We start from the raw sequence: 234592 nt of genomic DNA, 5'->3' as shown, positions 1-234592 counted from the left end.
CTACTGATGTATATGTATCAATGTACATGTAAGTCAGCGTTCCCACTTAAGCGTCGCGTGTCTCGGGGCGCGCAACGGACGTCTGCGCCACGCCGCCTCAGTGTAATTCAAAAAACGTCTCCTCAGTACATTTTGTATAGGAAGGACGTAAGACGCGCCGCCTTGGCGGCGCGACGCGCGCCACGCCGCCGCCACACCACCTGGGGCGCGTCTTACGTCCTTCCTATACAAAATGTAGATTTGTTAGACCTGTACCCCAAAAGCATAAAATTGTTGTAGTAATTCACCGAATCGCATTTCACCTCGATCTCATATTTAATTTTCGCATTGTGTATTAATAGTTTTTTTTTCAAGTGGCTGTAAGTTTTAGTCGCATTTCACCTCGATCGTGCATTTAAATATCGCGTTGTGACTCAATCGTTTATTATTTTAGTCGTTATTAGTTTTAGTCGCATTTCACCTCGACCGTGCATTTAACTTTCGCGTTATGGCTGAATCGTTAATTACTTTAGTCGCATTTCACCTCGATCGTGTATTGTATTGGCAACGTGATTCAACGCAACAGTATGAAGATTGAGTAGATTGATGATTCTGTAGACTTGGGTGTAATTCTTAATTTCGGATACTTGGCGTTAAAGAAAGCAAAACAAATGGTCTAATGGCCGCTGTACACACATGGCCAACAGTTCCACCAACCCCCTTGGCCATGTGTGTAGAGGGCTACTTGGCCGTAAGTTGGCAGTTGGCGCTTGCGCTTGCCGGCCAACCGATTCGTGTCGGTTTTTTGTCCACACATCAAAGGATCTTGGCGCCAATGGCCAACTGCGTTTACACGTTGGCGCTTCATTCAGTTGGTCGTCAGCCGTCAGAGAGGACAGTAGTGATATATTTACGAAAATAATAAGTTTATCTATGCCAATAATAGTGTAGATTTTAGGAAATAAAATAACCTTGCAAATGTTTAATGTATTTCCTAAAAAAGATAAATGTTCTTATCAGAATATTCAAAAAATTGTTAATATTGCAAATAATTTAATTTTACTACGGGGTTATTATTTTTTAATATTTTTTTTCTGACAACGTCTATGACCAAGAATTTCCTAGATTTTTTCATTCCACGTCCATCTTTCATGAAGAGCCAATGCCAAGTGATTGGTTCGCCAATGTGTAAACAGCGGCTCTTATCTTGGCCAAGGGGTTTCACAAAGGGCTGGTGGAACCGTTGGCCATGTGTGTACAGGGGCCATAAGACACAAAGCGGCTTTATTACTCCTTAAAAGAAACCTAATTATCTTCTTAAACTAATACAAATCTGCTTTGTTACTACTTAAACTAAAACACAACAGAAAACGTATTAAACGTAAATTAACGTATCAATTTAATTAGAGTCCCAAACAAACATCGATCGCGGCGAAATGCGTCTACGGTAACATACTACACAAAAAATTTAATTCTACAATTTAATTATACTAATGTCAAAAGCTACGCGAAAAAGTCGATCACGGCGAAATGCGTCTACGGTAACATACTATACAAAAAATGTAATACTATACTGAGGAGACGTTTTTTGAATTACACTGAGGCGGCGTGGCGCAGACGTCCGTTGCGCGCCCCGAGACACGCGACGCTTAAGTGGGAACGCTGGCTAAGGCATAAACCATAAGATGTGTTTTAAATAAACCATAAGATGATTAATTATGATTCACATCTAAAACTTAGATACTATACATAAAATATCATCTGCAATTTAATATCAACTAACTTCTGCCTACTTCGTCTTCGTCTAGAACGGTCTGACGGGATGATAAATCGTAGCATTGAACTCATGCGGTAACAGAATGTATGGAAACGTGCGCTTACAACAGCGTTATATAAGTTTCCCTACATTACGTTCATCGCATGAAATGACCACGCACTTAAAAAATGTGATAATGTAACGGACAACGTTATTTTTTTATCTACATATTTAACAAGTAGTTAATATATCAATAGCAGTGCGTCAAATTTGCCGAGTCTAGCAACAACAACAAAAAAATCTATATCAGTTACATACCTTAAATGCATATTCGAGGGCCTCTAAAATGAGTAATCCGGTTGCATATAACCAAAACTTTCAGTTTGCGGTTAGATTTATTTCTTATAAAAATATAATTTATAAAAAAACTCTACAAAGCACAAAATGTACATCTCATTTTACTTAGAATAGGTAGTTAAAATATAACAAACGAATGAACTTATGATACTGAATGTTTACTATTATCAATGAGCACATCGTATGTAATATGTATGTGTTATAATGTATATTCACTCAAACTGTCGCCCAGCTCAGTAGTATAGTCGAGTTCACAAATATCTTTACAAACCAATGCCAAATAAGTATTTTTTTTTGCAAAAAAATCATTTTTGGCACAAGCTTTATCGCCGACTGTACCTTTCTTTCAATAGTCATCTACTGCTCAGAGAAGTTTCTAAAAACCCCGTACTCGATGGTGATACGACGTTTCATTTCAGTTCCTATGACCACTATTATAGTGGTCATAGGAACTAAACTAAAAAAAATATTATAATAATATTGCATTGTCACGTGATTTAGAATTTGTGCAAAATTTGAGTTCAATCAGGGGCGGCTCACTCCGCGATTCCATCGCCGCGCTACAAGTACATGCGGGCGGCCGCGAGTTCGCGGCCTAATCAGGGGTGGCTCGCATTCTCACGGAACGCAAGTTCGCACTTTCTATTGTTACTATACGTCGCGAGTTTTTTTAAAGGTTCACACGCGACAATCTTACACAGATCCACTATTGATTATGTCATTTATGGCCCACGGAAACGTTCAATCAGGCTTGTGACGTTGGGATTTAGACAAAAATATATAAATACTGTATATACCTAGAAAGTACCCAAGACTTGAATATAATAGCATAACATTTTATCTGAGTATTAATTTTTTTTAATACATAGGCAACCCTAGCGTCCGACGCTGCGCACGTGCGGCTCGTTTCTTTGTAATCATTTTGTAGGTATTTAAAAAGGCGGCATTTCGTGAACTTCAAAGCAGTGGGCCTTCTGTACTTGTACTATTATATATTCTGTGGTTCAATCGGAAACTGGGAAATGGATCAAATTTAGCTTCTACGCTTTGACCCAAACTAACATACTAACAAGGCAAGTTGAATAAAAGCTTGTAAAAATATTATCATGTCGTTAAGGCAGTAACAACAATGTTGTATACATATATTTGGAATGTTTGTTTGTAAAAATGTTTGGTCACTCGACTGTACCTTAACTTTACTATTAAGTATCAGTGCTTATATTAATAATTGTATCAGTCCAACTTCATCAGAGGTTCTGCTACTCGAAGGAAGGTCTTCTCAAACTCCACAGTGGTGAAACGATCCACAGATGCCCTGGATAATAAGAAATTGATCTTTTAGTACGTAAATTGCCAAATATAAGGTGTTAACAGATTAGTCACGGATATTTTAAGGGACGTTTATTAACATTAAAACAATTAACTTCCACAAGAAATTAAAAACCTTTTCATATGATTTTTTCTAAACAAAAAAATAATGTATTTTTTACATAAAAATAATCACCATGTACATTTAAGCGGGGTGCACGACTTTTTTTGTAACATGGGTATTTTTTACGCGATTCATACTCAGAATCGGGAGCTCTTTCGATCCTGATGGGAGAAAAAAATGTCCCAAGATTTCCATTCCATTACCGCCATACAAAATGTATGAAAAAATGGTAACGGAATGGGAAAAAAACCTTGGGACACTTTTTCTCTTATTAGGATAAAAAGCACATAAAATTTTCCAAATCCAAAAAAAAGTAGGGTGGACAAATACTGTATATAGAAAATTACTGTCAAAGTAAAAAAAGACTGCCATCTCTCGACACTGGCTTTAAACTTTTGAATCTCCGTTTTGTCAATTTGGCCCATATTCTTAGCTTGATATGTGTTAAAATGTCAAATATTAATATTAGCGCCATCTAGCCGAGCGTATCCCAAAGGTGTATCGCCATCTATCTCACCGTACCTTTTTCTGTATGGTTTTGAGGTACGTTTTTTTCTTAGACTTTATCGGTCTATACGGAGTTATATAAGTCTTTGACTAAAAAATGAAGGTGTATCAGGGGCAGCTCACTCCGTGATTCTATTGCCGCGCTAAAGGTACATGCCGACGGCCGTGAGTTCGCGGCCCATTCAGTGGTGACGACCTTCGCACGGCGCAATAGAATTCAATGTCGGCTGCTCGCGCCCAGTCCGTTTGTTAATGTAGGTATAAATTTAGAGTGGCGACATTTTGTGAATATCAAAGCAGTGAGCCTTCTGTACTTGTACTATTATATATTGTGTGGGTGTATATACTAACCTAGCTGCATCTATAATCCGCTGCCGCTCCTCGGGCGCTAAAGCTATGACCTCGAGTATAGCGCGCGCGTACTCGTCGGCCTCGGAGCACAGGAAGCCGGTGCGACTGGTCTCGGTAGTCTCCACTATGTCCGCGAGAGGGCCGCCCGAGCGGTGCGCGATGGTGATGAGACCCGCTGCCATTAGTTCTACTACGCCTGGAAAAAGATAAAATAGATCAAGGCAGTTGAAAGCCTTCAGTATGCCTTACTTGGACAAAATTTCAAACTTCAAACTTTTATTTTGTACCATATCATACACAGGATGTATTTTGATAGTCGGTCGATCGGTGAGGGCAGCTGCCAGATTCTGTGTAACGAAAAATGGTCTTAGAGACCTTCGCTCGAATTAAAATTCATAAAGATTAGCGTTTACAGAATTTTGGAATTAATATACAGGGTGCGAGAAAAAGGTCATTTTTCACTTCAACTTCCTTTTGGCGCCAATCGATCCCATTCCTATCCAGGATCAAAAAATCAACATCAGCACGGGTAGCATGGTCGCGCGATAGACCACAGTATAAAGCAGTAATAACTCTTCTAACAAACTTCACTCCGCGCGGTGTGTCGAAAACTACTCTCCATATGCACCGAATACATGCGAAACTGGTAAGTATTGGGCTGGACAGTCGGGGCCGCGTTCGCGCGCTGTGTTGACGTGTTGAGTTCGGGAGAAAATGACGTCTGCACCGAAGACATATTTTCGTTACTGTAGTGTTTATGGGTGTATGGAGAACAGTTCTCAAAATGCGGAAATGTCAGAATGTTCTTTAGAATGCCTAGACACCCAGAAAAGTAAGTGGTTGTTATATTTTTGCAGTGTTAGGTACATTATTGCTTACGTAAATGGCGTAAAAGTGAGATTTAAAGCTAGAATGACACATTCAAATCAATAAGGATTTATCTGTAAAGTCATTTAGGTAGATGCTGCGATCTATCTAGCTCGAAAGTTTGGTACCTACTTAAATATTGTGCAAACATCTATTCAAACATTTTATGTAAATACGATTTCGTCAGTATTTAAGAAACAAACACGTACTTGAATCTTTATTAGATAAAAAGGTAGAAAGAGCGTTGGTACTAGCATAGCGCCATACACAGTTACTACGAGTAGGACAGTAGCACAGGTACAACCCTGCGTGACCTTGCGCAGTAGTAACGACCGCGTCGCCGCTGCCGGAGATTAACTACTGATTTATCTTTATACTGTGGATAGACGATAAAATATCAGGCCGTCCCTATCGCACTATTAGTAAGTGCGATAGGGACGGCCAGATGTTTTATCATTTATCGCGCGACCATACTTGCCTGCCAGGAAAAGCATTTACAATGGAGAAAAAGTAAAATATTATTCAGTTTGTTGTATTTAAAGGAGAAAAAGAAAAATAATTTATTGTCTTCGGTTACCGCGATATTTACTCATGAAATAAAACTATGGAAACAGATTAAATCGAGTATATTGAATTTACAATTTATCCCGACGTTTCGAACACTTTACAGCATTCGTGGTCAACGGGTTAAAAGTTGTAACGGGTCGGGTTGTATGGATTTTGTGGTCCGAAATAAATTATTTTCAACCGACTTCAAAAAAAGGAGGAGGTTCTCAATTCGACTGATTTTTTTTTTCTTTTTTAAGTGCTTGTTCGTGTTATTTTCACTGAGAGTCATAAGGTTTTACAGGGCATTTCTTTAAAATATCTTTTTTTTAAATCTCTAATATTTCGTGTCTTTCCTGCTATTTCTAGTCAGAATAATGAGCTCTGACCATATCGCAGCAAAAACAATAAGTGACATCGAAAATCACAGAATATGAAATACGTAAAAATTGTTTTTTTTTTTTAAAGAAATCTATAATAAAATCTTACTGATGCCAAAGTGCTCGTTCCACATCGCATGGAGTCCTATACTGCTGGTCTGGTACAGCTGAAGCAGTCGCGTGTAGGGCGCGTTCACGACAAACTGTACACTGTTCTCGAGAGACAAGTGTTTCGCGAGATCCTTGAGGTTTTGAACGCGCTCTTCATCTTCGGCGTTACGACAGGCCCCAACGAATACTAGCTTTATCTGGAAAACACGTAAAGTTTAAATTAACACATGCAATGCCAACACAACTTTCGGGTATTTTATGATTTCGTTCCCAGGCCGGACAGCCCAATAATCGGGAGTCAGGTTCTATAATTCGTAGGAACATGACTTGTAACATTACTGGGTATCCTTTTCTGGCATAAAATGTGTCATGAATTGGTTCCGGAACGGATCCGCGTCGAAACCGTATCTAAGCCGTATCGAAAAATTATCTGAATAACAAATTACCTTGTTCCAAAGCACTTCGTCAAAATCAAATCAAAAAAATCAAAATAATTTATTCAGCAAATAGGCCACAGGGGCACTTTCACACGTCACATGTAATTACAATTGATACGATTATATACTAATTCTAAGTTCTAACTAAAGTTATTATTATTCTCTTTATTCATTTTGATTCTTAGGCTAGGCTTTTTTATAATATGATTATAAAAGTAAAATACAAAACCACATACAAAACAATACAAAATATATAAACACATTATAAAAAACCTAACCTAGGGTGCCGCCAGCAGCGGGGCAGGGCCCAAGCTGCCGGTGGTTAGGGCTGCAGAGAGAGGAACCGTCGAACTATCCGCGCTGTGTCCAAGATCACCGCCTTCTGCATCTGGCCCTTGATCCAGCCACCTAGCGAGAGTCTCTTAAGGTGTTGGTCGAGACTCTTCGCTATGAGACCGTTCGCTGAAACGACTATCGGAACAATGATCGAGCTAAGTCTAGGTACTTACTGGACTTGTCCTTCTCGGCTTTCACGAGATTCTCATCATGGGGGATGGTGATGTCAACGAGCACTGCCCGGCGTTGCAGTCGATCTATTATCACAATGTCAGGCTTATTGGCTACAATAGTCCTGTCAGTGATAATAGATCGATCCCAATAGAGCGTGGCACGACCATTTTCGAGAACTGGCGCAGGTAAGTACTTGTAGTACGGTACTTCGCGGTCCACAAGGCCGTATTGAAGAGCAAGTTGCTGGTGAATGATCCTGGCTACGAGATTATGTCTGTGCAAGTACTCGCCGTTAGCTAGATGAGAACAACCGGAAATGATATGCCTGAGTGACTCTCCGGGACGGCGGCATGCCCGACAAATGTCAATGTTATTATTATTATTATTAAGAGCCCGTATTGTCCCACTGTTGGGCAAAGGCCTCCCTCAAATTCCTCCACGCATCCCTATCCCCTGAAGTCTCCCACCAGTCCTCATCAAAGGCGTCAAGCTCGTCGCGCCATCTCTGGCGAGGTCTACCGCGACGCCTTACAATTTGTGGTACCCAACGTGTGGCTATCTTGGCCCACAGGGCATCCGGCATCCGGCAGACGTGCCCCGCCCAGTCCCATTTAAGCTTGGCGGCAGTTGCAGCTACGTCCGTTATTCCCGTTCTGGAGCGCAGTATTGTATTCCTAATGCGATCGGTTAATTTCACGCTCAAAATACTACGCTCCATGGCCCGCTGACAAACCTTGAGTTTGGATTTTTGAGCTTTTGTCAAAGACCAAGTCTGTGCTCCGTAGGAAAGGATGGGGAGAATGCACATGTCCATGAGTTTTCTTTTTAACGATATTGGAAGGTTTCCCTTCATGTGCTCCTTCAACTAAAGTTAACTCTATACAATTAATTAGAGATGTAGAAGGTCTCTAAATGTCGAATTACAACCAAGAACTACACTAAATATAAAAAGTACAAATACAAAAAAAAGTCTAAAATTACTTTATAGGTATACTTAATCTAATTCTCCTTAGAGATGTATATGGTCTTGACAAGTAGACTTCGTTCTTGACAAGTAGATTTCTTAACTCGTAGCATGAGTGGATGATCCTGACCTGTGACAAACTAGTATCCGAATCGGATCCGTATCTAAAAAAAGAATTACCTTGTTCCAAAGCACTTCGTTCTTGACAAGCAGGTTCCTCAACTCGTACATAGCTTGTAGCATCAGTGGATGATACTTTTCGGGCCTAAAATATGTCATGAATTGGTTCCGGATCGGATCCGTGTCTAAACCGTATCAGTGCCGTATCAATACCGTATCTCAATAACAAATTACCTTGTTCCAAAGCACTTCGTTCTTGACAAGCAGGTTCCTCAACTCGTACATAGCTTGTAGCATCAGTGGATGATACTTTCCGGGCCTAAAATATGTCATGAATTGGTTCCGGATCGGATCCGTGTCTAAACCGTATCAGTGCCGTAACAATACCGTATCTCAATAACAAATTACCTTGTTCCAAAGCACTTCGTTCTTGACAAGCAGGTTCCTCAACTCATAGATGGCTTGTAGCATCAGTGGATGATCCTTTTCCGGCCTGAACTGAGACACAGACAGAATCTGAATCGGATCCGTGTCTTTGACTAGAGACCGTAGCTGCTTTAGCTCTGTTACCTGTACACATAAAATAAAAAATAATAAAATTACATTACGAGTAAAATGGGCCATTTGAATAAATATAGATTAGGTAAGATCTAAATAAAAAATAAAATAAAAATCATTTATTTCGGACCACAAAATCCATACAAGGTTAATACTTAAACCTAATACTACCACTATGTTAATTTCCTTAGTGCCTAATTACTATACATATACTATTTTTCAAAATTGGCTAGGGAGAGGTGCAGGTTCGACCAGTGTTGCATATAGCGACTATCAAGCCGGCCCGCTATCGCACCCAGGATACCGTTGCTGCTGCCAAACACTCTGCTACGCGTTGCTGCGGCACGCTTTCTTAATGTGGCATAGAAACCGTCTACTTGAGCGTCCGCAAACATACCAGACGCGCTACAGAAGCGTGGCAGCCGCAACAGCACCCTGAAGGCGTTGTTATACTGGACCCGTAGAGCACTGATCGAGCTTTGCGAATAGTTAGCCCATAGGCTGCAAGTATACAGAGAAGTACAATAGGCTCTAAAAAGCGTTATTTTCACCTGCGCTGTGCATCCTCTGAACCTATGTGCTATCATATTCGCCCTTATCGCCAGCGCCCTACGCTCCCTATCTATGTCTGCGTCATCACGCAGATTTTCATTTACAATATGGCCAAGATACTTGACACAAGTCACTCTTTTAAGGGGTGTCCCATTCAGATACAATGGTGGTACAAAAGATGGACATTTTGACCCTGATTTAAAAACCATAAGTTCACTCTTGAGAGCATTATATTTGAGGCCATGATTACAAGCATATCTCTCACATACTTTAAGCAACATTTCAAGTCCACAAGGCGAGGGACTGAGCAACACCATGTCGTCCGCATAACTAATATTATTCATACAGACACCACTTATATGACAGCCGACATGCATGCTGCTCAGTTCCTCGATGAGCGCGTTGACGTACAGGTTGAAGAGCTTCGGAGATGATCTCCCGCCCTGTCTCACTCCGCACTCCAACCTGTACTCCTCCGACACTTCCTTGCCCCATCGGACAACATTAACTTGAGACAAGTACCAACTCCTAAGTATATGCAGGATGTCCTTCGGGACCCCGGACGTTTCTAACTTGGCCCACAGTAGATTGTAATTAACAAGATCAAACGCTTTGGAGAGGTCCAGGAAACATGCATATACAGGCGTCTTCCTATTGGTATAATATTCAACGGTGTGCTTGAGGCTAAGTATTGCGCTTTCAGTAGATAGTTTGGGTCGAAAACCAAACTGCGCATCACTGATCTGTATGTATCTATCTAACTCAGCATCGAGCACCGCATCAAACACCTTAGCCACGGCCGTTGCTAGAGAAATGGGCCTATAGTTGGCCAACTTAGCTATATCGCCTGTTTTATTTTTTACAATGGGAACAACCACAGTGCGAATCATATCAGGTGGTAGGTAAGCATGGCTGATACATAGTGAAAAGAGCATTGCAAGGACCCTGGGCAGATGGGGCCCGGCATGCTGCAGGTGCTCAATGCTAAGCCCATCATGCCCAGGGGACTTGCCGCCCTTCATATTCTGAATTATTTTAGTTATTTGATTTGCAGTAATTTTAGTCGTACACACAAACCCATGTGCCCTAACCACCTCACTGCTGATCTCAGTACTAAGGGCAGACTTGACAGAAAAATGATTCTTAAACAAATTAGCTATATTAACAGGATTGGTCTCATTATCAATACTCACAGAGAGCCCAGGCCTGTGATTTAATCTGTTTGTACCTTTCCAAAAGTTGCGAAAATCATTTTTACCATGAAAAAAGGCCAGCCGGTCCATTTTAATTTGGGGGTTTCCCGCTAGCTACCCATATTTGAAATCTATGCCTGGCCTCTCTGTGAGCCTCACTCACATGTTTATTCCATCCCATAATTTGTTTATTCTTCCTATTACATGGTTTGTTACTACATGAAACAGAAGCAGAACTAAGGGCACAAATTATATCATTATACATCTTAGAAATTACATCCTTATGAGAATTATTATTACTTTCATAACAACAGCTGTCAGCACACTCTCTAAGCTGTGTAGGGAAGTCAATAGCTTTTAACAATTCATTACATTTATTTTTATAATTAATAATATCATTTGGTTGTTTGTCACCCCAGAATACTTTAGACCTGTCAAAATTACAATTATACGTTTTATAGTGGGTCATATCCAAGTTGCATTGTACTTACTAATAAAAAAAAATTAAAAAAAAGAGTTTTTTCTTAGTATGTAAGGAAGTAAGGATATTATAAAGGGTGGTCACAATAGATCACCGCTGGTCGACGGGACGAGGAAAGACCCACACTACCCCATTTGCCTTTAGATTAAATTATGCTATTGGCTTCGGCCACAAGCATGCCTCCCAAAAGTCCGGGACCCCGTGATATTTTTCCGTTCAAGGACACATTTTTTTAAGATTGAAAATGAATAAAGGAGATAATCCATACTAATATTATAAATGGGAAAGTGTGTGTGTCTGTTTGTTTGTCCGTCTTTCACGGCAAAACGGGGCGACATATTGACCAGATTTTTTATGTGGAGATAGTTGAAGGGATGGAGAGTGACATAGGCTACTTTTTGTCTCTTTCTAACGCGTGCGAAGCCGCGGGCAAAATCTAAGTAATAAAGTATCTTACTTCACAGGGCGGATAGACCCGATGCGTCTTGCAGGGCGAGTTCCACAGCTCGTTGATGTGGTCCTCCGTCCATGTTCCGTTCACCATTACTACGTCTGCGCAGCGCCCTACGATTCCATACAGCTGAGAAAAACATGATGTCATCAATATAAACAACTTAATAACATTTTAAAGGCTCAATTGATTCTTCAAAAATGGATAAGTAGTAGTAGTAGTAAACTCTTTATTGTACAATTAATAACAAAAAACACAGTAATTACAGTAAAGAACAGTACAAAGGCGAACTTATCTCTTTGAGGGATTTCTTCCAGTTAACCTAAGAATAAGAATGTTGCATTTTATCCACATGAGAGCAAAGTAATTCACTTGTGTGCGGGCTAGTAAAAATTGACCTCTAACTTATGATTCATCATCATCATCCTCATCATGGGAGCCTGTGGTCACTTTGACAACTAATCCTAAGATTTGCTAGCGTCGATACGCTTACAAAACAAAAATAGCCCAAAAAGATAGAGACGTTCACCCCAAAGGTTAAAACAATATAACACTAGTTTTCCTTAAATTCTCAAGGCTGTTTTATGTATGTGTTAGAAAATACTGTTGAGAATTGCTAATAAGCATTTCGTTAAACTTCGCTTGTACTGAATGTTAGTTATAGTTACTACCAAAGAGGATCGAGTATTATAGAGAATTACTGTCAAAGTAAAACGTGTAATCACAGTGCATACGCATAGACTGCCATCTCTCGACACAGGCTTAAAACTTTTGAACCTCCGTTTTGACAATTTGGCCCCTATTCTTAGCTTGATATGTGTTAAAATGTCAAATATTAATATTAGCGCCATCTAGCTGAGCGTACCCCAAAGGTGTATCGCCATCTAGCTCACCGTACCTTTTTCTGTATGGTTTTGAGGTACGTTTTTTTCTTAGACTTCAGTCTATACGGAGTTATATAAGTCTTTGTTACTACTCACCCAACCAAATACTTTATAGTACACGAGCTTGCACCAAGTGAACACAGGGTTCCTCGCTATAATTCCCCTGTTGTTGTAGGAGACTATGCGCTGCTGTACTCTGCGCATCATGCTAGTGGTGATTATCGGGTAGTGGGTGTATGTGCCCACTGGACACTGTGCTAGGTACCGGAAGACTGGGTACGTGAACGCGTAGCCGGTTGTGTCTACGAAGATATCTGTAATAAAGAAAAAAAACGGATGAGCGAATAAATTGCTAAAACATATTTAGGCTGTAATAATGGATTGAGAATATCTTCTAATGAGAAATCAAAGAAAATTTAGTATATTTTTTTTATACTACGTCGGTGGCAAACGAGCATACGGTCCGCCTGATGGAAAGCGGTCACCGTAAGTTATGGACACTGCAACTCAAGCAGTGACACATGCGCGTTGCCAACACATTAGAAACACTAGATATTAAAACTGCTAAACGAGGGAATTCGAAGCGAGTGGCGATAAATTAAAACGCGACCGCAGTGATTGTTTTAAGTCGGCACGAGTTACGAATTTCCTCTTCGCACGTGTATTGTACACATTATCTCAATTTTCTCTGGAATTACACATTAACCATCACTTACAATGTTATTATACACTAATTAAACTCACAAAGTATTGAAATCAATCAAAAAAACTACTGAATAATATCATTTCTAGAACGATTTTCATCAATTATTGTAATTACGAACGGATGACATAAAAAAATTCTGACATTACGAAGTCTAGATTGTCTATGAGTCGCAATGTTGGGATGACAACTTATCGTTATGAACGATCGATATTAACGTTAGAGTTTGTATAGCTTGGAAAAAATGCGTTGATATTAACTACAATAATTTATCATATTTTTAACCGACTTCTTTACATAGAAGGAGGAGGTTGTGTGTTCTGTTTCGTATTTATGTTTTATGTACTTATGTTCATCGATGACTCCGAGAGCCACGATCCGATTTTAATCATGTTTCTGAAGAAAGCGAAAGTGAGACAAGTCTTTTTCACAGGATTATTGCAAATGTGACGAAAAATAATTAAATTTTGGTTTTAACATAGATATTGTGTGACGTAAAATTGAAAATCCTCTGATGACGTCAGCAGCGAAATTATCGTTAATACATCATTTTATCGACACTTCCATTCCCTAGTAATTGTCTTTGACCATATTTGACGTTTCGTTTGTTTACTATATTGGACAAGTAAGGCTGAACTGACTTTACGGCGTTTTACAGTACATAATATGACCATTTCATTTTTTGACATTAGTTGCGTAATGAGACTAACTACTGTGGTAATATGGCGCCATAGATACAAGAATGGGGTTGAACTTATATTTTTAATCGTAGAACAGTTTATGTTTTTGCTTTATGCCATGTTGCACAGTTTGTGCTAGTATGGTACTCTGGCAGAACATTGCAGAATAATTTTTTAACTTCTGATTAGCAGTAACGTCTGCAATCGATGCCATTAATTAGGCTTAGAATAAATTTAAAAGTGGAAAATGTCTGAAAATGAGTTCAAGTCTCACCCAAGGCAGATATTTTCCGCTTTTAAATTTAGTCTTTGCAAAAAGGAGTGTACAAGTTTCTAATGGGTTGGCAACGCGCATGTGACACTCCTTGAGTTGCAGGCGTCTATAGGTTACGGTGACCGCTTTCCATCAAGCGGACCGTATGCTTGTTTGCCACCGACGTAGTATAAAAAAAATTCTAAGCCTATGGCAGTAATAATTAAGAATTGATCTAACCTGGATTGAACTTCATGAATGCCTCCATACCCATCACCATGGAGCCCAGACTCTGCATCAGCAGCGTAAAGTAAGGGTATGACTTCGCCTCTATTGCCCGCTTTGACACCAACCTTTGGACAAAAGTGTAAAGTAATTACAAGTGCAGAAAAGAGGAATTCCAAAACGAGCGATGATAAATGAGGAGGCGCGCTCAAAGATTATGACAGATGGCGCCACCTTATTAGTCCATTGCACAGTGTTCACACAACATACATACGTTTACCCAAGTACTCGTACGAAGACCGGTTGACGACGACGTGGGGCCGTGACGTCACACACATACGTCACGGCCCCCGCGCCGCGTACCTACATTAGACTGCACCTTACAGCCGAAGCGTCTACACATATATCTGTATAGATTTATCAAAATTACCTAAACTACTTGTACCTAGTTATTAAGTTAATAAAAAGAAGATAGTACTATCCTGGAGTTCTTCATTCTTCATAAGAAGACCTTATATTGAGGAGTACACCGAACACACAGATAAAGAATTTTCATATGTGAGAGCGAGAAGATGATTTTTTTTTCTCTCTCACATATGAATGACAATGATATGCCCAGGCACAGGCGTTGCCTGGCAGGATAAAATGTCAGTGTGCCTCCTCATTAAACCACGACCGAAGAGGGTTTTAAATCGACACGAGTTACGAATTTTCTTTTCGCCCGTGTATCGTACGACGTTTTTCAATACACACGGCCCTCTGAAGTTTCGACCTGACAAGAAATGAAGCACTTTGCGCACTAGTTGACATTTTAAATATATAAGAACTACTACTGAAATAATCAAAACTGACTCAGGAATATAATAAGTCTTACTGGAATTCGACGGGCCAGCCCGCGTAACGGCCCAGCCACGATTGGTCTAAGCGCGACAGTGGTGAGCGGCAGCCATACGTTCGAATGAAAAGTCCCATCGCTGTGTCTCGCTCCAATGTATGGCCGCCGCTCACCGCTGTCGCGCTTAGACCAATGTCGTGGCTGAGCCGTAAAGTTGGGTGGGGCAAACAGGCAATAGCAAGGCGAGGAACAAGGCTGGTACCGACTACAACAATAATTGATTATTTTATGATTTGGATGTTTAGATCATTGCAATCCGATAAGAAATCTTATTTAAAAGGTTTGGGTATGAAATAGTATCATATTATTCAGTTTCTCCGTGTTTTTCTTATGCACTCTGTTTTGAAGACGGTTTTTTTATAAATAAATACAATTCAGTTCTGGATTTAATCAATGCAATGGCTTACTAAAATTATTATATTAACAACATCTGTAATTTAAAATGGTGTCCAGTATGCAGCCATGCTTGCAAGACTAGTCGAGCAACAAGTATGTTGGCAACCATAAAAAATAAAATTACCTTATTAAGTTAAGTTTGCTGGCATCAACTTTGACGTTAAATGTATTTTGCACTTTGTTGACAATAGCCTGAGGCTCGGCCGTCTCCACTGTGTAAATGTATATATTTGTGTCTGGATATCTGTAACAAAAAGACAAGTTTACATGGCATATAAGTTGTTTTAATCAATTCCAACCAACTGTTGTTGAGCAACTGTTACACAAGGAAGTAGTAATACATTTTGAGATAGGTATTGGAACTAGGTATTCCCGGTCAGCGCCGGCTCGTGCACTCGATCAGGGTAGAGCGAGTTTGAGTTTCGGCGCCCTCGACAAGTAGTGTCACTACGCAGGAAAAAAAGGCGAATTTTTTTTCATAGTAATGCCGTATTATATAATACAGAATTTATGGATTTCACCATACAGAGTACGAAAAGGACAAAGGGTTGAAATAAATGTTTATTCCTCCTTCCTAATAAATGTTCTGAACTTAAATGCATGCTGTTCTTATAAATATACCAAAGTCACTATAAGTGTGCCCTTCAGATTTGAGGAGTTCGGTTCTGACCATCATCAGCACTTCCACTGCACCAAATGTCACTGTTCTGGACGTAAGTGCATGCTGTTCTTATAAAAATACCAAAGTCAGTATAAGCGTGCCGTTCAGATTTGAGGAGTTCCGTTCTGACCATCATCAGGAGTTCCACTGCACCAAATGTCACTGTTCTGTACGTAAGGGCATGCTGTTCTTATAAAAATACCAAAGTCACTATAAGCGTGCCGTTCAGATTTGAGGAGTTCCGTTCTGACCATCATCAGCAGTTCCACTGCACTAAATGTCACTGTTCCGTACGTAAATGCATGCTGTTCCTTCAAAAACACAAAAATCACCATATGTATGTCTTTCAGATTTGAGGAGTTCCCTCGATTTCTCCAGGATCCCATCATCAGAACTGGGTTCTGAGAAAAATGGGACCAATCTGTATGCATATACTATCAACTAAAAAAAAAATTTTCAAAATCGGTCCAGTAACGACGGAGATATCGAGGAACATAAAAAAAACAGACGAATTGAGAACCCCTTCCTTTGAGATTTGAGGCGGCGGTTAAAAATGGAGTACTATAGTGGCCAAGTCACGAAAGCAGACTTGAAATGAAAACGCAAGCGCGGAATTTTTCCTAAGTAACTAAAAGAGAACTGATATTAATAGTAAGAGCGAGCGAAGCGAGCGCGATTTTTTTTTCCCTATTGACGCAATTTATTAAGACAACCCGCTAACGGGGAATCTGCGAACTTTAAGGTTTTGACCTCCTGCAGAGCTGCGTCTTTGGCATATTTTGGAGTAGGTATTTTGACTTCACAGGGCGCCTATGTTCCCGACTTTTAGGCCTTATATTTCGCCATCACTATTATTTTTATAATACTGAGAGTTAATTAAGAGATTAACTACGGACTCGAACGTCACCGTTGGGATACCCATTTCGGTATTTGGCCACTAAGTGCCCTTCGGGATCTTAGTGCTTTGAAGTTTTATTTTTATTTTATTTTCTTTATTGGGGAAAAAAACAGACATAGGAAGGTCATACAGATTAGAAGATATTGAAATACACAATAATAGGTACAACCTACATCCTGAGACAATTCCCACTAAGATTTATAGCCAATAGTATCTGAGTGGCATTGTCATAGGGCAATGGTATACAATGATAGATCTTAATAGGCACTAAACTAAGATACACTAACAATATGATACTTAATGTTACTCAAAGATACAGTGTTAATACGAGCATAGTAAAAAATTGAGTTAATACTTGCAGTTATAAGACGAGGCAAGGAACTATACCTGTCTACACTGGCCATTAACATTACGGCTAAAGCAAAGTGTGTATAGTTTCTATTAAAAGGAGACAACTTACAAGGAACATAGTTATAGACTTCATAATAGTGAATTCACTTTGCGTTTGAAATTAGCACGGTTATTATTAAAAATGTCAACCGAGACCAGGCTTTCGTTGTAGTTTTGACACATTCTGCGAAGCGGAGCACGGACTCCAGCGTTACTCGACACATTAGGTAATGCAAACAGGGATATTGTTCGTGTCCTGTAGGTTGGAGCACGGAAACCAATACACTCTAGCAGTTCTGGACTATTATAATGACCCCTGCATATGTTGAACAAAGCAATTGCATCCTGAGCGTCACGCCTGCTAGTCAGAGTTTTAACTTTGTACCGCTCAAGGAGCTTATCGTATGACATTCGAGCATGGGTCAGTCTATAGTGAAGAGCTCTCAGGAACCGTTTCTGTATAGCCTCAATCGCATTCTTGTAGATTTGATAATGAGGGTTCCAGATTTGGGATGAATATTCAAGACAGGGACGAACTAAAGAGTTGTATAGCAACAGGTAAGATGAAGACTTTTTCAGAAGTTTGGCTACCCTAAGAACGAAACCTAACATTCTATAAGCTTTGGCTGTAATTATGTAGACGTGTTGGTCAAGGGTAAGCTTTTCATCTAAAGTAATCCCAAGATCCTTAACCTGGTGCACTCTTTGGACATTTTCTACTCCTATACTATAACTATTTACTATTTTGTTTTTGTTTTTTGTGAAAGTTATATGTACGCATTTGTCGTAGGCTAGATATAATTTGTTTGTTAGGCAGTATGTGTGGAAGCGATCCAAGTCATCTTGGATAAGTCTACAGTCGCTTTGATCTTTCACCTCTTTATATATTTTTAGATCATCTGCAAACAGGGCAAATTTACAGTTTAAAAAGCATTCACTAATATCATTAATAAACAGGATATATAGCAACGGCCCTAATATGGATCCTTGGATTACACCTGATGGCACCAGTGACGCTCGGGATTCGTATCCATTTACGGTTATTTTTTGGGTACGATTATCCAGATAAGAAGCAAACCATCTCAACAGGTTACCCTTAATACCATTGTAAGCTAGCTTACGCAGCAGTAAAATATGATCGACTTTGTCAAAAGCCTTACGGAAGTCCGTATAGACCACGTCGACCTGCGTCCGCTTATCCATAGAGGTAAAGAGAAAGTTTGTATATACAAGAAGGTTCGTTAATGTCGACTTTTATTATTTATTTATTATTTATTAATCAGGCAGGCAGTTATAACAACTGATAGTTGCCTGTATCCAACAATTCTTTCTTAAGATGTGTTCTTTAAATTTGTTAAGTAGTTATCTAGTCGGTTCTTAAACTGGTTAACATTCAGTGCTGAGATCACGTCCTCTGGTAGTTTGTTCCATGTTTTGACCACTCTGTTGCTGAGAAAGTGTTTGCGAGGGTTGTTTTTAGACAGTTCAGATATTAGTTTGTACTGGTGGCCTCGCAGACTTTTGTTCCATAAACCCATGTTGTTGTGGAATAATGTTGTTTTTGACAAGAGGATAGATTACATCATGGACCAATGACTCCAGTAGTTTGGGAATACAGGATTGTACAGAAATTGGCCTATAGTTGCTTATTTGAGATTTAGATCCAGATTTATGAATGGGAGTAACATGGGATATTTTCCAGTATTCAGGAAATGTCCCGGCTCTAAGGCATTTATTGAATATGTTATGAAGTTCGCTCATTTTCTCCTGTGACACACAAAATTGCGCCTCTCTGAGACGTCTTGCGCCTTTGGCTTTATGAGGAACTCCGCTATGGACTATCGGATAGACTCATATTTTGCATTTGGATAGCGACGTAACTTTGTCGTTCGGCCGCACAACAATGTGGTTCGTCAAGGGAGAATCCTCCTGTTACAGCGCCCTAGCAACATCACCCTTATGAGTGTTGGTATATGTTGGCAATGTGGTGCAACTTTCCACTTAATCTGAATTACAAATCTAGATTTTCAATAGCTGGATTCATTCCCGACTCCTCTCGCAATTTTGTAATATGTGCGCGCCCACACAATGTATAATTTTTTTGTATGGATTTTTCCACATTCACGATTTTGGCGCCCCTTTACCATGTGGCGCCTAGAGCGGCCGCTCCACTCGCTCTACCCTTAATCCGGCCCTGTTCCCGGTGAACTATAGTATGGGGTTCTTCAAAAAGGAGTGTACAAGTTTCTAATGGGTCAGCAATGCGCATGTGACACCCTTTGAGTTGCAGGCGTCCATAGGTTACGGGTTACGGTGACCGCTTCAGATGGGCCGTATACCTGTTCACCACCGATGTGGTATAAAAAAAAACTATGGTGTTTATTCCTGACAGTCACATGCTGGAAGAAATTACAGAAAGAGTTCACAATATCCCTTGAAGTAATGCACAATATACCTCAAAACAACTGTAATAGAAGGCTATTTTGCAGGTGGATTCTTAATAGTTATGGGTTGCCATATGTCCATGGTCATTAATTCTTTGTTGAAGCATGACATCTCATTGTCCCCATGAAGAGGAGAATTGTCTGTCAGGTCTACTAGCTCTACCTACACTCTACTATTATGAAGACCAAGATGGTAACATCCGCATACTTATGGCAACTCTATTAATAGGCTATCTAAACACATTCCGACGACATGGAATGGAATGTGCTCCTACTATCTATATTCCCTAGCAAATTCAAAGATTGGTTATGCTATTACTGTATGTTTGTTGTTTTTAGGATCTGTCTTCTCTTTCCATCTTATTCAGGGTGCCTACTGCCTATCAGTTAACTAAAAATAAATGCTTTAAGAATATGAAATATTCTTGATAAAGAAAAAGTTTTACCTAGTCAGAATGGCCTTGATAGCCACCCACAGCACTCGTTCGCCGCCGCCGCCAGCATTACAGTACGGGTGGAAGAACGCCAGGTTGGGCCCGTCTCGCAGTCTTCTCTGCTTCTTCCTCTCGTAAATTCGCATGTACCATGACGCGAAGATGAACGCGCACGGAATTATCAGGAAGGCTCCGATCAGTACCAGTGTTAAGAAGAACAGCGGGAGAACTACTAATAAACTAGAAAAAAAAAAAAACAATAAACATTTAGTCCGTTAGTCCGTTACTACGTTGAATTAATCAAAAGGTTTATTATATGTAAATATTTCCTGAAATAGATTCATTCGTTATTATAATAATTTCAAGCAATATAACTGTACAATATAGGAAATATTCGTAGGAAATCACGTGAATTTTCGTGTAAAAAGCCGACATGTTTTTAAAAAAAGATTTATGTCGTGGATATTTCGACTTACTATTTTAGTTGGTATATAAAAAAACTACTTACATAAAGGCTTCGAAGAGCATTTTAATTGATTAAAGTAATAGAGATGTGAGCTTCTAATTTACGAAATAAGAAGTATGTAAATAAATACGGCAGCCAATCCACAGATGCCGTGTGTAATTTGGTTTGCTTTGCTGTCAGAAAGCTGTCAACTGTCATAACTCTCAGCTGACAGCTGTCATGCCAAAAGACGTTCGGATACTATGAAACACACATTTTTATACATTATAATATGTAACAAAAATAATATAAAATAATACATTATATATTATTTTATACAATTTAGCTTTTTTGTAAATTGTTTTTATCACTGCGAAGCATTTTTATTCGGTCAGGTTCTTCAGAACGCAGTGATTTAATGCTCTTTGATTATAACTGGCCTATTGAAATATTGAAATGACGTATAGTATAACGACCAATCTGGACCAATTTGGTGCCCCTTGGATTTGACGAAATTTGATTTTGAATCAGTCTCTAAAACTTCTACAGCTTGTTAGTTGTTGCTGCATGTTTTCAAGAACTTGGCTTGTAAACACCGAATATCTGTCAAAGTTATACTTACGAGAGTTAACGATAACGCAGCTACGTGTTACATAACAGAGATAATGCAGACAATTTGCTGTCGGCTGTCGCAGACATATGTTCAATAGACGACGCATTAAGGATTTCTTCTTATCGTTTTTAATAAGTAGTAAAATTAAATGGATGTAAGTATTCTCTTTGGCGTAATCATTTTTATTTCGAAATGATGTCTTTCAGACCGTCCGCAGCTAGACTTATTACTTACCTATCTGCTCCAAAAGGTCTTTCTTTCGCTTAAGATAAATCTAAAGAGCTATTTAAAACAATATACATCTGGGTTTGTTATCATGATTGGAGATCAACTTTTGACCGCTAAGTATTATTATTGGACACAAACAAAATTATCTCTAGTTTTTCGGCGGTCGTCAGTCAGTAAACGTGAGTACTAATAAATTTATAAAAGTTTAATGAGTTGGTATATTTGTCTACACTAATGTTTTTATTAGACGCCTATAAAAGAGCCAGCAAGTCATCTCCATTGTATGATTGCACAACATTGTATATAAGTGACATGCAATGTTTAAACATTTATTTTCTCGTTTTAGTTTCAAGATGGAGTCGCTAAAGAAGCTACTCATTCTCAGTGTCCTAGCTGCGGTAGCGGCAGACTTCACCGCCCACTGTCCTCCGATGTGCTTATGCTCGTGGGCCGCCGGTAACAAGCAGGCTGCCTGCTCCAACGCCAACCTTACGTACCTCCCGAAATGCCTCAGCACGGAAATACAGATACTAGACCTTTCCCACAACACCCTCCATGAAATTAACCGACACGCATTCCAGGACGCTCAACTAATCAACCTAAAGAAACTTTTCCTCAGAGACTGCCAACTTCAGACCATACATAAACACAGTTTTAAAGGTCTCGCTATCATGATCGAACTCGATCTATCAAAGAACAATCTTAAAGAACTACACTCCGAAACCTTCAGCGAAACCACCAAGATTAGATCTCTACTCAACTACTCAACGACAATCAACTGGACACTCTCAGCGACAGCTTGTTCGATAACCTACCATTCTTGCAGAAGGTTGACCTAAGCAATAATAAGATTAAACAAATAGGATTGACAACTTTCCAGAATGTACCTAGGCTAAGTAACCTGAAGCTGAATGGTAATCTTCTAGAGTCGCTTGATGTCGGTTCTCTCAGCGCGTTGACCGCACTGACTAATTTAGATGTTCACGATAATCCATGGAAATGTGACTGCTACCTAGAGCCTTTTAATAATTGGGTTATAAGCAAGAATTTGTATACAACTCCCGTAGCTTGCGCAGAAGATAGATAGATAGATAGATAGATATACGTTTATTTGTTTGTCACAATACACACAGAATACACAAAAGAAATAAGTTACAAAAAAGAATTAGAATACATAATAAGCAAATTGGAAAACAGGAAATTACACAGATTTTTACAATAGCGTACTATGATACTGTGCGCGTCGCAACAAGACAAAAGGGTCACGGCTCAGTATTACGCTACGCCCTGAGGCAGCAGCACTGATATTCTGCCGGAACCGGATCAGATCACGATAACACATAATTGATTAAATAAGAAATATTGTAAAGAGATGAAATTATATACCTAAAATATCTATAAATAATTGCCTATGAAACGAGTGAGATGAATGCTATGATGAAAAGAAATGTGTGTTTGATCTGTTAGATCGATAGATAGTAAAATAATTGCTACAGCTAGAGCTAAACCTGAAGCTAAATCCGGTAATCTGCAACCAGGTAGCCATAAGGGATACCCAAACTTTGTTTTTCTAAAAGATATTTTTTAAAATGACGTTTAAAAGTAAATTTAGTTTTAATTTGACGAATCGGGGGCGGGATATTGTTCCAGCACCTGGTTGCGAGATACCGGAAACAGCCTGTAAAAGCAACAGTTTTGTGAGGGTGAGCTTCTAGGAGACATCGCCTGGTAGACCGTGTACCATGTCGTTCATGGAAAGAGGATATGCGTATTTTAGAGAATAAGTAATGGGGCTTTTTGTCATTCAAAACGCCAAATAAGAGACTAGCTAGATGTAAGTGCCTCCGTGAGGACATGTTTAATATGGATGCTTTGTTAAGGTATGGTGTAATGTGTGTTCTCGGTGGTATTGAGCTACAAAAACGGAAACAGGCATTTTGGACTCTTTGGATAAGACGACGAGTTTTTTCCAATAGTCGTGGCCCGTACACAATGTCTGCATAATTTAACTTAGAGAGTACCAGCGATTCGCACAACAACTTACGAATTTCCTCATTTAAGAGGTATCGTACTTGGTATAAGACCTTAAGACGAAAAAAACACGACTTCACTAATTCTCCTATATGCTTCTCAAACCTCAGCTGGTTGTCAATGACTAATCCCAAGTTTCTAGCCTCGTCTACGCGTTCGATCAGTGAACCCCTTATAAAAATTTTAGGTTCATTACATAAAATCCTAGAGAGTTGTACTTTGGATCCGAGTATCATAAACTTTGATTTAAGTGGGTTCAACAGTAATCCGTTATTATCTGCCCAAGTGGAGATATTTTCCAGGTCTGTACTTATTTTTTGTAGTGCCTCATCGAACTGACTTGGACGGGCTGCATAATATAGTTGAACGTCATCTGCGTATAGGTGATAATTGCAGTTTTTGATGCTTTTGGTGATATCAGCAGCGTATATAATATACAGTAAAGGGCCGAGTATAGAGCCTTGAGGCACTCCTCGGGTTAGGTTTCTAGAGTCAGATATCATTACTGTACCATCGTACTTAGTTAATTTAACGGATTGCGTGCGTCCATTCAGATAATCACTAAACCACGCCAGTGATCTCGAACCTACTCCATAGAAACGCAATTTAGCGATTAGCAAGGCAGTATCTATACAATCAAAGGCGCGAGAAAAATCTAATAACACTAGACAGGTACCCTTGCCATTGTCTTGCTCTGAAATGATGTTATCTACTACATCCATTAGAGCTGTAACCGTTCCCATTCCCTTGCGGAACCCTGATTGCACGTCAGGTAGAATATTATTGTCTTCTATATATTTATAGAACTGCTCATAAACAGCCTTTTCCAAGACTTTAGACAAAAAGGAAGTATGCTGATTGGCCTTAGGTCTTTAGGTTCAGAAGGGTTATCCACCTTAGGCAGTGGGGTGACCAGGGCAGACTTCCATATAGCAGGCACCTCTCCAGTCAATATTGACTTATTAATGATAGCCGTAATCACAGAGAGCGTACGCGGGAGTGTAAGTACAATCATATCCCTATTAATGTTGTCTACACCGGTTGAATTTGAAGTAATAGCCACAATATATTTACCTACCTGCTGTTCATTGACCGGCTTGAGGTTAAAAAGAGAGTTACCAAATAAGTTACCCTCAAAATCTAAAAAGGTAGACAGTGGAACCCTGCTACACCCAGGCACATCCAAAAAGTTATCGTTGATCAGGTTTGGATCATTAAAACGGTCAGGGAGACAGTCTCGGCTATTCGAGTCTGATAAAACAGTTTTTTTAAGATTTTTCCATAATGACTTAGAATCTTTATAATGTGAATTTATGTGGTTGTTGTAATAAGCTTGCTTTTCATTGTAAATACTTCGCACTACTAGTTTTTTTAGGTCATAGTAGTATTGTTTGCTACTTTCTGTTTTGGACTCTCTATACCTCAAATAAGCCTCATTGCGCTTCCCAATCATGATCCTAATGGTACTGGTAATCCATGGCAAGCTGTGCTTTTCCCGAATTTTAGTAGATTTAGTCGGAGCATGCATATCAAACAGAGACAGAAGAAGGTGATTAAAAGTTACCAACATACTCTCAACCGATTGAAACTGTAAAACTGATTCCCAATCTATAGAATGAAGGTCCCTGTCAAAGTCAGAAATATCTATATCTTTGATTGGCCTGTATGTAATAGTTTTCGACACTGGTTTGGGTCGTTTAATGGGAAAAGTCACTGTCAGCATACAGTGCCCGAGTGAACCAGTTATATTTGAGACGCATACTTCGTTAAAAGGAGCACTGGTACATATAAGGTCAATAAGCGTTTCGTTCTCGACAGAATAATGAGTAGGTACTGTTACGACCTGCTGCATACCTAGGTAACATAAAAAACTGTTGACTTTTCCAACATTACAGTTAGAGGTATCGAGCATGTTAATATTGAAATCTCCCAATAATACAACATAATCATGCTTGGAGAAGTGTGATATAGATTCTGTAAGCGCATCAAAAAACAAGTCTACATTTATCCAACTTGGACGATACGCTGTACCTATAATAAAACTGCGGTGGTTAAGAGACAAAGATATCCACAATTGCTCAATATCGGCAGTAGGGTGGGTAGATCGGCGCGCGCGCACCGTAGACTTGATGTAAAACGCGACCCCCCCGCCACGGCCACCGCGCATGGAGGTGGGTCGAGGGGCGTTTATTAATTTGTATCCGGGAACGCGCGGGGCGAGTCGTTCTTGACCTTGTCTAATCCACGTTTCGTTAATCGCTACTATATCGGCATCAAATTTATTCATTGCGATTAAAAAGTCATTATGTCCCGTAGCCAAAGAACCCGCGTTATAAAAACCTAACTTTAAGTATTTCGTTTTAGCGCCTATCTTAAAGAAATATTCGTTAAAAGGTTGTGATTAAAATGACACAAAAAAAAGACAACGCGGTGATGTTCTCGTAACATTCGTAACCTCAAAACCTGTTCGTGTTTTTTCCGATATAAATATGTGTTCTATTGAAAGTGTGTTTAGATACAATTTAGTATAGTGATTCGTGTGGTTTGTGGAGTGTATGGCGTTCAAGTGTGAATCAGAACCTATTGTGTTATAGGGCAAGTTATGGAAAGAACTAAACGAAGACGATTTCGTATGTCCACCACACACTGATAAGCCAACTCTAATTGCTACATAACCAAACCCAAACTCCCCTATGAACGGACCGCCTACGGACGGAGCCCCTTTTGTCTGGAGGAGATTCCTACCTACCACTAAGCTGTACTTGTTTTATTTAGAAGCAAATGTAGCAATTAAGATATATGTATACATTTTTTGATAACAATTTCTTCGATTATGATCATTAAGTCTATCCAGAACCCATTAAGGGAGTGCCACACACATAAAATCCTTGGCCGCGTCAAGGATAATCACTTAAATGATCTACCTATTATGAGATCTATAGATAATGTCTGTGATTGTTATCTTACTAATCCCCTCCAACTCGACAGTGTATTATATTATTGAATACAAACAACAATAATCAGTTTGTTGCCGGTCGTCAACCAGTCAATGTGAGTACTACCATCACAATTTTTACTTATTACACTATACAGGGTGTCCGGACTGTCCGGTCCAGTAATACATTGTGCATCTTAAGGACAAAATAATGTGTGTCGTTACTAAGCAAAACGTTCAGATTTGTTGCTTGCTAAAAACAAAAAAACGAAATCCATATTAATCTTACAACTGACTATATTTTTTTTTAACATTAGAATTAAACTGAAATGTTAATAGTTATTTGTTATACAAGGGGGCAAAGTTGTATTTTAACGCCGAGTGTGGAATTGAAAAACGAGCAAGTGAAAGGATTCTATAGTTGAACCACGAGCGAAGCGAGTGGTTCGAGAATAGAATCCTGAACTTGCGAGTTTTTTAACACACGAGAAGTAAAATACATTTGCACCCGAGTGTAACACAAAACTTTTCCCCTCACTATAGCGAGGAAACTATAACGCAAAAAATGCGTTTATCATTGCTTGCAGTAGTTCCACAGATAGGTAAATCATCTATATTACTAGATTCACCTATTTTTATCAATTTTAAAGCAGTTAATTTGACTTTATTCAAGGTCAAATTACTTTACCCACTAGTGGATAAAGTGCGTTTTTACCCGCTGGTATTAAAGGACAAAACACGTGTTTCCGAGCTAGTGAGGGGAAAAATTTATTAATCAAAGAAATGAATAAAACGATAACAATTCCACATACAATTAAAGGAGCCTGTAGCATTATTCAAAGCAAATATATGTGCATATAACATTTGTGACAATTGTGACTCGATTATTTTACATTTTAGAAGTTTGATTCGAGGTTATGTTGTTGACATTATCGATAATGAATAAACAACATTAAGTACATTGACTAGTTGATATTGTTGTTGTTCTCTTATCGTTAATAAGTGGGTGTCTATATTTATGTAATAATAATAAGAGTAAAGTATCGATCGTATAACAATTATGAAGGAAAGTAGGAAGTACCTATATTTTAGGTTGTCGCTTAAATATCAATAGGTACCTACTAATTATTACACAAATATGTAAATTAAATTATTAAATGATCGTAGACGACAGGCTGGCAACCTGTCACTGTCACAATTTCGGTTTTTTTCAACCCCTTTTTGCCAAGAGTGGCACTTAAACTTGAGTAATTCATATGCTCTGCCTACCATTTATGGAATACAAGCGTGATTGTATGTATGTATTACACAAACGTACCTCATATTTCCAGATGACTATCCGCTGGGGAATCGTAAGCGCGGCGAAGATCTCCAATGACTTCGTAAACGCCATGAACAGTTTCCCCGGCAAGGGCGACCAGGCTGTCGTGGCCATCGCTGCCCGGGATAAAAGCCGCGCTGAGGCGTTCGCCAAGATCCATAATATCCCTACAGTCTTCGACTCCTATCAGGCTATGGCTGAGAGTGAGGGGGTTATCGGTAAGTTAGTTAAGCAAGCCTATATCGTGTAAGTGACCAGGCGGTCGTGACTGTCGCTGCTAGGACAAAAGCAGCGCTGAGGCGTTCGCCAAGATCCATAACGGCTCAGCCACGACATTGGTCTAAGCGCGACAGCGGTGAGCGGCGGCCATACATTGGAGCGAGACACAGCGATGGGACTTTTCATTCGCACGTATTCGCACTGCCGCTCACCGCTGTCGCGCTTAGACCAATGTCGTGGCTGGACCGTAACATCCCCACGGTCTTTGACTTCTATCAGGCTATGGCTGAGAGTGAGGGGGTTATCGGTAAGTTAGAGCGATGCTGTGGGTATATTGGTCGTAGTTATTTGATCATCTAAATGGTGTTAAAGAATGATCAAACATCAGCCGTCGCCAAGGGATGGGATGGGAGTCGCGCTGAGGCGATCGCCAAGATCCATACCATGCAGTACGGTGTTTGACTCTTATCAGGCTATGGCTGAGAGTGAGGGGGTTAACGGTAAGTTAAGAAGCTATTGGTAGGATATCGGTCGTAATTGTCAAGTTATAAAGCTATGAGCTATCGCTCTGCTGAAGCGCCGTATAATATCCCTGTGGTGTTCAGTTCAACTCTTATCATGTTAATCATGTAATGGCAGAGATTTATGGGGTTATCGGTGCTCGAACTCAAGTTAAGCTATACATAATATCCATAATAGCGCTTATCACTCATGCCATGATATAAATAATGTCATCTGACTTAAAACACCATGATTAGGTACTCCATACGCAAATCGTTCCGATATCGAAGCGCTATCGATGTCCCCATTGCCTCAAAGTCAGATTAAGACTTGTAACAAACATATCGCCAGACCGATATGACCTTCAAACCTTCACGAAAAGATCGTACAACCATCTTAAAGGCGGGCACGCATCTCCAACACTTCTGGGTACGTAGTTGAATGGCACAAACGCTCACGAAACGAAACGCTCGTAGATATCTATCTCTATCGCTCTTGCGTATACAGCCAGACTACATTTCGCAGCATTTCGTTTTCGTTTCGCGTCGCAGAAATGCCATTCGGCTACGGCACCTGGTGTTTCGGGTGTTAATGAAGGGCGGCAGTGATCGCTTACCATCAGCGACCTGCTTCTTTGCCTAAAAAAATCATTAATTCCAGATGTAGTCTACATCGGCGCGCTCAACCCCGACCACTACCCCCTCGCGAAGCTCTTCCTAGAACACGGCAAGCACGTCCTCTGCGAGAAGCCCCTCTGCCTCAACCTGAAGCAGGCCCAGTCCCTCATCAGCGTCGCCAAGCAGCACAAGCGGTTCCTCATGGAAGCTGTCTGGTCGAGGTTCGCGCCAGCGTATCTGGAGCTGGAGAAAGAGATAGCTGCTGGAAAGTTGGGGGAGGTGAAGAGAGTGGAAGTCAACTTTGGTGTGCCATTGTTGGATGTGGCTAGGCTGAGGTGAGATTTCAACCCTAAAGTAGTTACCTAAGCTTCCTGATGAGCGGTTCCTCATGGAAGCTGTCTGGTCGAGATTCTCTCCCGCCTACTTGGAGTTAGAGAAAGAGATTGCGACTGGAAAGTTGGGGGAAGTGAAGATAGTCGAGGTGAACTTTGGAGTCCCGCTATTGGATGTTGCCAGGCTGAAGTTTCAACCTTAAAGGTAGTTATGATGACTCCTGACGATTCGCAATCTGCATATAGTACCTACATAAGACTGATCAAAACCCAAATAAGGTTTGACTCTTTATCAAATACACATTATATTGGTTATGTACTTATGTATATGTAGTAGAAACAACGTCAGATACATTTCACATTCTATTTACAGCAAAAAAGACATGGGCGGCAGCACAGTCCTTGACCTTGGAGTCTACGTCCTCCAGTTCGCGCAGTTGATCTTCAAGGACGAGCCGACCAAGGTGACCGTGGTCGGGGAGAAGAACGAAGACGGAGTGGACATAAACGAGACAATAATTCTGGAGTACGCGGGCGGTCGACGCGCCGTGCTCAATGCTGATGCCACTGTCAAGATGTGGAATAAAGCTACTGTCACGGGAACTACGGGACGCGCTACGGTTGGTTCACTTTAATTCTGTTTTTAAGCCCAAGGAAACTCGAGAATTGCTAACTGAACGTTGGGAGAGATCAAAAGTGTCGTAAGCTTACGGGGAACTTGTGGTTTCACTAGTTTACTATTTACTATTTGATTAACGGTGCCCAGCTATGGATGTTTATCCATAGCTGGGCACCGTTAATCAAATAGTAAACTTCGATAATCGCTAATCCGTTACTAAAAAAGTTAACTTCGTTAATCGTTAAAGCGATACATTTCGACAAATTTAACGTAAGTTAAAATTAATCGATAATCCGTTAACACGTGAAAAAAAAATTTACTGTAAGTAAATAGTAGTATCAGTAATATATATTAGGTACTGTAAAAGCCCCAAGTACAGCAAGCCTTTTGAACTCTGGGATGCATCTGCCCTGCTGGATTAACGGATTCGATAAATTTAACGGAAGTTAACGAGTCCGTTAACACTTTTTAATGTTAACTTAGAAGTTAATCCGTTAATCGAAATGTTTAGTTCGTTAATTAACGACTAACGGATTAACGAGTTAATGCTCAGCTATGTAAACATCGAACAATAGCATAATTTTCAAAATGCGAAGGCCGAGTTCCGCGTAGGGCACAACTCTCGAAGCGTCGAAGAGTACATTTTTTAGTTATAGTACTGTACAGAGAAGAAATGAAATGATACCGCATTATACCGCAGGCGCCCTGCATGTAACAGCGCGCCTCGAGGACTTTTTACTACATCTATGTTATTTGCTAATGTACAGTAGAGTTCATAAATATCTGTACATTTTTTACACCTTATTGCAATGAGTTAAGGTGACGAAATGTACACATATTTATGAACTCGACTGTACTGTACATAGGATCAAACACATCTAAAGGTCCTTAAAATATGGAATAGGCCAATATTTCTGATCAATTTAATGTATTCTTTTTTTTTTTGGTCGGAGGATTGGGAATTTAGAGAAGTAACTTCTATTTTATCCACAAGAAATTGGACGCCGGGATGTCCCGGAGGGAGGGAGATAATGTATTCTTTATTTTTAACAAGCAGAAACGTCTGCTAACGATTCTAAACATTTTTATATTAAAGGAAAAAATGGAAAAATTTACGCTTCCGGCGGGACTTGAACCCGCATCATTTGCAATCCGTGCAAGACTCTTAACCAATTGAGCTACGGAAGCCACGCCGGACATCGCAAATCTTTCCATGCCTTTCCTTATGTACACACGTCTTGGGGTGACGTCTAGCGCCATCTACCGACAGACTATTACATCTTGTAACGGCACTGGAGTCTCAAGTTATATTGAGAATTCACCAGTAACAATGTGCTAACCCATACTAAATTTATTTTTAACAAGCAGAAACGTCTGCTAACGATTCTAAACATTTTTATATTAAAGGAAAAAACGAAGACGAAGACGTGTGTACATAAGGAAAGGCACGGAAAGATTTGCGATGTCCGGCGTGGCTTCCGTAGCTCAATTGGTTAAGAGTCTTGCACGGATTGCAAACGATGCGGGTTCAAGTCCCGCCGGAAGCGTAAATTTTTCCATTTTTTCCTTTAATATAAAAATGTTTAGAATCGTTAGCAGACGTTTCTGCTTATTAAAAATAAATTTAGTATGGGTTAGCACATTGTTACTGGTGAATTCTCAATATAACTTGAGACTCCAGTGCCGTTACAAGATGTAATAGTCTGTCGGTAGATGGCGCTAGACGTCACCCCAAGACGTGTGTACATAAGGAAAGGCATGGAAAGATTTGCGATGTCCGGCGTGGCTTCCGTAGCTCAATTGGTTAAGAGTCTTGCACGGATTGCAAATGATGCGGGTTCAAGTCCCGCCGGAAGCGTAAATTTTTCCATTTTTTCCTTTAATATAAAAATGTAATGTATTCTTGTTTTATTTGTTTCATTACAGGTCGAAGATCCATTCCACTTCCCTGAAACCCTGATTCGTGCCGACGGCTCAGTGCAAGAGTTCAAACTGCATGACTCCAAGCTGCCGTACAACTTCGGTAACAGCGCCGGCCTCGTGTACGAGTCGCTAGAGGTCGCTCGCTGCATCAGAGAAGGTGAGCTATATACTGTCCTCTCTCTCTAGCAAACTGCACGACTCGCAAGCTGCCGTACAACTTCGGTAACAGCGCCGGCCTCGTGTACGAGTCGCTAGAGGTCGCTCGCTGCATCAGAGAAGGTGAGCTATATACTGTCCTCTCTCTCTAGCAAACTGCACGACTCCAAGCTGCCGTACAACTTCGGTAACAGCGCCGGCCTCGTGTACGAGTCGCTAGAGGTCGCTCGCTGCATCAGAGAAGGTGAGCTATATACTGTCCTCTCTCTCTAGCAAACTGCACGACTCGCAAGCTGCCGTACAACTTCGGTAACAGCGCCGGCCTCGTGTACGAGTCGCTAGAGGTCGCTCGCTGCATCAGAGAAGGTGAGCTATATACTGTCCTCTCTCTCTAGCAAACTACACGATTCCAAGCTGCAAGTAATATAAGAAAAAAAATAGTAGGTACGTGGAGTCCCTCCGCGCAGAAGTGAAACTTCGTAACATAACCTCAAAAACATTTTGTCAAGTGACGTCACGTACTTCCATCTTTTTACTGTTTTAAATATTTTACATTGCTAATTGCTCAAATTATTCAAAAAACAAACATAAACTCATTCTACACTCGATCTAAATATAAAACACACACATACCAACCAACCAACCATTCCACCATTCAAAACCATTCTGTTCTGTCACTGACTGAGTGTATAAGTGAATGAATGGAATGAATGGAATGAGTGAGTCGTTGAGCGTAACGACACTGACAGTGTTACGCACTGAGTGAGCGGCATTTCACGCAACGTAACAATGACTGAGTGTTACGCGCTGTCAGTTGGAAGTCGCATTCGAAGTTTCAATTCAAAATACTCACACTAACGGCTCAGCCACGACATTGGTCTAAGCGCGACAGCGGTGAGCGGCGGCCATACATTGGAGCGAGACACAGCGATGGGACTTTTCATTCGCACGTATGGATGCCGCTCACCGCTATCGCGCTTAGACCAACGTCGTGGCTGGGCCGTAATATTACCTAAATAGGCTAGTTTCCTACTTATTACTTACAATCAGCTTCTTTTTAAGAACTGTCAAAACGATTTGCTAATATGGAATTACTTTGAAATACTGAGGAGTGACGTCACGGTCAATTCATTTACTTTATATCTTTCTCTTTGACTTATTAAATAGAAAATAAGTATGTTTAAATATAACTGTCCATATTTTTCTTCTAATTATGTGCTGGTTTATTTCGTGCACTGCATAAAATATTTTATTTCAAGTATAGGAAACTAGCCTATTGTAAACTGTTCCAGGTCTACTTGAGTCTCCCCGCATGAGCCACAGAGAGAGCCTCACCTGGCTAAACTTGAGGACACCGTGCGGAAACAACTGGGCGTGCATTATGACGTCGACGATGAGGCTTTTTAAGCATAAATATATCATTCATTTCATTCCTGGAATCAATCAACCAACCTCAATGGAATAAACGGAACTTTCATTGTATAACTGACACATGTATGAAAGAGCCACTATTAATGACGAGGCAGACTCAAAGTTTATGACAGATGGCGCCACCCTATTAGTCCTTACATGAGAGCGAGAAGATGATATGTTTTTCTCTCTCTCACATATGAATGACAGTGACATGCCTAGACACTTGCACAGGCGCCGCCTGGCGGGATAAAATGTCAGTGTGCCTCCTCATTGGTTAAGTCCAAGGATTATTTATATGTATAGGATTTACAAGAATCGTACCTCGATTTTTTAGCGCTACCTATTAAATACTATCATCACTACACTGATGATGCCTACAATTTTTTTTTAAATTTTTATTGACGTGATATCATGATTTTAAAATAAAGAAATATGTCATTTGTTCTGATAAAAAATAAAAACACGCAAAAATATTTGGGGAAAATATGATTTTGACCACTTTGAGGCTGCGAAACAGCGCCATCTAGTTTTAAGCCTAAAAGGCCCATACATTTCAGGGATACGTTTTTTCTGTATGGGCTTTGTCAGTCCAGTAAGTAATCGTTCTTGGTTAAGTCTGTCACACACATAAATGGCTCCCACACTTGCTGTTACAAATACATATTATTATAACAGGGTGCGTAGCCGAAATGGCACAAACGCTCACGAAACGAAACGCTCGTAGATATTTATCTCTATCGCTCTTGGCGCGACAGAGCCAGACTTCTTTTCGTTTCGCGCCGTAGAAATGCCATTCGGCTACGGGGCCAGGCATTGTGCACCATAAGATATTTTCATTCACTCATTCGTTCCATTCGTGCGAGATTTTGGAATCGTCTGTACTTTCGTAAACATTGAATACAGATTTGTATAGAATCATGTTGTTAATTTGTTAAGATTTATATAAAATAGAAAGAAACTATTGTTTACTTTTTTATTCGTGTATTTTTATCCCCCTTTAACTCTTCTTGCTTGTTATTCTATCTCTATTTGCTGATTCTTCCTTTTTGAGGCGATGGTGGTAGTAGAAATAAAAAATGTAATCTGTTAACAGCTTAACTTTTATATTTGTACTTATTAACATAATTTACTTACACTTTACTATGGTTATCGAAAACAAAATTATGTAATATTTAAAATATTATTAAACGAACAATATGTCCCCCTTAAAAATCCATTTCTTACAAACTACTGTAGATGTACCTATGCTTATAGAAAGTTCATCATCTGTGATTTTAACATGCTTGCTTGACTGGTCAAATTTCAAAACTAAGAAAAGCCCCTCAATCTTACCCCCGGGTGGGGGGGTGTGTAATGATTGGTATACATTTTTTTGGTATAGTAACATTTTATATAACAACATTTGGTATATTTTTAAAGGATATAACCACTCATTTGACATAATTAACATTTGGTATAACCACAAAATATCTACTTTTATTTTGTATAATCATTATTTCGTATAACACTTATTTATAATAACCGTTATATGGTATAACTATATTAACTATCTATTGATATACGACTAGTATAATATAACTAGCAAAAGGTATAAAACATTTCATGAATTATTTTTATACTTTTTTGAAGGGATCACAGTTCTAACCTAACCTACTTTTCTGACAGTACATATATGTTTAAGGGTCACAGTTCTAACCTAACCTAACCTATTTTTTCTGGTAGCAGCGCGTTCTGTGTAGGAGTCACAGTTCTAAGCTAATCTACTTTTCTGGTAAATGACGGATCTAATTTATTGTATTTTTTTTTATTCTATGTTTTAGAAAGAATTTGTGTTATACAATTTATTTATTATCGGAAATAATCATTATACTCAAAGTATGTTATAATAAATGTTTTTCGAAAAAATGATCACTATATTAAATAAGAATTATACACACGTTAAACTTCCAGTTACACGTCACACGTTAAAGTTCTCGAGGCCATTGAAATCGGACGCCGCCCTAATTTCAATCGGGACGGAGGCTGGATGTTGCCACCAGCATGGAAACCGGTAATACCTAATGTGAAGCGGAAAATGTGTTTTGACAATCGTGTGGACACAGTGAGTGCAGTGTGCTTACCTCCATCGGTCGACACAGCCGCGCTACCAGAACTCTACACAACAACTACAGCAGCAGACTGCTCTGCGCCCCCCTCCCCCGTCCTATCAGCGCGCGCGCAGCGGGCGGAGCGGCGAGCGGCGCGTTCAGTTTGCGGAGTCTAGCCGTCGCGTGAACTCCTATACGCCTGAAGAGGGGCCTCCGAATTGGCCCGAAACATGTCGCAGCAATAGCGATATAATAACGTGAGTACAACCGTATTTCAATTAATTATAAGAATTATACAATTTGTTAGTATATTATTTGTTGTTATATGCTTCAATAATTATATCAAATGATCGTTATAGCGACTAAAAATATATCAAAAAAAGTTATATCGATCGATACGCACCCAGGGTGGGTTAGTACCTTAATTCGTTTCAAATGACAAAACTGTTTTTGTCGACAGATTGTGAATGTGTTTAATTGTAAAAAAAAAAATACTTCATATCTACGACTTGAGGTCGGTTGTTCGGCGTTGTCAGTGCAGTATACGATAGTTTTGCAACAAAACCATACAACCGAGATATAAGCTAGTTCAAGTGACAGGCGGCCTGTCGGCAGTGCGATGTATGATAGATGGCTTGCAACAAGACCATACAACCGAGATATAAGCTTGTTCAAGTGACAGGCGGTCTGTCGTCAGTGTGGTGTATGATAAATAGATGGCTTGCAACAAAACCATACAATCGAGATATAAGCTTGTTCAAGTGACAGGCGGCCTGTCGTCAGTGCGGTGTATGATAGATGACTTGCAAAAACAACAACCGACCATACAACCAAGATATAAGCTTGTTCAAGTGACAGGCGGCCTGTCGTCAGTGCGGTGTATGATAGATGGCTTGCAACAAGACCATACAACCGAGATATAAGCTTGTTCAAGTGACAGGCGGCCTGTCGTCAGTGCGGTGTATGATAGATGGCTTGCAACAAGACCATACAACCGAGATATAAGCTTGTTCAAGTGACAGGCGGCCTGTCGTCAGTGCGGTGTATGATAGATGGCTTGCAACAAAACCATACAACCGAGATATAAGCTTGTTCAAGTGTCAGGAGGCCTGTCGTCAGTGCGATGAGATGGCGGCAACAAAACCATACAACCGAGATATAAGCTTGTTCAGGACAGGCGCCTGTCGTCAGTGCAGCCGCTAGATCCGCAAACTTAGCCACGTAGTCGACTCTGGACCCCGCCATGAGGGACTGCAGGTGACTCTACCTGCAGCGCAGTATATGAATAGATGGCTTGCAATAAAACCATACAACCGAGATATAAGCTTGTTGTTCATGCGAGAGGCGGTCTCTCGTCAGTGACCTCAGCCGCTAGATCCGCAAATTTAGCCACGTAGTCGACGCTGGACTCCGCCATGAGGGACTGCAGGTGGGACTCCACCTGGAAATGTACATACATTATTGATTAACCTTTAAAACACAAATCAATTTTTAACAAGTGGAAATGTCCGCTAACTATACTTTTAAGTTTTTATATTAAAGGTTTTCCTTGGAGAAATTTACGCTTCGGTTGGGACTAAGAGTTGTGCCGTTCTTGAGAACGTTCTCATTTGACTATTATCCTAAGAAGATAAGAGAATATTTTCCTAAGAGAACATTTCCCATATAAACGGGAGAATGTTCTCGGGAACGGCACAACTCTTTGGGACTGACCAGGCGGCTACTGTTAACCAGTGAGGAGGCACACTCAAAGGACAGATGGCGCCACCTTATTAGTCAATTACACAGATAAATAATTAAATAGAAGATCTCTCTCACACACCTAGACACTCGCACAGGCGTCCCCTGGCGGGATAAATTGTCAGTGCGCCTCCTCATTAAGCTACGGAAGCCGCGCCGGACTCTCGAAAATCTTTCTATATTATGCGTCACACATTAATGAGCCAACTTATAAACTTAAGAGCATATACATATAATACTAGGAGCGGACACGCCGCCGGCGGCCGTGTCGATATCGATGTTAGCTCATTGATCATACAGTTGTCGTTGTTTGTGTTTAGTCGTGCGGACCGGTCCGCGTGACACTAAAACGAGCCTAGCCAACCAGCCTACAGAAGACCGCAGCCAAATAGCACTAGACCCTACTCATAGTGTTGTGTTCCTGCCGGTGAGTAAGGCTAAAAGAGCTCAACAAGGGTGCGGTGTGCTGACGACGGGAGGACTTACGGAACTAATTTGTTCCGTCTAATGTCCTTTTGAGTCGTCGGCAACCCGAACCCTCCTTGGAACTTGTACACTCATTTTTGCTGTGTACTTATTCTCAACACAGCAAAAGGGAGTGTACAAGTTTCTAATGGGCTGGCAACGCGCATGTGACACTCTTTAAGTTGCAGGCGTCCATAGATTACGGTGACCGCTTTCCATCAGGCGGACCGTATGCTTGTTTGCCACCGACCTAGTATAAAAAAGTAACCCTACCTGTTCTGAAGGCGCCGGTTCCAGCTGACCCAGGAACGAGCTGAGGCTGAAGTCGTGAGTCCCCGCGAGCCACCCGTCGCCTGCCAGCAGCGCGACGGAGACAGCGACATAGATTCCGATGGAAGGAAGTCTGCCAATTATAAACAAGACACTTTAAATCGTCTCGCCTTTTAACACATTCACTGCTAGACAAAAGATGAGTCGATGGATGACAGGTTGTCTAGTATTTCTGTTTTGTTATATATATATTTTTTTTTGTCCAATCCCAATAAGGCCTAGTTACCTTTCGGGTTGGAAGGTCAGATGGCAGTCGGTTTCGTAAAAACTAGTGCCTACGCCAAATCTTGGGATTAGTTGTCAAAGCGGACCCCAGGCTCCCATGAGCCGTGGTAAATGCCGGGATAACGCAAGGAGGATGATGACTGCTAGACAAAAGATGACACACTACGTAAGAAATCGGTCGTAATTCATAGCCGACCGCTTTTATGGCGAGAACGCGCCTAGCGGGTTCTCCGGCATCTGAAGAAAGTTCACGAGTGCCCACATGGCGGGGTCTTGGTGCCAAACGTGCTAAGATGATTATAATACTAGGAGTGATTTTATGACATAATGTTTGGAGATATAAAACGTAAAACGTATTAACTTACTTGCAATATCTCCCTCAGGTTTCTGCTTGTCACTCTGACTTGATTCACTCGGATGACTCGGTTGGTTCGGTTCGCCCGGCTCGCTAGCTTCATTATCGTCCGGTTTGCTGACTCGTTTCTCGACTTCCGTAGAAGTTATGTCGATTTTGAACTCTTTTGTATCTTCTTTACTATCATAGGATTCGTCTTGGATATCTTCTTCAGCTAAAATGTCAAAATACAATTATATAATTTAATTTAATTTATTTATTACATCAGGCAACAAAAGACCCATTTGGTTAACATTAAAATCACCTACACAAACACTTTTAAAAGTAAAAATCACAGAGACAAATATAATAATAAGAATGACACAAACACAAAATGAAATAAAATACATTCACATAAAATACATTTATATTACATTCTATGAATAGATACGTTATTTATGTTGCTGAGAATGTCGAGTCAATTAGAGTAAATCATAATCAGTCACATGATCCATATTAATATTATAAATGGGAATGTCGTCCGTCTTCCACGGCAAAACAGAGCGACGAATTGACGTGATTTTTTAAAGTGGAGATAATTGAAAGGATAGAAAGTGACATAGGCTACTTTTTGTCTGTTGGTTTGGCTAAAATGGGGATGGTACCTAATCCTCAAAAAAGGGATCGTCGTTTTAAGAACTTTCAAATAATGCATTTTAATTATGCGGTCGAAAAGGCCAACATTTAACCGAACATTCGACAAAGTGGGCGAATACCGGATAGTTGCCGAATATACCGTGGCGCCACGTCTTCAGTCTTTAATACATACTAATATTATAAATGGGAAAGTGTGTGTGTCTGTTTGTTTGTCCGTCTTTCACGGCAAAACGGAGCGAAGGATTGGTGTGATTTTTTAAGATAGTTGAAGGGATGGAGAGTGACATAGACTAGTTTTTGTCTCTTTCTAATCCCCCACCCGAAATTTGTATGGATCATTCCGCAATATTTGAATTCAAGGCGAGCGAAGCCGCAGGCAAAAGCTAGTAATCAATATTTATTACATACCTTCTTCATTATCGTCCTGCGCCGAAATGGGTATGCGGCGGTCGCCGTCGTGAAAAAAGAACTGACCGTTTGATTCGCTCAGCACGTAGAACATCGACAGACTGTTGACGAATATAGTAAAATTCATCAATTGACTGCAAAATTTCCCGAGAACCTCAGACGAAGGATACTATAGACTTGACGTAAGCGTACACCCGTAAGGGACAGATATATAATAATGGAGCGAATTTAAGAAGTACTTTAAAATGGCTGACAGTTTACCATATAACCTACGTAATTTGGGCGGATAATACACAGATAGAAAAGATATTTTAATTTAAGACGGAAAACTCTCTCAAACACTGTTATTTAAAAGGAATAATATAATTCTTCATCTAATAACATGGTCTTAACCTAAAGGGATATTCCTTTTTCAAAGAAGAATCAAAATTGTTCAGTCGTAACTTTATATACATTTGGTACAAATAGGACAGATTTGAATCAAAGAAGTATTTATTTGCAACAAAATATTACACCGTTTTAGTATGAATATGCTAGTTCTTAAAAAACGTCTTTGGTTCAAGTAACCTTTATCAAAGCAAAAATAAAAACCTGTTAAAAGAAGATTCACCACTATTTAATTACAAGAATTCTGCGTTTTTAATAGGAAATCATAATTTCTTAATTTAACTTTTACGTTCTACAGTCGAGACATAAAAGTTTAAATAAAAAAAATACACGGTTTCGCGTCAAGATTTAGTTCAATCTTGGCTTGATTTTAATAGTTCTTGATTTGATGCTTTGAAACTCCATTCAAAGTTCCAGAATAACTTAAAACAAAAATAAACACAGATTTATGTCAAGATTTATTAAGTTCTTGGCTTTATGTCACAAATTCTTGATTTAATGTCTACAAGATCCATTTGAGAATCAACAAGTTCAAATCAAAAAATATCAAGGTTTTACTTCAAGATTTAGAACAATCTTGGCTTGATTATAATAATTCTTGGTTTGATGCTTACAGACTTCATTCATAATTCGAGCAGGTCTTAAATAAAAAATCAACACGGACTTAGGTCAAGATTTATTACATTCTTGGCTTCATATCACAAATTCTTGATTTAATGCCTACAAGTTCCATTTGAGAATCAACACGTTTATCGATCGAAAAATAATAAAGTTTTGCTTCAAGATTAAGTTCAATCTTGGATTTGTTTTAATAATTCTTGGCTAATATTAAATCATTTTAATAAGATGCACCGATAATTTTCGTTCAAATTGCAATTAAGCTCACAAATAAAAAAAATATACGGGCTTACTAGACGATCAAGCATACCTTGTCACTAAAAAAATGTTGCGCTAAAGTTTATCCTCCCATAGAAAATTTTAATTTCGCGCTTTTTCCTAATATCGTGAATCATGAATAACTTGACCGCCTTATATTACATTATAGAATTTTTTTCACACATTCTTGATTTAATGTTTACATTATTCGAGAATTTGCATTAAAGAATAAAGAAGCTTGAACTAAACAATCGCACGGTTTTACGCCAAGAGTTAAAAAAATCTTGGCTTAATTTTACTAATTTTTGGTTTGATATTCTGTGAACTACATTGAAGATTCAAGATATTTGAACTAAAAAATATATACTTTATTTAAGAAAGTTAGATCTTAAACGTGACATGAAATAAAAACGTGTTGCCATGGAAAAAAAAATCTTGAAATGGGTAATTGTGATTGCCCCGTTAAGTTCAGATAAAAACCAAACGGGTAATCAATCCTACAATTTTTAGGACGTAAAATACCATAATGTAATAATTTCACAAAACAATGCAAAAACCTATAATATAAACACATTATACCCGTGTGGTGACGAGGTTAGAATTTCACCTCCCCCTTTCCTCCCGTGGATGTCTAGAAGTCGATTGTGGTAAGGGCAATGGGCTGGCAACCTATCACTGCATTACAATTTCGTTTTCTTTCAACCCCTTAATTGCCAAGAGTGGCACTAAAACTTACAGTTTAACGTGCTCTGCCTACTCCGTTTGGAAATAAAGAATGAAGTATCTTACTTCAAGACATAGAAAGTACCAATGAAATAATATTAAATCTTTATACAAGAAGCATCAGTATAGAATGAAAAGAGAAAACACTTGACTTAAAACTTGAAGAAAATAGAAGCAAGATATTTAATAATTCCATTGGAGACACATTGGTGTGTTATTCCAAGATACATCCAATTTAAAATAAGATTGTGTAAAAATACAATCAAGAGTTTCAGCAAAATAATTTAAAACATTATTTACTCAATCTAAGAAATATAAAATTTCATTTCAAGAAATTATATATTTTAAATGAAATAAGATAAATTACATCCAAGAAGTAAGTATAGTTAGTTTAAGATACTTACTGTTTCACCCACAGAAACATTAAATCTAACTTCAAACATGTAAATCTTCATCTAATACCGTCAGAACTTTTAAAATGAAAAATGTATATATTTGGTGTAAGTAACTAATTGTTTTACCCCAAGAGACATTAACTTTTACTTTAATTATGCATAACTCTTAACTGAAAACCGCCATAACTCTTAATGCAACAATTTTATTACTTAGAACCAAGAAATATTATACTTGTTTTTAAGAACTTGCTGATTTGCTTCTGAGTAATAATTATCACTGAACAAAACGTTTACGCTCTTGGAATAAATGATTAAGTTTTTAAAAAAAGATTGTTTTGCTAATCATGTTGAGATATAAAATGGTTAGTGCAAGTAATAAAACATCGAGACATTTTATGTTTTATATCAAGTAATTAAAATCTTCCTGATATGGGAAACTGGATATCTCTTGGTTCAAATAGGTTTCTTTGGTTGAAGAGATATTTTCTATCTGTGTAAGCTTGACAAGTCACGTACTTATTTGTTTGCCACAAACTCGTTTGTGGCAGCGGCGGAAAAGTGAAACTATGACAAAGACAAAAAATAACATTTTGCTCTCTGTCACTCTTATACAAATTATAGTATGTGACCATCTCGTTCGGTAGTGGTATTATTATTTGGCTGTCTACCTCTAGTCTATAGTATCCTTTGTTTAAGCCGAGAACAGATAAATTTATCGGAAACGTTCTTGGATATTCCAGGCAGGCAAGTATGGTGGCGCGATAAATGATAAAACGTCAGGCTGTCCCTATAGCACTATGTATTTGTAAGTGCGATAGGGATGGCCAGATGTTTCATCATTCATCGCGCGACCATACTTTTGCGCCAGGAAACTTTCTCAGGGAGCTTAAACCTTTTTGTAGTAAACCCGACAATATATCGTGACTACTTTTAAAAAAACTTGTATCTTCGTCTGCCAATGAAAAGAAAATTGTAGTAAGTATGTATGGAATGCATATAGACTTACTGCGTTTTAGCTTTGAGGAGAAGCATGAGATACGAGATTTTTTCAAATAAGTGACGATATATTGTAAATATTGTGATTATAAATAGGTTAAGTACTAACATTAGAAACGTAGGTCTACTAAGAAATTGTATGAGTCATTACTTCATTAGTTACTTGAAATAAACCTTTTTAATTTTATTTCATGCGCGATGTGCCTTTTCCGAAACTTTCCCAAGAACAGATAAATTTATCGGAAACGTTCTTGGATATTTCAGGAAACTTTCTCAGGGAGTTTAAACCTTTTTGTCACAAACCCGACAAATACTTATATTTATAAGCTAGGTAGTAAAATAAATAAGACAATTATCTGTCGCGCCAATAGTTCACAATGTAGTCTGGTAGTGTATTTGTATCTTTTAAGATAGTCATTTATTTAATATTCCATTGTCATGTACAGTCAACCAATTGGAATTTGGAACCCTAGGCCACTCTACAACCATGTCAAAATGACATAGTAAGAGATTTCTTACAATCTGATTTATAACGTCACTACGACATAGTTCTACAGTGGCCTAGGGTTCCAATTGGTTGACTGTACATTATAAGGTGTTAATTTGGATAATTTAGACAAAGTGGTGATGTTAGTATACTTACTCATTAGTGGATGTAGGCGGAGGTTTGGGCAAGATACGCGGCGGCACTGAAGGCGAATTCGGGACTATCTTCACCGGGATCAGATCTAAAAAGGCAGTAGGTCTAATTATATGTATAATAGAAGGTCTAATTATTAAAAAAAAAAATTAAAAATTTAATGTATTTATTTATTATTATGGAACAATAAGTCTGAAATAAATTACATATTTCAATTTTAATATACCTACAGTGAGAGAACTTCAATATCTACTTCTTTTATAAGATTATTTTTTTAGACAGTATACGATAGCGTATAGAACTGACTGTATTAAAACTGCTACAAGTTTATAATTAATATTTTTTCTTGGTATGTAATGTAACAGAAGATAAACTTTTTTTTTTCAGGAAAACATTAAAAAATATCAGTTTATAACAGTTGTCTTTATGAACTTCTTTAGGAATATAATTATTTTATATCTATTCTAAATGAGCACTGAACCCTTCAATAGTCGCTATCACGACGCAGCGGTCGACGGCGCGCGGTCTGCCGCGGCTAAAACGGCACAAGTCCCACAGTGACATCTCTAGGCGTGTGAACTGTATACTCACTGCTAGGTGATGGATTGTATAATGTACTCACTGCTAGGCGGTGGCAGCTTCGGCAAGAGCGGCAGTAATCGCTGCACGACGACACGACGGTCGGCGGCGCGCGGTCTGCCTCGTCGCCAACGGGGCAAGTCCGACAGCGACATCGATAGCGGCGCCTGTTTACAATCAAAACATTATCCTCCTGAGCCAGACTAATTTTTGCAGTGTATAATTTGGAACTTTCATTGATTCGTTACGGTTACGGTGACCGCTTTCCATCAGGCTGACCGTATGCTTGTTTGCCACCGACGTAGTATAAACGATGGCACTCTCCTACAACAGTTTTTGTCCGAGGCACCATGGAACTGCCGATATCGGCAGGACGCTTCCGACATTTTTTGGCATGCCGGACCCCCCGCCAGTTGTCGGCCGATAATATTTGTTTGTGTGCGTATATAATGTATATATACGTTTGTAGTAGTGTGCGTGACAAAAATGGCGTCCATTAAACAGCTGCTAATGATCGACATTCTAATTAGTTGAAAATTCCAATTGAAAAAAAAAGTTGTAATGCATCGGTCCGAATTGCGGATACTAGTTTTTTCATCTTTAGTAGATATAGTTGAATGTAAAATTATTTATTTTGCCTGACACTCTGAGTATTTTTTATGCTCGTTATCTTAATTTTACAATATAATATTTAGGACATAGTGCTTATAATTATTAAATATAAACCATTTTTTAAATATTTTTTGATACAAAATCATACTTCATTGATTTGGAACAATGCGTTTTATCGGACCGACATCCGACACTATTGGAAGCGTTTATCGGGTGTAGGATATCGGTCCGACACCCGATATCGGATCGGATAATGTGAAAACGGCCTAAGGGGGCTGGGGTGACTTAATGCGTTATAGCGTGCTATGTTACATTACGGACGCCATCTTTGATCCTTCCTGTATGCTTTCCAAAAAAGCGTACCTCGTTAGCGGGTTTCGGCGCGATGGGCGTGGGGTGGCGGAACACGGGCTCCGGCCGCGGAGACGGCGGCTGCAGCAGCGGCGGCTTCGGCTGCCAACACACAAAAACACTTCAATTACTCATAGTGTTGTGCTCCTGCCGGTGAGTAAGGCTGCCAGAGCTCAACGAGGGTGCGGTGTGCTGGTCATGGAAGGATCTACGGAACTAATTTGTTCCGTCTATTGTCCTTTGAGTCGTCGGCAACCCGAACCCTCCTTGGAACTTGTATGACACTCTTTTTTGCTGTGTACTTAACACATCAAAAGGGTGTGTACAAGCTTCTAATGGGTTGGCAACGCGCATGTGACTCTCCTTGAGTTGCAGGCGTTCATAGGTTACGGTGACCGCTTTCCATCAGGCGGACCGTATGCTTGTTTGCCACCGACGTATATATATATATATATATATATATATATTCTATATATATTTTTTTTTTTTTGCATATACATTTTTTATATTTATTTAAAAACAAACAGTCATACAATAACAATATACATATGTAAACTCAGCTTATGACCAAGATTTAAATTAATTACAAAACCTACTTGGGAAGACCGAATGGACGCCGTCCTGGTGGTCACCCAAAATATCGTTGGGCGGATAGAGTGCGCTCACGACCGAGCTAAGTGGGCGTGCTCTTGTGTTGGAGGCCAAAACTAGTTATCGCGCCAGCGAAGTAGGTAAGTACAGACTTATAGTTTCCAAAATTACAAAAATAAAGTTTACAATTGACAACATTTCATATTTTTGAGTACTACATTTTATTGTTTGGTTTGAAAGAACTCAATACTAAAAGATACACGTATTTTTTTATTTTTCCATAAACTGCTATTTTAATGAGAAAATCCCTTCTTATTACTACTTCGAGCAGAAAGAGTGTAAGTTACAAACGTCAAGACCCGTGGTCAAGACACAGCTTCGTGACGTCACATGTGTTGTTTCATACAACTAAGAAAACGACAAAATCATTTCTAAAAAAAAGTTTTAACAGTCAGCTCAAACAGTCCGGTATGTCTGACTGTCAAGTGTCACTGTCAACCAATAGTGAATGACTACGAATCATAGACTAAGCCATGAAATTTTTAATATCTTTGCTACGAACTGTGATAAGTGTCACTGTCAAACTCAAGTGACATCCCAACTGGAAGATTTTTTTGTTATAGTGGCAGCTCTAAATCAGCTATTTGACGTCACTTCCCCTTTAAACTATTTTTAAGATTTTTTATACTAAAAATACAGAAAAAAAATTAAAAAAATTATTTATGTGATCTACAAGCGTATATCTCGAAATGGTTTTCGATTTAGGGACATTGAAAATTTTGAAACGTTGTCAATTAGAGTAAACCGTGCGTTTGTTCCACTCGGCTACCCTGGGCTCTTGCTTTAATAAATGAATATGTCTGAGTGCCACACTCGTTTCCCGTACCGGATGTTTCCTCTGCGAGCAGACGTGGCCGCATGAGCAGCGAGCCAGCGCGCCGCCCACGTGCGGGTTGCCCGCTAGAGCCAGCAGCCGTTTCAATCTGAACACAAAAACAATAGTAGAGACACTAGATAATAAATAAATAAATACATATTAGGGACACCTTACACAGATCGACTTAGCCCCAAACCAAAGACATGGAAGTCGCCAGCAACATGCTGAGGTGAGACCATTTCGTGGTACTTTTCTCTGTTAGCCTTTTATGTGGATGTATGATTACTTGTTTGTGTGTCGTTAATTTTTGTGTAAGTATATTATATTGTTATCATCGTTGTTAAGTGCTTACGAATAAAATATTTCTATTCTATTCTACATATATAACTCCGTATAGACAGATAAAGTCTAAGAAAAAAACGTACCGCAGTACCATACAGCAAAAGGTACGGTGGCCTAGATGGCATTATAGACCAATAAAAATAGCTTGACCTGGACATAATTCAATAACCCATCCTTTGTTATATTTTATCGGGTATTATTATTAAACATCAAATAGTAATTATGTACAGAGATAAAAAAAATACGATCGTATTTATATCTCATAAAAAACATGAGATATAGTACATTAACCAACTTTTTGCTAACAGCAAAATATTTAACCGAAAAAATTGTTAGATTAACTTTGTGATACACTCAAATGCTATCAGTTATTAGCGATATTAAACAGAATATAAATCCGATTGTGTACTTTTTTTCACTGTTTTCATTTAACATGAATATCTAGATAGGTAAAAATGGTGACCATGATATATATATCAATTTGCATTGTATATGGTAATAAAATAAAGTAATCAATTGATATAATAAGTGAAGTATGGCCTCCGCTCACCGCTGTCGAACTTAGACCAATGTCGTGGCCGGGCCGTAAACGTACCTCTCGCTAACTTGGCTGAAGCCGTCGTCAGACGGCGCGGGTGATGGCCGGTTGACCAGTTTGCTAGCTAGATTGAGACTGCTCAGGCTTGGCTTACGTTCTGGCGACGAAACTAGTAGCTCCGCTGAAAATATAGAATATTTTATTGCAAAATCACTAAAATCGTATACTGCGATTCAGAGAAGGCAGTCTGCCTGTTTGTAACGCAGTCGATTTATTGTTGAAATACAGGGCGACTTTGTAAGTACTAGTGAAACTTTGCATAGAGACTTTTGAGATAAACAACTTTTATTATGGAGCCAAGACTGAAATCGCGAAAAAAATTGGCTGTTTTACAGAAACGAGCACGTCATGTATGGAAAAAAGTGGTTGTGGAAAAGCACAAATATGTATCAGATGTAACAAAGAGAATATTTACTGTTGGCAACACCACCGCCTTCCCACGTTACACGCAGCTTCGGGAATTCCCCAATAAATGTTTGTATACTGAATGTTCACTGAATTAAAATGTACGTTATTGTTATTGAAACACGTTACAACTCACGAAAAACCGTTATTGTCGTATTATTTGTTCATCTGAAAAAAAACCATATTTAGAAAAAAAACCATGGTGCTCGGTTTTTTTCATGTTTTTTTTCACAATTCTGAAAAAAAACATTTGTTTTTTTTTCTATTTACAACCCTAATCAGGGGTACCAGAGAAATCGCTATTATTGTTTAATCTTGTCATAGTACGACTACACATCGCGATACAATTAGGGTCCCCCCACATCTAGCGTCTCGCGAACGTCGACGCCTCTCCAACGCCCGCGCGGCGTCGGCGCCGCGCTCCCGCAGCGCCGACGCGACGTTGCGGCGCCTCTCGAACGTCGACGTCGCAGTGATGTCCGCGCGGCGTCGACGCCGCGTTAGCGCCACGCCTCCTCGACGTCAGTGGCAGTAAACCAAAAGTAGCTTATACGTTAGTTCGTAGGTATGCCTTAACCAATTTTTTGAAAAGTTATTTCTATACTGTAGGTGCATCAAGGCGACTTGTTTACAGAGGGTCTGTCACACTTACGATTCCTAAGTGCGACGAATGTGTCAAAAGGTTCACGGCAGGCCCTCCTCAATGAATGCTCTTGGCACGTATCTTTATCTAGGTAATCAACGGAAAAACTGTCATTTCATAGAAATATTTATTGTAAAAACACAAAACAGAGAATGTGTCGAATCGAGAAACGAGAGCAAAAAGCAAGATTTACGCGTGTAGCGACCGTCATGATGCAGAAGTTTAAGGTTTTTGATGAGTAGTTTACGTTTATTTGGCATAATTTGTTAGTTACTAAAAATACTGGGATTCCGGTATTACAAAATTAAATACCGGTATTGAAATCTGCCCCAAAAAGGCGGGATCTCGGGATCCCGAGATACTGGGATCCCGGTATTGGAAGCTCTAGCGCTGACTGGACGTTGGTCGCCGCTGGCAACGCGGAGGCGCTGCGCGGGCGCGGCGTTGGCGCGGCGCCGACGCCGCGCGGACGTCACTGCGACGTCGACGTTCGAGAGGCGCCGCAACGACGCGTCGGCGCTGCGGGAGCGCGGCGTCGACGCCGCGCGGGCGTTGGAGAGGCGACGACGTTCGTGAGACGCCAGATGTGGGGGGACCCTTACGGTGATAAAACTTCGTCTTCGGCCTACGGCGAATGTGCATGGCCACACTGAAATGCCGCAGAGCAGAGCACTCAAATGCGCCTCCGGCTTCGGGTGCAGTGCCAAAAATTCGCGAATATACGGCTTCAGTATGTGTAGCCTTATGGCGCGATTTCATTTTTTATTTATTAACCTTTATTGCACAACATAAAGAGCGATTTATTTAGTAATTCCTGCGTAATGTTTGAATAACATACGTCACCATAATCTATTACATTCATTAGTCGATAGGGTCCGCATTCCGGGTGCGAGAGATGTCTGGAACGATACCACAGCATTCGGGGAAATTAAATAGTAATAGTAATTTTCATTGGTTATTATCTCGTGAGTGTTGTGTGTAACATCCCCAGTGCGCAAACAGTTCAAGTTGATAATCAAAACCAAGTGCGGGTAGTTCGAAAAACTCGCGCGGCTGTCAGAAGGTGTTGATGTCATTTCAAGCCAGTCTTCTCCGAGACCACGGGGACAACGCCGTCCTTGAGCCTGAGGTCAGTTTAATATGTAGTCATACGCGATTATGTCTCGATTTTAAAAATAATTATGACAAAAAAAATTGCACCACTTTCATTGGTTGTTAACTCGTCTGCGGGGACTTCGTGAATGCTGTATACCGAACGAGTTATCGACTAATGAGATTGCGCCATTACCATCACAGTCTCTCGTGTTTTGTTGCCCACGGGCCTTGATTTTCCAACTTACGTTTCCGTTCATCCCCCGAGCCATCATTGCTGTCCTGCCCCGACGCCTTAGGAGAGAAGAGGTCGGAGTCACTCTCCCGTCTCTCTCGCTCGTCCTCGAGCGAGCTGTCGGTCCCCTTGTCGGAGGCACGGTCTGGTCTTTTCTCTTGGGGCGGGGTCTTGTCTAGCTCCTTTTTGGGCAGGGGCGGGGTTGGCTCCGCCCACCAATAGTCTAGGTCCAGTTTGGAGCGCGCACCGAACTGCAAGTATAATCATCGAACCGAAATAATAATAAATATTACAATTATACAGGGTGTATTTTGATAGCGGGTCAGTAAAACAGCTACCAGATCCCGTGCTGCCACTCAAAAATAGTCTTAGACGACCTTCCTTCGATTTTTAATTTATGTAAATTGGCGTTTACAGATTTTGGAAAAGACATACCTACAGGGTGCGAGAAAAAGGTCATTTTTCACAAACTTTTTTTTGACGCCAGCCGATCCCATTCCTATCAAGGATCATAAGCTTGTATGGGACCATAAAAATCCGGCTAGAAAATCCACAAATCGAGAAAAACGTTTCTCATACAATTTGTATGAAAAAAAAAATTCACATAAATTTTTATGCAAAACGATTCCGACTGTTGCGACAAATGTTTCGAGCCATTTAGGAGGCCCGTCTTCAGGCATGAAGGAGTGCTCGCGGCGGCTACACTTCGAGCTCTGCCCGCACCGCTCACCACAACCATCGCAGAATATAACGTGAGTACAGTCGACTACAAAGAGATGTATCCATTTTTTCACCTTATTACAATGCAATAAGGTGAAAATGTGTATAAATCTCTTTGTAGTCGACTGTACAACCGTTTTTCATTAAATACTACTTATATCTTTGACTTACCATAAGGTAGTGTTACAAGTTTGACGTGTCTGTCTGTTTGTGTGTGTGAGTCTGTCTGTGACATCGTAGCTTTTTTGTTCCTTCCGTTTTTAACCCCCGACGTAAAACGACGGGGTGTTATAAGTTTGACGTGTCTGTCTGTTTATCTGTCCGTCTGTTTATGTGTGTGTCTGTCTGTGGCATCGTAGCTCCCGACCGGATGAACCAATTTAGATTTCGTTTTTTTTATTTTTAAGCTGAATTAGTGCGTTTTCACATTATCCTATCCGATATCGGATGTCGGACCGATATCCCATACATTACAGGCGCCATCTTGGATTTTTTCTATAGAAATCCTTCCGACATCCGATATCGGATCGGATAATGTGAAAACGGACTTAGTCGGGACGGGAATGTTCTTAGTTTCATGAAAATCGGTCCACTATGACGTGTTTTTTTTTTCAAATTTTGACTTTATGGTTAGGTTATGATATTTAATATCTATTATCAAGTATACTCTGACTTACCATAAGGTACAAGTCCCCGATAGTAAGCTCCCCCGCATCGTACACACTCCAGCCCTTCCTGATCTGTTTGACGGCGCTGTCGACGTCAATGTCAGGAGGGTCCTCCTCTTTAACCTCCTCCGTTTTTGGCTCGTCCTCGTTAACTAGGGTGTAGATGGGGCCGCCACATTTCTTGGGCCGAATGCGGAATTTCACCTGTATAAATAAATAAATAAATATTATAATTTTACAACCGACTGACGACCGGTCTGGCCTAGCGCGTAGTGACCCTGCCTGCTAAACCGCGGTCCCGGGTTCGAATCCCGGTATGGGCATTTATTTGTGTTATGAACACAAATATTTGTTCCTGAGTCATGGATGTTTTTTATGTAAGTATATAAGTATGTATTTATATATTTAAGTAAGTATATCGTCGCCTAGCACACATAGTACAAGTTTTGCTTAGTTTGGAGCTAGGTCGATGTGTGTAAGTGTTACGTGTTCCCCTAATATTTATTTATTTATTTTCAACTATGTATCCAGTTTCCATTTGTGAGTTCCCATAATTGGTTCTGACTTCTGTGTTGCTATTCAAAATGTGTAATTTATCATGAATAGCTGTTGGAATTCCTTGTATAAATAAATAAATAAGATTTCCTCCGTCCTCTGAATATTGACACAGATTAACTAAGCTCCACATGTAAGCTCAAAATGGCTTGTGTTGTGGATACATACATACATACATACAATCACGCTTGTATCCCATGAAGGGGTAGGTAGAGCACATGAAACTACTCAAGTTTCAGTGCCACTCTTGACAAATAAAAGGTTGACAGAAAACGAAACTGTGACATTGCAGTGACAGGTTGCCAGCCTCTCGCCTACGCCACAATTTAACCCATATCCCACAGTCGCCTTCTACGACACCTACGGGAAGAAAGGGGGTGGTGAAATTCTTAACCCGTCACCACACGGGATTGGATAGTCAGTAGTAATTACTAGAATGCTACAGATGTAGTGCGAAATGTTTTTCCTTCGTCTTCTCACGGAAACTCACGAACGTGCTATGCTATTTCAATTTTCAATTACATGATATTTTACATACACGGGCATTTTCAGAAATATGGACCCAAAATTAGTGACAGTTCTTAACAAAGATTAACTCGATGTCAGTTTTGTGACGACAATAGGCTAGATTCCTACTAGTCCAATCAGCTTCTTTTTAAGAACTGTCAAAACGATTTGCTAATATTATTATGGAATTACTATGAAATACTGAGGAGTGACGTCACGGGCAATTCATTTACTTTATATATTTCTCTTTGACTTATTAAATAGAAATTATGTTTAAACACAACTACTGTCCATATATTTCTTCTAATTTTGTGGTGCTTTATTATGTGCACTGCATAAAAATATTTAATTTTAAGTATAGGAAACTAGCCTATTAAGAATAAAATTTGTCTAAAACCAACTTTTTTCATGTTCTAAATGTAGATTATTGCTTATAGTTTACGTAATTAACACAAAGGCAATATTTTTATTTTTTTCATCATTTCAATAACAACTTTCATTAATTTTGGGCCCCAATATTTGAAAATGCCCGTACAGAAGGCCACTTTGACTGGCGGGTCACAGGGGCCGGGGCTGTACAGTCACCGGCAACATCATTGCACAAAAAGATGGCCGCAAAAATGTTTGACAAAATATTTTTCGAGAGCTAAGTATAAGATCAAGATAAGAGGTATAGTTTCCGTGTGGTGACGGGTTAAGAATTTCACCATCCCCTTTCTTCCCGTGGGTGTCGTAGAAGTCGACTGTGGGATATGGGTTAAATTGTGGCGTAGGCGAGAGGCTAGCAACCTGTCACTGCAATGTCACAATTTCGTTTTCTTTCAACCCCTTTTTGCCAAAAGTGACACTGGAACTTGAGTAGTTCGTGTGCTCTGCCTACCCCTTATGGGATACAGGCGTGATTGTATTTATATGTATGTATGTAAGTATAACAGCGTATCAGATATTTATGCAGCCTTCTTTTTGTGAGATGTTATTGCCGGTGAATGTCCCGTAGGCCGATAGGACACTATCATATGTGACGTTATCTGGGTAAAGGGACCTTATTGTCGATGGCGCTTACGGCGTTATGAACGATGTTTGTATACAAATACGACGCCGCGGGACTTAAGTGCCACCGACAATAAGGTCTTTTTACCCAGATAACGGTACATATGTTTATCATAGATGTATGATCATAGGTCTGTATGCCTCCCTTTTTCTCCAACGTGAAGAAAAAGGACGGCATGTTGCTTATGATCATATTATGATAGTGGACTATCGGCCTTAAATAAAATCTAATCTAAACACAAACCTTTAAATTCTTAAACTTTGTCTTCTTCTCTCCCTTATCCTTATCGCTCTCGTTGTCACTGTCACTCTTTATATACTTCTCATCGTCCTCCATTTCCGAGAAGCTATCCTTCTCTCGCTCCGACATATACTTGTCTCTTTCTTCCTTATCAACTTCTTCCTCGGCGGTTTCTTCCGATTTTATCTCTTTCTCGTCTTCCGTGCTTGGCTTTTCTTCGTCCTCCTGAAAATACAATAAAATGTGAGGTACTAATTTAAACTAAAACGATCTTCACTCATATTATCAAATTAAAACGGGACTTAATCGCGTAAAACTTACGTTTATATTTAACCCGACGTTTCGGACATGACATTAGGTCCGTGGTCACGGGTAGACTGGCTGGGAGTTGTATCAACATCTTCTAGCTGTACGAATTTTTCGAACTACCCGCACTTGATTGTCATTACTCATTAGTCACTTTTACGCTAGGGTTGCCACTCTGCCTACATACAACATTCACGACATCCGATGGTATGGGACGGAAGTTTTCTCACGTTTACACTTCCTAATCACCGGATTCCACGAAGACGAAATCCCTTGCCCTTCATTTTGATTGAAATTTCGATGTTTCCTGATTTCAATCGCTTCGTTTTAATTTGATAATATGATGTGAGGTACTGTCTATACTAAAGCAATTTTTTGAAGTTTAAAGCCCGTCTCTCACGAAGCTACTCTTAAGCGATTTATGTTTCGATCGCGTAACCTACGCGTCGCTAGTGAGTACCCGCCACATTTATCTCACGTTTCGCACACGACAAGACGCGTCGACGACGCGTTTGATACCAGTCGCAAGATACCGTCTTGCTGGTCGCACGCGACTCAAGTCGTAGAATGGAGTTAAGTAGAACACGGATTGGCGGTTGAGTGTCGATAGCGGGTGGTTGATCGTTAAAAATAATTGTAGTTTTTTGTAGTTTTTGGAAGCGATTCTGATTAAATTGCATTAATTACTGTTGATAATCCATTTTGATAGTGTCTGGCGTAGCGGTAAGTGTTTTGTGTTTGTGATTAGAAGTAGTTTAGTAATCATAGTAATAAGAGGGTAGTTTCGGGTTACCAAATCAGCATCCTCATGGAGGAGGGTGCTGGTTTGGATGATCCTGACGATGAAAATTGTAGCTTAGTGAACTTTAGTAAATTCACTTTGTCCCAACACGAGGATTTTGAAAGGTCGCAGGCACATGCTACAGTTTTCTCTACAGTCATGGGCAGAAAAAAGAAACGTGATTTAGAGAAACGTAAGGAACGAGAACGGCAGGATAATCATAAAAAAAATAATGCATCCCGCTCGAGGTCTCCCAGTCCGTCTGGGAGCCGATCTGATCAGTCAAGCCATTTGAGTAATTCAGATACACAGATACCCCCAGGACAGCAATCGCAAGCCAAATCTCAGACTGCAACTCCGCCGGCACATTTGATAATCGACCCGCAGGAGAATGTGACGCAGACTCAGACGCAGACCCCTAGTACTCTTTTTACCCAAATAGGTCGTGACAAATATACAGATAGGGACCAGGGACCTTATGTAGTCCATGTTCAAAGAATTGAGTCAGCCCCGGACTCGGGAATTTCCTTGCACCCGGTAGCTTTTGGTCGTTTCGTTCAAGATAGGATAAGGGAGTTCCCAAATATAGTGGCGGGCTCCATTAAAAAAATCGGACGTAACCGTGCTTCTCTGAGTTTCCATTCAGCAGAGGATGCCAACCAATTCATAGAATCACCCACTTTAACTCAAAACAAGTACAAAGCGTTTGTTCCGACATTTAATGTTACGAGAATGGGGCTGGTACGTGGAGTCCCGGCTGACTGGACGCCTGAAGAGGTGTTGACGAACATTCAGGTGCCAGCCAATTCGGGGGGAGCCACTCCCATTAAAATTAGACGTCTAAATTATAAAAAGACCAAACCTGATGGTTCTTACGTATGGTTACCGTCTGAAACAGTGATAATAACTTTTGACGGGCAAACTTTGCCAAAAAGAGTATACTTGTGCTTAAATTCATTAATAGTAGAGCAGTATCAATACCCTACAATTCAGTGTTTCAAATGCTGTCGTTTTGGGCACACTAAGGAAAAATGTAGGTCGCTCCCCCGTTGTTTCCGTTGTGCAGGGTCCCACACTGGGGACACATGTGACGTTGAAGATGATTCTGGAGCTTTGTGCTGTAATTGCCCTCAGGGATTGGGGGCAGGACATAGGGCGAACAGCAAATCATGTCCCGAATATATTAGACAGTTAAATATCAAGAAAACCATGGCTGATGAAAATATTTCTTATAATGAGGCGTCTAACCAGCACTCCAAGGTCAGAAGTAAGTCGTACGCAAATGTGACGGCTTCATCCCCACAATCTCCAGTCACTCAATCATATGTAAAAACTGTATTTCGGCAGCCTCGCCCACCACCTCGGCTTGCTAAAGGGTACGACAGAAAGGCCCACGAGGCTTTGACTAGGGACCCCGTAGTTGAGTCTAGACCCGTCTATCCTGACCAACAACAACACAAAGAAAACAATTTAATTTCTGATATTATAACTTTGATCACTTCTTTTATTAAAATATTTTCTCCGGCCACCCCCGTAAACCCTTCTCTGCTGTCCCACGTTGCGCCTATTATTTCATCTCTGATTACATCACATTATGGATCAAACAGTTCTTCAATGGAATTGCCGTAGTATCTCTAATAAAAAACATGAATTACTCTTCTTGGTCAACAAATTCAACCCTATAATTTTAGCCATATCAGAAATATGGCTCAAAGACAACTCAACTTTTAAAATCCCAAGTTTCTGTTCTCTAATGGACTGTCGCGCAGATGGCCGAGCTGGATGCGCCTTGTTCATTAGAGACCATATTCCTTTCCAGAAAATTCCTTTACCTAATAATAGTCCTCTTTTTCATTCCACTTGTGCCCGCCTAGAAGGTATTACCTTTTTATCTTTATATATACCGGATCCTTCCCCTCATATTTTAAAGCTACTGAGAAAGCTAATAGAATCCCTTCCCCAGCCCGTTATGATTCTTGGAGACCTTAATATCCATCATACTTTGTGGGGATGCGATAAGAAAGACGACGGTCTAGGTGATACTTTTTTGTTAGATATCATGGACAAATGCAACTTATGCCTACTGAATACTGGTGCACCTACGCTACGTTCTCTCCCTAATCACGCAACTAGTGCAGTGGATTTATCTCTGTCATCTCCAATTCTCGCGTCTCGTATAACTTGGTCGGTCTTGGATAGTACACACGGAAGCGATCACTTCCCTATTTTATTAAGTCTTCCTCTAGGAACCACTAAAAAACCTACGGAAAATAGACCTCTATTAAAATATAATATCAACGGAGCGGATTGGGATTCGTACAAAAAAGCTCTAGAAGTTGAATCTAAGGACTTGCCTCATATCACTCTAAATTCCATAGATATTTGTTCAGATGCTCTAATCTTAGCTATAAAAACGTCTGCAGATAAGGTTTTCCCTCTTAAAAATGTAGCCAAAGGTAAATTAGCTTCCCCTCCCTGGTGGGACAAAGAGTGTACTATAGCTGTCAGGAGTAGAAAGGCAGCAGAACGGTCATATGCCTCAAATATGTCGACCGAGAATTTCAATGTTTTGACTAAGGCTATGGCAGACACAAAAACATTGCTCAGTAATAAGAAGGCTGAGGGATGGAAATCCTTTTGTTCGGCTTTAAGTCCTTCTACTCCTGATGCAATAGTATGGAACAATATACGAAAATTTAGAAAATCAGGTAACCCTAATAACTGTCCTTTTCCCACTTCTTTGCAATGGGCTGAATCTTTTCTAGATAGAATCGCTCCTCCTTATGTCCCTGGAGTCCTTGATTCTCCCATTGGACTGCTTAATAACCAATCGACTGATGCCTTGGATCAATTATTCACCATGTTGGAGCTAAAAAACGTTCTAAAAGCAGTCAAAGACTCCGCCCCGGGACTAGACGGAATTCCATATTCATTTATAGCCAAAGCAGGAGATTCATTCCTTAAATATTTCCTCGATTTGATTAACTGCATTGTACTTTCCGGCCATCCTCCCACATCGTGGAAATCCCAACTGATCATGCCCATACTTAAACCCGGTAAAGATCCTAACGACCCTCGGTCGTATCGCCCCATAGCATTATCGTCAGTTCTAACAAAGATTCTAGAGCACTTGATTAAAAACAGGTTAGAGTGGTATGTGGAAAGTCGAGATATGTTAGGAAATTCGCAGTTCGGATTTAGAAAGGGAAAAAGTACAACGGACAGTCTGGCCATTTTCACATCCGACATTCGCCTCGCATTTTCAAAAGGAGCTTCGGTAGTCGCTGTTTTCCTAGATGTCGAGGCTGCCTATGATAATGTCCAGCTCCCTATTCTCAGGGAAAAATTCCGCAAGCTGAGAATCCCGGTGAGGCTGGCCTGCCTTATAGGTAACCTCCTCTCTGAAAGACAAATCATCTTTCGGGGTAAAGATCCCCAAATTCACCCTTCACGACTGATCTGGCGCGGACTACCTCAGGGCTCTGTGTTGAGCCCCTTGTTATACAATATATACACACATGACTTAGAGGAGTGCGTCTCAGACTGCCAGGTGCTTCAGTATGCTGATGACTTGCTAGTTTATTCTTCAAATAAAGACATAAGTACAGCCTGTGCATTCATGAATAACTCCCTCATGTCTTTAAACAACTGGCTCTTCACACATGGTTTGTCTCTTTCTCCCGCCAAAAGTTGTGCAGTCATTTATAGTCGAAAATTAGTTCTGCCAAACATTAATTTAACAATCAATGAAGACAAAATCCCTGTCCGTTCTTCTCATAAATTTTTGGGGGTTATACTTGATTCAAAATTAAGTAGGTCTTTGCACTTTGAATTCCTAATTAAAAAGTGCGAACGTGGGCTTAACACTCTCAGATGTCTTTCAGGAGTTTGGTGGGGTGCTCATCCTATTTCTCTTAGACTGGTATACAATGCCACTGTACGCAGTATTTTAGATTATGGCACCCACTTATTGGTGCCTGCAAACAAAGCCGGGTTGACTCAGTTAGATAGAATACAATCAAGAGCTTTACGAATTATCCTGGGTGCTATGAGATCTTCCCCTATCAAGGCCATGCAGGTGGAATGCGCCGAACCACCTCTTAATTTGCGCCGCCAATTTCTGGCCGACAGTTACTTATTTAGATCCCTACAATTTTCATATCATCCCATTATCCATCGCTTATATGACCTAAAAGCAGTTTCGGTCTCGAACTGCCATGATAAACTACCATGTCTTGTGAATAGTCTAGCAAAATTTCAGTCTATAAGAGACCCAGTTTTTCATTCCTCTCGGCTTCCTCTGTTTGAATTTGACTATGAGGTTATTATACACCAACCTCGTGTTATCCTAAATTTGGACATTTGTCGTGATGACCCACATGCCGATGATTACATGTCCCAGATCCTTTCCCTCGAGTGGCGTGATTGGAACACAATATACTGTGATGCGTCTAAAATGACTCCGACGGGGTGTGTAGGAGTAGGTCTTTATCACTCCCAGTATGATATTGTTCAGAAAATTAAGTGCCCTCCTGAGACATCAGTTTTTACTGGGGAATGTATTGGTGTATTGGAGAGTGTAAAATATATTTTATTGTTTAAGTTACGGAAGACTATAATTTTCTCGGATTCCCGTAGCTGTCTTCAAGCATTGCTAATGAATCCTTTCGCGGTTCGCTTCCACAATCCTATCATATACCAAATTAAGGAAAACCTTATAAGATGCAGAGAGATGGGGTTTGAGGTTGCCTTAGCTTGGATCCCAGGTCACTCGGGGGTCTCAGGAAACGAGCGGGCCGACCGGATCGCCAAGGAGGCCATAGTATGCGGTGACAAGGTCCCGTTTAGAAACTACTGTCATGATTTGGTTCCTCTGGCGGCCAGGATGCTAACCCGGGCTTGGGCTGCTGACTGGACTGCCTCCAATCGGGGTAAGTCAAAACATTATTTTCTTGTGCAACCTACTGTATCCAGAAAACCCTGGTTCTCCAAAATTTATATTGAAAAACAGTTTTGTTCTGTTATTATTAGATTGAGGCTTGGCCATTGCTGTTCCCCTGTTCACTTGAAGAAAATACATATTAGGGATTCTTCTTTATGTGAGTGTGGATTGGACGACGGAGACCTTAATCACATATTTTTTGCGTGTCCATTATATAACCATGACAGCTTTTTTGAGGATCTTTTAAAACTCAAAGTCTCTTTCCCCACTCATATTTTGGAGTTAATCCATGTTAAGGATAGGGACATCCTTATGGCCCTCACTTCTTTCTGTAAGCTTAATAACTTAAAATTTTAATTTTTATTGTTATATTACATGTTAATACAATTTTTTTTTTGCTTTCTATTTCTTCTCAATGTCTAATATTACTAATCCAGTAGTTGTGTTTCGTTGTCATCTAACTCTAACTAACCCCACTAAATTTTAGAACTGATTAAATTTATCAAAATGGATTGATAGCTATTACTTCGAACAAAATTTATTTAATTAAAAAATCGACATGACACTGGCAAATCATTTGGAAGCCAATAAAAAAAAAAAAAAAAAAAAAAAAAAAAAAAGTCGTAGAATGTATTTTCACGTCACGGACTTTTTTTACCTGCTATGATCGAGTAATCAAAGTGTTACTTTTGACGTGTTTTATGAGTTTATGTTGCAATTTTAAGAGGATAGAATGCATTTTATTAGTAATCTTTGCAGTACCTAGTAAAATCGGTGATCAAGCTTTAAAATCCAGGCAATGATAGGCAATTAGGTATCTATCGCGAAGACACTGAGTTATACGATATTACAAGTTTCTAGGATGTATATGCGCCTAGCATCCTATGGCACGTTGGGTGGACGACATTCGGAAAACCCCGCATTTTGGCTAAACCATAATGAAAAAGTTACGGTGGCCAAGATGGCGTTACACCTTTTAAAACATATCAAGCTAAGAATATGGGCCAAATTGTCAAAACTGAGGTTCAAAAGTTTTAAGCCTGTGTCGTGAGATGGCAGTCTATGCACTGTGATTGCACATTTTAGTTTGACAGTAACTCTCTATAATACTCAATCCTCCGTGGCAGTAGTTACTGGCTACCTTGTACTGTACCTGATTAGTCTTATAGTTGGCCATGAGCTCGATGCCGTCGACGGCAGTCTCGTCGATATCGAGTTTGGGCTCGCTTTCCAGTCTGGGCCGTTTCTCTAACTCCTTGTCCTTTTCACTGCTGTCTTTGCGGTGACGTTTCGCAGTGCGGATTTTAGCTGTAAATAGAATACCTTAGTATAAGGACTGAGACACTGAGTGGAAGCTCGGAGCGTCAGGTTCGGCGGGGCGAACAGCGGGCGAATTCTCCCGCGAGTACCATGTGCAACGTCGCTTCAGGACACTTGAATGAGCTTCAATAGTTTGACACGCACGCCGCACGCCCCGCCTTTAATCTTATTTCTTCAGCCGTCCGTAAAATTCGATACGTAAAGACATCCACTATTTTTTCGCTTTTATGATTTTTAGTGTAAGACCTGGGGCCCGTTTCTCGAAAGGTACAAGCCTTGTATTACAAGTGCGTGAACTGTCAAGTCGTATGGGTTGTCATGGAAACACACTTGTAATACAAGACTTGTACCTTTCGAGAAACGGGCCACTGTGTGCACGCTCGTATTGCATGTCAAACAATTGAAACGTGCATTCAGCACGCTCGCCCGCCCCGCTTCACGATCCGCCGAACCGAACGCTCCGAGCGTTGAGTAAGGCCGTTTTCACATTATTCGATCCGATATCGGATGTCGGAAGGATTTCAATAGAAAAAATCCAAGATGGCGCCTGTAATGTATGGGATATCGGTTCGACATCCGATATCGGATCGGATAATGTGAAAACGCACTAAGGTCTGAGTAAGGCCGTTTCACATTATTCGATCCGATATCGGATGTCGGAAGGATTTCAATGGAAAAAGCCAAGATGGCGCCTTTAAATGTATGGGATATCGGTCCTACATCCGATATCCGATCGGATTATGTGAAAACGCATTTAGTCGTTAAAGTCGGGCTCTCTTTATAATCATAATCGTAATCTTCATTGTTTGTGAGAAATGGGTTACCTACATTGCCAAAAAGGCAGTAATATTATTGTAAAATTATTAAGTAATATTATTGTTGTTAATGAGGTTCAGAACAGGGGACGGACTGAAAATCAGTGCTGTCAGACAATCAATAACATGCTGAGCCCGTTCCTTTTGACATGCATGCTTATGTCTATTTTATTTTTTAATATTTTTGTGTAAATGTTCAATTTTTATTTGTGTGTCAATAAATGTTTTCTTGTTCTTATTCTTAAAAATTTTCAATGGAATAAAATTAGCATAAAACTGTTAGTAGTACTCACTCATACTCAGCGCTGTAGATAGCTGGAGAGGAGAAGCATATCTTTTGGCTGGAGGGCTGCTCGCTAGGACTTTGTGCGAGAGGGTGGGGGGTGCGAGAGGAGGGGGAAGGGTGTGGTGTGAGAGAGAGATAGAGAGAGAGAGAGAACTCACTGGCCTCCTTGTCCTGCGAATACATGCGCTGTAGATAGCTGGAGAAGCATATCTTCTGACTGGAGAGCTGCTCGCTCGCTCGAACTACCGGCAACCTGACGGTGGCCGTGGGTCGTGGCCCCAAGTGAAGTACTGGACGCTTTGCTAGCTTTTGCTCTGAAATAATTTCAACACAAAAAAAAAGATAAACGAAATAAAAAAGAATCTAAAAAATTGCTTGATTATAACGTTTTTGATATTATTCCATACTTATACACTGACATTTTCAATGGAAGAGTAATTTTTACCGCAATTTCAGGAATCGTCCCATAGTACATGTACGTTGTTCAGTATTATCTATATATTTACCATGTATGTACATTATTGCAGGTGATCAATAATCGCCATATTTAAAAATGTTTTAATTATTCAAAATTAATTTTCACTACACAATATAAAACAAAGTTGCTTAGACCTTTGAAACTACGCAACGGATTTTGATGCGTTGTTTTTAATATATCTTTAAAACTTAGGGCGAGTTGCATCAACCACGGTTAACGGACACTTTAACGTCGCTAGGTCTATGGAAATCGTCATAATTAAAAAAAAAGTAAACGATTGCTTTAACATTGCTTTAGCACTGACAGACGGTTTGGTGCAACCGATCCTTAGTGGGCCTGGGCTCGCGCGCATGTACGCTATGCAGCGTCGTCTCTCAGAAGTCGCAGGACACTTGTGTGACTTCAATTGTTTCACATGTACGCCGCGCGCCCAACATGAGCGGGCACTCAGGCCTACACTAAGGAATACCGTTCAATAGTGTTGGTTTGAGTTGGTATAAGGTGTACTCGGGTAATTCCGAACGTCAAAAACCGTCGATAAATTCCGAAAAGGGACCCTTATTACTATGGAATCACGGGTGATTATCATTTGAATTTCGGAATTATCCGATTAACGGCATTACCTTTTTGCTGTGTACTTAACACAGCAAAAGGGAGTGTACAAGTTTCTAATGGGGTGGCAACGCGCATGTGACACTGTTTGAGTTGCAGGCGTCCATAGGTTACGTTGACCGCTTTACATCAGGCGGACCGTATACTTGTTTGCCACCGACGTAGTATATAAAAAAAAAAATTACCCGAATACACCTTACCTTGAACTATGATCCTGTCGGGCTCCAAGTTGAGGTGGTCTTCAAGGTTGTCCTCGTTGTCTTCAGCACGAGGCGGTTCCGGCTCTTCGGCTTCCATTTCTACGATGTTCTCTAACTTCGGTTTATACTGGTGATCGCTAAGGAATATATATAGTTCGATACTGTTGGTTGAATAGAGAATATTATGCAGCTGTTCATCCGACAGAGTGTAACACTATCACGCATACTAAACTATAGAGTAAAAATATATCATCATCATTGGCCACGACATCTTAGCAGATGATTGTTGCAGTGATTTTATTGTGTGGTGCCGGTACATCGTCTTTGGTGGCTTAGTAGTCCGATGGCAGCCCGACACCTTTTGCCACATCTGTCACAGGTGAAACGCGAGTCAAGAGGAGGAGGAGCTCTGGAACGGAGCCTTTTCTGCTTAAGGTTGTCGAGCCAGGCTTTGTCGTGCTCCATCACCCCGTCGGATAAGTCCCGGCGCCATTCAGGTCTCATGCTAGCGCGTGTCTCCCAACTGTCTAGGTTTATACTAAAAGATTGCATATCCCGTTTACAGGAATCTTTGAACCTTAACATTGGGCGGCCCACAGGTCTTTTGGCGTCAGCAATTTCCCCAAGCAAGACTTCACGCGGCAGATTTGGTCGCGCGTGTGACCTATTCTCAATGAGTGTTAACACCAAGAAGACCGTTGTTATGGTTCAGGGCATAGACGCGATGCCGAGTATCGTTCTCGATGGTGCTACTCTTCAGGCTGTGGATAGCTTCTGCTATCTGGGCTCCATAACAGAGTCAAACCTGTCTAATAATAAGGAACTGGATGCTCGTATTGGCAAGGCTGCGGCGACGTTCGGCAAACTTGCCTCACGTGTTTGGAAGAACAATAAACTAACGATTGCTACCAAAGTCCTCGTATACCAGACTTGCGTTCTAAGTATTCTCCTGTACGCCTCGGAAACGCTGACTACATATGCCAAACAAGAGCGTCGTCTTAATGCCTACCATATGCGATGCCTAAGATACATCCTGGGAGTCACGTGGAAGGACAGAATGACCAACGAAGCCGTTCTCTTGAAGACCAACTGCAGCAGCATCACAGCAATCTTAAAACAGAGACGACTCCGCTGGCTGGGACATGTTTACCGGATGGGTCCCGAGAGACTGCCGCGTGAAAAATATATATACCTACAGTAATACTCCGCTTTACGCGAACCCGTTTAGCGCGGATTCGCTATACCGCGATTTTAAAATTTTGATGGATCGGAAGCAAAACGCCACTCAGAAAACATTAGATTGTTTTTTTTTAATAAAAAAATCGTACTCTACTATTGTTTATTAAATGTTAAAGTTTAAAGAAACTTTACACACTTAACAAGCGATTTGATTGTAATTTTTCAAGTAAAATATTAACTTTTTCGGTTTGATTCTAAATCTGGTATCTTATTCAAGTGACCCCCGATATACTTGAAATTCGATTTCCGCGATTTTCCCTGGAACGCATCACTCGCGCTAAGCGGGGTCCTTAAATATTGCCGGTTATAAAACTAACATCCCGTAGAAAAAAATGTCTGTAGGTACTGAGTTTAAAAAAAATCCAAAATAGGAATAACGAACATAACCACAAAATTAAAATTTTGAAGAAACCCCCGACCACGACATAGTGGACCGTTTTTCATGAAACATGGCTAAAAACACTCCCGACTAATTCAGCTTTCAAACAAAAAAAAACTAAATCTGAATCGGTTCATCCGTTCGGGGGCTACGATGCCACAGACACACACAAACAGACACGTCAAACTTATAGTTAGTTAGTTTAGTTTTAATGGGCAATTTCCACAAGTCGACAACCATTGTGCCTATTTTGCGTGAAATAGACGAGGTAGCACTACTCTAGCCACCCCAGCTCCTCTACAAATCCTAGCTCCAAGCAGTGCTTTCAGATTGCTAAATACCTCTTTCGGTGTGTTCGGCGTACCTAGGTACCTATATACTTCTACCTGTTTACACTCTAAAAGAATGTGTTTGGTGGTCTCTTCTGCTTCCATGCACGAATTCTCTTCTGCTTCCGTCAAACTTGTAACACCCCGTCGTCTTTGCGTCGGGGGCATCGATCTAAACTACCTAGATGCACCATCACGGCTTAGAATGTGTCCGCAGCAAATTGTGCTTGAAAATGTTCTAAGCACAATTGGGCGGTCAGTAGCGCTTCATCCGCCGTGTCGGCAACATGCCTAAGTGCTCCGTAAAAAAATGCAAAAATAACACCTTATATACGTTGAAAAAGGATGACGTATCGTATTTCCGGTAAGTAATTGTTAATAATTTTATAATGTTATGCATTTGTGGTCAAAATGGCTTCCTAACTTACAAAAAACATTTATTTTCTAGAATAATTAAAGTAAATTCCTTGATTTGGTCTTACGCAGTTTGTCTCTTTCTCTCGCGCTATACTAGTAATGAGCGGACGGCGACAAAAGATGGATGAAGTGGAACATAGTTAAAAATGGAATGATGGAGTCGCTAATTTATATTTTTTGTAAAAGAAGCCTATTTCATATTAATAATGTATGTATTTATTTATTATTATGGACCAATAAGTCTGAAATAAATGATTTCAATTCAATAATATTAATACATATCTTATAAATTACTTTAATTATAAAAAGAAACAACCCGGGAATAGCAAATTCGTTTTTAAGTAATAAAAAAGATTTTTATTCCAGATTCCCAAAACAAGACGTTGAAAGGGAAAAATGGCGCAAGATTATAGCTGAGGAGCGGAGAGAAGATTTACCCAAACAAAGCTTTGAAAGAAATTATACGTAGAATAATAAATTAATGTCATCGTTCAATTCTTCTTTGTTTTAATAGCTACTTAATTCATATTCTCCAAGTGCACCCTCACACACACCACATACAATCCCTCAACTGTTTACCTTCACATAATCGCTACACATACACTCACTACACGCACACACACACACACACACACACATATGTTATATATATACATACCTACACATACACACACACACACACACATATATATATATATATATATATATATATACTCAGTTGACTCTATTTAATAATGCAAACATTGCAAAACGTGGAGATATTAATCAGTTCAGTTGCAATTGTCCCCCAGTCCAAATTGTCCCGCCGTACCTTATATATTTTTTTGTTTGAGATAATATCAATAAAAATATCGTACAGTAAAAACTCATTTTTTTTCGCTTAAAATACGCAACATCTCGAAAAATGTTATACCAAACGTTTTGTTCCTTAAGAAATTTTCTATCTAATAGGATTTTTTAAAACAGTTTTTCGCAAAAATACCGCAAATTTCCTCATTCTCGCCTTTCATCTCATAGCGCGACTCCCATGATGCCTCTGTCCATCCTCGTTCCCAATGTAAAAATGGCGTTTAGATTGTTGCAGCGCAAACGAAATTAAACTTAAGTTGGTTGCAATAAGACGTAGATTTTTTTAAAAATATGCACACCTGCGATCTGCGGTAATAAAATTTTATGGCTTTCGCGATGATCACATTCATTAATGTCATAACCGCCAATTGCTTGCATTTGAAATTGAACTTTAAGTACTAAGAAATAACGTTGTTTTTGTAAAAAAATGAAAGTAGTTTTTACTACATTGCGAAGTTTTCGTTTGTCAACTGGACGCACACATTTGCAACTAAGCGATCGGACACTTTTGAGTGCCGAATTTGTAGGTGATAGTGTATCTAGAGAAGTTTAAATCGATGGTCGGGGGTTATAAATGGGCATTTTCGCGAGAAGAATCACCATAAATATTTTTTCTAAGGTAGATAAACTTTATGTTTTTCCTACTCAGAATCACGAGCCCTTTCGATCTAGGATAAAAAACAAGAGACAAAAGAATGGTCCCAATTTTTTTTTTTGCATTCTTTCCACTTTGTAACCGCTGTAAGTGTTTGAAAATTAGTAACGAAGTGGAAAAATTTAATTAGGGACGCTTTTTTCCACCTAGTAGGATGGAAAGGGCTCGCGATTCTGAGTAGGAAAAACATTAAATATACCTGTTTTAGCAAAAAATAGTTTTTGAATCTTTTTTCGCATACTTACCTTCCATTACATACACTCGCATACTTTTGCATGTTAAATTTTGTCTTGTTATTTAATGCATGTTAATTGTAAGATGTAATGTTTTGAAAAGAAGTGGCCCGCCGAGTTTCTTGCCGGTCCCATAGTGGATACCCCCCTCCCAACTGACTTCTTGGGGACTGAAATCTTCTCAAGGCTGAGGCGTAGGGTTAGAGTCGGCGTAGCTTTATTTGACGTTAAAAATAAATATTTCATTTTCTTTTTCGCGAAAATGCTCAAATGTGAAAAGGATACACGTTTCACCTTCCCCTGCCACCGCTTCTCCAGCGCGCGGAGCAGCGCGGCGAGCTTGGTGCGCGGCGAGAGCTGCACGCAGGCGCGCGGGTTGTGCGCGGCGGCCTGCACGCGCGCCCACGCGCCCGCCGAGCGCGCGCGCACCGACACGCTCGCCAGCGCGCACACGCCCACCAGCGGCGACCGCTCTACAACACGCCGCTTTTGTGAGATGCTTTTGGTTGTTTAGGCAATTTAATTTCCGCTAGCAAATTAGCAAATTTCCCAAAAAAAACATAGTTTTGAGTTGAACTCGCTCGTTAAAATGCGCGACTTTTACACTAGTCATTTCAGTCAAACCAACCATGATGCCATGTTTACACGCGACACTAATTAGTGTCTAAAGTAAAATTCATAATCCTACGGACCAAATTGACAAGTAAGTGTGAACAAATGTTGCCACAGTTTGGCTAGTGCCGTTCTTATCGATATTAAAATTATTATTAAATCGTAGATTTAAGATGCACCCAGACGGCACAATCAAATTGGCAATTTGATCGGCTAATCAATATACCAACTTTTTCTGTGATCTCGACAGATCAAATGGTCCGTAGACCCCTAATTAGAGATATTTTTTTTTATTTCAAAGCAACAATAATATTAGACTTATATTGACCGGGATATAGACCGTGATTACCTTTTTGATTTTTGTCGAGCTATATCCCGGTCAATATAAGTCTAATTAAAATAACCGTGAATCATTCAAAACTCTTAACAATAATATTATATGAAAATTATGATATACTTGCCAATGAACATTTGATATTTATGATATACTTGCCATAGCGTGACGGATACTTTATCCCCATAGATGTGATAAAATTGAAAGCATAATACACTGGCTGGGAATGAATAATATTTTATAAAAAAGACTAGTAAAATTATCGTCGGACATGGTATTTTATTTTTTACCTACAGGCTCGGAAACCTTTTTATGTTTTGTATCCACTACCTCGAAAATAGAACAAACCAAAATGTGTACCTCTTATTTGAAACTAATATACTTATTCTTGTTTTAAACTTTTCAGTTATATGTACTTTACAACTTGTCGATATATTGTTATCGATATATACCCTTCACTATTTTTATTTTGCTGTTCCTGGTAACACTTTTTCTGTCAGTCATTTGTCAATTTAGTCCGTAGGATTATGAATTTTACTTTAATTTATGATGTTCTCATCCAAAAACCACTATTGTGGTTTACAATAACGACGATCTTTTCCTAGTAAATGTATACCTACGAATTATCTGTTCCTGATGTCTTAGGAGACAATTTGGTAGCTTTTTATTGATCTAATAAGTCTAGATCTAGTGTCTAATAAGATCGACAGGTGGCTTTGGTGGTAATAACCTGGGTATCTAATTCACAAAAATCATCCTAATAAAACTTTCGTCCTAAACGCGCACGGCACAAGCTCACCAGCGCCGGGAGCAGCGCGAAAGCTGATGCGGAGAGTAAATGAGACCTGGAAGGTTATGCACGTGGGTAAGGTGTGGTACACACGCTACACTGGTTTAGCTTTCGCAGGGCTCAACACATAGAGGAGTCCTAAAACGGAAGTTTCAACCGCGCTGTCGTACCACCGTGGCACCATTTTGTGTAGACGAGCAAATCTTTTCACATTATATCGTCTATAAAGTGTATTAGTAGGCAAGACATTCCAGTGAAACTTCCAGCTGAAAAGTTTTTCATCAGGTGGCGCCACTTGTTAGTTCTGAAGATATCCGATAGAAGTCATGACCGTAAAAGTTTTGAGCTGAAAACCCCATGTCTTGTACTCACCTGTGATCTGATTCAGCCTTCGCAGCGCCCGACACATAGGGGTCCTGACGCGGACGTTTCGACCGCGGTGGCGTACCACCATGCTGCCGCTTAGGACCATCTCGTGGAGACGCGCGCAAGTCTTCTCGCTGACTGAGACCAGTTTCTTCCTGAGCTCACCGTAGTTTATTAGTGCGTACAGCTCTTGGGCTACTTTCTTCACGTCTGAGAAATGAAAAGATTCGTTCAACAAGCTGATAAATAAGTAAAATACTTAGGCCCACTTGCACCAATCACTTAACTCAGGGTTGTGGGCTGTCACCAGTCAAATTCCTTATAAAATGGTGGGTTAACCCTCAATTTTCGTTGGTGTAAGTGGAAACACCGTGATCGTGTTTTGTTTGGATAATCCAACGGGTGTAAATGAGACCAATGGTAACTTTGAAAGCGAACGTAGACGACGCGCGCATATAAGGGTAGATTGTGCGCTGTCTACCCTCTTGCCTCCCAATGTGCAATGAGATGTACATTGCGGTTCAATGAAATTTTAATTTTCATGTGAATTAATAAAGTAGCATTTCTTTTGTCTCTAAAATTTTTAGAACAAATGAAACAAAACTCAATTTAAAATGGAACTAGGATCAGATTTCTCTAGCAAAATATTTATATGGTGGGCGTTACGAGGCTACATAACTTTGACATCCATCCGCCATCTTCAGTTCAGTTATCTACCCGACATCATTGCGCATGTAACTGCGTCGAAATGTCGGGATATCATATAAGTCTAACGAAACTGATCAAAATCATTAAAAAAATCTTAAAAAATAGGTACTTACTTTCGCCAAAATGTACATGCTTCGACAGCTTATGCCAAGTTCTATAATAAAAATGGCTGACTTGCGTCTTCGTCTTCAAATTTACGTCCGGCATGCCTTTCTTCTTCATCTTGGCACAGACGTGGGTGGTGATGGCATCGAAGTCTTTGCCATACTCGTTTAGAGCCTCGAAAAATAAGCTCTTCTCGTCAGCCGACCAGAGAGCTTTCGGCATTCGCTGTTTGACTGTAGGGAATTTCAATTCTTTCTCGTCTATTTTGCTTGGCGTGTCGCATTCCGGTATATCTGGAGATAAATAAAAACAGTTTTGTAGGGTGCGCGGGAAAGCAGTCACATTAGGGCATTTTCGCGGTATAAGATTCAAAAAACTTTTTTCCAAAATAGGTTAATGTTTTTCCTACTCAATCACGAGCCCTTTCTTTTCTACTAGTCGGAAAAAAGGGTCCCAAATATTTTTTGCGGTTACAAAGTGGAAAGTATGCAAAAAAATTGAAAATTTTGGGACCATTTTTTTGTCTCTCGTTTTTTATCCTAGATCGGAAGGGCTCGTGGTGGTGATTATCGCGAAAATGCCCATTAAACAAGGAACAAAGGGTAAAAATAACGCCGAAAAGATTTATTGAGATCTAACGCTTAGGTGGTTCCTAGAAGCCTAGAACCAAAAATTACGTCAAAACATTGGTAGAGGTTCTGTGGTAAGAACAGTTTCAATGAGTCAGAAAAACATAACTCTCTTGTCAGGTTCAGGAACTAGTTCAGTCCTTTACTTAATGCCATTACGTTACGTTACTAATGTTATGTAAAGTAGCTAATTTGCTAAGTGTAAGAACAGTTCCAAAAAGTAAGAAAGATGGTATACCTCTCTTATCAGGATCAAGAACTGGTTCAGTCCTGACCTTCGTAATGCCATTACGCTTTTTCACTACTGTTATGTAGTTAGAGATCAGCAGCTACAGTGTAAGAACAGAAACAGAACCAAAGACTCAGGAAGACGGTATACCTCTCTTGTCAGGATCAGGGACTTGTTCAATCCTGTTCTTCTTAATATCACTTACTCTGGTGAGTTACTATTTTTTAATAGTAAGAGATCAACAGCTAGCTTGCAGCTTGTTAAGAGTGTAGGAACAGATCCAAAGAGTCAGGAAGATGGGATACCTATCTTATCAGGATTAGGAACTTGTTCAGTCCTAAGCTTCTTAATGACACGGGCGCTGGTGCGTTGCTGCTGGCATGAGTGGCCAGAGCAGCGCCGGGTGACATGACACTGTCCTTAGTGGTTGTCTGCAACCTGTAATGATGTACCTCTCTTGTCAGGGTCAGGAACTGGTTCAGTCCTAAGCTTCTTAATGACTCGGGCGCTGGTGCGTTGCTGCTGCTGCGTGGTCAGTGATCCCAACAGCTCGCTGCTGGCGTGAGCGACCGGAGCAGCGCCGGGTGACATGGCACTGTCCTTAGTGGTTGTCTGCAACCTGTGATGGTGTACCTCTCTTGTCAGGGTCAGGTACTGGTTCAGTCCTAAGCTTCTTAATGACACGAGCGCTGGTGCGTTGCTGCTGTTGCGTGGTCAGGGATCCCAGCAGCTCGCTGCTGTCGTGAGCGGCCGGAGCAGTCATGGGTGACATGGCACTGTCTTCAGTGGTTGTCTGCAACCTGTAATAGTGTACCTCTCTTGTCAGGGTCAGGTACTGGTTCAGTCCTAAGCTTCTTAATGACACGAGCGCTGGTGCGTTGCTGCTGCTGCGTGGTCAGGGATCCCAGCAGCTCGCTGCTGTCGTGAGCGGCCGGAGCAGCGCCGGGTGACATGGCACTGTCTTTAGTTGTCGCCTGTAACAACAGCACAAGCAAGTGATAATAGGTTCAGCAAATATTGTCTTGTAGGGCACAGTTTCAACCAACTCTCGAGAGACTCTCGGTAGAAGGTTATCAAGGGTCAGATATAGAAGGCGGTTTCGGACACGGCGCGCATAGTCCGGTGTTACCTCTAATCTCTATCTACGCCCTGACCTGCGGCAGCTTAGGCCCCACTGCTGGGGGCACCCTAGGTAATTTATTTTTATTGTTTGGATTATGAATAACTTAGTCTAAATTCTGAGCATCCATACTAATATTATAAATGGGAAAGTGTGTGTGTCTGTTTGTTTGTCCGTCTTTCACGGGAAAACGGAGCAACGAATCGTCGTGATTTTTTAAGTGGAGATAGTGGAAGAGATGGAGAGTGACATAGGCTACCTTTTGTAATTTTCTTACGCGAGCGAAGCCGCGGGCAAAAGCTAGTAGGGAAATAAGGATAGAATGCTCTGCTCACTTCATGAATTCGTTTTTTTTACCAAAAATATATTTTTACGAATGACTAACTATGTATACTAATTCAGTTAAGGCGTGGAAGTGGTAAACAATAAAATCTGAAATGTGCCGATTGCACCCCGCAACACGCAGTCCCCTCTATGCTCCCCCGCAATCTTTCCCCGTGCGCGCGCTTTTTATAGCACGCCTAACGAAGACATTTAACTGTCCGTCGGCGGAAATAATTCGTGTATAGGCGAATTTTGGCATAGTTGTAGGGAATGGTGTTCTAATCCACATACTCAAAGTACTGATGGGTAGGGGAGGAGCTAACGGGTGGAGGGGGGTGTAAAGGTCCCTTTTTTTAGTTTTTCGCAAATAACTCTTAAACTGTGGCACATAGCAAAAAATGTTCTGAAACACAAGTAATCTTCATAAAATTCTCTACAAAAAAGTCTTATACACTTTTTATCTGCGACCAATCGTTCATGAGATATGGAAGGGAAAAGATGGACAATAAAGGAATAAACTCATTTGTTTATGAACAATATGTTTATTCTTATAGAGACGCGGTAGCGTGTCAAGCCAGGTTCAAGTAACAAAAGTAGCAAGCAGCACCGTGTGTAATATTACACGAACCGTTTGGAGCCACATTTGACCCCCTTCTAACTCAAAAACTATTTCACATAAACGTGTTATAATGCAACGTAAAAAGAAACCAACGCGCGTAGTAAAAGTATGAGCTATAAGCGCTCCTCAATAAGCCCGGTACTAGCAGCCCGCCTTAGTGCGTTTTCACATTATCCGATCCGATATCGGATGTCGGAAGGATTTCAAAGGCAAAAATCCAAGACGGCGCCTTAAATGTACGGGATAATGGTCCTACTTCCGATATCGGATCGGATAATGTGAAAACGCACTTAACCCGCGCGCGCGCCCAGCCCTTTATAAGCCACCGCGCGGCCGGCGCTCGCTCATCCCAGTCGTCCTCAAAACGTCGACGTAAGACCGCCCCACAAGGATGGGGCGCGACCAGATACAGCCCTCACAGCGCCCAGCACGGAAGGGTAAATAAATTGTACGTTAAATACAAATATTTTGTATTTAACGTACAATTTATTTACCACCTACTGAATGGGGATGAACTAGAAGAGGCGATGGCATATTAAAGCCAGTGACAACCAACGACCCAGTGGCACCTGACTCCATTCTCAAAACTATATTTTGCCGATGCAAGACTGGGTGTGGGGTGCGATGCGGCTGCCGAAAAGCAGGAATTGCCTGCTCCAGTGTCTGTGGTGTATGCTCGGGAGCATGCACTAACGGAGCTCCCATCGAAGTAGAGACGGAAGATAGTTAGGAATTTTATTTATGAATTTATCCCATCAAAGCAATACCGGGCGGTCGTGATGCTTTGCTCGTCAAGTCAGCTACAATGTGATCGGATCGCTGCGCGAGACAAACTGAGCGAGCGCTGCTGTAATGCTGGGGTGTGAGTAGCCCCTTCCGCGCTGGGCGCTGTGAGGGCTGTATCTGGTCGCGCCCTATCCTTGTGGGGCGGTCTTAGTCGACGTTTTGAGGACGACTGGGATGAGCGAGCGCCGGCCGCGCGGTGGCTTATAAAGGGCTGCGCGCGCGCGCGGGTTAAGTGCGTTTTCACATTATCCGATCCGATATCGGAAGTAGGACCGATATCCCGTACATTTAAGGCGCCGTCTTGGATTTTCGCCTTTGAAATCCTTCCGACATCCGATATCGGATCGGATAATGTGAAAACGCACTAAGGCGGGCTGCTAGTACCGGGCTTATTGAGGAGCGCTTATTGAAATAGGCTGAGAGCCTGGGAGTGGGTTGATGGAAACACTGTAGTCAGTTCCGGTCTAAAGATGTAATCTCCCCAACCTAACTCCTAACTCTCTCCAGTCTAACTCTCCCAATACTAAAGTACATTATCTTATATATACTTAATCTACGTGACAGAGGCAATCCCTTATCGTATGGAGAGGTGGTTTATCTGCATTCAATCACTACTACGTTGTCTACGTGATCAACGTGTAGGAATGTCTACTAGCCTATCACACCTCCCCTGAAAAGGTAAGGGGTTCCCTCCCCCCGAAAGAACTTAAGGAAATACAATTAAGTCCTATGCTTATACACTAAACACTTTTCCACTTTACAATCTAATAATTAATTAACATCACTAACATTTCATAAAGGCCAACTATTTTAAAACAATAGCTAATATTACACTTATACTAATAATAATTACTTATTGGTCGACACAGGGGCTAGTATGTCAAATTATAGTTGCATTTAGGGGATTTAAAAAAACTTACATTTTAACTAACAAATTCAGTATATGCCTACTTATAACTACTTTACTAAAGTTAACAAAAAAAAATATTTTAAGATTTCCTAGCTAGTAGGTATTACATACAGTCTATGTAAAATCATTAACTTCAAATCCCGATCGGTATTGTCCATGTCCTTTTTTTTATGATTACCTTGGTAAATAAATCCATTTTGGTTTCTCGCGCGCGTAAAATCCTCTATAAAAAATTATTACATTTACAACATATTATGTACGTACCTTCATCTTATTTGAGCTCATCTTTTTTCTTACTCTTTCACAAAAATATACATATCCTAACCAAGTCTCGGGACGCTACGTCTTGGCGTGCCTTCGTCCATGAAGAATCTTGATTTATGTAATTTATAGAGTAACTAAATATTTATAATATCAATTAAAATATCATTATTAATGATATATATATTCATTCATTAAAAAAAATGAAAATCTTATCTTGTGTATTTCTAATAATACCTCGAGCTGGTTAAACACCAAAGGCAAATTATTGAATTGTCATGTCCGGTCAAACTCATCTGATGAGCGAATCATCGAAATAATATTATTATTTAATTAACTGACTTCCATACGTACGTCATGTCATAATTTAACATTGACATTATGCAGTCCGTCTGACCTAGAAAATTATGCACCCATTTTTTATTGCTTACTCGAAACTACATCAGTCTACGACCTTGCTGAATCGGTTTGAGTATGCACAAATGAATACATAATATTTATTTATAGAACGATACTGCTATTTCTTATTTGAACATAATATTAACACTACAAATTACATCACATTTAAATACTATTAATTATCATTATAGGTAATATTTATATCCAATAACAATCAAATTAAATTAATAGACAAAAAATAAACATACAATCCTAACAATAAACACAAGTAATTAGAACCATAAAAAAAAACATTACCTTAAAACTAAACTTCACCCCTTTGCCGCTCGCGCTCGACGTACTGTGCTGCATTCGCCGAGTCGCCTGGCTGGTGCCTACGCCAATCCCGCGCCAAATCCTGCAGCCATCTCGAACCTCCAGTATGCTCCATACTCTCCATAGCCATGACGCCCAATCTCGCAGCGATACTTGATGATCCATTTCAACTTTTTTTAAAAACACTGGTCCAGCTGGTCTTCCGCGTCGTCATCTGCGTCCTCGCCATCCATGTTTTTAAGTGTTCGCAGCAACAGCGCGTAGACAGCTACGTCACGGTCGGTGTCACAAAGTCCACGGTCGCCATGAAATAGGCTGAGAGCCTGGGAGTGGGTTGATGGAAACACTGTAGTCAGTTCCGGTCTAAAGATGTAATCTCCCCAACCTAACTCCTAACTCTCTCCAGTCTAACTCTCCCAATACTAAAGTACATTATCTTATATATACTTAATCTACGTGACAGAGGCAATCCCTTATCGTATGGAGAGGTGGTTTATCTGCATTCAATCACTACTACGTTGTCTACGTGATCAACGTGTAGGAATGTCTACTAGCCTATCACATATAGCTCATACTTTTACTACGCGCGTTGGTTTCTTTTTACGTTGCATTATAACACGTTTATGTGAAATAGTTTTTGAGTTAGAAGGGGGTCAAATGTGGCTCCAAACGGTTCGTGTAATATTACACACGGTGCTGCTTGCTACTTTTGTTACTTGAACCTGGCTTGACACGCTACCGCGTCTCTATAAGAATAAACATATTGTTCATAAACAAATGAGTTTATTCCTTTATTGTCCATCTTTTCCCTTCCATATCTCATGAACGATTGGTCCCAGATAAAAAGTGTATAAGACTTTTTTGTAGAGAATTTTATGAAGATTACTTGTGTTTCAGAACATTTTTTGCTATGTGCCACAGTTTAAGAGTTATTCGCGAAAAACTAAAAAAAGGGACCTTTACACCCCCCTCCACCCGTTAGCTCCTCCCCTACCCATCAGTACTTTGAGTATGTGGATTAGAACACCATTCCCTACAACTATGCCAAAATTCGCCTATACACGAATTATTTCCCGCGAGATAGGCTTCATTGAGTGTGCTATTAACACGGTTGTGTACGTCATGAATGTCATGACTGTCATCGTGGATCGCAACCGCCCGTTGCAGTAGGACATAGACATCTTAGAGCTGTAATGTAATTTATATTTTAAATGTGTGTATTCATAACCGACTACAAATAATTTGTACCTGCTAATTCGACACGTTCATTATATACATATGTATGTAATTATTAGGATGATATTACAGACTTCCTATTGGAAGTGAATATTACTCGCATAATTGTGGTTAGGACTTTCAAGCAAATACACAGTATTTTATGTTTGTATGTACCAAATATTTTTTTACAAGGAACAGTGAAATCATTGATACCCGTATTACCCGTTTTCAAGACTTTCAAGATACGTAGGTACGTGTAGTGAAATTGTAATAAATTCATACAAGCATAGAAGATAAAATTACCTACTAGGGTGAAATCACCAATAGATGAACAGTTAAGCGAATTTCCTAACTTTGACAATTTATTTCTATATGTTTTTTTATGTGATAGCGCATTTAATTGAGTTTAGAATAAGCTACTTTCGGGACTCGTGTTACGATTCAGTAATTTTATAAAAATGATTATATCTAAAAAGGGGTCAAAATTCCCAGTAGTTGAACAAAGTGCCCTATCTCTGAACGATTTGACCCCGATAGATGAACCAGGATAAAGTCAGAATAAGGTGCCCAATATATGAACGATGTAACTTCAACAGATGAACAGACGGGGGCAAAAGTAGCATTTGTGGGAAACAGTTTAACTTTTCGCCTATTGTAAATGCATTAGTATTAATATAAAATGGTCTTACAATATTTAAAAAAAAAAACAACATGCGTTAGTTAAAAAATATAGAAATATACCCGTTTTCACACAAATTAAAACTTAAATAAATCCTTATTATATAGAAAACGCTCCGTTCATCTTTAGGCTAAGAAATCAACGACCAACAAGCAATCGACTTGATGTAACTGTACGGACTACAATTGCGTTAATATATTAAATAAAATTGATTAATTTGAAGTAGCTCCTGAAAATATTGCATTAAATTCTTACTGTAGCTTTAGAAGTGACTTCGTCGTCACGTGGTATGTTTTTGCCATCCTCATAATACCTGAAAATTGATATTGATACCTACACGTGAATATTTATAATCTACGTGCCAAACCATAACCACTGGCAATATTTAGGAATGTTATTTTTAATCTTACGTGAATGTCACTGTACCAAAGAACCTCCCCGCCACCCGATTGGCGTGAGTTTGGGTTCTTTGGACAAAAGGGCGCTGGTTCTGTCCGGAAATCGGCACCTAAGGAAGATTTTCACCGTTTCGGGGTGCAAAACAAAAATGAAGAGAACTTAAAGGAAATATATATATTAATAAGCCCTACACTCACCCGCGCTGCGTGTTGTAGGTCGCCGCGTAATATAGTATGGCTTTTCCGCTCACCGTATATTAAACACAAATTTTCTTAATTTTATCCGCAGTCCACCACCGCCGTGGACGTCAATTTTCTTTCTTTCACTGACATTATTTTTTTCTCTTGTCATAAAATTTTTAAACTTAGTTCCAAATATAAGTAGCGTCTTTTGCGCATGCCCCATTCCCCATACGAAATAAATATATATGATAAAATGATGTGCGAGTGAGACATGACATGTAAACAATTTAGAAACGTTCCGAAACTGTTATTAAAACTAAACAGTCACATTTTCTAATTCGGTGTATTTCAGTGGAGCATTGTCGCGTTTCCTATAAAATAAAATAATTTGTTTGCATCTCAATAGTCACAATACCTTAATGCTTCAGAAAATCATAAAAAGATACATACTCTTCCGAATCACATGACATTTGGTCCAATGACGACTCCAATGGTTTGATTTTCAAACTCTGTTCTAATTTTCTGAAATATGTGTTCATTACCAAATATTGAAATAAATTTTGTTTAATAAAACCTTTTTAATACTGTTAATTATTAAATATACGTTGTATGATGTTAAATTTAATTATATAGAAAGGTATAGGTACTTGTTAGTTTTTTATATTTTTATATCTCCATATTCCAGGACGTTAGAACTATTTCAATCAGATGAAATTTTGTCTAGATATCTAAACTCTTTGACAAATACTTTAAAAAAACTCATTTGATTAGACGATGTGACAAATAGTAAGTCAAATGATAATATTTACCTTTTCTTTACCATATTCTTAGCACGTTCAATCATCATAGCCTTTCTTTTTCTGATTTTACCTGGTTTATTCGCCATTTTATGTAGTGTTTTTCTCACGGATGAGCTTTTTGTGGACTTTGTTTTTAGAAGCAAAAACGACTAACGTCCTACGCTTGTGGCCGGTGACGGCGGAGTGAAGGGGCAGCGATCTCATACAAAAATGCTTGCGCGCTAGCTTATTCTATAAGGACGTATGCGGAAAAACGGTTTTTACCGCTTATAGTATAGAAAACAACAATTATTCGATAAATCACAGTGATATTATTGAAGTGTGTGTTGCGACTAATCTACATGGTATGTTTAAAGCTTTAAATCCGCCCCATTTGTCTGTACCAACCAAATCTTTGTAAAAAAAGAGTCATCTTTGAGCCGAAAATCTCTGCTATGAAAGTTAAATAATCGTGTAACGACGATTACAATAATGTAGTAAATATCCTCAATAGTAAAATTGTCATTCAATATTCTAATCGGTTGTGTAATTACTGAGATACATTGGTATATCTGCCGCTAATATATACGCTACCACGTCTTAACATTCTAAGATCTAGCCACGATGTAATGTCACCACGTGGTCCGACGCGCACTTGTTTTTTTTATTATTTGCATAATAGATACATAGACTTTAATCGCGGAAAGGTAGTACGTGTGATGCATTCACATTATTAGGTGCTGCTTATCTAATATATTCACCATGTTTAGTCAACTGATTCATTTGTTTTCATTCTTATGTGTTTACGCATATTATTATACGTGTATACTGTATACCCTCATACCCTAAGTGTATACAAAGACATATACAACTCCGTATAGATAGACAGACGATTCACGACAAAATATTTTAAACGGTTATTAATATGGGAGAGCACTATGTCATTCATAAACAATGTCAATCGATTCAACCAACAAACGAGGCGCGTACGCAAGAATAAACCGCAAATACACGTCATTGACATCCTAAACGCCATCCGGTACTAAAACCCATTCGGAGATGAAAACAGTCGATTACCAAAACCACAAATTGAAAATATTGATTGTGTTATAGATTAAAATAGATGTAGGTAAGTAAATAAGAGCCGGTGTCATATTTTTAGTTATTTGGTTAATTAAATGAATAATGGTTTTTTCATCAGTAATTACGAGTGATTTCTGAATTTCTGATAAATGTGAATCCTTATATGTGAGTGTGCACGGGAAAACGTCCCACTTTGTCGATTGCTATAAAGCAGCTTTGTCAGTTTATTAACCCCCGACTCAAAAACGACGGGGTGTTATAAGTTTGACGTGTCTGTCTGTGTGTATGTCTGTCTGTCTGTCTGTGTGTGTGTCTGTCTGTGGCATCGTAGCTCTCGAACGGTTGAACCGATTTTGATTTAGGTTTTTTGTCTGAAAGCTGAGTTAGTCGGGAGTGTTCTTAGCCATGTTTCATGAAAATCGGTCCACTATGTCGCGGTCGGGGTTTTTTTCAAAATTTTAATTTTGTGGTTAGGTTATTCATATAAATAGTAACCGACAAAGTGGGACGTTTTACTAAACACACTCACATATGCTCTGTAGATAAGTGTAAAATATATGGGTGTACATTTTACAGTCACCGTCATAAAGAAGTGATGATTCCTTGTCGCTTTTAAGGCCGGCAACAGACAGTCTTAAAATTCATAATCTGAAAAAATCATAATCTTATAAAAATCAGATCGAGTGAACGGAGTTTCATACAATTTCGCAACTGTCCACACACACTCATTTTTTAAGATTATGAATTTTCAGAGTGATCTGACAGATTGCATACAAGTCCTTTGTTCAGATTATGAATTTTAAGACGGTCGCCGCCGGCCTCATTGTTCGACTTTCGCGCGTATGTATGACATTTCAAACAAGACGTTAAGAGGAAACGGTAGCGAAAATGCTAACATGGAAAGGAGCCCCCCTTTCAACTTGGGAATTTTAGTTAAATATCCAAGTGTTATTAACTAGTTTTATCGAAAAAAAAATGTCCATTAAGAACAACTCAGTCAAAAGTTATTTCAAAAAAATCTTTAAAATCGAGGTTCCGCTCTCGACTCTTTCCTCCTTCAAAACTTAATCAATCGAAACGAAATTTGAGAATCTGAATAACAATGAAATAATCCATGTCGGACCGTTTAGCTTTTTTGGTTAATTGTTACTAATCTTGAGTATCACACCTTTTTTGCGCCACAATGAAAAAGGCCGTTTTTGGAAATTTTTGATTGGCTCTAGAATCTTTAAAAAGCAGAATATCAAAAAAATCAAAACGGTCCGACACAGATAAAAATAAAAACAATCTGTGTTGAAAAAATCATTGCTCTATCTTCAAAAACCAGGGAGGAAATAGTCGAGAGCGTTTGTATGGAGAATTGACCCCTACCGTATAGTCTTAATATGACAAAATATAGAAATCATCACTTATTTACGCCAGTGACTGTACAAAAGTTGCTCAAAAACTTGTCCCATTCCTAGATACAATTTGCCATCCATAATACCCTAAAACAGCTTATAAGACACACAAGGAAGTAACAGCATTAGTGATCAGGATCACAATGGCTAATGTTCGGTTATGGTAACAAAGACGCAAAACATGAATGTATGTAATATGTATGACAGCGGAGTCGTGCATAATGCATATATTACCATTCGCATAACGACCGCGTCACACAAAGTGATCTAAAATTCTTGGCCAAGGCTGACCGTTTTCAATCACTATAAGTTGTGGTTATGCTATTGTTCGCTTTCAATGTTTATTGGTCATAATGTGTACGAAACGTATCTCCTGCTTCCAAGTACACCACTAGATGTCGCTGACCCTATTAGCAAACTAGCTAACGATATGTTTATGTAAATTCTATTAGGCTTAAAATTGGTTTTGATGTTTTGAGACAGAGAAAGAAATCGTGTGGAGAGTTTTTAGTAGAATTATTTGACACGGTATTTGTTCTTTGCTATTCCCTTCGAGACCTGGGGCCCGTTTCTCGAAAGGTACAAGCCTTGTATTACAAGTGCGCGAACTGTCAAATCGTATGGGTTGTCATGGAAACACACTTAGTATGTCCTTTCTGCGGCAGCTTGTCGACGTAGTGTCAGCGAATGGGTTTAAAGCCCTGTTTCTTAAGGGTGGAGAGGTGTTAGATAGAGATACATATACCAGTTTGAGACTAAAATATACGATAGCGTTAGGTATGTACGTAAGTTACTTTCTCGCTTGAGCTATAATGTACATACAATTTGATATATATGTATGTATGTGTAATGAACTATAATCATACCTACTGATAGTATCGGACATCGTCATTTTAACCAATCTGTCATGAAAATCAGTAATTTAATGACTGCCTCCATTAACAACTATGTTTACTTTCCTTTGGCTGGTTATTTTTTGTAAAATACAGAATTATCATCATCACCTAAACAAACTATAACAAACTCATGAAGCAAATTTAGGTATATAATAATTAATATAAGCAAAAAAATGGCCGTCGGGCCGAACTAGCTACTATGCAGACATTAAACGTCGATACGAACTCTACATTATCCCATAGTTTCATCCTTGAGAAAACGAGGGAGGTCTGACGGTTCTGGGTTCTTAGTCTATATTACTACAGTGACTATATTCTACAATACTTTGACTTGACAGTCATCCATACTAACATTATAAATGGGAAAGTGTGTGTGTCTGTTTGTTTATCCGTCTTTCACGCCAAAACGGAGTGATGTACTGTCGTGATTTTTAAGTGGAGATAGTTGAAGGGAAGGAGAGTGACATAGGCTACTTTTTGTGTCTCTCTAACCCCCCACTTCCCTAAAATGGGGGGGTGGAAGTTTGTATGAAGCATTCCGCAATTTTCGAACTTAACGCGAGCGAAGCCGCGGGTGAAAGCTAGTTCTCTATATACTCGATCCTCTTTGCTGAAGACTTAGACCTGATTTAGACGGCGTGCGAGCTCGCATGCGATTTTAGTTACATTGCGGGCTGCAATTACATGTACAATCTTGCACAACCATCAAATACCGCAATGTAATAAAACTCGTATGCGAGTTCTCGTACCGTCTAAATTGGGCCTTAAAGAGCGGCTTCCTCGAACGTTGATATATGTTTGCGATGCATTACATTGCGATACTACTACTACTAGGAAACGCCGCCAGCATTCTTGATACAATGCCTCAACGTTCTATTTTGTGTTTTATTTTATTGACCTGTGGTAGGTAATCAATACATAGTATAAAACAAAGTCGCTTTCTCTGTCCCTATGTATGCTTAAATCTTTAAAACTACGCAACGGATTTTGATGCGGTTTTTTTTAATAGATAGAGTGATTGTAGAGGAAGGTTTACATGTAGGTATAGTACCCGTGCGAAGCCGGGGCGGGTCGCTAGTAAAATAATATACAAAATTCTGCATGTTTTAATTAGAGTAATTTATAGCGAAAAAATATGTGTAGCTTTGTTACCATCGGTGAGCGATCGAAATCCGCTTTTCACCGGATTTTAATATACTGCTATTTTGTTCTTGGGCATTTATTTTACACGAGTTTTATTTTATACATATAGGTAGGTATAATTATATGTATGTACAGCAGTCTTCTTATTTGTGTCGATTAAAATAAAAATATACTTTGTAAGTAGTGCCAATAATTAAAATTATAACAGCAATTGCGATTTTAATCCTTTAACTTTAAGATAAGGTCGATTTTTGTACCTACGGATTGTTTTCGTGTAGTAGTTCACCTATAATTTTCGAGTTTAAGCACAGGTTTAAGTTGTTATACTTTTATTTACTCGGTGATTGTAGTTTTATTACTAGTGTATGGGGGCAATGGCTTAGTCAGGTAAAGGTCGCTGTGACCGTGACCACAGGAATTAATAAAAAAATTGTATTGAATACATTTAATTTAATCGATGAATATGAAAAATGAAAAAAATAGCATTGTTCATATTTTAGGGCATGTGCAAAGAAAATAAACAAAATTAAAATTTTGAAAAAAACACCCGATATAGTGGACCGATTTTCATGAAACATGGCTAAGAACACACCCGACTAATTCAGCTTACAAAAAAAAAAAAACTAAATCTAAATCGGTTCATCCTTTACGGAACTACGATGGCACAGACTAACACACACACAAACAGACAGACACGTCAAACTTTTCATTTCGATTCGAGTCGGTGAAATTACTCCCTACATAGTTATTCAACTTAACCATGCCCCTAACTTAATTAATGAATTAAAATGTTGACTTTATAAACTTTCTAACAAAAAATATATTGCCAGCAATGTACAGCACAGACACTTACCTGCAGCTATTAGAATGGAGAAAAACAAAAATAGGTTCAAAAGGGCTTTGTTCCAATACTACATAGATAAATTACCCTACTAGCCAACTACCAGTAAGTTAGCACTTAGGAACAAAAGCGCGTATTGCATGTGCATTAATATATTTAATAAAATACCAGCTGAAATAAAAACATTGCCTATTAACAAGTACAAAAAGACATTGTATCAGATATTAATTGATAACTGCTTCTACAGTATAAATGACTATTTGTTGCATAATTTTTAAATGTTAACTGATATCAGAAGATCTTATCTATATAACTTAGTATATTCTTAATTAGCTCTTGTTGCCTGTATTCTTTCTTCATTCAATACCTAATGTTAATTTCAATTATACTAGTGACATTTCATTAAATCTTTACACCTATTCGTTGCCAAATATACATTTTGTAAATCTAATTAGACGTAATAAAATAGTTGCAATTAATTTTAAATGACTGAGTGATCATAATATCACTGACATCCTGTTTTCACACGTCTACCTAGACTGAATATATTAAGGGACACATTATTGTAATCCAAGATCTTTTGTAACCATATGTTCATTGTGAATAAACGATTTCATTCATTCATTCATTCATTCATTCATTCATTCATTCATTCATTCATTCATTCATTCATTCATTCATTCATTCAAAGTATTCAAACTTTAGATGCCCGACTTGTTAAAACAACTTTTTACTTACCTTAGCAATAATATGTAAATCCGTATATTATATTAACGTTATAACTAATTATATATTGTATAGACTCGTGGATCCCACAGTCAAACTGTGTAAACAGTTTTGGGGGACATTGTATTTATTTTTATGTTCATGTAAGATGCTTATTCAATAAACAATTCAATTCAATTGTAAAGAAAGTTAAGAAAGGGCAATAACAGCTCATTACTTCTATAAGTCTCTAAGTAGATATTAGTGGTGTGAGTACCTAATGAACGACAATTACGAATATTCCCGGTCTGGCTCAGTCGGTAGTGACCCTGCCTGCTGAGCCGCGGTCCCAGGTTCGAATCCCGGTAAGGGCATTTATTTGTGTGATGAGCACAGATATTTGTTCTTGAGTCATGGATGTTTTCTATGTATATAAGTATGTATTTATCTATTTAAGTATGTATATCGTCGCTTAGCACCTATAGTACAAGCTTTGCTTAGTTTGGGGCTAAGTTGATCTGTGTAAGGTGTCCCCCAATATTTATTTATTAATTATGCAGCTAATTAAAACACCTAACTATGATTTGCTGATCTACCTAATTGATCACATTATTGGTTTTAATAAACGTCCGCGTGGTGGTAACACGCTGTATAAATAGACGCCAATTTTCAAATCGATTAGGGTTATCCTATAATTTTCCATATAGGGGGTTTGTTACGTCAAAATGCATAACTTTAATTGATAGTTTAATTGATGAGGGTATCGTTATTACTAAAAGAGCATATTTATTTTTTAATTAACACTGAAATTCAATCTTATAACATAGGAAATAAGTTATAGAATTAGATAATCCAACGCCTCAATTGTCTTTTAATCGTTTAATACTCAATTACGTTACTAGTTCATTAATAAATCCTAATTTTTTTATCAATGGAATTTTACTGAATAGATTAAGAAGTTATTTATAGAAGCTCTAGAACTTAATCGTCAGTACATAATACCATTTTCACATATGTACTTACTTATTACTCGGAAAATGTATCGACTTAGCGTGTCAAATGAACTCAGTAAAATCCACTGCGTTGTCCGTCTTTAATCGCAGCTTGCAGCTTTCGGGCGTCAATTTTTGTAAGTTGAAGTCAACAAAAACATAAAAAATGCCTCGTTACGTGATATTTAATTGCAACAACACAAAAATTATGAACACTCAAGGGCCTGAGACATATTTAAAATCACAGGCAAGTAACAACTTCAGTACAAAATCTGACACGCTCAGCCGCCATACAAATAGATGAACTGGTTTCTTCTATTCTATCTAAATCTAGTTCTGTGTTTTTTCTTATTGCCTTGCTGTAGTTTATTAAGCCGCATGAAAACAATGTCGGTTGCCTGGCAACCTCATACCTACCTTACATTAGGTGACCCTATTCCTATAGGCACTTCTGGTGCCCATCATCAGATAGGTCCATCGGTACTATCGGTAGTTATACACCGTGTTTTTTTTATATTTCCGTTAAATTCCACGTGTCGTTATTAGGCTCGTTAACAGGAACTACGTCAACTATCTGCAGGGCTAGCATATGCCTGATGCGACAGGATCTCGCCGCAACATAAGACATCTTTGAGTCATTATATTTATACAATTAGAAAACTCGTGTGTTCTAGAGGTACATAATCATGTCAGTGCAAAAGACCCGCAGTTTTGAGTGTTTCTGGGTTAACTCAAAATGTTTCTAAAGTTACTAAGAAATCTAACTTCTAGTGAACAAAGTTTTAGCTTATTAGGTTTAACAGTTAGAGCGTTGAATGTTTCAATATACATCATGAAGTGAAACGTATAGGTACAATCCATTACTGAAGGATGAAATTTTACACGAAGTTTAATAAATGTGGGCAGATTTGAGTCGGTCAAAATGTTGATTCACCAATTTACTACACTCGCTACACTTATATAAGGATTTAGATGCAAACATTTCAAGAAAAATACAGGAGCTAATGACGTATTTTTAACAAGGAGTAATTTATACTTACATATGCTAAAGTGACTTGCATACAGACAAGCGTGTATTGTAATGCTTGTCTTTAGCGATAAAGACGCACTATTGCACTCAAGAAAAACTCTTTATTTGAAGAACGCTCCACGAAATTAAATTGACGCTTTTATGAGATAGAAGGCAAACGAGCAAACGGGTCCCCTGATGATAAGTGATCACCGACGCTCATGGAAACCCGAAACACCAGATGGATGGTTTGAATTGCAGGTGAGTTGCCGGCTACCGAAATGAGAAAAAGACAAACAACTCATATGATCAAAGACGACAGCAGGGTCACACTTCGGACACTGATGGCGATCAAAAATATGAAAGAGGCGCGTTCCTAGCACACATTCTAAGCTCGTGTATGTGAACGCGTACCATGCTTGTATGAGTGAGATATGACAGGTCGACTGTTCGCGTTTTTGACAGGAGGTAACTGTGAGGTAACTGAGAGGGGGTGGGTGGCACTTTCAGCGGGGAGCGGGAGTGGCCATACTGTACGATAGTACTCTTTATTATACTGTAGCAGGGTTAACACATGATTGCCGCGAGAGTATGTCGCCGCAAGGTAGACTACCCGTCCTTATGGCATATATATAGTTAAATACAGTTAGGAGAAGACGTATGTTCTATCTCGCGGCGACATAGGTACTCTCATGGCAAGCATGTCTACTGACTAGTGACGAATGAAGAGTGAGTGACGAAAGCATAATGGGAAGAATTTAAAAACTTGACAGGAAACGAAAAGGACGATCCAAAACGAACCTTAATTATGTTACCTATTAATAAATATATTATAAATAGTTTAAGGTTTGTCATGGCCAAGGTTATGCTATTAATAAGGTCAATGTCAGGTAAAAAACATGGAAATTATATGCGGAAAACTTTTTGTAACATGGAAGCAAATATCCGCTTATGGTCTATAGTGGGTATCCATCCTATTTATGAAAGAGCGATAGCGAAAGTCTCCGTTTCAGGTAATTTTTTTTAGTATATCCAGGGGCCTATTGCATAACAATTTACAACTTGTATTACAAGTGGAACTCTCTTTCTTATAAAATGAATTGGAGGGGGACTACCGCTTGTAATATGAGTTGTAAATTGTTATGCAATAGGCCCCTGATATTCTCTTGTTAAATTGAATGAGACTTCTTAACGATTCTGTTTTTTTAGATTTAGTTTCTATCTTACTCACAAATAATAAAATTAATTATCATTAATGTAAAATGGTGGGGTTACACATTCTTAATTTGTCATTATCTAATTAAATAAAGTTTAACAGTTTAAAATGGTCATACACCCATAAGCCTTTGTTAGTAGCAACGTTTCAGTGTCAAGTGTCACATAGTTTTATCAAACGTGACCTAGGTGCTTCAAACTTGCAAGAGATTATACAACATTCTTAAACACAATTAATTCGATAAGTAGTTAACAAATATACCACCTACAGAATCACCCATATTTGTACAACCGGTGCCGCAGATTCACCCGTGAGACGTCACACAATAATAACATTAAACGAGACTGTTGATAAAAACGCCGGCAGGACAAACGCGTGCGCACTCAACACGCACCGCTTTGACTGGAGCGATTAAAAAAAATATTTCGAACACTGGCCACTTACGAACATTTTTGAAATTGGAACACCAAACTGGCCGCTGATGAACAATTTCAACTTTTTAAAATTTGAAATACCTGCCTATGAACATTTTTTGAATTTAGAAAAAGTTTGAAAGGACTTTAGTGAAAATGTCAGTGGTAAAGTTAGGGTTGTTTTTGATCGTGTGTATGAATTTGATGTTATGTGAATCACAAATGATGAGGAAGGAGGCGATGATGACAGTGGTAAGTGATATTTCAGAGTTACTGTGCTAGTTTTAGTTATTTGATAATCATCATTTCCTGACCCGACCGTAACTTATACCAGACCAGGGTACCAGATGCAGACGCTTGAAAGTCTCTCTATCTTACCCTAATTTCTCAAGCTTCGGCCGGCGCACATAGCTAGAAAATGATTATCAATTACTGACAGTCTAACACATATATTATGTATTTTCATTTTTTTTTTCATTTTTAACCCCCGACGCAAAAAACGACGGGGTGTTTTCTTTGTTAAGTTTGACGTGTCTGTCTGTCTGTCTGTCTGTGTGTGTGTCTGTCTGTGGCATCGTAGCTCCCGAACGGATGAACCGATTTAGATTTTTTTGTTTGAATGCTGAGTTAGTCGGGAGTGTTGTTAGCCACGTTTCATGAAAATCGGGCCACTATGTCGCGGTGGGAGGTTTTTTAATTTTGTGTTTTTTCATATATAGAAATCAGCCTAGAGAATTTAGGGAAATTTATTTTTTAAAAAAACCTTATAGCAAAAAAATAGCCGACGGGCCGAACTAGGTAATATACTGATATTAAACGTCGATACGAACTCTACATTATCCCATAGCTTTATCCTTGAGAAAATGAGGAAGGTCTGGGGGCTCTGGGCTCTTAGGCTATAAAGGTGTCTTAGTGATAGGGTCCCGTTTTGCCCTTGGGTACGGAACCACAAAATAACAACCGGTCTGGCTCAGTCGGTTAGTGACCCTGCCTGCTGAGCCGCGGTCCTGGGTTCGAATCCCGGTAAGGGCATTTATTTGTGTGATGAGCACAGATATTTGTTCCTGAGTCATGGATGTTTTCTATGTATTTATATATTTCTATGTATTTATGTATTTATCTATTTAAGTATGTATATCGTCGCTTAGCACTCATAGTACAAGCTTTGCTTAGTTTGGGGCTAAGTTGATCTGTGTAAGGTGTCCCAATATTTATTATTTATTTATTTATAACTGTATAAGGGCCTGGCCACATGGGCGCGTTGCGGCGACGCACCGCAAAAATTCTGCGTTGCGTTGCCGCGCCGCCAGTTTTTGCGGCAGGAAATCTGCGGCGCGGCACCGCGACGCAAGAACTCGCGGTGCGTCGACGCACCGCAAAAACTCGCGGCGCGGCACCGCAACGCAGAATTTTTGCGGCGCGTCGCCGCGCCGCCAAAACTGGCGGTGCGTAACCGCTGCTCGCAATTGTGAACTGTTGTGTTCGAATTAAACTTCGTTTCGTTTATATTTAACCCTTCTTTACTTGGTGATGGTTTTTTTCCAAGCATCACAAACATTGAATCAATAGTAGATTTAGTACAGTTTTTCACGATAAAATACTAAGCAATATTCGAATTTTTCAATATGCTATTAAAAATCATCTTTTTTTATTAGTTACGTTGTTTCATATTTAAAAAATGGTGATAGATTTTTTCAGTATTTTTCCAGGCTCAGCATATATACCACCATGGTGTCATATATCTGTAAATTGTTAAAAAAAGTAAAATCATGCAATTAAGGGTTTATTGACATTTATGGAGTGCCTCTCTAATTTATATTTCCGCAATGGGTACATCGATGGGTAGATTTAAACAATAACATTTTTAACCCCCGACGCAAAAAACGAAGGGGTGTTATAAGTTTGACGTGTCTGTCTGTCTGTCTGTCTGTCTGTCTGTTTGTCTGTCTGTCTGTCTGTCTGTGTGTGTGTCTGTCTGTGGCATCGTAGCTCCCAAACGGATGAACCGATTTAGATTGTTTTTTTTTTGTCTGAAAGCTGAGTTAGTCGGGAGTGTTCTTAGCCATGTTTCATGAAAATCGGTCCACTATGTCGGGGTCGGGGGTTTTTTTCAAAATTTAATTAAATAAATAATTTTATGACTTTTATGTAATTCCCAAAAGATTTGACAATTTGTAAATACATAGGTAAAGAAAATATTCGTTCTATCTGAATATGACGATAGGTACCTACGTTAAAAATAGAGCGCTTTCGAACTACGTCCGATCCGAATCCGATAAATTCGTGAAAATAAAATTACGCACTATTATGGACTATGGACGGAAATCTGGCAGGATTTTGGAGTAGGCCCTTGAGGCAACCTGCTAAGATGCTTCTCTTATCATAGTCAACCTCAGGTCTGCAAGCTGGCAGCTGGGGAGCGGGGCCAAATCGACAATCGATTATATTTTTAAGACGATACAGGACGGTTCAATTTCCATACTAACGCTCTCGACTATTTCCTCCCTGGTTTTTGAAGGTAGACTGATTTTTTCAACACAGATTATTCTATAAATTGAAATAGACATCATACACGAAATAAAAAACGACAAGGCCCAAGGCAACAATTAGTGCTTGCACCTCCTATCTCCTTTGCAGCATTACGATATAGCGAAAGACTATTTTTAACCCCCGACGCAAAAACGAAGGGGTGTTATAAGTTTGAAGTGTCTGTCTGTCTATTTGTCTGTCTGTGTGTGTGTGTGTGTCTGTGGCATCGTAGTTCCCGAACGGATGAACCGATTTAAATTTAGTTTTTTTGTCTGAATGCTGAGTTAGTCGGGAGTGTTCTTAGCCATGTTTCATGAAAATCGGTCCACTATGTCGCGGTCGGGAGTTTTTTCAAAATTTTAATTTTGTTGTTAGGTTATTAAATAACAAATCACAATAAAATAATTTGATTTGTTCCCAGTCAGATTGTTATTAATTATTAATCTTATCTGTATTGGAACGTTTTGATATTTTTATTTTTAAAGACGCTCGAGTCAATCAAAAATTTCCAAAAACGGCCTTTTTCATTATGGCGCAAAAAAAGTGATACTCGAGATTGGTAACAATTAGCCAAAAAACCTAAACGGTACGACATAGATTTCATGAAAAACGTGTGACCTGTGCCTTTAAAAAGGTAAAACAGAAAAACGTACGTCGTTTTCGTACGTGTTTTCGCTACGATCAATATGCAAATGGATAATTTAGTAGGCAAGTTTTATTTAAATCGATTAAATCGTAAATAGTGGCTTGCAGCTAAAAATAATGTTCAACTGGAAAAACCTAGGTACATTTTTTCGCTAGAATCTACATTTTAGTAGAAAAATTTCTTAAAAATATATTAAAATTAAACTGGTACAGATTTTTTTAATTATCCCGTTATAGTGCCCTACTGCTGGGCAAAGGCCTTTCCCCTTGATTTCCTCAACTCCCTCTGGTGTTATTTTTCCGGCCATGCAGTCACTCATAAAGGCGTCCAAGTCGTCTCACCATGCATGCGACAGACCAGACGTGGCATGCACAAATACACTTCAGCATGGCGGTTTTCTTCCCTACTTACTTTAATATGTACAGATCATTTCTGTCGTAGATCAATTTTAGCTGTAGACCACCTTTAACGACTAACTTACGAAAAACTAAAAAATGTTTACAACATGTCGGTGTGTACCTTAAACAAACCACGAAAAAAAAACCGCCTCCTAAAAATAAGCGCGTTAGAAAACACGGAGAAAAAAGAAAAAAAATAATTTTACATTGCAATAATATTGATGATTAGACCCAAACCTTTGAAATCAGATTTCTTAAGACTATACGATACAGGTCAGTTCGAAAAACCCTCTCGACAAACGCTCATACAAACGCTCTCGACTATTTCCTCCTTGGTTTTTGAAGATAGAGCAATGATTTTTTCGACACAGATTATTATTATTTTTATCTGAGTCGGACCGTTTTGATATTTTTTGCTATTTTTATTTTAAAAGATGCTAGATCCAATGAAAAATTTCTAAAAACGGCATTTTTCAATATGGCTCGAAAAAGGGATACTCAAGATCGGTAACAATTGTCCAAAAAATCTAAACGGTCCGACACAGATTATTTCATTTTTATTCAGATTCTCAAATTTCGTTCCGTTTAAATAAGTTTTGAAGGAGGAAACAGTCGAGAGCGGAACCTCGATTTTAAAGATTTTTTTCGCAATATCTTTTAACTGAGTTGTTCTGAATGGACAATTTTTTTCGATAAATCTAGTTAATAACATTGTAATATTTAACTAAAATTCCCAAATTGAAAGGGCTCCCTTTCCTTTCCATTTTCGCTCCTGTAGCGTCTTAAATACCTAAAAGTACTTAAACACCTAAAAGTACTTAAATACCTAAAAGAACAACCAGCGTATCGTGTCATCACGCACGCACACAAGGGTAGCTTAGCTAACTGCGACACGGCCGGCCGCCGCGGTACGTTGCCGTATCGTGCAAATGCCACATTGAGCGGTGTAGGGTTGCCAACCGTAGGTAGTATACACAAAGACAGGAAAAATGCTCTGAGGAAAATGATATGATATATAGTATTGTAAGTAATATATTATTTTGGTTCAGCGTACTGTAATTATTTTTAATTTCTGTACCATTTTTTTTGTAGGTACTGTACTGCACACAATTACACCGTCATATTTAAAATAGATACCTAACTTAGATAAGTACTCGACACCGATAGCAATAAGAAGCTGCAGGGCAATCATGGTCGCGTGATAAATGATAAAACATCGGGCCGTCCCTATCACACTTACAAATAGTGCGATAGGGACGGCCTGATATTTTTATCATTTATCGCGCGACTATAATTGCCTGCCTGCTGTCTATAAGGCTGTCCTTTCGTCCTTCGTCCACATTAGAGATGGGCCGAATATTCGGTAAATATTCGGTATTCGGCATATTTAGTTAATCCCAGCATCTCCAGAGGTCCGACAGGTTTTTAAAATATATAAGGTCCTAATTTATTAGATGCAGATATTTTTACAGCTGATAGTACTCGGTCTCTGGAGTATATTAAACCGTGAAACATTATAGCTTTTACGATGTTTTTTTGGAGAAAACGGAAAATCAAATTTGCTACGTAAAAACACCCTGTTTATGTGATTATTAAATGAAAACTCATTGAACAGATTCTAGTACCTCTTTTACGTACCACTCAACTGTAACTGGCCACTTCAATGACATGTGCAGTTTTCCCGCCGAACCTTTACGACATTTACAACAAACAATTGTTGACATGACAGACAGTGTTATTGTGACATGTGATAATGCACATGATGATTTTGTTTAGACGAAATTATAATTAATTTTTTTGTTAGGAAAATGAAATAAAAAAAGTTACATGAAAAGATTTCTTAATTTATATTTAAAGTTAATTATTTTAATGTAAAGTATCATGTGTTAAAATATCTGCAACTAATAAATTAGGACCTTATATATTGTTTTTTTATTCGAGGTGAGATTTTAAAGACCAGTTCTTCGAAACTTGCTATTGTCATTCTGAAATATTCTTTGAACTTCACTTCACTTGTCTTTAATGCCGCATATTTCCTTTCAAAATGAGTTCCGTCATTATTCATTTTATATATATATGGGTTGACCCAGCATCTTCTTTTCGTCTCCTTTTTTTGTAAGCGCCTCCGTAATACGACCAAGAGCAGAATGCGCGTAATGGGATCCATGTCTGGATAAAGACTGATCGTGAAGTTCTGCACTGTGTATAGTTATCGAGGCGCGGCGACGCACCGCCAATTTTGGCGGCGCGGCGACGCGCCGCAAAAATTCTGCGTTGCGGTGCCGCGCCGCGAGTTTTTGCGGTGCGTCGACGCACCGCGAGTTCTTGCGTCGCGGTGCCGCGCCGCAGATTTCCTGCCGCAAAAACTGGCGGCGCGGCAACGCAACGCAGAATTTTTGCGGTGCGTCGCCGCAACGCGCCCATGTGGCCAGGCCCTAACTGCAAGCACAGGTTACTTGTTATCCTGACCGTGTAATGACATTAATCATTCAAATGAGCGTCATCTTAGTTCAAATGTTACTCGATTGAAGAGCACAATGGTGATTATCATCATTATCCCGTGATCACGTGTCAGCCATTATTCTTCATCACCATAGTCATCATCATCCTCCTTGCGTTATCGCGGCATTTGCCACGGGGTCCGCTTTCACAACTAATCCCAAGATGTGGCGTAGGCACGTTTTTAACGAAAGCGACTGCCATCTGACCTTCCAACCCGAAGGGTAAACTAGACCATATTGGAATTAGTCCGGTTTCCTCACGATGTTTTCCTTCACCGAAAAGCGACTGGCAAATATCAATGACATTTCGCCCATATATTCCGAAAACTCATTGGTGCGAGCCGGGGTTCGATCCCGCGACCTCCGGAACGAAAGTAGCACGTACCATAGTTAGCAACTATAAATAGATTCCAAAAAAAGTTAGACATATTCGGCCTATACAGAGCCGAAGACTGACCAAAGATATAGGAAGTAAGGAGATCGGACAAGTATTTATGCTCTGAGCTTTTGGCCCTAATGAAATGAAAGAAGTAAATCGAGCGGATGCTGCCCTTGCCCGTGTTACCTCTGCCACACTATGCTCCTCGCGCTGCCGCGATGTTGCCCTCTCCGGCCACACACTGCCCTACTCGCGCGATTAATCGCTCTAGGTTGTTGTCGGCCCTTTGACTCGCGCCAAAAAACCGACAAAATAGGGAGCGGTGGGCATGACGAGGAGCATGACGAGCGAGCGCGGCCACACTATACCTCTGCCTACTTCCCACGACGCTCGTCGAGTGGGTGGCAGAGGTATAAGGGCAATTCGAGAATTATATGGTAAATTACATTTGCACCCGAGTGTAACACAAAACTTTTCCCCTCACTATAGCGAGGAAACTACAACGCAAGGAATGCGTTTATCACTGCTTCCAATAGTTCCACAGGTGGTAAATCATCTTTATTACTAGATTCACCTACTTTTATCAATTTTAAAGTAGTTAATTTGACTTTATTCAAGGTCAAATTACTTTACCCACTAGTGGATAAAATGCGTTTTTACCCGCTGGTATTAAAGGACAAAACACGTGTTTCCGAGCTAGTGAGGGGAAAAATAATAAAAGCGTGTCAGAATGAAGACATGAAAGAACAGAATCGGACGATTTATGTCGATACTTACTATCAATTACGTAATTAATCATTCTTTTACTTGTTTTCTGCTATAAGATTAAGACATAATAGTCTGAGAATAATCTTATAGAGCATTGAAAATATATATAGGCTATAATTAGTAGTCATGAGTAATTAAAAATTAACACGAGATGGACGAGGTGAGATAATTGAGTCATTTATAGGAGGTAGGGCATAGCGAATGATATTCCGCTTTGTGTGGTAGGGCACAGCACAGCGGATATAGTCTCGCTCGAATCTAGAGCAGAGCCCAACTGTGGTAGTACCACCGCCTTACAGAAGACCACAGCCAAACAGCACTAGACCCTACTCATAGTGTTGTGTTCCTGCCGGTGAGTAAGGTTGCCAGAGCTCAACGAGGGTGCGGTGTGCTGGTGACGGAAGGACCTACGAAACTAATTGGTCCCGTCTATTGTCCTTTCCTTTGAGTCGTCGGCAACCCAAGCCTCCTTAGACCTTGTACATACACTCTTTTTTGTTGTGTACTTAACACAGCAAAAAGGAGTGTACAAGTTTCTAATGGGTTGGCAACCCGTACGTAATTTATCGCCACTCGTTTCGAACTTCCTCGTTTTCGCACTTGTATCGAAATGTACTATTTTATTGCAAGCGTGATGTTTACTGATGTAAAACTTTGTGTCAAGTTACAGACGACACGATATTGGAAATCCGAGTATTTTAATCGCTCCGGGAAGCCGTCGCGAGTTAACTATGCTCTCGTTTGCAATATTTTACTTACGCCCCATGTTGCACAATGTATTAATATTACCTATTTACTAAATAGCAAATACATTAATGTGATTAAATAAAATAAATAAATATTATAGGACATTCTTACACAGATTGACTGAGGCCCACGGTAAGCTCAAGAAGGCTTGTGTTGTGGGTACTCAGACAACGATATATATAATATATAAATACTTATATACATAGAAAACATCCATGACTCAGGAACAAATATCTGTGCTCATCACACAAATAAATGCCCTTACCGGGATTCGAACCCAGGACCGCGGCGCAGCAGGCAGGGTCACTACTGACTGCGCCAGACCGGTCGTCAAATTAATGAGATACAGCACATTTTCAAACGATTGTGTGTTGACAATGGCAATAAGCCTTTAACAGATTAATAAGTATTAAGTACCCGTGATTAATTCAGGTTTCCCACTAAGAGGTTCATTAGAACATTCCTTTGGTCATTGTAATAACCAAACGACGAACGATCTGCGTGTCTTTTATCAGTTTATCTAAATTATGGATTCTGTAATAGTACATTAATCAGAGGCCGGGAAAATGAGGATTTCCGGCCAAGTGGGTATATACGGCCGAGCGAGCGTGCGTGTACGAGGCCGGGAATCCGTTTTCATGTATAGTGCTTTTCTCAAACATACAATGAAATAAAAAAAAATGCTCTAAAGGACAATATTTTATAAAAAAAAGTTACTTTGCAGGCCTAGGCCTAAAAAATAATATGAAATCCCTTTACAGTCCTCTCGAGTTGTTGCGCCCAAAAAGCGATACTTCCCAGCCCATTTTAAGGAACGTAAAGACAATATTTCATTGCATGTTTGAGAAATAGTACATTACGATACGAGTGCGGAAAAGAGGCAAATTCGTCAAGAGTTTCGACCTGACCAGATATGTTTGTACTAATTTGCGAACTAATTACATATGTAGTTACTGAAAAAATGTTTTTCTACTCGTCGACTGTAATCTGTCAATTAGGACACCACAGACTAAACCATAAGTGCCAACTTTTCAGTGTTGGATACTCTACGGCAGTTCCGACTCAACTATAATAATCTCATTATAGTTGACTTTAGTTAACTGTAATAATTTCAAAAATAGAATACAATTTCTATACTAATTTGCGATACCTGGCAAATTTGTCGTCATCTGAAACACTTTTTTTTTATCTGTTGCGTTATCGGCCAATCAGAGACGGTTATTACAAACAATTGGTTGCTAGGTAAATAATTCGATGTTGATACAACGGTGAACGACGCTATTAACATTAATTTTAACTTGCATGAATGATGATATATTTCCGTCCATTGATGATGAAGATGATGACTCGTAGAAAAAGTATTGTATACAATAGTGATATAATTAAGCTTTTCACTCTCGTACCATACTATTAGGCCACTCAGCGAAGCTTCGTGGCCTAAACATGGTACTCGACTGAAAAGCTTTGTATTATATCACGATTGTATAAAATACTATTCATGAAGAAGATATAGATTGACATAGTGCCATAAACATGTATCCACAATTACTAATAACTTATAAGTAATTATATAACTCGTGTATATATTTTTAGCAATTGTGATCGCATCTATTTTTAATACCTCGATTGTAGCACACTGTAGGTACAGTCAACCAATTGGAACCCTAGGCCACTGTAGAACTTTGTCTTGTCATAGTGACCTTAGAAATCAGATTGTAAGAAATCTCTTACTGCTTGTCATTTTGACATGGCTGTAGAGTGGCCTAGGGTACACCTCGGACACTGGCGATCAAATATATTGAAAGAGGCGCATTCCTAGCACACAGTCATAGCTCGTGTAGGTGAACGCGTACTATGCTTGTATGAGTGAAATATGACAGGTCGACTGTTCGTGTTTTTGACAGGCGGTAACTGTGAGGTAACCGAGAGGGGGTAGGCGGCAGTTTCAGCGGGGAGCGGGAGTGGCCATACTGTACGATAGTACTCTTTAGTATACTGTGCCTAGGGTTCTAATTGGTTGACTGTATGTACATCCTGAATGCGATTCTCGAGTAGCGATTTTAATAACCCTGGCATGTCATTGTTGTCAATAATGCCAATTCGCAAGACGTTCTGAGTAGTGGTTGACATTTGCAATTCATGTCATTTTATTTGTTTGGTTGAAAAAAACGTGCGACTCCTAGCTATTGGCGGATTCATTTAAACGAACAGATTGCATTTAATGAATGCCGTTTTAATACGCTTTTAATAAGTTTTTATGATCAGCTACTGACTGATGTTGAAGAGAACCTTAAAGGCGGAACGTACTCAATTGACTAGCGGTATTTATGAAAAAAAAAATCTTATAAGTTCTATTAACTTTTAGTTCGAAATCGCTTTTAAACAATAGCTTCACTCTATTAGCGTTTACGTTACTCGTTAGTTTGAATTTAGGTGCACTATGTTAGTGCGAGTGAGAACTATAATCAACATCAATAGAAGCGGTTGAAATAACGCACCAAAAGTACCTGACATACTGAATAATCTGGCTCCGTAGCCGAATGGTATTTCTGCGACGCGAAACGCCACCGAAACGTCGCAGAAATGTAGTCTGGCTCTGTCCCGCCAATACGCAAGAGCGATAGAGATAGATAGCTACGAAAGAGATATTATCGTGAGCTTTTCGTGAGCTTTTGCGCATTCGGCTACGCAATCTGTACAGTTCGTGGTTAGAAATGTTAAAGTTTAATTATTATTTCCATGTAAAGATACACTCTCATTTTGTTTAGCGATCACAGAATGGTAGTTACTTCTGAGGTGTTGTTTGATACGCTTCTTTGATGCTGTAGCTATAGAAAAAAAGTCAGTGTCAATTTCGTGATAGCGCCACAGCTTAAGACGCAACAGGAGGGGTCAATTTTCCATACAAACGCTCTCGACTATTTCCTCCCTGGTTTTTGAAGCTAGATCAATGAGTTTTGTTATTTTTTATCTGTGTCGAACAGTTTTGATTTTTTTGACATTTTGATTTTTAAAGACGCCCATCAAAAATTTCCAAAAACAGCCCTTTTCATTATGGCGCAAAAAAAGATGTGATATTCAAAATTGTTAGCAATTAAATAGTCAAAAAAACTAAACTAAACGTTCCAACACAGATTATTTCGTTGTTATTCGGTCCTATTGATTAAGTTTTGGAGGAGGAAACAGTCTAGAGCGGCACCTCGATTTTTTCGCAATATCTTTTAACTGAGTAGTTCTTAATGGACATTTTTTTTCGATAAATCTACCCGTGTTATTAACTAGATTAAATCTAGTGTTATTAACTAAGTTAATAACACGAGTACCTATATTTAAGTAAATTCCGAAATTGAAAGGGGTGAGAGGGGGGGGGGGGCATTTCCATTTTAGCATTTTGGCTTCTGCGGGGCGATTTTTGAGTCTCACGCGTTCGAATTCAGAAAATTGTCACTGAAAGTAATAAGCAAGTCACCGTTTTCAACCGGTATTTTAGTGACAAAATCCCGTGTGCGAGATTCAAAAATCCTCCTGTTGCATCTTAATATCATAAACCATGGAATACAAATGGAAACGCATATACGATGTTGATAGCTGTTATTGTCGGATTACCTAATGAGGGTGATTACACGCCATCAGTACCTACAATTGCTGATGATGCTGAGCTGCCCCACGTCATGTTAATATCTTTAGTATCAATGTCAAGAGAACAGCAACGGAAAACGTCACTCAAATGATGATTGTCAAGTAATTCGTAACGTTAAATATAATTAATTTTGCTTATGCTAGAATGATATAACTGATATAAGTATACCAAGATATTTTTCTGGCACGAACGTCAAATTATTAGTGCTTGACAAAATAAAAACATCGGCATTTTTTTTATCGATAAATATCCTCACATAAGGTTATTATAAGTAATTACTCCTAATAACCCTCCTAATGCCCGTGTGGTGACGGGTTGCCCGTGTGGTGACGGGTTAAGAATTTCATCACCCCCTTTCTTCCCGTGGGTGTCGTAGAAGGCGACTGTGGAATATCGGTTAAATTGTGGCATAGGCGAGAGGCTGGAAACCTGTCACTGCAATGTCACAGTTTCGTTTTCTGTCAACCCTTTATTTGCCAAGAGTGGCACTGAAACTTGAGCAGTTTCATGTGCTCTGCCTGCCCCTTCATGGGATACAGGCGTGATTGTATGTATGTACTCCTAATAATAATCTCTAAAATATTGATAATCATGTAAAAAATTATGTAAACTATTAAAATAGGGTTCGTTTTATTATTATAGTCCATTTATTTTCAAACGTGTGACATTTGTATTTGTATAAAAAAATAATGTTACATTCACATAAATTCAAGTCTATATTCCGTAAACGGGGTAGGCAGATCACATGAAACTACTCAACACTCAGTGTCACGGCAATAATTAATGACATATAATTAAAATAATTAGTGACATATTATAATGTAAGTTATCGATGAACTAAATATCGGAAGGAAGTCACTAGTGTCACTTCGTTCATGCAGAAAAATATCTAGATACATTGTAATAGGTAGGTGTTCATTTGAGGAATTTAAAGGCAAAGCGATGTTATAGTACTAGAGTGCAAGTGTCAAGTAAGGTGCAGCGGGGTTCCAATCACAGAAATGCTCGAGTAATTTCGAAAGGGGAATCTTTATATGATGGAAATAATGGCGATTTTAATGTGACTTTCGAAATCAGACGAATTTCGAAATTACCCCATTGCACCTTAATATATTTCGCGTGGAAGTTTTGTTTATACCCGGGAGCATAGGCAACTTCACAATCGCTTACGCTTCATAAGCGTATCGTGGCTAGCTCTGCCTATCCCTCTTCCGTAATGGCGCGTACGTAGCCGAAAGCACAAACGCTCACGAAACGATCACGATAATATCTCTTTCGTAGCTATCTATCCCTATCGAGCTTGCGTATTGGCGCGACAGAGGCAGACTACCTGCGGCGTTTCGGTGACGTTTCGCGTCGCAGAAATGCCATTCGGCTACGGGGCCAGGAACTGCGACACTGTGGCGATCATATTTGAAAAAATCTCGTATCTCACGCTGTTCCTCAAAGTTAAAACGCAGTAAGTCTATATGCATTCCATACATACTACAATTTTCTTTTCATTGACAGACGAAGATACAAGTTTTTTTAAAAGTAGTGACGATATGAAAGAGGCGCGTTCCTAGCACACAGTCTAAGCTCGTGTAGGTGAACGCGTACTATGCTTGTATAAATATGATATGGTCGACTGTTCACGTTTTTGACAGGCGGTAACTGTGAGGTAACCGAGAGGGGGTGGGCGGCACTTTCAGCGGGGAGCGGGAGTGGCCATACCGTACTTTTTATTATACTGTGATTGCGTTTCGTCCGCCTCGTAGCGTCAACGATTGCCACTTCGGCTGCACCGGCTGCTATTCAAATAAAATTCAACTCCTGAATTTCTTTCTAAAATAAAAAATAAGCGTTTTGACACATCATATTCAGAGTGTTAGTGGTTTTTATAAGTATAACTGTTTCTAATTAGTATATTTGTCGAAGGTCATACGTCTTTGAAAAAAAAACGTGTTACCTACACTGAACTAATCTCTGCGAATAAATTTCTCGCGATCTTTAAAAATGTACCTTCTTATTATAGTAGTGTTGTAGTTCTATTTAGGAGAACATAATTCAGATCCGGAGGTAATGTTAATCTGACTAACCAGCTCCTGGGATGATAATAATTTATTTAATGAACAAAAACTTGTACAAATTGGTTCTTAAAAGTAGATCAGAAGGTAGAGAATGATAATGATGATATGTGACTAATTTGGTCATGTTTTTTTTAATATCTATACTTTGTAATTTGACCAACTGTCAAGTATGTACATGAGCAGTTCCCGAATACTTTGTACATAGCCACTTAGCCACGTCAGCAAATTTTAATTAATCCTATTTTGTTACCAACATTTAGTAATATAAGTCGACTTTCGTAAGATATATGTATACAGGATAATTGTTATAATTAAGAAAATATAGATACTAAAAACCTTAATGACGAAATAAAACTTACTAAAATCTCAATTCATCAAAAAAAAACTTGGTAACAAAATAGGAATAATAAAAACAAATTTAACTTTTTAACACAACTTCCTTAATTTTGGTACAAACTTTTCGAGAACTGCTGAATTTGTTTCGATTTTTTTTATAACTCTTCATTTGTTTTATTTACTACGTCACATCTTTTTACTTATACATAAGTTGACATCACTGAACTCACGGTAAGTTCTATTTTGAGCAGAGTTCGTGCAGATTTTAAGTTCGATAAAATCACATCCTTTTACGAGCTTTTTCTTGTGTACGGCTTTAAATCCAAAACGTCCTGTTTATATTTTAACAAAAACAACATTGTTCTCAGTTTTATATAGGTTAGATTTTAATAAAATTTTGTGAATAGGACTAGACTGGAAGGAAATTTGATAATACCGAACTTTTTCTTAACCCAGACGTGTTAGAAGAAATATTGTTTTTTTACCACATCCAACTGGTAAAAGCTTTCTTTGCTATTCGAAAACAGATAGCAAAATTGCTGCTATTCGAAAACAGATAGCAAAATTGCATTTTATCCACAAGGGGCAAAGTAATTTCATACAAATTTTAACTCGATGTCTTAATCTGGTTGCTAGATTTTACCTATAAATGATGATTTTGAATCATAAATATTGAATAAATTGATAGATTTAATTTATTTTGATGTTTTATAGTCAGTATTTTGTTCGTGTTGGTGTGGTGAAAATTTTGTGTTTCACTCGGTGGCAAAGTTTGTTTAACCTTCGTGCCTTGAAACCCTCGCAACGCTCAAGATTCCACTTTTTGAACCAGTTGGAACACAGTCTACAATAAGCATGTGGCACAAATGCAAAGCTCATTCATAATCATATGGGATTCGCTGACGTTCAAGGAAACGCAAACATACATGCGACATGCGTAATCGCAAACGAACAAACGTAGACAAGTCATTCAACTCACGCTCCATTGCAATACAGTCTACAATAGTTTATCTCTTTGTAGCCAATTCATCTGGGATTCGTGCGCAGACGCTTGAGGAAACTGTACGAGTCCGCATGAAAACAAGATTTGTGCGTGATCGCAATACGGATGGGAGATTCACACGCCGCCGGCGGCGCGTGCGTTTTGCTAAAATAACTCGATAACGGTATAACATATTTATGTGGATTTATATAATATATTGAAACCAAAACGAAATAAAAATATTACCACAAAAAAACGTCAAAAAAAAAGACTTGTCTGTTTTAAGATGATTTTAAGCGACACCCGGGACATTCAACCGGCAATAGGCTACTTACCAGTGGCGGCTGGTGAAAATTTCTGCTAGGCAACACCAAAGCAAAAATAAACCTACCTTAACATTAGGCACTTTACTTGTAATCAATTTTAGGCAAGCCGGTGGGAATCGGCTTGTATGGATAATATGGACCAGACGCTGCTGCTACTTACTCGCCTGCTAGTCAAATCAGCTTCTTTTTAAGAACTATCAAAATTAATTTATATGAAATCGAATTGAGTGACGTCACGGTCAACTCAGTTACTTTATACGGGTGGAACAGAACGACGATCTTTTACTTAAACAGGACATTGTTCACCCTAGGAGCATTATATTTTCCCAATAAACTATGTTAATATTCTTTTCCGTTTACGAGATAAAGCTTGTTAAAATTTAGTGCATAAATCCACCCTGTTTCAACCCTAGAACGTTGATCGGGCGATGACCTGATGTATTTAAGTTCAATGACCTTTTGTACCAAACATAAATAAAATGACAATTACGTGTCACTGCTAAATAAATGTATGATTTGACAGGTCTAGATTGCCGATCATAAATAATAAACAAAAAGGTTATGCCAACCAAAGTTTGGCAAGGAAGTTACTCTTTTTAACTACAGGCAAAGAAAATCATACTGTCTCTTTTTTTTTCTAATAACACTGTTAAATATCCATCGGTAAGTTAATCTAATGTTTTAATAGTGAAATATCTTCGCTAAGAATATTTAACAAGAGTAGGTAACGCAACTATCGTGTAGCAAGTGTAGCAACGAAACTTTTTACATAAACATTGTTTTAAGACAATGATACTGGCCAGTTTTGTGCTTGACGATTGATTGAATACAATTTGACATTGTCATTGGCAAAAATTTCATATCGTGCTAAAAATTATTTCAAAATGCCTCAATTAAATGGTAGAGGTTATTTAAATTTGCTTTTCTTGTACGCAGAGTGCAATTACAATGCCGCCGAGGCCTTACGCCAGTACCGAAATAGGTACCCACCACCTCATCCTACAGGACATATGACAATTTTGCGTGCTATTGATCGTGTTGCCAACAATAGAAACATCGTACCATATGGTATACAAAGAAGAGTGTAACACCGCAGAAGAGATGAGGCATAGGCTTACGGTTGCCTTTGAAACCCTTCGTAGGAGAAACATCCACACCCAAATGTTGTCGACTTGTCGCAGGTACACCGACAAACGCGAGCACGGGCAGCAGCGTGCATAATCAGACATGGTGGTACTTTCGAACATCGCATGTAAATAGTGTAATATTTTAGGTAAGTGAAGTGACATGTGTCATACTGTGCAAATGTAAATAGTAACTTTATAGCGGCAGTTAGGGTTGTCACCTACAATAAAATTATAAAATTTTAATGCCTTTTTGTTTTGTTTAACCTAGCTTTAAAATGATAACAAATTGATTTAAAATTAATTAAATAACAATATACTTTCAGGATAAATCATAGTAAACTACCTAACATATTAAATAGAAATTAGATTAAACTACTGTTCATGTTTTTCTTATAATTATCTGATGCTTTATTTCGTGCATGGTATAATATAACATACATACATACAACATACAATCACGCCTGTATCCCATAAAGGGGTAGGCAGAGCACATGAAACTACTAAAGTCTCAGTGCCACTCTTGGCAATTAAGGGGTTAAAAGAAAACGAAAATTGTGACATTGCAGTCACAGGTTGCCAGCCTCTCGCCTACGCCACAATTTTAACCCAAATCCCACAGTCGACTTCTACGACACCCACGGGAAGACAGGGGGTGGTGAAATTCTTAACCCGTCACCACACAGGCATAAAATATTTTATTTTAACTACAGTCAAGCTCCCTATTGTTGATAGAGAAAGCAAAACATGTTTCGGATCACGATTTCAATTTCACCCTGTAGGTATATACCTCTTATTCTCCTGTAAATGCAGTTGACTAAATATTCATTATTTATATAGTTACACTACTGTTTCTAAAGTTCTACTGCGATGCAATGACACTGTATACAGAACGGTGATGAGAGCCATTGTTTACTTTTTACAAGTTTAAGTTCACGTGCAATTACGGTCGAGTTCATAAATATATGTACATTTAGTCACCTTATTGCAACGAGTTAAGATGAAGAAATGTACACATATTAATGATCTCCACTGTATGTTTATCTCTAGGATCGTTCACTGATTTCGCGTAGACATGCCCTGATTACCTAGCACGTGCTTACGACTCGTGTCTGTTTAATTTGTACAATTATGTTTTATTATCAACATTGTGTGCTACAAAAAGGAAAATGTTTCTAAAAATGGAGGGAAATGGTGGGAATACATAATGTGTAACAAAAATGGTAGGGATCCGTTTAAATATAACCTACATATGTGCCGTTTCCAAGCAAACTTTTCTATTGTTTCTAATCTAACAGATAATTCGTTTATAGAGCAATTTTCGTTCGTAACCGACACTAGTGACATTGTAGTACCTTTTACTTGAAAACATCACATATGGTTATTTTAGTACCGTTTCGATTAAGAAAAGAAGATTTATTTTTCACGCCAAAAAAACAAAAAATTCGTGCCTCAGAGAAAGATTTTAAGATTTTTTTTGATGCCTACTTTTACATACATACATACATACATACATACAATCACGCCTGTTTCCCAGAGGGGTAGGCAGAGATCACGGATTTCCATTTACTACGATCCTGACAAACCACTTTCGCTTCACACACTTTCATAACATTTCTCATACACGCTCGTCGGTTTCGAGTACTTCTGACCTGGCCTCTTTGCAATATTTCCCCGATTTGATCAAGAAAAGTTCGCCTAGGTCTTCCACTACCAACTGACCCTTCCACTCCTTTTTCATATACTTTCTTCGTTAATCTCCTCTCATCCATCCTCTCTACATGCCCAAACCACCTTAACATACCCATCTCAATCTTTGTCACCACATCTACATCCACTCCACACTTCTCTCTTATCACGCTATTTCTGATCCTATCACTCAACTTTACACCAGCCATGCTTCTTAACGCTCTCATTTCTACGGCATTCACTTGACTTTGAAGTCTTTAGCCTACTTTTAGTTGTTATATAATTTATATATGTATTATTATAATAAATAAATAAATAAATAAACATTGGGGACACTTTACACAGATCAACTTAGCCCCAAACTAAGCAAAGCTTGTATTATGGGTGCTAAGCGACGATATACATACTTAAATAGATAAATACATACTTATATACATGGAAAACATCCATGACTCAGGAACAAATGTCTGTGCTCATCACACAAATAAATGCCCTTACCGGGATTCGAACCCAGGACCGCGGCTCAGCAGGCAGGGTCACTACCGACTGAGCCAGACCGGTCGTCCGGTATTATAATAGCTTGTGCATAAGTGCTCAAAAGCAGGAATATGCAGATGCACTGTAATGTTCAAACTTTTATAAGTATTCTTTGAATGTCAAAAAATAACAACAGGATGCAACAAAAATTAAAATTATTTTAAGTTAAAAAAGTTAAAAAAATATTAAAGTCGATTTTGTTTTCGTTTATAAATACATTGATAACATATAAATTTAACATTTCGTTTTGGGTCACATTCCTAGGGTGCTTTTTTAGTAATTTAGTAATTTGTGGTTATAATTTTTAATTTGACCTAATGTGGTAAAAAAAATATTCGAGAGAAAAAATGTAACTGTATTGCATTTAGAATGATATTTTTAGCGTGTATACGTAATTTGGGTCAATTTACTCGAGTGCTATATGACAATTTGTCATACCTAGCGAAACAGACACAAAAAAATATTCATGTTAAAAAAAATAAGAAACGTCGCATTGCCTCCTTTAAATATATCAATAAACTGAAATTGTGTTTTCCTACTCCAGTGCTTGATAAAATTTGCGATAATTTAGCAAAAATAGGTTTTTACCATTCCAAAAAATATTAAAGTTACTAGAGTTCTTATCTTATTAACTAAAAAGACAAGATAAATAAGATACGTGAATTTGGGTAAGTTTAATAGAATGCTTCGAAAAATAATACGGTATTAATATTTGCGTTCGATCAAGTCAAGCGAGCGCAGTGACGCGGGTAGTGTAGGTATTATGATACCGACCGCGCGGCCGTGGCGCGGCAGCGGGGAAGGGCAATGACCTCTCTCGACATTCGACAAACCGCACGTTGTGTACAAAACGCCAAAATTTATTTCAACTGTGCGCATCACGCTATTTAATGCTAAGCCTGAAAGGGTTGTATTTGATAAGACTACTAGAGTAACAATTTTAACTTAATATACCTATTTTCCACATGCGTCAGTAAATAATTTAATTTATAAATAATAAATTTAGTATACATCGTGGAATCTACTACTACTACTGCCAAATAAAATAATGCGATTTATCATCTAAGTACTTTAGACTTATATTTAAGCGTGTCACTCACTATGCAGGTAGCTGAGCGCTTATCTTTCAATATGAATCCACATACATAAAATATATATAATTCAATGAGCTAACACACGCGCCGCCGATTATTCATATTTTATTTTGAAGTACATGTGGGGATCGACGTTGGTACGAGATCATATTATATCGTAAAATGGTGAGGAATTTATATGTAGAAAATACAGGATTATAAAGCAAAATACAGGATGTACTTTTTATAACCGGCAATATTTAACGTGGTGAAGTCATATAACTGATATCGAATACAAAACACTAAACGCCCAATGGACTTGCCTCGCGTGACGTCACGTAGTGTTTTTAGGGTTCCGTAGTCAACTATGTCTGTCTGTCCGTCCGTCCGTCCGTCCGTCCGTCCGTCCGCGGATAATCTCAGTAACCGTAAGCGCTAGAAAGCTGAAATTTGGTACCAATATGTATATCAATCACGCCAACAAAGTGCAAAAATAAAAAATGGAAAAAAATGTTTTGTTAGGGTACCCCCCCCCCCCTACATGTAAAGTGGGGGCTGATATTTTTTTTCATTCCAACCCCAACGTGTGATATATTGTTGGATAGGTATTTAAAAATGAATAAGGGTTTACTCAGATCGTTTTTTGATAATATTAATATTTTCCGAAATAATCGCTCCTAAAGGAAAAAAAAGTGCGTCCCCCCCCTCTAACTTTTGAACCATATGTTTAAAAATATGAAAAAAATTTTTTATAAAGACTTTCTAGGAAAATTGTTTTGAACTTGATAGGTTCAGTAGTTTTTGAGAAAAATACGAAAAACTACGGAACCCTACACGAAATCTTTCCTCAAATTACTATTAAGCCAATCTTATCCTATCCTACCTGTCGTTTAAACAAAGATGAAATAAAATAACTTAGTTCTTTGCATGTTAATTTGGTTAAATATAACTTATATATTTTCTTTAAGAATATCATATACTTTTAAATGAGCAATTCTTGTATATTCATTTATTTATCAATTCTATATTCTATTCTATTTTTCTATATAATATAAAGCTGCAACCCGACTGACATTTTTCCAAAAATAGCCAGGAGATTTTGCAGGTGGCAGTATTTGGTGTGGCTGTGGTAGTATAGAGGTTGATCTTGCGACCCCGGAAAAATCCGACCGTCGGTCTACCGGTTCCTGGTAAAAAAATGTTGAACGGTCTGGCCAAACGGCAGGAGATAGCCGGGGGGTGCTCGACCAAAATGTCATAGAGGACCCTGGGCAGTTTTTGACGCCGCCATTTTTTTTTTTTCAAAATGGCCGACTTTTTTTTTGAAGATTTTTCAAGTTTGTCGTAGAGTGCTCAAATTTTTGTTGTAGAATCTCCAAGAGGCCTTGATTGGAATGAAATAAAAAAAATTGAAAAATACTACAAATGTGAGAAAACTGGCCACTTTTGTTTTGTATGGCAACTTTTAAACGGTAAGAGATAGCCGGGGCTGCTCGACCAAATGTCATACAGGGTTTTAAGTAGAAAAAAGTTTCATTAAAAAAATCAATATGGCTGACTTTTTTTTTTTGAAAAATTTCAAAATGGTCCTAGCGCGCTGAGATTTGTCACACGGGTGGACGGCCACCCGAAGATTAGCTTCGCTGAAATTTGTTATGTAGGGGTTCTCGGGGTTGGAAAATCGATCTAGCGTAGCCTTAGGTCCCGGAAAACGGCGAATTATGGAGTTTTATTGAGTTTTTCTTTCGCGTTAGTAAACGTTAAATATGGTCGTTAATTTCGCCCCACGCACATCGGCTGCGCTTAGCTTAGTCGTACGAGGTCGGTCTAATGTTCGCAGACAGATTGCAGGTGTCAGGGTTTCGAATCCCGGCCAGAAATTAAGTTTTAATTTTTTTTTTTTTTTTTTGTTCTTGTATTTATAAGTTTTTTTTTCTAAAGACGTGATATAATAAAATAGAACCGAGCGAAGCTCGGTCGTCCAGATGTTTTAGGATATTATTTATTGATTGGCTGCAAGAAATGCCTAGGAGTATTGGCCGAACGGTAATTAACAAAAATTACACAGTCAAAAGGTTAATTGTCATTAACCATTAAAAATTAATGAACGCCAATTGTCATTAAAGTTAATGTATTTCGAAAAATAACAAACAAATTATCATTGTAATTAAAGAAATCATCACGGTGAGTTCGTGGGTGAGCAGTATCCAAGATAGAGCTGACACTGAGCTGACACTGGCTCGGCTGTACCTAGTAGAACTCAGGTTTGGTACAATATAGAGATTATATAAAGACACGCTGTTTTGGTACGACTCATCATGATAAGCGCTTGGGAAAGTAGTACCTAAGCTTTAGCTCATGCTGAACCCTGAGTCCTGTTAGCGTAGCCAGCGTTTTTGGGTATCTCTTTATGATATCACTGCATGATTTGTTTTGTTGATTTTTACGCTGGGTGACGTTTGCTCTTAACGCGGTTGTACAAAATGGCCGAGGCGATGCCAGTCACGGACGTCTGAAAACTGTTACGACTTCGAAACTAGTCTCCAAAGTACTATATAAAAAGTTTTCACAAAACAACAGTTAAAGCTTTTGAAATGGTTGATACTGTAGGTATCTCGAAAATAATAGATACATCATTTCCTTATTGAGGAATTATACTATGAAATAATAAAATCATCCCCTATCAAAAATAAACACGCCAGTGTTAAAGCCTGTTAAAGGTATGGCAAAAACCATCGTTTTGAACTATGATTTTAATATATATCCATAATTTTAAACAGGCCTATCACAGCTCTCGTTAAATAGTACTTAGATACGAGAGACTAATACGATTGGTCGGCCGAAGGCAAGACAACTCATTGTGATTCGCTGAGACGCTGCTGCAAAAGAATACAAATAAATAAACATTTTCATTAAACTTAACTATCTTATAATTTAATCTGGGGGCACGGCAGTACCCCCGCCAAGTCGAGCACGAAGCCAACACTGCCGTACCATCCTTTACTGGAACCATTTCGCCGCATTTTCAGGCCCCTATTTGAGAACCTCTGGATAAGACCGGAACGCAGAAATTTTCGTCGTCTAGTAAGCTATAATCTATATAATATAAAGCTACAACCCGACTGACATTTTTCAAAAAATAGGCAGAAGGGGGATTTGAAGGTGGCAGTGTTTGGTGTGGTCGTATAGAGTTTGGTCCTGCGACCCCGGATAGATCAGACCGTCGGTCTACCGGTTCCGGGTAAAAAAATGTTGGACGGCCTGGCCAAACGGCTGGAGTTAGCCGGGGAGTGTTCGACCAAATGTCATAGAGGACCCTGGGCAGTTTTTGACGCCGCCATTTTTTTCAAAATGGCCGACTTTTTTTTTGACGATTTTTCAAGTTTGTCGTAGAGAGCTCAAATTTTGGTCATAGAATCTCCAAGTGGCCTCGATTCGAATGAAATAAAAAAAAATTGAAAAGTGCTACAAATGTGGGAAAACTGGCCACTTTTATTTTGTATGGCAACTTTTAAACCGTAAGAGATAGCCGGGGGGTGCTCGACCAAATGTCATACAGGTATCCGAGTAGAAAAAAGTTGCATTAAAAAAAAATCAAAATGGCCGACTTTTTTTTTTGAAAATTTTCAAAATGGTCCTAGCGCGCTGAGATTTGGCACACGGGTGGACGGTCGCGCTAAGATTAGTATTCAAAGAGAAAATTTTGAAAAATTCAAAATGGCGGCCTTTGAGGGCCAATTGAAATTTGAATGGAGGTTTTCCTTTTAATTACCATAGCTCCGTAACGGTACAAAGAAGTGAAAAGTGCTCAAACAAATGTTATACAGTCACCCGAGGTCCATCGAATGGCATTAAAAAAAAATCAAAATGGCCGACTTTTTTTTTTGAAAAATTTCAAAATGGTCCGAGCGCGCTGAAATTTTGCACACGGGTAGACAGCCACCCCAAGATTAGTATACAAAAAGAAAATTTTGAAAAATTCAAAATGGCGCCCTTTGAAGGCCAATTGAAATTTGTATGGAGGTCCTTTTTTTAAATCCCCCTAGCTCCGTAACGGTAGGGAAAAGGTTAAAAGTGCTTGAACTAATGTTGTACAATTATCTGAGGTCCATCGAATGGCATTTACAAAATTTCAAAATGGCCGACTTTGAAATTTTTTTTTTTTATTTTCGGTCCGAGCGCGTTCAAATTTGGCACGTGGTAAGAACGGGGGCCAAAAATAGAAATGAGAAAAAAAAATTTTTTGAAAAGTCAAAAACGGCGGCGAGAGGGGACAAAGTCAAATTTCCCTACCAGTTTGTATGGAGTTTTTTTTTTAAATCCCCATAGCTCCGTAACGGTAGGAAAAAGGTTAAAAGTGCTTGAACTAATGATGTACAGTTATTTGTGGTCCATCGAATGGCATTTACAAAATTTCAAAATGGCCGACTTTGAAATTTTTTTTTTTTTTTTCGTTCCGAGCGCGTTCAAATTTGGCACGTGGTAAGAACGGGGGCCAAAAATAGAAATGAGAAAAAAAAATTTTTGGAAAAGTCAAAAACGGCGGCGAGAGGGGACAAAGTCAAATTTCGCTACCAGCCTGAGGGAGCTTTCCACAGTCCAACGGACATTGCTCCGGTCCGACGTCCGAGCTGCGTACAGACAGTGCTCCCAAGCAAAAAAATATAAGTAAAAGTGTCTAAAAATATAAGTAAAGTGCCGCGGAGGCCCGACGCGGAGCTTCGAAACCAAGCGAAGGCCGAAGGCCGAGCTCCGCGTAGGGCCGAAGGCCCGGAGCGTCCCTGAGAGGGGCGCCAACTTCCCTACAACCCCCACAGTAACTATGCGGAGGGCCGAAGGCCCGGAGCGTGTCTGAGAGGCTCCCATCAAGCACGCGAAGGCCGCAGGCCGAGCTGCGGGCAGAGAATGCTCCCAAGCAGAACAATAATGAAAGTGTCTAAAAAGCGACGCGGCGGGCCGGAGGCCCGACGCGGAGCTTCGAAACCAAGCGAAGGCCGAAGGCCGAGCTCCGCGTAGGGTCGAAGGCCCGGAGCGTCCCTGGGAGGGGCGCCAACTTCCCTACAACCCCCAGTAACTACGCGGAGGGCCGAAGGCCCGGAGCGTGTCTGAGAGACTCCCAAGCACGCGAAGGCCGCAGGCCGAGCTGCGGGCAGAGTGCTCCCAAGCACGCGAAGGCCGCAGGCCGAGCTGCGTACAGACTGTGCTCCCAAGCAGAACAATAATTAAAAGTGTCATAATAAGCGTAGCGGCGGGCCGAAGGCCCGACGCGGAGCTTCGAAACCCAGCGAAGGCCGAAGGCCGAGCTCCGCGTAGGGCCGAAGGCCCGGAGCGTCCCTGATCGGCTCGCCGGCGGTCTGGGAAGTTGGAGCTTAAACACGACCCAATAGTAAAAGTGTCTTAGAGAAGCGAAACGATGGGCCGGAGGCCGCAGGCCGTAGGCCCGTCGTGAGCTTCTCAAGACACTTTTACTATTGGGTCGTGTTTAAGCTCCAACTTCCCCACAACCCCCATAGTAACTACGCGGAGGGCCGAAGGCCCGGAGCGTGTCTGAGAGGCTCCCAAGCACGCGAAGGCCGCAGGCCGAGCTGCGGGCAGAGTGCTCCCAAGCACGCGAAGGCCGTAGGCCGAGCTGCGTACAGACTGTGCTCCCAAGCAGAACAATAATTAAAAGTGTCATAATAAGCGTAGCGGCCGAAGGCCGAGCTCCGCGTAGGGCCGAAAGCCCGGAGCGTCCCTGATCGACTCGCCGGCGGTCCTGGAAGTTTGAGTTTAAACACGACCCAATAGTAAAAGTGTCTTAGAGAAGCGAAACGACGGGCCGGAGGCCGCAGGCCCGTCGTGAGCTTCTCAAGACACTTTTACTATTGGGTCGTGTTTAAGCACCAACTTCCCTACAACCCCCACAGTAACTACGCGTAGGGCCGAAGGCCCGGAGCGTGTCTGACAGGCTCCCAATCACGCGAGGCCGTAGGCCGAGCTGCGGGCAGAGAGTGCTCCCAGGCACGCAAAGGCTAAAGCAAACAAGCAAAGCAATAAAACAAATAAGCAAAGCAAACAAACAGACAAGCAAAGCAAAAAAAAACAAAAAGCAACAAGAAAGACCGCGGGGCCCTCGGGCCCCGCGCACCTTTAAAAAACTAGTCTATATAATATAAAGCTACAACCCGACTGACATTTTTCCAAAAATAGGCAGAAGGGGGATTTGAAGGTGGCAGTGTTTGGTGTGGTCGTATAGAGTTTGGTCCTGCGACCCCGGATAGATCAGACCGTCGGTCTACCGGTTCCGGGTAAAAAAATGTTGGACGGCCTGGCCAAACGGCTGGAGTTAGCCGGGGAGTGTTCGACCAAATGTCATAGAGGACCCTGGGCAGTTTTTGACGCCGCCATTTTTTTTTCAAAATGGCCGACTTTTTTTTTGACAATTTTTCAAATTTATCGTGGAGTGCTCAAATTTTGGTCGTAGAATCTCCAAGCGGCCTTGATTCGAATGAAATAAAAAAAAATTGAAAAGTGCTACAAATGTGGGAAAACTGGCCACTTTTATTTTGTATGGCAACTTTTAAACCGTAAGAGATAGCCGGGGGGTGCTCGACCAAATGTCATACAGGTATCCGAGTAGAAAAAAGTTGCATTAAAAAAAAATCAAAATGGCCGACTTTTTTTTTGAAAATTTTCAAAATGGTCCTAGTGCGCTGAGATTTGGCACACGGGTTGACGGTCGCGCTAAGATTAGTATTCAAAAAGAAAATTTTGAAAAATTCAAAATGGCGGCCTTTGAGGGCCAATTGAAATTTGAATGGAGGTTTTTCTTTTAATTACCATAGCTCCGTAACGGTACAAAGAAGTGAAAAGTGCTCAAACAAATGTTATACAGTCACCCGAGGTCCATCGAATGGCATTAAAAAAAAATCAAAATGGCCGACTTTTTTTTTGAAAAATTTCAAAATGGTCCGAGCGCGCTGAAATTTTGCACACGGGTAGACAGCCACCCCAAGATTAGTATACAAAAAGAAAATTTTGAAAAATTCAAAATGGCGCCCTTTGAAGGCCAATTGAAATTTGTATGGAGGTCCTTTTTTTAAATCCCCATAGCTCCGTAACGGTAGGGAAAAGGTTAATAGTGCTTGAACTAATGTTGTACAGTTATCTGAGGTCCATCGAAAGGCATTTACAAAATTTCAAAATGGCCGACTTTGAAATTTTTTTTTTTTATTTTCGGTCCGAGCGCGTTCAAATTTGGCACGTGGTAAGAACGGGGGCCAAAAATAGAAATGAGAAAAAAAAATTTGGAAAAGTCAAAAACGGTGGCGAGAGGGGACAAAGTCAAATTTCCCTACCAGTTTGTATGGAGGTTTTTTTTTAAATCCCCATAGCTCCGTAACGGTAGGAAAAAGGTTAATAGTGCTTAAACTAATGTTGTACAGTTATCTGAGGTCCATCGAATGGCATTTACAAAATTTCAAAATGGCCGACTTTGAAATTTTTTTTTATTTTCGGTCCGAGCGCGTTCAAATTTGGCACGTGGTAAGAGCGGGGGCCAAAAATAGAAATGAGAAAAAAAAATTTTTGGAAAAGTAAAAAACGGCGGCGAGAGGGGACAAAGTCAAATTTCCCTACCAGCCTGAGGGAGCGTTCTACAGCCCGACGGTCATTGCTCCGGTCCAAGTTCCGAGCTGCGTACAGACAGTGCTCCCAAGCAAGAAAATATAAGTAAAAGTGTCTAAAAAGCGACGCGGCGGGCCGGAGGCCGCAGGCCGGAGGTCCAACTTCCCTACAAATCCTGCAATCCCCACAGTAACTACGCGGAGGGCCGAAGGCCCGGAGCATGTCTGACAGGCTCCCAAGTACGCGAAGGCCGCAGGCCGAGCTGCGGGCAGAGTGCTCCCAAGCACGCGAAGGCCGCAGGCCGAGCTGCGTGCAGACTGTGCTCCCAAGAAAACAATAACAAAAAGTATCTATATATATCCGCAGGCCGTAGGCCCGTCGTGAGCTTCTCAAGACACATTTACTATTGGGTCGTGTTTAAGCTCCAACTTCCCTACAATCCCCACAGTAACTACGCGGAGGGCCGAAGGCCCGGAGCGTGTCTGAGAGGCTCCCAAGCACGCGAAGGCCGCAGGCCGAGCTGCGGGCAGAGTGCTCCCAAGCACGCGAAGGCCGCAGGCCGAGCTGCGTACAGACTGTGCTCCCAAGCAAAACAATAATTAAAAGTATTTAAATAAGCGAAGCGGCGGGCCGAAGGCCCGACGCGGAGCTTCGAAACCGAGCGAAGGCCGAAGGCCGAGCTCCGCGTAGGGCCGAAGGCCCGGAGCGTCCCTGATCGGCTCGCCGGCGGACCGGGAAGTTGGAGCTTAAACACGACCCAATAGTAAAAGTGTCTTAGAGAAGCGAAACGACGGGCCGGAGGCCGCAGGCCGCAGGCCCGTCGTGAGCTTCTCAAGACACTTTTACTATTGGGTCGTGTTTAAGCTCCAACTTCCCTACAACCCCCACAGTAACTACGCGGAGGGCCGAAGGCCCGGAGCGTGTCTGAGAGCCTCCCAAGCACGCGAAGGCCGCAGGCCGAGCTGCGGGCAGAGTGCTCCCAAGCACGCGAAGGCCGCAGGCCGAGCTGCGTGCAGACTGTGCTCCCAAACAAAACAATAACAAAAAGTATCTAAATAAGCGAAGCGGCGGGCCAAAGGCCCGACGCGTAGCTTCGAAACCCAGCGAAGGCCGAAGGCCGAGCTCCGCGTAGGGCCGAAGGCCCGGAGCGTCCCTGATCGGCTCGCCGGCGGTCCGGGAAGTTGGAGCTTAAACACGACCCAATAGTAAAAGTGTCTTAGAGAAGCGAAACGACGGGCCGGAGGCCGCAGGCCGTAGGCCCGTCGTGAGCTTCTCAAGACACTTTTACTATTGGGTCGTGTTTAAGCTCCAACTTCCCTACAATCCCCACAGTAACTACGCGGAGGGCCGAAGGCCCGGAGCGTGTCTGAGAGGCTCCCAAGCACGCGAAGGCCGCAGGCCGAGCTGCGGGCAGAGTGCTCCCAAGCACGCGAAGGCCGCAGGCCGAGCTGCGTACAGACTGTGCTCCCAAGCAAAACAATAATTAAAAGTATTTAAATAAGCGAAGCGGCGGGCCGAAGGCCCGACGCGGAGCTTCGAAACCGAGCGAAGGCCGAAGGCCGAGCTCCGCGTAGGGCCGAAGGCCCGGAGCGTCCCTGATCGGCTCGCCGGCGGACCGGGAAGTTGGAGCTTAAACACGACCCAATAGTAAAAGTGTCTTAGAGAAGCGAAACGACGGGCCGGAGGCCGCAGGCCGCAGGCCCGTCGTGAGCTTCTCAAGACACTTTTACTATTGGGTCGTGTTTAAGCTCCAACTTCCCTACAACCCCCACAGTAACTACGCGGAGGGCCGAAGGCCCGGAGCGTGTCTGAGAGCCTCCCAAGCACGCGAAGGCCGCAGGCCGAGCTGCGGGCAGAGTGCTCCTAAGCACGCGAAGGCCGCAGGCCGAGCTGCGTACAGACTGTGCTCCCAAGCAAAACAATAACAAAAAGTATCTTAACAAGCGAAGCGGCGGGCCGAAGGCCCGACGCGGAGCTTCGAAACCCAGCGAAGGCCGAAGGCCGAGCTCCGCGTAGGGCCGAAGGCCCGGAGCGTCCCTGATCGGCTCGCCGGCGGACCGGGAAGTTGGAGCTTAAACACGACCCAATAGTAAAAGTGTCTTAGAGAAGCGAAACGACGGGCCGGAGGCCGCAGGCCCGTCGTGAGCTTCTCAAGACACTTTTACTATTGGGTCGTGTTTAAGCTCCAACTTCCCTACAACCCCCACAGTAACTACGCGGAGGGCCGAAGGCCCGGAGCGTGTCTGACAGGCTCCCAAGCACGCGAGGCCGCAGGCCGAGCTGCGGGCAGAGAGTGCTCCCAAGCAATTAATCAAACAAGCAGAGCAAAAAAACAAAAAAGCATAGCTCAAAAACAAAAAGCATAAGCATAGCTCAAAAACAAAAAGCAAAAGCATAAGCAAAGCACAAAAAGCAAAGTACAAAAACAAAAAAGAACACCGCGGGGCCCTCGGGCCCCGCGCACCTTTAAAAAACTAGTCTATATAATATAAAGCTACAACCCGACTGACATTTTTCCAAAAATGGGCAGAAGGGGGATTTGAAGGTGGCAGTGTTTGGTGTGGTCGTATAGAGTTTGGTCCTGCGACCCCGGATAGATCAGACCGTCGGTCTACCGGTTCCGGGTAAAAAAATGTTGGACGGCCTGGCCAAACGGCTCGAGTTAGCCGGGGAGTGTTCGACCAAATGTCATAGAGGACCCTGGGCAGTTTTTGACGCCGCCATTTTTTTTTCAAAATGGCCGACTTTTTTTTTTGACGATTTTTCAAATTTATCGTGGAGTGCTCAAATTTTGGTCGTAGAATCTCCAGGTGGCCTTGATTCGAATGAAATAAAAAAAAATTGAAAAATGCTACAAGTGTGGGAAAACTGGCCACTTTTATTTTGTATGGCAACTTTTAAACCGTAAGAGATAGCCGGGGGGTGCTCGACCAAATGTCATACAGGTATCCGAGTAGAAAAAAGTTGCATTAAAAAAAATTCAAAATGGCCGACTTTTTTTTTTGAAAAATTTCAAAATGGGTCTAGCGCGCTGAGATTTGGCACACGGCTGGAAGGTCGCCCCAAGATTTATATTCAAAAAGAAAATTTTGAAAAATTCAAAATGGCGGCCTTTGAGGGCCAATTGAAATTTGAATGGAGGTTTTTCTTTTAATTACCATAGCTCCGTAACGGTACAAAGAAGTGAAAAGTGCTCAAACAAATGTTATACAGTCACCCGAGGTCCATCGAATGGCATTAAAAAAAATCAAAATGGCCGACTTTTTTTTTTGAAAAATTTCAAAATGGTCCGAGCGCGCTGAAATTTTGCACACGGGTAGACAGCCACCCCTAGATTAGTATACAAAAAGAAAATTTTGAAAAATTCAAAATGGCGCCCTTTGAAGGCCAATTGAAATTTGTATGGAGGTCCTTTTTTTAAATCCCCATAGCTCCGTAACGGTAGGGAAAAGGTTAATAGTGCTTGAACTAATGTTGTACAGTTATCTGAGGTCCATCGAATGGCATTTACAAAATTTCAAAATGGCCGACTTTGAAATTTTTTTTTTTTATTTTCGGTCCGAGCGCGTTCAAATTTGGCACGTGGTAAGAACGGGGGCCAAAAATAGAAATGAGAAAAAAAAAATTTGGAAAAGTCAAAAACGGTGGCGAGAGGGCAGAAAGTCAAATTTCCCTACTAGTTTGTATGGAGGTTTTTTTTTAAATCCCCATAGCTCCGTAACGGTAGGAAAAAGGTTAATAGTGCTTAAACTAATGTTGTACAGTTATCTGAGGTCCATCGAATGGCATTTACAAAATTTCAAAATGGCCGACTTTGAAATTATTTTTTTTTATTTTCGGTCCGAGCGCGTTCAAATTTGGCACGTGGTAAGAGCGGGGGCCAAAAATAGAAATGAGAAAAAAAAATTTTTGAAAAAGTCAAAAACGGCGGCGAGAGGGGACAAAGTCAAATTTCCCTACCAGCCTGAGGGAGCGTTCTACAGCCCGACGGTCATTGCTCCGGTCCAAGTTCCGAGCTGCGTACAGACAGTGCTCCCAAGCAAGAAAATATAAGTAAAAGTGTCTAAAAAGAGACGCGGCGGGCCGGAGGCCGCAGGCCGGAGGTCCAACTTCCCTACAAATCCTACAATCCCCACAGTAACTACGCGGAGGGCCGAAGGCCCGGAGCGTGTCTGACAGGCTCCCAAGTACGCGAAGGCCGCAGGCCGAGCTGCGGGCAGAATGCTCCCAAGCACGCGAAGGCCGCAGGCCGAGCTGCGTGCAGACTGTGCTCCCAAAAAAACAATAACAAAAAGTATCTAAATAAGCGAAGCGGCGGGCCAAAGGCCCGACGCGGAGCTTCGAAACCCAGCGAAGGCCGAAGGCCGAGCTCCGCGTAGGGCCGAAGGCCCGGAGCGTCCCTGATTGGCTCGCCGGCGGACCGGGAAGTTGGAGTTTAAACACGACCCAATAGTAAAAGTGTCTTAGAGAAGCGAAACGACGGGCCGGAGGCCGCAGGCCCGTCGTGAGCTTCTCAAGACACTTTTAATATTGGGTCGTGTTTAAGCTCCAACTTAACTACAACTCTCACAGTAACTACGCGGAGGGCCGAAGGCCCGGAGCGTGCCTGAGAGGCTTCCAAGCACGCGAAGGCCGCAGGCCGAGCTGCGGGCAGAGTACTCCCAAGCACGCGAAGGCCGCAGGCCGACTGCACAGACTGTACAGACTGTGCTCCAGCAGAACGATAATCAAAGTGTCTAAAAAGCGACGCGGCGGGCCGAAGGCCCGACGCGGAGCTTCGAAACGAAACCCAGCGAAGGCCGAAGGCCGAGCTCCGCGTAGGGCCGAAGGCCCGGAGCGTCCCTGATCGGCTCTCTGGCGGACCGGGAAGTTGGAGCTTAAACACGACCCAATAGTAAAAGTGTCTTAGAGAAGCGAAACGACGGGCCGGAGGCCGCAGGCCGCAGGCCCGTCGTGAGCTTCTCAAGACACTTTAACTATTGGATCGTGTTTAAGCTCCAACTTCCCTACAACCCCCACAGTAACTACGCGGAGGGCCGAAGGCCCGGAGCGTGTCTGACAGGCTCCCAAGCACGCGAAGGCCGCAGGCCGAGCTGCGGGCAGAGAGTGCTTCCAATCCAAGCACACAAAGGCTAAAGCAAAAAAGCAAACAAGTAAAGCAAAAAAACAAACAAGCAAAGCAAAAAAACAAAAAGCAACAAGAAAGACCGCGGGGCCCTCGGGCCCCGCGCACCTTTAAAAAACTAGTAACATACTTAAAACTCAAAATTGCAAGTCTGTACGTCGCAACACGGGTGGATAGCCGCCCCAAGATTAGTATACAAAAAGAAAATTTCTAAAAATTCAAAATGGCTGCCTTTGATGAACGCCAATTAAAATTTGTATGGAGGTTTTTTTTAATCGCCATAGCTCCGTAACGGTAGGAAAAAGGTTAAAGTGCTTGAACTAATGTTGTACAGTTATCTTAGGTCCATCGAATGGCATTTACAAAATTTCAAAATGGCCGACTTTGAATTATTATTTTTTATCTTCGGTCCGAGCGCGGTAAAATTTGGCACGTGGTAAAAACGGGGGCCAAAAATAGGAATGAGAATTTTTTTTTTGGAAAAGTCAAAAACGGCGGCGAGAGGGGACAAAGTCAAATTTCCCAAAATCAAAGTCGGTCATTTTGAAATTGTGTAGTTCAAGCTTTTTTGACCTTTTCCTACCGTTACGGAGATATGGTTATTAAAAAAAATCTTCCATACAAATTTCAATTTGCCCACAAAGGCCGCCATTTGAAATTTTTCAATAATATTCTTTTTGAATACTAATCCGTCGGCCGTCCACTCGTGTGCCAAATCTCAGCGCGCTAGGACCATTTTGAAATTTAAAAAAAAGTCGGCCATTTTGAATTTTTTTTTAATACAACTTTTTCTACTCCGAGATCTGTATGACATTTGGTCGAGCACCCCCGGCTATCTCTTACGATTTAAAAGTTGCCATACAAAACAAAAGTAGCCAGTTTTCTCACATTTGTCGCATTTTTCAATTTTTTTTTATTTCATTCTATTCAAAGCTGCTTGGAGATTCTACGACCAAAATTAGAGTGCTCTACGACAAACTTGAAAAATCGTCTAAAAAGACGGTCATTTTGAAAAAAAAAATGGCAGCGTCAAAAACAACCCAGGGTCCTCTATGACATTTGGTCGAACACCCCTTGGCTATTTCCCGCCGTTTGGTCAGGCCGTCCAACATTTTTTTACCTGGATCAGGTAGACCGACTGTCGGATTTTTACAGGGTTGCAGGACAAACCTCTATACGGCCACACCAAACACTGCCACCGGCGGAACCTCCTTCTGGCTGTTTTTTGAAAAATGTCAGTCGTGTTGCAGCTTTATATTACACTAGCTTTTGCACGCGGCGTCGCTCGCGTTAGAAAGAGACAAAAAGTAGCCTATGTCACTCTCCATCCTTTCAACTATCTCCACTTTAAAAAATCACGTCAATTCGTCGCTCCGTTTTTCCGTGAAAGACGGAGAAACAAACAGACATACTTTCGCATTTATAATATTAGTATGGATAGATAAATGTAAGTAAAAAAAATATATACGTATTTTGATTACCATTTTTCTAAGGTAGGGTTAAATTCGAAACCAATTGAGGTAATGTCGAAAATCTGTAAAAAGGATACTAATGCCATATAATGAGAATAATTACAATAATGGCTACCGCAGTCTCACCACCTGTGTTTGCACACACGCGCGCGCACAGAGACACACGCGGCGGGGGACTTTGTTTTATAAGGTGTACAGATATATTATGCCGCCGTGCGCTTCGTGTCCATTATAAATGAAAATTAAGGAAAATATAGGAAATAATATTCAAGTTACAATTTATTGTTTTTGGGTTTTGTATCCATTTGCATCCATAAATATTTCCCGTCATAAAAATTACACCCTGTATTGTGGAACTAAAAACTGAAATCAATAGTTACAATAATATAATCACGGTGTATGAATAGGAGCGCCGGATCGAATTAGGTACTTCAATATCGGGACAAAAGGTTCTGGAGTTTCGAGGATTTCGTAGGGAAATGTAAAATAATAGTGCATTAGGGTAATTCCGAAAGTCATCTAATTACGAAAGTCACATAAAAATCACCATTATTTCCATCATATCAAGATTCCCTCTTCGGAATTACCAGAGCATTTTTGTCATTCGGAATTACCCTAATGCACCATAATAAAAATTTACGATAGTTTAGCTAGTTTACTTCGTTTATTTTAGATAGTAGACCTTTACGTGTTTTCGACATTTATAATTGGTCTGTTTTCGTTACTAATGTAATAAAGTTCTTAAGGTTACCTACTATGTATAAGTTTTAATTGGGAAGACTTACAAAAAAATCGGGAGAATCCCGCCAAAGCCCGACCCTCTGGCAATCTTAAATTATGTATGACTGCGCACGAGAAGTAGGTACCTACGCCTCGTGTCACAGCGCGGCGTCGCGCCAGCGGCATGCGCCAACCTGATTGGCTATCGGTTGCGCGCCACACAGCGCAAAAATTTAAAATACTACTCTATTGCGTTGCGTTTTATTCTGCCAAATATTGAAAACCCATGGATGAAAGTGACCCAAATTAAAAATGATGACTTGATATCATTTTATAATAATATAGACGTCAACTTATTAACATGAATTTTTTTTTCAGGCTTTGACAGGGTTTTTATTAAAAAAAAAATTTTTTTATATATAAGCAATGGATAAAATGTGACACACTTTAAGAAAATATATATATAATAATGTCCTGAATGGTATAAGACTTCACTTACCAACTCTAATATTTTGTTAGGTGTTTTAGGGCCAATATTAGACATTTTTAAAATATCATTAAACCCATGGATGAAAATGACCCAAAATGCATATGTACATCGGCAACCACGTTGTTTTTATATAGATACAAATAATTTCTTCTCGAATATTTCTTTGACTGAACACTGCTTAAAAATAGAAATACCTAAATTTCGAGCTAAGCAGGTACCTAGGACGACCCAAAATATTATTTTTATATTTGATCAATAGTCTAAAAACTATATAAGAAAGGTCAGTTTTTATGTATGTATGATATGTATAATATGTAGGTATGTACTGGTAAAGGTATTTTGATATCCATACTAATATACAAATAGGAAAGTGTGTGTGTCTGTTTGTCCGTCTTTCACGGCAAAACGGAGCGACAAATTGACGTGATTTTTTTAGTGGAGATATGTGAAGGGATGGAGAGTGACATAGGGTACTTTTTGTCTCTTTCTAACGCGAGCGAAGCCGCGGGCAAAAGTTAGTAGTAGTAGGTTATAAGCCTTTAGTTCCGACTTCTGAGTCATCTCATAAACCTTACAACACGTGAGAATTAAGCTAGGAACATACTAGAAAGAAAGAAAGAAAGAAAGAAAAAATATTTATTTGGTATAAGAACAGTATAGGTACAACACAATACAAATAGAGTGAACCGGTATACCAAATAGGATGCCGCTCAGCGTAGACCATGTCTAAGAGACACGGCACTGATTTTCAGGGCACCCATAATTAAAACTAAACTTAAAACTACTTATGACAAGATCAAAACAGACCATACATGGAACATACAGATCAATAACAGAGAGAGAAGAAAAATCAAGTATCAGGACTCATTCATAAAGAAAGGACGTCCGTCGTAAATCGACCGCGACCGCGACCGATCAGTATGCACGGTCACAAAACATCCAGCGAGCCAGATTTCGATCGGACGTCCATGCGCTCAAGGCCACGTCCACGTCCGTCGACCGATAGTTTGCACGGTTAAGTGTATATTCATTGTCCAGATCCCCGTCCGCGGTCGATTTACGACGGACGTACGCGTAGTATGTTCCTAGCTTTAACGTGGTAATTACTGTGACAATAGAAATATCAAAAATAGCTTCGGGAGCGTGACCACAACCAGTTTCAATCTGATAACTTATTATGATTAAGAAATCACAAATTGATATAATTGATATCAAATGATGTTAATAGCTGTTGGTGTTTGTTGGTAAACAATGACTTATGTACTTGCAAACGGTATTTTAATTACCATACCGCTTTAATGTTGCGAAATGTTAAAATTATGGTAACTAGTAGGCACATACGTTTATTTTATAACCTGTGACCTGTCATTAACCTTCTTTTTTGGTCGTATAATGTTTTCAATATCTGGGCGACCGAGCTTCGCTCGGGTCTATTTTATTATATCACGTCTTTAGATTTAAAAAAAACGCCCTTGTAACGGATCGTAACGTTTTACAAGGCCCCTCCCTCCCCCCAAATTGCGTTACGTAATACTTGAACGCTCCCCTACTCTCCTCCTCTCTCGACCTCTTACGACTAAAACTCGAAAATTCGCGCATCATTAGTAGAGATACAGGTGACTGTACTCTTGTTCCCAAAATCACCTAAATCAGAATATAATTTGTGTACTATCTAATTCTGTCAAATAATTGCAAGACCCATTAGGTGACTAACAGGGCGGAACCTGATCGCTTATTTCCGGTTATGTACGATTGTATAATATATTATAATGTAGGTACGTATTTTTTTCTAATCAGGGTAACTAACCACTTTCCCATTTATAATATTAGTATAGTATGGATGATTACGTGACCTCCAAATAAAATACATATATTTTTTATATAAACGTTTAATATATGTAGGTAAAATATGTACCTACTTCCGGAGGTGAAATTGAATGCGCCTGATAGAACTGATAGACATTTATTTTTCTCTGAATTTAATAAAATAAACCACCATTATATAATACCTATATTAAAAATTGTCGGAGCTCCTTTTTAGGGTTCCGTACTAAAAAGGTACAACAGGAACCCTTATGGTGCGACTCTGTCCGTCTGTCACATTGTTAAATATCTCGAGAACTACTTAGGTATGCTATCGATATGAAATTTAGAATAGTTATAAACATTGTGAACCTCTACAAGTTGAAAGTATTTTTTTTAATTAATTAATATAAATGAGAGAAAATGGCCTAAATGAAAGGGGGCAATATTACAGGAAAAATAAAATCGTACACGTATCTTGAAAACTTTTTATTTTATTTATAAAAAACCTTTCAGATTTACATTTTCAATTTCAACACCCTTTCGGGTGTTTATTGTACCTGTATTTTTTAACAAAATAACAATTAAATTACCTGCTTTCAAATAGAGGCAAAATGGTTAAATGGTATGGCTGAGGGGGGACTGAAATCTTCTCGAGGCTGAGGCGTAGGGTTAGAACCGGCGTAGCTTTATTTGACGTTCATATGCGCATTGTAATATGCCTACTTGAAAAATTAATATTTCATTTTCATTTTCATCGGTTCACGCAATAAACAATTATTCTATAAAAATCATCCTCCATACTAGCTCGCGCACATTAGTTTACTCAATTTGCCGATAGATGTTGAAAGTTTGTACGGAACCCTCGGTGAGCGAGTCCGACTCGCACTTGATCGGTTTTTTTTTACATGTTTAAATCAAAAAAGTTTATTACACTCTAAAATAAATTACTGATAATTTTCGTGGTAATTTCTAATGCAATTATATGGGGTCATCCACATAGGTATTACATCACAGCAATACGGACTTCTTTAATAAATGGAGAGGGCGACTCCGGACGTCAAATCCAGGGGAGAGGGGCAGCACAGCAACACATTCGTCTTATGTTTCTTTTTGCCCCACCTCAAAAAGCCTAGAGTATAATAGTAACGAGAGCGATTGACCAATGATTTAAAGAGTCAAATTTGGAATATTCTTACGCCCCTTAAAAATCCAATGTAAAGCAAACACACACGCGTAAATTTTCAATAACCTTACCACGAAATTAAATTTTTGATAAAAATCCCCGACATATTGGACCGATTTTCATGAAACATAGATAAGAACGCTCCTGAAGTCCCGACTAATTCAGCTTTCAAACAAACAAAAAAACGAAATCTAAATCGGTTCATCCGTTCAGGAGCTACGATGCCACAGACAGACACACACACACAAACAGACAAAGATACAGACACGTCAAACTTGTAGCACCCCGTCGTTTTTGCGTCGGGGGTTAAAAATTAATTATGGGGGTGAAAATTAAGAGTAACTTAAAAACGCCTCTTAAATAATGATAACACTAATGAATTCTTTGTATGGTTTATTTTAACGACCGTATGGCTTACATACTGTATTTTATATAGGGGTGTTTACTATACACGCAGTATTTATTTTACTTAAGAGGGGTCGCTCAAAGGCAACAAAGAAATTTTACCTTAAATTTAAACTATCGTAAAATTTCCATACATTCGCTATTGCTGTCAGAATTCTCCTTTCGATTAGACGCCCTGAGCGGCTCATCGGAGGCAGACGTGTCGCAGGTCGCTCCGCGTTGACGTTTAAATTTGACAAATATTTTGACAGAAAATAGTATACGTACACGAAAAACCATACCAGTGTAAAACTGTGCTCAAAATAAGTAGGGTAAATCAATAATGTCAGGTGGAGATCCAATCTCATTTAAAGTTTAAAGGTGCATGGCTTGTGCATAAAAAATAAATAAAAATATATCACATTATTAAAGAAAATAACGAACACAACCGAATGAGTATAAATGATTTCATTCTAGTTCGGTTAAATTGAAAAAAGTTTCATGTTTTCTTTTACTCATCGGAATACATTTTCATTACGCTGGTATTAACAGTACGTCATTTTAAAAATATATATGACAGCACCTACGTCAAATTTTGTCAACCAAACTTCACAGGTTGTATGTAAACAATTACAATTTAATTTATTCATACATATATTCAGATACTTATTAACTGATTCTTACTTAGAATAGAAAAAGGGAATGCGAGCGGGTATAGGTTTAATGGTTCTAGTTCAAATTTAATTGTATATATAAAAAAATGTCTCAATTTCATTAAAGATTTACTCTGTGCATACCACGAACACGTAACCGTAAGTTGAAAACAATAATAATTATAAAGTACCTAAATATATTGTTGTTTAGAAAGTTAACGCTCGTTTTGAATGGTACTTCTCCACTCAACTAGACTAGACCAAATATTCATGGAACAGTCACCAGCATAATTATATGACTATGAACGGCCGTGCAAAAATATCTAATTTTCTATAAGGGACCATAAGTATATGACGACATATTCCCGGCAAAAATTTGTGATGCTCCGTGACCGGCAAAAACATCGTCTCTCTTTCTAGCGTCTCGCGAGCGTAGCGTCGGGCCAACTGTATGGAAAAAGACGCCGCGTCGGCGCGGCTTAGCCATACAGTTGGCCCGACGCTACGATTGCTAGACGGCAGATGTGGGGAGTGTCCTTATCCGCAGAAATATCTGTATGATCGGGTAGCTTAAAAATATTTGATTCCTTATAAATAAAAATCTAAATTACACTCTCACTCGCATAAATATCTATCCATTGTTAAAGCAAATATATATCTTACGGGCTAGAAATCATTAATATGTAATTAAAGTGCAATAACAAACCCTACCTTAGTTGCCTTAGAGCGGTAAATTGTGTGAGGTGATTTGACATCTCACGAAACACGTGAAGTATTGTCAGTGCATATGTCTGTCTCATCTGTTGATAAACTATGACAAGTAAACTTATTACAAATCTGATATCAGAAGCCTTTTTACAAGCTTTTATTCAACTTGCCTTGTTAGTATTTATCTTAGTTTGGGCCAAAACGTAGAAGCTAAATTTGACCCGCTTTCCGATTTGCGATTGAGCTGAAATTTTGCTCACTTATGTAAATCACGTGACAATGCAATATTCTGGTATCATGGAGGTGATCTGATGATGGAGCAGAAAGGTGGTCAGAGGAACTCTGTTATGAAACGTCGTATCCCCATTGAGTAAGTGGTATTTAGAGACATCTCGGAGAGCAATAGATGATTTTTGAAAGAAAGGTACAGTCGGCTAAGGTAAAGCCTGTGCCAAAAATGATTTTTTTGCAAAAAAACTTATTATAAATTGGGAGGTGAATTTTTATATTATTTTATATAAGAAAAACCGACCAAGAGCGCATCGGACCACGGTCAGTGTAGGGTTCCGTTCCGTACTTTCCATATTGACAATTTACATATTGACAATTTAATAAATACCGTAATTTGGGGTGAATAGGGTTCCCGGGGTATATAATGCTATTATATTTAAATAATATATTTTATGATTTATGTAAATAATATATTTACAGACATGAAAATGTCTGTCAAAGTAGGCATTCAAATTTATTGGATTTTTTACTCATTTTAACTTCATTTTTGTGTGAAATTTTGCTAAGAATTTGTTCATTATCCTTTTGAATGTAGTGTATACCTATAGTTCTAAAGTTTATGTTTAACAGAAAATCATAAGACATATTTTCATTTTTATAATGGTTTTCATGAAGAAAGCGATGCAACTGTGTTGGGGAACTTTTACGGGATGAACAAATATTCGCGGCCTGAGGGGTGAATAGGATCAATAATGGGGGAAACGGGTCGTAAAGGGGGTGAATAGGTTTACGAAGGGGGTGATTAGGGTCGGAAGAGGGGTGAATTGGGATGTGTAGTCAATGGTTGTCAAATTGTATAAAAGATATATAACTTACCTAAAGTGATGTTTTTATGAATGACCTCTCTGTATATGGACGCAATTTATACGTCAATGTATTGCTTCGTAGTTAGACTAGATACAATAAATTAACATTTAGAAATGTTAATCACACTTCTGTCAACCACAAGTCAACGTTTCTACTTAAGTCCACAAAAATCACCCATGGTTGCTATAATATAACTTTTAACTTTAACTTTAAGCGAAATATGTAACTAATAGGTATTAGTAGCTATAAACACTTTAGTTCAAAATATTGTCCTAACATAGTTGCATGCTTTATCTCTACTAACAATAGTATTCACATAAGACACAACATGTAAACAGTTACCTATCAACCAGTAAGGATTAAAGTTAGAACTGAGCGCAGCGCCAACAAACTGGTTATTCCCGTTTGGCGCATTAATTGTACAGCATAAGTGTAATTGTTTATTATGAATAAATAAATAATAAAATAATAATAATAAACGGATTACTTTAAAATAAAAATCATAAGTATGAAACTATACATCTAGGGAAGAAATAAAATTATTTTATTGAATAATTTTTGATTTGTTATTTTCAAGTTTATATAAATAATAAATTCTCAATTCGCTCAAAGGTTGGAAGAGATCCCTTATAGGTATAAGTTCGCCTTTGTACACCATAACTATACTGTATTTTTATGTCCTAACTTGTCTTATGTACAATAAAGTGTTCACATACATACATAAAAAACGATAAGGCCCACTGGTGGCCGAGCCGGGAATCGAACCCGGGTCTTCAGCTTACGCAGCTAACGTCATTACCACTAGGCCACCCGCCCGCCGTGTGGTACCCGACGAAATTTCTCTAGTGTATGTTATCTCTGATAGGCACATTTTGACCACCTCGTATATGAATCTTTAAGGCCCTTTTGCACCAACCACTTAACTCAGGGTTAGTGGGCTGTCAACTGTCAAATTCCATGTAAAATGGTGGGTTAACCCTCAGGTTAACCCTCCATATTCGTTGGTGCAAGTGGCACTTAGAGGATTAGGGTATAGCGAGAGAGATGGCGGGTTCGATTCCCGGCTCAGCCACCAGGAGGCCTTGTCGTTCTTACTTTCGTGCGTGATATCTATTTCAATGCATAAGTATGAAAACGGTTATGACTTTATTTTCAAGTAAGTAATTTTTGCTGATAAACTTTTTTTCGGCATTCAATTTTGTAAGGTATGCTCCCAGCCGAAGATCAGCGCTGATGAAGAGGCACCAAAGAAAACACGTCCGTTCCATACAAGATTTATTAGCAGAGAGCGAAAATATAACCTACCCACAATCAGTCGGCGCCTAATTACTAAACTACCCACATTTGTCACAAATTTATTTCAAAAATACTTAAGTCATTATCAGTTTGCCGTTAATATTTGTGGGATATTAAATTGGACCAGGAGTGATATTTAAAAAAAACTATACATTTATAACCTTTTGAATTTTGAAATTCGGTTAAAAAATCCGGCCAAATGAGAATCTATTTTCGCACAATTGTAAAACTAAATTATCTTTACTAGTTACCTCCAAAATACTAAATGAAATGACATCTATTGCGACTTAAGTAGTTTGCATAAATTAGTTACCCAATTCACCTAGGATGGCGCTGTACTTTGGGCTACTTAGTACATCATTTTCTGAAGATTTTGGGTTCATGGGGTCGGAACGGGTATGAACTAACTTAATTTGTGGTGAATAGGGCCAAAACCGACTTTTGAACGTCGATAGCAGTTTTTCTATATGTGCCATGATAATTTTTTACACAAAAAATCTTCCAGCGGTGTGAACTCCGGGTTGTCTTTGAAAATATGTCGTTTTATTTAGTAATTTTCGCTCACCCTAACGTTGGGGTGAATGGGGTCGGGAAGGGGGTGAATAGGGAAAAGTGCTAGGGTTGACTTTTTTGGATTACGAACAAAACCTGACCTGTCACGAGCATATTATATTTATTTTATCAAAAAATAAGGAACTAATATGTTATGAGTAGTCGGTAATGTATTAATAAAATAAATTTATCGAAATCTAGACATATGATAACCCTAAACCAACCTTTATAGTTATATATTATGGTGCTCTGACGCAGTGAACAAGTAAGTATGGTCGTGGGCAGTGCGGATAACGTGTCAAAATATAAGCATAGTTTGTTGCTATTTTTCATGTTTAAATAACTTCTAAACTAACGTAGTGGGTATTAAAGTAAAAGGTTCACAGTGAACATTAGCTTGCCAGACATGTGTTTAGCTATACCATTGTATTGAGTGTTGTATCATAAAGTCAAACTAGGCATTTATTACTAATTATTTACTATGTGGGGTGTCTTTGATCACTTGCATGGGGTAACATTGACCATAATGACACATAGTTGATTATTGTCTGATTATGTCACGGTACTTGTTGAGACTGATAATTTGATCTCTTCTTGTGATAAATATTGAAACAATTGCAATTTTTATTTTTAATCAAAGTAACCCCAAAATAGCGTTAAAGAGTTGTAATATTTGACTCTGCGAACCGTTTTTTATCTTTTCTTGAGATAAAATACTTTTGTAAGGGATTACATTCGATTACCATTTAAAAAATACATAGGGTATCAAAGTAACCCCAATGTCAGTTTAAGTTTGATAACATCGTTTTTTTTGCGTACATTATTTTGTTACCTTTCTATATTTTTAGCAGGAAAAGACTAAAAAAGTTGATGGTCCCATTTTTTTCTTTCTTTGTTACGTTACATTGACCAATTATGGAATTTATACTTCTCTAACTTCTACATTTAATGGGTAAAAATACCCATTAAATGTAGAAGCTAGAGAAGTTTAAATTCCCAAATTGGTCAATGTAACCCCAGTTTACGGCAGACACCGTGAACCTTTTCTAATAATTCTCTAATTATTTGAAAGAAAAATCGTTACGATACTAAAATATGCAATCTGAGATAAAACAATGCTTTTCATATAGTTACAAACTTAGTTCAGAATTTTTTTCTGTAAAACTTTTATAAATTGTTCTACCTATCAAGTTCAAAATAATTTTCCTAGAAAGTCTTAATAAAGTTCTGCTTTTGAGATTTTTTCATATTTGAGAAAACAGCCCTTATTGCCTGAAATACGGCGACATTGATATTTGCTTTTTCGTATTTTGATGGTATTTTGACTGCACTGTTGTATTTTTTGCCATGCTAATTTGAACCTTATCTCTGAGCGATGTTTTTTAATTTTCAGTCACGTCACAGATGTTTATGACATAACATCTAGGTATTTAGCCATTTAAAAGAAACTGCAAGTGGCTTTACAGACGTGGCGACTGCAACTGGTACAGGGCCTAAGCCATAATTTAAAATTATATTGTGATTTTATATGTATTTGTGTTTTATTTAATGCTAAGTATGAGTTTCAACATTTTCAACTCAAGAAACTGAAATTAAGAGAAGAGACTAGGAAATTAGGTAAGATCAAGAGTCTGATGCAGATAGCGATGGCGGTATTGGATATGATAAGATATGCGTCGATATTCCCTGTCTTCCTTTGGGTCTCTGACTTGACTGCTGCTAGCTGTACTCTATTCATTAGGTTTTTATTTTATACACATGCTTTATTTTTGTATAAACTAAATGATAAAAAAACGAAGCTAAAACGACCAAAAAGAATAAAGAAAATATCTGATAGTCTTTAATACAACCCGCATATACGTAATGCACAGCTCAGGCCTCTGAAGACCTGCAGGGCAATCATGGTCGCGCGATAAATGATAAAACATCGGACCGTCCCTATCGCACTTACAAATAAAGCGATAGGGCTGATGTTTTATCATTTAGCACGCGACCATAATTGTTTGCCTGGAGGTATCGGCCTTCACACACGTCTTTGAAAAATGTTTGCGGGGATAGGCAGGCTGACGATTTTTAATCTAAGTATAGAAAAGTAACGCAAAATGAAGTGCAAAGTAATTTGAAATACACCTAGGTAAACAATCAACTGAGTAAGGAACGTTAGACATAGACATAGACATAGAAATTTTATTAATAATATTATAAATATTACACGTTCATCAATAAAATTATTTAACAGCAATTAAATTAAGATTATTACAATTTCAGTCTAGTTATAATTTCGAATATTTAATTGAAAGATGCATTCATTGATTATATTACATATGATATGTCATTTAGATTTGTTAATTTGATTTTATACATAATTATTATTTTATTATTTTGTTATCTACATATTTAGGTAAATTAAAGTCACATGAGACATGGACAGAGAAGGAAAGCTAGATGACGCGTATTTTTTCTCTGTCTTCTTGTATGCTACCTTTTTTACAGTTTTAATTTCTCAAAGGAGGTCAGTAGTTGACTACAAACTCAAAATAACACTCTTGAAAAAAATTAAGGGTCACTGACCTTTCACAGTAAATTGAGGTAGTGTGAGTGAAGGGTGTTTGTGTGTGTAATGGGGTAATTTGACAGATTCTGAAAATTCTCCCTGCTCTACCCCCTCTTAATAACTACACCTAGATATTTTTCTGGGGTACATAGCACAATGTCGAAAATCAAATGTCCGAAGTACGAAATTCCGAAAGACATGAAATCGAAAATCAAAATTGCTAATGTACGAAATTCCTACAGATGCATGTCCTATGATTAGGAGGCCTATTTTTAGAAAGCCGAAAGGACAATACTGCTAATGTACGAAATTACTATGGACATTTTTTCTACGTTTAGTTGACCTAAGTTTAAAATTTATTAATTACGAAATTTCGAAAGATGTTTGTCGTATGTTAAGTTAAATTAATTAATGTACAAAATACACCTTTATAAATACATCTTGTTTTATTCTAAGTCTGTTTTTTTTTAAATTATAATTACCTCTTTATTTACATGAATGTATTTAGGTACATAATTATATTAGAAACTAAGACTAAACTTAAAAGCTAGCTAATGTCTAAAACAGCTTGGGAAACTATTACAGAACCCTATAAGTCCCCATACTGAACATGAATTACTTAGATATAGTAATTCTCTTCAAAAAATAATCATTAGGATTTTTGAATGTAGCAATTTTAAGAAATAGATGTATCGACTTTCGAAGTATTGGTGTAAGGCATTAAGGACAAAGGAATATTGACTTTCGAAAATGAGATCGTTCGATTAAAAGTGTAGTAGGACATGCATCTTTAGGAATTTCGTAGGTACATTAGCAATTTTGATTATCGATATCATGTCTTTCGGAATTTCGTACTTCGGACATTTGGTTTTCGACATTTTGCTACGTACCCTTTTTCTGGCACGAAAGAAGTGATACTAGTGACTTCCTTCCGATATTTAGTTCATCGCTAACTTTTATACAAATATCACATGTCTGAAAATAAATGGGATTTTAATACTTTACATAATTTCTTACATGATTATTCAAGATTTTAGAGATTATTATTAGGGGTAATTAATAACCTTATGTAAGGCTATTTATCGATAAAAGGATGGTCGATGTTTATTTTGTCAAGCACTAAGACGTTCGTGCCAGAAAAATATCTAGGTATACTAATAAGGTTTACGGTTTGCTAGTTGGGTCCAGTTTAGGTTAAGGTCCAACCAAAACCAAACAAAACTTAATGAACATAAAAACAGTTTTGCAAAGTGGTAAGTACACAACGTTTAATAAGCTATTAAACGCGTGGCTTACCACTTAGGGCTCACTAAAATGCAGGCAGCGTCTTGTAGATTTTTCCTCATTGCTATTATGTCAGTCGAAGTACATTAGGTAAATACAAATCAGAGATTGATATGAATAATTGAATATGTTAATTGTAAGAAATAAGCAACATTTTGTTCCTTTTTAAATACGAAGGCCTGTCGTACTTGAAACTCATATAACCACAAAATTATAATTTTGAAAAAACCCCGACATAGTGGACCGATTTTCATGAAAAACACTCCTGACTAACGCAGCTTTCAAACAAAAAAAAACTAAATTAAAATCGGTCTATCCGTTCGGGAGCTACGATGCCACAGACAGACAGACAGACAGACAGACAGACAGACAGACAGGCAAACAGACAGACAAACACGTACAATCACGCCTGTATCCCATAAAGGGGTAGGCAGAGCACATGAAACTACTAAAGCTTCAGTGCCACTCTTGGCAAATAAGGGGTTGAAAGGAAACGAAACTGTGACATTGCAGTGACAGGTTGCCAGCCTCTCGCCTACGCCACAATTTGACCGATATCCCATAGTCGCCTTCTACGACACCCACGGGAAGAAAAGGGGTGGTGAAATTCTTAACCCGTCACCACACAGGCAGGGGTTTTTTTAAATAGTAATTAGTTAATTACGTTATGTTACCCTTACCATTTCTTTTCTCAGAATATTTGTTGACAGGGATCCATGGAATCATTTCAATCGTGAAAGTGGTCTGTGACGAAAAAAAAGGTTTAAAAAATCCTTATGTGGATAAATTAGTCCATGGGCCAGTGAAGAAGTCGGTATAATTTGGGGGTACTAAGTTTCCTTTTTACAGCAGTTAGGTAGGCTTATAAGGATGTTAAAAAACCATGATTGCCATCTCAAAATGGTAGCTAAACAAAATGGCCGCCAATCCAAGATGGCGGATATTGAGTTTTAAAAAATCGACCAGAACGCCAGAAGTATTGGTCCGATTTCAATTTTCTTTTTTTCAAACGAAAGCTCTTTTTGTGTACTCAAATACTTGTCATATTCATTGTTTCGATAAATTCAACCATTAGTTAGTAATTAACGAAAAATGTAAAAAAAATATCTTTTTTTCTAAGACTTTTTGTCAAAAATCATGTTTCTACAAAATATCTTGCATATTTTAATAAATATTTAAATGCAGAAAAATAGTGCCTATATTCACCTTTAATTTGATGTATAAAAGATACAGACTTAATTTACGTAAACACATAGAGGCTTAATTTTAATTCTGTCTTCGTTGAGATTCACCGTTGTGCATACAGTACTAAAAGCTTCAGGTCGAAGTTGTAGATTACTAATATGCTGTTTTTAGTATATTTATTTATTTATTGAAACTTTATTGCACAGTAAAAATATACAGTTACAAAAGGCGGACTTCATGCTACATTGCATTCTCTACCAGTCAACCTTTAGGCCAAACAGAGAAGACCAAAAAAGGTGCGGGATATGTAAAGAATACTAATAAAGACATGATTATATATATTTATATGATATTTCTGCAATTGTACTTACAATTTTATTAAGAAAAGAACTGAACATGATAGTATCCGAAATTTATTAGCTTTAAGAATATAATAAAATACGTCATAGGACTCATAGGACGTAAAGTACAGTTTTAGATATTTGATTATATGTATAAAATTTCTTTAGTTATGCAGCGCCAACCAACCGAGATAATACAAAATAAATAAACTAGACATTGTTGAGTTCCTATCTCATCACATTAACCTTTTGACCACCATGGTGGGATATGGCCGTCGTTGGAAATGCTTCCTAAGGACCATCAGTTTTGCCAATTACATTTGGGACCCAAGCGGGCCTTCTTAACGCCTAATTTTGCTCAAATAATCGCGATTCACGTCTGTCTGGTGTCCGGGGCACGACATATTCTTTTTTACTATTTGGCGTTTAAAAGGTTAAGCGATCTCTGATCCGTGTTCGAGAAAACTTATATTTAGTTAAAATAATCCTTGCATACAAAAGGTGAAGAACACACCCCAAAAGAAAAATATAAAATATATATAATGCATTAATAAGGCATATCTATGAAGTATCCGACTACTAATAAACAACGTGATATAGGTACCTACCGAATAAACCTTAATTCACCTACGCACAGAAATATATTACTTATTACTGCTAATGTAGATTGTAGAGCCAATATCACTAATATCAAGCCTTCAAGACAATCACAGGTAACAGATTAATTTTCTCCTAATTTTTCGAACTTTTATGGCAGGTCTTGTTTCTGGGCTATGCTTCCAAAACAATACACGCATATTCCACCTCCAATCAAGACTTGCGTGCCCTGGCCCGACCGAAGCCCATTTTATAGTAGCAATCCGATCTCTATAACTCTGACCCGTCGCCGCATCAACATCATCTCGTTTCGCTTCCATCGTAGAAAGACATACCGAACGTGTTGTGCTCTATATGCAACTTTTAGCCTCTTCATTTAGTACATTGTTAGTGTCCACGTCTCGCAAGCTTATGTCACGGTGGGAAGTACCCAGTTACACACTGATCAAACATGTTGGTCTTCAGTGACTGGTATTCTGGCCCTTAATACGTCCTTTAGCCTAGAAAAGGCCATCCAAGTCCTCCCTGTGATCTCCGCCGGCAGCGAGGCCGACCCAAGTCTCTGTATTGTGTATGGTTCGCCTCAACTCGACGTTTGTGCCTATTTTGCGTGATGAGGGGGATTTAGCTAGTCCTGCCCGCTTATCTCCTCGAGAAATCCTATTAGATCTTTAATGTTGAGTAGGAGAACTTTGGAGAGGTCTCTCGGGGATCCGATATGTTTTTTCCTGTATGGAGCCACTCACTCCATCACCAGGTGAGAGGCACCCTCGTCACAGAGGAATGTTCATAGCATCTGTTATGAAAATATGTTTGTTAAATAGTCTACGACCTGTTCTGACATTGATGGTTACCATTCTCATGCGGACTTTTCCTAGTTGAAGCAGCGTCTTTGTGGGTTTTCCATTGATGCTAGGCTTGGCTTGTTTGAAAGCAGCATTTGATCTGGTTTTGCCAGTGTGCTGTGTGTAGTTTCCTATTGAGCATACCTTGTTGAGGGGCATCAGGAGAATCGGCAGTCGACCCCAGCTGCCTGGCCAGCTCGTAGACCACATCATCACCTCGAGATCCACTGTGTCCTTTGGTCCATTTGATTGAAGGATGATTTTGTTATTATGACTTACCTCTGTTAGTCGTTTATGGGATTCCTTAACCCAAGCTTTATTGGTTGTTCCGGATAACTTGTCCTCTGTTACTTGTTATAAAGGCTGATATATGGAGCTTTGGATAAGCCTGTCCTTGCCGTAACTTTCAATTTGTACATATGTTTAACTACTTTAGCCCAACACTCACCGACGGCATACAGTTCCTCCAGCATCTGACGGGGAACATGTGCTTCTTTGAAGATGACGATGTTATCCGCATATCGAAGATAATTGAGGCATACATTTATAATCTATCATCCCTATTGAGGCTTTTATAAATGCCTTCCTGTTTAAAAACTTGGCCAAATTGCATAACCCCGGAGTTCCTCTCTAATAATTGAGATTCGTCGATACGGGTGCAAACTTTTCTTCTGATTCAATAGCAGGTTGCATAGAAAAATTCGCATTTTGGTACACCTGTTATGAAAATTCAACTCACGTGAATAGGTAATTAAAACGTCTGTTATTAACGTCTAACATTTTTCGTTCGGTAATGACCAACAATACATGTTAATAATATTTGGCTCTACTTTAAGCGGTGATAAATGTCTCAAAGTTTGTCCAACCGGTATTTCACGGCTTCGTTGTTTAGTAATCGGTAAAATATAGGTAAGGAATATCTATTAATGCTGTACTAAAGAACATTTCTAAAGTTTTCCCGAATTCTGGGGTGCTCTTCACTAACCCGCTCGTGCGTAGGTTTTTTTTTCAAATCTGAGAGTCCTTGAATGCGGAACGATTTTCAATCCGGAATACGATCTTAACCCTTAAACGCGAGATGATGACGGAGTATTCCGTCTCCCAAGCACAATCGAAACCGAATTGCATTGCGAATTCGCGAATATATGAGCGAAATTAGGCATTACGGAGTCCCAATTTCATTGCATTTGGCGTCCGTATCGTTGGCGTCCTTGGCAAGAATTTACGGTGACCACCGTGACCGTCCGTGGCGGTCAAAAGGTTAATGGTTCTATCTTGACAGTCTCGACACATGTTCGTCATATACCTAGTACACTTAAATACTTAATTTTCATCATTGAGGTGTGTTGCACATATGGTATCTAAACAAATTTTATCCTAGTAGGTACTATCGAATACCCACAAACTCATGGATACTATCATGTTCAATACTATTATTATAATTGTATAATTGCTAAAATAAACTAAAAATAGCATATTTGTACTCTACAACATCTTTTAGTACTGTATGCAGCCTAACTGCACACATCTTTTAGTACTCTATGCACTCCAACCTGAAGCTTTTAGTACTGTATGCACAACGGTGAATTTCAACGAAGGCAGCTTTAAATTTAAGCCTCTATGTGTTTTTGTAAATTAAATCTGTATCTTTTATACATCAAATCAAAGGTGATTAATGGCACTATTTTTCTGCATTTAAATATTTATTAGAATATGCAAGGTATTTTTGGAAACATGATTTTTGACAGAAAGTCTTAGAAAAAAATATTTTTTTTTACATTTTTCGTTAATTACTAACTAATGGTTGAATTTAGCGAAACATAGAATATGACAAGTATTTAAGTACACAAAAAGAGCTTTCGTTTAAAAAATAGAAAAATGAAATCGGACCAATACTTTTGGAGTTATGGTCGATTTTTTAAAACTCAATATCCGCCATCTTGGATTGGCGGCCATTTTGTTTAGCTACCATTTTGAGATGGCAATCATAGTTTTTTAACATCCTTATAAGCCTACCTAACTGCTGTAAAAAGGAAACTTAGTACCCCCAAATTATACCGTTTGGCAAAATTGGACCAGCTGGCCCATGGACTAAATAGGTAATACTTGAGTACTTGAGATAACTGCTGTTATCATCATGGTTTACTTGAAGTGTGTGGATATATTATAGAAGTCTTAATTGAATAATTTTAGTATAATGTGGTCAGTTACTGGGGGGTGGCTAGTTACTAGCGAGTTGCCCTAAGGTACAGCGGGGCAAATCTCAACGGTGGGGGGGGGGGGGCAAACGTAACTGGTCCATTTTTTCTTGTTTTACAATGTTTGCATTATTAAATAGAGTGTCCACCGGTCGGCGTGTTCAGTGGAAAAATGGGTACCTTATAGGTATATTATTTCCTTGAAATCAACATGAAATAAATGAACATCAAAGTACCGGAAGTATAAGACTAATTAAACATAGCAATTATGCTCGTCTACAGAATCTCTTGATTAACATCATAGCTTAAACAAAAGGACTGCATATACATATTATGACTCGTAATTAAGACATAAATGATATTTAGGGCTCATCACAACCAAGTTAAGAGAACTACGGAAGTTTCTTTGAGTATTTTCAAGGTTTAAGGAAATAATTTTACAACAAAAACTGACTACATTATCAAAAATCCTGCGAAATTTTATTTTATTTACTTACTTAACTAAAAAGTAAATGTTAAATTAAATTATTCTGTAATCCATACTATCCATACTAATATTATAAACGGGAAAGTGTGTGTGTCTGTTTGTTTGTCCGTCTTTCACGGCAAATCGGAGCAACGAATTGACGTGATTTTTTGAGTGGAGATAGTTTAAAGGATGGAGAGTGACATAGGCTACTTTTTGTCTTTTTCCAACCCCCCACATCCCTAAAATGGGGAGTGGACGTTTGTATGGACCGGACTGTAATTTTGGAATTTAGCGCGAGCGAAGCCGCGGGCAAAAGCTAGTCAGACTATAAAGAAACGTAAATTTATTACACTTATTTTTTTTTTAAATGTCCATTTTAGCGACAAATATCACGTTCACGATAATGATAACGAGTTAATATTTCGATAATTTTTAAATTTGCGACTTCCAACAAAAAAATGGCAACAGGAAGAACAGCCGTAGCCGTAGAGTTTTTAATATTTTATTATTATACGTTTTGCGACAAATAACAAACCTTTGTCATTTTTACTAAATACCTTTTCATTGCCTTGAAAACGAATTATTATAGTAATCAATATCCATAACTCTCTTAGTCATCGAACGTTTTACGTATCATTAACATTAATAACGATCATTATACCGTTTATAGAAATTTAGGCCTAGGTACTAGTTCAGGGTCAACTTGAGTACAAGACTAGATATAGATACTGAGGTATGCCCTGAATTTGTGGCTCTGGTTAACCCTGACCGTACTTTGTAAAGGTGGGTTTAGATAGGCAAATTTAATAATAAAATAACAACCACTTATAGTGCACTGTGCAACATGGGGCACAAGTTAAATATTGCAAACGAGAGTTTAGTTAAATCGCGACGAGCTTGAACAATTTTTTGACCGGCTAAATTAATTCTAGCGATACAAATAGATCTCAGTCAAACACTGGAGTAATGTGTGAATTCTCACCCAATGTGAACATACATACATACACATAATTACATACTTAAAAGAAAGGAAGAAGAAATAGTTAAAATAAATGTATTGAGTTGAGGCCGTAGATTCCTTAACGTCTATTGTCTACACTTTTATTAATCCATACTAATATTATAAATGGGAAAGTGTATGGTCAGGGATGGAGAGTGACATAGGCTACATTTGTCTCTGTCTAACGGCTCAGCCACGACATTGGTCTAAGCGCGACAGCGGCGAGCGGCGGCCATACATTGAAGCGAGACACAGCGATGGGACTTTTCATTCGCACGTATGGCTGCCGCTTGCCGCTGCCGCGCTTAGACCAATGTCGTGGCTGGGCCGTAACGCCAGCGAAGCCGCGGGCAAAAGCTAGTATTAACATAAACGTCACTGAAAAGGTCTCCCCTCAACATTATGTCAAGTTACCTACCAGGTATCTTGACGCTGGTCTTCCGTGGAGACCTTCCATCCTAAACGCACGCCCAAGCTCATATAACCTGGCAACCTTCAAATCAGTGAACAGGCATCTTCTGGACGAGCTCACTCCATCGTAGGCCACGTCTTGGCTTTGGCTAGTCTGTGGCCAAGAGTAAGCCCATTTATAATAAGAAAAAAAAACGCCTGTATTCCCAAATGGGGTAGACAGAGCACATGAAACTGCTCAAGGTTTCATGCCACTCTAGTCAATTAAGGGGTTGAAAGAAAGCGAAATTGTGATATTGAAGTCACAGTTTGCCAGCCGATAGCCTTCACCACGGGACTTTAAGAAAGAAGGAAGGGGTCAGGAAATTCTCAGCCCCTCCACACAGTGTGTATACCCGCCTTAAAGCAGCCTTATTTATTATTTTATTAGAAAAAAAAATACATTAGGGCTACGTTATTAAAAATAATAAAACGGGTTGAGGTAAGTAAACTGCACTAACGAGGTCGCCCAAGGTGAGTCCACTTGCCAGCCGTGACCTACGAAAAGCTTCTAGCTTTACTCATTCATCTAGGTACAGTGCTAATCAACTTAATGTATTTATCTATAACCTAACCACAAAATTAAAATTAAAAAAAAAAACCCCGATATAGTGGACCGATTTTCATGAAACATGGCTAGAACAATCAGCTTTCAAAAAAAAATCTAAATCGGTTCATCTTCATCCGTTCGAGAGCTACGATGCCACAGTCAGACAGACAGACACGTCAAACTTATAACACCCCGTCGTTGCTACTCTCAGGATTCACAGTGTATGCCTTTTGCCGTAAACATGAAACTACGAAAAATGTTGTGATGCAGACTTCAAAGGAATGGAATACGCTCCCACCACCAGTGTTCCCTGAAAAATACGATCTCGGTCTCTATAAAACAAGAGTGAATAGGCTATTACTGAATCGGTGAGCTCCACCTTAGACTGTCTTCACTTTCCATCAGGTGTGACTAGGGCCAATCGCCGATCGGTCCATAGGTGATAGAAAAATGTCATGTCAATGTTTTAGGGAATTTTAAGTCAATTGTACTCAGAATCACGAGTACTTTCAATCTCACTGGGAGACAAAAAGTGTCCCAGAACTTCCATACATTTTTGTTACTTTCCTCTTTTGTTACCCCATTCAACATGTACGGAAAATGGTAACAAAATAAGAAAAAATCGTATGGGACAATTTTTTGAACTACTAGGATTGAAAAAGCTAGTAATTCTGAGTAGAAATAGCATATTTTTTTTCAAAAATATCACATTTCATAAAAGTGGCAAAAAAAAAGAAATGCTCTTGTAACACCAACACCATCCACTACAGAATAGTAGGTACATTGTGTATCAAGGGCGGAAAGTGAAGGATTACGAACGGGAGGCTGTTTGAAGCCCGACGCCGAAGGCTCGGGTACTCGAGTTTGTAATCCTTCAGCCGCCCGTGATATACTTCCACAATATTTTTTCGTAGCACTCACGAAGTAATAACCAAATTTTAAACTTAATGTATTGAAATATCTACGCTGACATTTCAAACATTCGTCCGCCATCTTGTAATTTTTGACAGGTCGTGGAAGGCTCCACCACAATAGCTCATTACGTATCAGTATGCAGACATGTAATAACACCGTTTACGAGCGAGTGTGATGAAACTGATGAAAATTAAATTTACACGCGTTGTAAAATCAGCATAAAAAAACCTCTAATCACAAAGAACTTAATCATCATCTCGTGATACCAGAAGAACTATAATTCCTAGCATTATTGCACTAGAGAAAACAGCGCTTACTTACATTCTTACGATGACACGAGCCTATGTAGTGACCTTGCATTGGTGCATAATGCGCTTCGTCATTATTTAATGAAAACTTTGTAAACAACCGCTTTCAAGACAGTAACTAATTGCTAAGAAAATTGCCTTTTGTTTTCTTGTTTAAAATAAACGATTCTTTTACACGTACAAATATAATTATGAGGATCATGAGACGAAGATGAAGAAAAAATATGTGACGTTTTTATCAAAAGGTACCACGGTGTCGGTCCATGTTTCTTATTGAAGCCACACCTCGGACAATGGCGATCAGATATGAAAGAGGCGCGTTCCTACGCACACAGTCGAAGCTCGTGTAAATAAACGCGTACCATGGTTGTATGAGTGAGATATGACAGGCCGACTGACGCATTTAGCGAGGGAGATGGTGTTTCCATCTGATGGAGGCGGGGATAAATTTTCGCTATAGCGATAGCGACCCATCAGACTACTCTCTAAAAATTCCTACCTTTGACATTTTCGTTTTTTTTTTCAGCCACAACTCATAACGGCAGCCGGCTACCCAAACGAGAAGCACCGAGTGCGAACACCCGATGGTTACATCCTCCAAATGCACAGAATACCAACCGGGAGGAGGTCAGCGCGCCGGTCAGACTCGTCTAAAGGGAAGAGGGCTGTGCTCGTTGTCCATGGACTTTTGGGGTGCAGCGGGGACTTTATCATCATGGGACCTGAGAGGAGTCTTGGTACGATACTTGGAAGGTTATTTAGTTAACAAATGTAGTTTCCATAGACTTCTGCTGCGTGATGTTGACGTGTCTGTTAAGTGGTATAAGTACCTGGCCCTAAGGTTGGATTAAATGATAGGAACTCAACTTAAAATGACATGACCATTAATTGTGGAGTTTTTGGGAACTTCGTCTAAAAATCGATATTTTCGCCTATCATTATAAGCTTATAATGATAGGCGATATACGACAGGCCTACTGACATGATAAAAATATTGACTTAGCATTTGAAATGTGTTTTTGTTCCAGGTTATCTCTTAGCTGACGCAGGCTATGACGTATGGCTTGGAAACCTCAGAGGCAATGTCTACACTTCGCATCAGAATCTGACAAGAAACAATCCCGCGTTTTGGGAGTACAGGTAGATATTTAATGACATGCAATTTCTTACTATATAACTAACACGGAAACTAAAACGGTATGAGAAATATAAACTGATCACGTCGTATGGGTTCTCCATATAGAGACCAATTTTTATTGCTCTTTAGTATCAGTAGGTACACGATCTAGGACTAGGTCGATCTTTCTAAATCGACCCTTAAGGCAGCGTATTTAATAATGATCACATTGATTTTTTACTCACTTCTTGATTTTTTTAGGTCGATCTTTCTAAATCGACCCTTAAGGCAGCGTATTTAATAATGATCACATTGATTTTTTACTCACTTCTTGATTTTTTTCTCTGATTTGTATCTGTCCGAGGTTAGAACGCAGTATTTCTTTATGATCTGGCAATCTTAGTGTTAAATATTTATTAGGCTCACACGCATGCTCATTGCTCATATAAACGTGACGTAAACAATTCCAGCTTCCACGAGCACGGCAAATACGACATACCAGCCATGATAGACAAGATCCTGAACATCACCGGTCTTCCCAAAATAATGTACGTGGGCTACTCCATGGGAACCACCAGCTTCTTCACAATGATGGCCCAACGGCCCGAGTACAACGAGAAAATCATCGCCATGGTGGCTCTGGCGCCCGCCGTGTACCTGGACAACGTCAGGCCTTTCACGGACTTGTTCATCAAGACTATTAATGTACCTGTGAGTTATGAGTTAAGATTCGCTTCCCTTTTTATCTATTTATTGTTCTTTTCTTAGGCTCTCTTAAATTACACCTAATTTTCTTTTCGAGCTAAAAAAAACGCATAACATGTATGATTTTCATCGAATTGCTCTGCTTAAATAGATATGGATTTATCACTGCGCCTGTATTGATCGTGATAGCAATGCCTTACGTCTGTAATTGTGTAATTTTCCAGCAAACGGCGCACTTTGTCGCTAGCCGTTTGCCGTAAAGACGTTTTGATCGGTTTCTCATATAAAGATACAAGAAAATCTCGTCCTTATGGTAAGCAATAAAGTGACTCATTCGAACGCCTATTCCCCAGGCTACCATGCGGCAACGAGGCTTGATATCAGTGAATCTACAACAGGAGCTCATGAACACCATCCTCGGGAACTTGTGTAACTCGCGGGACCCTCGCCAGGACCTGTGCCTGCAGATTGTGTATACTATCGTTGGTGACGATTACGAGCAGAACGATCCAGTGAGTATTGATCTATTGACCATCGAAAAAAGGGACCATTTCCCCACCCGGTTTTAGGGGTATAGATATAGGGTATAGTATTTTCTCAGAAACGTTTGTGTATTTGTCATCCTAGTTCAGACATTGCCAGTACTTCTTGTAGTGAAATAGACTTAATAGCATGCAAACTGCTCTATCGGGAACAGTCTGGTTTGCTCACGATGATTTCCTTCACTAAAAAGCAAATGGCATATATCAAGTGCATAAATTTCGAAAAATTAATTGGTAAAGTAGAATGTAGAATACGAACCAGGGTTTGAACCCGCGACCTTCGGGTTGAAAATCGCATGCTCTTACTCTGCTAGGCCACCAGCACCCAGTGCTTTGAATGTTTTGTGCCATTTTATATTTTTAACCCCCGACGGAAAAACGAAGGGGTGTTATAAGTTTGACGTGTCTGTCTGTCTGTCTGTCTGTCTGTTTGTCTGTCTGTCTGTGTGTGTGTGTGTGTGTGTCTGTCTGTGGCATCGTTGCTCCCGAACGGATGAACCAATTTAGATTTAGTTTTTTTTTTGTCTGAAAGCTAAGTTAGTCGGGAGTGTTTCATGTTTCATGAAAATCGGTCCACTATGTCGGGGTCGGGGGTTTTTTCAAAATGTTAATTTTGTTATTTAAGTACTATTTTATATCTATCCATTATTTTTCAGATGATGTCAAGCGTCATTATGGTCAGAATGCAACCGGCCTCGTGGCGACAACTAGAACACTTTGCCAAAATTGCTATGTCAAGTAAGTATACCTTTTGATTTCATTATATTTTCAGCAAAAAGCTATTCTCTCGGTGTTTGCCAAAAAAGTCCTCTATTTTTACAACCCGGTGCAAAATCAGATTTGGTGTGTGTCTGCATGTGGCACAGTTATTAAAAGGGGTCAAACACATTGGAAGTTTTATTGTAAAGACAGGTTTACTAGTGATGGTTCTCAGTCATTTTTTTTTTCAGATTTGGAAAAGCCTTAAATTTTCGTTTTCAGCATTTCTAATTTACGTCTTTTTTTTACTATAAATGGGCTTACTCTTGGCCACAGACTAGCCAAAGGCAAAGACGCATGTACATATTCACGCCTGTTTCCCAGAAGGGTACGCAGAGACACGTATTTCCCTCTGTTACGATCCTGACAAATAACTTTCGCTTACCTCGCTTTCATAAGATTCCGCATAAAAAATTCCCTTTCCCCTTCCTACTCCTATCCTTCAACTTCTTTTACATACACTTTCTTTATTCATTTATATGTATAAGTCTTTTGAAAACCGTATTTCAATCTTATTTCCAGGCGTCTTCACGTCATGGGAGAACGGGCTGTACGGTGAAGTGAAGCCATACGACCTGACCAACGTCAAAGTGCCTGTGACGCTCCTCTACGGTCTTAACGACCAGTTGACGGAGAAAAATGTTAGTATATCAAAAAATATTTCAATTCGTCAATACATGGCTAGTTTGAAGACAAATAAATAAAGCAGTACTCTCTAGCTTTGAATAATGACCTATCAGTTTTTGTTTGTTATAAAAATTATTGAGGGGCAAATCTCGACTGGGGGCAATTGTAACTAGTCCTTTTTTTCCATTATTACACTATAATGTTGAGTTCCAATGTATCCACTGAAGTAGACTTGTACATAAGCTCGAAACCATGGGTATAAGAGGAAAACCCCTACAGCTCTTGGATAGCTACCTTCGGGGCCGCTGTCAAATTGTTAAAATTGGTAATCACGTGAGTGGAAAAAGAGATATCACGTATGGCGTTCCCCAGGGAAGTGTGCTAGGCCCTACTCTTTTTCTCGCATATATCAATGATTTATCGACTCTTGAAATTGACGGCGGGGAGATTTTCTCCTACGCAGATGATACCGTGGTTATTTTTAGTGATAAAACCTGGGCTGGCGTTTTCGATAAAGCAGAGCACGGTCTTCAATATATATTTTCGTGGTTAAATGATAATCTTCTGACACTAAACGTTTCTAAAACAAATTACATATGTTTTACAAAATATAAAAATACGCAACCACCCGATTCTCTTAAATTAAAAATTCATACTTGTAACCTTCAGAATACTCTAGAATGTGTCTGTAACGATCTAGCAAGAGTAAGCTCTACTAAGTATCTTGGAGTAATGCTAGATCAGAGACTTTCATGGCATCCACATATTGAATTTATAGCTGGTCGAATTCGAAAGTTGATCTGGATATTTAAAATTTTAAAACATGTGGCATCTAAAGCTTTACTTAAACAAGTCTATTTAACACTAGCACAATCTGTTATGACTGACGCTGAAAGGAGTCAAAGATGCCTTCTTAAAGTCATACACTCAAAACCCTATAGATACCCTACTACTCAACTATATAAGGATTGTGAGGTACTTACGCTGAGGAAACTTTATGTCTTGTTGACTGTACTAAGGACACATAAAACAACCCAATTTAATCCTCTCACATTAACACGGAGGCGGACACCTAATGTAATTGCTAAGCCACCTACTAAATCGTTATATGCCAGAAAACAATTTACAAACCAATCTGTTCATCTATATAATAGCATAAATAAAATTATTTCTATATACCCTTTGCATTTATACAATTGTAAAAAAGTTATACTTGAATGGATAAAAAAAATTGATTACGAGGAAACAGAAGCACTTCTACAAAAACAATAAATACAATTTAATTTAATTTAATTTAATTTGGTTAATATGTAGCAACCATACACACGCAAGACACGCATACACTCTTTCTCTCCACACACACACTCACTTACACTCACACACACACACACACACACACACACACACACACACACACACACACACACACACACACACACACACACACACACACACACGCACACCACGCACACACACACACACACACACACACACACACACACACACACACACACACACACACACACACACACACACACATACACACACACACATACACACACACACACACACACACACACACACACATATATACAAACTAACCTAGGTTAAGTATAGTTTGTAATATTTTCAATTTCTGTAAGTAGATTTTCGGTTACTATGTAAGTAACTATGGTAGGAAGAGCGGGATCTCCTTCTACAAGTATAATTTTACTTACTTGGAGATTCCAACCATGTCTTGTATAACACGTTTATATTGTAACCAATAAATTTATTTTCATTTTCAACACGCCTACCATATTTAACCGGTGGACACTCTATTTAATAATGAAAACATCGTAAAACATAGAAAAAATGGACGAGTTACATTTGCTCCCCAGTCGAGATATGCCCTGCTGTACCGTAGTGTGTCATGGCAAATGCCAGGATAACGCAAGGAGGATGATGATGATCTGTATTGATTTTCAACTTTGTTCACAGCAAATACTGCGTCTAGCAACAGTCCTGAACAGCACAGGGATGCTAGAAGATTTCCGGCCCGGCTGCAACTGGCCAAAATTCAACCATCTCGACTTTGTGTTTGCTAAGGATGTAGGCAAATTGTTGAACAAGCCTTTGGTCAAACATATCAATAAACTATACGAGACGTACAGTGAATCATGAATATTTTGTTTTATTTTGTCCCATAAAAAGTTTCTAACATAGAGCGTCTTAGAAATCTTTTCGACCCTAAGGTATAGTTGATTGCATTGTTAACTGCTACAGCTAAGGTGTTAATACTTAACCCCTCATATGCTTAGAACTGGACCTGTGCATAGAAATTTTAAACCAATGTTTTGATTGTCAAGATTACTTTTCAATTATCAAATTTGACAGGTACCATACAATGCTCAGGGTATCTGTACTTGGAGGATGTTAGTCCATTGGAATGGGATTATAAACTCAGAGAATGGCTGGCCTAAAATATAATTTTCAAGATGAATATTCTCGACTAGCCAGAAATTGTTTTGAGTACTTTCATTTGTTCATTTTTGTGCAAGCAAGAAGGTAAAGGGTAAAATTAACATAACACTTTCTTGGGACATAACATACACAATTCGTAACTGGAACTGGTGTCCAGTGTATGGAACCCTATCCCACAACTCAATATTCTTTGCATAATTCAAATAAAGGTTCACAATGATGGGCTACACATGTTAGACATTGCATTCAGAGATATTTAATAATATTTTAAGCGGGTTATTCACATATAAGTCGGAATAACGCTCGACATGTCTGCGTCTCACGGGAGTTTCATAGTTAAAATTGCATTCAGAGAGTTAGCAGCTGCTTCAGAAAAACAACATACCTTGGCAACACTAGTTTTTGCAGCGACGGCTCCAGCTGCAGTCTTGCTTGGAGTCACATTCTGCACCACCGGCACTACTTTAATCTCCGCTACCTGGCTACGACTAGGATCTGCAAAAGAGAAATCATACGGACATGTTATGTTTTTGTTTACATCGACGTTTACATAACTGTTACTATTATCATACAAGTGCCTGAACAGTATGACAATTTGAAGAGGATAATAATGCTCAAAATTGATAATCACAATGGAAAAATGCAGGCAAAATATGTATAAGAACAACGACAACATGTCTTGTAACAGGATATCCAACTTTATACTTACCCTTATTCGGCATGGCTGATGCTGGACCTTGTTAGTCATAGAAAGTCTCCCGTATTTTTATCACATTTTCCAAGAAAGTACAATAGCTAATTTTATTATGATGTTATAATTCAACAAAATAAATAAACCCGATGCCAAACAACAAACAAAATCCCGCCAGTAACGTCAAATATGACAGGACAATGACATATGATATTGACACCTCTTTTTTTTTACGCCTGATTATGGATACAAGTCGTATTCAAAGTATCTACAGACTATCAGACCGCGACCTCGGTGAGACCGTACCCTTGAAATGAGGAAAAAGAGATATCACGTTCTCATTCTTACTTGTGCGGCGCTTCGTGATACAATGCTCTAGTGTCGGTACTTGAGTAAGACAATAGGTTCTTACGAGAACGAGCTCTCTGACTATATTTGAAAGATTATTCTACAGCGGCAACACTGTAAATGACAGCCGCACACATACTGATACTGTCACATTGACATTTGTCAGACTTGCCAAAATGATGACTGCTATCAGCGGCTTACGTTTAATTTTCCAATAAACACTCAAAATTAGTACAATTTTGTTGTAATTATTAACATTATTTATAAGAATAAATGTTAATTAGTCTTTAGAGCGTTGGTTTTACTAACACAGCATTAATTATGGATCTCCACCGGCCCGTTGATCCGAACAAGGTGAAGCAACCTGAAAATTTGATAAGGTTTCCTTTTATTAAGTGTTTTTGTGAATTCTAATAAGCTTTCTAATTGCAGACTTACGAGGAATTAACATCTGAAGAAAAACTTAGGTAAGAACTCTTTTAGTATTTTTTTCTAGTGTTTAATAACTGTAATTAGATCGTGTTGGAAAGTCATTGATTTTTGTTTGCTTTAGTAATTCTAAGTTAAATAAATGCCGACTGGACTGTTATTTATTTTATAATCATATTATTGTGAAGTTAGTGTGTGTGTCGAGAAATGTAACCTTATGTAAATTGATTCTTATAAAAGTAAGTACAAATATGAATAAATGAAGTTATTCTTTATTTTAAAAAGTAGCATTTACCCTACATGGGGTCCCATCCCCTCGGTTGCTCTCGGTAATCGTAAAAAACTTTTTTTTAGTAAATAAAGTTTTAATTAACATATATCACTTATCCATTGATTTGCTAAGGTATGCCTATTTAAGTTATCAGAACTGCAATCAGAGCAAATCACCACATTTAACTAATTGGATTAGTTTACTATCTTAATTCAATATAACTTGTCCTTGAGATGTAGTAGAAGCATGTCTTATATTTGGTTATAGTTAGCCAAATACTAAACATGTAGACAGACTTAAGTCATTCTAACTTAAGCCAACAAATATGGTCCAAATCATGTGAGGTTAGGCACTTGCTATACATCCCCGAAATGATTATCTTACTAATAAAAAGTCAAAATATGTACACAATCTACATCAAAAATTAAGGCAGTTTGTACAGTCAAGTCTAAAAATATGTGTGTGATTGTACAACAGTAGCTCAAAAGTTTGTCCTGTAGATTTTCTTCACCAACATAACAATTAAGGGACATATATTTCTTAGCAATGCATAGTTTTACCCTTGACTGTAATATTTCTGACATTTTGTGTAGAGTATTTCCCCTGTAGTATGACATCTTCCTCCCAAAAGTGCTTCCTGTGTGTGTGCACCAGTGGCGTAGCTTCGATACAACTCGATTCCCAACAGGTTTCCTAAAATTCTGCAGTATCTGAAGAAGTCCATACAAAACAAATCCCAAAAACCTCACCGGCTTTACCAACAAAAATTTTCACGCGTCGCCACTGGTGTGCACAGGCCTAGTTTTCAAAGTAATTAATTGTAATGTTGTCTATTGACTCATTATATCCCCAGATATGACCACCAAAGGCTGCACGAGTTACACCGAGGACACGAGGGCATGCACACCACCATGATCCTCATCCTCATCGGAACCCTCATAGTGGCACAGGTCATAGTTGTTGAATGGAAGAAGCGGCATTATAGGTCATATGCGGTGAGTTACTATCTTATCCTTTTAGATGTATATGTGTAAAGTAGAAAACACATCAAATTAATGTCACCTGCCACAAAAGCTGTCGACCTAGTTCAATTTCAGCCTTGGGCAACGGGAGGTCTTGGTCACTTTTTCTTAGTGTATTGCATTTATTTACACGTCACACACATTACACGTCAGAAACATAAACATTCATTAAACTAAAATAAAGTTTATGACTCATGAAAACTTTAAAAATGTGAATGTGAAATATATGTATATACAGTCAACCAATTGGAACCCTAGGCCTCTCTACAACCATGTCAAAATGACAAGCAGTAAGAGATTTCTTACAATCTGATTTATAACGTCACTTATGACATAGTTCTACAGTGGCCTAGGGTTACCTGATGAACCTTCCCGTTTCTTCCCCAGTTCTTCACAATGATAGCGATGTGGTGCATCCCGCTGATCATGAGCGCGCGCAGCCACTGGTGGCGGTTCGTGGTCATCTGGAGCGTGTTCACGCTGCTCACCGGCCTCGTCATGAGGAAGAGCTCCATTAAACCCATGAGTGCTACTACACCTAGGTTAGTACAGATTCTATTTAGAGTATATTTGTTGTTAGCATAAGTACTTAGAATTAAGAGAATGACATGTAAAATATATTTTATCAATAAATGATCGTATCGTATCGTATCGTATGAGATTATATCGGACCAAAGTCATCATCATCCTTGCGTTATCGTGACATTCGCTACGGCCATAAGAGCCTGGGATCCGCTTTGACAACTACGAAAGCGACTGCCATCTGACCTTCCAACCCGAAGGGTAACAGGACTTATTGGGATTAGCCCGGTTTTTTCAAGATGTTTTCTTTCACCGAAAACACGTAGAAGGAAGAGCTCTGTTAAACTCATGAGCTACCACACCTAGGTCAGTACCACAGCAGGGTTAGCACACGATTGACGCGAGAGTGTGTCGCCGCGAGACTACCCGTCTTCTTCTAATTGTATTAATGGCAATAATGACATAAGGGCGGGTATTCTAACTCGCGGTGACATGCTCTTGCGTCAATCATGCGCTAACCCTGGAAGAAAGGAGATCGGACATGCCGGCGATTTATGTTAAACTAGCCGTTGCCCGCGGCTCCGCTCACGTTAAATTCGAAAATTGCTCCATGCCATGCTCCATACAAACTTCCACACCCCATTTAAGGGAAGTGGGGGGTTAGAAACAGACAAAAAGCAGCCTGTGTCACTCTCCATCCCTTCAGCTATCCCCACTTAAAAAATCAGGTCAATTCGTCGCTTCGTTTTGCCGTGAAAGACGGACAAACAAACAGACACACACACTTTCCCATTTATAATATTAGTATGGATACGCCTGTCCATGGTCCTGAACCCACACACTTGTAGATGTACGCTCCTATTAGGCTATTTCGCAATACACGCGCATCATTTCCATATCTGTGTACATGCGAACCAGCGAGTCGTTTCATCGCGCACGAACACAAAGACAACTGTATGCTCAATGATCTAACTGCGACACGTCTACGACGCTTGTCCGCTCTCTAGTGTTATAAGATTGGAGGTAGGAAATATACTTGGAATAATTCAACCTAAAACCTATACCTCCTGTGAGTCGCTGAATGGCTCAGACACCTGCTGCGATAGCTGAAGACGCGGATTCGATTCAAGCCTTGGACTCTGCATGGTTGGAGGTGACTAGTATCATGTGCTACAGTACAGTTTCTGCTTTTTATCTATCTAACATTTCATCAAAGCGTTTTCCTTAAGGAAAATTAGGTGCAGTCAAGGTATTAAATATAGATGCGAACAAAGTGCTAAAAATATGTATCCACATCCTTAACGTATAAGCAATAAAGTCGTGTATACATGTTTTTGTCACTTGACTGTACACATGTGCCACAATATCTCGCTTTTAAAAGGTAAATCGTGACTTGGATTTTTATAAAATACCTACATAAGGTCGTTGTCTGTACCTACCCCTAGTTATCCATATTATAAATGGGAAAGTGTGTGTGTCTGTTTGTTTGTCCGTCTTTCACGGCGACGAATTGACGTTATTTTTTAAGTGGAGGTAATTGAAGGGATGGAGAGTGACATAGGCTACTTTTTGTCTTTCTAACGCGAGCCGTGACGTCACACAATTCAATTTCATATAAATTCTATATTAGCAAGTCGTTCAAATTCGTTTTGACAGTTCTTAAAAAGAAGCTGATTTGACTAGGAGGCAAGTAGCCTATATATGGGGATACAAAAAAACGTGACATAATATAAGAGGGTATATGGCCACTATTGTACCAAAAGAAAATCTACTTTTTTGCCGGCGGAGTTTCTAACTGTCATTTTTCCTCCACAGACTAGTATACAAATGGTTCTACCTAATCTACAAAATTAGCTGCTGTATCGGCGTCATTGGCTACGTCATCATGATGCTCACATTCCTTGGAGTCAACCTGCTGTTTGGAGCAAAACCTCAGGTCAGTCACACTATACAGATACAGTATAATAAAGAGTACCTACTATCGTACAGTATGGCCACTCCTGCTTCCTTGAAAGTGCCGCCCCCCGCTCTCGATTGCCTCACAGTAAACCGCCTGTCAAAAACGCGACCAGTCGACCTAGCTGTCATATCTCACTCATACAAGCATGGTACGCATTTACCTACACGAGCTTAGAATGTGTGCTAGGAACGCGCCTCTTTCATATATTTGATCACCAGTGTCCTAGATGTGGCCAAGGAGTGTAATTCCTTGCCGGCGGCTATTTTTTTTTTTTTATATTTGAGCGCCATTGTCCGGGGTGTGATACAGATGTGGAGCATAATGGTCCCCATCGTATTTTGTCGTGCTAGTTCCGTCAACGAGACTTGCTGAAACAGCACGACATTGACACGTTCGTGAGTTTCCGTGATTATGTCATTATATGTATTACTAGAAATAGTACGTTTCTGCTTACTAAAAAGATATTAAGTAATAATATACAGTAGGTAAGCCAACCGGGGACATGTCCATTGTCCAGTATGGGGACATTAGAGATGTATGACATTCTACCATCGGACTCTTAGTGCGTTTTCACATTATCCGATCCGATATCGGATGTCGTACCGATATCCCATACATTACAGGCGCCATCTTGGATTTTTTCTATCGAAATCCTTCCGATATCGGATCGGATAATGTGAAAACGGTCTTAGACGCACGGCCGGTTTCCATCCTATAGTCCGCGAATCCGCACGAAGCGCTTTGCTTCTTATTTTCTTATGCGCACTGCCAAGGAGCGGAATTCCTTGCCGGCGGCTATATTTCCGAGCTCATATAACCCGGCAACCTTGAAATCAAGGGTCAACAGGCATCTTTTGAGTGAGCTCACTTTACGTAGGCCACGTCTTTGCCTTTGGCTAGTCTGTGGCCAAGGGTAAGCCCGTTTATGTATTTAAAAAATGACACATACACGCATACTTGTTTAATATTTATTATAAGGTTTACAATGCTTACTCTATTGCGTCAACGATTCTTAATTAGTATTTTTTGTAATGGATTTCATTTGCCTTCGATATACTGAATTAAATAGATACGATCTCCTACCATATGGGTGCTCACCTCGGCAACTTTAATTTGATTGCTATGCTATCAAATTATAGAGAAATTATGTCAAATGATAGAGTGCTTATTGACTCAACATTTTTTTTTGGCAAAATGTCCTCATGTGAATTAAAAAAAAAATTTCCTTTAGCCTCAGAAATGCGTGGTTAAAATCTCTCGCAATGCTCACGAGCACCGTGTATATCAAGTTTCTTACGTAAACTCGGATAAAACTTAGATAAAAACGTGCCTGAGTAATTCCCGAAAAGTTTGTACATTTGGACCACGTCTCCGATTTTGATAAACATGTGATAGGCTGATAGAGTCCATGATGCTGAGCAAGATCCACTAGGTTTCCCAAATTGTCCCTGGTTTAAAAAAAAAAAACACCTTTGGGGAACGCTCGGCTAGATGGCGCTAATATTAATATTTGACATTTTAACACATATCAAGCTAAGAATATGGGCCAAATTGTCAAAACTGAGGTTCAAAAGTATTAAGCTTGTGTCGAAAGATGGCAGTCTATGCACTGTGATTACACATTTTACTTTGACAGTAACTCTCTATAATACTCGATCCTCTTTGCTTCACAGTCATGGATGGACGTCGGGATGGTGCTACTGTTCTACGGGCTGTATTTCGGCGTGCTGGGCCGGGATGTGGCGGAGTATTGCGCGGACAAGATGGCGGCGTCTATTGGGGTAAGTTACCGGTTGACTCGCGAAAGCTGGCATGAATGGAATGAACGAAACTTTTATTATGTGAGTGTGTGAGACACCTGCCTGGGTATACAGTCGTAACTGTCAAGAGCCACCAATTTATTGGTTAATCTGTTGATGGATATTTTTAACCCCCGACGCAAAAACGACGGGGTGTTATAAGTTTGACGTGACTGTCTGTCTGTCTGTCTGTTTGTCTGTCTGTGGCATCGTAGCTCCCGAGCGGATGAACCGATTTCGATTTAGTTGTTTTTGTTTGAGAGCTGAGTTAGTCGGGAGCGTTCTTAGCACAGACCAACCCCTATAGACATCCATTACAAGACGACTCGCGGTCGCCAGCCTTCCTAGTATTTGCACTGATATAAACGCGGGCGCTCGCCGTGCCCGATCAGTAGCGACCAAGTAACAGACCCGAAAGCAGCGCGTGTTTTTCGCAGTAAAAAAATTGAAAAAGGGTATTTTGATGTCTTAAATATGTCCACCTGTAGTGTGAAATGGTGTGGAAAGGTAACAAGAAGCTCAAATTTAAAAACAGACGTCATTACATTCCACATAAAAGTCATATTTATAATTTATTCAGAGCCGGCATAGGTCAACTTACATTGGCCACTTACGCGTCAGTAGAGGGACAGTCCCTTTCATCTGGCGCGACTGCCCGCCGTCCTTGAAACGGCCAATCACAGCGCGCTTAACACATTCCCCGCCCGCTCCTCGCACCCCTGGCACTGGTGACTCGTATCGCGAACAAAATATACAAGAATGCTACTCTATAGGAGGTTCTCTGTGGTTCTTAGCCATGTTTCATAAAAATCGGTCCAATATGTCGCGGTCGGGTTTTTTTTTCAAAATTTTATTATTCACTCATTCGTTCCATTTTCTTGTGAATTGACCCGTACCGTTTTGGCTGCTACAGATGTAGTGCGAAAAGGGTTTCCTTCGTGTTTTTCCGGAAACGTTCGTATTTGACGACCGGTCTGGCTCAGTCGGTAGTGACCCTGCCTGCTGAGCCGCGGTCCTGGGTTCGAATCCCGGTAAGGGCATTTATTTGTGTGATGAGCACAGATATTTGTTCCTGAGTCATGGATGTTTTCTATGTATATAAGTATGTATTTATCTATTTAAGTATGTATATCGTCGCTTAGCACCCATAGTACAAGCTTTGCTTAGTTTGGGGCTAAGTTGATCTGTGTAAGGTGTCCCCAATATTTATTTATTTATTTGTCATGCTATTGAGTTCAGTCAATGTCAGGACATCTTGTACTGAGACTGACTGAAATAGCATGACACGTTCGTACATTTCCGTAACAATACGAAGACAATTATTTCGCACTACATCTGTAACGTAGGTTGTTGACTAATATGCCGATGGAAAATATCCAAAACTGCAAAATTTTCAACATAGGAAATATTCAGAATATTTCCTCATTTCCATTTCATAAACAATTTCCTATATTTTTTATGAAACTTTCATGAAATTCGAAAAACTTTTTTTATTGTTTTCCATGGCTCCAAGCAATGAGGAGACACACTCAAAGGTTATGACAGATGGCGCCACTCTATTAGTTTATTGCACTTGCATTGCACAGATAAAGAATTTCATACGTGAGAGCGAGAAGATGATATGTTTTTCTCTCTCTCACATATGAATGACAGTGACATGCTTAGACACTTGCACAGGCGCCGCCTGGCGGGATAAAATGTCAGTGTGCCTCCTCATTCTCTCTTTACCTATATTTTGAGCGTTCATAGCACAGAAATGAATATACACTAGAAGAAGCAAATGTATCTACTTCGCGTGTCCGAACTCAGTGGCAGCCACTGAGATGGCCATTTCTAATGACAGTCCACATACGTCAGCTGTTGCAGCCGCACGTAAGAAAAAAAAATACTAAATGCCTCATTGCATGATAATTAACTGCACCAGCCCAAATATTTCCAGCGCACAAAAACAAAAACATATTTCCCATCACACGTAAGTAATTTTTAAATAATATTGTGCGTGAATTCATTTTTAATCATTTTTTCCGTATTTTTATTTATGCGTCCAAGGATGTACCTAAGTAACTATAGAATTACGTTACAAACCGGCGTTTACATTGCATTGCTGCGTTTGCTTTAAGCGTTTGATCGACCATGTGTGTTAAAGAGATGATGAATATGAGACTAGCGATACTCTCGCGTATCGCTTCGACTTCGTAGTACAGCCCATTTCTCATTCGTCCGTCAAATTTAGCGACTAGTGTTGTTCGTTCTACAATAAATATCAATAATCGTTTGTAATCGATAATCGAACAGACGAATGATAAACACTATTGTCTATTACAAAACACAATTTAGTAGTTATTAATAAAAATATACTCGTGTTCTAATTTTATAAAATAGTTACGTATTTGTTTTACAAGGAGCAAAGTTGTTGTTTAACCGCACGTGCCAATATTGATACTCGAGCAAGCGAAACATTCCAATATTAAACCGCGAAGTGGTGGTTCGAGAAGTGGAATCTTGAGCGTTGTGAGGGTTTCAAGGCACGAAGGTTGAACAAACTTTGCCACCGAGTAAAACACTAGTACATTACATCAGAGGCCGGGAAAATGAGGATTTCCGGCCAAGTGGGTATATACGGCCGAGCGAGCGTGCGAGCGAGGCCGGATAGGGATACGAGGCCGGGAATCCGTTTTCACGCCGAGGCATGTATAGTGCTTTTCTCAAACATACAATGAAATAAAATAAAATGCTCTAAAGGACAATATTTTATTTATTAAGTGACAAAATACAAATACACTCAAACGTCAAGTGTGACAAGTATCCAGATCACACAAAAATTAAAAAAGAAAGTGACATGACAGTACTGACAGCTTACTTAAAAAAGTTACTTTGCAGGCCTAGGCCTAAAAAATAATATGAAATCCCTTTACAGTCCTCTCGAGTTGTTGCGCCCAAAAAGCGACACTTCCCAGCCCATTTTAAGGAACGTAAAGACAATATTTCATTGCATGTTTGAGAAAAATTATTTTTCACTACACCAACACGAATTGAATCGAATTACTCACTATGAAATATCAAATTACTTAAATAAAATCCATCAATTTATTCAATATGTATGATTCAAAATTATCATTTACATATTAGTCAATTCTACCAGCTAGCTTATGACATCAAGTTACATTTTTTTTTAAATACTTTGCACTCTTGTGGATAAAATGAAATTTTTGCTATCCGTTTTCAAATAATCAAGTTTTTATCAGTTGGTGTGGTGAAAATATTATAATTTTAATCATATACAACATAAGTATAACGTTTAAAAACACTCTTTCTTATAGTTTCCCACATGATCCGGTCGTAAAAGAAAAATGGATTGCAGCCACGGGAAGGAAAAACTGGTTTTTCATGACGTATTCGGCTAGCTTTTCTTTTGGCTTCAAAAATGTCTTCCCTGGTTTTCTTTTGAGACTTTGCTGTTTCCATAGCCTACAAAAAGTTAAATATGATTCTGCTTGCTTACAAAGTTAAAACTGATACTGTATAGGTACCTAACCTATACTGTAAACATATAGGAAAAGTATAAGATAAAACCGCTTTTCGACTAAATAAATGTATCTGTATGTGTTTAATTCAAAAATTATTCAATCACTCCGTTGAAAATCATTCGTCTGTCAGAAAATCGATACCATTCATGTTAATCGATTTGCGATTTTTAGGTTATCTGAATTGATTATGTCTCTTACTATGCGTTTCAATGGTAACAATCTTTCTTGTTTCTATAAAATGTCAACAAATATATTTAAAATACTTACTTGATATTAATATTACGCGAAGGTATCCAAAAGCGTGGACAGAATGAAACCGCTTAATAGCGTGACCTCCCTCTTTGAATCTTTTTGTCATACTACTCGATTTTTGGGATAGTTTGCAGGGGAGCGGGGAGTGAGGGAGCGAGCCCACAGATATAAAATCTATGTGTACGAGAGAGACGGCTGCATTGTTGCGGGGCGGAGGGGCATTGGTGTCTTTGAATCGTTTAGGTTTTCCCATCACTAAATGCCGACCGTGACGTCTCAGTGACAGCTAAAAAGTCGGCACGCTTGGTTCCCATACAAATGGTGCTATTTACTTCATACTTCACAGCCTAGCCTGTTCATATAATATGTTTATTTGCAGTATTACACACAAGAGGGCATCCCGACGCGGCAGCTTGAGAGCGACGTGTGCGCCGTATGCGGAGACAAGCTGCTTGTAGCTGTCAATGAAGAAGGTGTTATAGGTAAGCGTTTTAAATTATTCCAGGTCTTATACACCCTGTTTTTATTGAATTACGTTAACTTTAAGGGGCGGTTCTTTAGATCAAATACAATTAATTTCTCTAAGAAACTAGCGTCTTAACCCTTACGGTTATTCAGTTATTAAAAAAATAAAGATAGTTACTGAACACGTGTGTGACAACCTGTACCACTTCCCAATGCTATTTGTTTTGACATGTGCCGTCAATCACTTGACACTAACTTGAATTGAATATTATTCTTAAGGGTCTCTCACACTAATTAATTCATTTATTATGTATGAAAACGATGAAAAACTTTTTTTTGCGAATTTAACTAAAAGTTATATACAGGATGGTTCCTGATAACGAACCTATGGACATGTCGAATTTAACGGAAAACAGAAAAACACGGTGTATATACTTGCATTTCCGCGACCGATCGATCACAACTTTTGAAACACTATTATTATCTGTTAAACAACAAACACCTAATGAAATTATAAAGAGATTCGATAGCAAAACGTGTCTAACTTCACGATCCATGAAGTCGCAAAGTCTTATATGCCCTAATAGTGGATAAATTTCGCTAGGGCTATCTAGTATCTAACAGCGCCATCTATCGTCTACTGTTACCGGCCGAAATTAGCTTTTTTTCGTGTAATTAATTATATGCTACGGCCAGTGCCGGCCCGTGCGCTCGATCAGAGTAGAGCGAGTTTGAGTTTAAGCGCTCTTGGTAAAAGTTTTTCTGTACAGGAAAAAAAATCGCGAGCGCAGGGAACCCGAATTTTTTTCCTTAGGCAGTAATTTCGGTGTTTCGTCACTGCATGTATGCCCTTCGGTTTCCAAGTGCTTTGAAGTTCTCTCATCGTCACGCTTACGCTCCTTTGACTCATACAAAATTGCGCCTCTCTTTACGATTTTGGCGCCCCTTTACCATTTGGCGCCTAGAGCGGCCGCTCCACTCTCTCTACCCTTAATCCGGCCCTGGCTACGGCTACACACATCGCAATCATGCGAATATTCGCTAACACTTCGCCCAAAGTCGGAGATCCTTCGCCCCGCTGTCGGTAATTTGCGCACATCAAAGGCGCATTTGAGTGCTTTTCTCTGCGGAATTTAGTATGCATACATTCGCCGTAGGCAGAAGACGAACTTTTATTTCGATAATTCTATCGCGATGTGTGTAGACGTAGCAATAGCGACTACATTAAAGTTTATAAGTTTATTTGACGACCGGTCTGGCCTAGCGCGTAGTGACCCTGCCTGCTACGCCGCGGTCCCGGGTTCGAATCCCGGTTAGGGCATTTATTTGTGGCAATGCCGGAGGGCGCCGTGGTGAATGACATGATGACAACATCGATCCCAGCGCGCCCTCACGAACGGCAAAGAGGATGGAACGCCGGAGTGGGTTTAGTGGGTAGGGCCAAGTTTCCCCCCTCTCGATAGGGGAGGGGAAAGAAACGGCGAGTCCCACACATCGTGCCTAACAGCATTCCCACTCCGTCAAAAAAAAGGGCATTTATTTGTGTGATGAGTACAGATATTTGTTCCCGAGTTATGGATGTTTTCTATGTATATAAGTATTTGTATATTATATATCGTTGTCTGAGTACCTGCAACACAAGCCTTCATGAGCTTACCGTGGGCACACCTCGGTCACTGGCGATCAAATATATTGAAAGAGGCGCATTCCTAGCACACAGTCTTAGTTCGTGTAGGTGAACGCGTGCTATGCTTGTATGAGTGAAATATTAAAGGTCGACTGTTCGTGTTTTTGACAGGCGGTAACTGTGAGGTAACCGAGAGGGGGTGGGCTGCACTTTCAGCGGGTAGCGGGAGTGGCCATACTGTACGATAGTACTCTTTATTATACTGTGCCGTGGGACTCAGTCGATCTGTGTAAGAATGTCCTATAAATATTTATTATTTCAGATATTATACCAAAAATGTCTACCTATAGTCTTCCTAAGGGATGTTTTTTTTGTTGATAATGCTACTTGTATGGCTACAGAGAACACGTACAAGCTGTCATGCGGGCATGTGTTTCACGAGTTCTGCATCCGCGGCTGGTGCATCGTGGGCAAGAAGCAGACCTGCCCGTACTGCCGAGAGCGCGTCGACCTCAAGCGGATGTTCACCAACCCGTATCCTTTTCTAATGCGGATAACTATAAGTTTTGAATGATTCTCGGTTATTTTCATTAGGCTTAGGCACTGGTTAACTGAGCTATCGGCTATAAAAACGAACAAAAGATAAGCACTCCCGTGTAAATTAAAGATACATGGCGATGTTTATAGCTACTCGCCCAGCGGTGAGCTATTAATATCGCCGTGTCTCTTTTATTTGCACGGGAGTGCTTGTCTTTTGTTCGTTTTTATAGCCGATAGCTCATAGCTTACTAGCTCGCGGTGGGACCAGTGCCTTATGTAGACTGGGATATAGACCGTGATTACCTTTTTGATTTTTGTCGAACTCCCGGTATCGGCGCAATTACATGCATCATGATCACGGAAAACAGTAAAAACTGAAATGTTTTGAAAACGTAGACATCGTCAATTAGACGAACAGGAAAAATGATGGATAAAAATACTAAAGTTAAATTAAGTCGGCACTCGGCAGCGATTTTGAAAGTCACAGCAGTGCAACGTGTTATTTACCTTACGTTCACAATTTCGTAGAAGGCGGACTTTTAAAATTACATTAGCAACGCTATAAATTGTAATGATTAGTCTAACTTCACGATCCATGAATAATTCCAAACAGCCTTATATATGCTCCACAAAACATTTCGATAGCGCGATGCAGGACCCAACAGCGCCATCTATAACCTTAACCAGTAAACTAGTTGGGACCGACCGCACCTCCTCTACGGGCAGCTCCTTGATTGGCTGCGCTGGCTGGTTGCCTGGCAACCGCTCGTCATGTTCCTCGCGCAGGGCATTAACTGGCTCTTCGGGTTGGAGTGAGACACCAACACTTTCTACCTCACTTTCACATGCCTTGATAATTAAGCTTGTTGCGTCTTACGGTCGATAGCGTACGTTTGAGAAGATTCCGCAGTACGTCTCTTATAACCAGTGATCGGATGGGAGTAAAACTTTAACAAAACCTGCTATGTGGACATTTTAGAGTACTTACAGCCATGAAAATATTAATATCCTTGTAGTAATGTATTGGGAATTTTGGATTCAGGTATAGAATCAAATTTAACACTGACTTGAAAATAATTATCTTGGTTTTATTTTAAATTTATGTCAGCTCTAAGGTTTTGTTAAAGTTTTACTCCAATAGTTCCGATCACTGCTTATAACCAGAGATCGGACAGTAAGATGTCATTTATTAAACATTTTCAGAATACGAAACGTGTTATTAGAAATGACGACTAGAGTCCGATTACTGGTTACTTACGAAAGTTTCACGATTTTTATTCATTATTATTTTTAAAATGGAACTGAATCTTCTCCGACGTATCGAAGACGGCTTTCCGTAGTCTCAGTCATATTGGTGGATGTTTTAACGAACGTACGTTATAATGAACCTTGAGAACTTTAGCTGTCAAGTTTCAACCGCCGTTCAACCTTTGGTATATCTGCATCTCATTTTTTTTACAGTAAATTCAAAGAATTCAATATATATATATACCACGACTTTATTGCTTACACGTTAAGGTTGTAGATAAAATTTTTTGGCATTTTGTCCGCATTTATATTTGATACCTTGAATGTACGGTCAACTAATTGGAATCATAATCCACACTAGAACCCTGTCCTATTGACACCGTGCATTATTGGCCGTAGAAGTCACTTTTGATGTTTACTGGGAAAAGGTCCTACAGTGGCCTAGGATTCAAATTGATGGACTGTACATAGACTAAAGTACAGTCTACTTTTCTTCAGCATGAAATGGTATTTAGTTTTTATTTGAAGTTGTACTTTTATTAGTACCTATATCTTATGGAGATAATATAATTAATAAATTTATAATATGCATTATAATATTGATCCAAATATTTTACTTAAGGAAAAACGGCGGTTGTAATTCGCTGCCTTGTTAAAATAATTTATAACTTTCCTTGGGTTTATATGAACAGTGCGTCTATAAATGACCTGTTTTTTGTAACATAAGGTATACAGATGTTGTGTATAATCGTTTCCATCGTTTTTTCTCGGAAACGTTCGTATTGGTCGTGCTAGTTCGATCAACGTTAGTACTTGCACAGTTACTGACTGAAATAGCATGACACGTTAGCGAATTTCCGTGAAAATATTGAAGGACTCATTTTGCGCTACATCTGTATAATTTAACTGTAGGAAAAGTTATTTGAATTTGTTGCTCCGCAATCCGGCTTATGTCTGTTAATTATCATTATCAATGAAGACTGTAAAGAAAAAAATAAAAAAGGTCCTTAGAAGACATTCTCTCGATCGCTGGCATAAAGTTTGTCAAAATAACAAATTACAAATTATTTAATATTGTCTTCGGTTACCGCAATAGTTACTCATGAAATAGAACTATGGAACTATGGATTGTATAACTAGCTTTATTAATAGTGTGTGAACCTGCCTTAAAAATCTATATTATTTGTGGTCATGGTTCGTTAATATTTTCTTGTATGTGGGTAGCTTTTGCACATTGTAATTTTTCCTCAGTCACCCGTTGACCACGAACGCTGTAAAGTGTTCGAAACGTCGGGATGAATTTTAAATTCATTATACGCGATTTAATCCGTTTCCATAGTTCTATTTTACAAATTATTTATTCAGCAAATAGGCCACAGGGGCACTTTTACACGTCAATATACAAGTTGAACTGAATTTTTTTTTTTAATTTATTATTCACAACAACATGTACACTTTTACAAATTTTATATATCTCGCCAAACTATGACGTTTGATGGCGAGTTAGCGCTCATTTTTATGCTTATAACTTAACCTATTTACATAATAATAAAACTTAACCTATTTACATACCTTTACAAAATGCGGAGATATTATGTTACGCCGACGACACGGCTTTAATTTTTCACGGGAGTTCATGGAAGGACGTCTATGTTCAAGTCGAGCGAGGTATGACGTTAGTGGCAGGGTGGTTGAAGCAGAACTTGTTAACACTGAACACATCAAAAACTAATTTCTTATGTTTTCATAAGACTTCGGCTTCTTCACCTGGAGCAAATCGGGAGCTTAAAATTCACAGGGTCAATTGTGTAAATTCCCTAGACACAGACTGTGCCTGTGATCACATGACCAGAATGACCTTAACTAAGTACCTTGGCATCGTCATAGACGAAAAACTAAACTTCAAGGAGCATGTGGCAGCAGTCTCGGCCAGAGTTCGAAAGCTGATTCACATAATGAAAATGTTACGAGAGTCAGCTGAATTTTCTTTATTAAAAACTATATATTTATCACTAGGGCAGTCTATAATTAATTACTGCATTTTAGCATGGGGAGGTCAATCCTCTGCCACTCTACTGAAATTGGAAAGAGCACAAAGGGCGGTGTTGAAAGTTGCGCTGAAGAAACAAATTATGTACCCAACACAGGCATTGTACTACGAAGCACAGGTACTTAGTGTTCGAAAACTGTATTTGATGAGGGTAGCACTGCACGTGCATAAAACAGTTCTTAACTCACCCAACTACGACAATCTACTCAAACATCGTTTATTTAGAATTCCCACCACAGGTGTTAATACCAAATTTGCATACCATTTTTCAACATTTTTGTTTCCCCGTATTTACAACCGCTTAGTTAGTTTGTATGAGTTTAAAAATCTCTCCATCTACAAGACAAAAAAGTTGCTATCGAAAAGCATGATAAATCTCTCTTATGTAGATACGGAAAATCTAACGAAGATTACGTCATAATCAGACCCAACTTTCAGACACTGAAATACATCTACATACCTACACACACACACACACACACACACACACACACACACACACACACACACACAGAGACACGCACACGCACACACGCGCGCGCTTGTGCATGTTGTTATGTCATTGTATAAATACTATTTAGGATTCCTTTTGCATGTTACTTACCTACCTATGTACTTGGATCGTAAGCCATAACTTAAGCCTATTCTCTTTATTTAAAATCCCAAGTAACTAAATGTAATTTTTTTTTTTTAAATAGTTTCCTAGATTAATGTTGTTACTAAATGCCGCAAATATTTCTGTTAATCTTACATTCTCCTCCACGATACAGGCTACGCCTAGTGTGGAGGTCAGTATAATGTACCACTGACTAAATTTATATTGCCAAATAAACAATTTTGTTTTGTAAATAAACAATTTTGTAATTACAACTGATAATACTAATTCTAAGTTCTAACTAAAGTATATCCATTTTGCCGCACCCAGTATGGCTTCCAAAACGTAACCGCCGATCTTCATTTATTTGAACCCGAGAGGATGTCTTCTGAGACCATTTTTGCGTAGCAGAACGGGATCTGGTAGTTGGGCCATTTTTTTTCAAAGTTTTCCATGTCCACCCCTCTTTTTTTGTAACATGGGTATTTTTCGAATCGCGAATCTTTCGATCCTGAAAAATGTCCCAAGATTTCCATAAATTTTTTCGAACCTTCCATTCCGTTACCGCCATACAAAATGTATGAAAAAATGGTAACGAAATGGGAATAAAACCTTAGGACACTTTTTTTCTCCTATTAGAATTGAAAGAGCTCACGATTCTGAGTGGAAACATAAAAATTTCCAAATCCAAAAAAAAAGTGGGGTGGTCAATTTTGAAAAAAAAATGGCCCATTTACCCTAACTCACTGGCCCCGTATGAATACACCCTGTATTTGTATATTTGTGCGTTCAAGTAATTTTGTATTTAAAGTCACCTGCAATAATAAGTTATTCGTTGAAGACCGCAAAAATATCTGATACGATCTTACATGTAGAACCATGAGTGTGACATATCTTTGCGGCTTGCAATAATGACTGGTGACTGTACTGCTTACCGAACTTGTAGGTCTTCAATTTTTTTTTAATTATACTGGCGCGTACCCGTCGCATGAAAGTTGGTAGAAAGGGTAAATTGAATAAATATTGGACTTGACAAATTAATAAAAACTTGTATAATGCCTCTATATCCGTACTGGGGCTATGTTATGAGCAATAACAAAAAATAGTTAAAATTGTATAAATTATTTCGGATTAGTTTTCAGTAGTAGTGAAATAAACACTTTTCTCATCAGTTTATAAGCAGTAGCGGCAAGAACTGAAAGTGCATAACTAAAACTACATTATTTATTAACAATAGTTATATGCCAAGTATCTAAAATTTCAGACGAAAACAATGGTTGTCAATTGGTCATTTGGCAGACAGTCCATGTTGTCCATGGGCAGTACTACTTTTTTACGACAGTTGGTTATATATCTTCAGCAAATCTAGGCAAAATAATTACTCTAAATATATTCCAAAAACGAATAAAGTTGCGTTCTAGGCTGTACGCTCGAACCAGTATGAAAAAAAAAATTCGCGACCGATAGTCTTTCAAAAATGTATATTTCTTCGCCAATGTAAAGGCATTTATACTCAGTTCTAGACAAATCATTTATATCCACCATAAGATGTTACATTTGTAAGTAACTGTAGGTACAGTCAAGTGTATAAATATGTCCCATAGCTTATGTCAACGAATTTAGAGCTATGGGGCATATTTTTGAGCAACTCATGTACACATTTTATATTTTACTGTACCTACTTTCGTGGAATGACAGATAAAAGTTTAGCCTTAGGCCTAATTTAGACGGTACGAGAACTCGCATACGAGTTTTATTACATTGCGGTATTTGGTGGCTGTGCAAAATTGTATGTACCCTCAACGCAATGTAACTAAAATCGCATGTGAGTTCGCACGCCGTCTAAATCAGGCCTTAATACCCGGAGTTACCAGGGACCATATTCGCTATCGTCTACACTACACATATATATCTCGTGCCGGCCCGGATTCTGCCTGGTGGTCGCTCGTGAACTTTGCTAAGATGCCGGACAACCCGCTAGGCGAGTGGTTTTTTACAAGATACAGATGTAGTGCGAAAAGGGTTTCCTTCGGAAACGTTCGTATTTGTCATGCTAGTTCAGTCAATGTCAGTACATCTTGTACTGAGACTGACTGAAATAGCATGACGCGTTCGTACGTTTCCGTAATAATTCGAAGGCAAATCTTTTCGCACATCTGTAACAGCTCGCCATTTGTTTGGCACGAGATGTTTATACCTTATGGTCATTTTCATAATTTGAGACCCCCCAATTAAATAGCGTAAGTTGTTTACAAAAATTAACTCGCTGTCAGTTTTGTTTGTCTGTGAGTTAATTTTTGTTAACAACTTATGCTAATTGGGGGGTCCCAAATTCTGAAAATGCCCATAAAGAGTACACAGACGTTAACGAAGATGTCTGGATCAAACTCCTGCGGGCGTAGCATACTAGTTCGATAAACTTAATCGCCTTGGTTCGTCCCAATCGCACTTACAAATAGTGCGAAAAGACGGCCTAACGTGATATCGTTTATCACGTGACCATGCTTGCCTGCCTGGTAAGTGGTAACTAGTTATTCGTCGACTATGCGAAGGCATTTACTAAGTATGACTAGTTTTCTTATGTTACTGTTGTATTTTTTAAAGATTTTTATTTTGTTTATAAGTTAAAATATCTAGATGTCGTAATTTTTGTGGTTTGCCGGCCATTTGGATTATGAAGTATTATTTTAGTGGCTTGAATAAAATCGTGTTCACTATTAATGTATTATGGGTAGGTAGGTACAGAAGTGCATTTAGCATCAAGTAGGCAGATAGTTATACAACAGTCAGCAACTCGGCATCAATAGTAGCGGAAGAAACAACACACCAAAAGTATTCTACATCCTGAATAACTTTTCTAAATGTAGATAAATCTATACAGTTTGTGGTCAAAAATGTGAAACTTTAATCATTTTTTTCTGTGTACAGTCCACTACAAAGAGATGTATCCACTTTTTCATCTTATTGCGTTGTAATATCATGAAAAAGTTGATACATTTCTTTGTAGTCGACTGTACACACACATATCTTTTTTTAGCGGTTACAGAATGGTAATTTCTTAGCGTTATTTGATCTGCTACTATTGACGCTCACTGTACTTACTTATTTGATGCGTACTGTACGTTTAGTATATATAATTAAAAAAACACGTCAACTGTTGTTTCTGAAGTAAGCCATAAGTATAAGAAGCGATTTTATAAATTAATGTAATATATAATATAATATTAAATTATTCACATAATTATGACCATACCCTGTACCTAGTGACATTGTTGTGTTTTTAAGATATTGAAGGATTCGATTCGACTTAGATAATGTTCTATTTTTTGTACTTGGTATGAATTATTTTTAAGTGCATGGATTTTTACATTCCTTTCGAGTCTTAGAGACAATACAATGTTTAATCCTATATATCCTAATTTTTTACCTAAGATGAAATATATTTAGTCTGTTTCTTTTGACACAGTCTATAAATTTTTAACTAGCAATAATTGTAATAGGTACCTAAATAATTTCGAAAGCTAAATATGATTGCATTGCCTATAGTTTTAAGTCCTGAGCCACTAGTGTACATTTCATTCGATAATTTTTAAGAAAAAAAACCGTCGCCTTTCGGGTTCTGGTGAAAGCTACTTGCGAATGTTGGATTATGTAGAAATGTGTAAGTATTTTTTAAAACTGCTTTTAATGCTTTAATTATTAGATGGCAACACAAATGAATATACGTATAACGTTAAGGTTTGAGGAGTTTCCTCAATTCCTCATGAATCCGATTATATTATAAGAAATCGAAGCTTGACAAACTTTGACTTGAAAACTCAATAAGTATGCTTAACAAACATAACTAAATAAATGTCACTGTTCTGAACTTAAATGCATGCTTTTCTTGCAAAAATACCAAAGTCACTATGAGTGTGCCGTTCAGATTTGAGGAGTTCGGTTCTGACTATCATCAGCAGTTCCACTGCACCAAATGTCACTGTTCTGGACGTAAGTGCATGCTGTTCTTATAAAAATACCAAAGTCACTATAAGCGTGCCGTTCAGATTTGAGGAGTTCGGTTCTGACCATCATTAGCAGTTCCACTGTACCAAATGTCACTGTTCTAGACGTAAGCGCATGCTGTTCTTATAAAAATGGCAAAGTCACTATAAGCGTGCCGTTCAGATTTGAGGAGTTTGGTTCTGGCCATCATCAGCAGTTCCACTGCACCAAATGTCACTGTTCTGGACGAAAGTGCATGCTGTTCTTATAAAAATACCAAAGTCACTATAAGCGTGCCGTTCAGATTTGAGGAGTTCGGTTCTGACCATCATCAGCAATTCCACTGCACCAAATGTCACTGTTCTGGACGAAAGTGCATGCTGTTCTTATAAAAATACCAAAGTCACTATAAGCGTGCCGTTCAGATTTGAAGAGTTCCGTTCTGGCCATCATCAGCAGTTCCACTGCACCAAATGTCACTGTTCCGTACCTAAATGCAAGCTGTTCCTTTAAAAACACAAAAATCACCATATGTATGCCTTTCAGATTCAAGGAGTTCCCTCGATTTCTCCAGGATCCCATCATCAGAACTGGGTTCTGAGAAAAATGGGACCAATCTGTATGCATATACATTCAATCAAAAAAAAAATTTTCAAAATCGGTCCAGTAACGACGGAGATATCGGGGAACAAACATTAAAAAAAAAAAAAATTAAAAAAAAAACATACAGACGACTTGATAACCGTCCTTCTTGAGAGATGAGGCGACGGTTAAAAACGATACAGCCTGGCAAAAGAGTAGAAACGGTCTACAGTGGAGCACGCTTACCTATGAGATACCTATTTACTCTTGCTTTAAAGAGACCTGGATTGTACTCATGTGGGAACACAGACTTATGTTAAGATTATGCGCGTACGGACAACTTTGCAGCTGCACCTATTTTGTCTCTCACATCAATGTGTAAGAAAGTTGCGTCGCTACGTGTGCGCACTTTCATACTAGCTTATAGATTAGATGTGGGAGACAAAATAGCTGCAGCAACAAAGTTAACCGTGGGCGCATACCCTTAGAGCCTTTTCACATTATCCGATCCGATATCGGATGTATAGGAAGGCCGTCAAAGGCAAAAATCAAAGATGGCGCCTATGAATTTCAATGTCGTTCCTACATCCGATATCGGATCGAATAATGTGAAAGCTGTGTTTTCAAAAGGACCAGTTGAAAGTCAAAACCTCATACGAAATAAGGCCGACCAGAACATTTACGAAGGAAATGTACGCTACAGGTACTGTTTTAATGATCACACATGATTACTAATACATGCTTCACCCGTAGGATTGTTAAATTATGTATTATTGTGTTTATTGTATATACATCTGTGAAAAATGATTACGGTTCGTTACAACCAAATTTTATAATACCTACCATATTCCTAAAACGTCGCAATGCCAAAACAGATTGGTCTCATAATGTCTAAAACTTGAAATGACTTAAACCTAAAGTAAAATCCATAAACCTACGGACCAAATTGACAAGTAAGTGTGAAGGAATGTTGCCACAGTTTGGCCAGTGTCGTTCTTATCGATATTAAAATTATTATTACATCGTAGATTTAAGGTGCACCCAGACGGGACAATGAAATTGGCAATTTGATCGGCTAATCAATATACCAACTTTTTCTGTGATTTCGACAGATCAAAAGGTCTGTAGACCGCTAATTAGAGATATTTTTTTTATTTCGAAGCAGCAATAATATTATTCGAAAATTATATAGATATTTATGATATACTTGCCATAGCGTGACAGATAATTTATTATCGTCGGACATGGTATTTTATTTTTTACCTACAGGCTCGGAAACCTTTTTATGTTTTAAAACTAGTGGGTAAAAATGCATGGTATTCATCCACTACCTCGAAGATACATAGAACAAACCAAAATGTGTACCTCTTATTTGAAACTCATATACTTATTCTTGATTTAAACTTGTCTGTTGTATGTACTTTACAACTTGTCGATATATTGTTATCGACATATACCCTTCCCTATTTTAATTTTGCTGTTCCTGGTATCATTTTACCTGTCAGTCATTTGTCAATTTAGTCCGTAGGATTATGAATTTTACTTTAGTTCTCAAATTACCGTATTCCCAAAATGTCAAAGTCAATTAACTTGAAACCAAAACTTCACTTTCTCCAAATGCCTAAAATGCAGTAGCCATGAAAACAGTATTTTTACAGATTTTCATAAATAGTTAGCATTAATTAACTAAATAAATGCTAAAGTTAATAATAAAATCCAGACCATCCAACTTGCACAACAATAACCTTAGTTCCCATCGCAGCATAAAAGTGCTGCATTGCAATAGTCTTGGCACCTAGCCAATGTCATTTTGGCATTTTGATGTACTGAAAATTGGTATTTTAGTAATTTTACACATTTTACCACTAATCCGTTTTAGCATTCTAAGAACATGGTATTATAAAATTTGGTGTTGTAACCAACAGTAATCAAGCAAATGTGTGCAAATAGTATAAATAGGTATGGTATGGATTTCTATTTTGTACAAATACGAGAATAAAATGATGCAACAACAGATATTTAATTATTTTATTTCAAGTAGTACGATTAGTTTATCTAATTATTAAAACCAAAGAGAATATAGGGTATTACGGATTCTACAGGTTGTATTTTAATTTCGAGGTCAGTGAGCATCCCATGTATGTTTTTTTCCAAAATCTGTAAACGCCAATCTTTGATTTTAAAATTGTAGTAGCGTAAGACGGGTACTACAGTCACTAACTCGGTATCAAAATACACCCTGATGTCTGTTTTTGATGAACTGTTGATGATTGAATAGTAATGGCGTCTGCACAATAGGTACACACGGCCTGAGAAATAAAGTCTGCCAGCTTAGCTGAAGTGACAAGCGTTAACGCGGCGTTCGAAACTCAGTCTTACTCTGTCGCGCCACTACAGAAGAATGATAGGGAGAGCTAGCTACGATACGCCTACGGCGCTTGCAGTTCAAAAAGACTAGAAATTAAAAAGTGGCAACATCGTAGTGTCGTCCCGTACCCGTAGTCTTGTATGCACTGTGTGCAAGCACCGGCACCGTACCTCCACATACAAAACCTTTATGGTCTAAAATACTTGGGCGAAAATGAATGGCCACTAAAAACCTAAATCCAGATTCCAAATTCAAACATTCAACAAACTATCGTTGTCCTTTCAAAATGACAGCCAGTTTTTAGACCCAAAATAACTCAAATAACAAAACTGAAAAATTCCGAGTCTACCAAAATCACACGTAAAAAATGTTAATCAACTCACTGAAATGCTGCAGTAAACATATTGGTTCCGCTGCTTTCGATTATAATCTCTACACATGTGGGGGTAAGTATCTGCTTCCTTTCTCCTTACCGACTGAATCTCTTTAAAAATAAGGTAAAATGTAGCGACAGTAGTATTGGAATACAATATTTAAAGTTCGATTTTACATGACATGGAAATGGTATAGTCCCAGTGGACTCAGTACCTACTGCATGGCTAGCACATGATTGGCGCGACAATATCTCGCCGCGACATAAATCACTCGTCTTTTTACGGTTTTATGTCGTATTAATCGAGGACGCGTAGTCTGTCATGGCGACAAACTCGCGCCGATCATGTGCAGTCGCCGTCGGGAGTACCTGAGCGCCTGAGCGGCCGGGGCGTGCAAAAATATCTGAACACGCCTTGTCGTCTTGACAATAGAGGCGTGTTCGGATATTTGTGAGCACCTTGACGGCTCCGATATATCTGGTTTCGACCGTACTAGCCCTGTTGGTTATTAGATCTTAGGCCATGAATGACATGACGTAATATAGGTTCTATGTGCTATTTTACGAGTAGTTCCAGTCAATACCTACATCATGCCTTTTTTCGCCAAGAGTCGTAACATTATTTTATCGTCCCATTAATTTCTTGTCAAATTCTCAAATTTGTTCCATTCATTATTTTCATTTATCTCCACTGGTTGCGAATTTCCTTTGTTTTATACCTCCGTTAAATTCCACCGCTGCCCCTTTAGTAGGTACAACTTGCCTTGTCGCGCGCGAGTCCATACATCAAGCGCGACTTCAAGTATGGACTCGCGCGCGACAAGGCAAGTTGTGCTAAGGGGGCTGATACCACTTCAACAGGAAACCATCGAAGATGGTACGCCAAATCAAACAAAAGCGGTTGTTGCCCGGAGGTGCCTCAAACAGCAGGCAGGACCGTGGAGCCATGGCCGAAAGGCGACCAGCCGCCGCCGCAGTGGCGCTGCGAGTGCCCTCAGGAGAAAATGCCGTACAATAACGACCCGTACAGGATCAAGGTCCCGGAGATCGTTGTACCCCCCCTGCCGCCTGGAAATGCTAAGGTAATTTCATTCACATTTGAATACTAGTTCGCTCACGACCTGAGATAGTTCGTCACCTGCAATATGTTTAAAAACGAAGGCAGCAAAAATATGTGACACGAAAATTGAATCAAACAGAGTTGAAGCCACTTTAAGCTTAACCCCTCAAGCGCCTTGTTCCAGATCTGTCCCAGGCAATTTTAAACTGTAATAGATTGAAAGTTATTAATTCAGTAGCAAATTTTTGACAACGGCGTTCCAGGGGTTAAATCAAAATGTATCGCCAAAGATTGATTGCAAGGAGCAATACCTTTTGATTAGATTTTTATTGACATTTAATAATATCAATTTCGGTGGCTGCATGATAGTCAGACCCGGCAGACCGTAAAGTTCTTGTCGACCTCACGTTTTGATGATAATCACATTATACCTATGCCGTTTTAAGGTAGAATCGGTCCGTTCGCTTGTTTCTTGATCGAAGGGCAAACTTGCCTAGAAATAGTTCGTCGGTTCATGGGGCGATCAAATGATTCTCATGTTTCACGATAACAAGCATAGGAATTACTGGATCTGCCGGATCTTATGATCGTCCGCCGCCATTGATAAAGTTTTTTGTGAGATTTACTAATCTATAGTCAGATAATTTAGTGTTACACTATAGTACGTTTCATTTGAGAGTTCAACATTTAGATACTTATCTCAACTTCTTTTATCATTGCCTTGCGACCTCCCGATGTTCCTAAAGTGCGTTAGACGATCAGAGCCTCTCGTGGATTTAAATATCTAATGAAAACCAGCTTGTACTTTGTCATCAGAGGATGGATCTCGTGCTCATGCACACAGATCCCCGCGACCCCCTGGGCCTGAAGGACTGGGGCCAGAATTCTCCCCACCAGAGCGAACATCAGATGGACCAGCAATGCCAACCTCAAGCCGAAGAGGAGGAAGGCTTTTTGGCCAAGTTGAAGAAGTTTTTCCGCGGGAAAGGGAACCAAGATCAAATGACTAAAGAACTTGACGTCCTCTATTCCCACACCAGATAGAAAAAACTCCAAGAAATTTTCAATTAAGGTATTGACTCTAATTCTGTAGAAATCTCAGAGGAGCTGATTTGTCAAACGCACTGAAACATCGGGAGGTAGCCGCGAAAATACACTTAAGTTTGTCAACAGGACTACAACTGTTTCACTGGAGAGCCAAGCAGCCAGAATTTTGCACAGCCCTGGTACAAGAATGTGATTCCGCAAGCCTTTAACGACCAGGAGAGTGAGAAGTTTGCTAGGAACATGAGCAAGTCCGTGGTGGTCATGCCGAAGCTCGGCTACCACGGACGCAGCAAATATAAGTACGCTTTTCATGAGCCCTGGAATCCGCTGGACCGCCTCTCTCTGATCGCTCAGGCCGAAAAAGACGAGCAAGACCATTGCAAAGAGATTGCTGCTATGGAAAAACAGTAAGACCATGCACGTAAACCACGGGAGGCCTGATGGGATGTACTTAAAACGGTTGGTTGATTTAATACATTTGGAGTGTCGCATGGGATTGATAATAAATTATTTGTGATTTATTTGTTTTTTTTTTTATTTACTATTGATACGTAGCAACAACAAAAATACATTTAGGGCCGGTTGCAACAAACCGTCTGTCACCGTTAAAGCGTTCGTTAAAATTTATTGTATGGGAAGTTCTATAGTCATCTGCTGCGTGACGATGATGTATCTGTCAAATGTGGTTGATGCAACTGGTCCTTAGTCAAACGCATAATTATTTCCACGGAGGCGGATATGATGACCTTCCAGCATAAGTTTTTTCTGCTTAAATTCGTTCCTATTATCTTCTATCTCCGCCCCAGTGGAAAGACAGCATAAGGAACTAGTCCCACCGCGAGCTAGTAACTATGAGCTATCGGCTATAAAAACGAGCAAAAGATAATCACTCCCGTGTAAATAAGAGACACGGCGATGTTTATAGTTACTCGCCCAGCGGCGAGCTATCAATATCGCAGTGTCTCTTTTATTTGCACGTGAGTGCTTATCTTTTGTTCGTTTTTATAGCCGATAGCTCATAGCTTACTAGCTCGCGTTGGGACCAGTGCCTAACGAGTACAAATTAACCCTCGTACGCACATTATATTGTTTTACCTTCATGCCAAGGTAGCTGTTTCTATAACCAAATTTGACAGGCCACGTACGAAGGGTTGACCCTGTAGGTAATCGGTAGCAGCATCATAAGTGTTGAAGATTCCTAGATTAGATATCAAAATTTTGTAGGACTGCCACCTTTGTAGGCATAGCACAAGACGGGTGCAGTATCTCTCCTGAGAGTCCTGCGACTGCACTTCCCGTCTTATTCAACCTATATGCCGCGCCCTAATGATATATAAGCCTATCGTTTGGTACTGTTGCTATAAAGACGGAAACACTAAAAACGCGCGACGCGTGTTAAGTCCAATCAAATTGTAGTATTTTCTATGACCATTGACCAGAATCATACTATAAAAATCCGACGCGACGCCATGCTCTATACAAATTGCAACGTGTTAACACGTGGTGTCGCGTCGCCTTTTAATAGTGTGCCGGCGCCTTTTAATATAAAGTTCCAACAATAAAATAAAGAAAGAGTTTAGATAGGTAGCCTAGTGAAATATTACACTCCGACAAATCGCATTACCGCAGTGATAGGTAAATGGTTTCGTGAAGTTCCTAGTGCCCTGCATGGTAAGTATACATTTTGTGTTACGGTTCAGACCTAGCTAACGCCAAAAATGTAGATACTATTTACAAATAAATGATTCAGTTCTCTCTGCTACTCCTCTATATGCTCGTATTCACCTGACGACCTGCGTCCAACATAAGGGTACAGGTCGATAAGGTCGATTCATGAGAGTTAAGCTCGAAACATACTACGCGGCAGTCCGTGGTCGCGCGACCGCGACCGATCAGTGTGCACGGTCTTCGGGACATGGCTTCGGCTGACCAAAACATCCAGCGAGCCAGATTTCGATCGAACGTCCGTGCGCTCAAGGCCACGTCCACGACCGACGACCGATAGTTTGCACGGTTAAGTGTAGGTATATTCATTGTCTAGAATCTAGATCCGCGTAGTATGCTCCTAGCTTAACTGTCACATGCATAGGTATTTTCATTCATTCATTCTCGTGCCTACTCTTAGGCCGGCAACAGACAACAGTCTTAAAATTCATAATCTTAAAAAAACGACTTGTATGCAATCTGTCAGATCAATCTGAAAATTCATAATCTTAAAAAACCAGTGTGTGTGTGGACAGTCGCGAAATTATATGGAACTCCATGCACTCCATCTGGATTTTATAAGATTATGATTTTTTCAGATTATGAATTTACTGTCTGTTGCCGGCCTTATGAATCGATTATCGATTTGTACATAAGCCCCAATTAAGTTTTGGTTCATTGTGAACTTGACAGTGTTAAAATTACACTCACAAATCTTAAAAGCCGGTCGTATGGAGGGTTCTGTTTAGGTCTGGATGAACCATTATATTTTATACCATTTTTTATTCAAAATCTTAAAAATACATTACCTATTTAACTGTTTCCAGGCTTCAATAGACTGCGCGCGCAAAGGCACTTGCGCGCCGCCGGCCCCGCCACCGCCGCCGTGCCCTCCGGTCCCTAAGAAGCCGTTTTCGTGGTTTTACATCTTGGCTACCACCGCATTTCTTGTTGCTTTGGGTGCGGTTAGTAAAATATTGGCTGTTGTATTTCTCGTAGGCCTATTTAATGTTGACACTACTTTTGTAGATCAATTTATTTTTCACCACACCAACTAATAAAGGCTTACTTTGCTATTCGAAAACAGATAGCAAAATTGCATTTTATCCACAAGAGTGCAAAGTAATTTCATACAAATTTTAACTTTATATCTTGAGCTGGCTGGTAGAAATTACCTATAAATGATGATTATGAATTATAAATATTAAGCAAATTGATAGGTTTGATTTAGTTTGATGTTTTATATTCAGTACTTTGTTCGTATTGGTGTGGTGAACATTTTTGTGTTTCACTCGGCGGCAAAGTTTGTTTAACCTTCGTGCCTTGAAACCCTCGCAACGCTCAAGATTCCACTTTTTGAACCACTCACTACGCTCGCGGTTCAATATTGGAATCTTTCGCTTGCTCGGGCTTCAATATTGGCACGTGCGGTTAAACAACAACTTTGCCCCCTTCCCTTGTAAAACAAATAACTATTCATAGATCAATTTACTGTTGACTAGTACAGTCTACAACACAGCTGTGTATACAAAGTGCTAAAAATATGTATACAGAACTTTATTACCTGTACATAAAGGTGTGTATACATATTTTTGGCACTTTGTCTGTATACACAGATGTGTTGTTGACTGTACTGTTTCTCGTAGACTTGCACACGGCAACACGCTGTACAGCCTAACTAAGAGTAGAAAATATAGACCGTCAACCAAATCTTGTCACTAGAAAAAGGCGGCAAATTTGAAAAATCGCGGGCTAGCAACACTAGTTTTGAAAATCGGTGGAAATTCTTAGATACCAGGCCATAAAATTACAAAAAAAAAATCGGTGAAATTCGCGTGTCATTTGTATCTTAGCTGTGGAACCCACCAAAAAGAGAAATAACTAGCACATATCCGTCCCTTTTTAATACATTATCTAATTCGTAAGGAAGGAGCGAGCTCCTTGAAAAAAAAAAATCTGTGGCTGTTCGACGTACATTGCTGGTTTTTGTTCGTTTCATAGGGATACCATACTTTAGTTTGATATGCATTGCTACTGCCAAAATTTGGTTGATAGGCTATAATAGGGGCGCCATCGTCTATGCAAACATTTTTGCATGTGGCAACTATTCTGACACTTGTTTGAGAACAATAAGTGTTGCTATGATAAAAAAATTGCTCCTTTTCTATACTCTGTCAAACAAGTCTGTCAGTAAATAAGAAATAAGAAAACTATAGGTATCCTTTTCTCTAGCACCCTAAAAAATAGGATGCATATAGTTTACTTTGACAGAGTATAGGTACTCTTTTTTTGCCAACATGTACATTGCTTGTAAATAGTGACCCTGCGACACTCCATCTATGGCGAATTTTTCTATGGCATTCGTTGGTGGTTATAGAATGTAGTCCTTCACTGTTTTGTCCGTCACTCTCCATTTTCATCTTTTACAGATATACAAATATTGGGCATACAGAGATAAACTCCAGAAATCGGGGATGTTCGACGTAGTATGTAAGTTATAATTTATCGCCCTATTTCTTATGCAGCATTATTCACAACGTATTGTTTAAGATGATGCGCATCGCATATTCGTTAAAACTAATTTTTAACCCCCGACGCAAAAATGACGGGGTGTTATAAGTTTGACGTGTCTGTTTGTCTGTCTGTCTGTGTGTGTGTCTGTCTGTGGCATCGTAGCTCCGGAACGGATGAACCGATTTAGATTTAGTTTTTTTTTGTCTGAAAGCTGAGTTAGTCGGGAGTGTTCTTAGCTATGTTTCATGAAAATCGGTCTACTATGTTGCAGTCGGGGGCTTTTTCAAAATTTTAATTTTGAGGTTAGGTTATTAGTATAACGACATCACTATATACCTAGATATTTTTCTGGCACGAACGAAGTGACACTAGTAACATGACTTCCTTCCGACATTTATTTCATCGATAACTTACATTACAATATGTTGAATGAAATATACATACATACATACAACATACATACATACAATCACGCCTGTTTCCCATATAGGGGTAGGCAGAGCACATGAAACTGCTAAAGTTACAGTGCCACTCTTGGCAAATAAGGGGTTGAAAGAAAACGAAACTGTGACATTGCAGTGAATGAAATATGTATAATAAAATATGTGAATGAAACGACCAAAGACTACTGACGAATTAAGCATGGGCGACGTAAGCAGAATAAGACGAATTTAAGAACTTGGCATAAAACGAATGGATGGAATCCGCGCTATTTAGGGTGTCTCATATTCCGTCCAACAGTGGACACGATATTGCTGAAAGGATAGGGTAGTCAGATTAGCGTATTGACCAATAAGGACAAGCGATATGTCACTGGATAGCTTATTAAAATTCACAGCGATTTAAGATTTCCTGACGTACAAAAAGTAATGGAATATGAAAAAACATTAAAACTTTTTAACAGGGCAGCCTCGATTGAAGGTCAAACGGCCTTACCACGAGTCCGATCTTCCCCCGTGCGTTCAATACCTCATTATTGGCACCGGGGCCGCGGGCTGGGCTGCTTACAACACTATCATGGAACACGACGAGAAAGCCAAGGTATTGTTACTGTTAAGTCTGTACTGTAGGCGATAAATTTAAAAATATGGATGCCTTCCTAATAAGGAGGCACGCTGACATTTTATCCCGCCAGGCGGCGCCTGTGCAAGTGTCTAGTCATGTCATGTGTGAGAGTGAAAAAACATATCATCTTCTCGCTCTCATGTATGTACGTCTCTTTATCTGTGCAATGCAAGTGCAATGGACTAATAGGTTGGCGCCATCTGTCATAACCTTTGAGTGTGCCTCCTCATTCCTAAACCTTGACTTTCACGGAATCATGTAACCATACATCAACATTATCATTTGCATACTGTTTGTGGACGTTTGAATATGGAGAACATTTTGTATATATGTAACACCTGTAATCTGACCCTAGGCCTATTCACGCAAATAAATGATTTATGATTTTGATTTATGATCGATTTGCCATAACCAGGGCCGGATTAAGGGTAGAGCTAGTGGAGCGGCCGCTCTAGGCGCCAAATGGCAGGAGGGGCGCCAAAAAGAAACATGTTCAAAAAACAAATGATACTTTTTTTTCAGTGAAAATGTTTTTACCAGGGGTCACCGAGACAATCCTAACAACCCGAACAAAAATAAGTTGCGTAGTTTTATCAGTCTCGCAGTGTGCATCCTACCGACTGCGCCATGTAAAAAACCGAAATAAAACATTCTCGAGTTTATTAATTTGTTTAAAAGAGAAACGCATGCCATTAAAACATACATAGATAAGATTCGAACGTTAAAATATGTCAAATATTAACTCTATATATAAATTAATATTTGGATAACGTAATTAACACTAACGCATCGATCGTACTCGTACCTAGAGTATTTTATCTCAAACATCGCATCGGCCTATTTAGGTTTAGTTCGCGAAAGCTAGCACGAATGGAATGACCGACAATTTTATTGTGATGTGATGCTGTCCAGCATCCCCACTTTACGTTTTGGATCTTTTTATTACACGAGGATTTAGTACACAATTGGTGCTGAATTTGTACTTACTTGAAATAATTTGTACCCGTTTAGTTTAGGAGTAAAAGCCAAAGAAGTTGGATCCTCCCAGCAACCTCAACTTCATTTGGCTTTTACTCCTAAATAACTAAAGGGGTACAAATTATTTCAAGTAAGTACAAATTCAGCAAATTCAGCATCAGATATATAAGAGCGCCCGAGGTACTCAAAAATATCAACACGCCTCTATTGCCTGGCGTTACGTGTTCAAATTTTTGAGTACCTCCTCGATGGCGACTATAAATATAAAAAAAGATCCAAAAAGCAAAGTGGGATAGTCAAATCCACCGGTTATTGGCAAATAACATAGATATTCTCATTCATTCATTCCATTCGTGCCATCTCTTGTGAATCAACCTGTACTTGCATTTGACAAATAAAAGCTTGTAATTAATTAGATATCTTGTTTCTGCAGGTGTTCTTCGTGACGAAAGAAGACATACTGCCATACAACAGGCTTCCAATGTCCAAGTTCATGTGGTGGAACAAATTACCGCCTGATATGAAAACACTCAAATACTTCGATCAAAAGTATAAAACGTACGTACAATAAATAGATAATTAAGATAATTATTACAGTAAACGGCCGTAAAGAATGCACACGGTTTTGGAAAGAGACAATATGCTAGTTTACTACGAGTCAGATCAGCTTCTTTTTAAAAAAGAACCTGTCAAAACGATTTGGTAATATGGAACTACTATGAAATTTAATACTGATGTGTGACGTCACGGTCAATTCATTTACTTTATGTCTTTCTCTTTGACTTATTGTAATGTCACGCTATTACACTATATACATCGGGTTGGCTCGCCAATACACACCGCACGTCCGTGCTCCATCGCACTCGGATACCAACTGCCATATGTACTCGAGACACCTATACACTACATCCCTTTCTTGTTTTAATTTTTTTTTATAAATATTTAAATAATAGGTCAATTTAGTTTTAATTCAAATACTTGCCATGCTGTGCCGTGTATCTTTTTTTTTTCTTTTTAATGAACTACGTTTCTTCTAATTGTCTGCCCACTTTCGTCATTCTTGATCATCTCCGTCTTTACCACTTAGTACTGTATGTGAAGTAGTTATAATTAGGGATTAATTTTCTATCTTTAGTCATATGTTTAGGACATTCCGGTCTGAGGGTTGACTCAGAGCGGACGCTGCACCACCACCTGCAGTGTATACTCAAACATACTTGTGTGTTTTATTAACTACAATTCCTAGATGTCAGTCTCACTCCTTCTTCTTTAAATCTGTTACCTTTTTCAATTCAGACTGTTTTGAAAACTAGATTAGTACAATTTTTTTTTTTTAATATTTATATACATATATGAGTGTTTTTTTTCTTTCTTCAATAGCATACAATATAATTGTACAATGCAAGCATCGCACATTTCTCGCGTCAGCATTAAAATTAATATAATTATGACTTGATTAGAATTGCTTTGCATTGCTTGATTGCATTTGCATGCATTTAGTTGTTTTATTGCAAATAAATAATGATTGATTGATTGATTGATCGCTGTATTTGCGATTACGCTATACATCGATTTATGCATTAGTTTATGTTTATACGTGCTCCTAGCTAGTACTCAGTATACCTTGGTTATCAGTAAATTTATAAGTGTATCAAAAATCAGTGTTTCTATCAAGACTACCATCAACCATCAAGAATCATATCATCTAAGGTGTACGGCTCGTACAATAATATTTCACTAATTTCATACCTTTTCATGATTTACATTATTATTATTTTTTTTTTTTTAATAGGTCGCTTGTCAGGCGTCTAATGTATATTAGGTAATTATTGATGATAACATTGATAACTGATTGTATCGGCCCTATACTTCATTATATGCACCTATTATTGCTAGTAACTAGTAAATAGTACATATAAGTATTTAGTTATAGAACCTAATGTATCTGGAGCCTCGTCTGCCGACAAACCATACTCTGGTTTGGCAGAAGATAAATTTAGTTGTAGGTTTAGTTTTTGAATAAACATTTATTTCATTTTATTTCATTTTTCATTTCATCTAATGCAATTCATAATACTTACGGATATTATAATGTTTAGTTAGATCTACTCATAAATTTAATTATAAATTGCAGTGCATAGTTATTAAAACTTTTACTGTCTACTGTTTTTTTTTTCTGGATCGAAAGGGCTCGTGATTCATTGCATTGTAATACATAGAGATACTATATAGAATATGCATTAAAATCCTATTCAGGGTCACGTATCCACTTTATCGTTTTATTGATTTTGTTTCATCATGATCAGCTTTCTTTCTCGTAGATACTTTGTACCACACAAAGTAATCAACGATTAATTTTCTAAAATAGATAGCTGTTCATATACTATTTAAGAAGTGCTTACCCAATTGACCCAATTATACTAACATCCGATTTATATCTACACAGTATGTATATACTTTAGATAACACTTTTCTTTTAAAGTATTTTATCAACATCTTTTTTTTATTATTATTATCTCTTTATCTATCTTAAGATCTTAACTCTTAGGCTAGGCTATTTTATAATATAATTATTAAAGAAATTACAAAACCACTTTTTTTTTCCTGATTGGCGATTGACCATAGTCACACCTGATGGAAGGTGAAGACATAGTCGAAGATGGAGCTCACCGATTCAGTAATACTTAGCATATTCACTTTTATCTTAAAGAGACCGAGGTCGTATTTTTCTGGGAACATCTATGGTGGGAGTGCATTCCATTCCTTTGATAAAATATTATCTAAATTATTACCCAAATATTATCTCCTTCATTTACTTTCTTTGCGCTGTTAACCGAACAAATCAGCATGCCCATTTACAAGGCATCAAGTCATACTGAAATTGACCGGAGTAACAGGAGTAACAGAATACTTATACAGCTCACCGAACTACGAGGTAAGTGTAGTTGTTAAGTGTAGTTACACTTCCTTCTACATTTTTTTTTTATACCACGTCGGTGGCAAACAGTTATAGGGCCTCCTAATTGAAAGCGGTCACCGTAACCTATGGACGCCTGCAACTCAAGGGGTGTCACATGCGCGTCGTCGACCCATTAGAAACTTGTATACTCCTTTTTTTTTTAGAACCCCATACTGTAGTTCATCGGGGAATACCTTGACATAGCTCATTCCACAGCCGGAGCGTTCGTGGGAGGAAATATTATTTTTTTTTTTTTTTTTTTTTGAACCAATCTTTTATTTAAACCAACAAGTCGATTTTGTAAAAGCACATGTCACATATTGATTTAAACATATGTTTGGCTGATTCAATAAAATATATTTTAACAAGTTTGACCTTGTTGTTTGGTTCGTACAAATTCGACTTGTATCATCAATATTGTGATTATTTAACATTTTACAATCACTACAGACAAAGCTGATTCAGCCGCTTATTGTTGTCCTTTTGTTCATTTTCTTGACCAGACGAAATAAGGTCACTAGTGAGATTTATTTTATAAATTTACAAACTTAGGTTACTAGTTCGCTTGGAAAATCTTATACAAATTTAATATGTATTCACGAAAGAGAGACCACATTTCAATATCCTCCCGTGAAATTACGCAAACAAGTTCAGCATTTTTATTTCTTATTTTTTTTTCTATATTAGTTCAATAGAGGCTCACAGATCCATTAGTTTATTTGTTTTAACTGGACACCTGACTTGTATGAGATTCACCTACATGAATCTCTGCAGTATGTACCTATTACCCTAACTGATAACGAGTACCTTCAGTACCAATATATTTATGTAATGATTTTCAACTGACGTAGATTGTCTTTGAAAATCTATCATAGATCAACTTAAATAGGCATGTCTTTCTCTTGAGGTCACCCATACTGACAAAGCCTTGTTGACGGTAAGCAGAGTTAGCAACTTCTTTTTTTTTTTTCCGCGTTGTTGAAATGTATCAAGCGTTCGCTTAATTTTATTCAATTCAGCTGCACCACTACGTGTTTTTTTTTATATACAATGCAATGTCAAACCAATGAACTGTCTTTATTTATTTATTTTTTCACTCTTTTCACTCTGATTGACGTTAGCGGCATCTAGGTATATAAAGAGTGCTCTTTTCCAGCGCTCCCACCGAACTCCTACTGATGTAGGATCACCTTCGCTGTCAAATGCCTCCAACGACAATTAAGAAGCCATACTGGACTTTCTTGGGGCAACCTGTACCCAATCAATTTAATGATTCTAACTAACACAAGTCAAAATATATTATATTGAAAATATTTCAACTTATGCTATCTCAAAGTACTCAGTCATTGTACTTGAGTGTTTTACTGGGGTAGTTGTCTCAGACTCTCAGGCACTGGATGCCTTGGTATTTTTTTCTTTCATATGTGTAATTTATTTCGGTTTCAATTTAATGATATTTATTGACCGACGTCAATCTACTATTATGACAATTGAAGGCTCAGATAGCATTTATCATCTGATCTAAGCGTCATTTAAGCGCACGTTCAATCAGTATAACCGTAATTTACTTCGTGTTTAGGTTATTATCATTAAGCTCATATTTGCAACAATTCAATGTTCAGTTTTTTTTTTTTTTTTTTTTTTTTTTTTTTTTAATTGCTGTTTAACTATGTTTACAACAATTTAATGACCAGATAAATACCAAGGTCTGTCTTAACCAAGGTAAGTATGTTTTTTTTTCATTTATTTTACATGACAATTAAATGTCCAGATTCAGTAATCTGCTGGTTCCACATATATCTATATTTATCCTCGTAAGGCTAAAGTCATGTCAAATTAATGACCAGATACATTTTATCTGCTTTGAATGAGCCGTGCACACTGTACCTACAGGTCAGATCATTGTTATTCTGTTACCAGTAGGTTTTTTTTTCCATGACAATTTAATGTCCAGATTCGGTAATCTGCTGTATTAACTAGCTTAATAACCAGAATTTCTGTTATCCAATTCACACACATGACAATTAAATGTCCAGATTCTGTAATCTGCTGTTTCCAAATTCGCAATTTAATGCCTTATTTTCAGCCACAAATGGCATAAAATTTCATAGTATTTAGATGCCATTTAAATGGTCAATACTAAACAATACAATTGAATGTACAGAGTGCACCTCCATGTGCTGTTTCCAAATTCGCAATTTAATGCCTTATTTTCAGCCACAAATGGCATAAGATTTCATAGTACTTAGGTGCCAATTAAATGTTCGATACAATTGAATGTACAGAGTTGCATATCCGTTTAATGCCTCTTTTTTTTCTGCCGACTTTACTGACAAAGTAATTTAGTACTTAGATGGAAACTGCTTATCATAAGTGCTTCAAAAATGTATTTTTTTTTTGTTCTATACCGTGTTTTTTTTTTCCGTTAAATTTGACACGTCGTTAGGTTCATTATCAAGAACCATCCTGTATATCACTTTTAGGTAAATATGCAATAAAAAATGTTCATAATTTTCATACATAATAAATTAATTTATTATTGTGAGAGACCCTTAAGATTAACATTCAAGTTAGAGTCAAGTGATTGACGGCATATGTCAAAACAAATAACATTAGGAATTGTTGTATTCAGCACTTTTTTTTTTAACTCGATAACCGCAAGAATTACGACGCTATTAGTTTCATAGATAAATTCATTGTATTTGATGTAATGAATCTCTTTTTTTTTTTTTAAGTTAACGTAATCCAATAACAACAGGGTGTATATTTCTTTATTTATTATAAGTAGTTATATTTAGCACTTAATGTGAACCCATCTAGTTTTCTGGTTTTTAAGTAATTAAATACTCAGATAAAACTGCTCGAAATCGGCGTTAGGAATGTTTACGTAAGTCAATCCGCGACAAGAGTATTAGTCACGATTTTATGGCATGTTCAATCAATTCAAAAGATTCACGTTCAAGTGATAATCTATCTCTAAATAAGTGTTACTTTCCCGACATATGCATAGATCCTTTCATTTGCAGCTGTAGTTCAAATAACCACTTAATGAAGTCGTGACTTACGTTACTTTTACGTAAATTCACCCCTGTAAGGAAGTATACTTAGGTAAGTATTTATCTAGTTTGTTTTGGTTTTCACCTTACTCTCAAACATCGACTAATGCTACCATAGGACATTTAAGTGTGATGGTTGTACAACATTTTATCATTCAAGTAAATGCCTTATTTAAGTAAATAGCTTAACCATTCATAAATTTAGCAACATCACATAATTTTGTGTATTAAACCAACCAACAGGTAGATGGTAACTTCACTAATTAAAAATAAATATCATTTCTTTTGGTTGAACGGAAATTATTGTAATGATTCCGGGCTGTGATTTATGTAAAATAATAAATCAATTTTATAAACCCACTACACATAAACTCAAATAACATTTTGGTACCTAAAAACATTTGGCAATCTAGGTAGGTAACCAAACCGTTTACTAGGTAGGTAGGAGCCACACACCGACACCTGTATAGGCATGACAATCTAGGAAGGCTGGCCGTATGTTGTCAATTGCCTCAAACATTTTATTAATTGCATCGTTCGGTTACCTGCTTAAGGTTTATATTCGCACGGTTGAAAGAAATAACATTTCATTTATTTTTATTTGGTTTTGACTTAATTCTTGAAAAACTGCCGTTATAATCATTTCGCTTTGTAGTATTTAATGAACACTTTCATTTAGCTTCATTACGTTCCGAAACTACTAAGAATGCCAGTAATTTAAAACGGCAGGTAACCAAACCTGTTTACAAAAAGATAACGGTGCATCATGGCGCATCGTTACTCGATTTTATAGGTTATGTTACTTATGTTTCTATCCCATCTTTTCCGAATACTAGATTCACGTGGTAAGTACTTGCTTTTATCCTCGTCGCCACTTGTAATGTCACGCTATTACACTATATACATCGGGTTGGCTCGCCAATACACACCGCACGTCCGTGCTCCATCGCACTCGGATACCAACTGCCATATGTACTCGAGACACCTATACACTACACTTATTAAATAGAAATTATGTTTAAACATAACTACTGTCCATATGTTTCTTCTAATTATGTGGTGCTTTATTTCGTGCACTGTATAAAATATTTTATATTAAGTATAGGAAACTAGCCTATTAACGTCACATAGGCAAGAAAGAGACAACGTTCTACGCAGACGGAAAATCGATGTGCATACTTTATGGCCGTTTACTGTAGCTTCTTGTTTTATAAATCGTTCTCCGTTTTTGAAAGGAGCAGTGTCACAGAATAAAATAGTGTACATACGTACGAACGAAACGACACTTCTACGAAACCGAATTTTGACAGCTGTTCAGGGTCAAACCGTGTTGTCCGTTTCCAATGCATGGCGATAGCCCTTTCAGCTATTTACGGCTCAGCCACGACATTGGTCTAAGCGTGACAGCGGTGAGCGGCGGCCATTCGATGGAGCGAGACACAGCGATGGGACTTTTCATTCGCACGTATGGCTGCCGCTCACCGCTGTCGCGCAAAGGGGCTTAGGGACGTCAACCTTCAAGTGCGAGCCGAACGTTGCCGGAATCGCCCGATCGGAACTATCGGAACTATCGGAAGTATCGGAACTATTCGGAACCCTGACAACGTGAACACTCGCTTTATACGTCGCATCCTCTTTCATCTGCCGTCATTTGTTTTTTTCTAGAATGTACTTATCAACATGTGCCAAGTTCATGGACCCCGTGAAGTTCTACCGTAAAGAGGAGGGCCCGGCGGTGTCCATAGCCTCCGGATGGTGTGTGCTGCGCATCGACGCGGAGAACCATATAGCGTACATCAAGACCATGTGCGGCGAGCGGCCTATGTACTATGAGCGGTGCTTGATCGCTGTTGGTAAGGAGATATCTTTATGGTGTGGACATTGCTTTGGTTTTAACTGCCATGCTTTGTAACGTATTTGAAATAAATAATAGTGTTAAGCTGAGTTTAGTCCAGCAAGTTATTTCTGCAAGTTTTGAGACGCAATAGGTAAGAGTGAATGGCAAATATCTGAATCTCTTTCTAGCACATACTTCTGTCTCAAAACTTGCAGCAATAATTTTCACGTTTAAACTCAGCTTAATAAAAGGGCCGCTCGCTCGTTTTTTCCACAACCTGTAAGTTGTGGAATGAGCTGCCTTCTGAGATTACCTTACCTATGACTTGGGTTACATGGGGTTGATGGGGTTCTTCAAGAAGCAGGTATTTAGGGTTCTCAAAGGTGGGTAACGCAAAAGTGGCTTCCCTGATGTTGCTTATATCCATGGACGGCGACGACTGCTTCCCATCAGGCAGCTCGTCTGCTCGTTTGCTGCCTATATACCATAAAAAGAATCATACATCAAGACTATGTGCGGCGAGCGGCCTATGTACTATGAGCGATGCTTGATCGCTGTTGGTGAGTAGACGGAGACCTGTGGGTAATTTCAGTGAATACTTGGAACGCTCAGTGGAAACCCTTGAAATAGTCACATGTCTGCAATAAATCTGCATCTACTTACCGTTATTTCAAACATTAATTTCATTAATGTAACCCTTGGATAATATGCTGAGTTGTCAAAATCGCTGCCAACATTGCTTGATATTGCATTTCGAATCTGATGGCGATCGAAGAAGTAGCGACCAAATCAAAATGTCCAATTAAATAAGATAAACTCGCGCAAGAACGGGACGAACTGATAGCTCAATTGCTATCGAGAAATCTTGTAACACTTTTACCGGTCACATATCAATAAGATTAATTAGTAATTACAATTTCAGGCTCCAAACCAATACAGTTGAACATATTCAAGATAGCTCCCAAAGAGGTCCGGAACAAAGTGACAACATTCCGGACGATCCGTGACTTAGAAAGCGCGTTCCGGAAGGTCCGGGCGGCGCGGCACGTCACTATCGTCGGCGGGGGCCCGCTCGGCTGTGAGCTCGCGTGGCATATCGCTAAAATGAGTAAGATATTTGATATCTGTCTATTCAGGCTACTTGTAGTATTAGAAGAAACACTTTATTGCAACAAATAGAGTCCATGACACAAAAAGAAATACAGTACATGTGTGTTATAAGCAGGACCGGTTTTAGCACTACCAACGCCATGGGCGAGATTTCTACGGCGCCCCCTAGCTTGGGGTTACAGTTGCAATTCAAATCTATACGAAAACAGGCGCCCCTGTATATACGGCGCCCTGGGCGGTCGCCCTACCGCGCCCCATCCTAACGCCGGCCCTGATTATAAGGCCCGTGTGCATATTGAACGTGCAGCGGGACGGAGCGTTCGGCGTACATGTCAAACAATTGAAGAAGCTCATACAAGTGTCCTAGATGGACGCTCCATAATAGACATCGCACGCTCGCCCACCCCACTGCACGCCCCGCCGAACGCATTTATTACGCATTATAAACGCATTCAATTACAGAGGAAAAAGTGGAGAAGGACGAGAAAGACGCTGACAAACCGCCGCTGCAGATCGTCCAGATGTACAAAGACGCCGGGATCCTCGGCAATATCCTGCCAGAGTACCTCGGGGAGTGGGCCGCGGAGAAGATCAAGTGCGAAGGCGTCCACATCATGCCTAAGAGTGAGTATTACTATTAGGCCACTTACTTTTAGCAAAGATATGTGTAGCTCCGTATAGATGGATAAAGTCTAAGAAAAAAACGTACCTCAAACCCTAGAGAAAAAGCTACGGTGACCTAGATGGCGATACACCTTTGGGGAACGCTCGGCTAGAAGGCGTTAATATTAATATTTGAAATCAATATCGTATCAACATAGCTGGGCACCGTTATCAAATAGTTAACTTCGTTAATCGCTAATCCGTTACTAAAAAAGTTAACTTCGTTAATCGTTAAAGCGATACATTTCGACAAATTTAACGTAAGTTAAAGTTAATCGTTAATCCGTTAACACGTGAAAAAAAATGATTTTTTATTTAAATATTTAGTTGCATCAGCATCCACTATAACGTATTATATTTCTCTAAAAGGCCGAAGTACAGCTAGCCTATTGAACTCTAGGCTGCACGTGGAAGGCAGTGATCGCCTGAGCTACTGCCAAGAGCTGTGTCAGGAGAGATGCTGGCGGTGACGGGACTGTTGTGGCACTTTGGGCGGTAGAGGCTAGGGAAGCGAATGTGCTCGTAAATAGGGCTCGAATTTGCTGCCCTATCACTACAACAGTCGCCATGGTAAAGCTTAGGATTCACCGAATCAAAGTTAGCAAAAGCAAATCCACGTGAAGAATACTTTATTAGGCAATATTACGGACTTTTAGCAATCGACATCGGTAAAACCTAGGATTTACCGGCAAATCGTAGGATTTGCCGTACTTCGGGCTTTTATAGTAGCGTTCAGAACGTTTTTTCGCAGCGCAGATGGCACCTGTGCCCTTCTAGATTAACGATTAACGGACTCGGAGAAATTTAACGGAAGTTAACGAGTCCGTTAACATTTTTTCAAGTTAACTTAAAAATTAATCCGTTAATCGAAATGTTAACTTCGTTAATTAACGGATTAACGAGTTAATGCCCAGCTATGCGTATCAAGCTAAGAATATGGGCCAAATTGTCAAAACTGAGGTTCAAAAGTTTTAAGCTTGTGTCGAGAAATGGCAGTCTTAAGTATGCACTGTGATTACTCATTTTAGTTACTTTGACACTTACTCTCTATAATACATTTACTCTCTATAATATGTCTTTACTAATAGGTATGTTCTTCTGCGAAGTTCTTTCATAAACTTTTGAAACATTCAGAACTTGGATATGTTATCCAGCACAACAACATGTTGAATTTAGAATTGATTGTTGAATGTTTTTTTTTTCTATTTCAGCGACACCACACGACGCTTTCCTGTCAAAAGATGGTCGACTAGAGTTGACGCTGAGCGACGGGTCATCGCTTGTCACAGATTATGTAAGATTTTCATTTACCAAGTATTTGTACAAGTGCTAAAAGTTTATTCTTTTTTACCGCATGATTGACGGTTAATCTAGATGATAATTTAGTTAAAGTTTAGACTATAATTTAGATCTAGGATTCATCATCCTCCTTGCGTTATTCCGGCATTTGCCGCGGCTCATGGGAGCCTGGGGTCCGCTGTGACAACTAATCCCAATTTAGATCTAGGATTACAGTAGGTAGTTGCGTTTTCACGTCATACGATCCGATATCGGTCATCCTATACATAAAAGGCTCCATATTTGATTTAAAAAAATCGTGACGTAATATGTGGACGGCCCCTATTCGCTAAAACTTTACAGGTGTAGTGCGAAAGATTTTTCTATCCTATTTTGACGGAAGCGTTCGTATTTGTCATACTAGTTAAGAGAGTGTCAGTACGTCTTGTACTGAGAGTGACTGAAATAGCTTGACATGTTCGGTCGGACGTTCCCGTGAAAATACGAAGGGAAGTACGTCTTTTTAACCGACTTCAAAAAAGGAGGAGGTTCTCAATTTGACTTAATTTTTTTTTTGTATGTATGTTACTCGATATCTCCGAGAGTCGTGAACCGATTTTCAATTTTTTTTTTTAATCTAACGGGTATAATCCCGAGATGGTCCCATTATATTGGCACCAAGTCGGGGTCTGATGATGGGATCTTGGAGAAATCGAGGGAACTCTTCAAATGTTATAGGCCCATGCAATGTTTTTAGTGTATTTTTCAAAAGTATTTACATCTGATGGTAATAGTTTTATGTGGCTGAGTTGATGATGGAAGGTCAACTCCTCAATGGTTAGGAGTTAAAGGATAATTCTTTCACTACTGTACATATATATATTCGGACAGATACATATAATATCAATAGGAACCACTAAAAATCAACAAATAAATAAACTTTTAACAAAAAATAAAACCGTCTTCAAAAATAAGCGCGTTACAAAACACGGAGAAACTAAAAAGCAAAAAATAATAAACCTTTGAATTCAGATTCCTTATCGGATTGCAATAATCTAAACATCCAAATTATAAACAAATCAATTATTTTTGGAGTCTACACATAATCTTGGGATTAATTGTCAAAGCTCCCAGGCTCCCATAAGCCGCGGCGCATGCCGGGATAACGCAAGGAGGATGATGTTGTTGTTTTGGGCAGGTTTTCGTGTGCGTCGGCACGACTCCTCGCATGGAGATAGCGGAGCCCTCATTCCTGGAGGAGGACAAGGTCAACGGCGGTTTCCTCGTCAACACCGAGATGGAGGCGCGGACGCATCTCTATGCTGTAAGTTGTAATAGTGCACGATTTGAATGACCAAGGGACTGTTTTAATTATTTTTATTATTAAATCATTTATTTCAGGCAACTTTAGTCCATAGATACACATATTCACAAAAGAAAAGAAAGAAAGAAAAGAAAATTACAATGAAAACTTAGGTACTTATATCAAATTAAATTAAATTAAATCAAGGATATACATTTAAAACAATTTCACTGTGCACTGATATATCAAATAATTCGATAACTCAATAATTCTTATAATCAAAAATAAAAATGTATAACAACCAATAATAATAATAAATTAATAATATTCAATAATTTATAAAACATTAAAATTTGCAAGCATGCGCAGTCAAATTCTATTCAAATGTCCGAAGCTTAAGAACTAAAATATAGAACATAAATTAAGGGAGTGGGGGAACATGGAGACTATCCCAGTGCCTTGCTATAGGACAATCCAGCCTATTAGCCACCAGACTCAGAATGCTGTTGGGGCTCACACGAACGCGGCTCATAAGGGAAGCAGTCCGTTTGCGGATAATGGCCTGGAAGCCATCTATTCGTGTATCCGCAAACATACCTGAAGCGCTGCAGAACTTCGAAAGACCCAACAACATCCTGAGTACATTATTGTACTGAACGCGCAAGGCGTTGATTGCCCTCTGAGTATAGTTGACCCACAGGCTGCACGTGTAAAAAGATTGGCAATATGCCTTGAACAGAGTTATTTTAACTTCTCTTGAACAACGTGCAAACCTGCGAGCCACCATGTTACCCCGGACAGCCAACGCCCTGCGCTCCCTCTCGATGTCTGGATCGTCTGAGAGGCTCTCATCGACCCAGTGACCCAGGTACTTGAACTTATTGGTCCTATTCAGAGGTATCCCGTACAGCGAGATTTCCGGTACCCTATCCACCTTATGCTCACGCGGCTGGAAGACAAGAACCTCACTTTTAGCCACATTGTACCTGAGTCCGTGGGTCAACGCATACTCCTCGCACTTATTTAGGAGTTTTCTGATTGCACAGACAGAGGGTCCCAAGAGCACCATGTCATCAGCGTAGCTGATATTATTTACCATTTCTCCGGCAATTGCACATCCGACTCTTGTGCTACTGAGACCCTCTATGAGCGCATTAATGTACAGGTTAAAGAGACGCGGTGAGGTTTAAATTGACACTAGTCTTCGTGCGTGTAGGTATCCATCCGACGTTTTCAGTACGTGTACGTAGCCATTTAAATTTTTGACAACTATGTCCAAAAATGGCCAACTATGGCCATTTTTTTTTCAACGTTGTCCACCCCACTTTTTTTGTAACATTGTTATTTTTTACGCGATTCATCGCGAGGTCTTTCGATCCTGATAGGAGAAATAAATTTTTCCATATATCTTTCAAACCTTCCATTCCGTTACCGCCATACAAAATGTATGAAAAAGTCGTAACGGAAGGGGAAAAATCTTGGGACACTTTTTTCTCCTATTAGGATTGAAAGAGCTCGCGATTCTGAGTAGAAACCATATAAAAATTGGGTGGACAAGTTTGAAAAAAATAGCCCAGTTTGCATAATGAGTAGTCTCTCTCTCTCTCTCTCTCTCTCTCTCTCTATCTCTCTCTCTCTCTCTCTCTCTCTCTATCTCTCTCTTCTCTCTCTCTCTCTCTCTCTCTCTCTCTTACACGCCCTCGCCAGACCTTTGGAACAGGTTACCTATTATTTCCTATTTTTTCAGTAGGTACAGATGGTGCTTTTTTACGACCTAGTGCGAGAAGTGATCCATTTCTTGTCAGGGCGAAACCTCGGAGGGCTACCTGTACTGAAAAACGTCGTACTATATCTACACGTGCGAAAAGGATATTCGTAACTTTTGTCGTGTCGATTTAAAACACTCCTCGGTCGTGTTTTAATTTATCATTTTTTTAAACCATGCCACTGTTTACATGCTCGGTTTTCCAGGCGGGTGACGCGGCCAGCTTCTACTCGCAATGGAAGAACACCCGCCAGCGCTTCCAGAACTACTGGCCGGCGGTGCAGGAAGGGCAGCTGGCCGGCCTGAACATGACCGGCTACTGGGAGCCTAGCAACATCGAGAACTCCTCCTGGCTTACTCTAGGCACTGTTTTAGAGATGCAGGTATGTTTTTTTATAGCCCGTTGTGGCGTCCCACTGCTGGGCAAAGGCCTCTCCTCTTGATCTCAACAGCTCCCGTTGGTGTGCTATTTCTGGCCAGTTAATCATGAAGTCAAGGTCGTCTCGCCATTTTCGTCTGGGCCTGCCACGTCCGCACTTAACTCGAGGCATCTACTTGGTGGCTATTATATGGTGTGGTATGTTGCTAAATTACGTAAAAACTCTTTGTCTTAAACAGGATGGTGGATTTTACTTAAGGTATAGCGGGGCAAATCTCGACTGGGGTGCCAATTGTAACTAATCAATTTTTCCATGTTTTGCAATGTTGGCATTGTTAAATAGTTTCCACCGGTTATAATATATGGTAGGCGTGTTCAGTGGATACATGTAGAATAATGTAATCATAGGCATAGTGTAATAATAGCAAAAAATGGATCAGTTACAATTGCCCTCCACTCGAGATTTGCCCCTCTGTACCTTATAAATGATGATTTTGAATCATAAATATTGAATAATTGATTGATTGGATTTATTTAGTTTCATGTTTTATAGTCAGTATTTTGTTCGTGTTGGTGTGGTGAAAAAAATCTTGTTTTACAAGGGGGCAAAGTAGTTGTTTAACCGCACATGACAATATTGATACCCGAGCAAGCGAAAGATCCCAATATTGAACTGCGAGCGTAGCGAGTGGTTCAAAATGTGGAATTTTGAGCGTTGCGAGGGTTTCAGGAAATAACTATTATACCTCGCGTCCCAGCTTTCGTGAAACGATCTGTGTCTATTTCAGAAATTTTACCAAACTTATGTTTCGTTTGATTTTATTAAAAGGTTTAATTTTATTTAGGTCGTTGGCGAAGTGGGGGCTTGTATGCCAATCATAGCGCTGTTCAAGCCATGCCGCCCCGAGGATCTGCCTGAGAAAGAAAGACTAGAATCCGCGAATGAGCTTTGTTACAAGGAGTAAGAAATTACTTTGTTTTATTTTATATCCATGGACTATGAAGACCGCTCTTAACTTTGGATGTTGGTGTCCATGATATATTGTGGCCTAAATCGAGGAACGCATTGACCACAATTGTAATTTAATGGCATTTCACGAGAATGTCGCTTATAATAGTGATACAGTGCAAGTTGCGGAAACTTTCCAAAAAATCTTAAATTTCTCGAAAACTTCACGAAACTTTCACGAAAAATAAGGGGAATTTAAATGTATGACTTGGAAAGTTGCCATCCACACAATTGTCCATACAAAGTATGGGAAGTTTCCGAAGTGAAAATTTCAGAATTTTGGAAACTTTCCGTCGGCACATCAGTAGTCGCTTACGACAGTTACGACATGCAATTTTTCTAAGACTTCTGAAGACGCCAAAGCTGCCATACAAGGCAACCATGACGTAAGCGACTTCTCATGGAACGCCCCTTTAGCGCGCAGCAAGTACCAGGATCCCATGATTTACAAGGAGCTCATGAGGACAGCCGCCCGGGCGCGGGCCGTGAGGTTACGTATTATGGTACCGTGTGTACAGCTAAGATATCAAACCAAACAAATTTTGTTTTTGGTTTGATTACCTCCTAAAATATGCCCCTACTAGTTTGCTAGTAAATAGATACATTATTGTCAAGCATCGGAAGTAGCTACTTGCTAGCTGAAGATTCGTTTTAAATGGATGACTTTGGAAGCCCTTTTATTAGAATTTATTAGAATCCGAAGCCAAATGTATCAAGAAACTGCAATATTGTTTACTTTTTAATGGTCATTACCTACCACACTTAGTTTTATAGATCCTATTTTAACCGGTAAAGTCTTCTACCATTTTTGAGACGACTCTGTACTGTTTCCAGCGCGCCGGAGTATAAGGAGCGTTACAAGAGGGGGTTACTGTGCTACATTCGCGACGAGACGATCGTGGGCTTCGTGTTTTGGAACATGCCTCCAATTGAGGATCGCCGGGAGGTGGCGACTGAGGTAACAACAATAAAATTAACCATTTAAATATACATTTTAACAAGGTAACTATTTGACTCGTAGTAGACAACAACGCTAATAAAAAAATGGTTGACTCGCGATTACATTTGCCGCCTTTTTCTACTGACGGTTTACTCGTAGTAGAAAACAACGCTAATAAAAAAATGGTTGACTCGCGAATCGCGATTACATTTGCCGCCTTTTTCTACTGACGGAAATTGCTTGCCAGAGTAAAAAATGGTGCTTGCACACGGCACACGTAACCTAGTATTTTAAACGAGTAAAGGGCTTAACAGACAACTGTAACGTTCGAACATAGGAGAATTAGGAGAGCAGTCTTATTAACCCTTAAATGAATAATGGTGTATATAATCAATTTTTAACTCTATTGACAGCATGTCAAAATTCAAATTTGAAGAAATCTTTGTCAAGGTCATGCATTTAAGAGTTAAGTTAAAATCCTGAGTTTGTGCATTTGGCTACAAATGCACAAACGCTTACGATATCTATCGCTCTTCCGTATTGGCGCGACTGTGCCAGACTGCGTTTCGATCGGCTTCAACGATTGTCATTCGGCTAGTGTTTCAGAAAAAAACAATACTGGTGTACTCTGTGAAGTACTAACCGATCTAAAAATCTACTTTACTTTTTACTTATGTCTTATTTATTTTCAGCACTTATTTTTACTACTTTTATGGTTTTGTTAATTATTCTTTATATAATGTTAGAACGCTGTTAACTTTTACAGAAATTAATTCGAAATTCGTCACAGTGACAGTCACACTGACGGATAACGAGGAATATGCCGTTTAAAAAACTACTGGGTTCAACTTTCATTAGCCAGACCCTAGTACCGATTAGATTTTTACATTTAAACTTGATGAGAAAACTTTTAAGAGGGCTTTCGTGTTAAAAATAGTGAAATCGCAACCGAGCGCTCGATCATACCGTGTGTGGTATCAAATTACGAGTACGGTGGCTTTGCGAGTAGTTTATAAATATATATCACATTATAGGACTTTTTCTACTTGGTCTAACATAATATGAGAAAATGTCAAAAAGTGGTAATAATTGTACCGGTGAAAGCTCGTTTTCAAAAAATTGGCAAAAATCAATAATAGCAATTTATAAATTTTATAATCACTAAGGCATAACAGCAATTTAAGTAAACGTTGCAGATTAATTTAGTACAAAACTTACTTCGATGTGATGTAGATTTTCAAAGAAATTGTCACTTAATTTTAGGTAATTTCTGAAAAAAATTGAATTCGCCTTAGGCTAGTTTACTCTTATTCAAAAACTTAAAATAAAAATCTAGTCTGAAATGATTGTGGTACAGGATATACGAATTATAAATTTACCCGTTTTAATATTCAAAATTGTCAAAATTTTACAAATAAGATCGACTGATTCAGCTCTATACATGCGTTTTTCTAAACGTGCATTAGAGAAAAATTCATAATTAATTTAGGTCGGCAACAGACAGTCTTAAATTTCATAATCTTAAAAAATCATAATCTTATGAAATCAGATCGAGTGCACGGATTCCCATACAATTTCGCAACTGTCCACACATAGTCTTATTTTTTAAGATTATGATTTTTTTCAGATAGATCTGACAGATTGCGAATAATGTGAATTTTAAAGCTTGCCACAGACAGTCTTAAAAATTCATAATCTTAAAAAAAATGTATGCAAATTGACACTGACAGATCTGTCAGTGTGTCAGTTTGAACTGTCAAATTGCATACAATTTTTTTTTAAGATTATGAATTTTTAAGACTGTCTGTGGGAAGCCTAAGAATGTGTGTGGCAAGGCAGTCAATCTTATTTTATAAGATTATGATTTTTTAAGATTATGAAAATTAAGACTGTCTGTTGCCGGCCTTAGTGAGTTAGTTTTCAAAAATCCAGTCTTATAAAAATCAAGATAATAAGATGCTCTAACTGGAACTTGAATTAAATAAATCTATTGGATAACGGAAAGTGTAGTATTTCACCGACTAAAACTATCAATTTTACATTCTTTTGACGTTTTTTTTTAAAGTAGCCTTAACTTCATTTGTTTACCAGATACTCCGAGCGCGGCCACACTACAGCGAAATCAATTTGGTAGCGGAGCTGCTTGGGTTCGCGGAGACGCACTGCGTGTATCTTCGGCCCGAGGAGATACAAGAGGAGGGACCTTGCATTCAGGCGTAAGCACTAAATAATTAATAAGAGAGCGCGCACACGGGCAACTTTTGGCAGCGACTTGTTTGTCGCTCACATCTCACATCATCGGTCTATGGGCTAGTATGAAAGTGCGCACACGAAGCGACGCAACTTTTCGTACAAATACGAAAGTCGCCGAGCAACTTTGTCGCCCGTGGGCGCGCACCCTGATACAGCTTGGCAAAAAAAGAGTAGAAATAGAACTATTTTTTATCATAGCAACACTCAGAGGCGTATTTACTCTAAGGCGCCAAACCGCCAGGGGCGGCATAGCTGGCCCAGGCCTGTGACATTTTTTTGATGCTATTCAACCAAGTTAGAAGATTTTTTTTCCATAGTAATATGTAAAAAAATATTTTTGCTTTTATTCTGGTTTTTTGACCGCTCCCCGCAAAAAAACAAAGTACAGGGGCGCCAAAATGTATTGGCCCTGTGAGCCAAATTTCAAAATACACCTCTGGCAACACTTAGGTACTTTTCTCATACAAAAGTGTCAAAATAGTTGCCACATGCTAAGCGGTTATACACGGTGGCGACCCTATTGTTTTCTACTTTTTTTGCCAGGCTGTAATTAAGATATTTTTTTCTCACGGGCCGGTAAGGTGTTATAGACGGTTAACCAAATCTTGACACTAAGAAATGGTACATTTATTACATTTAGAATTAATTGTATTTCAGATATCGGGAATTCTAGACGTGAAGTAACAATTGTGCTGTATACTTACCTACTGCAGATAACATGAAGAGTTATCTCCGGTTTAAATAAATTATTTTGTACGGATCCTGTAAAGTAAAAGTTTTTGAAAGTATCTTTCTTTTTTTTTTAATAAAGAAAGCCATGCTATTTATTAAATTTTCGTTTTCTTTTCGATTATGCCTTCTGCCCAGTAAACCAATTTTAAACAGTAAGCATACAGTAAGCGTCAATCCCACCAAAAACATTCTGTAAAAAACTAGCCAAGTCTCGATGGAGCTGCATGTTTATCTCTAAAAAGTAATGAAATCTAGATAAATTCCTTATTGCGATTTCTTTATTATTATTATAGTTAATGTTGGTGTGACTTGGCCGTTTGGGCATAAACTTTATGTTCCGCCACACTATATAAGTGTACCAGGATTATTCATGTTTATACCCTCCTTTACGATTGACATGTTTAGCTAGGCTGTTAATGTTAATTTAAGGAATAAATAAATAAAGGTCTCGTATCCAAGCCATAAAATCCCAAAAAAAAAGTATTTTTTGTAGTGGCAACATTCGTTTAATTCAAAAAGTTAAACGTGAGTTAAACGTCATAAATGTCAAAATCATTATTTTAATATAATTTAATATTTTTATGCAACTAAACTAACAACTATTGTAAGCGATGCAAGCCTCAAGATAATTTCATTCAAGTCTCAGAACCGTGTTTTCTTGTGTCTCCATTATCTCCGAACTGCTTCAAACGCAACTCAACATATTCCTCTCCAGCTCCACGATATGTTGCCTCACTTCAGGCCACGAGGAGACTCCATTCTCCATAAACAATATGTGTTGTGTTTGTAAGATGCGTATGAATAAAATTGTGGGAGCTGCGTAAGAGTCATTCCTTTTCGTGAACCATAGAGGAGCTCTTTTCTCTTGAATGTCTCATATTCCGTCTGTTGAGAAGAGTGGAGTTCTGTGTTGTTTGTTTAAGTGGATTTTTTATGATATCCAGGTTCGCTTTCCCTTCGGCAGTTATGTATCCTGCTAAGAGGGTTACTTAGGTTTGTGTCATTAGTTCTGCGTTGAGTTTCTTGCTAGCTCTACAAGGATTTCTAACCAATCAATTGGCATATAACGCATTTTTTTAGAATTACTAAAATTGGCTAAAATTTTATACTATGATTATTTATTTTACTATTATATAGCAATTTGTACATATTACTTATTCACAATTTTAAAGCACAAAATAATGTTGGTGGCTTGTAACAGTGCATAGGGATAATTGAAACACATTTATTTGTAAGCAGTCATTTTATTAAGTAGGTAATCAACAGTCTGACCATGTCACCATCTCAATAGGCAAACATTAACAATAATTATTAAATGTGATTAACATGATTACCTATATGTGACCAAGCGTAACATGAGATCTATCATCTTTGTATGTCAGTATGATAGATACTCTAAATGGCATATAAGTAAACCTTATAACATAAAAAAGAACTTTGATAATAAAATAGTTGATAGCTGAACAGTGAAGCAAATATTCACTATATTCTGATAGAATTTTATTCTCTCGTTGTTGTGAATAAAAATTCATTTGCTAGATACATATCCTGCCTTAGGTAGCTCCGTTGAACCTGCTTTATTTGATTATGGAGGAGGCCTTCCCCCAAAAAGAGTCTAAGAATGCACCAGCATAATTAAATAAAAATTAATGTAAAAAAAAAATTGTAACTTGCAATTAGAAAGGCTGCAACAAGGCTTTTTTATTTTATTATTTCTTACATTTATAACAGCCAGTGTTGGAGCACCATAATAAATTCAAATAAAAAATGGCACTTTTAGACGTGTTTTAAGTCCCTTCCCAAGTGAACTTCGCAAAAAGCAGTATCATTCCATCTATTAAGCCGTTTCTCGATCCTGCATGGACTAGAAAGTCTGACGGCTGGAAGCATTTGTTATCTGGTATGATAGCGTTAATGTTGTCATCTTGCCAAAATTATGTTAATGTTTGTGGTTGTCTGTCCATGTTTCTTTGAAAAATTTTGGCGTTTCTGTCCTGAGTAAATTGATCTTGCATACGAAAAATTCGCCTCTAACCAAATTCTTCTTTTACTTTGACGTCTGTGTCACTTATAACTTACCTGTTTTAACAATTTCCTCATTTTCTTTATCTTCAAATGAAGCGGTAAGATAATTAATTACTTATACAAATGGGTACATTAAATTCACGTCTTTTTTTTTTATTCATTCTTGGTACCAAAGTTATTATTTTTTGACTTTTCCTCTGTAAGGACTAAGGGCTACAGCGTAATGTCGACGGCTTTATCGTCAAGATATCGCTGCACCTCCACCACTGCTCTCAAGTAGGGCGTATCCACTGGTCGGTTGTTTCTTATTTTGGTTTGATAGCATTTTTTTGCCCGCATTTTAATTGGAATATATGTGCCTATTGCGAATAAAATTATATATAAGTAGGTAAACTTCAAGTATTTTTAAACAGTTCAGCAAGATCGCTGTCAGATTTAATCCATACAGCTTTACCTCCATCTGATTTTTTTAGCAAGTATTTTACTACTGTTCACTCAGACGCCTAACACCTCGCAAGCGGTTTTTGGCATTCCAAATCAGAAATCGGGCAGCGCGGGTCAGGTCCTCGTTTATATAGATCTTGCTCTTCAGAGCTCCTCCATCAGAACAGAACTGAGAACTGTCCGACTGACCGTTTTAATATTTGAAACGGTTTATTCTATTTTTAAACAAAGCAAGATCGCGATCGTTTCACGTCTGCTCCGTCATTGTTGTGCGAAAATATTAGTGTTAACTCGAATACGATATTTCTCCTGTACATTGTACAGTTACTGGCGGGTGTACACACACACATACGAAGAGCAATATCCACGTTTGGGTAACAAGTGGTTTGTAGGCCTTCGGTTCGTAACCATTTCAACAAACTGACCGCACTCTTTCGCTCCTTATATTTTATGCTGCAGTGAGAACGAAAATGAAGACATTCTTCTGGAAAATTGTCTTATAAGTCAGTAGAATAATTCATTTTCAATGCCTTGGCCTTCTTCAGTAAGAATTGTAACAAAAAAGAGCGCCGGGTTCTAGCATTTTTAAAGAGTTCATCTCGCTTCGCTCTTCGCATAAAGAAAAGTTCCAACGGTCGAGGTTGAGTATTATATAAATTGTATTATAGCTGTTCGATGCTTCGATCTTTTTTGTGAAAAGTTAGTTCTCTTCGGCAAGAATTCACGTCGGTGCAAGAGCCCGATCTGAAATAAACAATACATGTAGGTACAAATAAAATATGTTAAAAGGTATTCTTCGGTTACCGCGATAGTTACTCATGAAATAAAACTATGGAAACGGATTAAATCGCGTATAGTGAATTTGCAATTCATCCCGACGTTTCGAACACTTTACAGCATTCGACCGATTCGGGCGATTTAATTCGTTTCCATAGTTTTATTTTATGTTAAAAGTTAGTAAAATTTTCTACTAATCATGGGTAATGCCGGTTCAATGCGTCCTTGCATTGCGAATTAAAAACCGTTTGTAGTACTCTTTTATGCACTCCAGGTCTCAAAGGCAGTCTTATTTCCTTTGCCGAAGATAGATAGCCTTAAAGATGTGATGTGTATTGTAAGGTTCGGGTTAGGTGAGTAATGAAATGTTTACAGATTTTTTTCTTATGAAATAGTACATTAGCTTCACTCAATTTCTTTATAACTAAATTTCGTTTACGTTTACTTGGACCAACTTTAATTAAGTATCGTCTAATTTCTTTTAATTCTGAATAAATATTTTCTACAAAGGTCGATCATAACTTACCATTTGTTTGGCTGGGTAGTCACAAGGTCACTAAACTAAACTTAGGGTCCGATATTTTATTTCACATTTTACGTAGATGTTGTCCGAACCGTCACAAGGATGTCCCCGAAAGTGAATTAAATGAAACGCACATACTCGCGGTTATGTACTGGAGGATTAGATATAACGCGCACTGGATTATATATATTTTTAATTATTAACACAGAGCGAAGTGGCCGTGACCTCACAGTACGCCGTTGAGGTCCTTGGGTGCTGAGGGTGCCGGCTGCAGCTGTCGGCGGTACATGGACAGCCTTAGGGCATTTTGATGGATGCCCCTGTAGATCCACTGGTCATGGCACTTTTTGTAAGCGCCGTACAGAAGTTTTAAATGGCCGACACCTATCACCAGCGCGATGATTATCAGCACCACGTTAATGGTGCTGAGGTGAGACCGCACCTCTTCCACAGCGGCTTGATTGACGCCCCCCGAGGACGTCTGCGCAATTACAATCTCCTCCTCTTTAGTTTAACCGGAACCCATGATTAATACACTGGTACGATCCTAATAAAGTCCGATGTCAAAGTCGCCATTTCAATAGATATTAACTTCAGAACCGTCTTATAATTCTTAGCTGCATAAGGAATGGCACGCGTCGCTGGCGATGGCGCCGCGGTGTCGAATGTACGTCTAGCGGCGAATTCGTGGAACGATTAGATGCACTTTGTCAAGATGAATGTAAATTACTATCACGAAAATATTAATATAACACTGAAGTTTTTATAGTCTTAAACATGGTAAATGTAAATTTTGATATCTAGGTTTTAGCTCTTTTTTTTAAGCACTTTACTTTAACGCGGTGTTTTGTGCTCTAGGGCACAAAAATGGCAGGGTCGCCATGTAAGGTTCGGGTTAGGTGAGTAATGAAACGATCGAATGCTGTAACAGTACTGAGTATATTTCGCGTATTTTGTATTAAATATACCTACGAGTGATACAAAGAAGATTATTCATGTATAGATACGACACCACAGTATCACAGCATTCACAGCCCGTGAAGGCGTGAAACATTACCAGTACTTATGCCTGTTCAGGTCCTATGAAAGAAAAATAACGTTTGCAAGGTATCTACTTCAGTCAATATGAACAAATAAAAGTTTTTAAAAGTTAGTAAAATTTTCTAATATGGGTGATACCTGTTCAATGCGTCCCTGCATTTTTTCCAATTTAAAACCGTCCGTAGCACTCTCGTACGCACCCCAGGTCACATCACAAAGGCAGTCTTCTTTCCTTTGCCGCAAAAAAAGATGTTATCACAACCCGCGAAGGCGTGAAATATTGCCAGTACTTCTGCCTGCTCGGGTCGGGTCCTATTAAAACGATCTTACCTTGTCATTCGGTCTCCTTCGACACGTACAGTCAACCAATCTGAATCCTAGGCTACTGTAGAACCCTTTCACAGTAAAGTCAACGTGACTGTTATATTAGCAAATAAAGCACGGTGTCAATACGATAGGGTTCTAGTTGCCTAGGATTCTAAACGGCCGTTGAGTTTGACGTCGTTTTTGGATCTTGATCTTGCGACGTATGTACCGAATTGCAGTGACAGTTCCTGTGCCAACAACAACTAGCATCTGAACAAAGATTTGAAATGCCATACCTTTCCGGTGCTTTTTTTTATCTGCTGTTCTCAGGACTGGTCCCAGTTCTCTCAGGAGTAGGAATATTATCAGAAACCGTATCTGCTGTGGTAACTGGATCCTCAATACTCACTGGGGTTGATTGAACCATAAGATGTATCAGTGATAGTTCTGGCTGGAAGTATCTGGATGGACTCACATCCCCCAATCAACATTGACATCCTACCTCAGCTCAGGTCTGTTGTTGAACTTCAATTTGACAATATTTCTCTTTATTTTCAATAATTTTAACATCGCTTTATATCTCTTACTGTAAAAAGGTTCTCTTTTCTGGATCAAACAGTCTATATCCTTTGACCCCTACTGGGTAGCCCATTAGGTTAGCTACCAAAAGGAATTTCATTTTAAAATAACCGAATTTCATTAAATCTACCTCTAATTTGGGTAGGTAATTTTGTTTTAATTTTCTTCCTAATATATTTTCTTAAGTATGTCTAGTTTTTTAAATCTTGGTTCAGTCCCATTTTAATTGTGATGTGGGATGTCAAATACAAACAACAGGCTCGGAGTATAGATCTATAATGTCTAAAATAACATGCTTATATACTCTAGGCTATGTCACTAGAGAGGTGGGGCGTAGCACACACTATGTAATGATTAATAGTTTTAAAAGAATGGAAGGACACAATGTTACAGTAGGTACCTAGCAAAACATTTAAGTAATCTAAATCCTAATCCCTATAGATTCTTTTATAATCTTTGATTATGGTGGGATAAAAAAATGTAATGTAAATTGGAATACGGAGAAAAAAAGTGTTAACAATGTTCATCAATTAATTACTTTGATCAATCTGCATATTTTATTATTATTTCATCTCCTCATAAAAATTCGTGATGTTTATCTGGCACTTGATTAATCATATGCCTAATAGCTACTGTCACTTAATTTCTAACACCACAAGTCACTTCCACCTTTAATTTTGGAATTAATGATTTTCCATATCGTCAGAAAAATGAGCATCTGACCAAATATTTGAAATGACATACCCTTCAGGTGCTTTTTTTTGTTATGCGCTGTTCTCAGGGCCGGTTCGGTTTTCTCAGGAGCAGGAATATTATTTATTTATTTAATCGTATGGCAAATTATATCTAAAAGCAATCAGAGTGTAGCCTTAGGTTGCTAAGCCAGGCAACCAGGTCCGGTGTCACGATGTTCAGATCTTCAGCAGGCCCGGGATATGAGTGGAGTGGGCAGCGTTGAAAGATATTAACAGGAACTGAAACACTATCTGCTGTGGTATCCTCATACTCACTGGGGTTGATTGAATCCACATTGAATCATAAGATATATCAGTCAAAGTTCTGGAAGTGTCTGGACTCTATCCCCCACTGAACTTTGGCATCCTACCTCAGCTTTCTGTATCTGTTATTGAACTTCAATTTGACAATATTTTCTCTTTATTTTCAATAATTTTAACAGTTGTTCTTAGGCCGACTTGCACCAATCACTTAGTTAGTGGGCTGTCATCTGTAAAATTCCATATAAATGGTGGGTTAACCCTCCATTTTCGTTGGTGCAAGTGGCCCTAAGAGTGATAAAAATGAGGCCACTTCATTTGTAGAGAGCCTTCTGATAAAATCTTCACAGGGTTTATCTTTGAATTGCTCCCACAAATTTAATGTGAGATTGCGATACCGTTAACTCGTACCAAGAAATGTCTGAAACGCGTAGCTTTCATGAAGGTAGAAGCTTCCTGCATGGCTCTGACGTATTCAGTCTTGTCATCATCAGTTATTCCAACAGCTCTTGCGGCATCTTGGAAACTTTGGCACCGAGCCTGATAAGATCTTCATAACTTCGACAAGGGCACGAGGACAACAATTAGTGTAAGGCCCAAGTGGACGCTTGGAGCAGAGCGTTCAAATGTTGTAAAGGTTTCAGAGTAGGTGACTTCAAATAAAACCTTTATCTTGTATAAACTTTGTATTATATTATGAATTAAACAAATCGCTTACATTTTGCGTGTGTTTTGCACAGAGCGGCATTCGGAGAGAAAGAGGAAATTGACAGTGTTGCCACACGCAGGAGGCGATAATATTTGTTAAGTAGGCTTTATTTACACTCGGATTTATTAGGTGTGTTTAACACAAATGTAAACATTGTTGTTGGTACAAATTGTAACAATGTTGGTACATACAAAATTATGGGAGAGTTCTATGCTTCGCCGATAGGCATACAAAATACGCAATTGGGTATTGTGTTCGGCGGGGCGTGCAGCGGACTGCGGAGCGGGCGAGCGTGCATCCACTAGCAATGCAGCGTCGACTTAGGGTACTTCTGTGAGCTTCATTTGTTTGGCATGCGCGCCGCGCGTCCTGCCCCGCTATACACGCCCAATACCTATTGGCAGTATGAGCGTTCACTCAGTAAAGATATCGTCACTATTTACTTTGAAAAAATCTCGTATTTCACGCTGCTCCTCAAAGTTAAAACGCAGTAAGTCTATAAAATATGGATTTCATACATACTTACTACAATTTTCTTTTCATTGACAGACGGAGATACAAGTTTTTTTAAAGTAGTGACGATATGTCACTCAGAGCAATCAGTCGTGGTGACTCCATTTTGGCGACGAGAGTCTTACTGCGTTTTCACATTATCCGATCCGATATCGGATGTCGGACCGATATCCCATACATAGCAGCGCCATCTTGGATTTTTTCTATTGAAATCCTTCCGACATCCGATATCGGATCGGATAATGTGAAAACGGACTTACATGTAATGGAATTCCAAACTCTTCAATAAGTTTATAAAATATGAAAAGCAATAAGGGAAAACGGCACCGTCCTTGGTCAATTCTTCGTAAACTAATGCCCCAGAAGGCGATTTATTTTGGCTATAAATATTGGGAATGATTCTCACAGTTCAGTTTCATCTTTTTTAAAACCGTCTATTTTTCCCTTTATTTGTTTTGGGCGGCCTCACAGATATATGGCTCTGCGGGGCGGGCGGCCTCTTATCTCGATTCTTCTGACAGTTGAAAGGTTACGCTTAGTTAAAAACGCTGTTCGGTTTAAAGATACGCGTTTGCCAATTTTCACGGACTTGAACATGACGTCTAAAATAGCAGCCTGAGTTGCATGGTGAAAATACTGCAGCAAATGCTTTTTCGGTGTTGGAGACACTGAAATAGATTCTAGCTCAAGTACAGTGCGCGGCAAACTTATAGACCATGTGACCTTACCGGCGCTGATGCGATTTTTCGTATTAGGTCGTTTTTTGCTCGTATGTGTACGATGCGCGAAGTTGTCCCCACCACTGCACCTAATGATCTAAAAGTTTGCCGTGCACTGTATTGAATATGGCCCCGTTTTTCCCATGGGCGATGGGGTCGAAACATCTTCGCTTGATCAAAGTCCGTTTACACAACCGTGGTCGCACTACAGTCCAAACAGCTTGTATAGGCATTTCGACTACGAAATGTCCAGTGCAAAACTTGGTGACTCGACTCAAGACATAATAAGCACCGATAGGATTTAGTCTGGTAATATCTAGACTCCATGGGTCTATCCGGTTCGAAGGACCAAAAATGAAGTGGATTATGTTCATTCCACTAAATAAAACACGTTAATTCACTGGTTCATACTTATAATGTTTTAAATATGTATAACATTGTACAAAAAAGAGAATGACAGTTTTTCTGCATGTCATATTTTAAAAGTAGAAATAATAAACTAAAAGAAATAGGTTTTAATACCGAATACAGCTAGCAACCAAATGCAAGGTCACGTATGCATTTTGGGTTATGGCCCGTATGGCCGATAGCTTCTTTGATGAGGAACTTGATCCAGCAATTGGATCATTTGATCCGCTGTTATACCGCAGGTGTTCTTGAGGGATATTGTTTTCTTTTTTATGTTCCCTTATGTAGGATGAAAGAAACGTAACCCTAGTTTCCCCGTTCTTTTCAAGGTATGTAACTCGGCTGCGGAGGACAGCACCAACACTCTTTCTCTGCATGCCCACCAGCAACCGTTTCGTACTCGTTAAGTGAACTGAAAAGTTAAAAATAGATTTTAAATAAGCCACCAAGACTTAGACATAGGTCTCCCGACTGCAACTGCAGTCGGGGGACCTATTAAGGGAGTAGACGTGTTTAGCTTTTTTTCGTGACTCAATAGTCGTTAATTTAAGAGTTATTGAGGTTCCTTAGGCGATTTAGTTCATCGAGGATTTTTTTTATCGTGAGGGTGGTTGATAAGCTTCCTGCCCCTCTAGCACAACTTGTGTGGTCGCGCGCGAGTCCATACTTGAAGTCGCGCTTGATGTATGGACTCGTGCGCGACAAGGTAAGTTGTGCTAAAGGGTCTGCGATCTAGGGCGCTGATTGCCAGACCTTCTAGTTTCTTGACACGACTTAGAGCGACGTAATTATGCCTGGCGTTTGGCAAATATCTTGCTGCCAAGATCTACTACAGCTGTGTCGAGCGTGGTTCCTTGCAGCTTGTGCACGGTCACACTCCAGCTCAGTATCAGAGGCAGCATACGTCGCTCTACCTTTCCCTGTCCTCTCAGCGCATCGAACTCCGTTGTGGTAGTCTCAGTGTTGACCCCAAACCTACAATATTGTTGGGGATCGTCTTGTCATCGAATTCGACAAAAACTGCTTGAGGCAGCTCGCCAGGTTCGAGCTGGTCACGGCGCAGTGCGGGTCATTCGATTTTTTTCAGGACGCCCATGGCTCCATTGACTAAGCCGTGACAAACATTTATGTTTTTTCTCAGCATCACTCGCGAACCTACAGCAATCTTTAGTGTTTTTGGGATTCCTCCTGTTTCATTAGCATCCAAGGATATAAATTCTGCCTTGGGTGTCTGTCTGTGTAGGTTTGTGCCTCTAATGACACGTCAACTGCCATAATGTCATATATCAAAGAAGATTTCGCCAGTTCGTTAGTCATCTGGTTATTATATTCGTTGACCTGTTGCGTTGTGGGAAATATTCGTACACTTTCACCGTCTGCAAATGGACCGACAAGCTGGATGCGACGGCGGTCCAACACCTCCAATTGCTGCATGGTGAGCTACCCGACACGCAAACTACATATTCAGAATATCCACAAAGATGTAAGAGTAGAACCTGTCAACGTCGTTCAAAATGTGTCCATTTCATTTAAACACTGTTGCTCGGAAGGAATAGGAGCTACCCGCATGTTGTTCCAATAAGCCATTGGTGGAGTTTTGTGTTTTAACAAGGAATTGGCACACCTGTTGCAGCACTTAAGGATGTCCGGGTGATCGTGTGGCAAAGGTACGTTGGTGCTAGCAGCGGATATACGACGAGTCTGCTTTTCATAAAAGGTACGAACGAAAAGGTAAAAAGCATACGAACTCAGGAATTTGAGAAATTTGTTGTTCGGCGTAAATTTGGCGTCTGGAATCATGATAATAGCGCCGCATGCCGGAGAGTCTTTCTTCACGAGAGTAAGGTGTCTCGTGTTTTCGTGCTGATGCTGAGTACTCGCGGCTCTGTGTCAAGCGTTTTTTCTCTATACCGGTACAATAATATTTATAGATTATATGTATTTTTATTTAAAAATTGTTCTTAAAACCCTTTCTATGGACACCATACTCAATAGATTCGACAACTGGTTTATCTTTCCGCTTAGTTTACATTTTGTAAGATCTCATCTGACTAGAAGGTACATTCAATGTATAATATGTATATATATTTGAAATCCACTTTCGAAACCCTTTTTTTTGATACCCCACTCGATAGGTTTGCAAGATATTTTTTTTCTAAAGCGTATTATGACGTATACCAAGTCCGCCATATTGAATTTATAATGACGACACATATCCTATGTTGACTAGAATTACGCAAGGATTTTAATGATATATCAATATCATACATCTAAATCGGTAGTGACATTCAAAAGTTATGGTGGAACAAATAATCTCACACACAAACATGAACGCTGAAAACAATACACTCTTTTTCTTTGGGCAATCGTGTAAAAATGTACATTGATAAGAGTTAAGATATTGTGTTTAATGAAGTATCATTGTCATATAATCTTATGGGGTTGCAGGCAGGGTACGTGACGTAGGTCAGCTGTAACGGTCAAAAGGTGACCTACCTAACCTAGCCTATACTCTACCATAAGCACCCCATATATTTAACAACACAAGAACCCATTAAGCTTAAGAACTACCCCTGAATTTAATCCCAATTTATTTTGTTTGTTTTGTTCTGCATTTAAAACGATTGGCCATAGAAAAATAATAAAATGTGATCGTTTAGTAAAGGTAGGACGCCTAAGCTGTACGAAGTAACCACAACTTTTCTCAAGTGTAAGAAGTATCAACACACTAGACATTCCCCTACTTTTACAAATTCTACCTCCTACGTAATAATAGTTTCCGCTATTCTGATATTCCCTATAGATGAGTACCGATACATAATTTATATCATAGAGCAATTACAACCAACATGTTTATTCAATTTTTATAGTCAAATATACACTTTATGAAGTAGAAAGAAATAAAATACAATAATTAAGGTGAAAAATTCAATTTATTTGTCAAATTTTTAGGAAATTTTATTTTTAAAGGTGTTTTATCCCCGACGCGTCTTAGTATGAATTACAATACATAGTCGGTAATACATACGAGACTGGACCATCAACGTAGAGCTATTTGCCAGTTCAATTCTTTCTTCGAATCGAATGCGAAATTAGAATTCTATTTCTATTATTTCTATTTTATATTATCAGTGAGAATCAGCGAAAATGAGAATACAACTTCACTGTTAATACTATTCAAAGATAATTAAAGGAAAACTCTCAGCAATTCAAGAATTCCAAGAACCCCTTGTTTTATTTTGTATTTAGGGCTTTATTTAGGCAAATACCCCTGGTTTGCGCATGAGGTAAGGTCGCCTATTCTGTCATCTAAAATGCCAGGCCTTGGATCCTTTCCTAGAATCATCTTTTCTGGAATGTGAACCTATCAACCGGTTCTCTCAAAAATTTTGAACTTTATAAACCATAGAACCCCAGACTCTCCTCCAACATATCGACAAATGAAAATTACAATCACTATATTTGAACAAGACAATTCCATTTAATGGCCATCATTGTATGTGGTAAGCTCGTACGCATTGCTATACAAGACTTGCCTCAACTGTCACGTTACGCTTAGCTGATATACTCAAGCCTGGACCTCCTGCCCAAACAAGCATCATAACTCCAATGCCAAGTAGCAAGAGAAAAGACCTGAGTCTCTTTAATTTATCAAAAACAAATCCGAAATAAAAATACTTAATTCAAACTGGCATTCCCGACAGAACCTAGTCCCTAAGCTTCTCAAAACCCAGCTATCCCATATACTTCAGCAATTAAACCTCCAAAGATATAGTCCCCATTAGCAGCTCATTCTACAGATATAATAAATAATAAAAATATAATATCACGTATAAAGAAATAAAAATAATCTTTTATTTCTGAAGAATAAATAAAATATAATTGGCTTCAGCATTTTCTGAAGTTGATTTAGAACCTTAGTTCATTTAAAAGCAAAAGCTTGTACAGAATAACCATATAATTAACACATAAAATATCATTTAGTTTGCTTCAGAACTCCTTGGACTTAAAGTAAGACCCTTGGATCTCAAACACAAAAACATGCAGTTAAGCATTGTTTTTCTGAAGTTGTTTAGAACCTTAGTTCACTTAAAAGCAAAAGCTTGTATAAATAACCATATAATTAACATTGTAATAAGTTCTCATATAAAATAATTTAGTTTGCTTCAGCATTCATTGGAATTAATGGAAGACCCTTGGATCTCATACACAGAAAATATGCAGATAAGCATTGTAATAAAATTATAATATAATATGCTCCAGAATTTTCAGAGAATTATTTAAAATCTATAGATTATTCAAAATGTATAATAAAAACCCTTAATAAATCAGTTATGTTTCAAAGTACCACAAAATAGTCATATAACAAAGCACAATAGAACATCATAATGAAATCACAAAGAAAAACAGTGATAAATGATAAAGAACTCACATGACTCCTTCTTATCTTTGGAGAGATCTCTCCGTGGCTGCTTCGACCCGCGACTCGTTCCTGAATGTTCCCCTGCGCCCCGTGTACTGGCTTATATAGCCCGCTCGGGTGCCGGCCCCGCCCGAACCTGCCACGTTAGCGTCCCCCCGGCGCCCCGACGGCATTGCTCGCTTGTATTACCATATATGGGCATCCGAAGCGCACCCTCCAGCGCCGACGCGCTCATCTCGATCGTGATTGGCTGCGCACCATCGCCTGACGCCAAGTCGAGTTCCGACCTGTTTCCTAGAACTTTTGCTACCGATGTTTTGAATGATGTTTCTACTTGGAATGAAAATAACGATTATATTTATGCATGCATAGGTTTGTACGAAACGAGATTATCGGATCGTCACAATTGCCCCCAACATTTGTCACAGAGGAAAGGTTTTGTAAACCTTGACTCGGAGCACAAATGTTCCCACCCTAAATCAGATATTGTTATTTAACCCTTTGATGTAAATGTGGTGTATAAAGTGACCAATACTAGAAAGGAAACAAATTATCCGGCATGAAATTATAAACCCACAGAATTATGACCCATGAGTCCAATTGCTTTCAGACAGAATTTCCACCCTCCATGCGACACTTGGTTGTGAGGCAAGTGAGCCCTATGTAGCAAAGTCCTCGCGTTTCATCCGGAATCTACGACCGTAGCCATTGAGATTCCACCACCTACATTGCCCAGATGTCCAGAAACAACGAAAACCTCCCCATAAAGAATGGAAAAACCTTTGCGGTAACCTCCAACACTTTTTCCCAGTGGCAATAACTCCAGTCAATAACCCACACAGGACAACCGATTCCTTTCTTTCTTGGCTTGATGTAGTACTCTATTTCCAAGCAAGAAAGCTAGAAGTATTTTGAATTCATATATATTACGTTATGGCTCAAATGATTTCCACTCGATTTTTTTTTTATTCGTGTGGAACCCAAACGAACTCTAAATTCCTTATCTGAGGTTAGCGTCAGGATAGATGGACACGAAGTAATTCAAACATGTGTTTTAATTCACATGCTTGACCACCCCACATCACGTAAGCTCAGGAGTCAGCCAAATGGTCAGTTAAGAATGTAGAAGACATCCTTAAAAGTATTTGAAAGTCTCGACCGAGTTACTGGTAATACAAATGGACAGGAAGGAACTCCTGGACAGCCTCAGCCTTGCTATTACATTAATAATAACTTTATTTTATTTTGTGGAAGTTATTATTATCATAATCCTACTTATGATGAAAAATTACTATAAAAATTATACATATCTGGATGTATATCGGCTGCAAAATGCCATACTAATCTACAAAGCAATTGATTTCAAAAAAATCATTTCTATAGAAAGCTTTTCAGTTAAATAGCAATAACCAAAACTGTCTATCAGAGGCACACATTTCTCTCCAAAGGTAGGACCGCCACGTCACTACAGTTCAAACACATGGGTCTTTTTTATTTTTCCACGTGCTTGCTGTGCAGCCCGGTACCCCGGATCCCCTAAGATAGGTTAAGCAAACTAAATCAAAACACTCCTTCTGCAAACCCACTCGTTCATAGAGAGTGTGACGGACGAATAGTGATAGCTTCTTGTAGAGTATTGTGTTATCAAAAAGAATTTACCTATAAAAGGTATGACCTTAACCTAACACCAATATTCTCTTGATAACACATCTTTGTTCCCCTTTTCCCCGTTTGCAAATAACAATAACTGTTGTCAATATTTGATGATAAACAACTCTTAATAAACTCTCTCATACAAAATCATACATCAATTCTTTCATCCATCCTCTCTTACATCTACACATAACATACATCATCTGAGTCGTACACACATATCATACATGTTCCATTCAATCATCTTTTATTCTTCCTCACTCGCTCTTTCATACAGTTTAATACAAAGTTGCAAACAATCAAAATATTGACAGAAAAAAAAAATTAATCCCATTTCCTTTTGAATAAAATATTTACTGCATTGTGCTTTATATTGAAAAAATCTACATAGTATACTATACTACAAAACATAACTTATAATTAAAGTTTACGCTTACGCTTAATGTTTAACGTAATTGGTTGAGACAAATTACGCTAAAAATAAATATAGTCAGAGCAACGTTAGAATTAATTCCTGATAGTCATGAATAAACCCTTACACATACGAAACCATGACTTGCTGTTCAACAAAAAGCCATAGCCCCGCACATGCACTGGCCACCCACAACCACCAAAAACCAATCCCACATCACTTCAACCATAAAAGTTACGCCTTATATGCTCTAAAAATTACGCTAGGTTACGCCTTATATGCTCTAAAAATTACGCTTAATCATTTACGCCAAATTGCAATTTACGCAAAATGTACTTTACTTAACGCCAAATTAGTTACGCCAATTGCTTTAGTCAAAATTACTACGCGCTGTGGCACTTAACCTAAGTATTCTAACTACAAAATGGTAACATGTTCATCTTACATTTGACCAGCCACAAATATCCTGAACCAAACGATTACCCACGTCTCATTCTTCACTATCCAGATCCTCTTCAGATGTTTTTGAACTTGTTTATTCTGCCGAAGTAGTAGATCCTACTGACTGCACAAATATGTTCTTGGAGGGCTTCAGGCGAAGACCGCCACTCCAATTCATAGATCTGCTACTGCAACTGCGGCTCGTACAACTGCTGCTGTCCCGTACAACTGCTGCTGGCTCTGTAACTCAAAAGCTCGAAGCACGAAACGCGTCGAGTTAGCGTAATTACAAACAAAATATGAACTTTTGGATTATCCTTTATTTTTAGTTTCCCCAACACAAAATTGCAAAATTAATACTGTTACAGTTACACGATATTTTTAGCTAGGTGGAGGATAAAATGACGGCTTATAGACGGATGTCCCTTATTTACAATCAGTTTTACTTGGGAATAGAAAAACATGACTAAATCTATGCTTGATAAACAAAATAATAAATTTTAGTGTAAGTAGCTAATTGGTTCATCAAACTAAGGTCTAATTAATAGGTTCTCGTACAACTTCGCACATAGTCATTACATTGTAGTTCATTGTTGCTAGGTCCTTGAATAAAATATTTCTATTCATTTCCCATCCACATGATAAGAAACATACTTTAAAGAACAATATTGTCATGTAACGATGCGTGAATAGATACTACTACGCTACCATAACTAGATATCCTAACACTAAACTTGCCCCCATGTCATTGCAAGTTTTATGCTATTGACTAACTCTGTAAATGTAAAACTATTAGATACTGGCTTCTAACCCTTGCAACATTATGATAATGATGAGCACCCTCAATTATTAATTAAGTTAATCGGAAACAAAAGTAACATACACATACACTTAATCTGTTGCTTACTCAAACTAATTACAATTTTACATGCTGGCACACGTGCCCCCCTGCGAACTAAACTTTTACATACTCAGTTGTGATAATCAAACACGGAATAACTCACAACAAAAGTCCTCTTTAACGCACGTCGTAATAATTACAACTCTCTTTACTCGCTGGCATACATGCCCCCGTGACAACTAAAATTTAGCGTATTCTAAAGGGTTCAAATTGTGAGAAGCTAAATAAAGGAAACAATTGACCAAAGTTTAATCACAAATGGATAACCTTGAACAATAAGATTAAAAACAAAACTAAAATAAATATAGAGGAAGAACCTTAAAACTAAACTAAAACAAATTAAAAGGAAAAAACTCAAACAATAAAATACACAAAAATATTTCATTGCCGGGGTTCGAACCCGCAACGTGCCGCTTCGTAGCCCAATACACTATCCACTCGACCAAGTGTGCTACGACAACTACCATTCCTCATCACATTTCTCCTACTCAAAGATTAGCTGGAAGACATCCCTTAAAAGGATAAGTTCGCCTTGTACTGTGTATCATATTTGTGTTTTCTGTTTTGTACAATAAAGAGTTTATACATACATGCATACATACAACTGTGGCGAAATATGCAAAGTATATCGACGATGAGAGGATAGCCTCGATATTTAATTTTCTTTCATTTATCTTTTCTGATTATTTTACCACCGTAGGAACAAGTGCGTTACCAAAAGTTACGGACAAAATGTCGCACGATAAACATAATCGGACACTAAACACATTTAGAACTAGTCCTGTAAATACACGAACAGTCGTATAACACTTACCCCGCGACAATAACACACTCGCACGTACCGCTTGTACATATGATTACGGTATACACCGTCTTTTTCACGTACGTAAAACAATTAAACTTTCCAGTTTACATTTCTAAAATGACGACATTGACGGAATTTCTCATTGACCTCTCACCATTCTTGACGGTCCACTTTCCTTCTTTTCTTCGCGACACCCTACATTTTAAATGTATGTTGCCACCAATCTACCCGTTGCCCTCTAAAGTCTACAAATTGAAACTAGATGGCGTTATTAGGATCATGTAATGCGATGTTATGCTAAAACATCATGTTTCAACCACAAGCATTACCGTATCACTTGAAACAAGCGACTACTAAAATAACATACATACACATACCTACCATTACATTTAAAATACAAAAATTTTCCTTTACATACTTGTTGGCCTACTTCAGGTCCTCTTTGCGAAACTAACTCTTCTTCATCTATCACAAATTACAGACAAAAATTCTATGATTTAGGTTTTGGTGATGAAAATAGTTTATTTCTCTTACTTTAAGCTTTATTTAATTACGTCAACGATTTCAAAAGAAATGAATAGATGAATAGCCCTTAATAGAAAATAAATGACTTCTAAATAGTCTCGTAACATACATACATTACATACCTACATTCAAAAACAAAACTATACATACCTACATTCAAAGACACAACTACAGGTACATAGATTCAAACACAACTATGAAAATTGAAATTTAACTTTAAGTGTGTTCTCAGTTCTCACACTATCCGATCCGACCGATATCGAATGCGAAGACTCCCTGAGTAGAGTGCACCTTTAACCTCTTAATGTAAGTTTATCTATGTATAATGATGGTAATGACAAACTACTTACGTCTTATTTCGTTAATCTGCTTATAATTAGAATACCTATTGATAATAGTTAGCTTATACATCACGCAAAATACGCGCAAGAAATCGGTTGCGGAAAATCGCCCTTACTACAATACAGTACAATACAATACAATAGTAAGTACATACTCTTACCCTCTGCTGACCATTACATTGAGTTGAAATTCGACGTACCTAACTTTTACTATTTCTAAAAATCACGTCTATGTTTTCAAAATCAAAATCAAACAACTAGGAGGTATAAATAGGTATATCTATGTTTATGAAAAACGTGATGAACTATCCCTTATTTACTGAATCGATACTATAGAATTGGAATGTAAAATTGGATTTAAACAATTGAATATAATAGACGCAGATTTTACTGAGTAGGTATGAAAAATAATTTTCCTTTGACATGCAATATTATGAATACCTACTTACATACCTACTTCCACAGAATTTATAATAGAACAAATACTTACTACTTACTTGGTACTTACTTATACCTATTACTTACTACTTACTTCGCTGGCACGATAACCCAAAATGAGTTTCGTCCTTCAACACAAGAACACACCGTTTCGTTCGGTTTTGAGCGGTATCGTTACCTCACATTCGCCTTGAGAGCATGGGAGAACACCGTCCTGCTGGTCTCCCTAAATATCGTTGGGCGGATACAGTGGAGGTAGTGAGCGTCAGAATGGCGGGTGTATATCAAGCAATCCTGGTGTGGTATACGTCAGGAGTTAGTGCTAGCAATGTGCCAAATGTGCGCCAAAATTCGAGCAATGTGCTCTTTGAACTCCAGAGATATTTAAGAAATTAAAGACACCCGCCATTCTGACGTCAGGTTGGCGGGTGTACTTCCAGTTCTAGCTAATGGCTGCCTACTTAAGGGTGAAAGTACTGCCTAAGGTTAGTGCTCGCAATGTGCTTCCACATGTATGAAACACAAACTAATTTAGAGAGCCGTTGAAGAGTAATATGGGATTGAATAAATATATCTATAACGCCTGCTGAAATAAAATAGCAATGTTCATTGCCTGCAATGCAGTATTAACATGCAGGCGTTTTTCACAAAAAAGTGACACTTACATCAGCTAAGGGTGAAGTCACATCTATCAGCATCGAGCCGCATTTTGTGTCATGAGAAATCGCTCGTTAGTTGCGTAACTACGCATGTTCATACCAACGAGTGTACGCACACATGCTTCCATCTTTCCGTGCGCAAACGTTTTCATACCAACGAGCGATTTCTCATACATAAAGAGAGACCCTTAAGAATAACATTCAAGTTATTCCCGGCCGTTTTATTAAGAGTCCTGTGACATATTGAATGACGTTTCTTCTAGTGATGCCAAAGTATCGATACTTATAATTTTTTTATGTATATGGCAATGATTGTGTATAAACCAGCCAAGTCAGTTAAAACGGTCTTCATTAAATAATAAACTTATTTACTATTTTGACCCGAATTCATGTCTACTGTCAATTTACAAACATACATAGAATATAGGAATCGTACTACTGATTACATATTTCAAATTTAAATAATATTTTTGAATAATGGATTTCTATCAAATTTTATCACTATACATATATAAAAAGTGAAAGTTAAGTAATTTATTTGTTTATTTACATGTTTTAATTTAACTTGTATTAATTTTACTCCGCTCACGTGTCGTCTGTTATCGAACTTAAATATTGTATCGATAAACGACCTCTCCAGTCGATACTAACCCAACGAAGTAACTTTTGTTAGACGTTACCACGCGAGTTCATATATCAAATTATAACATACCTAATTTATATTTAGTAAAACTAAATAATTCGCTATATATTCTATGTATGAGAAATCGCTCGTTGGTATGAAAACGTTTGCGCACGGAAAGATGGAAGCATGCGTGCGTACACTCGTTAGTATGAACATGCGTAGTTACGCAACTAATGAGCGATTTCTCATGACAAAAAATGCGGCTCGATGCTGATAGATGTGACTTCACCCTTAGCTGATGTAAGTATCACTTTTTTGTGAAAAGCGCCTGCATGTTAATACTGCATTGCAGGCAATGAACATTGCTATTTTATTTCAGCAGGCGTTATAGATATATTTATTCAATCCCATATTACTCTTCAACGGCTCTCTAAATTAGTTTGTGTTTCATACATGTGGAAGCACATTGCGAGCACTAACCTTAGGCAGTACTTTCACCCTTGAGTAGGCAGCCATTAGCTAGAACTGGAAGTACACCCGCCAACCTGACGTCAGAATGGCGGGTGTCTTTAATTTCTTAAATATCTCTGGAGTTCAAAGAGCACATTGCTCGAATTTTGGCGCACATTTGGCACATTGCTAGCACTAACTCCTGACGTATACCACACCAGGATTGCTTGATGTACACCCGCCATTCTGACGCTCACTGGAGGTAGACCTCCGTGAGCTCGGCGTTGACGAAAGCAATATTATGAATACTCGACGATAATGGTTATCTAATAATATATCTAGTAAAACAAGTACTTACCTTGGTTAAAGAAACTAGTTAAAGTTAAAAGTGAAATGTTTTATAATACTACTTGACTCTATTTGACCTTACTTGACTCTAATGTTAATCTAAAATTTTACTCTTAAGGGTGTTTATCAAAAATTTAAAAGACTGGTTAATTTAAGGACTAAAACGTATAACATACTACGTCTCTAGTTTTGTTCAAGGAAATATAAAAGAATAACATGAAAATCCTTTCTAATTTTAAATAAACGGAGTAATGTTAAAACTGACAATTAGGTACAGAGCAACATAATCTACAATAAAACTCAATGAAACTACGGTTGCACTCACGTTGTTATATCGCTACTGTTGCGACATGGTTCGAACCAATAAAGTACCTACCTACCTACCTAATCACAAGAAGATTCGAATTTAATCGAATGAAATCGAAATCGAATCTATAAAGTTACATAAGTAAAACACGAAGATTATAATATTTCAGACATGCTCACTTACCTTGACATAATATGAAACTGCTAACTGACTCTAACTAGTCTAACTTACCAATTTTTTATACCACGTTGGTGACAAACAGGTATACGACCCGCCTGATGGAAAGCGGTCCCCGCAACAATTTTTGAAACCTTTTAATATCTTCTGGCTGATATTTACTCCACTGTGCCTTGAGTCAATTCCGATATAGTTACTTCTAAGTTTCCTATGCTATAAATGGGGAAACAAAACAATGGAAAAACATAACAATACACAACAAAAATAAATAGGGTTAGTATAAAACAACAAAAAGGTAAATAAACATTTCAAATATGTCCCGTTAAATTGTAAATCTTCATTCCTTCAATCTTGCTGCTTTCTTAAGTTTCCTAATCTACAAATGGAAAAACAAACCATAGAAAAACATAACAGTACGCAAAAAAGTAAATAGGGTTGGTAAAAACAACAAAAGAGTAAATAAACATTTTAAATATGTCCCGCTAACTTGTAAATCTTGGTTTCTTCCAACTTCGAACTTCCTGCATCTTCACGTGCCCCCCCTTATAGTAAAGTCTTGACCCACCATTATACAAGAACAAGATAAGTAGTGTAGACCTAAAAATATAAAAACAATGTTATAAGAGAAATAAAAATTATGCAACTCTCATCTACTTTTATTGTGATTTCGAACTTTACTGAAAGGCTTAAACAAAAATCTGCCTTCAACAGAAGTTTCACCCTAAACGTACTTACATAATATCTACACATTATGTGACTATGTTTGGTAAAACATATAACTTTTTATGGGGTAGGAGGCAAACAAGCAGACAAGTCGCCTACTGTTAAGCGATCACTGCCACCCATGGACACCGGAAACACCAGAAGTGTTGGAGGTGCGTTGCCGGCCTTTAAGATAGGTGTACACCTTTTTTTTTAAGATTTCAAAGTAGTATCGGTCCGGTCCAGAAATAACGCCGATGACGATTCATTCTACAGTTTAGCTGTATGGGGCAGACATAACAATCGAAGACATTTAAAACTAAGTTCGGCTTTGCGAGCCATACTTGTAGATATTCATAAAAGAAAATTGTAAAAGTCGCTGACATAGACTATATTTTATTCGCTTTTTAGTGATAAGACTGCCTATTGCTACCTACTTATACTCTCACTCAACATTATGTATACATAAATGTAATGTGTAAAATGGTGCATTAAAGTATGTTTACATACTTACTTACTTATAATATTAAGTGATGATGATTAATGATATGTAGTTAAAGTGTTAGTTCCTTAAAACAATCCCTACAAAAACGTTCCGTCAATGTTGTTCTTGAAACCCTTTCATATTTCTACTCATACATACATATAATCACGGCTATATCCCATAAAGAGGTAGGCAGAGCACATGAACTACCAAGTTTCAGTGCCACTATTCATACGAAGAAAGCTGAAGTAATCTTTGCTTTAGTTGCTAACACTAAAACCCTGATGTCATATGAACATCTTATAAACTATATGGCAGCTCATTACAAAATCTGAAGGATTAAAACGAGCTTAGAGACTAAAATAAGAACTAATACATGTTAATTATTAAAATAAAGATTACATGAAACTTTACACTAGCCGTGTATATGAACAATGATATCCTAAATGTTGAGGACGACAATCGTTCGCTACGAAGAATTGCTATTACAAAATGACAGGCGTTATTTTTGTGTCGTACTTGGAACAAAATCCCACCCACTAGACTGACTTGTTTGCCTTTGGTCACAGCAATTCTATCCTAATTTGACCATCTATCAAATTATAGAACTTTCTACTCTAATGCTGATAACCATACAATAGACCTATGCCTATCAACACTAAGCTTAAGTAAAGATAAAAGTAAGTTAAGTAAAGGTAAGTTAAGAACATGTTAAGTTTTAAGTGAGAACCCTTATTCTATGGGATAAAGTCCTGCTCCAAGGTTTTCCAGAGCTCTCTATCTGAAGTAGTCGTCAACCAGTTGGGACTAGTCGGCGACGGCGGGCGGCGGCGGCGAAGCGGCGGCGGCGAGGCGGCGGCGGCGAGGCGGCGGCGACGGTAGGCAAGGCGGTGACGGCAGGCAAGGCGGCGACGGCAGGCAAGGTGGCGTCGGCAGGCAAGGTGGCGTCGGTAAGCGGTCTGACTAGCCCATGGAGCATGACTAGGCGAGGCGGTGCATGAGGCGGCGGCGGCGAAGGCTGACAACCGCGTGGCGCGTGACGACACGGTGAGGTGAGGCGGCAGCGGTAGGCGACGAGGCGGCGGCGCGGGTGCGAGCCCGGCCGTCCCTCTTCTCGTTTGAATCTCAAGATTTGGCGTAGGCACTAGTTTTACGAAATCGACTATCGACTGATCTTACTACACGTAAAATACTAAATAAATGCTAAACAAGTAGGTATGTTGAAGTCATTGAAACTAACCTATTGCGGCTATGTACTTACAAAGTAAAACTTACAGAAATAAACTAAAACTACCTAGAAATAATATTTAACCTAGAAATAAAACTTAAAACAAGAAATTTAAGTTGCCTAGAAATATGTGAATATAAATTATGATGTATTATTTTTGGAATTTCCCTTTTTATTCTACAGTAGATTTTTCTTTCTCGCTGACCCAACAACAAAATCTATAATGGTCGTTAGAACTTTAAACTGAATCATTCATTACGTATCGAAACGTAGGTGTAACAATAAATCGGCGACAACCTTACAAACAATAGCATAACAGTATATTCATAAATTCTATAGATAATCAAAATCAAAAAAATCAAAAATATAACTGTATATAAATATAAATTACCCAAATATCCTAGAAAAACACGAAAAAGCAAAAAACAGAAAAATTTGATTATCACACATCGGAGGTTCGAACTCTGGACCCTCGAATCACATGTCCGATGTACTACCGCTGAGCCACTTACGCTGTTAGCATAAATACGAATTTGTTGACCACTATCCACCCGTGTGACATAGTTTGAAAACCCCACAATCCCTAAAGCTTTGATCAATTTTACCTATAAAAGATTTTAGCTTAAAATTAGCTCGCTAACATTACTAAACACTAAAACTAACTTTCCAACGCTTTCTTATGAAACATGACTAAGAACACTCCCGACTAATTCAGTTTTCAAACAAAAAATAAATATAAGTTGGTTCCTGCGTTCGGGAGCTACGATAGCACAGACAAACACACACACAAGACAAACAGACAGTCGAACAGACAGACAGACATACTTACATACAGACAGACAGACATACGTACAGACAGACAGACAGACACACGGACAGTCGAACAGACAGACAGACGTACAGACAGACAGTCAGACATACATACATACATACAGACAGACAGACAGACACACGGACAGTCGAACAGACAGACAGACGTACAGACAGACAGTCAGACATACATACATACATACAGACAGACAGACAGACAGACTTATAGCACTCCGTAGCGCGTCGTTTTTACTCGCTACGCTCGTGGTTCAATACTAGAATCCCTCGCTTAAGTACTCAAGTATCAACATCGGCACGGCCGGTCAAACAACAAACCACTCACTACGCTCGCGGTTCAATACTAGAATCCCTCGCTTAGATACTCAAGTATCAACTTTGGCACGGCCGGTCAAACAACAAACCACTCGCTACGCTCGCGGTTCAATACTAGAATCTCTCGCTTCCGCGAATATCAACATTGACAAATACGATTAAACAACAACTTTGCCCCCCTTGTAAAATAAATAACTAGATATCTATTATTATTTATCTAATCCTAGTGACAATACAATAATACTAACTTAACCTACCAAACCCCTGTTTACAGTTTATTGAACAATTTTGTCGAAAAAAGACATAAAACCCTCTAAAAATCAAAATCCGTTTTGTGATGAAATTTTGAATCCCTCGTATATTTTCAACTTGAGCGCACCGTCTAGTAACCACGTAACCCACCAGACTATACTCGCTCTGTCAGTGTTGCCCGCTAAAGTTCACTGACAGATGGCACTTTTCCTCACTAGTAACAATAGTCCCATCCCATAGTTTGTCAAAAAAAGCAAACAACTTTTTCCGTGTTTTCACTTGTTTATCAAGTTTTTAAAGTAATATTTATTCTATTATCAAGTGGAAATATATTCGCATACATAACAATCACTCGAGGTAAAACCCCCGTACAAAAATAAGTGATAATTTAACCGCAATTCCACGACTATTGGAGCCGGCAAAACAACGTAACCTATCAGTGGAATTCATCATTTACTGTGAAACGAAATATAACAAATCTAGTTAAAATGTGTAATGTGTTAGATATTCAGTAACTACCACATGTTGTGTAAGTGAATTGTGAACTAGTGTTAAGTGATATGTGGAAAGAAAATGGTCAATCACCATTTATTGTCTTCAAACCCGTTGAATGCTGTAAGGTTAGTAATCAATTTATAGTTACACTGTATATAAATAAGATGCGTATAATCAAAATTACTCAACTTAATACAATGAGTTGAAACTACAACTTGAGTCCTTTTTCACTGCAACAAATTGTGACATTAAAACATGTCACTTGCAAAACAAAACAAATACACTCTTAATTAAGACAAAGACATGAACAAATGTAAACAAATGAAGCTAACAACATTCTAATGTGGCAAACAACCGCAACATGGCATACGAATGCCCGTCCTGATCACAAATAGACCGTGCTGGTCACGGCGCCAAATTGTAACGGTCAAAAGGTGACCTACCTAACCTAGCCTATACTCTACCATAAGCACCCCATATATTTAACAACACAAGAACCCATTAAGCTTAAGAACTACCCCTGAATTTAATCCCAATTTATTTTGTTTGTTTTGTTCTGCATTTAAAACGATTGGCCATAGAAAAATAATAAAATGTGATCGTTTAGTAAAGGTAGGACGCCTAAGCTGTACGAAGTAACCACAAATCCTTTTCTCAAGTGTAAGAAGTATCAACACACTAGACATTCCCCTACTTTTACAAATTCTACCTCCTACGTAATAATAGTTTCCGCTATTCTGATATTCCCTATAGATGAGTACCGATACATAATTTATATCATAGAGCAATTACAACCAACATGTTTATTCAATTTTTATAGTCAAATATACACTTTATGAAGTAGAAAGAAATAAAATACAATAATTAAGGTGAAAAATTCAATTTATTTGTCAAATTTTTAGGAAATTTTATTTTTAAAGGTGTTTTATCCCCGACGCGTCTTAGTATGAATTACAATACATAGTCGGTAATACATACGAGACTGGACCATCAACGTAGAGCTATTTGCCAGTTCAATTCTTTCTTCGAATCGAATGCGAAATTAGAATTCTATTTCTATTATTTCTATTTTATATTATCAGTGAGAATCAGCGAAAATGAGAATACAACTTCACTGTTAATACTATTCAAAGATAATTAAAGGAAAACTCTCAGCAATTCAAGAATTCCAAGAACCCCTTGTTTTATTTTGTATTTAGGGCTTTATTTAGGCAAATACCCCCTGGTTTGCGCATGAGGTAAGGTCGCCTATTCTGTCATCTAAAATGCCAGGCCTTGGATCCTTTCCTAGAATCATCTTTTCTGGAATGTGAACCTATCAACCGGTTCTCTCAAAAATTTTGAACTTTATAAACCATAGAACCCCAGACTCTCCTCCAACATATCGACAAATGAAAATTACAATCACTATATTTGAACAAGACAATTCCATTTAATGGCCATCATTGTATGTGGTAAGCTCGTACGCATTGCTATACAAGACTTGCCTCAACTGTCACGTTACGCTTAGCTGATATACTCAAGCCTGGACCTCCTGCCCAAACAAGCATCATAACTCCAATGCCAAGTAGCAAGAGAAAAGACCTGAGTCTCTTTAATTTATCAAAAACAAATCCGAAATAAAAATACTTAATTCAAACTGGCATTCCCGACAGAACCTAGTCCCTAAGCTTCTCAAAACCCAGCTATCCCATATACTTCAGCAATTAAACCTCCAAAGATATAGTCCCCATTAGCAGCTCATTCTACAGATATAATAAATAATAAAAATATAATATCACGTATAAAGAAATAAAAATAATCTTTTATTTCTGAAGAATAAATAAAATATAATTGGCTTCAGCATTTTCTGAAGTTGATTTAGAACCTTAGTTCATTTAAAAGCAAAAGCTTGTACAGAATAACCATATAATTAACACATAAAATATCATTTAGTTTGCTTCAGAACTCCTTGGACTTAAAGTAAGACCCTTGGATCTCAAACACAAAAACATGCAGTTAAGCATTGTTTTTCTGAAGTTGTTTAGAACCTTAGTTCACTTAAAAGCAAAAGCTTGTATAAATAACCATATAATTAACATTGTAATAAGTTCTCATATAAAATAATTTAGTTTGCTTCAGCATTCATTGGAATTAATGGAAGACCCTTGGATCTCATACACAGAAAATATGCAGATAAGCATTGTAATAAAATTATAATATAATATGCTCCAGAATTTTCAGAGAATTATTTAAAATCTATAGATTATTCAAAATGTATAATAAAAACCCTTAATAAATCAGTTATGTTTCAAAGTACCACAAAATAGTCATATAACAAAGCACAATAGAACATCATAATGAAATCACAAAGAAAAACAGTGATAAATGATAAAGAACTCACATGACTCCTTCTTATCTTTGGAGAGATCTCTCCGTGGCTGCTTCGACCCGCGACTCGTTCCTGAATGTTCCCCTGCGCCCCGTGTACTGGCTTATATAGCCCGCTCGGGTGCCGGCCCCGCCCGAACCTGCCACGTTAGCGTCCCCCGGCGCCCCGACGGCATTGCTCGCTTGTATTACCATATATGGGCATCCGAAGCGCACCCTCCAGCGCCGACGCGCTCATCTCGATCGTGATTGGCTGCGCACCATCGCCTGACGCCAAGTCGAGTTCCGACCTGTTTCCTAGAACTTTTGCTACCGATGTTTTGAATGATGTTTCTACTTGGAATGAAAATAACGATTATATTTATGCATGCATAGGTTTGTACGAAACGAGATTATCGGATCGTCACACAGCCACAAAATGCAAACATCCACTTTCTCCAATAAATATTATAATGTCTATAAATATGTTTACAACACAGATAGTCTAGAGCCAATTTGGCCACAAGTCGTCTCCTTCACGATTTTCGTCGACATCTCTTCTAAATACCTAAAACAGGTATGGATATGTTCCTCGTTCTCTCCAGATTACGAATCGACCTGTTTTAGTTTAAGGAGGGGGGGACGGGTCGAGAAAAAGGGGGGGAAAGATGACGACCGACCATCATAGATATTTATTCACATCTCGAGTCCTATGGCACTAATCTGTTCGTGCGATGTGTCATTTGAAAGCTTATTAAACCTACTTTAATTGTTTTCCAATAACTATGCTCATAAAAGTAACCGTTTAGGAAATATTTGAAAATATATGTTTTTTTATCGCGCATGAATTGCACAAGTACTAGTAAAAAATGCGTCTAACTCAATAAACAATAACTTTACCGCAATTGATGTTATTATAAAATTTTCGCGTCTATTCATGCTCTTTCTAAAAATATAAGTTTCATTGGTATATGATAATATATAACCATATAATTAAGAATTTTGTTTGGCAGGGGTTATCCTCCAGGTCGCATAAACGGGCGCTGACCGTAGTAAAGTATTCAATATTTTTGAGGTCTTATTTTACGGATCCATATGTGAGAGGTATCGTTTGAAAGATAATTAAACCTACTATAATTGTTTACACATAACTATAGTATTAAAAGTAGCTGTTTACATAATATTTGAAAATATGTGTTTTTTATCGAGCATGAATCGCACAAGTACTGGTAAAAAATGCTTCTAAGTCAATAAACAATAACGTTACCGCAATTGATGTTATTATAAAATTTACGCGACTATTCATGAGCTTTCTAAAAATATAAGTTTTATTGGTAAGTGATAATATAACCATTAAATTACGAATTTTGTTTCGTAGTGGTCACTCCGCTGGTCGCATAAAAATGAGCGCTGACCGTAGTAAAGTATTCAATATTTTTAAGTTCTTATTTTACGGATCCATATGTAAGAGGTATCATTTGAAAGAAAATTAAACCTACTATAATTATTTTTGAATAACTATAGTTATAAAGGTAGCTGTTTACAAAATATTTGAAAACATGAGTTTTTTTTTCGAGCACGAGTTGCACATATACAGATAAAAAATGCTTCTAACTTAATAAACCATAACTTTACCGCAATTAATGTTATTATAAAATTTACGCGAAATTTCATGCGCTTTCTAAAAATATAAGTTTTATTGGTGTATGATAATATATGACCAAGTAATTACGAATTTGGTTTAGCAGGTGTCACTGCGCCCTGTCACGATATTGGGTGCTGACTGACGTCGCCAAATTTTCTACGTTACTCAGATCCTATTTTACTGATAAATTTGTGAGAGGTATCATTTGAAAGCATATTATGCGTACTATCTTTATTTCTAATATTTCAAGTCGAAACTGTAGAAGTTTACAAAATATTTGATTAGTAATATGTGTATTTTACTGTGCATGAATAGCATTGGCATTGATAAGACACGCTTCTAGCTCAATAAATTATAGTTTTCCGCAATTGAAATAATAACAAAATAAACGGAAAATGTATGACTTACACAAAAAATAAGTTTGGTTTGTATTGCATAAACAATTTATTTGAATTTGTTCAGCTCACCTACTGCGCACCATCATATAAATGGATGTCCACCGTCGTTGCCTTTTTTCATGATTTTTCAGATTTTATTTCACTAATCGTATATTCATAATAAATATAATCTATCACGTATCGAATTTACTTATATACTTAATTGATCAGTAAAATAAAATCTGTAAAATGATGAAGAAATTAAGGCAACGGCGGGGACATCCGTTTATATGACGATTGACCGTGCGCAGTGGGTATGGTGGACAAATTAACATTAATTGTTTAAGCAAATCTAACAAAACTCATTTTTTGTAAAGGCCATACATTTTGCGGTTCATTTCGTTATTATATCAATTGCGGAAAAATATAATATATTGAGCTAGAAGCATGTTTCACTCGTATCAGTGCGAATGCTATTCATATACAGTAAAAATACACATATTGTCAAATATTTTGTAAACTTCTACAATTACGACTAAAATTATTAAAAAGTAACGATAGTACGCATAATATGCTTTCAAATGATACCTCTCACAAATTGATCGCTAAAATAGGATCTGAGAAATACATAAAATTAGGCGACGGTTAGCACCTATTTACGTCACGGGGGTGCAGTGACACCTGCTAAACCAAATTCGTAATTACTTGGTTGTATAATATCATACATCAATAAAACTTATATTTTTAGAAAGCATATGAAATGTCCTGTAAATCTTATCATAACATTATTTGCGGTAAAGTTATTGTTTATTGGTCATGCACCAAGATACAATCTTAAAAATTATGAAAACGGCAACGAAAATGGTCATCCATGTATATGACGGTGCGCAGTGAGTATGATGGATAAATTAACATTAATTCTT

At 38.8% G+C, this 234592-nt stretch overlaps 7 protein-coding genes and 1 long non-coding RNA gene across 9 annotated transcripts; 5 read left to right on the top strand and 3 right to left on the bottom strand.

Moving 5' to 3' along the window:
• Window positions 1–3100: 3100 nt before the first annotated feature.
• LOC125235849 (GDP-Man:Man(3)GlcNAc(2)-PP-Dol alpha-1,2-mannosyltransferase) lies at window positions 3101–21061 on the bottom strand. The gene is made up of 10 exons (XM_048142458.1): window positions 20924–21061; window positions 20428–20655; window positions 15713–15832; window positions 14313–14425; window positions 12533–12750; window positions 11559–11681; window positions 8726–8887; window positions 6285–6483; window positions 4383–4578; window positions 3101–3407 (listed from the first exon to the last, which is right to left on the bottom strand). The coding sequence occupies exons 1-10, from the start codon at window positions 20941–20943 to the stop codon at window positions 3326–3328; spliced, it is 1461 nt and encodes a 486-aa protein (XP_047998415.1). The 5' UTR covers window positions 20944–21061; the 3' UTR covers window positions 3101–3325.
• A 732-nt stretch (window positions 21062–21793) lies between these two features.
• On the top strand, window positions 21794–22583 carry LOC125235957 (chondroadherin-like protein). Its single transcript, XM_048142618.1, has 2 exons — window positions 21794–21880; window positions 22048–22583. Exon 2 carries the CDS (start codon window positions 22055–22057, stop codon window positions 22538–22540), a length of 486 nt encoding a protein of 161 aa, XP_047998575.1. The 5' UTR covers window positions 21794–21880; window positions 22048–22054; the 3' UTR covers window positions 22541–22583.
• A 3742-nt stretch (window positions 22584–26325) lies between these two features.
• On the top strand, window positions 26326–33868 carry LOC125235956 (trans-1,2-dihydrobenzene-1,2-diol dehydrogenase-like). The gene is given in 7 exon segments (XM_048142616.1): window positions 26326–26783; window positions 27999–28206; window positions 29369–29660; window positions 30031–30277; window positions 32203–32356; window positions 33648–33686; window positions 33689–33868. Coding segments are annotated over 6 exon segments (1014 nt in total). The 5' UTR covers window positions 26326–26783; the 3' UTR covers window positions 33763–33868.
• A 2823-nt stretch (window positions 33869–36691) lies between these two features.
• Window positions 36692–152005, bottom strand: LOC125235772 (protein cramped). 2 transcript variants are annotated; one of them, XR_007178134.1, is made up of 22 exons: window positions 151855–152005; window positions 151531–151640; window positions 72526–72685; window positions 70862–71146; window positions 70047–70250; window positions 68224–68411; window positions 63838–63964; window positions 62706–62861; window positions 61280–61434; window positions 54101–54322; window positions 51754–51948; window positions 50370–50607; window positions 47979–48102; window positions 47051–47147; window positions 45586–45675; window positions 44654–44777; window positions 44035–44119; window positions 40015–40115; window positions 38981–39184; window positions 38334–38463; window positions 37162–37296; window positions 36692–36924 (listed from the first exon to the last, which is right to left on the bottom strand). XR_007178134.1 is itself a non-coding variant. In XM_048142358.1 (21 exons), exons 1-21 carry the CDS (start codon window positions 151865–151867, stop codon window positions 37227–37229), a joined length of 3078 nt encoding a protein of 1025 aa, XP_047998315.1. In that variant the 5' UTR covers window positions 151868–152005; the 3' UTR covers window positions 37043–37226. The 2 variants fall into 2 exon arrangements, 1 of the variants encoding a protein (XP_047998315.1); XM_048142358.1 differs by lacking the exon at window positions 36692–36924 and having other exon boundaries at window positions 37043–37296.
• LOC125235773 (lipase 1-like) lies at window positions 89381–150845 on the top strand. The gene is made up of 8 exons (XM_048142359.1): window positions 89381–89652; window positions 145459–145669; window positions 145961–146072; window positions 146520–146760; window positions 147108–147266; window positions 147953–148034; window positions 148578–148696; window positions 150663–150845. Exons 1-8 carry the CDS (start codon window positions 89557–89559, stop codon window positions 150843–150845), a joined length of 1203 nt encoding a protein of 400 aa, XP_047998316.1. The 5' UTR covers window positions 89381–89556.
• Window positions 152006–152377: 372 nt separating the features above from the next.
• LOC125236058 (RING finger protein 121) lies at window positions 152378–166988 on the top strand. The gene is made up of 9 exons (XM_048142748.1): window positions 152378–152538; window positions 152617–152651; window positions 153738–153879; window positions 154294–154448; window positions 156244–156364; window positions 158062–158169; window positions 162346–162448; window positions 164460–164592; window positions 165294–166988. Exons 1-9 carry the CDS (start codon window positions 152506–152508, stop codon window positions 165412–165414), a joined length of 951 nt encoding a protein of 316 aa, XP_047998705.1. The 5' UTR covers window positions 152378–152505; the 3' UTR covers window positions 165415–166988.
• Window positions 161235–162295, bottom strand: LOC125236059. Its single transcript, XR_007178161.1, has 2 exons — window positions 161982–162295; window positions 161235–161655 (listed from the first exon to the last, which is right to left on the bottom strand). It is a non-coding gene; the product is annotated as an uncharacterized LOC125236059 (long non-coding RNA).
• Window positions 166989–175682: 8694 nt separating the features above from the next.
• Window positions 175683–203513, top strand: LOC125235912 (apoptosis-inducing factor 1, mitochondrial-like). The gene is made up of 16 exons (XM_048142548.1): window positions 175683–175871; window positions 176660–176880; window positions 180437–180574; window positions 182039–182099; window positions 183028–183164; window positions 184600–184724; window positions 191847–192034; window positions 192941–193126; window positions 193591–193752; window positions 195003–195085; window positions 196268–196393; window positions 198344–198520; window positions 199362–199477; window positions 200360–200483; window positions 202557–202681; window positions 203376–203513. Exons 1-16 carry the CDS (start codon window positions 175793–175795, stop codon window positions 203389–203391), a joined length of 2064 nt encoding a protein of 687 aa, XP_047998505.1. The 5' UTR covers window positions 175683–175792; the 3' UTR covers window positions 203392–203513.
• The last annotated feature ends 31079 nt before the right edge of the window (window positions 203514–234592 follow it).

Source organism: Leguminivora glycinivorella, chromosome 18 (assembly GCF_023078275.1).
Source record: "Leguminivora glycinivorella isolate SPB_JAAS2020 chromosome 18, LegGlyc_1.1, whole genome shotgun sequence".
In the NCBI taxonomy this organism is placed as follows: Eukaryota; Metazoa; Arthropoda; class Insecta; order Lepidoptera; family Tortricidae; genus Leguminivora; species Leguminivora glycinivorella.
Note: the sequence above shows the minus strand (reverse complement) of the source record. Positions and strands in the feature narration are given on the sequence as shown.

Excerpts from the sequence above, each read along its gene's own strand:
- LOC125235849 (XM_048142458.1), bottom strand. The coding sequence starts at position 20,943 with ATGCTCTTCGAAGCCTTTAT. Across the intron at positions 20,656-20,923 it reads ATGCTCTTCGAAGCCTTTAT|TTTATTAGTAGTTCTCCCGC; the intron begins GTAAGTAGTTTT and ends TTTTTTTTCTAG. Across the intron at positions 8,888-11,558 it reads GGGTCTATCCGCCCTGTGAA|GTAACAGAGCTAAAGCAGCT; the intron begins GTAAGATACTTT and ends TTATGTGTACAG.
- LOC125235957 (XM_048142618.1), top strand. The coding sequence starts at position 22,055 with ATGGAGTCGCTAAAGAAGCTACTCATTCTCAGTGTCCTAGCTGCGGTA.
- LOC125235773 (XM_048142359.1), top strand. The coding sequence starts at position 89,557 with ATGTCAGTGGTAAAGTTAGGGTTGTTTTTGATCGTGTGTATGAATTTG. Across the intron at positions 145,670-145,960 it reads GGGACCTGAGAGGAGTCTTG|GTTATCTCTTAGCTGACGCA; the intron begins GTACGATACTTG and ends TTTTTGTTCCAG. Across the intron at positions 146,073-146,519 it reads CCCGCGTTTTGGGAGTACAG|CTTCCACGAGCACGGCAAAT; the intron begins GTAGATATTTAA and ends AAACAATTCCAG.
- LOC125235772 (XM_048142358.1), bottom strand. Across the intron at positions 61,435-62,705 it reads TTCGCAGGACAAGGAGGCCA|CTAAAATCCGCACTGCGAAA; the intron begins GTGAGTTCTCTC and ends TTCTATTTACAG. Across the intron at positions 50,608-51,753 it reads TCGGGGACTTGTACCTTATG|TTCGGTGCGCGCTCCAAACT; the intron begins GTAAGTCAGAGT and ends TTATACTTGCAG.
- LOC125236058 (XM_048142748.1), top strand. The coding sequence starts at position 152,506 with ATGGATCTCCACCGGCCCGTTGATCCGAACAAG. Across the intron at positions 152,652-153,737 it reads ACATCTGAAGAAAAACTTAG|ATATGACCACCAAAGGCTGC; the intron begins GTAAGAACTCTT and ends TTATATCCCCAG. Across the intron at positions 164,593-165,293 it reads AAGCGGATGTTCACCAACCC|TTGGGACCGACCGCACCTCC; the intron begins GTATCCTTTTCT and ends CCAGTAAACTAG.
- LOC125235912 (XM_048142548.1), top strand. The coding sequence starts at position 175,793 with ATGTTAATCAACTCACTGAAATGCTGCAGTAAACATATTGGTTCCGCT. Across the intron at positions 192,035-192,940 it reads GCGGTGCTTGATCGCTGTTG|GCTCCAAACCAATACAGTTG; the intron begins GTAAGGAGATAT and ends TTACAATTTCAG. Across the intron at positions 196,394-198,343 it reads CGCGGACGCATCTCTATGCT|GCGGGTGACGCGGCCAGCTT; the intron begins GTAAGTTGTAAT and ends TCGGTTTTCCAG.